The sequence below is a fragment of the Fringilla coelebs genome (assembly GCF_963513975.1).
Source record: "Fringilla coelebs genome assembly, chromosome: 24".
Lineage (NCBI taxonomy): Eukaryota > Metazoa > Chordata > Aves > Passeriformes > Fringillidae > Fringilla > Fringilla coelebs.
Genome location: NC_140050.1, coordinates 5,549,842 through 5,808,754, shown reverse-complemented (window position 1 = coordinate 5,808,754; position 258,913 = coordinate 5,549,842). Strand labels below are relative to the sequence as shown.

The following is a 258,913-nucleotide window of genomic DNA, read 5'->3' as shown; positions in this document are numbered from 1 at the left end:
TGGATCCCCACCCCCACAGATCCCATGGATCCCCATCCCACAGATCCCATGGATCCCCATCCCACAGATCCCACAGATCCCATGGATCCCCATTCCACAAATCCCACGAATCCCATGGATCCCCATCCCACATCCCCATATCCCACAAATCCCACAGATCCCATGGATCCCATGGATCCCATGGATCCCCACCCCACAAATCCCACAGATCCCATGGATCCCCATCCCATGAATCCCATGGATCCCACAGATCCCCATCCCACGGATCCCCACCCCACAGCCCCCACCCCGGTGCCCCCCCAGCCCCGCCCGTGATGTGTGGGGCCGCCCCGAGGGTCCTGACCCCCTTTCCCCCCCGCAGGAGGACAGGAAGGTCCCGCACGGGAACGTCTCTGCCAAGAAGGTGCTGCTGGCCCGGGAGGGGGACGCGGCCGGGGGGAGCCCCCCGTTCATCAAACTCAGCGACCCCGGCGTCAGCGTCACCGTCCTGGCCCCCCGACAGTGAGTGGGGGTCCGGGGGGTCCCGGGGGCTGGGGGGGCGGGGATGGGGGGTCTGCATTTGGGGGGGGGTCCTGGGCTTGTCCTGCATGGGGAAACCTGGCTGTGGGCTCGGGTACCAGGGCTGGGCTTGGGGTTCTGGGTTTGGGTTCTGGTTCTGGGTTCAGGGTTCTGGGTTTGCAGTTCTGGGTTTGGGGTTCTGGGTTTGGGGTCCTGGTTCTGGGTTTGGGGCTCTAGGTTCAGGGTTCTGGGTTTGGGGTTCTGGGTTTGGGTTTGGGGGTTCTGGGTTTGGGGTCCTGGTTCTGGGTTTGGGGTTCTGGGTTTGGGGTCCTGGTTCTGGGTTTGGGGCTCTGGTTCAGGGTTCTGGGTTTGGGGTCCTGGTTCTGGGTTTGGGGTTCTGGGTTTGGGGTTCTGGTTCTGGGTTTGGGGTCCTGGTTCTGGGTTCAGGTTCTGGGTTTGGGTCCTGGTTCTGGTTTGGGGTCCTGGGTTTGGTGTCCTGGGGGCTGTGGGTGCTGAGGGGGGGGGGGGCTGAGGGGGCTGGGGGTGCTGAGGGGGCTGGGGGTGCTGAGGGTGCTGGGGGCTGGGGGTGCTGAGGGGGCTGGGGGTGCTGAGGGGGCTGAGGGGGCTGGGGGGTGCTGAGGGGGCTGGGGATGCTGGGGGGGCTGGGGGTGCTGAGGGGGCTGGGGGTTGCTGAGGGTGCTGGGGGGCTGGGGGTGCTGAGGGGCTGGGGGTGCTGAGGGGGCTGAGGGGGCTGGGGGTGCTGAGGGGGCTGAGGGTGCTGAGGGGGTCCTGGGGGTGCTGAGGGGATCCTGGGGGTGCTGAGGGTGCTGGGGGTGCTGAGGGGGCTGGGCGCCCCGCAGTGCTGGTGGAGAGGATCCCGTGGGTGGCCCCCGAGTGTGTCAGCGCCCCGGGAGCCTGGCGCTGCCGGCCGACAAGTGGGGCTTCGGAGCCACCCTCTGGGAGATCTTCAGCGGGGGGAACATGCCCCTGAGCCTGCTGGAGCCCCGGAGGGTGAGCTGATCCCTGATCCCATCCTGGATCCCATCCTGCCCCATCCCTCTGCATCCCATCCTGCCCCATCCTACTGGATCCCATCCTGCCCCATCCCGCTGCATCCCATCCTGCCCTCCTGGCCCATCCCGCTTGATCCAACCTTCTCCCCATCCCACTGTGGCCAGACCCTCCTTCCCCAGCCCTTCTTTCCTGGTCAATTCCATCCCATTTCCTCAATTCCACCCCACAAATCCCATCCCATCAATCCTATCCCATTTCCTGCTATGGATCCCACAAATCCCATCCCATCAATCCCATCCCATTCCCTGCTATCAATCCCATCCCATCAATCCCATCCCATTTCCCCACTATGGATCCCATAAATCCCATCCCATCCCATCCCCTGCTAGGCATCCCATCCCATAAATCCAATCCTGTCCCATCAATCCCATCCCATTTCCTGCTATGGATCCCATAAATCCCACCCCACAAATCCCATCCCATCCCATCCCATCAATCCAATCCCATCCATCCCACCCCATCCCATCCCATCCCATCCCATCCCATCCCATCCCATCCCATCCCATCCCATCCCATCCATCCCATCCCATCCCATCCCATTCCTGCGATGGATCCCATCCCACCCCATCAATCCCCCCCCACAAATCCCACCCCACAAATCCCATCCCGTCCCATCCCGTCCCATCCCGTCCCATCCCGTCCCATCAATCCCATCCCATTCCGTGCTATGGATCCCATCCCACCCCACAGATTCCATCCCACAAATCCCATCCCACAAATCCCACCCCACAAATCCCACCCCACAAATCCCATCCCATCAATCCCACCCCACTCCCTGCTATGCATCCCACTCCATTCCACCTCTCCCACCCCATCCCACCTCTCCCCCGCTCCCAGCGCCGTTCAGGGTCTCTTTTTGGGGTCCCACGCCCCGACCCCGTTCCCACAGAAGCTGGAGTTCTACCGCAGCCGGCAGCAGCTCCCGGCGCCGCGCTGGCCCGAGCTGGCCGCGCTGGTGGCCCAGTGCATGGACTACGAGCCCCAGCGCCGGCCCTGCTTCCGCGCCCTCATCCGCGACCTCAACAGCCTCATCACCTCTGGTGGGCCCCACGGAGGGTGGGGGGCACGGGGGGACCCCCACGGCCGCCTCACCCCCTCCTTCCCCATCCCATCCCATCCCATCCCATCCCATCCCATCCCATCCCATCAATCCCATCCCATCCCATCCAATCCCATCCCATCCCATCCCATGGATCCCATCCCATCCCATCCCATCCCATCCCATGGATCCCATCCCATCCCATCCCATCCCATCCCATCCCATCCCATGGATCCCACCCCATCCCATCCCATCCCATCCCACCCCACCCCATCCCATCCCATCCCATCCCACCCCATGGATTCCATCCCATCCCACCCCACCCCACCCCATGGATCCCATCCCATCAATCCCATCCCATCCCACCCCACCCCATGGATCCCATCCCATCAATCCCATCCCACCCCATCCTATCCCATCCCATCCCATCCCATCCCTTCCCATCCCATCCCCTCCCATCCCATCCCATCCCATCAATCCCATCCCATCCCATCCCATCCCATCCCATCCCACCCCATGGATCCCATCCCATGGATCTCATCCCACCCCATCCCACAGATCCCATCTCTTCAATCCCATCCCAACCCACCCCATGGATCCCATCCCATCCCACCCCACCCCATGGATCCCATCCCATCAATCCCATCCCACCCCATGGATCCCATCCCATCCCACCCCACCCCACCCCATCCCATCCCATCCCATCCCATCCCATCCCATCCCATCCCACCCCACCCCACCCCATCCCATCAATCCCATCCCATCCCACCCCATCCCATCCCATCAATCCCATCCCATCCCATCCCACCCCACCCCACGGATCCCATCCCATCCCATCCCACAGACTACGAGCTGCTGTCGGACCTGTCCCCCGCGGATGTGACGCTCCGGGATGGCTTCTGGGGACACGAGTGCCTGGCCATGAGCCAGGACCCCGAGCAGTTCCAGGAGAGGCACCTCAAGTACATCTCGCTGCTGGGCAAGGTGGGGGCACAGGAGGGACCCCAGCCCCAAAACTCAGCCTGGCTGCTGTTCCCTTCCTGGGTTTGGGGTGTGGGACATCCTGGCTGGATCCTGATCCTCCTGCACCGGCCTGCTGCCTCCTGCCCCGTCCCGCTTGATCCTGATCCTCCTGCCCCTCCTGCCCCATCCTGCCCCTCCTGCCCCATCCCGCTTGATCCTGATCCTCCTGCCCCATCCCGCTTGATCCCAACCCTCCTGCCCCATCCCACTTGATCCTGATCCTCCTGCCCCTCCTGCCCCATCCTGCCCCTCCTGCCCCATCCCACTTGATCCCAACCCTCCTGCCCCATCCTGCCCCTCCTGCCTCCTCCTGCCCCATCCTGCCCCTCCTGCCCCATCCCACTTGATTCCAAACCTCCTGCCCCATCCCACCCCTCCTGCCCCATCTTGCCCCTCCTGCCCCATCCTGTCCCATCCCATTTGATCCCAGCCCTCTTGCCCCATCCTGCCCCTCCTGCCCCATCCTGCCCCATCCCATTGATCCCAATCCTCCTGCCCCATCCTGCCCCATCCCATTGATCCCAACCCTCCTGCCCCATCCTGCCCCATCCTGCCCCATCCTGCTGGATCCCGACCCTCCTGCCCCATCCTGCCCCATCTTTCCCATCCCACTTGATCCTGCCCCTCCTGCCCCATCCCATTGATCCCAACCCTCCTGCCCCTCCTGCCCCATCCTGCTTGATCCCCACCCTCCTGCCCCATCCTGCCCCATCCTACCCCATCCTGCCCCATCCTGCCCCATCCCACCCCTCCTGCCCCTCCCTGTTCCATCCCAGTTTTCCTGGAGTTGGGATACAATCCCAATCCTCCTCAGGCTGTCATCCATTACAGTCACCTGGCTGAATGCCCCTCCTGTCCCACTCGGCTGGGATTAATTAATGATGCAATTAATGGGGTCATCACCAGCAATCCCAGGAAGTTCTTTTGCACATCAGCTGCTCTTTCCCGGCTGACGTGAAAATGCAGCTGTGGGGATTTTGGGGAGGGGGATGGATGGATGAGGCACTGGGAATGCGGGATGGGGACCCCGATCCGCATCCAGATCCCTGCAAAATTCCCAGGGGAATTTCGGGAGCGTGGAGCTGTGCCGCTACGACCCGCTGGGCGACAGCACGGGCGAGCTGGTGGCGGTGAAGAGGCTGCAGCAGGATTCGGCCAAGGAAATCCGGGATTTCGAGCGGGAGATCCAGATCCTGCACTCGCTGCAGCACGACTTCATCGTCCGCTACCGGGGCGTCTGCTACAGCCGGGGTGAGCTGGGAATGGGGCGGGAAAAATGGGAATGGGACTGGGAACAATGGGAATGGGGCTGGGAATGGGGCGGGAATGGGGCTGGGAATGGAGCAGAGAACAATGGGAATGGGGCTGGGAACAATGGGAATGGGGCGAGAATGGGGCTGGGAATGGGGCAGGAATGGGGCTGGGAACAATGGGAATGGGGCTGGGAACAATGGGAATGGGGAAGGAATGGGGCCGGGAAAACTGAGAATGGGGAGGGAATGGGGCAGGGAACAATGGGAATGGGGCTGGAATGGGGCGAGAATGGGGCTGGGAATGGGACAAAAATGGGGCAGGGAACAATGGGAATGGGACTGGGATGGGGCAGGGAACAATGGGAATGGGGCTGGGAATGGGGCAGGAATGGGGCTGGGAATGGGGCAGGGAACAATGGGAATGGGGCTGGGAATGGGGCAAAAATGGGGCTGGGAATGAGGCAGGAATGGGGCAGGGAACAATGGGAATGGGGCTGGGAAAACTGGGAATGGGGCTGGGAATGGGGCAGGGAAAACTGGGAATGGGGCTGGGAACAATGGGAATGGGGCTGGGAATGGGACAGGGAACAATGGGAATGGGGCTGAAAATGGGGCAGGAATGGGGATGAAAATGGGGCAGGAATGGGGCTGGGGATTGGGCAGGGAAAACTGGGAATGGGCTGGGAATGGGGCTGGAAGTGGGGCAGGGAATGGGGCAGCAATGGGGCTGTGAATGGGGCAGCAATGGGGCTGTGAATGGGCAGGGAATGCACAGGGAATGGGGCAGGGAATGCACAGGGAATGCCCAGGGACTGGGGCTGTGAATGGGGCAGGGAATGCACAGGGACCGGGGCAGGGATCCCGGATCCCGGGTCCCGGCTTTGTCCATCCCGCGCTGGATTTGCCCGCAGGGCTGCGCGGGCTGCGGCTGGTGATGGAATTCCTGCCCAACGGCTGCCTGCGGGATTTCCTGCAGAAGAACCAGCCCCGCCTGGAGCACGGCACGCTGCTCCTCTACGCCTGGCAGATCTGCAAGGTGGGATCGGGGCGAGCACGGGGGAAAACGGGGCTGCAACAACACCGTGGGTCAGCCCCAGGCCGTGGGTCAGCCCTGGGCGCTGTCCTGGCCGGAGCAATGCCACCGGTCACTGTCCAGCTCTGGGGGTGCTGCAGGACCCTGTCCCAGCCAGGACAGTGCCACCCTCACCCCGGGGGCTGTGCTCCAGCCGGGATGAGCCCCCAGGGACCCTCACCCGGGGCTTCCCCACCCTTGGGGACGCTGCCGTGTCCCCGCTCCCGTCGAGCCGCCGCCGCCTCCCGGCAGGGCATGGAGTACCTGGGGTCGCAGCGCTGCGTGCACCGGGACCTGGCGAGCAGGAACATCCTGGTGGAGAGCGACAGCCACGTCAAGATCGGCGACTTCGGGCTGGCCAAGCTGCTCCCGCAGGACAAGGATTACTACGTGGTGCGGGAGCCCGGCCAGAGCCCCGTGTTCTGGTGAGGGGGGCACGGGGCAGGGCTGGAATTCCGGCGGGATCCTGGGCTCGGAAGCTGCTTTTCCCAGAGATCGGGATCCCCTTTTGCGGGGACTCAGAATCCCCTTTTTCTGGAGCTCAGAACACGTTTTTCCCAGAGTTCAAAACCCGTTTGTCCCAAGGCTCTGGACCCATTTTTCCCAGAGATCAGAACCCGTTTTTCCCAGGACTCTGGACTCATTTTTCCCAGGGTTCTGGACCCGTTTTTCCCGAGGCTCTGTTCCCATTTTCCCCGGGGTTCAGAACCTGGTTTTCCCGAAGCTCTGTTCCCGTTTTTCCCAGGAATCTGGACTCATTTTTCCCGGGGTTCAGAAGCTGTTTTTCCCAGGGCTCTGGACCCATTTTTCCCAAACCTCAGAATGCCCTTTTCCCGGAGCTCTGGACCCGTTTTTCCCAGGGCTCTGGACCCGTTTTTCCCGGAGCTCTGGACCCGTTTTTCCCGGGGCTCTGAACTCATTTTTCCCGGGTTTCAGAACCCGTTTTTTCCAGAGCTCTGGACCCGTGTTTCCCAGGGCTCTGGACCTGTTTTTCCCGGGGTTCAGAACTCGTTTTTCCCGGGGCTCTGGACCCCTTTTTCCCGGGGCTCTGGACCCATTTATCCTGAAGCTCTAAACTCATTTTTCCCGGAGCTCTGAACTCATTTTTTCCGGGGGCTCTGGACCCGTTTTTCCCGAGGCTCTGAACCCGTTTCTCCCAGAGCTCTCAACTCATTTTTCCCGGCGCTCTGGCCCCGTTTTTCCCGGCAGGTACGCTCCGGAATCCCTGGCTGACAACATCTTCTCCTGCGCCTCGGACGCCTGGAGCTTCGGGGTGCTCCTCTACGAGCTCTTCACCTACAGCTCCAAGAGCCGGAGCCCCTCGGAGGTGCCGTTTTCCCCGGACAGCGGGAGGGGGACGATCCCCTCGCAGCCTCCCGGTGCTCCCGGTGCTGACGGGTGTCCCCGGTGCCGCAGGAATTCCTGCGGATGATGGGCACGGCCAGGCCGCCGCAGATCATCTGCCACCTGCTGGAGCTGCTCAAGGACAACCGGCGGCTCCCGGCTCCCCCCGGCTGTCCCCCGGAGGTGACACCGCTGCCCCGGGGCTGGCGGGGAGGGGGTCCCCGGGGTGCCCCTCGTCCCCTGATGGCCCCGCCGTGTCCCTTGTCCCCCCCCCCACAGGTGTACGAGCTGATGATGAGCTGCTGGGCCTTCACCCCTGGTGCCAGACCCACTTTTGGGGAGCTGTCCCCCAAAATCGAGGCGCTGCGGGATGGGCGGAGCAAAACTCGGGGGTAGCGCCCCCCCGGGATGGACCCCCCCCCCCCCCCCAATCCGTGGTGATGTTCCCCAGAGCTTTGAGGGGGCAGTGAGGGGGGACACAGCCCCCAGCCCCCCTTTCCCACATCGCATCCCTTCAGCTTTTCCCCCTTTTTTTCCTTGCTCTCCACGGTAGAATTGGGATGGGAATATGGGATTGATGGGATTCATGGGATTCATGGGATTCATGGGAAAATGGGATTTATGGGAATATGGGATTTATGGGATTAATTGGAATATGGGATTGATGGGAATATGGGATTTATGGGATTTATGGGAATATGGGATTGATGGGGTTTATGGGAATATGGGATTGATGGGATTTATGGGATTCATGGGAATATAGGATTTATGAGGTTAATGGGAATATGGGATTGATGGGATTGATGGGATTCATGGGAATATAGGATTTATGGGGTTTATGGGAATATGGGATTTATGGGATTTATGGGAATATGGGATTCATGGGATTTATGGGATTGGTGGGAATATGGGATTCATGGGAATATGGGATTTATGGGATTTCTGGGAATATGGGATTTATGGGAATATGGGATTTATGGGGTTTATGGGAATATGGGATTAATGGGATTTCTTGGAATATGGGATTTATGATATTTCTGGGAATATGGGATTTCTGTGATTAATGGGATTTCTGGGAATGTGGGATTTATGATATTTCTGGGATTTGGCAGGAAGGAGGCAGCAGCCGGCGGGGGGGCATTTATTAGAAAATAAAGTGTTTAATAAAAGAGCAGCTCCTGCTCCCTTCACAGCACGGGGGAGGGCGGCGGGCGGGGAAGGGGGAGCAGGAGACGGCGCGGGGACAGCGACAGGGCGGGGACAGCAGGAGGAGGAGGAGGAGGAAGAGGAGGAGGAGGAAGAGGAGGAGGCGCCCCCTCCCCTGCCCGCCTCCATCCAGTGTTTCCATTCACACCACGGCGGGAGAAGCCCGGGGGGGATCCCGGGGGGGTCCCGGGGGGTCCCGGAGCCGCTCAGGACCCCGCCAGGTAAATCCCTGCGGAGGAAAGGTGGGCACGGAGCAGGGAGGGCACGGCCCCGGCACGGCACGGCACGGGCACGGGCACGGGCACGGCCATGCAGCGAGCGGGGTGACACCGGGAACCACAAAGAGCGGGGACAGGACCCGAAATACCCCAGGGAAGGGACCCTGAGCAGGGAAAGGACCTGAAACACCCCAAAGAGCAGGGAAAGGACCCCATGAACCCCAGAGAGCAGAAAAGGGACTCCTGAACACCTCAAGGAGCAGGGAAAGGACCCCAAACACCCCAGGGAAGGGACCCTGAGCACCCCAAAGAGCAGGGAAAGGACGCTAAATACCCTAGGGAAAGGACCCTGAGCAGGGAAAGGACCCGAAACACCCCAGGGAAGGGACCCTGAGCAGGGAAAGGACCGGAAACAGCCCAGGGAAGGGACCCTGAGCACCTCAAGGAACATGGAAGTGACCCCAAATACCCCACAGAAAGGACCCCATGAACCCCACAGAGCAGAAAAAGGACTCCTGAGCACCTCAAGGAGCACGGAAAGGACCCAAAACACCCCAGGGAAGGGACCCTGAGCAGGGAAAGGACCCGAAACACCCCAGGGAAGGGACCCTGAGCACCCCACAGAGCGGGAAAGGACCCCAAATACCCCAGGGAAGGGACCCTGAGCAGGGAAAGGACCCTAAATACGCCAGGGAAGGGACCCTGAGCAGGGAAGGGAGCCGAAACACCCCAGGGAAGGGACCCTGAGCAGGGAAGGGACCCTAAATACCCCAGAGAAAGGACCCTGAGCACCCCAAAGAGCGGGAAAGGACACCATGAACTCCACAGAGCAGAAAAAGGACTCCTGAGCACCTCAAGGAGCACGGAAAGGACCCGAAACACCCCAGGGAAGGGACCCTGAGCAGGAAAAGGACCCGAAATACCCCAGGGAAGGGACCCTGAGCACCCCAAAGAGCAGGAAAGGACCCCAAACACCCCAAGGAAAGAACCCCGTGCACCGCAGGGAAGGGACCCCCTGTTCCCCCAGCACCCAGGGGATGGGGAGAGGACCCCACACTCCCCAAGGCCGTGAGGAAGGGACCCCCCAACCCCGTCCCCGTGCCCCCCCAGGCCGTACCTGTAGCAAACCTCTTCTTGACCAGCGACATGCGGTACCCGGCGCCCGCCAGCTCCACCTCCACTCCCGACAAGGTGCTGCCCTCGCTGCTGAACTGGGCAGCCACGGGACTGGGCTTACTGGGACCCCCCAGCGGCTCCCAGCTGGCCGAGAGACGCCCGCAGCCTGGGGGGGACCGCGCAGGGGTCGGGGGGGTCGGCACACGGAGCCCCCCGCCCCGCGACCCCCGAGCAGGGCGGGGCCGGCCTCACCTCCCTGCCCCGGGGCACCGGGGATGTCCAGAAGTTTCCAGAGCAGCCGCTTCTCCTCCAGGTTCCTGCCGGGGTCAGGGGGTGTCCTCAAGGCCCCACACCCCCAAATTTCAGCCCTTGCTGCCCATCCCCGCATCCGGCCTCCTGTCGGGGTCCCCGTTTCCCAGTCCAGGGTCCCCCCACCCCCCACCCTGGGCATATTCAGGACCCCCAGTCCTGTGCCCCCCCCACCCCTCATCCCCCACCCTGTGAAGTTTTGAGACCCCAGACCCTTCATCCCCCACCCCATTCAGCCTCAGGACCCCAGACCCTTCATCCCCCACCCTGGGAAGTTTTGAGACCCCAGACCCTTCATCCCTCACCCTGTTCAGCCTCAGGACCCCAGACCCTTCATCCCCCACCCTAGAAAGGTTTGAGACCCTAGACCCTTCATCCCTCACCCTGTTCAGCCTCAGGACCCCAGACCCTTCATCCCCCACCCCATTCATGCTCAAGACCCCAGACCCTTCATCCCCCACCCTGTGAAGGTTTGAGAACCCAGACCCTTTATCCCCCACCCCATTCAGCCTCAGGACCCCAGACCCTTCATCCCCCACCCTGTTCATCCTCAGGACCCCAGACCCTTCATCCCTCACCCTGGAAAGATTTGAGACCCCAGACCCCTCATTCCTCACCCTGGAAAGATTTGAGACCCCAGACCCCTCATTCCTCACCCTGGAAAGATTTGAGACCCCAGACCCCTCATTCCTCATCCTGGGAAGTGTTGAGACCCCAGACCCCTCATCCCTCACCCCATTCATGCTCAAGACCCCAGACCCCTCATCCTCCACCCTGGGAAGTTTTGAGACCCCAGACCCTTCATCCCTCACCCCATTCATGCTCAGGACCCCAGACCCTTCATCCCTCAGCCTGTGAAGGTTTGTGACCCCACACCCTTCATCCCCCACCCTGTTCATCCTCAGGACCCCAAACCCTTCATCCCCCACCCCATTCATGCTCAGGACCCCAGACCCTTCATCCCTTACCCTGTGAAGGTTTGAGACCCCAGACCCTTCATCCCACACCCCATTCATGCTCAGGACCCCAGACCCCTCACCCCGTTCAGCCTCAGGACCCCAGACCCCTCATCCCCCACCCCATTCATGCTCAGGACCCCAGACCCCCCATCCCATTCAGCCTCAGGACCCCAGACCCCTCATCCCTCACCCTGTGAACTTTTGCGACCCCAGACCCCTCACCCCGCACCCCGCCACAGCCCAGCCCCGCTCCCCCGCCGCTCCCTCCCCGCTCCCCCCCGCTCCCTCCCGGTCCCCCCGCTCCCTCCCGGTTCCCCCGGTTCCCCCGGTTCCCCCGGTTGCCGGTACCAGCTGGCGGCGGGCTGCAGCCGCAGGTTGGTCAGGGGCTCCTCCACGGGCAGCAGGACGTGCACGTTGCCCAGGGGCACGGGCAGCGCCAGGGCGGCCGCGTTGTAGCCGTACTCCACGCTGACCCGCGTGGCGCCGGGCGCGCAGTCCCAGCGCACGCACAGCCGCAGCGGCGCCGAGCCGGGGCCCAGCCGCGAGAACTGCGGCACATCGAGGGGTTCAGGGGGTCCCCCGACCCTGCCGAGCCCGGGGAGGGGGCGCCCCGCGGGGCTCACCTGGTATTTGAGCAGAGCCACGTTGTAGTAGGAGGCGGCCGGGCTCTGCTCCGCCTGTTTCTGCAGGTGCCCGGTCAGCGCTGCCATGTTCAGCCAGAAGTCCTTGGTGCTGGGGTCGCTCTGGGAGGGGTCGCTGGGGGCGTGGGGGGACAGAGGCGGCAGGGTTTGGGTACCCCCAGAAGCTGGCAGCTCGGTAGCCAGCTCCAAACGGTGCCCGGATGGCTGGGATCCCCAAAACTCAGCTCCCCATCGCTGCGTTCCCAGCATGGCCAGACCCCCAAGGATCCCAAAATCTCGATACCCAGCTCCCCATCGCTGCATCCAGACCCCAAAACCCGCCCCCATCCCTGCATCCATCACCTCCCAAGGTCCCTATATCCCCTAGACACCCCCTGCACCCCAACACCAGCCCCTATCGCTGCATTGATCCCCCCCCAAGGTCCCTATGCCCCTCCTGCACCCCAAAACCCACCCCTATGGCTGCACCCATCACCTCCCAAGGTCCCTATGCCCCTCCCGTACCCCAAAACTCGCCCCTATTGCTGCATCCATCACCTCCCAAGGTCCCTTTGCACCCCCTGTACCCCAAAACCCGCCCCCATCCATCACCTCCCAAGGTCCCTATGCCCCTCCTGTACCCCAAAACCCGCCCCCATCCCTGCATCCATCACCCCCCAAGGTCCCTATGCCCTTCCTGTACCCCAAAACCCTCTCCCATCCCTGCACCCATCACTCCCCAAGCTCCCTGTATCCCGTAGACACCCCCTGTACCCCAAAACCCGTCCCCATCCCCGTACCCATCACCTCCCAAGACCCCCGCACCCCCTAGACACCTCCTGCACCCCAAAACCCGCCCCAATCCCTGCACCCATCACCTCCCAAGCTCCCCGTACCCCCCTAGACACCTCCTGCACCCCAAAACCCGCCCCTATTGCTGCACCCATCACCTCCCAAGGTCCCTGCACCCCAAAACCCGCCCCCATCCCTGCACCCATCACCTCCCAAGGTCCCTGTACCCCAAAACCCGCCCCAATCCCTGCATCCATCACCTCCCAAGACCCCCGCGCCCCCTAAACTCCCCCTTCACCCCCACACCAGCCCCCCCGCCGCCGCCCCCCGCCCCTCGCAGGCGGTCCCCGCGGTGCCCCCCGCACCTGTAGAGCAGCTCGGCGTTGGGCAGGAACTGCTCGATGGCCCCGGCGTTCAGCAGGCGGAAACTGAGCACGGGCGGGGCGGCGGCGCCGCCGAACACCCGCACGATCCCGGCGGGGAAGGACATGGTCAGCTCGCCGGTCACCTTCACCAGGCAGCTACCGCGGGGGGGACACACCGGGGGTCAGCGGGAGCGACACGGCGGCCGGAGGGACCCCCGGGATCGCCCCCCGTACCTGTCGGCGTCGCGGCCCTTGAAATAGGCGTGCACGTACTCGGTGAAGGCGGTGGCGACGGGCAGCGCGTCCTGCGAGCCCAGCACCACGGGGCTGGGACCGCGCGACAGCCCTGGGGAGGGGGCAGAGGGGTCAGACCCCCAGACCACCCCCCCCCAAGCCCACCCTCCCACCCAGGATCCCCCCGGGACGCACCGAGCGCCGGCGGGGCCACGGCGAAGAAGCCGCGCTCGCTCAAACTGGCGGGGGCCGAGTGCGAGGGGCCGCAGCTCCAGGAGGGCGAGGGGCTCAGCGAGCGCGACTGCCGAGCGAGGGGGGGCTGGGGCGGGGGTCTGCACCCCCCAGCCCGAATTCCACATCCCTGCACCCTCGCAGCCCCGAATTCCACACCCTGGCACCCCGAATTCCACATCCCTGCACCCCCGCAGCCCCGAATTCCACATCCCTGCACCCCGAATTCCACACCCCTCCACCCTGAATTCCACATCCCTGCACCCCCGAATTCCCCATCCCTGCAGCCCCGAATTCCCCATCCCTGTACCCCCGAATTCCACACCCCCACACCCCCGAATCCCCACACCCCCAAATCCCCACACCCCTGAACCCCCAAATTCCCACATCCCCGAATTCCCACAACCCCAAATTCCCACACGCCCGAATCCTCACACCCCTGAACCCCCAAATCCCCACACCCCTGAACCCCCACACCCCCAAATCCCCACATCCCCAAATTTCCACACCCCCAGATTCCCCCACACCCCTGAACCCCCAAATTCCCACACCCCGAACCCCCACACCCCCAAATTCCCACACCCCCGAACCCCCAAATTCCCACCCCCCAAATTCCCACATCCCCGAATCCCCACACCCCCAAATCCCCACAACCCCAAATTCCCACATCCCCAAATTCCCACACCCCCGAACCCCCAAATTCCCACCCCGAACCCCCGAACCCCCAAATTCCCACCCCCGAACCCCCAAATCCCACCCCCCGAACCCCCAAATCCCCCCACCCCCGAACCCCCCCACCCCCGAACCCCCAAATCCCCCCCCCTCCCTCCCACCCCCCTCTCCATCACCTCCCCCTCCCATCCCCCACGGAATCTCCTCCCAGCGCCGCTGCCGTTCCCATACTGGGCGCACTGGGAAGCCGGGCCGTGTCTGCCCGCCCCTCCCGGGGGTCCCCTCGCCCCCCCCAGCCCGGGGGTCCCCCAAACCCCTCACCAGGTCGCTGTTGCTGCCCGGCCCCGCCGGCGGCCGCTTGGTGCGGGAGCGGCGCGGGGGCGCCACGAGAGGAACGTCCCGGGGGGCGGCGCTGGGCCAGGGGGGCACCGAATCTGGGGGGGCACGAACGGGGGGTGAGGGGAGAGCCCCGACACGGCGGGATCGCCCCCCACTCCCCACCGGGATACAGGACCCCCCCCCGGGAGTTGGGCAGGGCTCGGATTTGGGGTGGGGGGTGGAGTTGGGGGATGGGGGGGAGGTTTGGGGGTGATGGGGGGCGGATTTGGGGTTATGGGGGGCAGAGTTTGGGGTCATGGGGGGCACAGTTCAGGTTAATTTGGGGCAGAGTTTGGGGTCACTCGGGGCAGAGTTTGGGGTCATGGGGGGTACAGTTCAGGGTAACTGGGGGGCAGAGTTTGGGGTCATGGGGGGCAGAGTTCAGGTTAATTGGGGGGCAGAGTTTGGGGTCATGGGGGGCACAGTCTGGGGTAACTGGGGGGCAGAGTTTGGGGTCACTCGGGGCAGAGTTTGGGGGTCATGGGGGGCACAGTTCAGGCTAATTGGGGGTCAGAGTTTGGGGTCACTCGGGGCAGATTTGGGGGTGATGGGGAGCACAGTTCAGGCTAATTGGGGGGCAGAGTTTGGGGTGACTCAAGGCAGATTTGGGGATGATGTGGGGCACAGTCCGGGGTCGTGGGGGCAGATTTAGAGATAACGGGGGTGGGGCAGAGTTGGCGGCTGTGGGAGTCACATTCGGGGTAACCTGGGGCAGCCCCCCCACTCACCCGGCTCCGAGGGCAGCGGGGGGGTCCCGGCCGTGCCCCCCGGCCCTTGGCAGCCCCACGGAGAGGGGCTGGAGGACTCCCCCCCGCTCGGGGGGGCCGGCGAGGAGGATGACGAGGAGGCCGAGTTGGAGGAAGGCCGGGTCGGGGGGGGCTGCTCCCCACCGGGACTGCGGGGTCTCCCCCAAACCGGGGGATCCCCAAAAGGGTCCGGCGAGGGCGCTTCTCGCGGGGCGGGGCCGCTGAGGCAGCGGCTGCGAGCGCGGGGCGCGACCCCCGCGTCCACCCAGAGCCCCTCGGCGGCGGGGCCGCTGAAAACGGCGAAGTTGGGGGGCTCGGGGAGGCGGCCGGAGGGGCTGCGGGGCCGCGGCGCCCAGGCGGCGGCGGCGGCGGCGGGCGGCGGCTCCGGTTTGGGGCCGGGGCTCTGCGGCGTGCCCGGCTGCGGGGTCCAGGGCCGGGAGTCGGGCGAGGGGCCGGGCGCGGGGTGCGAGGGCGAGTCCAGCCCCGAATCCTCCACGTTCTCCGGGGACGAGGAGGAGAAGGGCGACGACGACGAGGTGAGCACGTACGAGCGGGGGGCTGCGGGATGGCCGCGGTCAGACGGGGCTCCCCCGCGTCCCGCCGGGGGTCTCGTCCCGTTCCCGCCCCCTCCCCAAATCCTCACCCGGGAATTCCTCCGCCTCCAGCGCCGATTCCAGCGGCGGCCCGAAGAGCGCGGCCGGGGGTGGAGTGTCCTGGGGGGGCTTCCCGGGGCCGCTGGGATGGGGAGGGAGTTGGGGGGCTCAGATACTGCCCGGGACCCCCCAGGAATGGGGGGTGGGCACTGCCCGGCGCCGCAATCCCTCCCTGTCCCCTCCCTGTCCCCTCCCTGTCCCCTCCCTGTCCCCTACCTGTCCACCCGCGCCGCCGGCAGAGCCCTCCCTGTGCTGTCACCTGTGGGGAGAGGGGACACTGCGCTGCACCCCCCAGGGACCCCTCGTGGGCCCCCCCAAATCCTCAGGACCCCTCCCCTGCCAGTCCCACCTGTCGCCAGTGTCCCCTCGGGGTCGGTGTCACCGCAGGCCGGGGGCAGGGACGCCGCGTGCCCTGCAGGGGGATGGCACCATGAGGGGACACGGGGACGCTGGGGTGGCTCAGGGAGGGCGGGGTGTCCCCAGGGAAGGGGGGCAGGAAGGGTGGCATTGTCCCCAAGGAGGGTCTGAGGAAGGATGAAATGTCCCCAAGGGGGGTCAGGAAGGATGGGATGTCCCCAAGAAGGGGGTCAGGAAGGATGAGATGTCCCCAAGAAAGGGGGTCAGGAAGGATGGGATGTCCCCAAGAAGGGGCTCAGGAAGGATGAGATGTCCCCAAGGGGGGTCAGGAGGATGAGATGTCCCCAAGGAAGGGGTCTGAGGAAGGGTGTGATGTCCCCAAGGGGCTCAGGTGGATGTGATGTCCCCAAGCAGTGGGGATTAGGAGGATGAGATGTCCCCAAGCAGTGGCTCAGGAAGAATGGGATGTCCCCAAGGAGGGGGTCAGGAAGGATGGGATGTCCCCAAGGGGCTCAGGAAGGGTGGGATGTCCCCAAGGAAGGGGCTCAGGAATGATGGGATGTCCCCAAGCAGTGGGGCTTAGGAGGATGAGATGTCCCCAAGGGGGCTCAGGAAGGATGGGATGTCCCCAAGAAGGGTCTGAGGAAGGATGAAATGTCCCCAAGGGGTTCAGGAAGGATGAGATGTCCCCAAGCAGTGGCTCAGGAAGGATGGCATGTCCCCAAGCAGTGGCTCAGGAGGATGTGATGTCCCCAGGGAGGCTCAGGAAGGATGGCATGTCCCCAAGCAGTGGCTCCCACCCTCAGTGCCACCCCCCGTGCCACCCCGCGCCCGCGGTGCCACTTACGGGACGCCTGCCTCCTGACGGTGCCCTGCAAGAGAAGGGGACAGAACTGAGGTGACCCCACAAATTCCTGTGAGGGGGGATCCCCACAGCCCCCCAGGCTCACCCCGAGGCCGGGGGCCAGGATGAGGTTTCCCACGGTGGCCTTGAGCTGCTCCACGGCGGCCTCGGCGCTGCCGGGCGCCTCGCGCGCCGCCGCCGGTTTGATGTGCACGTAAAACTTGCGCGGCTCCTCCTCGTCGTAGTCCGAGTCGCTGGAGGAGCAGCCGGCGTTCTCCGCCTCGCCTGAGCCCACGTCAAGGCAGTGCCCGGCTGGAATTGCCCTTGGAGCCCCCCAAAAACCCCGGTTGGAATTCCCCTTGGATCCCCCAAAAATCCCGGTCGGAATTCCCCTTGGATTCCCCCAAAATCCCAGTCAGAATTCCCCTTGGATCCCCCCAAGATCCCAGTCAGAATTCCCCTGGGATCACCCAAGAATCCCTGTCTGGAATTCCCCTTGGATCCCCCAAAATCCCTGGTTGGAATTCCCCTTGGATCCCCCAAAATCCCTGGCTGGAATTCCCCTGGGATCCCCCCAGTATCTTGGTTGGAATTCCCCTTGGATCCCCCAAAATCCCTGGTTGGAATTCCCCTTGGATCCCCCAAAATCCCTGGCTGGAATTCCCCTGGGATCCCCCCAGTATCTTGGTTGGAATTCCCCTTGGATCCCCCAAAATCCCTGGTTGGAATTCCCCTTGGATCCCCCCAAAATCCCGGCCAGAATTCCCCTGGGTTCCCCCCAAAATCCCTCTCGGAATTCCCCTTGGATCCCCCCAAGAATCCCAGTCAGAATTCCCCTTGGATCCCCCCAAGAATTCCAGTCAGAATTCCCCTTGGATCCCCCCAAGAATCCCAGTCAGAATTCCCCTTGAATCCCCCAAAATCCTGCTCGGAATTCCCCTGGGATCCCCCCAAAATCCCGGTCAGAATTCCCCATGGATCCCCCCAAGATCTCTCTCGGAATTCCCCTCAGTTCCCCCCAAAATCCCTCTCGGAATTCCCCTGGGATCCCCCCAAGATCCCTCTCGGAATTCCCCTTGGATCCCCGCTCCCTTTTCCAAGGATACCGCGGGCGCTCTCGGGGCGCACGGTGAATCCGTCCTCGTCCACCTCGGGGCCGCCCTGCGGGGACACGCCCGACATTCCCAGTGCTCCCAGTTTGGGAATGGCAGCGCCGGGGCCGGGCACTGGGACACTCACCAGGTCGGGATCCGGAGATTCCCTGGGGAATGACGGGGGAGAGTCAGGCGGGGAGGGGGAAAGGGGGTGGGAGGCAGGGATGTGGGGATTCAGGGATGTGGGGATGTGGGGATTCAGGGATGTGGGGATTCAGGGATGTGGGGATTCAGGGATGTGGGGATCCAGGGATGTGGGGATCCAGGGATGTGGGGATTTAGGGATGTGGGGATTCAGGGATGTGGGGATCCAGGGATGTGGGGATCCAGGGATGTGGGGATTCAGGGATGTGGGGATTTAGGGATGTGGGGATCCAGGGATGTGGGAATACAGGGATGTGGGGATTCAGGGATGTGGGAATTCAGGGATGTGGGGATTCAGGGATGTGGGGATGTGGGAATGCCGGGATGTGGGGATTCAGGGATGTGGGAATTCAGGGATGTGGGGATTCAGGGATGTGGGGATGCCGGGATGTGGGGATTCGGGGATGTGGGGATTCAGATATGTGGGGATTCAGGGATGTGGGGATTCAGGGATGTGGGGATGCCGGGATGTGGGGATTCGGGGATGTGGGAATTCAGGGATGTGGGGATTCAGGGATGTGGGGATTCAGGGATGTGGGGATTCAGGGATGTGGGGATGCCGGGATGTGGGGATGCTGGGATGTGGGGATTCGGGGATGTGGGAATTCAGGGATGTGGGGATTTAGGGATGTGGGAATTCAGGGATGTGGGGATTCGGGGATGTGGGAATTCGGGGATGTGGGGATTCAGGGATGAAACAATGCAGGGATGCCGGGATGCTGGGAATTCAGGGATGTGGGAATTCAGGGATGCAGGGATGCGGGAATTCAGGATGTGGGGATTCAGGATGTGGAGATTCAGGGATGCAGGAAATCAGGGATGTGGGGATGTGGGAATTCAGGGATGCAGGAATTCAGGATGCAGGAATTCAGGGATGTGGGGATGCAGGGATGTGGTAATTTAGGGATGCAGGAATTCAGGGATGCAGGGATGAGGGAATTTGGGGATGTGGGGATTCAGGGATGCAGGGATTCAGGGATGCGGGGATGCAGGGATGCGGGAATTCAGGGATGCAGGGATGCGGGAGTTCAGCAATGAAACAGTGCAGGGATTTCGGGATGTGGAACGTGGGGATGCCGGGATGCGGAACGTGGGGATGCCGGAACGTGGGGATGCCGGGATGTGGAACGTGGGAATGCCGGGATGTGGGAATGCCGGGATGTAGAACGTGGGGATGCCGGGATGTGGGAATGCCGGGTTGTGGAACGTGGGGATGCCGGGATGCGGAACGTGGGAATGCCGGAACGTGGGAATGCCGGGATGTGGAATGTGGGGATGCCGGGATGTGGAACGTGGGGATGCCGGGATGTGGAACGTGGGGATGCCGGGATGTGGAACGTGGGGATGCTGGGATGCGGAACGTGGGGATTTCAGGATGTGGAACGTGGGGATGCCGGGATGTGGGGATGCCGGGCTGCAGGAACTCGGGGACGCCGGGCCTGAGGCTCTTACACAGCGTCGCGCTCCCGCTCCTTACGGCTCAAGCCCGGGATCCGGAACGCTTTGCTCCGGCTCCTCTTGGGTCCTGGGGAAAGCGGGGGCGGGGTGAGGAGGGGTCTCCGCAGCCCCCGGCACGCCCGGCCGGGTGCAGACGTACTTGCCTTCCTGCGCTGGGGCCAGCCGGTACTCGTCGAAATCCAGCGCTCCTGCCATGGAGAGAGGGATCAGCCCGGGATCAGCCAGGATGAACCCAAATCAGCCCAGGATCAGCCCGGGGTCAGCTCGGGGAGAGCCCGGGGTCAACCCAGGATCAGCCCAGGATGAACCCAAATCAGCCCGGGACCAGCCCAGATCAGCTCAGGGTGAGCCCAGGATCCACCCAGGATCAGCCCAGGATGAACCCAAATCAGCCCGGGACCAGCCCAGATCAGCTCGGGGTAAGCCCAGGATCAACCCAGGACCAGCTGGGATCAACCTGGATCAACCCAGGACCAGCTGGAATCAACCCAGGACCAGCTCGGGTTGAGCCCAGGATCAAGCCCGGGATCAAGGCAGGATCAGCCGGGATCAGCTGGGATCAACCCCAAAACAGCCAGGATCAGCCTGGATCAACCCGGGATTAGCCTGGGATCAGCCAGGATCAGCCCGCAATAAGCCAGGACCAGCTGGGATCGATCTGGGATCAGCCCGGGATCAATCTGGGATCAGCCCAGGATCAATCTGGGATCAGCCCAGGATCAACCCAGGATCATCGTGGGATCAATACAGGATCAATCTGGGATCAGCCTGGGATCAATCCAGGATCAGCCCAGGATCAATCCAGGGTCAATCCAGGATCAGCCCGGGATCAGCCCGGGATCATCCTAGGATCAGCCCGGGATCAATCCAGGATCAGCCAGGGATCAGTCCAGGATCAGCCAGGGATCAGTCCAGGATCAGCCCGGGATCAGCCGGGATCCACCCAGAATCAGCCCAGGATCAATCTGGGGTCAGTCCGGGATCAATCCGGGATCAACCCAGGATCAGCCCAGGATCAGCCCGGGATCATCCCGGGATCAATCTGGGATCAGCCCGGGATCAGCCCGGGATCAATCTGGGATCAGTCCGGGATCAGCCTGGGATCAGCCCGGGATCAATCCGGGGTCATCCCAGGATCAATCTGGGATCATCCCGGGATCAGCCCAGGATCAATCCAGGATCAATCTGGGATCAGGCTGGGATCAATCCGGGATCAACCCAGGATCAGCCCAGGATCAATCCAGGATCATCCCAGGATCAATCCCGGATCAGCCCAGGATCCCTCCAGGATCATCCCTGGACCATGGGGCCCCTCCCCGCCCAGGTGTGACCCCCGGGCTCACCTGGCCGCTCCCTGCCCGTGCCCTTGCTCTCGGCAAACCTCCGCAGCAGCATCTCGGTGCCGATGTTCTCCACGTTCTGCTTGAACTCCTCGTGCACCTGCGGGGGGAAAACGGGAAAGGGGGCGTGGAATAAAGGGGGGGAATGGGAACGGGGCGGGGTCCCTCACCTGGGGACTCACCTGGCCGATCTGGACGTGGGTGTCCTCCACCGAGTGCGAGTAGGAGCCGATGAGCCCCTTCATGTGCCGCAGGTGAGCCTCTTCCACCTCCTGGAAACGCTGGAGCGGGAAAAACGGGGGGTCAGGAACGGGGGGAGGTCCCCAGGGATCGGCAGGGGGGCAGGGAAGGGGGTTGGGACGGGTGGGATGTGCCCAGGTGGGTGTGGAAGGGTTTGGGATGGGTGGGATGTCCCTAGGTGGGTGTGGAAGGGTTTGGGATGTCCCCAGGTGCGTGTGGGAGGGTTTGGGATGGGTGGGATGTCCCCAGGTGGGCAGAGAAGGGGGGTTGGGATGGGTGGGATGTCCCCAAGTGGGTGTGGAAGAGTTTGGGATGGGTGGGATGTCCCCAGGTGGGTGTGGAAAGGTTTGGGATGGGTGGGATGTCCCCAGGTGGGTGTGGAAGGGTTTGGGATGTCCCCAGGTGAGCAGAGAAGGGTTGGGATGGGTGGGATGTCCCCAGGTGGGTGTGGGAGGGTTTGGGATGGGTGGGATGTCCCCAGGTGGGCAGGGAAGGGGGGTTGGGATGGGTGGGATGTCCCCAGGTGGGTGTGGGAGGGTTTGGGATGTCCCCAGGTGGGTGTGGAAGGGTTTGGGATGTCCCCAGGTGGGTGTGGAAGGGTTTGGGATGGGTGGGATGTCCCCAGGTGGGTGTGGAAGGGTTTGGGATGGGTGGGATGTCCCCAGGTGGGTGTGGGAGGGTTTGGGATGGGTGGGATGTCCCCAGGTGGGTGTGGAAGGGTTTGGGATGTCCCCAGGTGGGTGTGGAAGGGTTTGGGATGTCCCCAGGTGGGCAGGGAAGGATTTGGGACGGGTGGGATGTCCCCAGGTGGGTGTGGAAGGGGGTTGGGATGGGTGGGATGTCCCCAGGTGGGTGTGAAAGGGGGGTTGGGATGGGTGGGATGTCCCCAGGGATCCCCTCTCTTCCCAAATCCCACCAACGCCCGCCCACACCCAAATCCCATCAGTTCCCATCCCTGCCCAGTTCCCCACAGTGCCCATCCCAGCCCTGCCCATCCCTTTCCCAATTCCCAGCAGCTCCCAGCCCTTCCCAACTCCCAGCCATGCCCATCCTTTTCCAAACCCCACCAGCTCCCACCCCTCTCCCAGCTCCCATCCCTTTCCCAGTTCCCACCAGTGCCCATCCCTCTCCCAGCTCTCATCTGTGCCCATCTCTCTCCCAGTTCCCACCAGCTCTCAGCCCTCTCCCAGTTCCCATCCTTCTCCCAATTCCCACCAGTGCCCATCCCTCTCCCAGTTCCCACCAGTTCCCATTCCTTTCCCAGTTCCCACCAGCTCCCAGCCCTCTCCCAGCTCCCATCTGTGCCCATCTCTCTCCCAGTTCCCACCAGCTCTCAGCCCTCTCCCAATTCCCATCCCTCTCCCAATTCCCACCCCTCTCCCAGCTCCCACCAGTTCCCATCTTTCTCCCAGCTCCCAGCCCTCTCCCAGTTCCCACCCCTCTCCCAGCTCCCACCAGCTCCCACCCCTCTCCCAGTTCCCATCCCTCTCCCAGTTCCCACCCCTCTCCCAGCAGCTCCCATCCCTCTCCCAGTTCCCATCCCTCTCCCATTCACACCAGTTCCCCCAGTTCCTCCCAGTTCCCCCCAGCTCCCACCCTTCTCCCAGTTCCCCCAGTTCCCCCAGCTCCCGCCCCTCTCCCAGTTCCCCCCAGTTCCCCCCAGTTCCCACCCCTCTCCCACCCCTGTCCCAGTTCCCCCAGTTCCCCCAGTTCCCCCAGTTCCCCCCAGTTCCCCCCAGTTCCCACCCCTCTCCCAGTTCCCCCCAGTTCCCACCATGGCCGAGTCCAGCATGCGCTGCTCGAAGTCGGCGCGGGCCGCGTTGTATTTGTCCACCGCCCTCCGCAGAGCCTCGCCCGCCTTCCGCGACTTCAGCTCCGCCTGCGCCGCCGCCGGGCACGGGGACAGCCGGGGACAGCCGGGGACAGCCGGGGGACAGCAGGGACAACGGCAGGGATCATCAGAAACGGGACAAGGGACAGCCGGGGACAGCCGGGGGACAGCCGGGAAAATGACGGGGATCATCAGAAACGGGACAAGGGACAGCCGGGGACAGCCGGGGACAAGGACAGGGATGGTCAGGAATGGGACAGAGACCACCCAGAGGGGACAGGGGACAGCCCCAGGGACAGCCAGGGGACAGGAATTGTCAGGGAGGGGATAGGGGACAGTCAGGGGAATGACAGGGATGATCAGGAATGGGACAGGGGACAGCCGGGGAACAGCCGGGGACAAGGACAGGGATGGTCAGGAATGGGACAGAAACCACCCAGAGGGGACAGGGGACAGCCCCAGGGACAGCCAGGGGACAGGAATTGTCAGGGAGGGGACAGGGGACAGCTAGGAACAAGGACAGGGATCATCAGGAAGGGGACAGTCGGGACAAGGACAGGGATTGTCAGGGAGGGGACAAGGGACAGTCAGGGGAATGACAGGGATGGTCAGGAACAGGACAGGGGACAGCCAGGGACAGCCAGGGGGCAGCAGGGACAAGGACAGGGATGGTCAGGAACGGGACAGAAACCACCCAGAGGGGACAGGGGACAGCCAGGGGACAGCCAGGGGACAGGAATTGTCAGGGAAGGGACAGGGGACAGCCAGGAACAGCCAAGACAAGGACAGGGATCATCAGGAAGGGGACAGGGGACAGCAGGGACAAGGACAGGGATCATCAGGAACGGGACAGAGACCACCCAGGGGGGACAGGGGAGAGCTGGGAAGAAGACAGGAGCCATCACAGGGAGGGGACAGGGACCTCTTGGTGGGGACAGGGAGCATCAGGGAGGGGACAGGGATCACTGTGGGACAACAGCAGCATCGAGGGAGGGTCAAGAATCACCGGGGAAGGGACACAGACCCCTGGGGGAGGTGACAGGGACCGCAGGGAGGAGGAACAAGAACCACCAGGAGGGGACAGAGACCACCCAGGACAGGACAAAAACCACCAGGAGGGGACAGAGACCACCAAGGACAGGACAAGCACCACCAGAAGGGGACAGGGACCACCAAGGACAGGACAAGAAGCACCAGAAGGGGACAGGGAGCACCAAGGACAGGACAAGAAGCACCTGGGGGACAGGGAAGAAGCACCTGGGGGACAGGACAAGAAGCACAAGGGGACAGGAACCACCAAGGACAGGACAAGCACCACCAGGAGGGGACAGGGACCACCAAGGACAGGACAAAAACCATGAGGGGACAGGGACCACCAAGGACAGGACAAAAACCATGAGGGGACAGAGACCACCAAGAACAGGACAAGAACCACCATGAGGGGATGGGGACCACCAAGGCAGGACAAGAAGCACCACAAGGGGACAGAGACCACCAAGGACAGGACAAAAACCACCACGAGGGGACAGAGACCACCAAGGACAGGACAAGAACCACCAGGAGGGGACAGGGACCACCAAGGACAGGACAAGAACCACCAGGAGGGGACAGGGAGCACCAAGGACAGGACAAGAAACACCACGAGGGGATGGGGACCACCCAGGACAGGACAAAAAGCACCTGGGGGACAGGGACCACCAAGGACAGGACAAGAACCACCATGAGGGGACAGGGAGCACCAAGGACAGGACAAAAACCATGAGGGGACAGGGAGCACCAAGGACAGGACAAAAACCATGAGGGGACAGGGAGCACCAAGGACAGGACAAAAACCATGAGGGGACAGGGACCACCAAGGACAGGACAAAAACCATGAGGGGACAGGGAGCACCAAGGACAGGACAAGAAGCACCTGGGGGACAGGACAAGAAGCACGAGGGGACAGGGACCACCAAGGACAGGACAAAAACCACCAGGAGGGGACAGTGAGCAGCCATGGGGACACAGGGACAGGGAGGGGGGTGGCACCTTGTCGATCTCCTTCTGGCTGGTGCCCTCCTTGCGCAGCCGCTCGTACTCCTGGCACTTGCTGTGGTAGCTCTCCTTGGACTTGGGCAGCAGCTGGGCCACCCCGTGCAGCAGCTGCACGGCCTCCAGCGTCCCTGCCACCTCCTCCTTGGACTGTGGGGACACCTCAGCGTGGGCAGGGCTGGCTGGGGACAGCGGGGAGGGGACAGGGGACGGCTCTGCTACCTTCTTGTGCACCCGGCCTTGCTCCTCGCCGTAGCGCGAGATCTCCTTGATGAGGTCGTGCAGCTTCTTCATCAGCTCCAGGTGGCACAGCGCCAGCTTGTCCGACGAGATGCGGAAAACCTCCCACAGAGGGGCGAAGGTGCTGCTTGGGGGGCCACCAAAAGGTCACCGGGGTGTCCCCAAAGCCACCTCGGGGTGCCCCAGATCCCCCCTGCTCCCCGTACCCCAGCTGGGTGCCGTTCGTGGCCATCTTCGACAGCTTCACCATGGCTTTGGCGTAGTTCTCCTCGATGGCAGCCCTGGGGAGGGGGATTTGGGATGGAGACAGGGTTTTGGGGATCCCCCCAAAAGGGTTTTGGGGACCCCCCAAAGGGTTTTGGGGAGCCCAGCCCCGGGTACCTCTCCCGGACGAAGTCGGCCAGCTCCTTGGTGGAGATCTGCCCGTGCTTCATGTTGTGGTAGAGGACGTCGAAGCCGTGGTTCTTCTCACCCTGCCAGGGGAGCCCCCTCCTCAAATCCCAAATCTCGAGGCACCCCCGCACCCCCTCTTCCACCTGGAGTGGCCCAAACCCCCCCAAATCGGGGGGCTGACCCCCCATCCCCTCCCCCCCCCCCCCAGGAACCAGCCCTGCTCAGGACAGGCTGGGCTGAACCCCAAAAATCCCCGCGGTTATTTTGGGTGCTGCCCACCCCCTCCCCCCCCCAAAAGCCTTCACCTCAACCCCCACCCCCTCCCCCAGCCGCGCTGGGGGTGCAGGTGAACCCCCAGGGGAAACTGAGGCAGGAGGAAGAGGAAGGTGGCAGCAGCGAACCAGGAAGCGCCGGCCACGCGACTTCCCCTCCCCCCCCCAGGCTGGGGACCCCCACGGAGGATGGGGGGGGGGGGGACAGCGATGTCACCAAAGCGGGGAGACCCCCCCAGCCCCCCTCCCCCACCGCCCACCCCCCAATTAATTAATTAACGGCATTAACGGAGCCACCGGGCCTTGAAAATTCACCTCCCCCAAAGGCGGGGGGGGGTCTCTGAGGGTGGGGGGCACCCAAGGGTGGGGGGCACCCAAAGGGGGGGGGATCCCAGCTTACCCAGAAGTGCTCGGTGAAATAGGACATCTTGGAGGGGGGAGGGGGCAGCGGCGCGGGGACCCCGCAGCTCAACTCCCGGCGCCCTGGTGGGGGTGGGGGGGGGACACCGGGGGTCTTACCGGGGAGCGGGGGGGGGCTCCGCGGGGTCGCACCCCCCCCCCCCGTTTTTATCGGTTTTCGCGGGAAAACGCAGCGCCGTGACCATGGAAACCGCAAGGTGCTCCCCGGCTGCGACCCCTCCCCAAGGTGCGCGGCACCCCGGGGTACCGGGGGCAGCACCGGGGGGGGCACCGGGGGGGCACCGGGGCGGCGCTGGGCCCGACACCGGATACGCAGATCAATAATAAATGAGCGGCTGCTGCGTGCGGCGGCGGCTGCTCCCGCACCCGGCCCTGCCCGTGCCCCCCAAGCCCCCCCAAAAACACCCCCGCATCCCCCCAGGGACCCCCGCCCCACAAAAAAAAAGAACCCAAAATCCCGACCCCCCCCATCCCCCCGTAAATTTACCGCGCTGGGGGTCCCCGAGCAGAGCAGCCCCCCAATACTCAGTGTGGGGGACCCCCAGATGTGCCCCCCACCCCAGGATGTGCCCCCCACCCCGGATGTGCCCCCCAAACCCGGGCTGAGCCCCCCCGCACCCGCTCCCCCTCCCCGTCATGCACCGGAGAAAAACAGGAAACCCCAAAAATTCGCGCCCGGTCGGCGCCACCGGGGGAGGCCCCCCCCGACTCACCCTGGGGTCTTGGGGGGTTCGCGGGGTCCCCCCGAGCATCCTCGGCGGGCCGGGGGTCTGGAGGGGTTCAAGGGGGGGGTCAGGGCACGCTGCAGCCCCCCCAAACCGGCTCCGGCCCCCCCCCCCCCGCTGCCGGTCCCTCCGCCACCTGTGTGACGAGCGGGGCGGGCGCAGCGCGGCCCCCCCGGTAACGGGAGGGGGGGAAAAAGCTGGGAGGGGTCTCGGGCGGGGGATCGGGACCCGCTGGACTCCCCCCAAACCCCATCCCCAGCCCCGCCGGTGCCGGGCGGCCGCAAACGCCACGAACGCGCCGCCGGCCAAAGTCCCCGCGGCCACCGAGTCCCCGAGCGGGACGGGGGGCGCGGGGCGGGGGGGCTGCGGCACCGGGACCCCCCCCCCCGCGCCCCAAAACCGGGCGGTTCGGGCCAGCCGCAGGCGTGACCTTCAGCGGGGGGCGCGGGGAACCCCCGGAGGATGCGGGGGGACAGGAGGGGGGCCCCGGTTGGGGCGGGTGGGGGGGCTGCGCACCCCAAAACCTCTCCGGTAACGGGAGGCACGGCGGGGGGGGGGGGTTATTATTGGGGCGTGCACCCCAAAAATGAAAAAAGGAGGGAAAGCGCCGAAGCGAGCCCTGCACCTGCAGCGGGGGGAGGCGGCGGGGGGGCCGCCCGCAGCACCGGGAGCGGGCTCGTGGCCAGCGGGGGCTGCACCGGTGCACCGGGGCGTTATTAACGGTGGGCGCCGGGGCGGTGCGGCGCGATGCGGTGCGGCGGGGCGCGGTGCACAGCTCGGGGAGACGGGGGGGGGAGATCTCCGGTACGGCGGGGGCGGCGCGGGGCTGCACCCCCGCACCCCGGCGAGGGCGATGCGGCGGGGGAAACCCGCGCGGGAACGGCGGGGCCGGGGGGCTGCGCGGCGGGGCCGCGGCAGGGGCACTCCGGGACGGGACCCCCGTGCGGGGCGCGGGGCCGGGGCGCGGTGCCCGCTCCGGGGAGGACGCGGGACTCACCTGCGGGGCCGCCGCCCCCGCCCCGCTCCGCTGTCGCCGCCGCCCCGGGACCGCGCCGGGACCGCGCCGGGGGCGGTGCTGGCCACGCCCCCTCCCGCCGAGCCGCGCCGCCATTGGCCAGCGCGCCCGGCAGCGGTGACCGCAGCCAGCGGCCGCCGCCTCCCATTGGTCGAGGCGCCGCCGCGCCGCGCGCGGGGAGGGGGCTCATTTGCATTTTTAAAGCGGCCGCCGCCCCGAAAGCGCGGCGGGAGCGGCGCGGGGGGAGATGCGCGAGCGGAGCCGCCGGCACCGGAGAGCGACACTGGAGCTGCCGCCGTCCCCCCGGCTGTCACCGAGCCCGAGCTGTCACCCCCCTGCCAGGACTGCCGCCACCGCAGCTCGCGGTGCTGCTCCCGGTGCGGCGGCTCCCACCCGCGCCCCCCCCCCCACGATCCCGCCGGTGTCACCGCACCCGCGGCTGTCCGTCCCCCCCCCCTCCCCGCCGCCGGTGCCAGCCGGTGCCTCGCACCCCGCTGAGCTCATGGCCCGGCTGTCACCGGCTGTCACCGGCGCAGCTGCGGGAGCGTCCCCGCGGGCGGCGGGGCGGGGGACATTCCCGGCGGGGGCGACATTCCCGTATTCCCGTCGGGAATCCACCGAACATCCCGCCCAGACGGGGAACGCGCCGGCCCCGCGGTGCCACCGGAGCCGGGACGGCGGGGACGTCACGCGGCGGTTTCGGTTACGCCGCCTTTTGTCCCGGCGACACCTGGCAGGTGCCACCGCGCCCGCACGGCAGTGCCAGGCCCGGCCGGTGGCACCGCGGCAGCGCCGGTGGGCTCGGGGCCGGGCCAAAGGGGAGGGGGGGACAACGGCGGGACCCCTCCCCAAAACCCAAAGCCACTGGGAGCGGTCCCAGCAGAGTGGGGGGCTCGGAGGGGGCTGGGGGGACAGGGACAGCCTCGGGGACAGCCGCGAGCCCGGGGCTCACACCGGGGCTCGAGGGGACCGAACCCCCCCGCCCTGCCCGGAGCCCCCTCCCCAAAACCCCCCCGCTGGGGCAAAGGGCTGGGAACGAGGGGATTTTGGGGAAGGGGAGGTTTGGGATCGGCTGGGGCGGGAAGGGGAATTGGGGGGTGGGCACGGGGGGCTTTGAGAGGCTTTTGTCCCCTGGTCGTGCCAGCCTCGTGCTGCCCACGCAGGGGTGGGGGCTCCGAATCCCCCCCAAAATCCCCCCCAAAATTCCCCCAAAATCCGGGGGGGGATGAAGGCAGCGGCTGCAGCCCCCTCCTCCTCCTCCTCCTGCTGCTGCTGGTGGGGCCGGGGGCGGCGGGGCTGGGATGCAGGAATGGGGATGGGGTTGTCATGGCAACCCCGCATCCAGCCTCAGCCTCGGCGCTGCCGCAGTGCATCCACCCCCCCCCCCCCACCATCGACCCCTCTGAACCCCCCCCACCTGACACCCTGCACCCCCCCCCAAATCCCCCCAACCATCCACTGCATCCCCCCCACCCCCCAAAAAAAACCCAAAATCCTTTTCCCACCTCGTGGTACCACCCCAAAATCCCCCCCAAAAACCGAACCAAACCCATATTTTTTTCCACCCCTTCCCCAAATCCATGGGGATCCCCCCAAAAAAATAAAACAATAAAATAAAAACACCACGGAAAAGACAAAGATCCACTGGGAATGATCCTCTTTAATGCTCATTTTCCACACAATTGCCAAACGGGAAGGTGGCGTGCAAGACGGGGAGCGTGTGCCTGTGGCCACGGGGAAGGGGCTCATTGAGGAGGGGGTGAGGGGGGTCACAGCCACCCCACCCACCCCAAAAAACTCCCCCCAGCATCCTCCAACCCTTCCAGCTGAGAAAACAAAATTATTTAAAGCACTAAAGGTGAAACATTCAGTGCCCCCTCCCCGAACACGTAGGACGATACAATCAAAGGTAAAAGCCCCCCTGAGGGCATTTATTTGGGGGGGTGGGAGTAAAGATAAATAGCCCCCCCCTCAAAAAAAAAACCAAAAAAAAAAGGTTTGGTTTCTTCATTCTTCACGATTTTTGTGTCTTTTTTTTTGTTTTGTTTTATCTTAAAAAGTCATTACAAAAAGAGCCACCGAGGAGCCTCCTACAAAAACAGCTTAGTGTTTGTCCTGGGGGGAGGAGGGGGGGGAATTTGGGGTGGGTCCCCCCCTTTCCCCACCCCCACCCCCAGCCTGACCCCCCCTTTTTGGTGCTCTCAGCTCATAAAACCCCTTAAAAATTGCAGGGTGGAGTTTGGTTCTGAAGGGATTCCTGCAGCTCCCGGGGGTGGGGGGGCTGCTCTTCACTCCTCACCCCCCCACCCCAAAAAAAAAAAAAAAGAGGGGCTGGGGGGTGCCTTTGTACAGCCCCCACCCCAAAATTTTGGTGGGGAAGGGTTGGGGGGCTGGGCAGGTCTCAGCCCGGGGGGGGGATGGGGGTTTAAAATCGATTTGGGGGCTGAGGGGGGGTCCCAGAAGTTTGGTTTTTTTTTTGGAGGGGGGGGGCACGACCGTTTTGGGGTGGGGGCAAAAAAACATCAGGGACAAGCCCACAGCAGCACCCCCAAAACGACCCCAACCCCTGCAGGGAGGGGACCCCCGAGGTTTTCCCAGATTTGTGGCCCCCTCCCCAAATAAAGGGACACCCAGCCCCTCCATCCCCCCAAAAAGGGACACCCAGTGTCCCCCCCAAAAAGGGACACCCAGCCCCCCATCCCCCCCAAAAAAAAGGGACACCCAGCCCCTCCATCCCCCCCAAAAAGGGACACCCAGAGTGTCCCCCCCCAAAAAAAGGGACACCCAGTGTCATTCCCCCAAAAAGGGACACCCAGCCCCCCCAAAAAGGGACACCCAGCCCCTCCATCCCCCCAAAAAAAGGGACACCCAATGTCCCCCCCCAAAAAAGGACACCCAGCCCCTCCATCCCCCCAAAAAAAGGGACTCCCAGCCCCTCCATCCCCCCAAAAAGGGACACCCAGCCCCCCCCAAAAAGGGACCCCCAGCCCCTCCCCACTTTGAGGGCTGTGGGTATTTGTGGGTAGGGAGGATTGTGGCGATGAAATGGGTGAAAAACCCCAAGAAAACACCAAAATTGACCCTGTTCCTTCCAGCCGCCCGCGGGGACAGCTCAGCCCCGCAGCTGCGCAGGGAGGGGGACACACCCCTGCCACCCCCGCCGTGTCCCCTCCCGTGGCCGGGGACCTCCCCGTCCCTCCCCTCCGAGCGCGGGGGAGGGGCTCGGCGAGGAGGAGGAGGAGGAGGAGGGTGAGGAGGGGCGGCGGAGGGCTCAGAACTCCACCTTGCAGGCGGGGAAGGTCTCGTCCTGCATGGCCACCGTGCTGTTGCTGCCCAGCACGGTGATGCCCAGCTCCTGCTGCCGCTCGTGCGTCTCCTGGTACCACTCGTGCATCACCGCAGAGTCGAAGGTGGGGATCAGGGTCACCTGTAGGGACGGGGCGGGGCACTCTGTCACCGCCCCCGGGACGGGACAGGGCACCCAGGGCACACTGTCACCAACCCCGGGATGGGAAAGGGCACCCAGGGCACTCTGTCACCAATCCCGGGATGGGAAAGGGCACCCAGGACATCCTGTCACCAACCCCGGGACGGGAAAGGGCACTGAGGGCACCCTGTCACCACCCCTGGGGCTGGGAAGGGGCACCCAGGGCACCCTGTCACCACCCCAAACATCAGGAGGGGCACCCAGGGCATTTTGTCACCACCCCAACATCAGGAAGCGACCCCCAGGACACTTTGTCACCCCACAGATATCAGAAGGAACCCCCAGGACACTTTGTCACCCTCCAGATATTGGAAAGGGCACCCAGAACACCCTGTCAGCCCCCCAACATCAGGAGGGGCACCCAGGACACTTTGTCACCCCCCAGCACCCCAAGGACACTTTGCCCCCCCCAAGGAACCCCGAGGACACTTTGTCACCCCCCGAGGAACCCTGAAGACACTTTGCTCCCCTCAAGGAACCCTGAGGACACTTTGTCACCCCCCAGCACCCCAAGGACACTTTGTGCCCCCCTAGGGAACCCCGAGGACACTTTGTCACCCCCCAGCACCTCGAAGACACTTTGTCACCCCCCAGCACTCTGAGGCCACTTTGTCCCCACCCAAGGAACCCCGAGGACACTTTGTCACCCCCAGCACTGAGAAGGAACCCCAAGGACACTTTGCCACCCCCAAGGAACCCCGAGGACACTTTGTCACCCCCCAGGGAACCCTGAGGACGCTTTGCCCGCCCAAGGAACCCCGAGGACGCTTTGCCACCCCCCAGCACCCCGAAGACACTTTGTCCCCCTCCAAGGAACCCCGAGGACACTTTGTCATCCCCCAGCACCCCGAAGACACTTTGTCCCCCTCCAAGGAACCCCGAGGACACTTTATCACCCCAAAGGAACCTCGAGGACACTTTGCCACCCCCAAAGGAACCTCGAGGACACTTTGCCACCCCCAAAGGAACCTCGAGGACGCTTTATCACCCCCAAGGAACCTCGAGGACACTTTGCCCCCTCCAAGGAACCCTGAAGACACTTTGCCCCCCCCCAAGGACCCTTTATCCCCCCCCAGCACCCCGAGGGAGCCCATCCCAGCCCCACCTGGATGTCGCAGCCCCAGTGGTGCTTGCCGGCCAGCAGGGCGTCGAGCAGCGGGCGCAGCACTCCCTCCTTCAGGTGATCGTCGCCGCTCACCACGTAGCAGAGCGCGCGGACCCGCCGGAAGAACTCCTCGTCCACCGTGCGGGCGCTCCACGAGCCGGGCAGGTACGCCAGGTCCACGTACACCGGGGGTCCCGGGGGGGCTGCCACCCTCGTGCCTGCCAGGACAACGGGACGGCGTCACACGGGTCCCCAGAGTGCCGCCCCGCAGTGCCACCCCAAAGTGCCGCCCCAAAGTGCCGCCCCCAAAGTGCCGCCCCAAAGTGCCGCCCCCAAAGTGCCGCCCCCAAAAGTGCCGCCCCCAAAAGTGCCGCCCCCAAAGTGCCGCCCCCAAAGTGCCATCCTGCAGTGCCGCCCCAAAGTGCCGCCCCAAAGTGCCGCCCCCAAAGTGCCGCCCCCAAAGTGGCACCCCCAAAGTGCCGCCCCAAAAGTGCCGCCCCAAAGTGCCGCCCCAAAAGTGTCGCCCCAAAGTGTCGCCCCCAAAGTGCCACCCCAGAGTGCCGCCCCAGAGTGCCGCCCCAAAGTGCCACCCCAAAGTGCCACCCCAAAGTGCCACCCCAAAGTGCCACCCCAAAGTGCCACCCCAAATGCCACCCCAAAGTGCCGCCCCCAAAGTGCCGCCCCCAAAGTGCCGCCCCAGAGTGCCACCCCAAAGTGCCACCCCAAATGCCACCCCAAAGTGCCGCCCCCGCCGTGCCACCCCAAAGTGCCGCCCCCAAAGTGCCGCCCCAGAGTGCCGCCCCAAAGTGCCGCCCCCAAAGTGCCGCCCCAAAAGTGCCGCCCCAAAGTGCCACCCCGCAGGGCCACCCCAAAGTGCCACCCCGCAGGGCCACCCCAGAGTGCCGCCCCAAAGTGCCATCCTGCAGTGCCACCCCGCAGCGCCACCCCGCAGTGCCGCCCCAAAGAGCCACCCCAAAAGTGCCGCCCCAAAAGTGCCGCCCCAAAGTGCCGCCCCAAATGCCACCCCAAAGTGCCACCCGTACCTGCCGGCGATGCCCGCCCTGCTCCGGACGCCGGCCGGGCTGCGGGGGCGCGGGCGCTGCTGGAGACCCCGCCGGAGGCGCCCTTCTTGTCACCGAGGGGTGGCCTGGCCTTGTCACCGCCAGCACCGGCAGGTGGCCTGGCCTTGGTGGCCGAGGGGACGCGGGGGGGCTCGGCTTTGGGGGCGGCGGGCGCCGAGCCCGCGCGGGACGGGGTCCTCTTCACCCTGGTGCCCGCGGGGTCGCGGCGGCCGGGGGGCAGCGCCTCGGGGTCCACCATGCAGATGCCAGGCTGGGCAGGGAGGGGACACGGGTCCTTCAGGGGGGCTGGCAGAGGGTCGCACGCTCTGGCCACGCCGCGGGGCGGCCGCTCCGAGTCCTCGTCCGACTCCAGCCCGTCGGCCAGGATGGACGGGCAGTCCTCGGTGGCCGGGGGGGCGTCGGAGTCGGACAGGGTGGGCAGCGACTCGCTGACCGACGTGGGAGGGGTCTCGCCCGGCCGGCCCCGGGGCGGCACCAGCTCCTGCGAGGGGTCGCTGTCCGACAGCTCCCGCGGGCTGGCGGCGGCCGAGGGCGACCGCTCGGATTTGGGGTGCTCGAACTCGCAGGGGGACACCAGGCACAGGTCCACGTCGTGGGGCGAGTCCGAGCGGCGGCCGGGCCGCGGCGCCGCGTCCCCGTCGGCCCAGGGCGGGTGGTGGCACGGCCGCAGCGGCAGCGACAGCCCTCCCTTGGTGGCCTCGGGCTCCTGCGCGTCGCCGGAGGCGCGGGATCGCCGCCCGTCCTCCGGGGGGGACTCGCTGACCGGCGGCAGCACCTGCTCGAAGGACACCGAGAGCGACTCGTCCACCTCGGTGGAGTGCGGCGAGCCCACCTCGGCCGGCAGGGAGGGCGTGGTGATGGTGGGGGACACGTCGGGGACGTCATCCTTGAAGGGGCTGAGGGACAGGCAGCCCGCCTGCTTGTCCTGCACCGAGCCCTCCTTGCCCTCCCTGCCCGCCGGCCACGCGCTCTGCTGCCGGGCCGCGCCCGTGCCCGCCTCCCCGGCGCCGTCCTCCACCGGGGACTGGTGGAAGGGCGTGTGGCCGGCGCTGGCCGGCCCCGAGCTGGCCGGGGACATCATCTCCAGGGTCTTCTCCTCGGAGCTGCCGCAGGGATCCTCGGCGCCCTCGGGGCCGTGGTTCAGCAGCCCGGTGGGCGTCAGGTCGAAGTTGACGCTGCGGTCGCTCTTGGGGGTCCTGGCCACGGGCGACGGGGGGCACACGGCTCGCAGGGGGCTGCTCTCCAGGTAGCGCAAGCGCTGCGGGCTCTCGGGCTCTTCCAGGCCGTTCTCCAGGCAGGATGGATCCCCCGGGCGCCGGTTCCCCCCGTTCTCCAGGGATGAAGGCTCCAGCTCGCTGTCGGCCGTGGCGATGCCTTCATCCGTGGATTCCTCCTTCCTCCTCCTCCCGCCCTCCCGCTCGGCCTCCAGCAGCATCTCCTCGGGGGAGGAGGACTTGGAGCCGTCCGACGCCCCCGGCTCCTTCGGGGCGGTTTTAGCCTTGGGTTTTTCCGGCTCTTTCTTCAGCGGGGACTTCTTGAGGCTGCCGCCCTTGGCCAGGGGCTTGCGGCTCTCCGGGGCCGGCGCCTTCCGGGCCGGGGCCTTGGCTGGAGCCTTGGGCTCAGCCTTGCCATCCTTGGAGTCCTTGCGCAGCGTCTCGGCCTTCACCTCCTTCTTCACCACCTTCGCCTCCTTCTTGGCCTCGGCGCCCTCGTCCTTCTTCGGGGGTTTCTTCTCCTCCTTCCTGGCCACCGGCTCCTTCTTGGGCGCCGCCTTCTCCTTGTTGGGCTTCGGCTTCGCGTCCCCCTTCGCCTTCTCGGCCGCCGGGTCCGCCTTGGCTCGGGCATCCTTGGCCTTCTCCTCTTCTGACCCTGTTCTGGCTGCATCCCCCAGGGATTTTGGCTTCTCCTTGCTCGCAGCTTTCACCTCCTTCCTCTCCACCTTCGGGGCCTTCTCCTTCGGCGCCGGCGCCGCCGCCTCCACCAAGCTCAGCTTGGAGCCCGACTTGAGGCTCTCCTTGCTCTCCGCCCTCCTCTGCTTCGGCGCCTTCTCCGCCGGCGCCGTCCCCTTCAGGTCATTCTTGGTGACCACGGGCTGCTTGAGGAACTCCAGGTGCTTCACCTTCTCCAACCCTTCCAGGATCCGCGCCTGGGGCGTGCAGCCGGGGAACAGCACCCGGATGATCTTCTCGGAGCGGCTGACGGGGTGCCACACCAGCAGCACGCACAGCGACGTCAGGCACTGCAGCGGCACCTCCTGCTCCTTGGGGAAGCCGTTCCCAGACCAGTGCTGCAGCAGGAATTCCAACTCCTTGGTGCCCTTCACGGGGTTCAACACGTACATATCCAACCGTCCCACGCCCATCTTCTGGAAGAGCACGGTGGGCTCGGCGCGGGGGCCGCCGTCGCGGGCCAGCAGCTTGGGCTGGATGCCCAACTTGTCCAGGTAGTGCAGCGTCAGCGCCGCCTCGTCGCAGCTCTTGAGCACCCTCGAGTCGCCCTCGATCTCCTTCAGCTTCTCGGAGGCGTTGAGGAAGACGACGCCCAGCTCGGGCGAGATGAGGTTCTTGGCCCAGTCGCCGTTGCCCTGCGAGCTCTGGGATGGATCCTCCTCCAGCTCGGCCAGCTTCCTCTGCAGCAGGCTGTTGATGCCGGGCAGGCTGTCCGTGCCTGCATGCGTCACCAGGATGGAGTCGATGCGGTCCAGGTGCCTCACCAGCTTCCAGAAGGAGGATTTGGGGTTGGAGCCGCCGTTGACCAAGACGTTGAAGCCGTTGACGGCGAAGAAAGCCGAGTCGCCTCTCCCTCCCGGGAAGATGTAGCAGCAGGGCTTGGAGAGCTTCAGGAATCCCACCATGGTGGGGGGCTCCAGCAGGTCAAAAGGGGACTGGGGCTCCAGAGACTCCGACAGGTACTCCATGAACTCCTCCAGCCCCTCCATCTCGGGCAGGACGCAGCCGGGGTTGTAGCGCAGCTCGATGAAGTCCTGCAGGTTGTGGTGCTCCAAGCCCGAGTCCCTCCACTCGCCGAAATCGGGGCAGCTGATGGTCAGCCTGGCCTTGGCAGAGGGGTCTGCAGAGCTCAGCATCTCGCCCACCTGCACGGAGGGGGGCACCGGGGTCACCCCCATCCCCACCAGGATGGACCCACGGGGGTGGGAGGTGTCCAGGGACACATTAAACCCTTGGATCCAACCTGCTGTCTGCTTTTTGGGGGGATTTTGGGGTGCCAGCCCCCTCTGCTGCTGGGCAGGGGGCTCCCAAGGAGGGGCTTTCCCTGACTCCCCGTCACCCTGGCTGAGGCTGTGGTCCCCCAGGGCTGGCAGCTGAGGATCTGCCCCCCTAAACTACCACGAATTGCATCCCTACATTACAAGAATCTGCACCCCTAAATCCCCAGGAACTGCTCCTCTGCATTCCCAGGATCTGCCCCTTTCCCTGCCCCTCAACCCCCTGGGATATTCCCACCAACATCCCCAGGATTTGCTCCGCAAACTCCAGCATCTGCCCCTGAGATTTACATTCCCAGATCCCCAGCACCTGCCTGACTAAATCCCCAGGATGGGCATCCCCTAAATCCCCATGATCTGCATCCTCCAAATCCCCAGGATCTGCATCCCCCAAATCCCCAGGATCTGCATCCCCCAAATCCCCAGGATCTGCATCCCCCAAATCCCCAGGATCTGCCCCCAAAACTCCCCTATATCCCCAGGATCTGCATCCCCTAAATCCCCAGGATCTGCCCCACAAACATCCCCAGCATCTGCCCCACAAACATCCCCAGCATCTGCCCCACAAACATCCCCAGCATCTGCCCCACAAAACTCCCCTAAATCCCCAGGATCTGCATGCCCTAAATCCCCAGGATCTGCATCCCCCAAATCCCCAGCATCTGCCCCACAAAACTCCCCTAAATCCCCAGGATCTGCATGCCCTAAATCCCCAGGATCTGCATCCCCCAAATCCCCAGGATCTGCCCCCAAAACTCCCCTACATCCCCAGGATCTGCCCCATAAACATCCCCAGCATCTGCCCCACAGAACTCCCCTAAATCCCCAGGATTTGCATCCCCTAAATCCCCAGAATCTGCATCCCCTAAATCCCCAGAATCTGCATCCCCTAAATCCCCAGAATCTGCCCCACAAAACTCCCCTAAATCCCCAGGATCTGCATCCCCTAAATCCCCAGGATCAGCATCCCCTAAATCCCCAGGATCTCCCCCACAAAACTCCCCTAAATCCCCATGATCTGTGCCACAAACATCCCCAGGATCTGCCCCCAAAACTCCTCTAAATCCCCAGGATCTGTATCCCCTACATCCCCAGGATCTGCCCCACAAACACCCCCAGGATCTGCCCCGCAAACATCCCCAGGATTTGCCCCACAAAACTCCCCTAAATCCCCAAGATGTGCATCCCCTACATCCCCAAGATCTGTATCCTTTAAATCCCCAGGATCTGCATCCCCTAAATCCTCAGGATTGGCATCCCCTAAATCCCCAGGATCTGTATCCCCACAAAATCCCCAGGATCTGTATCCCCACAAGCATCCCCAGCATCCCCAGGATTTGCCCCAAAGTTTTGCCCCGCACCTTGCAGGGATCCCCCTGCGAGGATGTGAAATCTCCACCAGCATCGCCAGCGAGATGCTCCAGGCTGGACGTGCTCAGACAGGGTCTCCATCCCCTGTCCCCTCCCTGTCCCCTCCCTGTCCCCTCCCTGTCCCCTGTCCCCTGACCTCCTTGTCGGCGAAGATCTGGATGAAGTCCCGCAGGCAGAAGCAGCCGGTCTGCAGCATCAGCTCCCCGGTGTCCTCCACGCAGGGCCCGGCGAACACCAGCAGCTTGTGCTGGGACACGTCTGTGATCAGGTTCCTCAGCTGGGGACACGGGGAGGGGACATCAGCACGGACAGGGGACGCTTTGGGGACGGCCTGTCCCGCCCCGCCTCACCTCGTCACACAGGGATTTGTCGGAGGGGTTGAGCAGCACCAGGGTCTCCAGCACGTCCCCGCGGTGGTGCAGGGTCCTCTGACCTGTGGGGGGTGACAGCGGTGCCACCCGACCCCAGTTTGTCCCCACGGGGGTGGCACTGCCCCACGGGGGTTTGGGATGTGGGCACGGTGCCGCCTGAAACCAGGGAGGGGTCAGGGAGGGGTGTGGGGGGTGGAGGGGGGGTCCCTGCAAAATGTGGGGGCGGTCCTGGGGGTCTGGGGGCAGATCCAGGGGGATTTGGGGCAGATCTGGGGGGACTGGGGGCAGATCCGGGGGGTCTGGGGGCAGATCCGGGGGGTCTGGGGGCAGATCCGGGGGGTCTGGGGGCAGTCCTGGGGGTTTGGGGGCAGATCCGGGGGGTTTGGGGCAAATCTGGGGGATCTGGGGGCAGATCCGGGGGGTTTGGGGGCAGATTTGGGGGGATTGGGGGCAGATCTGAGGGGTCTGGGGGCAGATCCAGGAGGTTTGGGGACAGTCCTGGGGGATTGGGGGCAGATCCGGGGGGATTGGGGGCAGTCCTGGCGTTTTGGGGTCAGTCCTGGGGGGTTTGGGGGCAGTCCTGGGGGGTTTGGGGGCAGTCCTGGGGGGTTTGGGGGCAGTCCTGGGGGGTTTGGGGTCAGTCCTGGGGGGTTTTGGGGTCAGTCCTGGGGGGTTTGGGGTCAGTCCTGGGGGGTTTGGGGGGATTTGGGGTCAGTCCTGGGCGTTTTGGGGTCAGTCCTGGGGGGTTTGGGGTCCGTTCCCCCTCTCACACAGCAGGGCCCCGCCCAGGGTGGGGTTTGGGGTGCAAAGAGGCTGCAGCACCCCCGGCTCCCTTCCCCCATCCCATCCCCCCGTGGAAAATCCCATTTTTCCAGGCTGGGAAAGGCAGCAGCTCCTCACGTGGGGGATCACGGGGTTGGGATGGGGGGAGGGCACAGAGCTCCCACAAAATCTGTGGGGGAAGGACGGGGAAATGGGGGGGATCCCTGATCCTCCAGGAGGAGTTTCCCCCTTTTTTTGGTGTTTTTTCCCCCATTTTTCACCTCTGACAATGCTGGAGAAAGTGGCCGAGTGCCGGGACACGAAAAGCTTCAGCTGCTCGTCCAGGTTGCAGCAGGTGAGGTCGATGTCCCAAGAACGGATCCCTGAGGAGGAAAAACAAAATTTAAAATTTGGGATATTGGGGAAGGGGCTCAAACCCCCCCCACGCTGTTTTTAGGGCTGAAATCCCCCCTCAATTCCCACCCCGAGGTGTTTTTTGGGGTGCCCCCGAGCCCGCCCGGTGAGCTCCTCCCGGTGAGTCACCGGCAAATCCCAAATCCCAAAAAAAATCCCAACCCCTCGGGGCACGGAGCGGCTCTGCCAACGCCTCGTTAGAGCCGCTAATTAAGGAATTAATTAAGAAGATTCGGTGCTACCTGTCAGCACCGGCACAGGTGCAGCATCCCCAAAAAAACCCCAAAAAACACCAAAAAAACCCCAAAAAACCCCAAAAAACCCCAAAAAACACCAAAAAAAAACCCCTCCGGGATTTCCCAGAAGGGATTTTGGGAGTTTATTCCCCAAATTTTGGGTGGCTCCGGGAACGGCCCGAGGGTGGGTGGGGGATGGGCGAACCGGCCCGGGGTTGCACAAGGGTTTGGGGCCGTTTTTGGGGCGGTTTCGCTGAGGTTTGGGACGATGGAGGGCGGAATGTGCCTCCCGCCCCGCGGGGGTTTGGGATCGGGCACGGCGGGGAGGGCACGGCCGCCCCCACCCCAAAATCCGGGCAGGGGTGTGGGGGGGCTGGAGGGGGGTCCCTGAAAAATGTGGGGGCGGTCCTGGGGGTTTGGGGGCAGATTTGGGGGATTTGGGGTCAGTCCTGGGGGTTTGGGAGGGCAGATCCGGGAGATTTGGGGGCAGATCCGGCGGATTTTGGGAAGATTTGGGGGCAGATCTGGGGGTTTTGGGGTCAGTCCTGGGGATTTGGGGTCAGTCCGGGGGTTTGGGGGCAGATCCGAGGATTTGGGGTCAGATCTGGGGGTTTGGGGTCAGTCCGGGGGTTTGGGGGCAGATCCGGCGGATTTGGGGCAGATTTGGGGGCAGATCCGGGAGGGTTGGGGGCAGATCCGGGGGTTTGGGGGCAGATTTGGGGGCAGATCCGGCGGATTTGGGGGCAGATCCGGCGGATTTGGGGTCAGTCCGGGGGTTTGGGGGCAGATTTGGGGGCAGATCTGAGGGATTTGGGGCAGACCCGGCGGATTTGGGGCAAATTTGGGGGCAGATCCGGGGGGTTTGGGGTCATTCCTGGGGAGATTTGGGGGCAGATCCGGGGATTTGGGGTCAGTCCGGGGGTTTGGGGGCAGATTTGGGGGTTTTGGGGTCAGTCCCGGGGGTTTGGGGGCAAATCTGGGGGATTTGGGGGCAGATCCGGGGGTTTGGGGGCAGCCCTGGGGGCAGATCCGGCGGATTTGGGATCAGTCCTGGGGGTTTGGGGGCAGATTTTGGGGGCAGATCCGGGGGTTTTGGGGGCAGATCCGGGGGTTTTGGGGGCAGATTTTGGGGTCAGATCCGGGGGTTTTGGGGCGGCGGGGAAAGGGGAAGATCCCGGGGCGGGCGAATCCCGGGGGAGCAAATCCCGCTGGAGGGACCGAGAGGAGAAAGAGCCGGAGGGCCGCGGCGGGCGAGGGTTTTGGGGCAGATCGGGGATTTCAGAGCGGCGAACGCGGGGCCGAGGGGCGGGAGGGGATCCGGGGGATGGATGGATGGGGGGGGCGGCAGGAAATGGGGCAAATCCTGGGAATTTCGGGGCGCAAACCCCGGGAAGCCGCAGGGGCGGATCCCGGCGGGATGGAGCGGGATGGATCATCCCGGTAGGGGCGATCACACCCCGGGAGCGAACGGGACCGAGCGGGGCATCCCCGGGGGGGCTCCTCCGGTGGAGGCGGGCGGGTCCGGGAGGATCCCGCGGAGCATCACGCGGTCTCACCTCGCTCCAGCTGCTGCAGGGCGGCGGCCCTGAGGCCGGGCCGGTGGCAGCCGCCGCCCACGATGGCGAGCAGCGAGAAGCGGCGCGGCCCCGCCGCCGGAGCCGCCGGTGCCACCGGAGCCGCCGCCATCTTCGGCGCCCCCCGCCCGCCCCGCTAGCCACGCCCCCTGCGTCACCGCCGCTCGGGACACACCCACTGATGTCACCGCCAGCCAATGGGAGGCGCCGGAGGGGAGGCGGGTGGGCGGAGCGGAGGTGGGGGAGAGGGTTCTTAAAGGGGCAACGCTGAGGGGTGGGGCAGCGGGTGGGGCCCGCGCGGGGGGTGCGGGGGTCTGGGTGGGGATGCGGGATTCGGAATTCTGGATGCGGGATTCGGGATGCGGGATTGTAGCTGGGGATTCGGGATGGGAATGCGGGATTCTGGCAGGGATTCGGGATCCTGGATGCGGGATTCTGGCCGGGGATTTGGAATTCTAGATGCGGGATTCTGGCCGGGGATTCGGGATCCCGGATGAGGGATTCTGGATGCAGGATTCTGGCTGGGGATTCGCAATTCTGGATGCGGGATTCTGGCAGGGATTCGGGATCCTGGATGCGGGATTCTGGCAGGGATTCGGGATCCCGGATGCGGCCGGGCTGGGCGGTGCGAGCCCCCCGCATCCCTCGCACCCTCCGCCTCCAGCGGCTCGGGAATCCCCGGTGCCCACGGGAGGATCCAGGACTCAGCTCCCTGCCGGTCTCTGCAGCGCTCCCGTTCCCGCCTCCCCTCTCCCGCAGCGGGATGCGATTCCCGCTCCCCGTCCCCATTCCTGCCCCACCCTCAGACTCCCGACAGGGGAGGGGGGCACGACGGGACCCCCACCCCCCTCAGGACCCTGCCCAGCGGCAGAGAGGGCCGGGAACCCCAAAATCCCCCCAAAAAGCAGACGGCAGGCGCGGATCCGAGGGTTTAATGTGTCCCGGAACCCCTCCAGCCCCACGGGCCGGTGCCGTGCGGGTCCATCCCGGTGCGGGGAGGGCGCCGGGACCCGCGGCTCCCCCTCTGTGCCCCTCCCGGGCGGCGGGCGGGTGGCAGCTGGTGTCCCGCCGTGTCCCCCGCTGTCCCCGCTCCCTCAGGAGCACTTGAGGATGAAGAGGTTGCAGGAGGTGCCGCGGGGGCAGCTGCAGAGCTTCCCGATGCGCGCCCCGCGCCGCACCGCGCACGGCTCCCGGGGCTCGCACTGCGGGGCGGCACCGTCAGCCCCGGTACCCCCCCCACCAAAGGGGGGGTTCGGGGTCCCCCTGAACCCCCAGAGTCGCCCCCCAGCCCCGCCGTACCCAGGGCACCCAGCTCAGCCTCTTCTCCAGCGCCGGCGGCTCCCGCGTCCCCAGCTCGTCCAGCACCTCCCGGAGCGCCTCCGCCTGCCACGGAGAGCAGCGGGGCACCCCGAAATGCCGGGGCACCCCGCGGGCTCCAGGGGGGCACCCCGAAATGCCGGGGCACCCCGGGAGCTCCAGAGGGGCCCCCCGAAATGCCGGGACACCCCGCGGGCTCCAGGGGGGCACCCCGAAATGCCGGGACACCCAGAGGCTCCAGAGGGGCACCCCCAATTCCCGGGACACCCGGGGGGCTCCAGAGGGGCACCCCGAAATGCCGGGACATCCCGGGAGCTCCAGAGGGGCACCCCGGGGCTCCAGAGGGGCACCCCGAAATGCCGGGACACCCAGAGGCTCCAGAGGGGCACCCCCAATTCCCGGGACACCCGGGGGTTCTAGAGGGGCCCCCCCAATTCCCGGGACACCCGGGGGTTCCAGTGGGGCCCCCCCAATTCCCGGGACACCCGGGGGCTCCGGATCCGTGTCACCCCGAGTCCCCCCGGCTCCTGCCCCATCCCCACCCCGCTCCGGGCTCATCCCGGCCGGGAATCGGGGCCGGGGCGGGACCGGGGGGGTTCGGGCTCTGTCCCCGGGGTGCGGCCCCGCGTCCCCCCCTCCGGTCCCCACCTCCCTCCCCGCCGGAGCTCAGGATGGGCCGGGGAAGGAAAAAACAACCGAAATTGCCCAAAGCAGCGATCCCCGGTGCTGCGGGACGTCCCCGGTGCCAGGAGCCTCCCGAGGGCCCCGCAGCAGCGGCGCAAAACCGGCGCGGGGGTCTCGGATCCCCCTCCCCAATTCCCCACTCCCCCCCTCCCCAAACCGGGCTGGGGGGAAGAGGAACACCCCGAAACGCCCCAAACCCTCACGGGGGGTGCTGGGGACCCCCTGCCCCGCTCCCCCGGCCCCTCACCAGCTCCGTCTCCTCCCGGCTGTGCCCGGGCAGGCTCAGCTCGGACCGGAGCTCCGGTACCGGTTCGGGGGTGCCGAGCAGGACGAGGCCGGAGCCCAGCAGGCAGAGCAGGCACAGCCGAGCGCTCTCCATGTTCCCGGTGCCGGCGGCGCCCCTGGATCCTCCGGGATGCGCCGGGCTCGGCTTTATACCCCGCACCGGACACCCCCAAAGCCGCGGTGACGCACACGGGGCACCGGTGTCCCCCCAAAGCCCGGCACCGGCACCGGGCTGCAGGGGGACACAGCGTCCCCGGGGACACGGGGGCCACCAGCCACGGACGTCAGCGCCGGGCCCAGGCGGGGACCTCCCGGTGACCCCCCCGGGCCGCAGCCGCCGCCAATTCCGTGAGCAAACAAACACCGGGCTGAGCCCCGGACACCGCGCGGGCGGCGGGGCACGGACGGGGGAGGTGGGGACAGACAGGGGGACGGACACGGGGACAGACACAGACGGGGAATACAGGTGGGCGGACGGACAAGGGGATGGAAAGGGGGACAGAGAGGGAATACAGACAAGGGGACAGACGGACGGACAGACAGGGAATACAGCCAGGGGGACAGACAGGGGACAGATAGGAAATACAGACGGGCGGACAGACAGGGGACACAGGGGACAGATAGGGAATACAGACGGGGGGGACAGACAGGGGACACAGGGGACAGATAGGGAATACAGACGGGCGGACAGACAGCGGACACAGGGGCGCCGCCGCTCTTTTGTCCCACAGTCCTTCCGGGCTCTGCAGCCTCCCCAGCGGGGCTCTCCGGTCCCGTTCCATCCCTGTCTGGTCCCTCCATGGTCCCCAGGGGGGTCCCCAAAGCCCGCAGGATCCCCGCAGACGGGGGGGGCACCGCCGCACACCGGCAGGACCGGAGCGGGGAGAACCCCGACCGCCGCCGAGCCCGCTCCTCCCTCCGGACCGGTCTGGCGGAAACCCCCAGTCCCGGTCTGGCCACCCCTAGCCCAGTCCGGTCCCGGTCCGGTGGCCCCTGATCCTGCTCCGGCTCCCCCCACTCGGTCCGGTCCCGGTTCGGTTGCCCCAGCCCAGGTCGGTGCCGGTTTGGTGAACCCCAACCCTCGGCCCCATTCCCGGTCCCGGTCCCGGTGCCGGTTTGGCGGCACCGCGCCCCGCCCACACCTCAAGACTCCGCCCACTCATGGACACAAAGCCTTCTGGGTAGTGTAGTCTCTGTTTAATGGCGCGGGAGAGGCGGGGCGCTGCAGGACTACACTTCCCAGAAGGCTTTGCGGCGGGAGCATCGAGAGGGCGGAGACGGCGCCGCCTGGCGGCTCGGAGGAGTCGGAGCGGGAGCGCGGCTGCGGTGGGACACGGGGGACACCGGGGACACGGGGGACACCGGGGACACCGGGGACGCTCCGCGGGGACACCGAGAGGGGACAGAGGACAGCGGCGACACGCACAGAGCGCCGGAACCGCCGTGGGCGGGGGGCAGCGTGGGAAATACGGCTCAGGACGCGGCCGAGGGAAACTGAGGCACGGCGTGGGCGCCCCCCGCGACCCCCCCGGGGGTTCACGGACCGGTGCGGCCCTGCAGCTGCGGGACCCGGGGCCAAGGCGAGGCGACCCCGGTGTGCACAAGTCGCGGGACAGCGGGAGGGTGTCCCCGGTGTGTCCCCGGTGTGTCCCCGGCAGGTGGCGGCCGCCGCCCGCGCGCATCACGGAGCTCCCCGCGTGTCCCGGTTTCCCCCGGCTCTGAGCGCACCGGCCCCTCCCGCCCCCGCCTGCAGGTCCCGGTGCACGGACCGACCTCCCCCGCGGCCCGGTGCGTGAATTGCCGCCCCCCCGGTGCAGCCCCCGCTCCACCGACAGACGCCCGGTGCAGCCCCCGGTGTACGGACCGTTCCACGGCCCACGAACCGACCCCTGCTGCCGTCCCCGGTGCACGGACCGACCCCCTGGTCAACGAACAGCCCCCGGTGCACGGACCGACCCCCCGGTACAGCCCCCACTCCACTCACAAAAACCCCGGTGCAGCTCCCGACCCCCGGTGCAGCTCCGGTGCCACGGACCGAGCCCCGCCGCGCAGACCCCTGCGCACCCCTGGAAAAGCCCCCGGTCTCAGGGGCCGACCGGTGCACCGACCGACCCCTGGAGCGACCCCCGGTGCAAGAACAGACCCTCGGAGCAGTCCCCGGTCCCAGGCACCGACCCCCCTGTGCAGCCCCCTGACCCACCGACCGACCCCCGGTGCAGGGAGCGACCCTCGGTGCAGCCCCCGGTCCCACAGATCACCCTCCGGTACACCGACCGACCCCCGGTGCAACCCCCGGTGCACGGAGGGACCCCCGGTGCGACCCCCGGTGCACGGGGCGACCCCCGGAGCGGCCCCCGGTGCAGTCCCCGGTGCACGGAGGGACCCCTGGTGTAGCCCCCGGTGCAGGGAGCGGCCCCCGGAGCGGGTCCCAGTCCCCCGGCCCGACCCCCGGTGCAGCCCCCGGTGCACGGAGGGACCCCTGGTGTAGCCCCCGGTGCACGGAGGGACCCCCGGTGCAGCCCCCGGTGCACGGAGGGACCCCCGGTGCAGCCCCCGGTGCACGGAGCGACCCCCGGAGCGGGTCCCGGTGCAGGGAGCGACCCCTGGTGTAGCCCCCGGTGCACGGAGCGACCCCCGGTGCAGCCCCCGGTGCACGGAGCGGGTCCCGGTTCCCCGGCCCGACCCCGAGCCCGGTTTCCCCCCGGTCCGGCCGGTCCCACTCCCGTGCCCGCGGGGGGGGGCGCAGTTTCAGGGCGGGGGTTTCCCCCGCGCTCTTCCCCCCCCCGCGTTTCACCCCCACGTGGGCCCCGCCGGCGGCGCCCAATCAGCGCCGCTCCCGTGGGCAGCTCCGCGCGGCGCCAGCCAATGGGCGAGGCGGGGGCGCCGCGCGAGGCCCCGCCCCTCGAGGGAGGCTATAAAAGGAGGCGCAGGGCGCGGCCGGGGCTCAGAGCGATCGCGCTGGAGCGGCGGCAGGAGCGGAGGGGGACCGGGAATCGCGATAGCGCCGCGATATCTCCGCGATATCCCCGCGGTAGCCGCGCTCGGGATTATTGCTCTTGGAGTTTGCCTTCTTCTCCTGCGGATTACAATTGCACCATGACCCTGGAGGAGCTGGTGCCTTGCGATAGCAGCAAGTAAGTGGCGGGCGGCTCGGGGATCGTTCGGCGGGGGGGATCCGTGTTGTCGCCGTCGCCGCTCACCGGCTCTGCCGTTCCTCCCGACAGGATGCAGGCGGTGAGCGAGGCGGTGGAGCGGGTGCTGGTGGCGGCGCAGCGGCAGGACCGCCTCACCGTGGGGGTCTACGAGTCGGCCAAGCTGATGAATGTGTGAGTATCGCGATAGGGCTCTGTCGGGGGGTTTGTCGGGGGGGATCTGGCTCGCGTGGCGGGGCTCATCGCGGCCCGCTTAGTGCAGAGCTGGGGCGTTTTACGGGTGGTAGAATTTGAGGGAGGGTTTGTCGCCAATTCTTAGCGCGATAGGGAGGCGACAGCTCCGCGGGAGGAGGTCCCACTATCGCGAGCTGTCCCGGTCGCCCCTAACCCTCCTCGCCCCCCTCAGGGACCCCGACAGCGTGGTGCTGTGCGTGCTGGCCACCGACGAGGAGGACGAAGGCGACATCGCCCTGCAGATCCACTTCACGCTGATCCAGGCGTTCTGTTGCGACAACGACATCCACATCCTGCGCGTGTCGGGCATGCAGCGCCTCGCCGCCATCCTGGGCGAGCCCGAGGCGGACTCCGAGCCCCGAGACCTGCACTGCCTCCTGGTCACGGTGAGCGCCGAGGTGACGCGCCGGTGGCCCCGTGATTCCACCGGGCGCCGCGCCAGGGGCCGGGGAGGGTGACGGGGCGGCTCGGGGACACGTGTCGGGGCGCCGGTGACACTAACCCCGTGCTCCTGCTCCCCCAGAACCCGCACACGGACGCCTGGAAGAGTCAGGGGTTGGCGGAGGTGGCGAGTTACTGCGCCGAGAGTCGCGACAGGAACCAGTGGGTGCCGTTCGTGTGTCTGCAGGAGCGCTGAGCCCTTCCCGGCCCCTTCCCGGCCTGGACTTGAAGGATTAAAAACCTTTAAAAAAAAAAAAACTAAACAGCAGGGGGAAAAAAAACCACAAAAAAAAAGAAGGAGAAACAGCCAGTTCCAACCCACAATGCCCCAAAACCCACCGATTTTATTTTTGTTTTGAACCGGAGAGGAGGAAGGGGGAGCGCGGCCGCTGCGGTGGGAATGGAGGGAGCGGAGCCGTGCCCGCAGGGGGACGCCGGAGCCCGCAGGGGGACACCGGAGCCCGCAGGGGGACACCGGCCGGAGCCGGGTGGACACTGGCCGGAGCCGCCGGCCCAGGAGTCGTGCTGGAGCGTGGGGAGCCCCGGGTGGGCGCCGCGGAGCGCGGGGGTGACCCCGGAGCCTGGACACTGTCGCGATTTTTTGGCAGCTGGGACGTGATGGAGGCGAGGACTGTAGAGAGCTGGATTTTTAATTTTTTTTTTTTTGGTGCAAAAAGTGCTTTTTCCAAGGAATTACGGACATCTGCACGGATGGACCTGCACCCCCCGGGTGCTGCTTTTGCACTTGGAGACCCTGAGCTAAACCTTTTTCAGAGTTTATTCTTCTACCGAGCGAGGAATTAAATTTATTTGCAATAAAATGTCTGACGTTACCGGTGTTTGCTCTTCCCTGTGCTCCGCTGGAGCCGTTCCCAAGGGAGCGGGAGCGGAATCGGCGCTTCCTGGGTGGGTTTTGGGGTGGGCTCCACCTCCCCTGGGGGCTTTTTATAGGGCCGAGGGTTCCCACCCGTGTGTGGCCTCGCTGCTGCTGGAGGAGAAATTCCCACCCCACCCTTCTCTGAAAAAGGGTTTTTCCAAGAAAAACACCCACGAGCTCCGTGGGAAACTGAGGCACGGCCCCACCCGCGCAGAAACCGCGGCTCCCGTGGGAACCGGGCCGGGGGCTGCCCGCGGGGGTGGGGGCGGGGAATTCCCTCCGTCCTCCGGGGGTGGGGACAAGGACAACCCCCGGGGGCTGTGGGGAAAGTGAGGCCGGGGGGCTCAGAGCGGCGTTCCCCCTTTGTGGGCACGGGGGATCCCTCGGCGGAGCGGCTCCGGTGGATCCCGGAGCAGGAGCTGCCCTGAGCTCGCCCGGTTCCCGTCACACGCGCGGTGTCACACGGGGTGGCCCCGGCGGGCCGGGAGCGGTGCCAGCCCCGGCTGGGGACACGGTGTCCGGCTGGGCAGGGACACCACGACCCGCCAGCCCCGGCTGGGGACACGGTGGCCATCCCAGAGCGTCGCGTGGCTCGGGGACGTGCCCTGTGCCCTCCTTTGGGGTTTTGATTGCGGGGGAAACTGAGGCACGGAGCCACCGCGGCGTGTGACAGCCCCGGCGGAGGCCACCGCGGGGACAAGATGGTGACAACACCCTCTGGGTGGCCCAAACCGCGACCCCCCCCAGGTCCCCAAGGTGTGGGGGCTCAGCTCGGGGTGGGGGGGACGATGGGGTGGCGCTGTTCCCCGGGATCCCCCCGGGAGGATCCCAAAGGGAAAGGGCCCGAGGGCGGCTGAGGCCGCCCGAACTCGTTTCACTGAGGAGGTCACGAGGCCATTCCTGTCGCCGCTGTCACCGCGGCTGTGCCACTCGTGTGACCGGTGTGTCAGGCGGCGGCCGTGTCACGGGGCTGCGAGGGGTTAAACCCCCCCAGACCCCCCAAAATCCTCAGGACAGCCCCGAGCCCCCCCCCCGGAGCTCACCCAGCCGGGACCACCCGCATCGACAGCGCGGGGTAATTAAACCCCGGGCGATAATTAGCTAATTAATAATGAATTCGGAATCGTAGCCAGCCCTGGGTGGGTGTTGCGCCCCCCCCAAAAGCTGACGCGGGGTTTTTGGGGGGTGGCGGTGACACGGGGAGCGCAGATGTCACCCCGAACGTGCCCGCGTGGGTGACACCGCAGCCGCCGTGTCACCGCGAGGGGGGTGGCAGGTCCCGGGGGGTGACACCGGGTGGGTTTGGGCACGGGGGGGGCACCGAGCCCCTTCCTGGCTCTGGGGCGGCCGCAGCCAGACAGGGCAGGGCCGGAGCCGCGCCGGAGCCGCTGATTTATGAGTCTGGCCTGGGTGGCTCCGGTGGCTCCGGCGGCTCCTGGCCCCGGGCTCCGTCTCCACCCTGGCAGCGACACCGGCGACAAGAAACCGGGGGGGCACCGCTCACCCCAAACCCCCCGAGCAGCTCGGCCCATCCCGACATCCCCAACCTCTGGAAATTGGGGGGAAACTGAGGCACGGAGCTGCCTCCCCTCCCCCCGCCGGTGACGCCCGGAGCGGGAAGTCCGTCCGTGATGTCACCGCGGCGGCCCCGTTGCGTCACGGGTGTCCCCGTGTCACCCGCGTGGGGACGTGGTGGCATCCTCCACGGAGTCCCCGCGGTCAGGGGGGTCCCCGAAAGGGGGGGATGACCCCGAGGGGGGGCCCCGCTCTGTCCCCGCCCCGGTGGCACCGCGGGGACACGCGGATGTCCCTGGGCCACCCGCTGCCGTCCCGGTGGCCGCGGCTCCGAGGGTAAGGAGTTAATTAGGCTGGCAGGGAGTTAATTAGAGCGGCAGCCAGGCTAAAAATAGCCCGGCGGAGGAGGGAGGGTTATTTTTAGCCGCTCCCAGCCCGGTGCCACCCGGCCGGTGTCGCTTTGGCGCTGGCACCGCCACCCGCTGCCACCTCCGGCAGCCAATTCCCGGCGGGAGGAGCCGCTCCCGGTGTCCCGGGGCTCCGAAGGGAATTGGGGACGAGTTCGGGATTCAGTGGCAGGGACCTGGCTGGGGGACAGTGACATCTGTTTGTCCCCTTGTCCCCCCGTCCATCCCGCTCTTCCCAGCGGCGTTTTTGGAGCAGACGCTGAAAAATCCCAACAATTCCCGGCCCGCGGCTGCAGCGGGAGCGGCGCATTCCAAGGATTCGCTCCCGGCCTGGATCCCGCTGATTTTCCAGCAGGAAGCTGGGAAGGGATCGCTTTTCCAGGGGAAAAAAAAAAATAAAAAAGAAGGAATGCAGCGCTGGGTTTGGTTTTCCCCGTGGGATGCGATGGGATGGCTCCGGAGATTCCCGGGAAAAAGGAGATTCCCAAGAGCTCCCGTGGAGGAGCCAGCAGGGAGGGAAAAGGGAATCCCTGAGAGCCGCGGGATTCCCAAGGGGGGATTTTTGAGGAGCTGAGACCCTGGAGGAGCTGCAATTCCTGGGAATCGGCATTCCCGATCCCACCTGAGCACGCAGGGGGTGGGGAAAAGGAGAATCCCCGGGAGCAGAGGGATTCCCGAGGGTGGAGAAGGGAATTCCCGAGGGAGGGTCGGGAATTCCCGACGCCCCGAGCGCGGCAGAGGAAATCGGCAAAATGCAAAGTGAGCCTTTTGTTTACTGTGTTTTCCATTCACTTGGGAACAACGATTCCACGAAATATTAAACACGGTGCGAGGAGGGGTCGGGGTGGGGGATATGGCACACGAGAAAGGGCAAAATCAACAAAACCAACCCAAAAAAAAAACCCCAAAAAAACGGGAATTGCAGACGGATGAGGATCCTACGGCACAGACACCGACCACTTCCTAAGGACAGTCCGGAAAAAAACGGGAATTGGGAGTTTTGGCAACGAGATCAGAGTTTGGCAAATCAGAATAATTAATGAGTGATAGACCAGAGAAAAGGAGAAAACGAGGAGAGCCAAGGATCCCACGTGGGCTGGGAGTAAATGGATTCTTGGGATTTTGTTAAATAAAGGTGGATTTGGAAGGAATTTTTAGGGGGGGAAATATAAAAGGGGCATTTGGGAGATCCAGAGGCTCCGGGGTGTCCCGGCTCCATCCCCTGAGACAGGGAGGGGAGGGTGAGGCAAAGGGAGGAAAACTGGAATAGGAGCAAAGTTTCCCTGGCCCTTTTATTCCCAGATTTCTATTTTTGGCACTGGCTTCACCACATCCCATAAAGAAAGGCCGGACAGATCTGGGCATGTGGTTAAATCCCAAAAAAAAAGGCTTTTGTGGAGTTGGGCTCCAGCTCCTCCTGCTCCCCCTTCCAGCACTTAAAAAGTTCTGAAAAGTCTTTTTTTTTTTTGGTGTTTTTTTCCCCCTTTTTCCTTTTTTTTTTTTTTCTTTTTAATTTTTTTTTTTGTAAATAAATTTATTTGGCAAATGCACTGAACAAAGTACAAGCAACTACTGGGAATCTGCACTTCTATTTCTGCCATACAAAAAAAAAAAAAACCACCCACGGCATGAGCACGGATTTACTTGGATGGACAAGGAGAAAATTCCGGAAAAAAAAAAAAAAAAGGTGGGGGAAAAAAATATAAAAAAAAAGAAAAGAAAAATGAAGGATTTTTTTTTTTTTCCCAACAAAAACGAGTCAGCCATGGAGACACCAGCACTGCCAGCAGCTCCCACCCCCAGCTCCTGGTGGGACCCTCAGGGAACCTGGAGATGCTCCAGGGCCTCTCTCCTGGCTCCCTGCTCCTTTCCCTGGATCCTCTTCCCTTCCCCCTCACCCTTTTCCCAGCTCCTTTTCCCTTCTCCCTTTTTTTTTTCCCCCCTTTTCCCTTCTCCCTGCCCCTGTTCCTTCTCCTGGCTCCTTTTCACTTTTCCCAGTTACTTTCCCTTCTCCCAACCCCTTTTTCCCTTTTCCAAACCTCTTTTCCCAGCTCCTTTTCCCTCCTCCCCACCTCTTTTCCCTTCTCCCATCCCTTTTCCTTTCTCCCAAACCCTTTCCCCTTCTCCCAACCCCCTTTCCCCTTTTCCAAACCTCTTTTCCCAACCCCTTTTCCCTTCTCCCCACCTCTTTTCCCTTCTCCCAAACCCTTTTTCCCTTTTCCAAACCTTTTCCCTTCTCCCATCCCTTTTCCCAACCCCTTTTCCCTGCTCCTTGCCCCTTTTCCTGACTCCTTTTCCCTTCTCCCAAACCCTTTTCCCTTCTCTCAACCTCTTTTCCCTTCTCCCAACCCCTTTTTCCCTTTCCAAATCTCTTCTCCCAACCCCTTTTCCCTCCTCCCCACCTCTTTTCCCTTCTCCCAGCTCCTTTTCCCTCTTCCCAACATCTTTTCCCTTCTCCCAACCCCTTTTTCCCTTTTCCAAACCTCTTTTCCCTTCTCCCATCCCTTTTCCCTTTTCCCAACCCTTTTTCCCTGCTCCTTGTCCCTTTTTCCCCCAGCTCCTTGCCCCTTTTCCCGACTCCTTTTCCCTTTTTCCCATCTCCCATCCCTTTTCTCATCTCCCTTTTCCCTTCTCCCACCCTTTTTCCCTTTTTCCCATCTCCCTTTTCCCTTTTCCCTTTTCCTTTTTCCCTCCTCCCAGCTCCAACGTGGTTTTGGCTGGGGCGGGACCCCAGCATGGGGGAGGCAGAGCAACCCCAAATCATCCAGACCCCAAAATCTGAGCCAGCATCCCTCGGGATCCCCATCCCGAGGAGGAGGAGGAGGAGGAGGAGGAGGGGGAGGAAGAATTCCCGGCTCCAGCCCCGGCTCCAAGGATAGCACCAAGCTCTGGTCTCGAACACAGAGGAAGAATCAGATCTGGAGTAGAAAAGTAAGGCTGGAACTGTCCCAGAGATTAAGGACGAGAGGGAATTCCCTCCTGGAGAAGGAATCCCGGGCTGGACTCGGGAGTGGCCGCGTCATTCCCGGCGGGCGGAGCTTGGGGCGGGATTTGGGATTCGGGATTTGGGATCAAACCCTCCAGAAAAGGCTTTGCTGGGGGGGAATTGCAAATTCCTTTCCCATGGGAATTGTCCCTGGCATTCCTAACCCCATCCAAAGTTTTCTGGGGGAATGGGGAAACTCCCAGGATTTCACATCGGCTGTGGCCAGGTTGTTTTTATCCCTCCTCTTCCCAAAAACCTGTGCTCAGGAGAACCATTCCCGGTGGTTCTGGGAAATCTTTTCCAGCCTCACGGATTTTGGGATTCTGGGAATGTCTCCCAGGAGCTGCTGAGCCCCAGGATGGGCCCTGGGGACGTGGATTTGGTTGGGACCCAAATCCCAGGATCTGTCCCTTCCCCACAGATCCGGGGGCCACTCCATGGAATTCCCGGAGCACCCAAGGCCTCCATGGAAGCGTCTCCTGCTCCCATTTCCCTGCTCCCCCTTTTCCTATTCCCATTTTCCTGCTCCCCCTTTTCCTATTCCCTTTTCCTGCTCCCCTTTCCCTGCTCCCATTTTCCTGCTCCCCCTTTCCCTGCTCCCCCTTTTCCCATTCCCATTTTCCTGCTCCCCCTTTTCCTGCTCCCATTTTCCTGCTCCCCCTTTTCCTATTCCAGTTTCCCTGCTCCCCTTTTCCTGCTCCCCCTTTCCCTGATCTCCCTTTTCCTTCTCCCCCTTTTCCTATTCCCCTTTCCCTGCTCCCCTTTTCCTTCTCCCCCTTTTCCTATTCCCATTTCCCTCCTCCCCTTTCCCTGCTCCCTCTTTTCCTATTCCCCTTTCCCTGTTCTCCTTTCCCTGCTCCCCCTTTTCCCATTTCCATTTTCCTGCTCCCCTTTCCCTGCTCCCCCTTTTCCCATTCCCATTTTCCTGCTCCCCTTTCCCTGCTCCCCCTTTTCCTATTCCCCTTTTCCCGCTCCCCCTTTCCCTTCTCCCCTTTCCCTGCTCCCCCTTTCCCTGCTCCCCCTTTTTCCATTCCCATTTTCCTGCTCCCCCTTTTCCTGCTCCCATTTCCCTGCTCCCCCTTTTCCTGATCTCCTTTCCCTCCTCCCCTTTCCCTGCTCCCCCTTTTCCCATTCCCATTTTCCTATCCCCCTTTCCCTGCTCCCCTTTTCCCATTCCCCTTTCCCTGCTCCCCCTTTCCCTGCTCCCCCTTTTCCTATTCCCATTTTCCTATTCCCATTTTCCTGCTCCCCCTTTCCCTGCTCCCCCTTTTCCTATTCCTCTTTCCCATTCCCATTTTCCTGCTCCCCTTTCCCTGCTCCCCCTTTTCCTATTCCCCTTTTCCCATTCCCATTTCCCTGCTCCCCTTTCCCTGCTCTCCCCTCCCTGCTCATCCCCCAGCCCTCCCAGTTCAATCCCAGTCCCGGATTCCCAAGGGATGGGATCAGAACTGGTCCTTCCCCTCCCCCTCCCCACCTGCCCTAATCCTCCCTGCACATTTCCCAGGCCCTGCATTTAGTGGGAAGAATTCCAGTGTGGAAAAGGGAGATGGGAAACGTGGGGAATTTGCTGATTTGGGTTGAAACTCCCCCAAAAGTCGATTTTTCCAAGATTCTGGATGCACCAGGAAGCTCCTTCCCTTCCCTCCCTCTCTGAATTTGGGGACAGCACAGAGACCCCCCCAAAATCCCGACCTCCCCCATCCTTGGGGCTCCCTAAAATTCCTCCAGGGATCTCTCCCAGCTGGGAATTCCCCTGCAGGGCCATCCCTGGATCCCAGCAGAGCCCTGGGATGCAGGGAAAAGCCTCCCCAGCCTCCCTCTGACCATTCCCAACAGGGATTTTTCCAGCTGGATTTGGGGATTTTGGGGTTTTTTTTTTTGGTTTTTATTTTTGTACTGATTTTCTACAAAATAATTTCCCACCTCACCCCTGCTCCAGAGGAAATTCCTGCTGATTTGGGCTCTGGGTCCAGCTCTCACATCCCACTGGGAATGACCCCCCCAGCTCCTCCTCCACCACCCCTTTCCCAAATCCAAATATCCCAATTTGGATCCCCCCCCCCCCCTTCCTTCCTTTCCTCCCTCAACCCTGGGTAAATTTTAAAATCCTGATTCCAATTTTTAATCCCACTTTCCTTCCCAGGAAGCAGCCACCAAACCCTGCTTCCAATTTTCTTTTTTCTGGATGTTTTTTTTGAGGGGGAAATTTTGTTGTTTTTTCTTAAGGTTTTGTTTTGTTTTTCTCAGATTTTTGTTTTGTTTTTCTCAGGAATTTTTAAGTTCTGCTCGAAGCCGGCGTTGAGTTTTTACCCCTGGGTGCAGGTGAAGGTGTGGAGGAGCCTGGATGGGGATTTTCCTTCCAGAAGGATCCACAGCTATAGGATGATGCAGGGTTTTTTGTCCTTAAAGGGATTCTCAGAAGCAGGAACTCCCACCAGGAGAGGATCGTTCCGAGCATGCTGCTCACAGTAATTCATCAGCTCCGAGGATGCTTTGGAGACCTGCATTTTGGGGATAAAAATATTTTAAAAAGCATGAATTTGGGAGATAATCCCACCTCAAAGTCACCAGCACTTCCAGGATTTTTGGGGTTTGACATCCAGCTTTTCCCAGCAGAAATTTTGGGGAGATGAGGAGAAAAAAATGGGAATTTTGGAGGTGGAAAATCGGATTTTACAGTGAGAAGTGTGGGGAAATGCCCCAGCTGGGAGATTTAAATCATAACAATCATGTATCCATGTTTGTCAGGGATATAAGATGAAAATCCCAAAATCTGAGGATGCTTTAAAGACCTGGATATTGGGGAAGAAAGCAGGAATTTATGGGAATATTCCCAGCTCAGAGTCTTGCAGGATTTTTGGGGGATTTACATCCAGCTTTTTTTCCCTTAAGGATTTCAAAGGGATTTATTGTAGCTGTGGGGTTTTTTTTTCAGGGATTTGGGATGAAAAAGTGAAGGAGAAGATTCCCTGAGTGCAGCCTCTTGATAAAGGTTTGGAAAACTTTAGGATCCATTGTTTAAGGTTTAGTTCCAAGCTGATTTTTTGGGAATGGAGGGATCAGAGGAGGCTCCAAATCCCCAGGGAGCTGCTGGAGGCTCAGGAGATTCCCCAATCCTGTTTTTTAATTTTAATTTCTTTAATGACACAGGGCAGAGATGGAGCCACATCTGGAGGTTTTCCAACCTTGGGCACTTCCAGGGATCCAGGAGGGATCCAGAGAGAGAATTCCTTCTGTCCACCAAGCCTAAAATTCCCCTCTTTCCATCCCAACCCCTTTGTCCTTGTCACCAAATCCTGGTGGGGATTCCTTGGAGGGAATCCTGGGATGTTGGGGAGATCCTGCTGGGGGAAACCCAGGGTCTCTTCCCACTCCCATCTGAGTCAGGAGGCTTTTTGAGCTCTTGGAGATTTATTTCACACCCAAGACAGCTCAGCTACTTTAAAAATCAACAATAAAATCAGCAAGGTGGCTTCTGTGGCAGTGTGGGAAACAAAAAGGTTTTAATAAAAGGAAAACTAATCTAGGTGCAAGAAGCTCTCTTCACAAAAACCAAAGTTTCTTTGTTCTCTTGTTTTTCTAGTAAATTGCCCAATCGAGACTTTTAACCATTTAGCATTCCTTAATGAAGTGCCCCAAGCCCTACGAGAGCCTTTTTCACCTCACTGAGAGAAACTTCTGAATTTATTTCCTTTTTAAGGGGAAAAAGGAGAGTTTTGTCACTCTGTCAACAAAGAGCACACTCCTAAAACATCAACAAGGAGAACATCCCTACAACGAGGAGCTCATCCCTACAACAGAGCTCATCCCTACAACCAGGAGCACATCCCTACAAGGAGCACATCCCTGCAACAAGGAGCACATCCCTACAACAAGGAGCACATCCCTATAACAGAGCACATCCCTACAACGAGGAGCACATTCCTAAAACAAAGAGCACATCCCTATAACAGAGCACATCCCTACAAGAAGGAGCACATCCCTACAACCAGGAGCACATCCCTACAACCAGGAGCACATCCCTACAACAAGGAGCTCATCCCTACAACAGGGAGCACATCCCTACAACGAGGACCTCATCCCCACAACCAGGAGCCCATTCCTACAACAAGGAGCACATCCCTACAACGAGGAGCTCATCCCTACAAGGAACTCATCCCTACAACAAGGAGCACATCCCTACAAGGAGCTTATCCCTATAATCCCTATAACAGAGCTCATCCCTACAACGAGGAGCACATCCCTACAACAAGGAGCAGATTCCTATAACAGAGCTCCTTCCCACAACCAGGAGCACATTCCTACAACAAGGAGCACATCCCCACAACCAGGAGCACATCCCTACTACAAGGAGCACATCCCCACAACCAGGAGCACATCCCTACTACAATGAGGAGCTCATCCCCACAACCAGGAGCTCCTCCCCACAACCAGGAGCACATCCCTACTACAATGAGGAGCACATCCCTACAACCAGGAGCTCCTCCCCACAACCAGGAGCCCATTCCACCCCTGTGCTCACCTTGATCCTCTCGATGCCGGCCTCGATGCGGAGCTGCTCCACGAGTTTCCGGGCCTGGGCTATGTTGTTAGTCGTGGACATTCTCTGCCATCGGCTCCGGGCCCGGCTCAGCAGAATCCTGCGGGAACACGGAGGGGCTGCAGCAGGGCAGGACCGATCCCTGGGCTGTTCAAATTCATCCCCACACCCAACCCAGCTCGGGACTGGGAGCTCTGACGTTTCCTGAGGTTGTTTCGAGTTCCCCTTCCCAGGGAGTGCTGTAAAAATCTCTGCTGAGGAGAGCGGAAAAACCCGCCTGGTTCTGCAGAGCGCCGCTCTGCCCCGGCACGGCCCCGGGCCGGCACCAAGGGGGGCTCGGGGGGCTCCTGCTGGCCTTGGTGTCCCTGGCACTGGGCAGGTGACACTGCAGGTGGGTCAGGTGAAGCTGCACACGGGGCTGTGTCCATGGCAACACATCCCACTGGCCCATGGGATTGGGGTCCAGCATTCCCATGGGATTGGGGTCCAGCATTCCATGGGATTGGGGCCCAGCATTCCCATGGGATTGGGGTCCAACGTTCCTATGGGATTGGGGTCTAACATTCCCATGGGATTGGTGTCCAACCTTCCCAAGGGATTGGTGTCCAACATTCCCATGGGATTTGTGTCCAATGTTCCCATGGGATTGGTGTCCAACCTGCCCATGGGATTGGTGTCCAACATTCCCATGGGATTTGTGTCCAATGTTCCCAAGAGATTTATGTCTCACCTTCCCAAGGGATTGGGGTCCAACATTCCCATGGGATTTATGTCCAACCTGCCCATGGGATTGGTGTCCCACCTGCCCATGGGATTTGTGTCCATCCTTTCCATGGGATTTGTGTCCAACCTTCCCATGGCATTCATATCCCACCTGCCCATGGCATTCATGTCCCACCTGCTCAAGGGATTTGTGTCCCACCTGCCCATAGGATTCATGTCCATCCTCCCCATGGGATTTATGTCCAACCTTCCATGGCATTGGTGTCCAACATTCCCATGGGATTCATGTCCCACCTTCCCATGGGATTTGTGTCCCACCTGCCCAAGGGATTTGTGTCCCACCTTCCCATGGCATTCATGTCCCACCTGCCCAAGGGATTCATGTCCCACCTGCCCACAGGATTCATGTCCCACCTGCCCATGGCATTCATGTCCCACCTGCCCAAGGGATTTATGTCCCACCTGCCCATGGGATTTATGTCCCACCTGCCCGTGGGGCCGTGTCCCTGCACCCCCACAATTCCCTGGCAGGCCCTGAACCCCACTCCTCTTGTTTTCACAGCAGGAACTGACGGATTTTTTCCACCAGACCCAAACAATCCCCCCTGCCCCGGGGGCAGACACCACCCCCAGCCCGTCCCCTTTGTGCCACCGCTGCTGTGGAGGTGTCACAGCCGTGTCACAGCCACCACCTCCCGCCGCTGACTCAGCCCCTGACCGTCCCTTCCCGGGGCACGGGGGGCAGCTCCCACCCCCACCGGAGCCGGAGACGATTCCAGGAGGGGAAGGAGCCAAAGCAAACACGGCTCCCGGCCCCACCAGCCGCCCACTGCAGCCCTTCCATGCCTTAATTAGAGGCTCCTCCAACTTCTCCCCGGGCCTGGCAGCTTCAAAGCCGAGCGTTCCCGGCGGGAGCGGGGTGGGAGCGCCCGTCCCATCCCAAATCCTCGCTGTCTCGCCTATGTTTAGACATTTGGGGAGTTTATTCCAGACCACAAGGGCACTCTCGGGGATGATTTGGCTTGGCAGCCGCAGCCCGGCGTGTTCTCGGCTCCTCAATCCCGGAGCAGCACTCGAGAATGGTGCGGGAAGGGCGGGGGGGAACGAGCGGCGCTGCAGCCCCGCGTTCCCGGAGGGAGGCAGGGAGGGAGGGAGGGAGGATTCCCTGAATTAACGGCGCTGTTTGGGAATCTCCGCCTCTCCCGTCCTGGAAGTTAAGTCAAGGCAGCACGGGGAAGCTGCCAGGGTGAAATCAGGTCCGGTTCTGTGGAAATGGAGGAGGAAGGAGGCTGTTCCCTGGGGAAGGAGCTCCTGCTTTGAGGCGCTCCAAAGCAGCTCCCCAGCAGCATCCCAGTGAATCCCAGCTTCCCTCTTCCCAGCAGGGCTTTTCTCCCCTCCCAAGAGCAGAGAGAAGCAGCAGTCAGGGGATCTGAACCCCTCCCAGTGCCAGGTCCTGCAAGGGGATTAGGAGCAGGGCAAAGTCCAGCTCCTCCTAACCCCGTGCAGCGACCTCGAGAGCCCTTCCTGCTGCAGACACTGCCAGAACAACTCTGCTCACCTGGACAAGAGTTAGCAGGCAGCTGGGGGAAAAAAATGCAAGGAATTTGTGTTTCCAAGTGTTTGCAGCAGCACAGGATCACCTGCCTGTACTTTCTCAGCTTCCTGTTTACGGAGTGAGGCCGATGAATCAGCCCAGGGAGAGTTCAGAGAACTTCTGGGAGCTGCTCCTGCCCCCATCCCTGTCCCTGCAGCATCCTGAGGATCCAAAAACAGGGCACTGCTGGATCCAAAACCAGGGCAGTGCTGGATCCAAACACAGGGCAGTGCTGGATCCAAACACAGGGCACTGTTGGATCCAAACCAGGGCACTGCTGGATCTACAGCCAGGGCAGTGCTGGATGCAAAATCAGGGCACTGCTGGATCCAAACACAGGGCAGTGCTGGATCCACAGCCAGGGCAGTGTTGGATCCACAGCACTGCCCTGATTTTGGATCCAGCACTGCCCTGATTTTGGATCCAGCAGTGCCCAGATGTGGATCCAGCAGTGCTCTGTGTTTGGATCCAGCACTGCCCTGTTTTTGGATCCAGCACTGCCCAGATGTGGATCCAGCACTGCCCTGGCTGTGGATCCAGCACTGTCCTGTTTTTGGATCCAGCACTGTCCTGTTTTTGGATCCAGCACTGCCCTGTGTTTGGATCCAGCACTGCCCTGGCTGTAGATCCAGCACTGCCCTGGTTTGGATCCAGCACTGCCCTGTGTTTGGATCCAGCACTGCCCTGTGTTTGGATCCAGCACTGCCCTGTGTTTGGATCCAGCACTGCTCTGTTTTTGGATCCAGCAGTGCCCTGTTTTTGGATCCAGCACTGCCCTGTGTTTGGATCCATCACTGCCCTGGCTGTGGATCCAGCACTGCCCTGTTTTTGGATCCAGCACTGCCCTGTTTTTGGATCCAGCACTGATCTGATTTTGGATCCAGCACTGCCCTGTGTTTGGATCCAGCACTGCCCTGTGTTTGGATCCAGCACTGCCCCGTTTTTGGATCCAGCCCCATCATCCCTTTGCCCTTTTTCTAAGGAAATCAGTGTTTGGGAAAGGACTGGGATGTGACGTCTGCACCCAGGCTGGCCAGGAAGGACAGTGGGGACACCGAGCTCTCCTGCACATCCTCCAAAACTGAAGAAATGACCCCAACAGAGGCAGAATTCCTTCTGCCAGGGGGGCAAACCTCGGGATCCTGGCTTGGTCCCACCTCCCGCTGCTGCTGGAGCCGGGCCAGCGCTGACTCTTCCCTCGCCTGGCTCTGCTCCGTGACTCAGCACCAGGCCCTGCTCTCCTCCGGCTGAGTCACCCCCAGCCCTCCTCAGCACAAACAAATCCTCCTCAATTCGGCAGCAGCGTTTGGGACAGGGAGATTTTCGGGAATGGCTCTGGCGGCGCTGTTCCTCACGCTGTGTCCGGGAGCTCTTCCAGCAGCGATGGAGTCACCCCGGGCTGCTCTCCCTGCTCCTCCTGGATCGGGCAGATCCCAGCCCGGGGAAACACCGACAGAAAGATTTCCCAGCAGCACTAAAAACCGATACAAACACAGGGAACACAAGAGCGCGGGCAGGGAGGGATCACCGGGGTGGCCCGAGGGCAAGGAGGGAGGGAGGTTGGGGAATCCGGGATCCGGGAGCGCAGGTGGGAGGTTTGGGAATGACACAAAAACATCTCAGGAGGGTCTGGCTGGGGTACAAACCCCCCGGGAGCGCTCCTGCCTGTTTTAGAGAAAACACCGAAGTCAGGATAAACCCTGGAACGGTCAGGATTTGGTTTTAAATCAGTTTGGATATTCTGGACTAAAAGCAGAATAGCAACATCCCCGAATCTCTCCTGGGTTGTTCCATCCCTACATTTCCAGGCTCACACCGTCACAAATGCCACGTTCTGTGCTCACATTCCCCCAGATGCTGCGGGTGGCACCGCGGGGAGCCGAGGCTGTGCCACCCTCCCGGTGTCGCGTCACGGCAGCACCGAGTGACGGCCGGAGCGGCCCCTCCGCGTCCCTTTGTTCCCGACAGCTCCCTCTGCGCGCCCGGCAGGCTGAGAAAGTCCCGATTTGGGCTGTTTTCATGGGAAAAAAGCGGCGCAAACCCGCGCAGCCCCTGAGTCAGCCGCGCGCAGCAGCGGCGGGTGACAGAGCGGTGACAGAGCGGTGACAGAGCGGTGACAGCAGCGCTGGCTCTGCCGAGCCGTGACTCAGCAGCGGCTCCGTGCTGGAGGAGACGCCTCCTCCTCCTCTCCCATCACGGATCCGGGCTGGCTCCGAGCAGCCTCTGCCCTTTCCCCGTTGATTGATCGATTTATTCATTGATTTATTCCCGGCGGGACGGAGGAGGCGCGGATCCCCCATCTCCATCTCCCTCCCTCAGCCGAACCTTTCCCAACCGAAACGCGGCCCCGGGATCGCGGTCACGAGGGTGAAACCGGCCGGGAAGCCGGGCCTGTCCCGGCCTGACGCCGGGAACCGGTCCTGGCACGGCTCCCGGGCAGCGCCGGCCCGCGGTGCCACCTGCCCGCCGCCGCACGGTGACGGCAGCGCGCAAAAATGCGCTGATCCCGCGCTCCGCCGGGAATTCCTGCCGTTCCTGCCATAGCTGCGAGCTGCCACTCCTCGAACAGCCAGCGGCTGAGCGGCACTCACCCTTCCAGGACCCCATTTACCTCTCAGGACTGCATTTACCCTTCCAGGACCTTATAAACCCCTCACCGTGGCATTCACCCTTCCAGGACCCCATTTACCTCTCAGGGTTGCATTTACCCTTCCAGGACCTTATAAACCCCTCACCGTGGCATTCACCCTTCCAGGACCCCATTTACCCCTCAGGGCCACATTTACCCTTCCAGGACCCCATTTACCTCTCAGGATTGCCTTTACCCTTCCAGGACCCTATAAACCCCTCAGGGCTGCATTCACCCTTCCAGGACCCCATTTACCTCTCACGGTCGCATTTACCCTTTCAGGACCCCATTTACCTCTCAGGACTGCGTTTACCCTTCCAGGATCCTATAACCCCCTCAGGGCTGCATTCACCCTTCCAGGACCCCATTTACCTCTCACGGTCGCATTTACCCTTCCAGGACCCTATAAACCCCTCAGGGCTGCATTCACCCTACCAGGATCCCATTTACCTCTTAGGACCTTCTCTACCCTTCCAGGCCCCCATAAACCCCTCACATTTACCCTTTCAGGACTCCATTTACTTCTCAGGACCGCATTTACCCTTCCAGGACCCTATAAACCCCTCACAGTCACATTCACCCTTCCAGGACCCCATTTACCTCTCAGGATTGCCTTTACCCTTCCAGGACCCTATAAACCCTCAGGGCTGCATTCACCCTTCCAGGATCCCATTTATCTCTCAGGACTCTCTCAACCCTTCCAGCCCTCTCTCAGCCCTCCGTGTTTTAGGATTTTGGGATGGAGCAGCCCCAGGGTCTCCAAGCCTTCTGTGTTTTGGGATTTTGGGATAGAGAAACCCAAGGATTTTGGGATTCCGGGATGGAGCAGCTCTGTGTTTTGGGATTCTGGGATGGAGCAGCCCCAGGGTTTTGGGATTGGGGATGCAGCAGCCCCAGGGTTTTGGGATTGGGGATGCAGCAGCCGCAGGGTTTTGGGATTGGGGATGCAGCAGCCCCAGGGTTTTGGGATTGGGGATGCAGCAGCCGCAGGGTTTTAGGATTCAGGGATGGAGCAGCCCCAGGGTTTTGGGATCGGGGATACAGCAGCTCTGTGTTTTGGGATGCAGCAGCCCCAGGGTTTTGGGATCGGGGATGCAGCAGCTCTGTGTTTTAGGATGGAGCAGCCCCAGGGTTTTGGGATTGGGGATGCAGCAGCCCCAGGATTTTGGGATGGAGCAGCCCCAGGGCTTTGGGATTGGGGATGCAGCAGCCCCAGGGTTTTGGGATGGAGCAGCCCCAGGGTTTTGGGATTGGGGATGCAGCAGCCCCAGGGTTTTGGGATTCCGGGATGGAGCAGCCCCAGGGTTTTGGGATTCAGGGATGCAGCAGCTCTGTGTTTTGGGATGGAGCAGCCCCAGGGTTTTGGGATCGGGGATGCAGCAGCTCTGTGTTTTGGGATGGAGCAGCCCCAGGGTTTTGGGATTTCAGGATGGAGCAGCCCCATGGTTTTGGGATCGGGGATGCAGCAGCCCCAGGATCTCCAAGCCCTCCGTGTTTTGGGATTCAGGGATGGAGCAGCCCCAGGGTTTTGGGGTCGGGGATGGAGCAGCCCCATGGTTTTGGGATCGGGGATGCAGCAGCCCCAGGGTTTTGGGATCGGGGATGCAGCCGCTCCCCCTGGCTGGAGCGGGGCCAGCAGCCGGGAGCGAGCCGGGAGCCAGGAGGAGCGGGGGGGGCGGGCGGGGGAGCCGGGATCGCCGGCCCAGAGGCGGCTCCTGCCGTTCGGGATGACCTCATGGCTTTGGGAACAGAGCGCGGCTGTTGGGGCCGCGGCGCTCGCTCCTTGTCTGGGCAAGAACAAAGCCGGCTCCATTTTCCCTTCACACTTCCTGCAGCAGCAGCTCCGCACCTCAATGAGCCATTGAATTTTTCCCTGACTGCAGCAAGTTTTTATTCCCTTTTTTTTTTCTTTTTTTTCCCCTTTCAGACCTCAAGATTTCTGTGGCGTGGGACCAGGAGGCATCGTAGGGTGGGAAAACTCCCTGAAAAGTTCCTAAAAACTCCTTAAAAACTCTTGGGCTCTGCTCAGGAATGGATTTTAAGGCGCTCCATGTCCCACCAACAGCATGCACGGACCCTCTGGAGCTGCTCCATCCCACTTTAATCCATTCAAACCTTAAAATCCAGGGAAACCTGAAGCATCCCCAAGGAATTCATCCCTTTTTTCCTGGGAAGCCCCCAGGAATTCACCTTTCTTTCCTTCCCTCCTGTTCCAGGGAGCTCAGGCCTGGCTGGAATCTCCTTCTCCCCAATTTCCTGGGAGCAGCCCCATAATTAACAGCCCTTTGCTAATGAAGCCTCAGAACCCCAAGGGAGAATCTTTTCCCTAAGGCAGGAATTCACCTGGAGGGGGAGAACTCAGCCCTGCTGGGAAGCAAAACCCCAAAAAGCTGAACCCCACAACTTCGGGATGAACATCCAGCTCCAGCTCCGGGCTGGAATGGGGACATGGAGCCACTCTGGGATCCCCATTCCCTACAAAAGGGCCCTGCTGGGATCAGGGATTGGGGCTCATTCCTGCTCTGGAATGGGGGGACAGAGCTGATCCAGGATCCTCACTCCCTACAAAAGGGCCCTGCTGGCATCAGGGATTGGGGCTCATTCCTGCACGGGAATGGACACAGAGCTGGTCCAGGATCCCCATTCCCTACAAATGGCCCTGCTGGCATCAGGGATTGGGGCTCATTCCCATTCTGGAATGGACACAGAGCTGCTCTGGGATCCCCATGCCCTATAAAAGGGCCCTGCTGGCACTGGGGCTCATTCCCATTCTCAAACAGAAACACAGAGCTGGTCCAGGATCCCCATTCCCTACAAATGGCCCTGCTGGAATCAGGGATTGGGGCTCATTCCCATTCTGGAATGGGGGGACAGAGTTGCTCCAGGATCCTCATTCCCTACAAACAGGCCCTGTTGGCACTGGGGCTCATTCCTGCTCTGGAATGTACACAGAACTGATCCAGGTTCCCCATTCCCTACAAACAGGCCCTGCTGGAATCAGGGGCTGGGGCTCATTCCCATTCTGGAATCCTCACTCCCTACAAACAGGCCCTGCTGGGACTGGGGCTCATTCCTGTTCTGGAATGTACACAGAGCTGATCCAGGATCCCCATTCCCTACAAAAGGGCCCTGCTGGAATCAGGGATTGGGGCTCATTCCTGCACTGGAATGGACACAGAGCTGCTCTGGGATCCCATTCCCTACAAAAGGGCCCTGCTGGTACTGGGGCTCATTCCCATTCTCAAACAGAGACACAGAGCTGATCCAGGATCCCCATTCCCTACAAAATGGCCCTGCTGGAATCAGGGATTGAGGCTCATTCCTGCACTGGAATGGACACAGAGCTGCCCCAGGATCCCCATTCCCTACAAACAGGCCCTGCTGGCACTGGGACTCATTCCTGTGCTGGAATGGGGGGACAGAGCTCATCCAGGATCCCATTCCCTACAAACAGACCCTGCTGGCATCACTGCCCAGCTCATTCCCATTCTGGAATGGGGACACAGAGCTGATCCAGGATCCCATTCCCTACAAACAGGCCCTGCTGGCACTGGGGCTCATTCCTGTTCTCAAATAGGAACACAGAGCTGCTCTGGGATCCCATTCCCTACAAACAGGCCCTGTTGGCACTGTGGATTTGGGCTCATTCCTGTGCTGGAATGGACACAGAGCTGATCCAGGATCCCATTCCCTACAAACAGGCCCTGCTGGCACTGGGGCTCATTCCCGTTCTGGAACAGACACAGAGCTGATCCAGGATCCCATTCCCTACAAACAGACCCTGCTGGTACTGGGGCTCATTCCCATTCTGGAATATACACAGAGCTGCTCTGGGATCCCCATTCCCTACAAACAGGCCCTGCTGGCACCAGTGCCCAGCTCATTCCCGGCCCTTTCCCGTCCCCAGGCCACGTGAGTGACCTTTGGGGCACCGCTGCTCTTTCCTCCTCCACCCATCCCCGCAGCCCCGTGACTTTCCCTGCCCAGCTTTGTTTTGATTCCTGCCGCAGCTCCAGAGGGTGACAACGATGACAAAGCCACCCTAAATCATCCCTAAACCCCATCCAAAGAGAGAAGAACCCTCAGCTTCAGAGCCTGATGACTCCTCTTGCGCTTTTGGGAGCACAAGCAGCCGCGTGACTGCCGCCGTTTTCCCGCAAAACCGCGGCTTTTTGGGCAAAGCCGATGACTGCGGCGTCATGTGAGGGGCTGCACTCCCTGCTGGGCTGGGAGGAAGCTGAAGGTTCTTTTCTTTTGGTCACACTGGGCTGGCAGAGCTCCAGGGCTGAGCTCAGGGCTGGGGTTGCTGCCAGAGGCTAAAAAAGGGAATTTTTTTCCCCGCTGTGTGAAAGGGAGGCACGTGAGGGAGCTGCCTTGGGGGCAGATTTGGGATGGTTGGGGTTTAAATTTAGAAAATTATCTGCTGCAGGTTGTGGGGGGGAAAAAAAGGGAGAGGGAAAAGAGGTGAGAGAAGGTTTGGGGAGAGATGATGACAGCCCTGCAGGGAGTGGAGGGGTTATTTACAGGGTGCCAGGATCCAGGGAACGGCTTGCAAAGTGGAAAAGGGGAGATTTGGGATGGAATTCCTGCCTGTGAGGGTGGGAAGGGGTTGGGATGGGATTCCTGGAGAAGCTGCAGGGGAGAGATCAGGAGGGAATGGCTCAATTAGGAGGGAATGGCTTCCAAACTGGAAAAGAGGAGATTTGGGAGGGAATCCCAAAATTCCCTTTGGGAGGGGCTGGGATGGGGTTCCTGGAGAAGCTGCAGCCTCTGCTGGGGTCTGATGGTGAAACAAGTGCAGAGGAGAGATCAGGAAATGATCAAGCCAAGAAAATGATCAGGAGGGAATGGCTTCCAAAGTGGAAAAGAGGAGATTTGGGTGGGATCTGGGAGGGAATCTCAAATTCCCTCTGGGAGGGGATGGGCTGGGATGGGAGGAGCTGCAGGCTCTGCTGGGGTCTGATGGTGAAACAAGTGCAGAGGAGATCAAGAAGGAATGGTTCAATCAGGAAATGATCAGGAGGGAATGGCTTCCAAACTGGAAAAGAGGAGATTTGGGTGGGATTTGGGATGGAATTCCTGTCTGTGAGGGTGGGGAGGGGCTGGGATGGGATTCCTGGAGAAGCTGCAGGGGAGAGATCAGGAGGGAATGGTTTGATCAGGAGGGAACGGCTTCCAAACTGGAAAAGAGGAGATTTGGGTGGGATCTGGGAGGGAATCCCAAATTCCCTTTGGGAGGGGCTGGGATGGGATTCCTGGAGAAGCTGCAGCCTCTGCTGGGGTTTGGTGGTGAAACAAGTGCAGAGGAGAGATCAGGAGGGAATGGTTTGATCAGGAAAATGATCAGGAGGGAATGGCTTCCAAAGTGGAAAAGAGGAGATTTGGGTGGGAGCTGGGAGGGAATCCCAAATACCCTCTGGGAGGTGAGGGGTTGGGATGGGGTTCCTGGAGGAGCTGCAGCCTCTGCTGGGGTCTGATGGTGAAACAAGTGCAGAGGAGAGATCAGGAGGGAATGGTTTGATCAGGAGGGAACGGCTTCCAAAGTGGAAAAGAGGAGATTTGGGATGGAATTCCTGCCTGTGAGGGTGGGAAGGGGTTGGGATGGGATTGCTGGAGAAGCTGCAGCCTCTGCTGGGGTTTGGTGGTGAAACAAGTGCAGAGGAGAGATCAGGAAATGATCAAGCCAAGAAAATGATCAGGAAGGAATGGTTTCCAAACTGGAAAAGAGGAGATTTGGGTGGGATTTGGGATGGAATTCCTGCCTGTGAGGGTGGGGAAGGGCTGGGAGGGGATTCCTGGAGAAGCTGCAGGGGAGAGATCAGGAGGGAATGGTTTGATCAGGAGGGAATTGCTTCCAAACTGGAAAAGAGGAGATCTGGGTGGGATCTGGGAGGGAATCCCAAATTCCCTCTGGGAGGGGAGGGGTTGGGATGGGATTCCTGGAGGAGCTGTGGCCTCTGCTGGGGTCTGATAGTCAAACAAGTGCAGAGGAGAGATCAGGAGGGAATGGCTTGATCAGGAAATGATCAGGAGGGAATGGCTTTCAGAATGGAAAAGGGGAGATTTGGGATGGAATTCCTGCCTGTGAGGGCTGGGATGGGGTTCCTGGAGGAGCTGCAGCCTCTGCTGGGCTCTGATGGTGACACCAGCACAGGGGACCCACCAGGCTCTGTCCCCAAGGCTCCCCTGGGGCTCAGGGATGATTTAGGGCGGCTCTGTCACCGCTGTCACCCCCTGGAGATCCAGCAGGAATAAAAACAAAGCTGGGCAGGGAAAGTCCCAGGGCTGTGGGGATGGCTGGAGGGGGAAAAGCTGCCCCTGGATCCCTGGAAATTCCTGGGACAGTGCAAAGTGTCCCCTGCTGGTGGCAGCATGATGGTGGCTCGGAATTCCCGGCTGCAAATCCCAATTTGGATAAAAAACCCAAAAATAAACGGATAAATAACATTTCTGTGCTGCTGGGAAAAGCTGTGCCCACACTGGCACTGCCTCAGAGCGGCCAGACTGGGATAAACTGGGATAAACTGGGATAAACTGGGATAAGGATGAAGGAGAGGCTGGCCAGAGCTGGCCCTGTGCAATCCCTGCCTAATTAGCATCTTCATTTAGCAGGTGTAATTAGCAGGAGCTCGGTGCCAGGACACTGAGGTGACACAGCTGATCCTGTTCCCCTCCTCCTCACTCGTTTCCAGCTACTTTTAATCCATTTTTTTTCCTTTTGAACTGTTAATTTCGATGTATTTTTATCTCAAATTTCAAATCAACACCCACCCACCCAAGCTGCTGCAAACCCATCTGCATGTAAGAGCTGAATTTAAAACTCCAGCTCAAAATTCCAACATCCCAAACACCTAAATTCAGCTTTTATTTGCCCAAAATAATAATATTGAGATTTAATAATTGGATCATGCTAATATTTGATAACTGGATAATATTAATATTTTGTAATATTGATATTTGATAACATTAATGTTTTATAATAGTGATATTTGATAACTGGATAATATTAATATTTTATAACAGTGATATTTAATAATTGGATAATGTTAATATTTGATACTTTGATAATCCTGATATTTGATAATTAGATAATATTGATATTTGATACTTTGATAATCCTGATATTTGATAATTGGATAATGATGATATTGGAGAACTGGATAATATTGATATTTGATAATTTGATAATGCTGATATTTGATAACTGGATAATATTAATATTTGGTAATTTGATAATACTGGTATTTGATAATTGGATAATGCTAATGTTTGATAATTATGGTGTTTGATAACTGGATAAGGCTGATATTTGATAATGCTGATATTTGATAACTGGATAAGGCTGATATTTGATAATTTGATAATATTGATATTTGATAATGCTGGTGTTTGATAACTGGATAGTGTTTATATTTGATAATTGGATAATATGGATATTTGATAACTGGATAATGCTGATATTTGATAATGCTGGTATTTGATAATTGGATAATGCTGATATTTGATAATATTGATATTTGATAATTGGATAATGCTGATATTTGGTAATGCTGATATTTGATAACTGGATAATGCTGATATTGAATAATTGGAAAATGCTGATATTTGATAATTGATAATACTGATATTTGATAACTGAATAATGCTGATGTTTGATAACTGGATAATATTGATATTTGATAATGCTGGTATTTGATAACTGGATAGTGTTTATATTTGATAATTGGATATTGATATTTGATATTGGATAATATTGACATTTGATAACTGGATAGTGTTTATATTTGATAATGGTGATATCTGATAACTGGATAATATTGATATTTGATAATTGGATAATATTGATATTTGATAATTGATAATGCTGGTATTTGATAACTGGATAATATTGATACTTGATAATTTCATAATACTGATATTTGATATTGCTGATGTTTGATAACTGGATAGTGTTTATATCTGATAATTGGATAATATTGATATTTGATAACTGGATAATATTGATATTTGATATTATTAATATTTGATAATTGGAAAATGCTGATATTTGATAATGCTGATATTTGACAATTGGATAATGCTAATGTTTGATAATGTTGATGTTTGCTAACTGGATAGTGTTTATATCTGATAATTGGATAATATTGATATTTGATAACTAGATAGTGTTTATATTTGATAATGCTGATATCTGATAATTGGATAATATTGATGTTTGATAACTGGACAATGCTGATATTTGATAATTTGATAATGCTGGTATCTGATAATTGGATAATATTGATATTTGATAATTGGATAATGCTGATATTTGATAATTGGATAATATTGATATTTGACAATGCTGATATTTGATAATTTGATAATGCTGATATCTGATAATTAGGTTATATTGATATTTGACAATTGGACAATGCTGGTATTTGGCCATTTGTCCCCAGCCCTGCTCCTGGCCCAGGACAGGAGCTCCTGCCTGGCCCCCTGTCCATCTGTCCCCCCCTGTCCGTCTGTCCCCCCCCTGTCCCTCCCCAGCAGCTCCAGCCCAGAGCCCCCCACATCCCCAGGACACCCCAGGGGATCCAGGGGTGGCCCCAGCTGCTCTGGGCACCTCCAAAATCCCAAACCTGGGGCTGGGAACCGCGGCTGGAGCCGTTCCCAGCCCCTGATGCCTTCCCCAGATGTGCACCCAGATGAAAACATCCCAATCCCTTTTCCTCAGGGGCTGGGATCCCCCTCTGTGGGAAAAAAACCGAGCTCAAATTCCCCCAAAACCTGGCAAAACAAAGAGGTGTCAACTCTCTGAGGGAGGGAAAAATCAACATCCAGGAGGGAAGGAGCAAAGGATCAGCAATTCCAGCTTGTTCTGTGTTTGCAGACTGAGAGCAAAGCCTGAGGGTTCCAAAAAAATAAAATTGAAACCGACTAAAAAATCAGTTTTGAAATTTCAGATTTAAGTTGAAAAAAAAACCAGTTTAAAAATCAGTTTTGAAGTTTCAGGTTTAAGTTGAAAAACAAAAAAAAAAACAGTTTAAAAATCAGTTTTCTGCTGGAGCTGAGGAGGAAGGAAAAGGTTTCTTACAAACCACGGGGGTTTCGTTGCTGCCCAAAATCCCTTCCCAGCCTGTTGGGTTTTCCCTGAAAACTCGAGGTTTTCACCCAAATCCTTCACCAGTGATTTCACTTCCAAGAGCTGCAATTTCCTCAGCTTTTCCCAGCTTTTCTGTGGGTTCAGCCCCTCTTCCAGGCAGCCTTTCCTATTTCCCCCAAAAAGCTTCAGCTGAGCCATCTCAAAATGAGCATTTTTCTGCTTTCACAGCTCTGAACTTCTCAGAATTCTGACAAATCACCCAAACCCTGAGCTCAGAGGACACGTGAGCCTGGCCTTGCTGGGAAACAACCCCCAAAGCAATCCCAAATTTGGGGTTTTTATGGGTGGGGGGTGTTTTGGGTGGAGGTTTTTATGGATTGGGGATGATTTGTGTGGATTGATGAGGATTTGCTGCTCAATTTTGGGGTGCAGATGAGGCAAACCCTGCCAAGCTGAGCTCTGCAGCTGGGATGGGATCTCAGGGGGTGTTTCTGAGGAGAATCCTGGGGTTTGTGGGGATGATCCTGGGGATGATCCTGGCGTTTCTCAGCATTCCCAGGCTGGAAAAGGCGGCACCGAGCAAACCCCATCCTGCCCACATCTCCCTCAAACTCTCCCCTACCAACCCCAGGGGTTCCCTCAGCTCCTGGAGCAGCAGAAAAGGGAATTTTTGGGGTTGGAAAAGCCCTGTGGGGGCTGTGGGGTGAAGGTTTCTGGGTGTGCAGGTGCAGTGTGGGAGGGCAGGAAGGACAAAGCCCAGACTGAGTCAGCAGCGCTTCCTTATCTGACATCTCTGAGCAGAAAGGGCAGAGCAGCACAGCTGAGCTGGAAAAGGCCTCCAGAACTGCTGGGAACTGCAGGCAGGGCCTGGATTTGGGATTTTCCTGCTGCCAGAGAGAGCTGGAGAGGGGAAATTGGGATGGGGATGCAATGGAAGGCGGTGCCGTGAGAGAGGAGGGAAATGGGGGATGCAGCTCACCCCAAAAACCAGAATTCCCAGCAGGAAAACACAGAATCACAGTGGGAAGAGAGGGCCCCACCCAGGAAAAGATGGGATCACAGTTCCCACGGTGGGAAATGAGGATCCCACCCTGCTCAGGCTCCCTCCTGGCTCTCTTTGGGGGAACTCCTCTTCTTCTTCATATTCCATCCCAAAAATGGGGCAAACACTTCTCCTTCTCCTCATTCCATCCCAAAAATGGGGGAAGCAGCTCCTAATCTTCACATTTCCCCCCAAAAATGGGGCAAACACCTCTGCCTCCCCTCATTCTCCCCAAAAATGAGGGAAGCAGCTCCTAATCTTCACATTTCCCACCCAAAAATGGGGCAAACACCTCTCCCTCTCCTCATTCCCTCCTAAAATGGGGCAAACACTTTTCCTTCTTCTCATTCCCCCCAAAAATGGGGCAAGCTGCTCCTATTCTTCACATTTCCCCCCAAAAATGGGGCAAACACCTCTCCCTCTCCTCATTCCCACCCAAAAATGGGGGAAGCAGCTCCTAATCTTCACATTTCCCCCAAAAAATGGGGCAAACACTTCTCCCTCTCCTCATTTACCCCAAAAATGGATTAAGCACCTCTCCTTCTCCTCATTCCCCCCAAAAATGGGGCAAACACTTTTCCCTCTCCTCATTCCTCCCAAAAATGGGGGAAGCAGCTCCTAATCTTCACATTTCCACCCAAAAATGGGGCAAACACCTCTCCCTCTCCTCACTCCCCCCCAAAAAGGGGCAAACACTTTTCCTTCTTCTCATTCCATCCCAAAAATGGGGGAAGCAGTTCCTAATCTTCACATTTCCCCCCAAAAATGGGGCAAACACCTCTCCCTCTCTTCATTCCCCCCAAAAATGGGGCAAACACCTCTCCCTCTCCCCATTCCTTCCCAAAAATGGGGGAAGCAGCTCCTATTCTTCACATTTCCCCCAAAAATGGGGCAAACACCTCTCCCTCTCATCATTCCCACCCAAAAATGGGCCTAGCACTTCTCCCTCTTCTCATTCCCACCCAAAAATGGGGCAAACATCTCTCCCTCTCCTCATTCTCTCTCAAAAATGGGGGAAGCTGCTCCTATTCTTCACATTCCCCCCCAAAAATGGGGCAACCACTTCTCCCTCTCCTCATTCCCCCCAAAAATGGACCCAGCACCTCTCCCTCTCCTCATTCTCCCCAAAAATGGGGCAAACACTTCTCCCTCTTCTCATTCCATCCCAAAAATGGGGCAAACACCTCTCCCTTTTCTCATCCCCCCCAAAAATGGACCCAGCACCTCTCCCTCTCCTCACCCCCCCCTCAAACCAGGGTGAACATCCCAACCTTTCCCTTCCCTTCAATCCCTAAAGGATTTACTGATCCCCCTAAATGAACAAACAACACTCAGGAAAACAGGAGGGATGATGCAATTTCAAAAAAAAAAAAAGAAAAACAACAGAAAGGATTTTGGAATAGAAAAGCAGAGCTGGTGCTGGCAGGCTGAGAGGCCATCCCAAAAAAAAAGGAGAGCAAACTCCTCACCCTGAGCCAGCCCTTCCAAGTGAATTCCCAGAAAATCACGTGGATTCAGGAGCAGGAGGGTTTCCAATGTTTTCCTGGCAGGGTTGAGAGCAAATTCCCAACTCAGGAGTTCAGCCCTGAGTTCTTTGTGTGCTCCAAGGAGGCTGCAGCAGCTCCAGGGGAGATTTGGGGGAGAGATTTTAGGGGAAAAAAATTCCTGGGAAATTCAGGATGGTGGAAGAACCAGAGCAGCACAAACAATTCTGCAGTCACAGAAAACTTTGAATTTCTGTGTGCAAAAAAGGACAGAGTGCAAATGCCACAGAGTGCTCCAAAGGCTCTGGATCATCCCTGATGATCCATCCCCACCTCCTCCAGCCCCAGGAATGAGTCAGGCAGGCCCTGAGCAGGGCAACACCTCCGTGCAAGGCTGGGTCACTGCACCCCTCAGTGTTTCCCCACTCACATCTCATTTCTGCAGCTCACAGAGCAAAAAAAAAAAGCCACAAATTCTCTGCAATCTGAATAGAAAATAAATGTAAAACTGATTTAACAGCAGCAGGAACTGGCACAGGAGGCTGAAAGTTTTTTATCTGCACAATTTTCTCTCCTCCCTGCACATCTGGGCAGCTGTTGAAGCCAAAACTCAGGCTGTGCTGATGAGAAAAAAATTAGAAAAAATTAAAAAATGCCAGCTGGAAGGCACCCAAAAGGCTGGCTGCACTTGGGTCTGAAACAGCACCTTATTTAGAAATCTCAGGAATGTTTGGGAGGCTGCTCTGGCGACGGATTTGCATAATGGGTGTCTGTCCGTGCTTACCTAAGAGCACAGGAATCCCGTCTGTCTGTCTGTCTGTCTGTCAGTCTAGACCGCGGGCTGGATCCAGGGGATGTCCCAGCCAGGAATGACTCGGGCAGCAGGGCAGGGTGCTGCCCCCTGCTGAGGGCAGCCGGGTGTTTGGCGGCAGGGTTGGGGTTTGGGGGATTTTTGGGGTTGGGTTGGGGTGTAGAGGTCGGCTCGGGGGGAAGAGAGGGGGAAAATCCATCCTCATCATCCTCAGCCTTCATCCTCATCCTCCATCCTCATCCTCCATCCTTCATCCTCATCCTCGTCCTCCATTCTCATCCTCATCCTCCGTCCTTCATCCTTATCCTCCATCCTTCATTCTCCATCCTCATCCTCCATCCTCATCCTCCTCCTTCATCCTCATGCTCATCCTCCGTCCTTCATCCTCTTCCTCCATCCTTCATCCTCCATCCTTCATCCTCCTCCTCCATCCTCATCCTCCATCCTTCATCCTCCATCCTCATCCCCCATCCTCATCCCCCATCCTCATCCTCCATCCTCCATCCTTCATCCTCCTCCTCCATCCTCCTCCTCCCTTCTCCATCCTCATCCTCCATCCTTCATCCTCCACCCTCATCCTCATCCTCCATGCTCATCCTTCATCCTCCATCCTCATCCACCATCCTCATCCCCCTTCCTTCATCCTCATCATCCTCATCCTCCATCCTCCATCCTCATCCTCATCTTCCATCCTCATCCTCCATCCTCCATCCTTCATCCTCATCATCCTCATCCTCCATCCTCATCCTCATCTTCCATCCTCATCCTCCATCCTCCATCCTTCATCCTCCATCCTTCATCCTCCATCCTCCATAATCCACCCTCATCCTCATCCTCCATCCTCATCCTCCATCCTCCATCCTCATCCTCCATCCTTCATCCTCCATCCTCATCCTCCTCCTCCATCCTCATCCTCCTGGGAAAGCCCCAGTGCTCCTGGTGGCCCTGCAGAGCCTCCCCCGTCTCTGCTGGTGGTTCCAGTTTTAATTAAAGCGTTTTGATTAAGGAATCCCCATAGAAATAATGAGATTAAATCCAATTAATAAACAATTAACCAAAGCCTCACGCGCGCGGCACACGCGCGCCCTCTGCCGGCCGCGGCGGGGAACTGCAGGCCAGGAAATCCTGGAAGATTTTTTTACCCCTCCATATAAAAATTGGGATTTTAAGGATTTTTCACCCAAAATGCACAAAATCAGCCCAGTCTCATTTTCCAAAGGTTGGATGTGACACGCAGGGAAACGCAGAGTGCTGGAGCCAGCTGGATCTGAGCTCTTTGGGTGAGCCAGGACCAGCAATTCATCATCATCATCATCATCATCATCATCCTCATCAAGCCAGGGCCCTCCTGTCCCAAACCCCCCGTGGGGAGCTCAAACTCCTCCCAAATCCAAGGAGGGCTCAACCTCCTGCCCCTTGAATTCTCCTCAAGGTTATTCCAACAAAAACCCCTGAGGATGATCCAGCCCTGGGACCACGCAGCCACAATTCTGCCTTTGTCACCTCCAAAAAACCCAAAAAACCCCCAAAAAAACCCAAAAAAAACCCCCAAAAAACCCTTCACGGAGCTTCCCATGGACCAGCAGCTCCCACACAGCTCCAGGTCCCCTCTGGAATGCAGAGATCTCCCTAATTAACGAGGTAATTACAGCATCATCATCATCAGCAGCACCCACAGCCAGAATTCAAATCCTCATCCAAACCCCTCATCCGGATAAACGAACCAATTAATGGGGGAAATTAATTAATAATGAGACAAATCAAGAGGTTTCTGCTCACCTTCCTACTGCAGAGCAGCCTCCCTGTGGATCCCTTGAATTTTTTCCTGGATTTCTCGATTTTTTTTCTGGATTCCTCGATTTTTTTTCTGGATTTCTCGATTTTTTTCCTGGATTTCTCAATTTTTTCCTGGATTTCTCGACGGCTCCTGCAAAGAAAAACGGGAATTCAGATCCACCAGCCTGAGCAGATGGAGCTGTGTCATTATTGGAGTTAAAATTTGGGATATTTACTCCATCAGGACACCCCTGGTTCGATCAATATCCAATTATTCACTGGAAAATCAGGGTTGAGATTCATTAATGATCAATAATCAGAATAACGACAGGAAAGGTGAAGAATTTTGATTTGTTTTTAGAAATCACAGCCTGGGGGAGAGCTCAGGGAAAGGGGCAAAGGAAGAAAATGAATTTAAATCATTTTTGAGGGGAATGAAGAATTGGAAAATTGTTTGCTTAATTATTTTGGAGGGAATGTTAAAAACGGGAAATGTTTCCTCATTTTAGGGGGCAATGAGGAGAAGATTTTGCATCATTTTTTGGGGGGAAATATGAAAAAGAGGAGGAATTTCCCCCATTTTAGAGGAGAATATGAAGAAGAGGAATTTGCATCATTTTTTAGGGCGGATATGAAAAAGAGGAGGAGTTGGCCCCATTTAAGATAATAATAATATTAATATTAATAATAATATTAATAATAATAATAGGATTTTGCATCATTTTTTTTGAGGAAGAAGACAAGGAGTTTGCCCAATTTCAGAGAAGAAGAAGAAGAAGAGGAGGAGAAGTTTGCATCATTTTTTTGGGGGAGGAATATGAAGAAGAAGAGGAGTTTGCTCCATTTCTGAGGATAATAATAATAATAATAATAATAATAATAATAATAATAATAATAATAATAATAATAGGATTTAGCATAATTTTTTGGGGGGGAATATGAAGAAGAGAAGGAGTTTGCCCCATTTATAATAACAATAATAATAATAATAATAATAATAATAATAATAATAATAAAGATGATTTTGCATCATTTTTTGGGGGGAGGAATATAAAGAAGAGGAGTCTGGCCCATTTCTGAGGATAATAATAATGATAATAATGATAATAATGATAATAATATAGGATTTTGCATCTTTTTTTGGGAGGAATATGAAAAAGAGAAGGAGTTTGCCCAATTTCAGAGGAGAAGAAGAAGAAGAAGAAGAAGAAGAAGAAGAAGAGGAGAAGTTTGCATCATTTTTTGGGGGGAGGAATATGAAGAAGAAGAGGAGTCTGCCCCATTTCAGAGGATAATAATAATAATAATAATAATAATAATAATAATAATAATAATAATAATAATAATAATAGGATTTTGCATCATTTTGGGGGGGAAATATGAAGAAAAGAAGGAGCATTTGCATCATTCCAGGGATGGTGACAGAGCATTTCAGCACAGAAAAAAAACAAAAATAATTAAAAAAAATAAAAATAAAAAACAAAAGAGGTTTCAGCACTGAAACAAAAAATTTCTGAGCATTTCAGCACGGGAAAAAAAAGTTTCCTGAGCACATGGTGGAGGCTGAATTTCCAAGAAAAGCCGAGTGCAGGAAGGAGCTGCCCTGGGAGCCCTCACGTCCCCTTCCCAGGAAAACATTGCTCAACCCAGCTGGAGCTGAATTCCAAGAATCCCTCCCAGCTGAAACCCAGCCCTGCTCCTCGCTGGCTGGACACAAACTGGATTTATTTTGGTTTTGTTTGGTTTTTTTCTGAAGCCACGTCAGTGATTCCGGGCTCCTTGTGTAGATTGGGGGATGAGGAACAGCAAAAAAAGCAATTTAAACTTGTTTTGGTGGGGTTTTTAATAAGGTTTTTACAGAAAAAAAGAGGAGTTGGCCCCATTTAAGAGGAGAATAAGAATAAGAATAAGAATAAGAATAAGAATAATAAGAAGAATAATAATAAGAATAATAATAAGAATAAGAATAAGAATAAGAATAAAAGAATAAGAATAAGAATAATAAGAAGAATAAGAAGAATAAGAATAAGAATAAAAGAATAAGAATAATAAGAATAATAAGAAGAATAAGAATAAGAAGAATAAGAATAATAAGAAGAGTAATAATAATAATAATAATAATAATAATAATAATAATAATAATAATAATAATAATAATAATAATGGATTTGGGGATGGAAAAGGATCACTCCTCAAATCCCACCCAGTTCCAGCTTGCTCCAAACCTCTGGAATTGGGAATTTCCAGGATTCTGGGAATGGTTTTAGTTGGATTTGGGATTTTGCATCATTTTTTTGGGGGGGATATGAAAAAGAGGAAGAATTTCCCCATTTGGGAGGAGAATATGAAGAAGAGGGATTTGCATCATTTTTTTGGGGAGGAATGTGAAAAAGAGGAGGAGTTGGCCCCATTTAAGAGGATAATAATAATAATAATAATAATAATAATAATAATAATAATAATAATAATAATAATAATAATAATAATAACCCCAAACTCATCCCAAACCTCTGGGGGTTCCTTTAATGAGCCCAATTAATGCAAATCAAGCACCCCAAACCCATCCCAAACCCCTGGGGGTTCATTTAATGAGCCAAATTAATGCAAATCAAGCACCCCAAACTCCTGGGGGTTCTTTTAATGAGCCCAATTAATGCAAATCAAGCACCCCAAACCCACCACAAACCCCTGGGGGTTCCTTTAATGAGCCAAATTAATGGCAGATTAATCAATAATGAAAATCCCTTCCCTTGGGAGCGAAATCCTGCAGTGACCACACAACCTGTGCCTCGTTCCTGTCACTTTCCCCTGGAATTTTTTAGGTTTTTCTCCTTTTTCTGCTTTCTTTCCCCAAGCAGCACAAGGATTGCTGCATTAAAAACGATTCAATTTCAGATTTACAGACCCCCAAGGGGACCTGGCAGCAAATCCAGCAAACCCAAAGGGACAAACAACCCCAGGAAGGACAGGATGCCACCCCAGGAGTGTTGTTGACAGCCCTGCAGGATCTGGCAGGGAAAACAAGGCTGACCTCAGCTGGAATCAGCTCTGCCCCCTCCTTCCTCCAGTTTGGAACTTGATATTCCACAGGCTCCTCCTGTTTACCGACACTGGAGCGGCCCTGCTGGGCTGGGGACACGCTGGGGACACGCTGGGGACACGCTGGGGACACCCAGGGGACACTGAGGCTTTGGGGGGTGGGGGGGGAATAGGAAAAAGAGGAAGAATTTCCCCCATTTTAGAGGAGAATATAAATAAGAGGAGTTTGCATCGTTTTTTTGGGGAGGAATATGAAGAAGAGGAGGAGGAGTCTGCCCCATTTCAGAGGATAATAATAATAATTATTATTATAATAATAATAGGATTTTGCATCATTTTTTGGGGGGAATATGAAGAAGAAGAGGAGTCTGCCCCATTTCTGAGGATAATAATAATAATAATAATAATAATAATAATAATAATAATAATAATAATAATAATAATAATAATAATAATAATAATAATAGGATTTTGCATCTTTTTTTTTGGGAGGAATATGAAGAAAAGAAGGAGTTTGCCCCATTTCAGAAGGAAATATGAAGAAGAGGATTTTGCATCATTTTTTGGGGGGAATATGAAGAAGAAGAGGAGTCTGCCCCATTTCTGAGGAGAATAATAATAATAATAATAATAATAATAATAATAATAATAATAATAATAATAGGAGTTTGCATCATTTTTTTGGGGGGAGGAATATGAAGAAGAGGAGGTTTTCCTGGTTGTATCCAGGCTTTCCTGCCTCTATCCAAGTTTCCCTGCCTCTATCCAGGTTTTTCCCTGCCTCTATCCAGATTTTCCCTGCCTCTATCCAGGTTTCCTTGGCTCTATCCAGGTTTTCCTCCCTCTATCCAGGTTTTCCTGCCTCTATCCAGATTTTCCTGCCTCTATCCAGGTTTTCCCACCTCTATCCAGGTTTTTCCCTGCCTCTATCCAGGTTTTCCTGGTTGGATCCAGGTTTCCCTGTCTCTATCCAGGTTCCCCTGCCTCTATCCAGGTTTTCCCACCTGTATCCAGATTTTCCTGCCTCTATCCAGATTTTCCTGCCTCTATCCAGATTTTTCCCTGCCTCTATCCAGGTTTTTCCACCTGTATCCAGGTTTTCCTGCCTCTATATCCAGGTTTTTCCCTGCCTCTATCCAGGTTTCCCTGCTCTATCCAGGTTTTTCCCTGCTCTATCCAGGTTTCCCTGCCTCTATCCAGGTTTTTCCCTGCTCTATCCAGGTTTTTCCCTGCTCTATCCAGGTTTTCCTGCTCTATCCAGGTTTTTCCCTGCTCTATCCAGGTTTCCCTGTCTCTATCCAGGTTTTCCTGCTCTATCCAGGTTTTTCCCTGCTCTATCCAGGTTTTTCCCTGCTCCATCCAGGTTTTCCCTGCCTCTATCCAGGTTTTCCCCTGCTCTATCCAGGTTTCCCTCCCTCTATCCAGGTTTTTCCCTGCTCTATCCAGGTTTCCCTGCTCTATCCAGGTTTTTCCCTGCTCTATCCAGGTTTTTCCCTGCTCTATCCAGGTTTTTCCCTGCCCTCCCTCCTGCCCTGACCCAGCCAAGCCACCCCTCCCCTTTCAGAGGAGCCTCAGGGGGTGTGGGCAGCAGGAAGGGGAATTCCTTCCCCAATTCCCTGGAAGCACCAACAGTTGGGAATGTGAATCATCCCGGAGGGGCAGAGCCAGGAAGGAAAGCAGATCCTGCAGCCCAGCCCGCCAGAATTCCCCCCTGGAGCCAGGAATGCAGGGGAGGAGCAGGAGCCTCTTCCAGGGGGAGCTCCCAGCTCAGCAGCAGCAGGAATTCTGTGCTGCAGGAATTCTGTGTCCCAGGAATTCTGTGCTGCAGGAATTCTGTGCTGCAGGAATTTTGTGTCCCTGGAATTCTGTGCTGATGGAATTCTGTGCTGCAGGAATTCTGTGCTGCAGGAATTCTGTGCTGCAGGAATTCTGTGCTGCTGGAATTCTGTGCTGCTGGAATTCCATGTTCCTGGAACTCTGTGTCCCTGGAACTCTGCGTCCCTGGAACTCTGTGCTGCAGGAATTCCATGTCCCTGAAATTCTGTGTCCCTGGAATTCTTTGCTGCTGGAATTTTGTGCCCCTGGAATTCTGTGCCCCTGGAATTCTGTGTCCCGGGAACTCTGTGCTGCAGGAATTCTGTGCCCCTGGAATTCTCCAGCCCCTTCCCAGCTCTCAGGAATTCTCCAGCCCCTTCCCATCCCTGTCAGGAATTCTCCAGCCTCTTCCCATCTCTCTGGAATTCTCCAGCTCTCCCTCAGGAATTCTCCAGCCCCTTCCCGTCTCTCAGGAATTCTCCAGCCCCTGCCCATCCCAGGGATTCCCCAGCCCCTTCCCATCCCTGTCAGGAATTCCCCATCCCTTTCCCATCTCTCAGGGATTCCCCATCCCTTTCCCATCTCTCAGGGATTCCCCATCCCTTTCCCATCTCTCAGGAATTCCCCATCCCCCTCCCATCTCTCAGGAATTCCCCATCCCTTCCCATCCCTCTCAGGAATTCCCCATCCCCTTCCCATCCCTCAGGAATTCCCCATCCCCTTCCCATCCCTGTCAGGAATTCTTCAGCCCCTTCCCATCTCTCAGGAATTCCCGAGCCCTTTCCCATCTCTCAGGAATTCTCCATCCCCCTCCCATCTCTCAGGAATTCCCCATCCCTTCCCATCCCTGTCAGGAATTCTCCATCCCCCTCCCATCCCTCAGGAATTCCCATCCCCTTCCATCCCTCAGGAATCCCCATCCCCTCCCAGCCTGGCTCCCAGCCCTGCCTGTCTCTCTCTGCATGCTCAGCTCACCCCCAGCATTGAATCCCCTCCCTGCAGCCCCACCACAGCTTCACTTCTGCCCCTCCTGTGCTCCAGAATCATCCCCAGATCCTGCTCCAGAGCCAGACCTGTCCCATCCCTAAAAACCCACCCTAAAAACAGCAACTGACCCAACAATGGCACCAGGGCACCCAGGGCAGAGCTTCAAATGTGAATTTTTCTTTCCCTGGAAGCTCCTCCAGGGGATGAGCAGATCCTTCTTTCCCTGTGCCCTTTTCCAGATGGGATTTTTGGTTTTTTTTTGGGGTTATTTTTTTTTTGGGAACAGCTGCTGCAGCCAGCACTCATTTGCTGTTGGAAGTTTATTGGGAAATCTGTGCTGGAAGCTGGCTCTGGAATTTTTAAATTTTTTTTTTAAGTCCTAAAAAGGGAAGAATTGGAAGAGAGGGAAGCAAAAAGGGATTCACATCCCTAAAAATCCACCCTAAAAATAGCAAATGACCCAACAATGGCACCAGGGCAGAGCTCCAAATCCTCTCTCAGGTCCCTCCCTGCACCCAGGGATGAAATTCCCCCTTTTTCACACTTCCATAAAAATTTGTTTACAGAGATTTGCTCTGAGCTGGAGCACAAACACTTCCCACAAGGAATTACAACAATTACAATCTCCCTGAGTGAGTTTTTTCCTCTTTTTTTTTGTTGTTTTTTCCTCTTGTTTTCCTCCTGCTTTGGATCAAACCTGTCACTCACAGTGACCCCACATCTGTCCCCTCCTGAGGACACCCCAAGTGCACAAATCAGGGCACAGAGACTTTTTTTGGGTTTTTTTTTAGCAAAATGAGACAAGAGGAAGCTCTGCCAGGGATGGAGGGAATGAGCAGCGATCACATGAGGCTGTCCAGCCCCCAAAGCAGCTGCTAATGAGTGTCTCAGTTAATTATTCAGTTAATTACTCGGCTCCCTGAGATGAGGAGCTCAGGGCTGGCAGCTCATCCACGGCTCCACTGCCAGGGACACAGTGCCCTCTCTTGGAGACTCCAAACCCAGCAGTGAGGACAAAAACCTGCTGAAATCTCCTAAAAAAAATTAATTTCTGCCTAAAAAACACCTCTGGCCTGGCTAGGTATTCCTTGGAGGAACGGGGGAAGAGCTCTGGAGCTGCTCCTGAGGCAGGTCAGTGACTCATGACCTTCATTAACCTTTGGATCTTCTCAAAACTTAATTTAAAATTAAGAATTTTTAAGATGGAGTGGTGATATTGTGGTGGAAAGGAAAGGAGCTGAAGGAAAAAGAATGGAATTGTTTTGTGAAGAAGGATTTCAGAGAATCAAATCAGATTTCTGTCTGTGCCCAGGGACACAGGTGACATGGGCAGAGTGGCAGCTGGACAGGGCTTGGAGCACCCTGGGATGGTGGAAAGGGAAGGGCTGGATGGGTTTTAGGATCCTTCCCACCCAAATTTTGGGTGGGAAATGCCTGAAATTGGGGCTCAGGAGGGGTTTGGGTGTCTGTGGGTGCTGCTGGCACCTACCTGGGCAGGTGTCCCCACCTCCTCTGGCACTTGCTGCAGGGGGAAAGGACAAATCTCCTAAAACAAAAAATAAATAAATAAAAAATTGAGAGAATTTTCAGCTGCAGGGAATTCCAGCTCCTCCAAACACCAGCTCTGAGCCCAGCAGCTGAAGCACCTCACACCTTTTCCCATTTTTTCCCTGTTTTCCCCGGTTTTTCCCTGCTGGAACCCAGCCCATTGCTCAGCTATTTAAAGCACCTCACACCTTTTCCCATTTCTTCCCTGTGTTTTCCCTGGTTTTTCCCTGCTGGAACCCAGCCCATTCCTCACCTTTTCCCCCATTTCCAGCACCTCATTTTCCCCTGGTTTTTCCTGTTTTCTGCCTGCTGGAATCCAGCCCACTCCAAAGTGATTTAAATCCACGCAGCCACAGGAGGAGTGAGTCCTTTGGGGTGGTTTATTTACATTTCAATATGTTCAGGAGATTTTTGAGATTTGTTTTTTTTTGCAGGGGGGATGAAATGCTCAAAGTCCTCCCAGGAGAGGTTTTGTGAGGATGATGCAGGCGGCACTTGAGGCTTTCTCCCAGCTCATCTGTGAAATCTGGGGTAAAAAACCCCAATTTCCACCAACCCAGCCCTGGCTTTGGACTCACTGATTCCAAAAGAGAATTTTTGGTGGCGGGGAAAGCCTGGAGCTCCCGGGATGTGCAAATCCATGGCTGAGTCTGAAGATGGCTCCATCAGAATGAGGGATGCCATCCATGCATCCATCCCTGTGTCCGTCTGTCCATCCATCCATCCATCCCTGTGTCCGTCTGTCCATCCATCCATCCATCCATCCATCCATCCATCCATCCATCCATCCATCCATCCATCCCTGTGTCCATCTGTCCATCCATCCATCCCTGTATCCATCTGTCCATCCATCCATCCATCCATCCATTCCTGTGTCCATCTGTCCATCTGTCCATCCATCCGTCCATCATCCATCCCCGTGTCTGTCTGTCCATCCATCCATCCATCCCTGTGTCCATCCATCGATCCCTGTGTCCATCCCTCCATCCATCATCCATCCCCGTGTCTGTCTGTCTGTCCATCCCCGTGTCCGTCCATCCATCCATCCATCCCATCCATCCATCATCCATCCCCGTGTCTGTCTGTCCATCTATCCATCCCTCCATCCATCATCCATCCCCATGTCTGTCTGTCTGTCCATCCATCCCTCCATCCATCATCCATCCCCGTCTCTGTCTGTCCATCCATCCCCGTGTCCATCCATCCATCCATCCCTCCATCCCTCCATCCATCATCCATCCCTGTGTCTGTCTGTCCATCAATCCCTCCATCCATCATCCATCCCCATGTCTGTCTGTCCATCCCTCCCTCGATCCATCATCCATCCCTGTGTCTGTCTGTCCGTCCATCAATCATCCATCCCCCTGTCTGTCTGTCCATCCATCCATCCCTGTGTCCATCCATCGATCCCTGTGTCCATCCCTCCATCCATCATCCATCCCCGTGTCTGTCTGTCCATCCATCCCTCCATCCATCATCCATCCCTGTGTCCAATCCCTCCATCCATCATCCATCCCCATGTCTGTCTGTCCATCCATCCATCCATCATCCATCCATCCATCCATCCATCATCCATCCCTCCCTCCATCCATCATCCATCCCCATGTCTGTCTGTCTGTCCATCCCTCCCTCCCTCCCTCCATCCCCGTGTCCGTCCGTCCGTCCATCCCCCTCCCCGCCAGCTGCACAGCCCATTCCCGTTTCCCCCTGGCAGCCCCGGGGGATTTGTCCCCTCTGGAGGGGACAGCCCCACCCGTGACACTCCCGGGCTGGCACGGGGGAGCCCCGACAACAGAAACCAGGGAAAAACAACCCAGGGCAGTGCGAGATGAGGAGAGTGACAAAGATCTCAGGGAAGAGAGGGCAGGGGAAGGCAGAGCTGCAGCATTTCATCTGCTGCTCCTCCCCACAAGCAGCCAATTAAAAACCCACACACCAAATTAATTCCAGTTCCAGGGGAGCTGGAAACACAGAGCCACTCTTTAGGTGAGGGAAAATTGCTGCATTCTGTTCCTTTGTCAGGTGGCAGAGAATGACATCTGCAAAAGGGGGGGAAATAAAAAAAAAAAGGAGAGTTTGGGCACCAGCAGAGCAGGAGCAAAGGGAAAGGAGGGAATTCAGGAATTCAGGGATTCAGGGATTCAGGGATTCAGGAATTCAGGGATTCAGGGATTCAGGAATTCAGGGATTCAGGGATTCAGGGATTCAGGGAAGGGTCTGGATGTGAGGAGCCTCCCCATGGACACGTTCCCCCACATCCCAGCTGCCTCCCAGCTCTCACACCTCATCAGCTCCTGGTTTTGTTGAGCACAAGGGGCCAGGAGGGGCTGACAGGGCCAGGAGGGGCTGACAGGGCCAGGAGGGGCTGACAGGGCCAGGAGGGGCTGACAGAGCTCAGCTTCCCTCAAACCCTTCCCAATGTTTCATTCCTCTGATAAAACCCAGCCCTGCCCACGTCATCAGCTCCAGGGTAAACATCCCAGCCAGGTTTGTGTTCTGGCATTTCATTCCTCAGCACTTCTCCCTCTCTTCTGGACAGAAAAACCCCAGATCCACGCTGGAATTTTAAGGGAATAAACCCCACAGGGAGCAGAAAATACAAATTATTATCCCAGCTTTTTTTTTTTTCAAGGATGACAAAAAGCAACCAGGGCTGGAGGCCTCAGGGCCGTGCCAGGCTCAGCTTTCCTGAGGGATTTGCTCCCTGTGTAATCATTAACAGCAAAACCCAGCCCAGATAAAATCCAGCAGCACCTGGAGCAGGGATGCTCAGGATGTTTGTCTGTCCCTGCTGTGGCTCAGCCCTGGGGACAGCAGGGAACAGCAGCAACGGCAATTGGGGAAAACCAAAGTTTGGGAATTGGGAAAATTCATGGCAGGCTCTGGAGGAAGCTGGCAGCAGGAGCTCTGTGCCCCTGCAGAGCCCTGTGATGCCACCAAGACCTGCTGGGGACAAGGACAAAACCCCCAGGATGTGGCACAGAGCTCCAAACACAGAGAAATAATTCAGGAAAATGAGTTGGGATCACAGGAAACCCAGTGGAGTTTTAAGGAGATTTTTCCTGCCTGCTCTGAGCTCCCAAACCTCAGGATTTACACCAAAACCCCTCAGGGCTGCACTGACAGGATCATGGACGTGGGATTTGGAGAAAAATCCTCTTTAGGATCCTCAGATCCTAAATAAAGACATCTCCCACTGTCCCAGGCTGCTCCAGCCTGGCCTTGGACACCCCCAGGGATCCAGGGGCAGCCAAAGCTGCTCTGGGAATTCCATCCCATCCCCTCAGCACCCTCACAGGGAGAAATTCCTTCCCAAAATCCCTCCTGGAGCTGGAAAAGCTGGAAAAATCCGTGTCCCTCAGGATGGAGCAGCTCCTGAGCAGGAAACATCCCAGGATCCTGGCAGGAATGGGATTCCAGCTCCCCTCGTGTCATCCTCACTGCCAGCCCAACAAAAAGGCTCTGAATTCCACAGGATCCTGCTCCTGAGGGGATCCCTGCCAGCCAGGAAGGCAAACTGGGAGTATTTATAGCCCTGGATTAGAGCAGGATCTGCTGGGAATCCAGGGAATGGAGCAAATTCCCATTCCTGGAGAGGTGACAGATTTATGGGCTCTCACTTCCCAATCCAGCTTTTTTTTTGTTTTGTTTTGGGTTTTTTTTTCAGAGTTTTTGCAGCTTTATCCAGTTCTGCTCCTGGAATCCTTTCTCATTCCCACTCCCTTGGGGCTGAAGGGAAAGGCACACAAGGATTTATTAAATCCTGGAATCGTGGTGTTATCCTGGAAGGAATGGATCAGGAGCACTGCCAACCCTCAGCATCCCTGATTTGATTTAAAACCCAGCAAAAAAAATGAATTTTTCCTTTGATAACCCCACTGAAATTTCAGATCCAGGAAAATGCAGAAATTACAAATTTTTACAAACCCTGGGAGAAAAAAAAAAAATTAAAAATCCTGCTAGGAAAATACAGATGTGGACAAAAGCTTTTCCAATCTGTTCTAGAAGGAAATGGAAGGTGGCCAGGCCCACCCCTCTTCCCACCCCAACCATTCAGTTTTATTTTCATCTGCAGCCCCAAACTCCATCCATGGGCACTTGGATCAGTCCCAGCAGGAATCCAAACCTGCAATTACAGCAGCCTGCAGATGGAAAGCACCGGGCAGGGAGGGTTTGTTTAGGCAGGGGATGGGAGGTTTTGAGGATGAGATGAATAAATCAGGGGGAAAACAGTGAAAAAAATTATTTGGGGGTGTTTGGGGAAAAAAATCAGCTGCTGCAGAGGTTCTGTGGGTTCTGGAATTGCAGGGAAAGTGGAGGGTTTGGAGCTGGAATGGCTCAGGAGTGCTGGAATTTGGGGAAGCAGAGCATCCTCCCTGTCCTGGCTGTGAATCCATTTCCTACCCAGCTTTGTTCAGCCTCCCATAAAAACTTCCTGCCCATCCAGGGACTTTTCCTCACCCTGGAGCCATTCCCACCCTCCCCAGGCTGGCAAAACCTCCCTGTGAGAATCACAACCACCTTTTTTCCTCCATTTACCTCCAAAATTTAATCTTTGGGACTCTCCCAAGTTTTTCAAACCTTTAGAAAACGTGGATCTGATTGAATTTTTTTTAATTTTTTTTTCTTTTCCCTCACCAGGGATGCACACAATGCATCTCCTCTGGTGGTTGACAAGCCCTTTTCTATTTCAGGAATGCTCATCTGCAGGTGGAATTGGATTTCTGTTCCCATGACTGACAACACAACTCCATCCTGGCCTATGGCAGCTGCTGCTATTTTCAGCAGCTCTGCCTCTCTCTCCAGTATTATTCCAAAGGTGAGAACTATTTCCAGAGAACACCAGAACAGCATTTTTCACACCTTAACAGAAAAAAAAAATTGAAAAAAAATCACAGAATTTTGAAAGTTTTGCCACAGGGCAAAACCTCTCCACAGCAAAGAGCATTAATGAGGGGCTGGGAGTGTTAAAATGGAATTAAAGGGGAAAATTGTTTTAAACTGGGCTTGCCACAAAGATATTCCTCAGCAGCAGGCAGGGAAATGCTGATTCCCTCTATCCTGGCAATGCAGGAATGAGAATTGTCCCTAGGAATCAAAAAAAACAGGAAAATGGGATGGAATTCTGCCTTGGTTTCATAGATATCCCGAAAAATGAGGAATGTGGAGGGTGGAATTTGGGTTTACACCACAAATGGGGCTCCCAAACAGGAGCTGCTCAATCCAGTGTGAGTTTGGAGCCTCTGGAAAGGCTCAGCTCCTCAGGAAGGAAAGCTGAGGGTGGGATAATGAGGCAGGGAATGTTCACCAGCTAATTAGCAATCAGAGAGAGAGAGAGGGAGGAGAGCTGGGATCAGGCACTGACCCGCTCTGGGTGGCTCAGCCCGGCACTGCCAAGGCGTGGGAATCCTGCAGCTCCACTCCCACCCCTCTGCAACTCCCAAAAATCCTTCCCAGCTCAGCCACTGCACCCAACAACACTGGGATAAATTCCCAAAAATCCTTCCCAGCTCAGCCAGTGCACCCAACAACACTGGGATAAATTCCCAAAAATCCTTCCCAGCTCAGCCACTGCACCCAACACCAGCAGGATAAATTCTATTCCCAGCTCAGCCACTGCACCCTGCCAACACCACCAGGATAAATTCCCTGGAGCCAGCCCTTCCTTGTCCTCCACACTTCTGCAATTCCCAAAAATCCCTTCCCACCTCAGCCAGTGCATCCAACACCACCAGGATAAATTCCCAAAAATCCAACCCCAGCTCAGCCACTCTGCCCTCCCAACCCCACCAGGATAAATTCCCAAAAATTCATTCCCACCTCAGTCACTGCACCAAATAAATTGGGATAAATTCCCTGGAGCCAGCCCTTCTCCTCCACCCCTCTGCAATTCCCAAAAATCCATCCCCAGCTCAGCCACTGCACCTTCCCAACACCAGCAGGAAAAATTCCCAAAAATCCCTTCCCACCTCAGCCACTGCACCAAACAACATTGGGATAAATTCCCTGGAGCCAGCCCTTGTTCTCCAACCCTCTGCAATTCCCAAAAATCCATCCCCAGCTCACCCAGTGCATCCTCCCAACACCACCAGGATAAATTCCCAAAAATCCCTTTCCAGCTCAGCCAGTGCACCCAACAACATTGGGATAAATTCTCTGGAGCCAGCCCTTGTCCTCCACCCCTCTGCAATTCCCAAATTCCATTCCCAGCTCAGCCACTGCACCCAACACCACCAGGATAAATTCTCTGGAGCCAGCCCTTCCTTGTCCTCCACCCCTCTGCAATTCCCAAAAATCCATTCCCAGCTCAGCCACTGCACCAAACAACACTGGGATAAATTCCCAAAGATTCCATTCCCAGCTCAGCCACTCTGGCCTCCAAAGACCACCAGGATAAATTCCCAAAATTCCATTCCCACCTCAGCCACTGCACCCAACACCAGCAGGATAAATTCCCAAAAATCCATTCCCAGCTCACCCAGTGCACCCAACAACATTGGGATAAATTCTGTGGAGCCAGCCCTTGTCCTCCACACTTCAGCAATTCCCAAAAATCCAACCCCAGCTCAGCCACTCTGCCCTCCCAACCCCACCAGGATAAACTCCCTGCAGCCCTTCCCAGCCCTTCCTTGTCCCCCCCCACGGTGCCCCACGGGGCTGCAGGGACAGAACTGTCCCCAAGCCCTGTGACTGATCCCTGGCAGCCACCCAGAGCCACTTCCAGCAGCTCCTGCTGCACTCAGGGTGGAATTCTGGATTTCACCTCTGGGAAAAATCCTGTGGGTAATCCCAGCCCTGCAAAGGGAAGGGGCTGCTTGGCACAGGTCAGGTTTAAAGTTCTGGGTGTTGGAGTGCTGGGAAAGGAATTTGGATTGAAAATCCCCCAAATCCCCCCCAAAATGGGATTTTTGCTGCCTTTGCCAGAGCTGTGTTTGCAGCAAGGCTCAGTGGGGCACTGACAGGCCCCAGACTGGGATCCAAAGGAGGATTTCCACTGGAAAAGAGCTCTGGGATCAGCACTGTGCCCCATGGGCACCTTGTCACCAGCAAGAGCTCCGAGTGCCACCTCCAGGGACACCTGGGACACTTCCAGGGGCTCTGGGGACACCTCCAGGGGCTCTGGGGACACCTCCAGGGGCTCTGGGGACACCTCCAGGGACACCTGGGACTCCTCCAGGGACACCTGGGACACGTCCAGGGACACCTGGGACACCTCCAGGGGCTCTGGGGACACCTCCAGGGACACCTGGGACACCTCCAGGGGCTCTGGGGACACCTCCAGGGACACCTGGGACACCTCCAGGGACACCTGGGACACCCCCAGGGACACTTCCCATCTCTCCCAGGAATTCTCCAGCCTCTTCCCATCTCTCAGGAATTCCCCAGCCCCTTCCCATCTCCCTCAGGAATTCTCCAGCCCCTTCCCATCTCCATCAGGAATTCTCCAGCCCCTTCCCATCCTTGTCAGGAATTCTCCAGCCCCTTCCCATCTCCCTCAGGAATTCTCCAGCTCCTTCCCACCTTTATCAGGAATTCTCCAGCCCCTTCCCATCTTTCTCAGGAATTCTCCAACTCCTTCCCATCTCCATCAGGAATTCTCCAGCTCCTTCCCAGCTCTCTCAGGAATTCTCCAGCCCCTTCCAATCTCCCTCAGGAATTCTCCAGTCCCTTCCCATCTCTCAGGAATTCTCCAGCCCCTTCCCAGCTCCCTCAGGAATTCTCCAGCCCCTTCCCATCTCCCTCAGGAATTCTCCAGCCCCTTCCCATCTCATTCAGGAATTCTCCAGCCCATTCCCATCTCCCTCAGGAATTCTCCAGCCCCTTTTTCCCTTTTTTTAAGCCAAATCAAGCAAGAGGGATCCACTGAGAGGAGCAGGGAATGCTCAGCTCAGGGATGCTGGAGCACCAGGAGCCAGCTCAGCTCAGTGAAACAGGATCAGCTTGGGAGAGATAAAGACATATCTGTGAACACTGCTGGCAGTGCCAGAATGTCTGCTGGGAATGTCTGGATCGTGGATTTGATTCCCAAAAAAAAACACCCCAGCCTGCTGCACAGCTCCAAACAAAGTCCTGCTCTGGAAAATCATGGAATGGTTGGAGTTGGAAAAATCCATCCCATTTTCTCCTGTTCCCAACCTGGCCTGGGATAATTCCAGGGAGCATTTGTAGGGAAAGAGCAGGAAAAGCACTGAGAGAGGTCAGATAATCCTAAAAAAATCCAATGGATGGGGATTTCACACCCCAAACAATGGGAATGCTGAGGTTTAATTTGGATTATCCAGAGGAATTCTGTGGTTGCTCTCATGGATCACAGGAAAAATGGTGCCAAATTTTCACCCAGGAGTGTGAAGCTCCTTGGAAATGCTGCAGCACCTGGAGCTCCCTGCTCACCCACCTGGATCCTGAAGCACCCAAAACTGCTGAGACCCCACCCAGGGACAGAATTCCCCAGCTGGAATCACAAGCAGCAGCTCTCAGCCTTAGCAAAAGGTCCTGCTTGAATAAAAAAAGGAAATAAAGAACCCCTCAGGCCTTGCTCTTCTCCCTGATAGAAAAGTTTGATGAGATTCCCAATTTTTGTTTGGGAATTGCACCACAAGTGCCTGGAGGAGCAGCCAGGCCACGTCAGGATTTATGGAGCATAAACACCCAGCCCTTGCCAGCAAGAAAAAAAAGAGAGAAGGAACTCAGAGTGGAGGAAATGAAAGAAAAAAAACCACAAAAAACTCAAAAGCAGCTCCTGCAGCACATCCAGAGAAATCCTCCTGCACTTCCAGGAGCTTTGGAGGGGTTAAACCACACCAGAAATGTTTCAATCTTGGCAGATGAGGCAGAAATGGACAAAATGCCTCCAGGGCTGAACAAAAAACAAAACAAAAAAACCTTTCCAAACTATTCTATAGATTTTAAAATAGATTTCTTTTGTAATTCCAGAGGGGAATAAAACAGAGAAGCTTTTTGGGGGGTGTCAGCAGTGTCCATCCCTGGTTGTCACCTCCCTGCTGTCACCTGAGAGGGATCTGGAAGTGCCAAGAGGGGGAATCTCCTTCCCTCTGGAATCATTTTCCTGCTCCCCCATTCCCATTAGGAGCAAGATTATTTTTCAAACAGCTCTGTTTTCTCAAAACTGAACACAAAGCAGGAGCTGCTGAGGTTTCTTGGCTTTTGCAGCTTCTGAAAAGTCACTAAAAATCCAACTTGAAGTGGAAATTGGGGAATGTTTTCAGCTGGACAGACCCAAGCCAGTACTTTAAAACTCCTCCTTGTCTGTCAGGAGGGGGAAAAACACAGGAGAAATGATGAAAAAGCACAACCCTTAAGTAAATTTCCTGTTTTGTGTCTCGGCGTTAACAGCGTGCCCGAATTTCCTCCTTTTTATTTTGTTTTTTTTTGTCTTTAACGTCACAGCCAATCCCTACCCACCCATTCCACACAAACCTAACCCTGAACTGCTGGAGATTCCAACCCTGCTGCAATGGGAACCATCAGCTGAATCCGGGAAAAAATAAAAAATAAAAAAATCCAGCTCCTTAAAACAAAGACGAATCCTCCCCCCAAGCCCCCAGCAGCGAAAATTCAAATTAAACTCATTTCACCACTTTGGGTTGGGGTTTTTAAAACTATTTAGAGGCTGCTCAGGTATTTTGAAGTAGGAAAAGGATATTTAGGAGGATTGTGCAAGGCAAAATATTTCAGAAGGGTTCAAACCTAACCCTGAACTGCTGGAGATTCCAACCCTGCTGGAATGGGAACCATCAGCTGAATCCAGGAAAAAAAAAAAAAATAAAATCCAGCTCCTTAAAACAAAGATGAATCCTCCCCCTGAGCCCCCAGCAGCGAAAATTCACCAAATTAAACTCATTTGGGTTGGGGTTTTTAAAAACTATTTAGAGGCTGCTCAGGTATTTTGAAGTAGGAAAAAGATATTTAGGAGGAGGATTGTGAAAGGCAAAATATTTCAGAAGGGTTTTTTTGGTTTTGGGTGGAGGGGGGGAAGATTTAAACTGGAGTTTCACTTTCAGAAAGTCCAAATGTCACCGAGGTTTGGGGCACAATGGCTCCTTTGTCCCCAGGCCCTTTTTGGCACCAGCAGCAGATGATAACAGGGGCACCAAGAGCCAGGCCTGGGCTCTGCCAGTTCCCTGAATCCCAGCAATTTATTCCTTGTCAAGCACAAATTAAGTGGGTAAATCTCGGACTAATTAATATTGAAGACAAAGCTCTCCCTCCCAGCTTTGCTTTCTTTCTTTCTTTTTGTTTTTTTTTTTTTGGCTGAATGTGACAATGGGCAGGCAGGGAACTGGATTTAGTTCTGTTCCCACTTTGTGGAAAAATCAGAGGAGAGGAAGATAAAGAAAAAAAAAAAATTAAAAATCACCTGGCAACAGGTGAGGACGACACAAAAACCCTGAGCAGAGAGGTGGGAAATCCAGAATCCAGCTCTACACAGATTTCTGTGGCTGAACCACTCCAGGAATTCCAGGATATTGGAATTGGAGGTTTCCACCACTCCAAGAAATTGGAATTAGAGGTTTGCAGCACTCCAGGAATTCCAGGATATTGGGATTAGAGGTTTCCACCACTCAAAGAATTCCAGGAAATTTGGATTAGAGTTTTCCACCATTCCAGGATATTGGAATTAGAGTTTTCCACCACTCCAGGAATTTCAGGATATTGGAATTAGAGGTTTCCACCACTCCAGGAATTTCAGGATATTGGAATTAAGAGTTTTCCCACCACTCCAGGAATTCCAGGATATTGGAATTAGAGTTTTCCCAGCACTCCAGGAATTCCAGGATATTGGAATTAGAGCTTTCCCAGCACTCCAGGAATTCCAGGATATTGGAATTAGAGCTTTCCACCTCAAAGCTCAACTCTGAGATCTTTACACCAAGGCCAGGTTGGAATTCTGGGGCCTCCAACCCAAACCATTCCAGGATTTCTGGTGACCTCAACTCCTCTGATTTCTCACAAAAATGAGGAAAGCTCCACTGCACCTCCAACCTCAAGCAGGCCCCTCACACCAGCACAGACAGAATATTCTATAAATCCCTTTTTTTTTCTTCCAGGCACAAAATTCCCCAAACAACCACAAAATTCCCTCCTGCTTTTCCAGGTTTTTTTGGGTCATCCACCCCCTTCTTCCCAGCCCTCTCCCCACAACCTCTGGAAACTCCTCCAGAGTTACAAACCCAACCAAACCATCCTGGATTTCCACCCTGAGCTCATTTTTAGGGCTGAAAATGCAAGAAAATGATTTTTTTTTTGAAGTGCCAGCTCCAGCTGTGTGCTCACCACCTCCTCCCAGGCTGTCCCCCACCCTCTGGCCACTGGACAAGTGTCCACTTGGAGCCCTCCAGGAAGCAGCAGAGAGTTCCCAGGGTGATTATTCCAGAGCTGGAGCTCATCCAGCCACAGCTCTGACAGGGCAGGGACAGCCAGGGTCCCCTCCCAGCGAGGAAACTGCCAAAAAATCAGGAAATTGCCATTAAATCAGGAAAGTGCCACCAAAAATCAGGAAACTGCCACCAAAATCTGGAAACTGCCACCAAAATCTGGAAAGTGCCAAAAAATCAGGAAACTGCCACCAAATCAGGAAACAGCCACCTAAATCAAGAAACTGCCACCAAAATCAGGAAACAGCCACCAAATCAGGAAACTGCCTCCAAAATCAGGAAACTGCCACCAAAGTCAGGAAACTGCCCCAAAAATCAGGAAACTGCCACCAAAATCAGGAAACTGCCACCAAAATCAGGAAACTGCCAAAAAAATCAGGAAACTGCCAAAAAAATCAGGAAAGTGCCTCCAAAATCAGGAAACTGCCAAAAAATCAGGAAACTGCCACCAAAATCAGGAAACTGCCACCAAAATCAGGAAACTGCCACCAAAATCAGGAAACTGCCACCAAAATCAGAAAACTGCCACCAAAATCTGGAAACTGCCACCAAAATCTGGAAAACTGCCACCAAAATCAGGAAACTGCCACCAAAATCAGGAAACTGCCACCAAAAATCAGGAAAACTGCCACCAAAATCAGGAAACTGCCACCAAAATCAAGAAAATGCCACCAAAATCAGCTTTTCCAAGGGTCAGAGTGTCCTGCTCTAACAGGGCAGGGATATCCACAATCCCCTACCAGCCACCAAATGAGAAAACTGCCATCAAAATCAAGAAAATGCCACCAAAATCAGCTTTTTCCAAGGGGCAGAGTGTCCTGCTCTAACTGGGCAGGGATATCCACGATCCCCTACCAGCCACCAAATGAGAAAACTGCCACCAAATCAGGAAACTGCCCCCAAAACCAAGAAACTGCCAACAAAAATCAGCTTTTTCCAAAAGGTAGAGTGTCCAGCTCTAACGGGGCAGGGACAGCCACAATCCCCAACTGCCACCAAAATCAGGAAACTGCCACCAAAATCAGGAAACTGCCCCCAAAATCAGCTTTTTCCAAGGGGCAGAGTGTCCAGCTCTAACAGGGCAGGGATAGCCACGATCCCCTACCAGCCACCAAATCAAAAAACTGCCACCAAAATCAGAAAACTGCCCCCAAAATCAGCTTTTTCTAAGGGGCAGAGTGTCCTGCTCTAACAGGACAGGGACAGATGAGATCCTCTACCAGCCACCAAATGAGAAAACGGCTCCCAAAATCAGGAAACTGCCACCAAAATCAAGAAAATGCCACCAAAATCAGCTTTTCCAAGGGTCAGAGTGTCCAGCTCTAACAGGGAAGGGACAGCCATGATTCCCTACCAGCCACTAAATGAGAAAACTGCCCCCAAAATCAGGAAACTGCCCCCAAAATCAGCTTTTCCCAAGGAGCAGAGTGTCCAGTTCCTCTGGAGCCAAGGGCAGGGATGAGAATTGGGGTTCCTCATTAGGCTAATGAGCTGCAGGGATTAATGAGAGCCCCAGCAGGCCCGGGATAGGGGGATGAGCAGGGACAAAGCTCCGTGTCCCCTGTCACACTCCGGGTGCGTGAATTCCCTCCGGGGGTTTTAAACACAGCCAGGGATGAGAGGAGAGCAGCAGGAAAAGGGGAATGGGCACCAAAAGTGTGTCAGGCGCCACACAAAAGAGCCATTTCCATTCGTGTCACAGCCACAGATGGCAGGAGAAAACCTCCGGGACAATCGGCTCCCTTTAACCCTATTGATCCAGATTTTTTTAAATTTTTTTGGGGTGTTTTTCCTATTTTTTACCCTCAAAAAATGGGATAAATGGTGGTTACAGAGTCACAAATCACCATTAATTTGTTTTATGGGGGGATTTTGGGTTTTTCCCCCCAAGACAAACGGTGGCTACAGAATCACAAATCACCATTAATTTGTTTTATGGGGGGATTTTGGGTTTTTAGGGGTGTTTTCCCCTCAAAAGAACGGGATAAACGGTGGTTACAGAATCACAAATCACCATTAATTTGTTTTATGGGGGGATTATGGGTTTTTAGGGGTGTTTTTCCCCCCAAAAGAACGGTGGTTACAGAATCACAAATCACCATGAATTTGTTTTATGGGGGGATTTTGGGTTTTTCCCCCAAGACAAATGGTGGCTACAGAATAACAAATCACCATGAATTTGTTTTATGAGGGAAATTGGGTTTTTTTAGGGGTGTTTTCCCCCCAAAAGAACGGGATAAACGGTGGTTACAGAGTCACAAATCACCATTAATTTGTTTTATGGGGGATCTGGGTTTTCCCCCCAAAAGAAAGGGATAAACGGTGGTTACAGAATAACAAATCGCCATGAATTTGTTTTATGGGGGGATTTTGGGTTTTTCCCCCAAGACAAATGGTGGCTACAGAATCACAAATCACCATTAATTTGTTTTATGGGGGGATTATGGGTTTTTTTAGGGGGGTTTTTCCCCTCAAAAGAACGGGATAAACGGTGGTTACAGAGTCACAAATCACCATTAATTTGTTTTATGGGGGATTTTGGGTTTTCCCCCCAAAAGAAAGGGATAAACGGTGGCTACAGAATAACAAATCACCATTAATTTGTTTTATGGGGGGATTATGGGTTTTTAGGGGTGTTTTTCCCCCCAAAAGAACGGGATAAACGGTGGTTACAGAGTGACAAAGTGCCACGAATTTGTTTTATGGTGATGGAGCTGAGGTGGGAGCTGCAGCCTCCAGGATCTGCTCACCTGCCTGTGGATATCCCACACGGCAGGGAGACAAAGACCTGTGGAACCTGCCGGGGATGGAGGCCTGAGCTCAGCCCTGAAGAAAAGGAGCTGAAGAAAACCCAGCAATCACCCAAAAAGGCCTCGAGTTTGCCAGGATTAACCCTGAGCTGCTGACTCCTGTGCTCTGATTTCCTCCTGGCAGGAATCACCCCCGCTGGACACAACCAGGGCAGCACCACCAGAAGCTCACAGAGCTGGAGGGTGCCAGTTTTCCCCCAAAAAATAAATCCCTAATTATCCACAATAACTCCCTCAGAGCAGACACAGCTCCAGCCCAGTCTGGCTTTGGTTTAAGGCCACAGGACGGAGGCAAAGCCCGGATTTGTACCCACAGCTCCACTCTCAGCTTCCCTGCACTTCCCCAACTCCTAAAGGATGCCCAGCTTCCCATTCCACACCTCCAACTGGAAATGAGGAGCAGGAGACAGATTTCTCTCTCTCTCTCTCTCTCTCCCTTTGTCTGCAGCACCCACTTACCTCCTCTACACCTCAATAACACAAAACCCAGATCCTGCAGCCACCCCTCCTTTATGTAACCCACACAATTCCCGCTGCCTCCCCGATCCTGCCCGGCTCGGGCGGGATGCCGCCGCTCCCCGGAGCTCCCCGCCGCTCCAGCCCACCCTCAACTCGCCGGCGGGAAACAAACAAGTAAATTACGTGATGTTGATGTTCTGCCGAGCTCCCCAACCTCCTTTTTCACCCCAAAACCAGGGCTGGCTCACCATTAAATCACCCAACTTGCCAAGCAGCTGGCACTGAGCCGTGCCCCTCATCGATCCCTGTCCCTTGTCACCTCACCCGCCCAAAGATGCCCCTCACCATCCCCACCCCCATCCCCTCAACTCCTTCACCCCAAAACCCCCTGGAGACCTCCCAAAAATCCACCAGGGCCCCCCGAACACCCCCACGTCATCTCCCGGCCCTGAGCCTTGTGCCAAAATCCCACCCAGCGCCGTGACCCCCCTGGGGACCCTCCGAGGGTCCCTCCGAGCCGCTCCGTGCCAGGCTCAGCCCCCCCTTCCCCCCCAGGACCCCCAAACCCCCCCGGGCTCCCCCCGGAGCTCCCCGGGGCCTCTCTCGTCCCTGCCCAGCTCCCCCCGAGCCCCCCGGTACCCGCAGCCCCCTCCCCATCCCCAGGGCCCCCCTCCACCTCCCCAGGGTCCCCCCAGCCCGCCCGGAGCCCCCGTCCAGCCCCCCCCACACCCCACCGCCCTCCCCGGGCCCGCCGCTCCCCGTTCCCCGCCCGGAGCCCCCTCCAGCCTCCCCGGCGCCCCCCGGCCCAGCCCCGCCGCCCCCCCCGGGTGGAGAGGGGCCCCGGGCAGGGCCGCGCCGAGGCGGGGGCTCCGCCAAGCCGCGGCCTGAAGCAGCCGGGCGTCCCCCCCCGCGGTCCCCGGCCGTCCCGCCCCGTTCCCGGCGGATCCTCACCGGTACCGGCGGGAGCGGGCGCGGCGGGCGCGGAGCGGAGCCGCCGCCTCAGACACCGCGCGGCGCAACGCACCCTGCTGGCCCGCGGGCGGCGCCGGCCCCGCCCCGCGCGCCTGACGGACAGCGCCCTCGGCCAATGGGAGCCCGAGCAGCGCGGCGCGCGGGGGGAGGGCCGGCCGGGGGGCGGGGCTTGGAGCGGCCGCCAAGTTCGGTTGCGGCGGCGGCGGCGCGGAGGGAGGCCGGGGAAGGGGCGGGGCCGGCGGAGGAGCGGCGGGAGGAGTGGCCAATCAGCGCGCGGGGCTCGAAATGGGGCGTGGTCTCGTGAGTATCTCATTAATATTAATAAGGTGGGAGGGGGCACGTGGCGGCCGGGGCGCGAGGCACCGGGAGGGGACACCCCGGGACCCCCGGGGATCCCCCGGTGCGTGGCGCCCCTGGTGCCCCCGAGGTCTCCCCGGGCTCCCCCGGTCTGTGCTCCTCCGGAGCCCTCGGTGCCGCCCGTCCGGACCCCGTCCGTGACCCCGCTGCAGGAATTGGGGCCCCCCAAGTCCCCCAAAGCATCCCCGCGCTCCGAGCGCTCCGCCCGGCCCTGCGTGCCGGGGGTCGCGGGCTCGCTCTGCCCCCACCTCGGGGAGCTGCTGCCCCCGGGACCCGAGGGGAAAATCCGTGGGGATGAATCAGCGGCGGGCGGGAGTCACGCTGGCGGCGCGGGGGGAGCGGAAATCACGCCCTGAATCGAGGCTTTGATTCCCCTCCGGCTGCCCCCCGCACCGGGCGAGCGCGGCCGGCGGGTCCCGGTGGTGCCTGGTCCCGGTGTCCCCTCGGGTGTCACCGTGGCGGGGACACAGCCACGTCCCCGGGGCCGCACCATCGCTTCCCAGCGCATCCCGCGGCACGGCCGCACCAGTACGCACCAGTACGCACCAGTTGCAGTTGCGATCCCAGCAGGAATTGAGGTGGGGAAATGCCCAGCCCGGGGCTGTCCCCACCTCGGCGGGGACACACGGCACAGCCCTCGCCGGCCGCTGCGCTGGAATCGGGCTGAAAACTCCATAATCCTGTTAGTGGGAAGAAGGCTGATTTTCCCCCTAATCCAGTTTGCTCCCGTATGTCCCGGCCCGCCGAGCCCTAATCCGCTTTTCCTGCCGATGGGCACCCCCCGGTGCCGGGGCCGCGGTGTCCCCGCGGCGGGGGACACGAGGGACAATATTCTACGCAGCGCCGATGCCAACGCGAGACACGATGCCAGGAGCTGGTTTGGCTCCCAAAATCTGCATTTGTGAAATTGATGGCCGCGGGATGCAGCCAGGGCGGCGGGAGCAGGCTGCACCGACGCTCATCCCGTTAATTAACGCTCACGAGCAGCTTTGATTAACGCCTGGACCCGGGGGAGGCTCCGGGCGCCCGGCGAGGATCCGAGGATCCTCCCTCCCGGTGCTGAGCTGGTTTTGGGGGGCTCAGGATGGGGTTTGAAGGGGCTGCGGGGACCCAGAGCTTCTCGGGGGCCGTCCCTGGCAGCGTCCCGGGGCTGCAGCAGGACGGGGACCGGGGCGTCCCCTCCCCTGCCACGGCGGGGACAGGTCCCCATGCGGTGGGGGGAAGTGGCAGAGATGGGGAGGGGGAGAGCCGGGAAAGGCGGGAAGGGGAGATTTTCTGCCCCCAAGGCTTGTGGAGCCTCTGGAAGCGCTCTGAGTTTTGGTGTGATGGTGCCACCCCAAATTCCTGAGAGTCCTGAGGGCTCCCAGCGGGTGGGGACTGGCACAGAGTGTCCCCATGTCCGTGTGTGCCTGTCCCACTGTCCTGGCACCCACAGAGGGCCCCGGATCCCCCCAGGCCGCAGAAAGGACACGGGGACAGGAGCAGGTCCCAAGGGCAGGGCCAGGGAGCTGTGGCATCCCTGCGGAGCTGGCACTGTCCCCATGGAGCTCAGAGCTCTGCCACGGACCTGTGACCATCCCACAGAGCTGCGGCTATTCCCACAAATCCCTGTGGATTCATCACCATCCCCATGGATTCATCACCATCCCCATGGATTCATCACCATCCCCATGGATTCATCACCATCCCTATGGATTCATCACCATCCCTATGGATCCACAACCATCCACATGGATCCACAACCATCCCTATGGATCCACAACCATCCCTATGGATCCACAACCATTCACATGGAAGCACGACAATCCCTATGGATCCATCACCATCCCCATGGATCCCTGACCATCCCTACAGCTCCATCACCATCCCTATGGATCCACAACCATCCCCACGGATCCATGACCATCCCTATGGATCCAACACCATCCCCATGGATCCATCACCCTCCCTATGGATCCATCACCTTCCCTAGGGATCCATGACCATCTCCGCGGTTCCATGACCATCCCCACGGCTCCATCACCATCCCTCCTTATGGACCCCGCCATCCCCACGGATTCGCTCCATCCCCCGCAGCCGTGCCCTTGCCCGGTCCCTCGGTGCCCGCGGCAGCCCCGTTCCCCGCGTCCCCCCCCCCCCGTTAACCCCCCCGCTCCCGCTCCCGGAGCCCACGCGGCTCCCGCGCCCGGGGAGCAGCGCTGGTTTCCATGGCAACGGGCGTGATGACGCACGCGCCGCGCTCCCGCCCCCTCCCCCTCCCCGCCGGCACGGGCGGGGACAGCGACGCGCGGGCGCGCGCGCGCGTCACGCGTGTCGCACGCGTGTCACAGGCGCGTCACACGCGGGCACGCGCGGCACGAGCGGGGCACAGGGGCGCGCGCGTGTCACACGCACGGAACGCGCGTCACACTTGTGTCACACACACACAGAGGTGTGCCCGCTGTCACAGCTGTGTCACACACACACAGGTGTGCCCACTGTCACATTTGCATCACACACCTGTGCACACATGTCACATTTGTGCCCCGCACACACAAATGTCACATATGTCACACGGCCCTGCACGCACATCACACGTGCCTCACACCTGCACACACGCGTGTCCGGCCGTCCCACGGAGCCGTGGCTGTCCCCAAGGTGTGCACACACCCCCCACACCCATCACGTCACACTCACCTCGCCCCCCCTTCCCGTGACCCCCCCACCCCCGTGGCCTCCCGCCCCGGCCGGGGGCGGCTCCGGGGGACGCGGGAGCGTTTCTCGTCTCTTTATTGAAGGAAGACTATTTCTAGAATAAAGGCTACATCGTCACCTTGTCCCCTGGGCGCTCGGATCCTCGTGTAAAAAGCCGGGGGGGTGCGGGGAGCTGGGGGGGGGCTCGGCCTGCCCGGGGACACCCCCTCGGGGACACCCCGGTGGTGGCGGGGAAGGAGCGGGGCCGGAGCGAGGGACAAACCTCGAGGGGACGAGGGGCTGGTGACAGCGCGGAGACCCCGCTCCGGCCGGGGGGGAACAAGCGGGGCTGCGCTAGAGCTGGACGGGGTCGGGGGTCCCGGGGGTCCCGGCGGTGTGGGACCGGGCCACCCCGCGGGGGGACTCTGAGGACGGGGTGGCGCTGGCCGCCGGCGGGGCACCGCGCAGCGCTGGGGAGGGGGCAGCGGGGGGCGCGGGGGGCCCGGCTGGCTGCGGGGCCGGGGGTCTCCCGCCGGAGCTCACCAGGATTGTGCTGGGTCAGGACCTCCCGCGGACCCGATGCTTTGTGCTTGGGCTGGCGGCTCCGGGGCTGGGGGGGGGGGACACGGGGGGCCCGCGGCGCCAGGATGGGGCTGGGGGGGTCACGGGGCACCACGATGGGCCTGGGGGGCAAGGGGACCACGGTGCCGGGCTGGGGGCTCGGGGGGCTGCGGTGGCAGACGGGGCTGGGGGGGCCGTGGCACCAGGACGGGGCTGGGGGCTTTTGGGGGGGTCATGGCACCAGGATGGGGCAGGGGGGACACCGGTCAGGGGGACACGGGCACCGCGCGGGAGCTGCCCCCGCCCCGGGTCTCTGCCCGCAGGAGCAGAGCACTATGGCGTGGGGACGGGGGCGCAGGGGGGGCCCGGGACGCGCGTGACTGTCCCCAAGGGTGACACCGCCATCCCCACGTGGCACCGTCCTTCCCTCCCGCGAGGACCGACGGGGGCCGGGCCCGGTGGCAGCGGTTGTGCTGAGTGCGGGGGGTGTGGTCCGGCTGTCCCGGTGGCGAGTCTCCGGTCCTGCCGTGCCCGGGGGTGGCCGCCTGTCCCTCACCTCGGCCCTGTCTTCACCCCCGGCGCCGGGCCGAGCGCTGGCGGCCCCGCACAGTCACAGTGATGGCACACGGAGGACGAGGGGACGGTCCCGCTGCGATGCCACTGCCACGTCCAGCCGTGGGGGGGGAGGAGGGATGGGATGGGGGTATCCGAAGTGGGGAGGGGGGGGGGGGCGTGGGCCAGTCCGGGGGCTCTACATGATGCTGCACTTCCCCTTGATTTTGTCTGTCCTCTTCTGCTTGCTGGAACGCTTCCCGTCGATGGTGAGGCTGACGTTCCTCCTCTTCTCCAGGTTCAGCAGCTCCTGGAAGAGCTCCTTGACGTTGTAGTTCATCTTGGCCGAGGTCTCCATGAAGGCGCATTTCCACTCCTTGGCCATGGCCTCCCCCTCCCTGCTCTCCACCTCGCGCTGCGTCTCGTCGCACTTGTTGCCCACCAGCATGATGGGGATGCTCTCCACGCTGCCCTTGATCTGCACGATCTGCTGGTAGATGGGCTTCAGCTCCTCCAGCGACTGCTTGCTGGTGACCGAGAAGACCAGGATGAAGGCATGGCCCTTGGAGATGGACAGGCGCTGCATGGCCGGGAACTGGTGGCTGCCGGTGGTGTCGGTGATCTGCAGGGTGCACACGCTCTTGTCGCAGCTGATCACCTGCCGGTAGGTGTCCTCGATGGTGGGGATGTAGGTGTCGCGGAAGGTCCCCTTGACGAAGCGCAGCACCAGCGAGCTCTTGCCCACGCCGCCGGCGCCGAACACCACCACGCGGTAGTCGTTGCTCTGCTCCGGCATCTTGGCCCCGCGCTGGCTGCGGGGGGCACAGGGAGGCGTCACCCCCCGCTCCGGGAGGGGCCCCCCTGAGCCGCAGCCCCGGCCGGGAGCTGGGCTCGCCGCCCTTGGGTCGCCCTTGCCGGCCGGCGCGGGGTGTGCCCGCCTCGGCTATTTTTACCGGCCGCCCGCCGTGGCCATATGGCCGAGCGCGGCCACCGGCACCGCAGCTGCTGCCGAGGCTGCCGGGGGGGCTCGCTGGGCAGGGACCCCCCCCCGGCCCGCCCGGGCAGCGGGAGCAGCTCTGCAGGGCAGCAAGCGGCCCGGCGAGGTCACGGTGGCACCCGGAGCGCCCAGCTGGGCTCTCTGGCCAGGTACAGAGGTGGCCTTTCACACACAGGTTGTGCTGTTGGTGTCTTGTCACCCCTGGCACTCCCTGCCACCCTGTCCCATGCCGTGCCATCCCTCTGCTCTGCTCCCACACCGGGGATGCGTTGGGAAGTGGAGGAAAGGAGTGTGGCACGGCTGTGGGCGTGGGTCAGAGACCCCCTGGTCACCCTCACACTGCCAAACCTCAGTGCCCACCCACAGGGGACACCTGGACCCGGGCAAGGTCCCCAGTGCCCCCCAGTGATGCAGCACCAGGTGTGAAATGAAGTGGCACAAAGAGTGGCCGGTGCTGAGCTCCAGGCTGGGCCCTGCTCCAGCTCCCCCAGGGCAGCACGGGGGTGGCAGCACCAGCTCTGTCCCACGAGGGCCCCCAGGAGCCTTGGGGACATTAAACCCAGCAGGGGACAGGGTTTCCAAAGGTGCCCAGTCCCAGGATGAGTGGGAAGGAGAAGAGGGAAGGGGGCCTGAGCACTGCTTAAAGACTGTCCCCAGTCAGCTCCACTCCTGCCACCCCAGTTCAGGGAAGGGGGACAGCAAAGCACCCCAGACAGCCCCGTACTGGTGGCTGCCCTGGGCACGGCAGCTCCTGCATCCCTGAGCATCTCTGTGGGAAGCAGCCCCTTCCCACGGCCACCCCGTCCCCATCCCCATCCCAGGGGGTCTGAACCCCGCAAAGCAGCCCCAAAGCCCTGGCACGTCCCCAGACACCAGAGGCGGGCTGGGAGCTGGAGGAGCCCATCCCCGCGGGCTCGGGCAGCCAAGGAGCTCATCCCACCGTGGGCTCCTCGGATCCCACCACGCTGGGAGCGTCACCAGCGCCCGGGGGCTGCGGCTGCAGCGGGGGCCGGGGCTGAGCTGGCGCGTGGGAACGTCCAAACCTTGGCCGGGGCTGGCGACGGTCCCACCCTCTCCCACCGGTCCCATCCCACCTGTCTCACCTGCCTGTCCCACCTGTCCCATCCCACTTGTTCCACCTGTCCGTCCCACCTGTCCACGGCATAGCTGGGAGTGCCCTCGAACTCACAGCCCTGCTGAGGGGCTGGGCTGGACAGACCCTCACGGAACCGGGGGGGCTCTTTGGGGTAACCCCACGGCCTGTGCCCAGCAGCACCCCGACCCCAACAGTCCCTGGTGCCCGAGGGTCCAGAGCACGGCCCCTCCTCTGCTGGTGGGCAGGGACCCCCCGGGCCTGATCCTGACGGGGGGCTCTGCACCCCCAGAGCCCCCCCAGCACCCTCCCACTCGGGCCCCCAGCACTGGGGGTGACACTGGTGGGGACCTGGGGGTCAGGATGGAGGGCAGGGAAGGGGTGAGGGAGCAGGGCTGGGAGGGGGAGCAGGGGAAGGGCAGGGTGAAGATGGAGAGGCGGGGAAGGGCAGGATGGAGGGATGAAGGGGCAGGAGAAGGGGCTGGATGGAGGTCGGAGGGGCAGAGGAAGAGCAGGGGGGACGAACATCCCGCTCAGGATGGAGATGGAGAGGCAGGGGAAGAGCAGGACACGGACGGAGAGGCAGAAGGTGCTGGATGGAGGGGCAGGATGGAGATGGAGGAGCGGAAGAAGGGGCGGGAGGGACGAGCATCCCGCTCAGGATGGAGATGGAGCGGCAGCAGGAGGGCACGGACAGATGGCGGGGCAGGGTCGCGGGTCCCCCCGCGCCGCTCCCCGCCCTCGCCGGCAGCACCCCCGGTCCCCGCGCCGGCCGCGCTCCCCCGGCCCCCGCCGCGCCGGTCGCATTGCGGTGCCCGCCGCCTCACCGTGTCCTGCCCGGGATCCGCCCTTGGCTGCGGGCGGCGCGGCGGCCTCAGCGCATGGCCCGGCCCGGGGCGGCCCCGGCGCGGCGGCTCCGCTCCGCCCGGCGCGGCTCGGTGCGGCGGGGCTCGGCGGGGCTGCAGCCGGTGCGGCGGGGCCGGCTCGGCTGGGCGGGCTCGGCTCGGCTCGGCTCGGTGCGGTACGGCCGCCGCAGAGCCGATCCCGCCCCGCCGCCGGCCCCGCCCGCCGCGCCCGCCCCGCCCGGGGCCCCGGACCCCCGGGCCCGGCCCCGAGCGGCTCCGGGACCCGGCCGCGGCGGGACGGGGACACACGGACAGGGACAGACGGACAGGGATGGGGACAGACGGACAGGGATGCACGAGGATAGGGGCACACGGGCAGCGATGGGGATCCACGGGATAGAAACACCGGGACAGGGACAGACAGACAGGAACGGGATGGGGACACACGGAGAAGATTCTCAAACAGAGCCACACGAATCGCGACGTGCAGGGATGGGGACAGGGACACTCGGATAGGAACACACGGAGAGAGAGACGGGGACACGTGGAGGTGAGAGTGGACAGCCAGGCAGGGAGACACAGGATGGGGACACACGGACAGGGACCCCACACGGACACCTGCACAGGTGGGGACATGAATCCACAGGAGGAGGGACAGTCCAGGGACAGAGCCCTGCAGGTGGTGACAGGGGACACAGGGACAGGACAGATGGATGCCAATGTTCCAGCCAGGCAGGGCACAGGTGGCAGAGGGTGCCTGTGGCAGTTGGGGGTGGCCTGGGCAGCGATGCTGGGCTTTGGGGACACAGAGGCCATGGTGCCACCCCAGCACAGCTTGTGCACACACCGCAGGGCCTTTGTCACCAACTGGCGTCACCTGCAGAGCCCCAAAAGCCCAGAGGGGCCCTTGAGGGGACACACTGGGGGTCCTGGTGGGGCTGTGGGACACTCAAGCGCTGGCTGAGCCCCCCCAGTGCCGGAGTGGGAGCAGCAGAGCCCCAGGGTGACCGTCCCCAGCTCTGTGTGCCACCCCTGGCACCGGGCGCTGGAGGTGACCTGTGGCTCCGGAGGTCTGACGGTCCCTGTCACAGCCGGGGTCTGCTCCTGCCTCCCACCCGCCCCACTCCTGAGTGGCAGCAATTAAAATCTGCAGCCTCTATTAATAGCAGCCGGTGGGCACCGGGCCACGGTGGCACCCACGCGCTGGCACCGCGTCCCCACGGGAAGGGGGGGGGGGGGCACGGGGACATCGGCCCGCTCCACCCCGAGAGGTGACAAGGCCCGGGGGGTGGTGGCAGCCTCGGCCCCCCCCCGCCGCGCTCGGAGCCGGCCGGATACTCCTCGTTAGAGGGAATGAATGAGTTTTCCTTGATCATTTTCCTGCGGCTCCTCCTCGTTCCATTGAGCCGCAGCTCCCCGCCAGGCCTGACGCAACGGGGCGGCCGCTCACGCAGGGCTGAATCACGGCGCTGCCGAGCGGGGGGTGCTGGGGGGGTCCCGTCCCTCGCCCCCGGGCTCAGCAGGGCTCTGGGGGTCCGGCCGGAGGGGTTTGGCTGCCCGGGGGGGGGGGCTCAGCCCACGCCGGGGCCGGGCACGTGTGGCTGCCGCGTGAGCCGGACGGGGAGCAGCCATGGGGGACATCAAAAAAAGCAAATGACAGCGAGGGGAGAAGGGCAGGGAATTTATTGGGAGCAGCAGGGCCTCCTCCTCCTCCACCCTGGAGCACGGGATGATCCTGTGGATGAACCCCCCCCTCCCCAGGGCAGCGGGATGACGATTGGGGAGCTCAGCACCCCCTGGCACTTCACAGCCCCCGCCCCCGATCCCAAACTGCAGCAGGAGGAGGGTGTGAAACGGAGGTGACAGCCCAACAGGGGACACTCAGCACCGTGTCACCTCTCCCCCGTCATCCCCCCCAGGAGACAGGTCACCCCCCAGGAGAGGTGAAACAGCCCCGAGGCTTCACCACACCGAGGCAAATCACGTTCTCCTCATCCTGCTGCTTTGTGTCATGCCAGGCCCAAAATAACCTCCCTCCGCCCCCCCCCTCCACTCCAGGTTTTCAAAGGAAGATTAATTGACTCGGGGATGTTGCAGCAATTAAACTAACGAGCCCCAGGATCTGTCAGATGATGCTCAGCTGCCTCCATATGCTGCAGCTGGGCCACCGCGGAGGCTCCGCGCCTCCTTCCCGCTGCCGGCACTGCGCCATCCTTATAATTCCATCAGCGCTTCCAGGGGCCCGGCGAAGCTGCTGCAGGAGCGAAGGCTCCGGGTAATTAAAATGCAGCCCCTGCCTGAGCCAGGCTGTGTTTCACAGCTGGGGGGGGAGCACATTCCCAGCTCCAGCCTCTGATCCCAGCTCCTCGCTCCCAAAGGCGAATCCAGCGGGATCAGCGGCACACGGAGCTTCCCAGGGGCTCCGCGGCTGCTGGGAGCTGCTCGTGGCTCTCAGCATCGCCTCTGCTCTCCCCCCAGGGGAGGTGATTCCATTCCTTTGGAAACCTGGAAAAGCCTTGGAGCAGCCCCTGATGGGAACTGCTCAGCCCCTCTGACTGCAGAGCACTGAAAACACAAGAGTTTGCCCCAAAATTCAGCGCTGGAAATTGTTACTGCCCGTTTCCTGCAAGCTCACGGATCCCAGGATCTGCTGCATCCCTGGAAGTGTCCAAGGCCAGGCTGGACGAGGCTTGCAGCACCCTGGGGCAGTGGAAGGTGTCCCTGCCCATGGCACTGGGCAGGCTTTAAGGTCCTCCCCAACACAAACCATCCTGGGATTCATCCTCTGATTTTCAGAGGTTTTCCTCAGGGAATGCTCAGCCTGTGGGTACGATGCTGAGAAGGAAGCAGGGTAGAGGGGCCCGGCCTCATTCCTCCCATGAATCCCTGGAGAAGCTGAGCTCCCCAAGCCCCTGGCAGGGCATTGGATCTGTGTGGAGGCAGCAGGGCCTGGAAGGCCAGAGCCCCACAGGGATGTTATTTTTGGCAGCTCTTACAACCAGGTTTTACTCCCAGCTAAGCCAGCAAAAGCAGCTTAGTGCAGCCTGGCAATCCCTGCTCCCACCTGCTCTGCCTCCACTCCTGTTTGTTCCTCATCTCCTCGGAGCCTCCGGAGTGTGGCCAAAGGGAAGGAGGGTGACACACATACATTCGAGGAGCTCTTGGAAGCAGAATTTACCCAGATCCTTAATGTTTGTGTCCGCTAATCCCCGCAGCCCCTCGGGCAGGGACAATCCCTCGGGATATTCCTCACTCTGAGCACAGGGGAAGAGATTCTCCTCCTCCAGGTCATCATGGAAACTCCGCCCGGGTTGGGCTGTTCCAGCGGTGAAAGGGGCGGCTCCTCCCGGTGCCGGTGGGAGGGGAAAGGTGAGGTTTTGCTCCCTCGGCTTCCTGAGGCTCCCGGCTCACCACGGCACGAGCACCAGCCCGGCCAGCGCGGCGTAGCCCAGCACCAAGCACAGCACCTTGAGCAGCCGGTGGCTTTTATCCTCCAGCTCCTTGGCCAGGATCTCGAAGAAGGTGACAAAGAGGAAGGTGCCGCCGGCGACGCCCTGCAGCAGCAGGGAGGCGATGCTGCCCGCGGCGTTGCGGCTGCTCTCGATGCCCATCCCCACTCCGATTCCCAGCGGGATCATCAGGCACACGGCCACCGCCAGCTTGGCCGCGTCCCTCAGCGGCAGCGACGCCTTGGCCATGCTGATGCCCAAAGCCACGGCCACCAGCGTCTCGTGCACGGCCACTCCCAGGAACAAGCTGACCACTCTGCCTCCGTCCTCCTGCAGGCCCAGGGCCAGGCCCTCGAAGATGGAGTGGGTGCAGAGGGCAAAGACCAGCCCCAGCAGGCGGCGGGGGCCGCAGCGGGCCAGCTCGGGGAGGTGCAGGCCGTGCGAGTGCAGGCCGTGCTCCCCGTAGAGCGCGCGCTCCGCGCGGCGACGCCATGAAGGGGCTCTCGTACTCCGAGTCGCTGCCCGCGTCCGAGCCCGCGTTGAAGGTCTCCAGGTCGATGAAGGAGGGCTTCTCCTTCTGCAAGGTCAGGAAGAGCTGGTCCACGAACACCGACAGGAAGAAGCCGACCATCATGATGGTCTCGGCTACCGGGTAGTCTGTGGTCACGTTGTTCTGCCTGAGCACCTCATCGAGCTGGAAGGGAGCAAAAGATGCACCCCGTTATCCCTCTGGAGAGAACCATTCCCACAGAGAACCATTCTCACATTCCCACAGTGAATCCACCCCTTTATCCCTCTGGAGAGAAGCATTCCCACAGATCCACAGTGAATCCACCCCTTTATCCCTCTGGAGAGAACCATTCCCACATTCCCACAGTGAATCCACCCCTTTATCCCTCTGGAGAGAACCATTCCCACATTCCCACAGTGAATCCACCCCTTTATCCCTCTAAAGGGAACCATTCCCACATTCCCACAGTGAATCCACCCCTTGATCCCTCTGGAGAGAATCATTCCCACATTCCCACAGTGAATCCACCCCTTTATTCCCTGAATGGAACCATTCCCCCAGGGATACTCCATCAATCCATGATGCTGCCACATCCTTGGACAGCACCCTTGGCAAAATCTCTGCTGTTTGATCCTCACACCCCACAGCCTCCTCTGCATCCCAAAAACCTCCACTTTCTCCACGGAGCGAGGCAGGAGGTGGGCACAGCTCCCCTTGGTGAGCCCCTGGGCACAGCAGAGCTGCTCCAGGGGGCACAAGACCCTCGCTCCACCCCCAGCTGAGCCCCTGTGTTGCCCTGATTTTTTAAGATTTTTTAAGCCTTCTGATGTTGACATTCTTGTAGAGAACTTTCTCGCACACTCTCTGTAAATAACTCATTGTTTTGCATTCTTTTATAGAGGAAGAGAAATTTAATAGACTGTTGGTTTGTCCAGCATCATTGAAGAGGTGGCACCGACACCTTCCAATCCCCTGTCACTTGTAGAAAACCATAAACGTTAAAGTCAACAAACAAACTTTCCTTTTTCTCTTACTCTGAGAACAGCACTGTGTGCCTGTGTTTTTTCATGTCCTATAGAGACACCCCTGCAGGCTCAGACTGAGGCAGGAGGTGGGCACAGCTCCCCTTGGTGAGCTGTGCCCACCTCCTGCCTCTCTCCATGGAGAAAGTGGAGGTTTTTGGGATGCAGAGGAGGCTGTGGGGTGTGAGGAGCCCCTGGTGAGCCCCTGGGCATGGCAGGGCTGACCTGGGGGGCACAGCAGGGCTGCTCCAGGGGGCACAGCACACAGCAGGGCTGCTCCAGAGGGCACAGCAGGGCTGCTCCAGGGGGCACAGCCCCCTTGCTCCACTCCCAGCCGAGCCCCTGCAGGCTCAGACTGAGGCAGGAGGTGGGCACAGCCCCCTCGGTGAGCCCCCGGGCACGGCAGAGCCGCCCTGCAGGCACAGCCCCTCGTTCCACTCCCAGCCGAGCCCCTTCGGGCTCAGACCCGTCCCCGGGCCTCACCTTCCCTCTGACGGCGGGCAGGAGGGCGTTGAAGCACGTGGCCAGGAAGACGCCGCCCCCGAAGGAGTTCCAGAGGGCCAGCAGGCGGCGGGAGCGCTGAGCCTTCTCGTGGTCGGCCTCGATCAGCCGCACGGGCAGCAGGGCCCCGGCCAGCACCAGCACACAGATCCCCAGCAGGCACAGCACCTTGGCCACCACGATCCTCATCCTGCCCGGGCTGCAGCCCCCGAGGGGACCCTCTGGATGTGCTCAGGGCGGGGACATCGGCCTGGATGGGCCTCAGGGGGAGAGGCTGCCTGGGGATGGGAAGAACACAGAGACTTTTCCTTTATGAGCCGTAGGAAGCAGCAGGGAGAAGTTCAGACTAGGTTCAGTAGGAGTTGGAAAGCTCTGGAATTGTGGTCACGTGAAACCACCCATCCCTGGAGCTCTGTGAGGCCAGGCTGGACTCCAAGCCCTGTCCTTGGACACTTCCAGGGATGTGGCAGCAACTGGGAAATTCTTGACAGGGCCTCCCTACTCTCCCAGGGAGGAATTCCTCCCCAAAATCCCATCCATACCCTCCCCAACATCCCATCCATCCCCTCCCCAAAATCCCATCCATCCCCTTCCCAAAATCCCATCCATCTCCTCCCCAAAATCCCATCCATCCCCTCCCCAACATCCCATCTATCCCCTCCCCAACATCCCATCCATCCCCTCACCAAAATCCCATCTATCCTCTCCTCAATCTCCCATCCATCCCCTCCCCAAAATCCCATTTATCACCTCCCCAACATCCCATCCATCCCCTCCCCAAAATCCTATCCATCCCCCACCCATCCCAGCCCTCTGGCAGTGGGGTGCCACTCCCTGTGTCCTCTCTAAGGCACAAGGAGAGGAATTCAGAGCCCATCAGGTGACACTGACTCACTCCAGGTCTGGCCAAGCCCAAAATCTGGGCCCAGGCACCAGCCACACCTGTGCCAGGGCAGAGGGAAGGGATAAACACACCCTGGAACACACCTGGCTCCCCCCAGAAACCCTTTAACCTCACTTTTTTCCCTTTTTCCCCATTTTTAACCCAAATCTGTCCCCTCCAAAGCCTCAAGCTCCCGAGTTCAGGTGGAGCAGCCACATCCAGCATCCCTGAGGGAAAGGAATCCCCAGGAACACCTGGGGAGCTCCTCACCTGCTCCTCCTGCACACCTGGGCTGTGTCCCCAGCCCCAAAACTGCTGCACCAAGGGATCAGCTCAGCTCCTGCTCGGGTTAGTGGCTCAAAATGAAGCATCCAAGCGATTAAAAATATTATATAAAGCAGGCAAGGCTCTGTGGGAGGAAAAACAAAGGGGTTCTTCATCCATGAGCCTCTAAATCCCAGTGTTTCTGTTAAAAACCGGCCATTCCAAGCCCTTTGAGACTGTCCCATCTCTTTTAGAAAAAGGGGGATGGGGAAGGGGCTCCTCCCATCCCACCCTGAGCCCACCTGAAGGGAGCAGAGACGAGGGGAGGCGTTTCAGGGTTGTTGGAAAGGGGGATGAGCATCTCCCATGGGCAGAGTCCAGCTGGGAAGACCCTCAGAGGAGGTCGGGGTCCACCCTGAGCCCTTCAAGGTGGGGAGGGGTCCCAGGTCCAGCCCCTCACAGGCAGGTGGGACCCCTCAGGATGGGGAAAGGGCCCTGGCCCCAGCCCCTCACAGAGATGGAGCCCCTCAGGATGGGGAAGGGGCCCAGCCTCAGCCCCTCAAAGGGAGGTGGGACCCCTCAGGATGGGGAAGGGGCCTGGACCCAGCCCCTCACAGAGAGATGGAGCCCCTCAGGATGGGGAAGGGACCCAGATCCAGCCCCTCACATGGAGGTGGGACCCCTCAGGATGGGGAAGGGGCCCAGCTCCAGCCCCTCACAGGCAGATGGGACCCCTCAGGATGGGGAAGGGTCCCGGCCCCAGCCCCTCACAGGCAGGTGGGACCCCTCAGGATGGGGAGGGGGCCCAGCCCCAGCCCCTCAAAGGGAGGTGGGACCCCTCAGGATGGGGAAGGGGCTCGACCCCAGCCCCTCACACACGGAGGGGACCCCAGCCCCCCTCCAGGAGCTTGGGGCCCACCCTGACCCTTCACACCCAGAGCGGGCCCAGCCCCGGCCCCTCAGACCACGGCTGGGCTCCAGCCCCTCACACACGGAGGGGGCCCAGCCCCGCTCTCCCGCCCCTTCCCCCGCAGCCGCGGCTCCCCCAGCCCCGCCGTGACCCCGGGGTCCCCGGCCCGGCCCCGCCATCCCCTCACGACCCCCTCACGGCCCCGTTACCCCGGTAACCGCCCCCCCCTCCCCTCACTCACGGCCGGCCCCGCTCGCTCCCGGCCCGGCCGCCCCGCACGCGCCCGCCCACGGCACCCTCCCATTGGCTGAGGCGGAAATGCCGATTTGCGATTGGCCGTTAGAGCTGTCAATCAACGCGCCCACAGGGCGGATGGGGAGAAGCGGCGATTGAGGTCCGCGGGAAACGCGTCCCGTAGCGCTGGGTTCCGGCCGGGGATCACCGGGAAAAACGGGAAAAAAACGGGAAAAAAACGGGAAAAACCGGGAAAAACACCGGGAACCGGGAGCGGCGGGAATGGGGAAACCATCCTTGGAACAGCGCCCGCCACGCCCACACCCCCTGCTCCTGCCGCTGTGCAATCAAACCGCACCAATGGCAGCTGTGGGTGCTGCGGCCCACCTGAAAATTCCATAAAATTCCACAAAATTCCTTAAAATTCCATAAAATTCTACAAAATTCAATCAATTTTTCCTTTTTTTTCAATGCTGTCAGCTCCCAGAGGAGCCAGGAATTTTTGGGAAAGTCCAAAAGTCGTCTGGCAGCTCAGCCTGGAGTTCAGGGGCAGCTCCAGGAATTCCCTGGAAAATTCAGGGCTGGAAAATCCCAACCCAGAGAGGAGGAAAAACACCAAAAAAATAAAAATAATATCAAAAAATACTAAAAAAACGGGTCAGGATAGAGCCAGGAGGGTGAGGGAAATGAAACAGCACAAAATGAGCTGAAAACAGCCAGAAAACGGCGCCGTGGTTTCCATAATTTTGGATAATTCTGGAATATTTTCCTTAAAAAAGGAGCTGGAGAAAAATGAAAAGCAATTTAAGGAAGGAGAAATGGGGGGAAAAAGAAAAGATTTTGGTTTTGTGCTGTAGGAACGCACAGGAGGAGAATTCCCGTTGGGAAGGACCAAAAAAAATTGGGGAAAATGGGATTAAAATGGGAAAAAATGGGAAAAAATGGAATAAAATGGATCCCAAACAGACTCTGAGCCTCACAGAAAGTTCTAGAAAATCACCTGAGCACACAGGGATAACAACCAAAGTGTCCAAATGGTTTTTATTCCTCACCAGTGACACGAACCACGCGAATTCCACGGAGCCTTGACCAAAAAAAATCACTTTTTTTTTCTTTTCTTTCCATGATTTTTTTTTTTCTGTCTCCCCAACGTTTCCAGAGGGGCCCAAAAAAATCAGATTTAAAATAAAAAAAAAAATCCACCCCCAGCTGGGATTTGAGGTGGCTCCAGGAGTTTCCTCCCTGCCCAAATCCTGGATTTTGGATTTTTTCCACCCCAGCCAGGCTGATCATCGACATGCAATTAAAAAAAAAAATTAAATTAATTTGGAAAAAACTCCTTTAAATGCACTAAAAACACCTTCACTCCCTCCCTGCTCACATTTCGTGGGAGAAATCCCCATTTTGGCCTGGAAAAATGAGATTTTTTCCAGGATTTTTTCTTTTTTTGGGGGATTTTGGGGGAAAAAAAACCCCAAAAATTCTTGGGGGAGGGGGGGAAGTTCAGTCCTGGATCCTGGAGAGGGGGGAGCAGCAAAATTCCCCAAAAAATCCCAGATTTGGAGCAAAATCTTCATTCCCAGAGATGGAAAATCCCAGGAATTCCAGGGTGGGGAATCAAACACTTCTTGGAAGTGGCTCCTGAGGGGGAAAAAAATTGAATTATTCGCTTGGAAATGCTCCAAAAAAACAAAAATAATGGGAATAAAACCCCTTCCCCAGGCAGCAAATCCTGCAGGGATTTGGGAATTTCCCAACAGAATTCCGAGTTCAGCTCTGCTGGGGCTGCCTGGAAAAAAACCCAAAAAATAAACCTGGAAAAAGGGGAAAAAAGGGGAAAAAAGGGGGGAAAAAGGGGGAAAAAAGGGGGGAAAAAGGGGGGAAAAAGGGGGGAAAAAGGGGGGAAAAAGGGGGGAAAAAGGGGGGAAAAGGGGGGAAAAAGGGGGGAAAAAGGGGGGAAAAAGGGGGGAAAAAAAGGGGGAAAAAAGGGGGAAAAAAGGGGGAAAAAAGGGGGAAAAAAGGGGGAAAAAAGGGGGAAAAAAGGGGGAAAAAAGGAGGAAAAAAAGAGGAAAAAAGGGGGAAAAAAGGGGGAAAAAGGGGGAAAAAGGGGAATAAAAGGGGAATAAAAGGGGAATAAAAGGGGAATAAAAGGGGGAAAAAGGGGGGGAAAAAAGGGGGGAAAAAAGGGGGAAAAAAGGGGGAAAAAAGGGGAAAAAAAGGGGAAAAAAAGGGGAAAAAAAGGGGAAAAAAGGGGGAAAAAAAGGGAGGGAAATGGGAATTCTCAGGGACATGCAGGGGATGGGAAGATTTGGGAATTTTTGTGGTTTTTATCCGTTGGAGTTTTGGGTTTTTCCCCCCCTCTTGGACACTTCCAAGTCAAGAATTGGCAACACGGAGGCGGCTCCCAGCTGGAAAAGCAAATTCTGGAATTTCCAGGGGCTGTGGAGAGAGGGAAAACAGGGAATTCACCTGGGGAAAAGGGAATTTCATCAGTTTCATCTCAATTATTTATTTCTATTGATCTGATTTTATTTTTATTTATGTATTCTGACTTTATTTTATTTCAATTTATTTTATTTTTATTTAATTTCAAATTATAACCTAATTTTTATTTCAATCAAATTGGCTTTAAATTTATTTTTATTATATTTCAATTTATTTTAATTTTTAAAATTCTAATTCATTTTTAAATAACTTTATTTCAATCAAATTGTTTTAAATATATTTTATTTCAATCAAATTGTTGTTTTATTAATTTGATTATGGTTTATTACTATTATAATTATACCACTAATATATTAACCTAAAAAGTTATATAATATATATTTATATAATTATTTTATTTATTATTATTTTATTTTTATTATTTTATTTATTTTAAATTTATTTCAATTTCAATTGTTTTTTATTTTCATTTCTTTTCCTTATTTTAAATTAAAAATAATAATTTAAATTACTTGCATTATTTTAATTTAAAATTATTTTATTCTTATTTAAATTAATTTAATTTTTTTCATTCTTTTCCATTTCAACATTTTAATTTATTTTAAATTTTGATCAAACCTAATATTAATTTAATTTTAATTTATTTCATTTAAATTGAATATTTTGAAAATTTAAAACAGAAATTTAGAACTTCATTTGACTCAAACTGGAGTTACCAATTCCTGCATTCAATCAATCAATCAATCAATCAATCATCAATGGCCCTCCTCCTGTCCCACCTCACTCCTGAGTTACCAATTCCTGTATCCAATCAATCAATAATCAATAATCAATAACCCAAGCCCACCTCACTCCTAAACTACCATTCCTGTATCCAATCAATCAATAACCGATAATCGATAACCCAAGCCCACCCAACTCCTGAGTTACCCATTCCCATATCCAATCAATCAATCAATCAATAACCAATAATCAATAAGCAATAACTGATAACCCAAGCCCACCTCACTCCTGAGTTATCCATTCCTGTATCCAATCAATAATCAATAAACGATAACCAAACCCACCTCACTCCTCAGTTACCCCTTCCTGTATCCAATCAATAATGGATAATCAATAACAGATAATCATTAACCTGAGCCCACCTCACTCCTAAGTTACCCATTCCCGTATCCAATCAATAATCAATAACCGATAATCAATAACCGATAATCAATAACCGATAATCAATAACCCAAGCCCACCTCACTCCTGAGCTATCCCTTCCCGTATCCAATCAATAATCAATAACCGATAATCAATAACCGATAATCGATAACCTGAGCCCACCTCACTCCTGAGCTATCCATTCCTGTATCCAATCAATAATCAATAACCGATAACCAATAACTGATAACCAATAACCGATAGTCAATAACCGATAGTCAATAACCGATAATCAATAACGGATAATCAATAACCCGTTCCCACCTCACTCCTGAGCTATCCCTTCCCGTATCCAATCAATAACCGATAACCAATAACCGATAATCAATAACCAATTATCGATAACCTGAGCCCACCTCACTCCTGAGCTATCCATTCCCATATCCAATCCATAACCGATAATCAATAATCGATAATCCATAACCGATAATCAATAACCGATAGTCAATAACCGATAACCAATAACCGATAACCCGTTCCCACCTCACTCTTGAGCTATCCCTTCCCGTATCCAATCAATATCCAATAATCAATAATCAATAACCGATAATCGATAACCGATAATCAATAACCCGTTCCCACCTCACTCCTGAGGTATCCATTCCCGTATCCAATCAATAATCAATAATCAATAATCGATAATCAATAACCCGATCCCACCTCACTCCTGCTGCTCCTCGTTGCTGGCGCTCGGGGTCCGGCTGCGGATTTGGCTGCGCAGCTGCTCGATCAGCTCGGGGTTCTGCTGCTGCATCTGCTGCGCAAACTGCTGGCCCCTGGCGCCAACGGGGACACGCGGGGACGTCAGGGACAGACGGACAGACGGGGGACAGACGGGGGACAGCGGGGACGTCGGGGACAGACGGACAGACGGGGGACAGACGGGACAGACAGACAGCAGGGACAGACGGGACAGCAGGGACAGACGGACAGCAGGGACAGACGGACAGCAGGGACAGACGGATAGCAGGGACAGACGGGACAGCAGGGACAGACGGGACAGCAGGGACAGACAGGGGACAGCAGGGACGGACAGGGGACAGCAGGGACGGACGGACAGATGGGGGACAGACGGGGGACAGCAGGGACAGCGGGGACAGATGGGGACAGTGGGGACAGACGGGACAGCAGGGACAGACAGACAGATGGACAGCAGGGACAGACAGGGACAGACGGACAGACAGGGGACAGCGGGACAGCAGGGACAGACAGGGGACAGCAGGGACAGACGGACAGACAGGGGATAGACGGGACACGCGGGACAGACGGGGGACAGATGGGACAGACAGGGACAGCAGGGACAGACAGGGGACAGCAGGGATAGACGGGACAGACAGGGGACAGACAGGGACACATGGGGGACAGCAGGGACACATGGGGGACAGCAGGGGACAGGAGGGACAGACGGACAGCAGGGACAGACAGGGAACAGCAGGGACAGACGGGGGACATCAGGGACACACAGGGGACAGCAAGGACACCTGGACACAGGCAACACCCGGGGACATTCCCAGCCCTGGCTCCAGGATTGTCCCCAGCCCTGTCCCCAATCCTCTCCCCAGCTGTCCCCAGCTGTCACCAGCCCTTCCCAATCCTGCCCCCAGTCCTGTCCCCATCCCTGCCCCAATCCTGTCCCCAGCCTGTCCCCAGCCATCCCCCAGCCTGTCCCCAATCCTGTCCCCTAGCCTGTCCCCATCCCTGTCCCCAATCCTGTCCCCAATCCTGTCCCCCAGCCTGTCCCCATCCCTGTCCCCATCCCTGTCCCCAATCCTGTCCCCAACTTTGTCCCCAGCCCTGTCTCCAACCATCCCCCAGCCTGTCCCCAGTCCTTTCCCTAGCTGTCCCCAGCCATCCCCCAGCCTGTCCCCATCCCTGTCCCCAATCCTGTCCCCCAGCCTGTCCCCATCCCTGTCCCAGGTGTCCCCAGGTGCCCCTAGCTGTCCCCAGCCATTCCCAATCCTGTCCCCAATCCTGTCCCCAGCCATCCCCATCCCTGTCCCCCAGCCATTCCCAGCCTGTCCCAGGTGTCCCCAGCCTGTCCCCAGCCTGTCCCAGGTGTCCCCAGTTGCCCCCAGCTGTCCCCAGCCCTGTTCCCAGCCATTCCCAATCCTGTCCCCAATCCTGTCTCCAGCCATCCCCATCCCTGTCCCCCAGCCATTCCCAGCCTGTCCCAGGTGTCCCCAGGTGTCCCCAGCCTGTCCCCAGCCTGTCCCAGATGTCCCCAGATGTCCCAGGTGTCCCCAGGCGTCCCAGCCTGTCCCAGATGTCCCAGGTGTCCCCAGGTGTCCCAGCCTGTCCCAGGTGTCCCAGCCTGTCCCCAGCCTGTCCCAGGTGTCCCCATCCCTGTCCCCCAGCCTGTCCCAGGTGTCCCCAGGTGTCCCCAGGTGTCCCCACTCACGCCTGGATGAGGCTGGCCAGGTCGTTGGTGGAGGGGCTGCTCCCGGCCGCTCCCATGGCGTTGTGGCCTCCCGAGATCATCCCCGACATCCTGGGAAGGGAGAAAAGGGAGAAAAGGGCTCAGAACTGGGAAAAGATCCCAAAAATCCCCTGGGGATGGGCGGGAGCAACTTCCCCTCCGGGAATCTCGGAATTCCCTGCGGCAGCCTTGCAGCTGGAAATAAGGAATTCAGCTGAACAATTAATAAAATTATTATAATAATGTTGAGATTCCCAAATTTATGGAATTACAGCCCTGCCCTGCATCCAGGACAGGATTCCCTGGATTCCAAAAGGGAGCTGGGTGGTGTCATCCCAAAATCCCAGGATTTGGGGGCTCCAGAGGGTCTCCCCCTCCTGCAGGGATGCTCAGGAATGGCCTCAGCCTTCCTTGGATTCAGGAATTTACCCATTTTCATCAAATATCGGGAACTGCTCCTCACAACATCCGGGAATGGGAATATTCCCATTTCAACCCAGCTGGGAAATCCTGAAATCCCACAAAACCGCAGCAGAGCCAATTCCAGGGCCATGATCCCATCCCATCCCACCTCCCTCGGGAAGAATTTCATTCCAATCCCTTTCCCAGCACCTCCCAGAGCACCCAAACCCCCTCAGCTCAGGGAACTGGGCTGGTTCTGAGCCCCCCTCCACATTCCTGCCTCAAATTCTTTGGCCAAACCCAAAGAATTCCAAGAGGGGAATAAACCCAAAGAATTCCAAGAGGGAATGAATAAATAAAAGTGGGATCCGACTCACAGCTGCTGTACTTGGGGGTTGTTCATGAGGTTTGAGGCCTGTGGGGAATAAAAAACACCCGGGTGAGGCAGCAGGGACGGGGTGGGATCAACCCCAAAGGGAAGGAATCCTTGGGAATCCTTGGGAATCCTTGGGAATCCAGGAAAAAGGGGGGAAATGGCAAAAAATGGCAAAAAGAAGAGCAAAGGCCAAGCCCAGAGCAGAGCAGGCCCTGCCACAGCCTGGGAAAAGCCTGAGGAGGAATTCCCAGCTCGGCCAGAGCTGGAAGGAGCAGCAGCAGCGGATCCCACACAGCCCCAGGGAGTGGGGGAAGCTTCCAGAGGGGATCCAGCCTGGGAATCCCGCGGGAGGAGACACCAGAGGGGCTCCAGCCTGGGAATCCCACCCAGAGGAGCTCCCAGGAACTCTCTATCCCAAGAAATTTCTTGGGAGGAGACACCAGAGCTCCCAGGGAGGATCCATCCTGAGGAATTCCATGTGAGGAGACACCAGAGCTCCCAGGGAAGTTCCATCCTGAGGAATTCTACATGAGGAGACACCAGGGAGGCTCCATCCAGGGAATCCCAGACAGGGAATCCCACCCAGGGAGGCTCCATCCCGGGAATCCCACCCAGAGGAGCCCCAGGGAGGCTCCATCCCGGGAATCCCACCCAGGGGAGCCCCCAGGGAGGCTCCATCCCGGGAATCCCACCCAGGGAATTCCACCCAGGGGGGCTCCATCCAGGGAATCCCACCCAGGGAATCCCACCCAGGGAATCCCACCCAGGGAATCCCACCCAGGGATCCCCCATCCCGGGAATGCCGGATCTGCACTTGCCATGCTCATGAAGCCGGGGTTGTTCAGCAATCCGGCCAAGTCGAACCCTCCGGGGCCGCTGGTCTGGGAGAGAGAAACCAGAGCTGCTGGCATTGCTCATTCCCATCCCCATCCCTCATTCCCCATTCCCATCCCCATCCCTCATCTCCCATTCCCATTCCCATCCCTCATTCCCCATTCCCATTCCCAGTTCCTCATTCCCCATCCCTCATTCCCCATTCCCATTCCCAGTTCCTCATTCCCCATCCCTCATTCCCCATTCCCAGTTCATTTCTCATTCCCAAACCCCATTCCCTATTCCCCATCCCTCATTTTCCATTCCCATTCCCCATTTCCCATTCCCATTCCCCATTTCCCATTCCCATTGCTCATTCCCCATTCCCATTCCCCATTCCCACCCCTTATTCCTCATTCCCTATTCCCATTCCTCATTCCCCTTCCCCACCCCCCATTCCCAATTCTCCCACTCCTCATTCCCCATTCCCCACCCCTCCTTCCCTGTTCCCAATTCCCCACTCCTCACTCCTCATTCCCATTTCCCCATTCCCACCCCTCATTCCCATTTCCCCATTCCCACTCCCATTCCCATTTCCCCACTCCTCATTCCCCATTTCCCACATTCCCCATTCCCATCCCTCCTTCCCAGAGCCAGGGAATCCCAGCAGGAATGGTTTGGGATGAAGGGATCCATTCCCAGCCCTTCCCCCTGTCCCAGCTGCTCTGGGAATTCCATCCCAACCCCTCCCCACCTTCCCAGCCAGGAATTCCTTCCCAAATTCCCCCCCAGCTCTCCCTTTTCCCAGCTCTACCCCATTCCCTGTGTCCTGCCCCAAATCCCCTGCCCCAAATCCCTCTCCTGGAGCCCCTCTAACCCCCTGGAACTTTTCCTCTCCAGCCTTTCCCTGGGACACTCCCAACTTCTCTGGGAATTCCATCCCATTCCCTCCCCACCTCCCAGCCAGGAATTCCTTCCCAAATTCCCCCCAGCTCTCCCTTTTCCCAGTTCTACCCCATTCCCTGTGTCCTGTCCCAAATCCCCTGTCCCAAATCCCTCTCCAGCCCTCCTGGAGCCCCTCTAACCCCCTGGAAATGCCTCCCTGGAGCTTTTCCTTTCCTTGGGACACTCCCAATTTCTCAGGGAATTCCATCCCAACCCCTCCCCACCTTCCCAGCCAGGAATTCCTTCCCAAAATCCCCCCAGCTCTTCCTTTTCCCAGTTTTACCCCATTCCCTGTGTCCTGCCCCAAATCCCTCTCCAGATTTTCCTTGGGACACTCCCAATTTCTCAGGGAATTCCATCCCATCCCATCCCCACCCTCCCAGCCAGGAATTCCTTCCCAAAACCCCTCCCAGCTCTCCCTTTTCCCAGTTCTACCCCATTCCCTGTGTCCTGCCCCAAATCCCCTGCCCCAAATCTCTCTCCAGCCCTCCTGGAGCCTTTTCCTCTCCTTGGGACACTCCCAGGGACCCAACTTCTCTGGGAATTCCATCCCATTCCCTCCCCACCTTCCCAGCCAGGAATTCCATCCCAAAATCCCTCCCAGCTGTCCCTTTTCCCAGTTTCACCCCATTCCCTCCATCCCCTGCCCCAAATCCCTCTCCAGCCTTTCCTTGGGACACTCCCAACTTCTCTGGGAATTCCATCCCATCCTCTCACTCCCAAGGATTCCCTCCCATTATCCCACCCAACTCTCCCCCTGTCCTGTCTCTCCAGGCTGTTGGAAAAACCCTTCCCCATTTTTTTTTTTTTGGAGAATCCCAAATCCTTTAAACCCTGACAGGGGGAAGAATCTCTGTCCAAACCCTCTGGAAAATTCCAGAGATTCCTGCTCACCCCCACTCTGTGACCTCCCTTCCCTCAGCTCTGCCCTGGAAATTAAAAAAAAAACCTTGGAAAATTAAAATCCCCTTCAAAACAACCCATAAAAACATTCCAGCCCATTCCAAAAAAAGAAAATTTATCTTTTTTTAAAAATAATTTAAAAAAAGCTAAAAACATCTTTGCTGCTACAAAGGAAAAATGAAAAAAAATCTGAATTTTGGAGAGATTTAATCACAATAAACTCCCAAATTCCACAACTTACTGGACTGGGAGTCTCCTTCATTTTCTGTTCAGCTATTTTGAGGTTGGATTTGTAGGTTTCGTTGTCCGGATCCAACTCCAGAGCTTTTTTGTAATAAACAACAGCTTCTGTGTGTTTGTTTAAGCTGGAGAGGGCCAAGCTGGGGAAAATAAAAAAAAAAAAAAAATTCAAAGTCATAGAAGGGTTTCTGTCACCTTTTTTAATCCAGTTGTTGTCCTCAATTTTCGTAGAATTGTAAAAATGTGAATTTTTTTTCTCCATCCTAAAAAGGTGAAGCACTAAAGGAATTTTCGTGGTGGAATAAAATGATAAAATCTTTGTTCTGGGGTGTGCAGGGATTGAAAATTCAATCAGGAATGGTGGAAAGAAAATAAAAATCAAAGAGGAATTTTTTGCTCACTTGTTTTATCTAACTGCTGTCCCACCAACCTACAAAAAATTGAAAAATCTGAATTTTTCTCCACCCTAAAAAGCTGAAACAGCAGGGATTTTTTCATTAAAATCCCTGTTCTGGGATGTGCAGGGCTGCAGAATTCCCAGGGAAAGGTGGAAATAAAATAAAAATCAAAGACAGATTTTTTGGTCACTTGTTTTATCCCACCAACTTCCGAAAAATTGAAAAATGTGAATTTTTCTCCACCCTAAAAAGCCAAAACTGCAGGAACTTTTGCATGGTGGAACAAATTTATAAAATCTTTGCTCTGGGGTGTGCAGGGATGTGGAATTCCCAAGGAAAAGTGGGAATAAAATAAAATTCAAAGACAGATTTTTTGGTCACTTGTTTTATCCCACCAACTTCCGAAAAATTGAAAAATTTGAATTTTTCTCCACCCTAAAAAGCTGAATCAGCAAGAATTTTTGCATGGTGGACCAAATTTATAAAATCTTTGCTCTGGGGCTTGTAGGGATGTGGAATTCCCAGGGAAAGGTGGGAAGAGAATAAAAATCCAAGAGGAATTTTTTAGTCCCACCAACTTGCGAAAAATTGAAAAAATTTGAATTTTTCTCCACCCTAAAAAGCCGAAACTGCAGGAATTTTTGCATGGTGGAACAAACTGATAAAATCTTTGCTCTGGGGTGTGCAGGGATGTGGAATTCCCAAGAAAAGGTGGAAAGAAAATAAAAATCCAAGAGGAATTTTTTAGTCCCACCAACTTGCGAAAAATTGAAAAATGTGAATTTTTCTCCACCCTAAAAAGCCGAAACTGCAGGAATTTTTGCATGGTGGAACAAACTGATAAAATCCCTGTTCTGGGGTGTGTAGGGATGCGGAATTCCCAGGGAAAGGTGGAAAGAAAATAAAAATCCAAGAGGAATTTTTTAGTCCCACCAACTTGCGAAAAATTGAAAAAATTTGAATTTTTCTCCACCCTAAAAAGCCGAAACTGCAGGAATTTTTGCATGGTGGACCAAACTGATAAAATCTTTGCTCTGGGGCTTGCAGGGCTGCAGAATTCCCAGGGGAAGGCAGGAATTGCAGCTGCTCTCACCCCATCCTGCCGTAGGCTTTGCTGTAGCTGGGGTCGATGCCGATGGCGCGCTCGCAGTCCCGCACGGCTCCCGCGTAATTCCCCAGCTTGCTGTAGGCAGCAGCTCTGGAAAAAAGGGGGAAACAGAACGTCCTGGAGGGCCAAACTGGCTGCTGTTTGCCACAGGGATGGCAGCTGGTCCGAAAATTCCACAGGATCGTTTAAAAAATGGGATTTTTGAGCTTCGAGATCCTTGTTCCACCCTGAATTCCCAGCACATCCCACTCTGAATGGAAGCAGATCCCATTCCCTGGCATCCCTCATCCCTCCAGTGCTTGATAAAGATCATTTTCATACCCAGATCCCACCCAGAGATCCCAGGAGGCACTAAAGGCACGGCATGGTCCCACAATGAGTGAGGAACTGCTTCAAAACTCTACAGGATTATTTAAAAAATGGGATTTTGGGGCCTCCAGCTCCTCATTCCAACCTGAATTCCCAGCAAATCCCATTCTTTGGTATCCTTCAGCCCTCCAGTGCTTAAAAAAGATCATTTCCACACCCAGAGATCCCAGGAGGCACCAAAGGCACGGCATGATCCCACAATGAGTGAGGAGCTGCTCCAAAACTCCACAGGATCATTTTAAAAAATGGGATTTTTGGGCTTCCAGCTCCTCATTCCACCCTGAATTCCCAGCAGATCCCATTCCCTCACCCCTCCAGTGCCTGATAAAGATCATTTCCACACCCAGAGATCCCAGGAGGCACCAAAAACACAGCATGATCCCACAATGAGTGAGGAGCTGCTTCAAAACTCCACAGGATCATTTAAAAAATGGGATTTTGGGGCCTCCAGCTCCTCATTCCACCCTGAATTCCCAGCAGACCCCATTCCCTCATCCCTCCAGTGCTTGATAAACATCATTTCCACACCCAGAGATCCCAGAAGGCACCAAAAACACGGCATGATCCCACAAGGAATGAGGAACTGCTTCAAAACTCCACAGGATCATTTAAAAAATGGGATTTTTGGACCTCCAGCTCCTCATTCCACCCTGAATTCTCAGCAAATCCCATTCCCTGGCATCCTTCACCCCTCCAGTGCTTAATAAAGATCATTTTCATACCCAGATCCCATCCAGAGATCTCAGGAGGCACCAAAGGCACGGCATGATCCCACAAGGAATGAGGAACTGCTCCAAAACTCCACAGGATCATTTAAAAAATGGGATTTTTGGACCTCCAGCTCCTCATTCCACCCTGAATTCCCAGCAGACCCCATTCCCTCATCCCTCCAGTGCTTGATAAAGATCATTTCCACACCCAGAGATCCCAGAAGGCACCAAAAACACGGCAAGATCTCACAAGGAATGAGGAGCTGCTCCAAAACCTCCCCAGGATGGTTCCAAAAATGGGATTTTGGGGCCTCCAGCTCCTCATTCCACCCTGAATTCCCAGCAGATCCCATTCCCTCATCCCTCCAGTGCTTGATAAAGATCATTTCCACACCCAGAGATCTCAGGAAGCACCAAAAGTACAGCATGATCCCACAAGGAATGAGGAGCTGCTCCAAAACTCCACAGGATCATTTAAAAAATGGGATTTTGGGGGCTCCAGCTCCTCATTCCACCCTGAATTCCCAGCAAATCCCATTCCTTGGTATCCTTCACCCCTCCAGTGCCTGATAAAGATCATTTTCACACCCAGATCCCACCCAGAGATCTCAGGAAGCACTAAAAGCACGGCATGATCCCACAAGGAATGAGGAGCTGCTCCAAAACTCCACAGGATCGTTACAAAAATGGGATTTTGGGGGCTCCAGCTCCTCATTCCACCCTGAATTCCCAGCAGATCCCATTCCCTCATCCCTCCAGTGCCTCATAAAGATCATTTCCACACTCAGAGATCCCAGGAAGCACCAAAGGCACGGCATGATCCCACAAGGAATGAGGAACTGCTCCAAAAACTCCCCAGGATGGTTACAAAAATGGGATTTTTGGGCTTCCAGCTCCTCATTCCATCCTGAACTCCCAGCAAATCCCACCCTAAATTCCCAGCAGATCCCATTCCCTGGCATCCCTCATCCCTCCAGTGCTTAATAAAGATCATTTCCACACCCAGATCCCACCCAGAGATCCCAGGAGGCACCAAAAACACAGCAAGATCCCACAAGGAATGAGGAGCTGCCCCAAAACCTCCCCAGGATGGTTCCAAAAATGGGATTTTGGGGCATCCTGGGGTGCCAGCAGGGAAGAGCTGCTCAGTACCTGTTGCAGAAATAAACAGCATTGGCTGGGTTCAGCTCGATGGCTTTTCCATAAAAAGACACGGCAGCCTCGAAGTTTTCTGCCTTCATTTGGTCATTTCCTGAAAAAAGGGTGGGAAAGGATGGGAAAACAAAAAGGGATAGACCAAAGCAAAGCCTGGATTTGTGGAAATAGCACAGGGGAGCGTGGGGCAGGGCTGGAAATTCCCCCACTCCTGAAGTGCTGCATCCACACCCATCCCACTTTTTCCCAGGGAAAAGCCAGGAAGGATGGATGCTCTGCTCCACACCCCACAGGATTTTTTTGGGATTAAAAAATCCCACTGATGCAACACCCCCCTGGCAGCAAAACCTCCTGCAGCTCAAGAGGGAGAAATTGAAAATATTTCCCTTTTTCCCTCCAATTCCAAGTGCCAGGGAATGGAGATCCCCTCCCAATTAGCACCAAACCCTCGTTTATCCAGCAGCTCCAGGGCTTGGTACCTTCAGTCTTGAGCCTTTCAGCTTCAGCCACGTCATCTTCTGAGGGGGTGACAGGCTCTGAGTTCGTTCTGGAATGTTCCAGCTCCTTCCAAGGAGAGGCAGAAGCTGAGCTGAGCATTCCCACCATTCCCATTTTTTTTTTTTTCCCAGCCCAACCCCTCCCACAGTCTCTGAGGGGAGCAGGAGCCTCCTGGAAGATCCAGGAGAGCTCAGGGAAAAGGGAACATCCCAAGGTTCTCACTCACCTTCCCTGCCACGGCTTCAAATATTTCAGGAAGGGTTTGGGACACAGCCAGGCTTTGGTCTTCCATGGAGACCCCAAATGCTGTTTCCAGGCACTGGATGGCCACTGGAAAAGGAGAGTCAGGTCATTAATTAATAAATATTCATCATTTTCCCTCAGCTCTCAAAAAAACAGGAAAAAAATTCAATATTTCCCCCACGCCAGATGGAATTTTTGGGCTGTATCCTCAGATTTTGGTAAAACTCAGCTGGGCAACAGAACTCAGCATTCCTTCTGGCGATCCTGGATGGAGCCAGCCCCAATTCCCACCCCCTGAGGGAATTCCTGGGCTTGGAAATAAATCAGGCTGGGGCTGCAGCAGCATTTCCACAGCTGGGAATGTGGGAATGGCTCAGAATTCCAAGGAGATTCCCAGACATTCCCCTCACTCTGGGAACCCTGAGCCACCTCCTCCCTCCTCAGGCTTGGGAAGCTGCTCCCAGGGAAAAGCAGAGCCCTGCCAGAGCCACATTTCCCACCCCAAAATATCCCAAAATATCCCAAAAATATCCCAGCAATGTCCCCCCCACGCTCCTTTCACCCTGACAAACCCACAAAGGGTTAAACCTTAAGCTCCTTAAGGAGACCTTTTAAGATCCCTGTCCTGTGGAAGGGCCTGGAAAAAAAAACCCTGAAGGGTGAAATTTTGGGGGAGTAAAAGAGGAGAAACAACCCCAGGAGCACAAAAAGTTTCCCTGGAGTGAGGGAATTCCCACTTCCCACCCCACAGAGCCTGGATGAACCCTCTGAGTCTCCAAGCTGGGATCAGGGAGGTTTCTGACCCCAGCTAAGCTGCTCTTGGCAGAGATCAGAAGCCACACAAACCACCAGCATCCCCAAATAAACCCCAAAAATGAAAAATTAACTCCAAAATCCCAGCGAGGTTCCGCACCGGGAGCAGCCCAACCAAAACGGGGAGTTAAAAAAAAAAAAGGGTGAAATTCTCCCAAATTCTCCCAAATTTTGGACCTGACAGAGGCAGATCCACCCACCTTCCAAACTCTCCTGAGCATCTGGAGACATGCTGCCGTTCTGGAGCTGGGTGTGCAGGAATTGGATGATGGAGAAGGCCAGACGCTTCTGGTCTGCCATGCTGGGAGAGAGGCTGGAGGGCTCCACCACTCCTGGCTGCCCAAAAAAATCCTGCAGGGACACAAATCTGGCTTCAAACAGAAAAAGGGAAAAGGATTTTGCTGTTGCAGCCCCCTCAGGATGGATGTGGAGTGGGTGAGAACTCCAGAAGTTTCTTTATTTTCTTTGGGAGTTCTCCAGGATTGGTTTCGCCCTCGTGGATTTGACACAACCCCAACAAGGGGAGCGCCCAGAGGGGCTGCAGGGGGTGAAAGCCCCGGAGCTCAGCAGGAAAAATTCCCAATTTTGGGGAATTCCTCCTGAGCATGGCTTGCTGCTGAAACCAGAGCTGGGAGCAGCCCCTCTCCCAGCTGGTCTGCCATGCTGGGAGAGAGGCTGGAGGGCTCCACCGCTCCTGGCTGCCCCAAAAAATCCTGCAGGGACACAAATCTGGCTTCAAACAGAAAAGGGAAAAGGATTTTGCTGCTGCAGCCCCCTCAGGATGGATGTGGAGTTGGTGGGAACTCCAGAAGTTTCTTTATTTTCTTTAGGAATTCTCCAGGATTGGATTCGCCCTCTTGGATTTGGGGAGCGCCCAGAGGGGCTGCAGGGGGTGAAACCCCAGAGCTCAGCAGGAAAAATTCCCAATTTTTGGGGAATTCCTCCTGAGCAGGGCTTGCTGCTGAAACCAGAGCTGGGAGCAGGAGGAATTTGGGAGGAATTTGGTGACCCCAAACCAGAGCTGGGAGCAGGAGGAATTTAGGAGGAATTGAGTGGCCCCAAAGCAGAGCCAAGGAAAAATTTGGTGACCCCAAACCAGAGCTGAGGAGGAATTTGGTGACCCCAAAGCAGAGCCAAGGGCAGAAGGAATTTAGGAGGAATTTGGTGACCCCAAACCAGAGCCAAGGAGAAATTTGGTGACCCCAAACCAGAGCCAAGGAGGAATTTGGTGGCCCCAAACCAGAACGAGGAGCAGGAGGAATTTGGTGGCCCCAAAGCATCAGGAGCAGAAGGAATTTAGCAGCCCCAAAGCAGAGCCAAGGGCAGGAGGAATTTAGGAGGAATTGAGTGGCCCCAAAGCAGAGCCAAGGAGGAATTTGGTGGCCCCAAAGCAGACCCAGGAGCAGGAAGAATTTAGGAGGAATTTGGTGACCCCAAAGCAGAGCCAGGAACAGGAGAAATTTAGGAGGAATTGAGTGGCCCCAAACCAGAACCAGGAGGAATTTGGTGGCCCCAAAGCATCAGGAGCAGAAGGAATTTAGCAGCCCCAAATCACAGCCAGGAGCAGGAGGAATTTAGGATGAGTTTGGTGACCCCAAAGCAGAGCCAGGAGCAGGTTGGGGGTTTGGTGGCCCCAAAGCAGAGCCAGGAGGGTTTGGTGGCCCCAAAGCAGAGCCAGGAGGGTTTGGTGACCCCAAAGCAGAGCCAGGAGGGTTTGGTGGCCCCAAAGCAGAGCTAGGAGCAGGTTGGGGGTTTGGTGGCCCCAAAACAGAGCCAGGAGGGTTTGGTGGCCCCAAAGCAGAGCCAGGAGGGTTTGGTGGCCCCAAAGCAGAGCCAGGAGGGTTTGGTGGCCCCAAAGCAGAGCCAGGAGGGTTTGGTGGCCCCAAAGCACAGCCAGGAGGGTTTGGTGGCCCCAAAGCACAGCCAGGAGGGTTTGGTGGCCCCAAAGCACAGCCAGGAGGGTTTGGTGGCCCCAAAGCAGAATCAAGGAGGGTTTGGTGGCCCCAAAGCAGAGCCAGGAGGGGTTGGTGACCCCAAAGCAGAGCCAGGAGGGTTTGGTGACCCCAAAGCAGAGCCAGGAGGGTTTGGTGGCCCCAAAACAGGGCCAGGAGGGTTTGGTGACCCCAAAGCAGGGCCAGGAGGGTCTGGCAGCCCCCGGGCTGTGCCGGCCGGTCCTGGCAGGGCACAGCGAGGGAAATCCCGACCAGCACAACCGGGGCTGGGAATTCCCAGGGCAGCTCCCGAGGGAAATCTGCCCGGGCTTTAAGTGGGTTTGTGGCACAGGCAGGCTCATCTAACGGAGACACGGGCTCCGTTTAACGCGAGTCCACCGGAGCGGAGCCGGTCCCACCGCCCGGAGCCCCCGCAGCAGCACCGGGCGCGCCCGGCTCCCGTTCCCCGGCAGCCCCCGGACCCCACCGGGCGGAGAGGGGCAGGCACCGCTCCCCGGTGTCCCTGCCCCGCTCCCCAAAGCCCCGGGAGCGCCGCCCGGACCCTGCCCCGGTGGAGACAACCGGGGAATCCGCCGGCTCCCGGTGCGCTCACCGGGACCGGGACGGGCGACTCCCACGCCTGGCACCGGCAGGCGCGGAGACACAAAGTCCCATCCCGCACATGCCGCTCCCGGTACGTCCCGACCCGTCCGGTCCCGCCCCCCCAGGCCCCGGTGCACCCGGTACCCGCCGGTGCCGCTGCCCCCAGGTGCACCAGAACCGGGCAGCACGGCCCGGCACCAGCGGGTGCGGAGGCGTCCCGGCGGGAGCCCGGTGCCGGTGTCCCCGGTGTCCCCGTCGCGGTCCCGGTGTCCCCGGTCCCCCCGCGCTCACCGGACACTCGCCTGGGCCGGGCGCGCTCCCGCACTGCGCATGCGCCGCGCCCGCCGCGCGCCGGCGCCGCTCCGGCCCCGCCCCCCAATGGCACAGGAGTGGGCGTGGCCTACGGAGGAAGCCCCGCCCCCGCCGGTACCATAGAGATGCGGCGTTGTCACGGCAACGCGCGGGGGCGTTGCCATGGGAACGGGCGGGCGGGACCCGGGGATGCTCCGCGCCCGCCCCGCGCCCGCCCCGGGGCCGCTCCCGGCCGGCTCTGAGGGTCGCGGCGGGGATGAGCCGCCCCCGCCGCCCGGCCCCGGTGCGCTGCGGTGCGGGCGGGAGCGGCCCGGTCCTCCAGGCTCCCAGCATGCCCCGCTCTCCCGCCCGCCTCTCCGGTCGGGGCACATGCTCGGTGCGTGGGGCCGGCCCGGTTTCCTCACGGCCTCGTCAGCAGCGCGGGGCCTCCCCGCACCCCCGGCACCCCCAACATGGCCCCACCGACAGGTACCGGCGGGATGGGGAGCGCGGGGACACCGGGGAGACGGCGGGGGGGGGGGGAGAGCGGGGATGGGGCGGCGGGACGGGACCGGGGGCGGCCGCGTGCCCGCGGGTCACCTCTGCGCCCCGCGGGGCAGCGCTCGCCCTTGTCCCCGAGCAGGGCACAGCCTTGGCACGGACACCTGGCCGGGCACGGAGTCGGGTTTCGCTGAAGCATTTCTGGGCACCGGCAGAGCTCGGAGCTCCCGGTGGCGGCGGGAGGAGCGGGGGGGATGATCCCACGGCGAATTCCCGCAGGGAATGTCGTGGACAGCCAGGCGCCGCGGGCCGTGGGCAGCCAGCTGCGCTGGGACCTGACGGCCGAGCAGATCGAGGCCATGGCGGCCGAGCTGACCGAGAGCACCAAGCTCGTCTACGACCGCGTGGGAGCCCAGGAGCGCGGCGAGGTCTCCTACGAGAACACGCTGAAGGCGCTGGCCGACGTGGAGGTGGAGTACACAGGTGGGGATCCCTGCCGGGATGAGGCAGGCACGTTTTCTGGACAGAAATAGAAAGAATTTTCTCTCTGTCAGGTTTTTCTTGGAGCTGCTGGAGCGCTGTTCTGGGAGTTTTGGCAGGGAATGTTCTCCCTGGTTTCCTCCGTGGGATTGCATCAGGACAGGGCACACCTGGGGCGTGGTGGCTTTTGGGGAAGTGTCTGGAGGAGGGGATTGTCCCACTTGGAGCTTTAAAGGAGACTGGGAATGCTGCTGCTGCCATCAGGAATGATGGAATTGCTCAGGCTGGAAAGGGAGGATTGAGGCAGCACAGGACTGCCCAAACCTCCTGTGCTGGGGCAGAGCTGTTGGGGGCTCACAGCACAGAATTCCTGTGGATTTTGGGGGGATTGTGGTGGAATCCAGCAGGTGGAAGTGCCTAGAAGGGACCAAAGGGAGCAGGAACCATCAGGAATGATGGAATTGCTCAGGCTGGAAAGGGAGGATTGAGCCCTGCACAGGATTCCCCAAACCTCCTGTGCTGGCACAGCTGGGGCACAGCTGTTTGGGGTTCACAGCACAGAATTCCTGTGGATTTTGGGAGGGTTGTGGTGGGAATCCAGCAGGTGGGATGTGCTGGGAAGGGACCAAAGGGAGCAGGAGCCATCAGGAATCATGAAATTACTGGAGTTTGAAGAGAGCATCAAGCCCTGCACAGGACTCCCCAAACCTCCTGTGCTGGCACAGCTCTTGGGGGCTCACAAACACAGAATTGTCCTGGATTTTGGGGGGATTGTGGTGGAATCCAGCAGGTGGATGTGCTGGGCAGCAGGGAAGGGACCAAAGGGAGCAGCAGCCACCAGAATCATGGAATTATCATGGAATTCCTGGAGCTGGAAGGGAGGAGCTGGAGAAGCACAGAGATGAAAACAATTCTCATTTGCTGCTCCTGTTTTTTGGAACATGTGTTAAAAGATTATTTACCTGAAAGAATTTGATTAGATTCTAGCATGAGGGTTTTGTTTTCTTAACCAATCTCTACCTGACTGGAGACAGTCACGAGATTTTGAGTGTTGGTACAGTTCCAGTTTAGTGTAATACAGGATAAAATAATAATGTAGTGTAATAAAGTCATTAATTAGCCTTTTGATATCATAGAATTAGGGGGGGTCACCTCATTTTACAGCAGTGGGGGGCTCTGAGCTTGCCCAGAGAAGTTCTGGCTGCCCCTGGAAGGGTCCAAGGCCAGGCTGGAGCCACCTGGGGCAGTGGGAGATGTCCCTGAGCTTTGAGGTCACTTCCAACCCCTCCCACGATTATTTAGATTTTTGGATTTTATTTTATTTCTTTTTTCACTTCGTGCTGTCACCTGCTTTTCTCTCCCTGTGGCTGCCAGCAGAATGTTGATTTTTTTCCCCAGTTAATGTTTATATAGTGAGGAACCAGCACAAAGAACAGATTTGGAAAAGCAAATTAACCCAAGGGCAGCCCTTTGGCAGCAGGAGCAGCTGCTTTCCCAAGGCTGTCCTGGCTTTCCTGTGCCTCCAGTGGCACCAGAGGCAGAAAAAATCCAAGAAACTCTCACCTCCTTCCTCACTTTTCCCTGGAGCAATGGGCAGAGGTCTCTCCTTGTGCCTTGTTTCCTGCTGGGATTTTTTTGGGAGAGTCAATCCTGATGGGAGTTTTGGGGAGAGTCAATCCTGCTGGGATTTTTTGGGACAATAAATCCTGGTGAGATTTTTTGGGAGAATAAATCCTGCTGTGATTTTTTGGGAGAGTCAATCCTGCTGGGATTTTTTGGGAGATTAAATCCTGGTGAGATTTTTTGGGAGTATAAATCCTGCTGGGATTTTTTTGGAGATTAAATCCTGCTGGGATTTTTTGAGAGAATGAATCCCTGTGAGATTTTTTGGGAGAGTCAATCCTGCTGGGAGTTTTTGTGAGAATAAATCCTGCTGGGATTTTTTGGGAGAATAAATCCTGCTGGGATTTTTTGGGAGTATAAATCCTGCTGGGATTTTTTGGGAGAGTCAATCCTGCTGGGATTTTTTGGGAGAATAAATCCTGCTGGTATTTTTTGGTAGTATAAATCCTGCTGGGATTTTTTGGTAGTATAAATCCTGCTGGGATTTTTTGGGAGAGTCAATCCTGCTGGGATTTTTTGGAGTATAAATTCTGGTGGGATTTTTTTTAAGTATAAGTCCTGGTGAGATATTTTGGGAGAATAAATCCTGCTGGGATTTTTTTGGAGAGTAAATCCTGCTGGGATTTTTTGGGAGTATAAATCCTGCTGGGATTTTTTTGGGAGAGTCAGTCCTGCTGGGATTTTTTGGGAGAATAAATCCTAGTGAGATTTTTTGGGAGAATAAATCCTGCTGGGATTTTTTTGGAGATTAAATCCTGCAGGGAGTTTTTGGGAGAATAAATCCTGCTGTGATTTTTTGGGAGATTAAATCCTGCAGGGAGTTTTTGGGAGAATAAATCCTGCTGGAATTTTTTTTGAGAATAAATCCTGCTGGGATTATTTTGGGAGAATAAATCCTGCTGGGATTTTTTTTGAGATTAAATCCTGCTGGGAGTTTTTGGGAGAATAAATCCTGCTGGGATTTTTTTGGGAGTATAAATCCTGGTGAGATTTTTTGGGAGAATAAATCCTGCTGGGAGTTTTTGGGACAATAAATCCTGATGGTATTTTTTGGGAGTATAAATCCTGCTGGGAGTTTTTGGGACAGTCAATCCTGCTGGGATTTTTTGGGAGAGTCAATCCTGCTGGGATTTTCTGGGAGAATAAATCCTGCTGGGATTTTTTGGGAGAATAAATCCTGGTGAGATTTTTTGGGAGAATAAATCCTGCTGGGATTTTTTTGGGAGAATAAATCCTGGTGAGATTTTTTGGGAGAATAAATCCTGGTGAGATTTTTTTGGGAGAATAAATCCTGCTGGGATTTTTTTGGAGAGTAAATACTGCTGGGATTTTTTGGGAGTATAAATCCTGCTGGGATTTTTTTGGGAGAATAAATCCTGGTGGGATTTTTTTGGAGAGTAAATCCTGCTGGGATTTTTTTGGGAGAGTCAGTCCTGCTGGGAGTTTTTGGGAGAGTCAATCCTGGTGGGATTTTTTTTTGGAAAATAAATCCTGGTAAGATTTTTTGGGAGAATAAATCCTGCTGTGATTTTTTGGGACAGTCAATCCTGCTGGGATTTTTTGGGAGTATAAATCCTGATGGGAGTTTTTGGGAGAATAAATCCTGGTGAGATTTTTTGGGAGAATAAATCCTGGTGAGATTTTTTGGGAGAATAAATCCTGCTGGGATTTTTTTGGAGAGTAAATCCTGCTGGGATTTTTTTGGGAGAGTCAGTCCTGCTGGGAGTTTTTGGGAGAGTCAATCCTGCTGGGATTTTTTTGGGAAAATAAATCCTGGTAAGATTTTTTGGGAGAGTCAATCCTGCAGGGAGTTTTTGTGAGAATAAATCCTGCTGGTATTTTTTGGGAGTATAAATCCTGCTATGATTTTTTTGAGAGAGTCAGACCCACTGTGTTTTTTTGGGAGATTAAATCCTGCTGTGATTTTTTGGGAGAGTCAGACCCACTGTGATTTTTTGGGAGAATAAATCCTGGTGGGATTTTTTTGGGAGATTAAATCCTGCTGTGATTTTTTGGGAGAATAAATCCTGGTGAAATTTTTTGGGAGAATAAATCCTGCTGTGATTTTTTGGGAGTAAAATCCTGCTATGATTTTTTGGGACAGTCAATCCTGCTGGGATTTTTTGGGAGAATAAATCCTGCTGGGATTTTTTGGGAGTATAAATCCTGCTGGGATTTTTTGGGACAGTCAATCCTGCTGGGATTTTTTGGGAGTATAAATCCTGCTGGGATTTTTTGGGACAGTCAATCCTGCTGGGATTTTTTGGGGGAATAAATCCTGCTGTGATTTTTTGGGACAGTCAATCCTGCTGTGATTTTTTGGGACAGTCAATCCTGCTGTGATTTTTTTGGGGGGGAGCACCACGACGTGATGGCACCAAAACTGTGCATTTTTGGTGCTTTATTTGCAGCAGGGTGACAATTCAGGTGTCCCCTCCTCGTGACACCTGGGCTGTCCCACCTGTCTGGGGCCGGGAGCAGCCTCATCTTCCTCCTCTCCCCGTTCTTTTTTCCTAAAATAACAGGGAAAAAAACAATTCCTCTTGCTCAGCAGGAGGAATGTTCAGCTCAGCAGGGCTGTCAGCACTTCCCTGGCTGAGCTGCCTGTTCAGCTCCTCCTGGGGTAAATCCAGGTGCCTGGAGAGCACCTGGAGTGCTGCTCTTGGAGCTCCTGCAGGGAATGTTCTGCCTGGGGATTGCATCAGGACAGGGCACACCTGGGGCGTGGTGGCTTTTGGGGAAGTGTCTGGAGGAGGGGATTGTCCCACTTGGAGCTTTAGAGGAGACAGGGAACGCTGCTGCTGCCATCAGGAATGATGGAATTGCTGGAGCTGGGAGGGAGGATTGAGGCAGCACAGGACTGCCCAAACCTCCTGTGCTGGCACAGCTGTTGGGGGCTCACAGCACAGAATTGTCCTGGATTTTGGGAGGATTGTGGTGGAATCCAGCAGGTGGATGTGCTGGGAAGGGACCAAAGGGAGCAGGAACCATCAGGAATGATGGAATTCCTCAGGCTGGAAGGGAGCAGTGAGCCCTGCACAGGATTCCCCAAACCTCCTGTGCTGGCACAGCTCTTGGGGGCTCACAGCTCAGAATTGTCCTGGATTTTGGGAGGATTGTGGTGGAATCCAGCGGGTGGATGTGCTGGGCAGCAGGGAAGGGACCAAAGGGAGCAGCAGCCATCAGGAATCATGGAATTGCTGGAGCTGGAATCAAGCTCCATCAAGCCCTGAACAGGATTCCCCAAACCTCCTGTGCTGGCACAGCTGTTGGGGGCTCACAGCACAGAATTCCCGTGGATTTTGGGAGGATTGTGGTGGAATCCAGCAGGTGGATGTGCTGGGAAGGGACCAAAGGGAGCAGGAGCCATCTGGAATCATGGAATTCCTCAGGCTGGAATCAAGCTCCATCAAGCCCTGAACAGGATTCCCCAAACCTCCTGTGCTGGCAGAGCTGTTGGAGGCTCACAGGCTCAGAATTGTCCTGGATTTTGGGGGGATTGTGGTGGAATCCAGCAGGTGGAAGTGCTGGGCAGCAGGGACGGGACCAACGGGAGCAGCAGCCCCATCCCACCTCTCCCCTGCCGTGTGTGTGAGGGATGGGGAAGGCTCTGGGTGTGCTGTGGGTGTGCTGTGGGATGTGGAACCATCATCCCTGTCCCCTTTTGTCCCCCCAGTCCGTAGGAACATGCTGGACTTCCCCCAGCACGTGTCCCCCTGCAAGGCCATCCGCACCGCCAGCACCGAGGCCGACAAGAAGCTCTCGGAGTTCGACGTGGAGATGAGCATGAGGCAGGACGTGTACCAGAGGATTGTGTGGCTCCAGGTGTGTCCCCTGCCACCCAGGCAGGGCTTGGGACACCCTGGAATTCTGGCAAATTGTTTTCCTTCATCCCAGAGCTGAGGAGGGAGGGATGCGGGAGCGGGGCGGGGTTGCGGCAGAGCTGGAGTGAGGGATGGGGAATTTGGGGTTGAGGGCTCTGCTCCCCCACTCAGAGCCTTGATCACCCCACTCAGAGCTTTGATCACCCCCTTGCTGAGGGGCTGTTGGTCAATCCAACCCACCTCAGTGGTGATGCCCCCCCAAAATGCTGACATGGCACAAAGGTGACGTGTTCAAAGCAACCTGGGAGGATCCCCTGCCCCGAGGTGACACAGGAACCTCTGCTCCAAACCAGAGCCTTCCCTGGGGCTTTTCCATCTGCTGCTGGGTCTCTGGTGTTTCCAGAACTCCCACTGGGAAGCAGCTCCCTGAGGAGGGGGAGTTTTTTTTGTTTTGTTTTCCAGGAGAAAGCAGAGAGCGCTTCCCTGAAGCCCGAGGCAAAGAGGTACCTGGAGAGGCTGATCAAGCTGGGGAAAAGGAACGGGCTCCACCTCCCCGAGGAGACTCAGGAGGTGAGAGCACAGAATCCCAGGATGGTTTGGGCTGCAGGCACCTTGAAGCCCATCTTGCACTGTCCCAGGTTGCTCCAAGCTGGCCTGGGACACTGCCAGGGAAGGAGCAGCCACAGCTCCTCTGGGAAATCTGTGCCAGGCCCTCTCAGGAAGGAATTTTTTCCTAATATCCCATCTAATCCTAATTCCTGTCAGTCTGGATCCATTCCCCCTTGCTGTGGCAGGGCTTGAGGCTCAGGTTTGGGTTTTGCCCCCAATTCTGGTGATTTTGTCCAGCCCCCTCCTCCTTTTTCCTTTCTGTTGCAAGGGTGATGTTAACAAAGTGGGAGTTGAGGAATTCTTGGGGAGCTGAAATTGGGGAATTAGCACCAAACCCCACGTGCTGGAGTTGGGCTGAGCTGCTCAGGAGCCTCCCTCTCTCACCATGCACCAGCAGAGGAGCTCAAAACTGGGTTAAAACCAGAAGAAAATGGGAAATAAGGAGAGGGGAGGTTGTTTCTGCAGCTCCTGAGGCAGCAGGGAGCAGGCAGGACCTTGCTGAGCTGGCTGAGCCCTGCCAGGTGTGAGCACAGGGAGCCTTTCTGGGCTGCTGGCTCACCATCATTAATTGTGCACCATCATTAATTGGGCCAGACTCGGTGCTGAGCAGCTCAGCAGGGTGGGAACAGCCTGAGTGCCCCCCCAGCTCTGACTTCTCTTCGATTTTCTGCCTTTTTGAAGAAAATCAAAGCCATCAAGAAGAAGCTGAGTGTGCTGTGCATCGACTTCAACAAGAACCTCAACGAGGACACCACCTTCCTGCCCTTCTCCAGGGAGGAATTGGGTATGGAATGCTCTGCCCTGATGATCCCAGAGCATTCCTGGAGAATGCTGGGCTCAGCCCCTGCCTGCTCTATTCCCAGGGGGGCTCCCTGAGGATTTCCTGAACTCCCTGGAGAAGACAGAGGATGGGAAGCTGAAGGTCACCCTGAAGTACCCACACTACTTCCCCCTGCTGAAGAAGTGCTACGTGCCTGAGACCAGGAGGAAGGTGGAGGAAATGTTCAACTCCAGGTGCAAGGAGGTCGGTGGGACTGACCAGGGATCTCCCCTGGGATTTGTGTTTCTTTCCACACTGCTTCCCTTCTCCCCTGTGGATGGTACTGTGATATTTTATGAAAAAATCTCTTCTCCTGGCATGTTTGGAAGCTTCAGCTGCTCTGTGTTTTGCTGCTTTAGAATGTGATGTAAAGAATTGTTTATTAAGCATGTAAATTGTTTTAATTTAGTGAGTAATCACAGCCAGCTGTGTCAGACTCTCTGAGTCTGTCACGGGTTTTTATTATCATTTTTTTCTAACTTTCTGATATATTCTTTTTCTTTAGTATAGTTTTAGTATATCATTTTGGAATGGAGTGGAAGGGAGTGGATTGGAAGGGAGTGGAGTGGAAGGGAGTGGAGTGGAATGGAATGGAATAGAATGGAAGGGAATAGAGTGGAATGGAATAGAAGGGAATGGAATAGAGTGGAGGGGATGGAATAGAGTGGGATGGAATAGAGTGGGATGGAATAGAGTGGAATGGAAGGGAATGGAATGGAAGGGAAAGGAATGGAATGGAAAGGAATGGAATGGAACGGAATGGAAGGGAACGGAAGGGAATGGAATGGAAGGGAATGGAAGGGAATGGAATGGAATGGAATAGAACAGAACAAAATAGAATAATAAATCAGCCTCCTGGGAACTTGGACTCCAATTCTCATCTCTCGCCTCGTCCTGGGACCCACAACGACACCACATACGTACTTCACTCTCTGCCTTGCAGGAGAACTGCCTGATCCTGAAGGAGCTGGTGGACCTGAGGGCTCAGAAGGCCAATCTGCTGGGCTTCAGCACCCACGCTGACTTTGTGCTGGAGATGAACATGGCCAAGAGCAGCCGGACGGTGGCCACGTTCCTGGGTACATCCCGGGGCCGAGCGGGGACATCCCGGGCAGGGTGTGCTGCTCTGACCCCTGATCCCAACCCTGCCTGCCTTCCCCAGATGAGCTGGCCCAGAAGCTGAAGCCCCTGGGGGAGAAGGAGCGGGCTGTGATCCTGGACCTGAAGAAGAAGGAGTGCGAGAAGCGCGGGCTGGAGTTCGACAACCGCATCAACGCCTGGGACATGCGCTACTACATGAACCAGGTGGAGGAGACCAAGTACAGCGTGGACCAGAACCTGCTCAAGGAGTATTTCCCCATGCAGGTGGTCACCACGGGCCTCCTGGCCATCTACCAGGAGCTGCTGGGCCTCACCTTCCACCTGGAGGAGAAGGCTCAGGTGTGGCACGAGGACGTGCAGCTCTACACGGTGAAGGACACGTCCTCCGGGGAGACCATCGGGAAGTTCTACCTGGACCTGTACCCACGGTGAGGAGGAGGAGGAAGAGAAGGAGGTGGTGGAGGTGGAGGTGGTGGTGGTGGTGGTGGAGGTGGAGGTGGTGGTGGAGGTGAGGTGGAGGTGGTGGAGGTGGTGGAGGTGGAGGTGGAGGTGGTGGTGGAGGTGAGGTGGAGGTGGTGGAGGAGGTGGTGGAGGTGGTGGTGGTGGTAGAGGTGGTGGTGGAGTGGAGGTGGTGGTGGTGGAGGTGGTGGTGGTGGAGGTGGTGGAGGAGGAGGAGGTGGTGGTGGAGGTGGTGGAGGTGGTGGTGGTGGTAGAGGTGGTGGTGGAGGTGGAGGTGGTGGAGGTGGTGGTGGAGGTGGAGGTGGTGGTGGTGGTGGTGGTGGAGGAGGTGGTGGTGGAGGAGGTGGTGGAGGAGGAGGAGATTCCTGCTGCCAGCTGTGTGGAGCGGAGGGAGCGCCGTGTGCTGTGGCAGGGATGTCACCGGGGTGGCGTCACCGGGGTGGTGTCACCAGGGTGGGGGTCACTGGGGGCTCCTCTGAGCACCACAACAGGGGAGGCCATGGCTGTGTGTGGCTCTTGGAAGGATCCCTGAGCCTCCTGTCCCTCTTTCCAGGGAAGGGAAGTACGGACACGCCGCCTGCTTCGGCCTCCAGCCCGGCTGCCTCCTGCCGGACTCCAGCCGCCAAATCTCGGTGGCCGCCATGGTGGCCAATTTCACCAAGCCCACGCCGGACGCCCCTTCCCTGCTGCAGCACGACGAGGTGGAGACCTATTTCCACGAATTTGGCCACGTCATGCACCAGCTGTGCTCTCAGGTGAGGCCTCCCTGCGCTGGCACAGCTTGGGGATTTCCCCCCATCCTGTTTTCCCCTGGAATTCCGAGCTGGCCGTGTCCCCCAGGCGGAGTTTGCCATGTTCAGCGGGACACACGTGGAGAGGGATTTCGTGGAGGCCCCGTCGCAGATGTTGGAGAACTGGGTGTGGGAGAAGGAGCCTCTGCTGCGCATGTCCAGGCACTACAAGACAGGGAGCCCCATCCCTGATGAGCTGCTGGAGAAACTCATTAAATCCCGGCAGGCAAACACAGGTGGGAGGGAATGGATGTCACCTGGGTGTGGGGACGGGGAGGGGACACTCAGTGACCTGGCTGGGGACAAAAAAGGCGTTTCCTTGCTCGCCGTGGTGCTGGGGGTTCTGAGGGGATGGGGGGAAGGAGTGGGAAGGGAGAGGGTGATGTGGCATGTGAAAGGGACAGAGAGGTGCCACCCAGCCTGCCCTGCTGTCACCTGCCTCAGTTTCCCTCCTCCTCCTCCTCCTTTTGGGTACAGGACTCTTCAACCTGCGCCAGATCGTCCTGGCCAAGGTGGACCAGGCACTGCACACCCAGACCAAGGCTGACCCCGTGGAGGTGTTTGCCCAGCTCTGTGAGGAGGTGCTGGGTGTCCCTGCCACCCCAGGTACGGCGTGCCACCCTCCTGGTAATAGCTCAGCAAATTCCTCCCGTGTGTGGCGACAGTTTCTGGGAAAAGCAGGGCTGGAAAAGCCTGGAAATTCCTCCCTTTTGTCCTCTGGGTTGTGTGAACAGCTGAGCCAGCCCCTGCTGGGACAGCACTGGGGTGGGTTTATCTGTGGGGAGTCCCTTTTTGACCCCTGGTGTCCCCCTCAGGTACGAACATGCCAGCCACCTTCGGCCACCTGGCCGGGGGCTACGACGCCCAGTACTACGGCTACCTCTGGAGCGAGGTGTACTCCATGGACATGTTCCACACCCGCTTCAAGCAGGAGGGAATCATGAACTGCAAGGTAGGAGCAGGGTTCTGCCTGTGTGCCCGGGGTGTGGGTGCCAGGCTGGGTGTCCCAGCCCTGCCCCTGTGTGTGCCCGCAGGTGGGCATGGATTACAGGAAGTGCATCCTGCATCCCGGCGGCTCCGTGGATGCTTCAGACATGCTGAGGAGGTTCCTGGGCAGGGAGCCCAAGCAGGATGCCTTCCTGGCCAGCAAGGGACTGAAGGTGGAGAGCAACTCGGTGCCTTCAGCCTGAGGCGCTGCTCGGCCCCGGCAGCGGGGGAAGCTCCTGCCCACGCGCCTGCCCTCGCCTGGTTCCTGTCACCAAACACCCCCGGGCCACCCCTGCCTGCAGCCGCCCCTCTGAGCCCCTCCTGGGCTTTGGGAGCCGGGCTCAGCCCTGGGACGGGGCTCTGTGGTGACACAGAGGTGACCTGCCCTTGTCCCCCCCACCCCGGGGCTGTGGGTCACCCCCAGCAATTGGCTGAACTTTGAACCTGATTTCTGCACAAGGGTGAGTTTTGGCCTCATTTGGAGCTGGGGAGGAGGGGGAGAGGAGTTCCCAAACTTGAAGCTTTGTTTTTAAATCCCTTCTCTTTTAAGAAGCCTCGTTGTTGTTGTTGTTGTTGTTGTTGTTGTTGTTGTTGTTGCCACCTTGGCTCGGTTTGTGACACAGCTGTCACCAGGGCAGGGACAGTCCTGCTCTCCCCATCTTTGGGCAGCTCTTTGCTGTGCACTAAAGATGGGGAGACCCCAGAGCTCAAAACCCACAGGGAATCAACTGGAACATCCTGCCCTGAGCCCCTCAGGGACCCTCCTGCCTTGGCAGGAGGACAGAGATGGCCGGTGCAGGTGCTCCAGAACGGGGGGTTTGGGAACCTCTGTGGCCTCTGTGTCCCAGGGCCATCTCAGGGTCACCCTGGGGCCACCCCAGGGCAGCCAGGAGCTCAGGCTGTGGCAGCTGAGAGTGTTGCTGTTGCTGTCAGCTCCCGGGACAGGGGAGGGTTGTGTTTATGACTGAAAACACTGAGCTGACAGCTTCAAACAACACAAATGCCAGGATAAAAATATCCCCTGGGCTCCGTGCCAGGCCTTGAGCTGCCATCGCTGCTGCTGCGGCGCCAGGGGCAGGGACAGCAGCCAGCCCGGGCTGTGCCACCTGCCCCAGGCTGTCCCCAGTGTGCCCCAGCACCCTGTGTGGCACAGGGTGGTGTGGCACAAGGTTCCTGACCCCGAGGGCAGGGGAAAGGTCTGGGGCGGCTTCCTTGGGGGCTGAGGAGCTTCGGGGGGAGCTGGGATTTGTGTCCCCCCCTCCTTCCAGCCTCGGGTGCATGGTGTGAACCCCTTTGAGGGCTGTGGCATCCATCCCTGCCTCTCTGCCGTGGTTTGGGGACACGAGTGACAGCCCCAGCGCCCCAGCTCACCGCCACTGCAGGCTGTTCCCTGCTCCCTGTCCTTTGTCACCAGCACGGCTCTGGCGCTGGGACAAGGCTCCCCCCCAGTGCAGACAAAGTCGTTGCTGTCACCTCCCTCCCCCAGGCCCCGCTGGTGACACGGGAAGGCCGGTGACAACCCCGGCCCGTCCCCTCCGGCGCTGGGCGGGTCCGGAAGCGGCTCCTTGGTGCTTGCTGGGGCCACCTCGAGCATCTTGTCCTTGTCCCCTCCTCTCCGTGTTTGAGGCACGGCCTCCTCCTGGGTGTTTTTAGTGTCCTGTTTTATTGAGCTTTCAGCGTTTTCTCCGACTCTTCTCTCCAGAGAGAGAGAGAGAAGTGAAGCTGAACAGGGAAACCACGCACTTTCCTCCCTCTGTCCCCTCTCCAGTGTCCCCACTGCCCACTGGGGGTGACCTGGCGCCTCTCCAGTCCCAGGAGACACGGAGCTGCACCTCCCCATCCCCATCCCCATCCCAGGCTGGCAGGGAAGAGAGCTCCTTTTTATTTTGGGGTTTGGATTTTGGGCTTGTTTTTTCCCGTTAAGAGTTTTAAAGGGCAAACTGGCGTGTGTGTGTGTGCGTGTGTGTGTGTGTGTGTGTGTGTGTGTGCCGTCCGTACTGGTCACGTCCCACCCCTCGCTTGTTTCCATGACTGGATTTTAGACGGTTCCCAGCACTAATAATAATAATAATAAAGGTTTTCCTCCGCGGATGTTGGGGCTCAGCTCCTTTGGGGAGGGGTGACAGGGACACAGCCACACCCCCGCAGGATCCAGCAGAGGGGCTCCTGTCCCACGAAGATGGGCACGGCGTGGCAGGCGCGGGGCGGCAGCGTGCGGGGTGTGAAACCCTGGGGAGGGACAGGCGGTGACCCCCGCGTGTCCCTCGGCGTCCCCGCCTGTCCCCCGTGTGGCCCGGCCCCGCACCTGGGTGAGGAAGGGGTGGCCCAGCAGCCGGGCCGGGCCGGGCCGTGCCGCGGGCTCGGGCTGCAGCATGTGGGCGAGGAGAGCGCGGGCACGGGGGGAGAGCCCGGCGGGCAGCGGGTACCGAGCGCTCCGGATGCGCCGGAACAGCTCCGGCCGGTGGCGGGCCTCGAACGGGGCGTGGCCGGTCAGCGCCGTGTACCTGCCGGGGAGCGGCCGGGGGCGGCCCTGTGCTTCCTGCAGCGTCCCCGGCCTTCCTCCACCCACCCTCTTCCTCCCTCCAGCGTCCCCGGCCTTCCTCCACCCACCCTCTGCCTCCCTCCAGCGTCCCCGGCCTTCCTCCAACCACCCTCTGCCTCCCTCCAGCGTCCCTGTCCTCCTTCTGACCTCCCGGTTCTCCCTCCAGCTCTGCTGTCCTCCCTCCGACTCCCCTCATCCCACCCTCCATGTCCCCTCATCCCTCCCTCTCTCCATCTCCCCTCATCCCATCCTCCCTCCATCTCCCTTTGCCCTATCTCCATTTCTGCCATCCCTCCCTCCATCTCCCCTCACCCTCCCTCCATGTCCCCTTATCCCACCCTCCCTCCATCTCTCCCATCCTCCCTCCATCTCCCCATATCCCTCCCTCTCTCTCCCTTCATCCCTCCCTCTCTCCATCTCCCCTCATCTCTCCCTCCATCCCTCCCTCTCTCCATCTCCCCTCATCCTCCCTCCCTCCATCTCTCCTCATCCCTCCTTCCATCTCCCCTCATCCCTCCCTCCCTCCCTCCATCTCTCCTCATCCCTCTCTCCATCTCCCCTCATCCTCCCTCCCTCCATCTCTCCCACCCTCCCTCCATCTCCCCTCATCCTCCCTCCCTCCCTCCCTCCCTCCCTCCCTCCCTCCCTCCATCTCCCCTCATCCCTCCCTCCCTCCCCTCATCCCTCCCTCTCCCCTCTCCCTCCCCAGCCCCTCTCACACGGCACACCCCAGTGCCCAGATATCCGCGGGTGCCGCGTGTCCCCTGCGGTCCAGCACCTCCGGGGCCAGGTAACTGGGTGTCCCACAGAGTGCCCTGAGGTGGGGACGGCAGAGGTGACCCTTGGGGACACGGGCAGGGTGAATCCCCCTCCCCGCAGCCCCCCCGGCCCCGCTCACCCCCAGCGCCGCCCGGGCGGTGCCGCCCGCTGAGCCAGCCCCAGGTCGCCGATCTTCACCCGCATCCGCTCCGTCACCAAGAAGTTACCTGCGGAGGGAGCGACACGCACGGTGTCACCCTCAGCCACCCTCGGGTCCCCCCCGGGGCCCCCCCAGCCCCACGCACTCGGTTTGAGGTCCCGGTGCACGAGGCCGTGGCCGTGCAGGTACCGCAGCCCCGAGAGCAGCTGCCGCAGGTAGTACCGCACCTCCGGCTCCGTCAGGCGGCCCCGCGCCCGCAGGATGTCGGCGAGGGACTGGGGACAGAGCGACAGCGCTGGGGACAGAGCGACAGCGGCTGGGGACAGTGAGGAGGGACTGGGGACAGTGAGGAGGGACTGGGGACAGTGAGGAAGGACTGGGGACAGTGAGGAGGGACTGGGGACGGTGAGGAGGGACTGGGGACAGTGAGGAAGGACTGGGGACAGTGAGGATGGACTGGGGACAGAGCGACAGCGCTGGGGACAGAGCGACAGCCACTGGGGACAGTGAGGAGGGACTGGGGACAGTGAGGAGGGATGGGGACAGAGTGACAGCGCTGGGAACAGTGAGGAGGGATGGGGACAATGAAAGGGGACGGGGGACAGAGAGGTGGGGATGGGGGACAGAGTGACAGGGGCTGGGACAGAGCGAGGGGGCCCTGGGGACAGAGCAAGGCACCAGGCTGGGCCCTGCTGAAGCCCCGGCCTGAGGGTGCTCAGTTACGGGGTTCAAGGGCTCGGTTTTGGGGTGCAGAATTTCAGAGTTCAAGGGCTCCGTTTCGGGGTGCAGGGACTCAGTTTTGAGATGTTTAGGCTCAGTTCTGGGGTTCAAGGGCTCGGTTTGGGGGTGTAGGGGCTCAGTTTTGGGACGCAGAATTTCAGGGTTCGAGGGCTCGGTTTCAGGGTTCGAGGGCTCGGTTTCGGGGTGCAGGAGCTCGGTTTCGGGGTGCAGGAGCTCGGTTTCGGGGTGCAAGTCTCACCCCCCGGCTGCAGAGCTCCAGCAGCAGGTAGAGGTGGCCGCGGTCGGCGAAGTGCCCGTGCAGGCGCACGATGTGCGGGTGGCGCAGGCGACACTGCAGCTCCCGCTCCCGCTCCACCTGCACCGACAGCAGCTCGGCAGCCCCGGGGACACCCTCGGGGACCGGGGACCCTCGTGGAGCGGGGACCCCCGGTACGGGAACCCACCCAGACACGCGGGGCGGGGCTGTGCGGGGACCCCCCGGGCACTGTCCCCTCTCCCCGGAGTGTCCCCCCGGACTCACCCTGTCCCCGATGCCCGCGGCAGCCAGCCGGGCTCGCGGGATCGCCTTCGCCGCGTAGAGCCGGCCGCTGGTCACCTCTGTCACCTGGTAGCAGCGGCCGAAGGTGCCCTGCGAGTGACCCCGTGGGGGTTTGGGGGGCCCCCCCAGGTGCCCCTCCCTGTGGGGCGAGGAGCCCCAGGGACCGGAGCTGCTGGGGCACAGCCCCGTGCCTCAGTTTCCCCTTCCCCAGAGGGGATGGGGTGGGATCGAGACATCTCGGGGACCCCCCCGGGGGGTGCGGGCGTGTGACCGTCCCTGGGTGCCCAGCGGGGAGGGGGCGCGGGACTGTTCAGGGGGGCAATTCAGGGGATTTACCTCTCCCAGGAGCCGTCCCCGCTTGTAGAGCGTCCCGGTGCCCTCGTCCCGGAGGTACCAGCCGGGGGGCGGCTCAGCCCCTGCGCTCCCCGGGATCATCCTGCCCGCTCTGCCCGGCACCGGGGACTCCCCGAGGGACACCCGCACCCCGGGTGTAACCCCTTCAGCTCCGGGCTGCGGGTATCCACGGCGCCCAGGGGTGCTGGGTGCCCCCTCCCCTCCCCCCCGCACCAACACCCACCGCTCTGGCCCCCCGAGCCCCCTCAGAAGACCCCCGCGGGGGTCCCGGCTCTCGGGGCTGCCCAGCACCGGGGGGTCCCGGATCGGGATCCGACCGTGCAGGGAGGTCCTGGTGCCTCTTCCCCTCCACCGCTGGGGCTGAGGGGGTCCCGGGGGGGCGCTGATGTTGCTTTGCAGCACCCGAGCCCCACCGGGACGCCACCAGCCCCCCCGCCCCGACCGCCGGAGCTCCGGGCCCCCAAGGGTTAACGGGCGGCCGGGGAGGGCTGGGCGCACCTTTGGGGCTGGATATTAATAACGCGGCGGGGAGGGACGGGAGGCGAACGGGGAGGGTGGGGGGGGAAGCCTCGCCCGGCCCCCCCGGAGCTGCGCAGGCGATGCCCGCTCGCCCCGGGTCCCCCCCGCTCCCCGCCGCCGGGACGCCGAGCCGGGACTGAGCCGCCGGGACGCCGCGGACGAGGGGCGGCATGGCCGGGGGGGGCCGTGGGGGCGGCTCGGACCCCCGCGGGGATCCCCACGGTGCCGGGTAAGCTCCTGATTTCTGCTTTAACCCTCGCGGACCCCCCCGTCCCGCGCCTCCGCGCCCCCCCCGCAGCTGCTGCGGGGAAACTGAGGCACGCCGTGCCCCCCGCGCTGCCGGCGGGGTCTGGGCATCACCCACCGGGCATCGCCCGAGCCTCGGCGGGGTCCGGACGCTCCAAACACCCACCGGAGCGGCGGCAGCGCGACCCCCCGGCCCTTCCCCTGTCCTGCTGGGGGGACCCAGAGCCCGGGGCTGCCGGTGGCCACCCGCGACCCCCCGGTCGCCGCGGGAGCTGCGCGGCGGGACGGAACCGGCTCGGCCGGGGGATTCCCCGACACGGGGACGGGACCCCCCGCACCCCCCGCGCCCTCCCGGCACCTCCCTCCCCCCCGGGCTGGGCGCTTCGGGGTGCTGCAGGATCGGGCGCTGTGGGGCGTGGGGGCCTCCCGCTGCCCCCCACCCTGCTCGCCCCACGGCAGGGCCGGATCCGGAGCGGGGAGCGACGCGGAGCCCCGGCGTGCAGGTCTGGTCCTGCCCCGGCAGGCAGCGATCCCGGCCCGGCGCCCGCCGCGGGGCCCTGGGGGCGGCGGGGCCGTCGCCCGTGCCGGGGCTGCGTGGGCACGTGTGGGGGACACCCTGTGTCACCCGCCCTGTGTCACCCCCCCGTGTCACCCACCCTGTGTCACCGCCCAGCATCACCTCTTGCGTGTCCCCCACCCGCCTGTCCCCGCTGGTGGCACCAGACCCCCCATCCCCTCCCCGGGACCCCCGCGCTGGGTCTGGGCTTGGCCCCCTCACTCCCGTCCCCCTCGCTGGGGTCCCGGGGGGGCTCGGCGGTGGCCCCACCTTGTCGGGGATGCTGGGCTGGGGGACAGCCCGGTGCCACCCCCGTGTCCCCGGGGACGGCGGGCTCAGGGCTCTCTGCTCCGCAGGTCCTGGCGGCTGCTGCTGCTGGCCTGGCTCAGCCTGGTGGGCACGGCGCAGGTGAGGGGGCTGGGGGGCAGCTGAGGGGGGGCTGGGGCACCCCCGGGCTCCTTCACCCCACCCCCAGGGCTGACCATCACCTTCCTCATGCAGGACCCAGCCCTGGGGAGGGTCCCTGAGCCCCCAGCCCCTGCTCGGCCCCAGGGGAGCTGGGGGTCCTGGGGACCCTGGAGCTCCTGCTCCAGCTCCTGTGGGGACGGCGTCGCCCTGCGCAGCCGGCGGTGCCTGCGGTGAGTGGGGGATGGAGCAGCACAGACCCCCCCTCCCCTCCCCGAGGTGTCCCCAGCTCCCCAACCCCCCGTGTGGCACCCAAACCCCACGGCACGGCCTTGCCACCACCTCGTGTGCACCACCCGAGGCCTGGTGCCACCAGGCAGCGCCATCCCTATGGTGCTACCCCACCTATCCCCCCCTGGAGCTGTGGGGGACACTGGGGGGGACACTGTCACTGTCACGGCAGGACCAGCGAGGAGCAGCCGTGCACGGGGGACCCGCGGCAGTACCGGCTCTGCCAGCTCCAGGTGAGCGCCGGGAGCGCCAGGGCAGCGCTGTGGCTGTCCCCGGTGCCCACGGCCGCCCCCCGGCTCCATCCCGGTGCTCCCACAGGGCTGCCCCAGCGGCTCCGTGCCCTTCCGGGCCATGCAGTGCTCCCTCTACGACAACCGGCCCGTGCTGGGCACCTCCGCCCGCTACCGCTGGGTGCCCTTCCACGGAGGTGAGTCCCGGCGAGGTGACGGCATCCCCGGCGGCTCGCGGCTGTCCCCGGCATCACCCCAATCCCTTCCACCCCCTGCTCTGGCAGCCCCCAACCTCTGCGACCTCAACTGCCTGGCCGAGGGACACAATTTCTACTACAGCTTCGGCCGGGTGCTGGACGGGACCCGCTGCGGCCCCGGCTCCCCGGACCTGTGCGTCGGTGGGCGCTGCCTGGTGGGTGTGCACGGGACCGGGACCCCCCATAAACCCCCCTGGACCCCCAGCCCCGACCCCCCGCACTGAGGGGGTGTCTGGGCTCCCCACAGAGCGTGGGCTGTGACGGGATCCTGGGCTCGGGCTCGCGCCCCGACGCCTGCGGCCACTGCGGCAGCGGCCACGGCTCGTGCGTCCTGGTGCACCGGCTGTTCCAGGGCTCGGACCCCTCCTCCGGTGAATGAACCATTGCCCCGGCCCCCTCCATGGGTGAATGCTTTGGCTCTTGGCTCCCCTGTCCTCCTGTCCCCATCCGTGTCCCCAAGGCATCGCCTGGGTGCCCCTCGCCCCGTCCCCTGTCCCTCTCCCCCACCCAGAGGGTCTCTGGTCCCTCGGAGCAGCCCCTTCATTTGTGGGGGGGTTTAACTCATTGCAGAGGGGTCACTCCTGGGGTGTGGGGGGTCTGTGATGTCCCCGGGGGTGTCCAGGGCTACTGGAGGCACTCAGAGTCCCTGTGCCCACATGTCCCTGATGTCCCAGCACGTGGGGCCCAGCTGGGTCAGTGCCCCAGACCCGGGTCCCCTCTGTGCCCGTCCCCTTCCTCTCTGTCCCCCCGTGGTGCCCCCTGGGCCCTGCCCAGGCTCTGCCCTGACTCTGCACTCCCCTTCCCCCCCCACAGGATATTTGGGATACGTGAATGTGACCAGGATCCCGGCCGGGGCCACCCACATCAAAGTGACGGACAAGAGCCGCAACTACCTGGGTAGGACCTGAACTGCCTCCGTCCCAGTCCCTCCCAGTCCCTCCCAGTTGGCCCAGGCCGGTGCCAGCTGTGTGTGCGGGCAGGGCAGGGCAGGGCAGGGCAGGGCAGGGCAGGGCAGGGGTGGCCGTGTCACGCCGTGCTGTCCCATGTTTGTCCCGTGTTTGTCCTCTGTCGTGCCGTGCCGCTCCCTCCCTCGGATGCTGTTTTGAGCATCGCGGGGTCACTGAACTCCCAAGCGCTCGGGGCAATTTTCCAGAGGCCGCGGCCGCGTTTTGGGAAGGGCTGAGCTGGAGCGGGGCCAGACCGGCCACTGCAGCACCAGGACAGGGACCTCCACCGCCACCCCCCGTCCCCTTTCCCATGCAGCTGGAGCCCCTGCCCCCATCCCAGCCGGGCTTTGGGGGCTCGGGGCCGGCTTCGCACACCAGGCTTTGGCTGCGGCTCGGGCCCGAAGCCAAGATCCGACAGGAACGCGGATTCCCGGAGCCCCGAGCGCGGCTCCCCGGCCCACGCTGCCCTCCCGCGCCGGGAGAGGCCTCCGCTGGGGATCCGGCCGGGGGTCCCGGGAGCCGCGCGGGGCTCGGTTTACCGGAGCCGCTCCCTCCCGCAGCGCTGATGGCGAGTGACGGGCGCTACGTCCTCAACGGCGACTGGGCCATCGCCTGGCCGGGGCCCTACGAGGCCGCCGGCACCCTCCTGACCTACAGCCGGGCCCCCGACGGCACCGAGAGCCTGGAGGCGCCCGGACCCACCCACGAGGACCTGCACGTGATGGTGAGGGCAGGGGGACACGGCGGTGGGGACAGCCACCCCCGCTGCCACCGCGCCTCCCAGCCCCGCTCGTGTCCCCCCAGGTGCTGCTGCAGGAGCCCAACCCCGGCATCGAGTACCAGTTCTGGCTGCCCCGCGGGCACCCCCAGCTCGGCCGGGGGGACACGAGCCCCCTGCGGCAGCCCCAGCCCCGGGGCGCCGGCAGCCCCCCGCCCCCCGAGCCCCCGCCCAGCCCGGGCCCCGCTCCGCCCCCGCGGCCCCGGGGCTTCGCCACGGAACCGCCGCCGAGGAGCCCCCCTGGCCGCAGCCAGGACGGGGATGCCGCAGGTACATCCTCGGGGGTCCCCGCAGCCCCCCAGGCCCCTGCTGGGAGCGCCCTGGGCTGCCCAGGTGGGGGGATAAGATGGGGATCCTAAAAAGGACCCTAAAAACCCTCGCCAGGGCTCTCAGGAGCCCTGTGACCCTCTCTGGGGTCTCGACCCTCAACCTCCCCTCCCAAGGTTGCGTGAGGGGGATTTGGGGGGTCAGGAGTCCCCTCTGCCCCTAAATTGCTGCAGCTTTATCCCCGCAGGGCGCTGCGGGAGGTGCCGCCCGCCCAAGGGGCGCTCCCAGCGCATCCGGCACTTCTGCCAGAGCGACTTCGGTGAGCGCCGGGCCGGGAGGGGCTCGGGAGGGGCTCGGGAGGGCGGCGGGGGCGGGACAGGGCTGGGGACATCCCCAGGGACAGGGTTGGGGACATCGCCAGAGACAGGGCTGGGGACATCGCCAGGGACAGGGCTGGGGACACCGCCAGGGACAGGGCTGGGGACATCGCCAGGGACAGGGCTGGGGACATCACCTGGGACAGGGCTGGGGACATCGCCAGGGACAGGGCTGGGGACATCACCTGGGACAGGGCTGGGGACATCACCAGGGACAGGGCTGGGGACACCGCCAGGGACAGGGCTGGGGACATCACCTGGGACAGGGCTGAGGACATCGCCAGGGACAGGGCTGGGGACATCACCTGGGACAGGGCTGAGGACATCGCCAGGGGGACAGGGCTGGGGACATCACCAGGGACAGGGCTGGGGACATCGCCAGGAGCAGGGCTGGGGACATCCCCAGGGACAGGGCTGGGGACATCGCCTGGGACAGGGCTGAGGACATCGCCAGGGGCAGGGCTGGGACATCCCCAGGGACAGGGCTGGGACATCCCCTGGGACAGGGCTGGGGACATCACCTGGGACAGGGCTGGGGACATCGCCAGGGGCAGTGCCTGGAGCAGGAAGGAGCCCAGGGTGATTGTGGGCGCGGTGCTGGGGACAGGAATGTGCTCAGGGTGATGCCAGAGGCAATGCGGGGATGGAAAGGGGCTCAGAACGATGCCGGGGATGATGAGAGGAGTGGGAAGGGGCTCGGGGTGACGCCAGGGACGATGCCAGGCATGGGAAGGGGCTCAGAACGATGCCAGGGATGATGAGAGGAGTGGGAAGGGGCTCGGGGTGACGCCAGGGACGATGCCAGGCATGGGAAGGGGCTTTGAGCGCTGCTGGGACAGGAAGGGGCTCGGGCTGATGCCGGTGACACTGAGGGGCTCAGGGTGACGCTGGGGATGGGCAGAGCCTTGGGGTGACACCAGAGGCGATGCCGCGGGTGGCAAAGGGCTCAGGAAGGCGCTCAGGATGCCCCATCCTCCCCCCGCAGTGTTCCACGGGCGGATCCTGGCGCGGCGCGTGGTGGGGCGGGAGACGCGCTACGAGGTGGAGGTGGAGGAGCGGTACCGGCAGCGCTTCCCGCTGGTGGCCCGGGAGTACCTGTGGGTGCCCAACACCTGCGGGTGCCCCCCGCTGCTGGAGGGCGGCGAGTACCTGCTGATGGCGCGGCGCCACGTGAACCACGAGCACACCCTGAACCGCATCCTGCTGCAGGACGGCGGCTACGCCCGGCCCTGGACGCCCCGCGAGGCCCGGTTGGTGCGGGAGGCGGCGCGGCACTGCCCGCACCCCCGGCCGCCCTGAGCCCCTCCCCGCCGGCACGGCCCGGTACGGGACCCCGAGGGCGAACCGGGTGCTCCTACCGGGCACCGAGCCCTTCCGATGTCCCCTCCCCTCAAAGGGCCCCCGCCCATCTCGCCGTCCTTGGGGTCCGCGTGGCAGCGGGGGGGTGGAGGGGGGTGGTAATTTATTATTTTTGCAGAAAATAAATTGTTTATCCCCTCGCTCGCCGTGTGTCCCTTCCTGGCTGGCGACGGCCCAGGGGGTTCTCCCTTTTCAGGGGGTTCCCTCTGTGTCCCCACGAGCAGGGGGTCGCATCCGTGTCCCTCCACTTCGGGGGGTCCCCACGAGCAGGGGGTCGCCTCCGTGTCCCTCCACTTCGGGGGGTCCCTCTGTGTCCCCACGAGCAGGGGGTCGCCTCCGTGTCCCTCCACTTCGGGGGGTTCCCTCTGTGTCCCCATGGGCAGGGAGGACTCCTCTGTGTCCCTCCACTTCGGGGGTTCCCCTCTGTGTCCCCACGAGCAGGGGGTCGCCTCCGTGTCCCCGCTCCGAGCCCCAGGAGCGGCTCCCGCCCCGCGGCGTGTCCCTGTCCCCATGGCCGCGTGCCAGGCTCTGCCTGCCGGGGTCGGGGACCTCCCGCTTATCTCCCTTCCGGCGGAGCCGAGCGTGTCCCCCCCCCGTGCCGGAGCCCCCCCCCGGCCGTAACCCAACCCTGGGGCTGGTGGCGGCCACCGCGGGGCCCCTGTGGGGACAAGATGTCACCGGGGGGGCACTGGGGCGCCTCGCCCGCTCGGGGGTCTCTTGGGGTGGGCTCGGAGCTGGTGCCAGGGGAAGCTGAGATCTCGCAGCTCGTGTGGCTGGGGACTGTCCCCAAACTGGGCTCCTGAGGTGCCCCGAGTGGCAGCTGCCAGCCCAGGAGGGTCTTTGGCACATCGGGTGACATCACCACGAGTCAGAAATGAGCCCCGGGACCAGCTGGGGAGCCCAGAGCTGAGCCCCAGCTGGGGCCAGTAAAGTCTGAGCGATTCCAGGTGCTCCGGGATGATTTGGGCTGCGGAGGTGCCTCCACCCTATAAAAATGCCCCTCCCGCCCCCACCCCGCGGTTAATTTGGGGCTGCGGGAGGGGTGGGGGTTTGTCCCTGGCAGGGTCCCAGTCATGGCGGGTCTGGGGGCCACCCCACGCACGAAGAAACCCCCGAGGGAGGAGCAGGGGCTCTCCACCCCGAGGGCTGCGGCTCGTGGTCAGGCCGAGAGCCGGCAGAGAGAGGGGGAGCGCGTCCCGCGGGGGTGGGCGCGGGTCCCCAGCTCCCCCACCACGCCCGGGAAGGGGCGCCTGGTCCGGCGGGGAGCCGAGGGGAGTCCCGGCCCCGGGGAAAGCGGTGAGCGCGTCCGTGCCCGCGGAAATCCCTGCGTGGAGCATCGGGGGCTGCCCCGGCCGTGCTGACGGGACCCCTCTGCCCCACAGACCCTGCGGGACCCCCAGCACCGCCCGGCCCCGGGGGCTCCTATTTCTCGGGGCTCCCCGAGATGGATCATCAGGACCCTGCTAGCCCTGCAGCCCCCAGCCTGTGAGTGTGAGGGGGGTCCCCACAGCCCCCCAATGTGTGGGGGGTGTTCCAGCAGCCCCCCCAGCAGCTCTGACGCTCTGCTTTCCCCCTCCAGGCCGAGCCCTCGGGGCCTGACCCCCGCGAGGGGCAGTGCCCGGAAGGGCCGGAGGAAGCTGCAGCACACCCTGGTCCTGGAGCTGGTGAGCTGGGGGGGGTCGGGGGGGGGCTCTGCAGGGGCCGGGGCTGACCCTGACCCTGTTCCCTGTCCCCAGGATGGGACCCTGCTCTACTCCTCCCTGCTCGCCCACGGGCAGAAGGATGCCACGGCCACCTTCACCACGGACTTCCAGGCCACTTCCTACAAGGTGGGTGCCTTGGGACGGGGGGTGTTGAGGCTGGGGGGGCCTGGGGAGCTGTGATTTGGGGCCGTGGATGATGTGGCTCTTCACTGCCACCCCGTGTGGCCTCTGTGCCCATGCCCCTTGTAGCTGAAGGGGCTCTGAGATCCCACAGGTGAGGGGTGAGGGATCCTGAACTGCTGAGGGCACTGAACCCCCCTTGGGGCTCCCCTTGCTGTCAGGACGGGGGTGCCAGAGGTTTTCCAAGATGCTGTTCCCTCCCAGGTCCACGTGAAGCTGCGTCCACACGTGCAGGAGTTCTTGGAGAGCCTTTCCAAGACCTACGAGGTACCCAGAGCCCCCGGGGTGTGAGGGGTGACCCCTGGGGGATTGGGGATGGGTCCAGCCCATGCAGGACCTTCACCCTCTCTCTGCCAGATCTTCATCTACACCACTGCCAAGAAGGACTATGCCAAGAAGCTCCTGGAGGTGCTGGACCCCAAGAAGAAGCTGATCAGGTGATGGTGCTGGCGGTGCCCTGCTGGGCACCCCCTGTGTGGCAGGGCGGCGTCCCCACCGTCCCCACGGCTCTGTCTCTCTGCCAGGCGCTGCCTCTCCCAGTCGGATTGTGTCTGCTCCCAGGGCTGCTACTGGAAGGACCTGACCCAGCTGGGCAGGGACCTGGCCAAGACGGTGGCCCTGGACCACACCATGCAGGGCTTCACTGCCCAGGTAGGGCAGCGCTGCTCCCCGGGGGATGCGCGTGTCGCGGTGCCCGGGAGCTGTGAGGGATCCGACCCTGTCCCTGTCCCCTGCAGGCTGCCAACTGGATCCAGGTGCCACCGTGGTCTGGGGACCCTGAGGATGAGGAGCTGCTGCGCCTCATCCCGGTGCTGGGGCAGCTGGGCCAGGCGGTAGGACGCGGGGATGGGGACAGGAAGGGGACATGGGGATGGGGACAAGGGCTAGAGGACGCGGGGATGGGGACAGGGAGGGGACGCGGGGATGGGGATGGGGACAGGAAGGGGACATGGGGATGGGGACAAGGGCTAGAGGACGTGGGGATGGGGACAGGGAGGGGACGTGGGGATGGGGACAGGGAGGGGACGCGGGGATGGGGACAGGGAGGGGACGCGGGGATGGGGACAAGGGATAGAGGACGTGGGGATGGGGACATGTGGGGATGGGGACATGGAGAAGGGGGCATGGGGCTGGGGACAGGAAGGGGACGTGGGGCTGGGGATGGGGACAAGGGATAGAGGGACGCGGGGATGGGATGTGGGGACGGGGACAGGAAGAGGACGGACGCTCTGGCACAGCCCGCCCCTACCCCATCTCTCCCCGTGCAGGAGGACGTGCGCCCCGAGATCCAGCGGCGGTTCCAGCCCCGCCAGCCGCCCGCTGAGGATTAATTAGGCCAGCCTGGAGGAGCAGGATGGGGAACACCTCTGGGAGAGGCGAGCATCCGGCACCTCATCCTACAGACCTGGGCTGGATGGCTGTGCCGGGACTGTTTGCAGGGATCCCAGCTCATCCCTGGGGGCTGGGGGTGCCCCCGAGGAGCGCCCCTGCCTTTGGAGGCAAACTCCATCCTGGCTCCCTCCTCCCCCTGCTCTGGAAGGTCCAGCCAAGGTTTTCACGGGTCATTATAAGCTTGGAGAAAGGTCTGGCTCTGCCCTTAATTCCCAGAACACTTCAGCTGAGCAAACACACAGTGCTGGGGAAGGGGGGGGACACAAACCCCCTCCCCAGTGTCCTGGGGCAGTCCAGGGTGCTGGCACGGGGCCGGTGTCCCCGGGACGGCCCCAGCTGGCAGCTGTCCCTGTCCCCTCCGTGCCCAGTGCCACGTGCCGGGGCACAGCTGCCACTGTGCCTCTGCCAGCCCCCGTGGGATGGAGTGGCCGGGGGCGCAGCCGCCCTGGGACCCCTTTTTTAAGGCCTAAAGCTGCTGGGGAACGGGAATTGGGGACTCTGGAGGGGTTCTGGGCTGGCCTCGGCTGCCTCCGCTCCGCCGGAAGCCTCATGGGCTCCTGGCCCAGCTCCTGCCGTGGCCACACGGGCGCAGCTGCTTGGGGACAGGTCACAGCCCGTTCCTCTGAGCCTGGGAAAGGGCACAGGCCCCTCCGGCAATGTCCCTGTCCCCAGGGCTGTGGGAGGAGCCAGCAGCCCTGTCCCCTCGCACAGCTGGACAGGGGTGGGACCATCCCAGGAAGGGGAATCACCCTTGGAGAGGGCGGCTGGAAAGGAAAGGCAACAACCGGTTTATTTCGGAAGGCAGGAACGATCCCTGCTCTGTCCCTGCAGCTGCCCAGGCTGGTGTCACTCTGTCCTCCTGGCCCGGGGACAGCACAGAGCTCCTTTGCCAGCACGGAGAGCCACCCGGTAGGTGGGGTACAGCACCCCTGCCAGGAGCAGGGTGCTGCAGGCGAGCACAGTGACAACCACGAGGTCCCTGCGCAGCCTCGCCGGGCTCGGGGAGCCCTCTGCGGGCTCTTGGCAGGTGTGGGTGATGTCCTCGAAGGTGTGGCCCAAGGGACAAGAGGTGCAGTTGTTGGCCGAGGAGCCCTGGCAGGTGTAGCAGGAGGGGTGGCAGCTGGCACACACGAGGGCACTGTCCCTAGGGGTGGCACTCCGGGTCCGGCCGTAGTAGCGCGGGGGGCAGTAGGACAGGCAGGAGCCGTGGTGGGTGTACAGGGAGCTGCCACAGTCTGTGGAGAGAGAGGCTGGGGGTGAGACCCTGGGCACCAGAGCGTTGTCACTGTCCCCTCAAAGCCTCGCTCACCCTGGCAGGCTCCCTGCTTGTCCCTCCTGAGGCACTCGTCGGTGGCGGTGGCTGCGGAGCGCCTGGCTGGCATGTCCTCGTCCGTGCCGTGCAGGTGCAGGATGAAGCTGGTCAGCTGGCCTGGGGACAGGAGGGACAGGGGGCTGGAAGCTTTGGGGTTATGTCCTGCTCCTGGCCCTGTGCTGGCCCTCAAGGCCAACACACGAGGGCTCATGGCCAGGGAGGAGAAGGCAACAAATCGCCCATCCAAGGGAGGGGAAGGAAGAATGACCAAGCACGGGGTGACCCCAGTAAAAATGGGGCACCCACCTGTGTTCTCAGCATCACCCCTGTTCTCCAGCCGGAGGGTCCAGACCCCCTTGGGATTCTCATCCCAGAAGTGTGTGGACATGAAGGTCCAGTCCTTGTAGCCGTCCTGGCTGGTGTCGTAGGGGCTGGAGGAGGAGAGCAGAGCTGGGAGTGCCAGCCCAGGGCCCTGCAGGGGCAGGGTGTGACCTGAGGGGTCACCCTGTGCTTGCTCTGCGGGGGCACTCCCACGTGGCAGGGGTCCAGAGGAGTTTTGGGCCCCTTTTGGGAGCCTCCAGGCCCTGGGGTGGCTGTGGGAGCCCCGGTGCTCCCTCTGGCCTTACCGCACTGTCACCAGCGTGGACGTGGTCCCCATGGGGCTGCTCAGAGCCACCAGCAGGTCCCCCCTGCGGCTGTAGCTCAGGGACAGCTGCACCTGGACGTGCTCCAGGGAGCGGATGCTCTTGGAGCAGGAGGAGACATCGGTGGAGATGATGAGCTTGGAGCCAATGTCCCTGCCGAGGACAAGCTGCAGGTGAGGGCGTTCAAGCACAGCAAACCCACATTGTTTGTGCACAGCAAGTCCCCATGGGAGGCTGGACCTGGGGTCACTGTCCCTTACCTGGGCACCTGGACGGCCTGGACCGAGCACTTCTCCTGGGGCCGGGTCCCTGTCCACGTGGTGGCCTCCTGCACCAGCAGCCCCGCGTCCAGCAGCCCGTAGCCGTAGTAGTGGCTCACTGGGACACAGGTGCCACCCAGAGAGGGACCTGTGAGCCCCTCTCAGTGCCACCAGGGGCTGCTGGGAGGTGTTTGAGGGGCCGAGCCCCGCACTCACCCCTGCGCCCGACGCCGTTCTCGGCCCAGTCCTCTGCCTGCAGGTGAGCGGGTTTGGAGGCCCTGATGATCAGGTGCTGCAGGTCCCGCCAGGTCAGGGCTGGGCTGGAAGCGAGGAGGACGTGGGGACAAAGGTCTGGGTTGGTTTTTAAGGGGGAGATTTGGCTCTTCTGGGGTGGGTAGAGCAATTATCTGGGCCCAAGCTGATCCCCCCCACGACCTCCTTCAGTGGGAGCAAAGAGCTCCAGAGGACAGCCCTGCTGCTCTCCCACAGCCTAGGGGGGAAGGCCACAACTTTGCACCCGTGTCCCTCCCCTTTCTCATCCCTGGCTGGGCACCAGCTCTCCCTGGGTAGTGTCCCTCTGTCTCGGTGTCACCTACTTGGCCTCCAGTGCCAGGGCCACCATGCCCGCGGCCAGCGGGGCCGAGGCGGAGGTGCCGGTGTGTTTGTCTGTGCAGCGGTGGTGCAGGTCAGTGGTCACCTGGGGGGACAGCGGGGTCTCAGAACTGCTTCCAAGAAAGCTGCCTGGGGTTGGGTACCTTCAGTAAATTCTCCTTTCAGATCCCTTTGAGCTTTTAGGGCTCTACACAGACACCAGACTAAGGAGGACTGGCACCAGCCCAGCCCAGCCCGTGCTGGGATCTGTGTCTGGGATCTGTGCATGCCCTGGAGCTGCTGCTCTGGCAGAGCTCTTGTGACACTCACAATCTGCACCTTGCTGGTGGTCCTGCTGCTGTAGGTGGTGGTGAGGATGGCAGGGCAGCTCTCGCTGTAGAGGGGCCGGTGCCCGTCCCCCAGCACGCTGCCCACCGACACCGTGTAGATGCTGTTGGTGTACCCATCGCAGTTGCAGTTGTCATAGTTGGTGCCACCGTTGCCTGAGGCCCAGATGAAGATGGAGCCGAGCCCACCCCGTCCCTGTTGAAGAGCAGAGGGGGGTGAGCAGGGTGTCCTCGTGTCCCTGTGGTCCCTGAGACCAGGGCTGGGCTTACTTGGTGGACCCCTCTGTGGAAAGCAGCCGTAGCCAGGACTCCGGGCCCGTCCACCGTCCTGCCATCGTCCTCGGGGCCCCAGCTGGCACTGTAGATGTGGATGTACTGGGGCTGCAGGCTCAGGGCCTGCGCCTCCACTATGTCCATGATGGAGCCGTCCAGCATCCTCACACCTGAGGGCAGGCACCGAGCAGCCGTGGCCGGGGGGTGGCAGCACCCGGGAGCGGCCGAGGTGGCTCCGAGGGGACAGGAGCCACGAGGGGACAGGAGCCACACACGTGCCACACCGAGGGCAGGGCCTGGGGGCACCTTGCCAGCCCCCCCTCCCCGGCCCCACATATCTTCCAGCAGCTTTCACATGCCCCTGCCCTAAGGAGATCAGTCCCCCACGGGTCTGTGCCCTGCCATGAGCCACTTCCCAAAGCTCCTTGTTAAGCCTTTTGTAATTAAGCCCGGGGAGTGCTCCTGGCTTTTAACCCCTTTTTCCACCCTCACTTCCAGAGTGGAGCCTGAGCCTGCCCTGCTGGGAGTTGGGCTGAGCATCAAACCCGTGGGAGCACCGAGCCTGATGTGGGCCAGCACCCACCCTGTAAAGCCCAGAGCATCCCCATGTGGGGCAGCACCCGCCCTGCCAGCCCTGCAGAGCCCAGAGCAGCCTCACGTGGGGCAGTACTGACCCTGCCACCCCTGTAAAGCCCAGAGCAGCCCCATGTGGGGCAGCACCCGCCCTGCCAGCCCTGCAGAGCCCAGAACATCCCCACATGGGCCAGCACCCACTCTGCCAGCCCTGTAAAGCCCAGAGCATCCCCACCTGGGCTCCTGCATCCCTACGTGGGCCAGCACCCACCCTGCCACCACTGTAAAGCCCAGAGCATCTCTATGTGGGGCAGTACTGACCCTGCCACCCCTGTAAAGCCCAGAGCATCCCCATGGGGCAGCACCCACTGTGCCACCCCTGTAAAGCCCAGAGCATCCCCACCTGGGCTCCTGCATCCCCATGTGGGGCAGCACCCACCCTGCCACCCCTGTAAAGCCCAGAGCATCCCCACGTGGGGCAGCACCAGCCCTATAAAGCCCAGAGCATCCCCACTTGGGGTCCTGCATCCCCACAGGGGGTTCCATCTCATTTCCACCTTCCCTCCCAGGGGAGCCACCTCTCACCTCCGATTTTGGCGTTGTAGGCGACGCCTGCGCCGCAGATTCCGTTGTTGGCCACAGCTGCCACTTCCCCTGCACAGCGTGTCCCATGCCTGGGGGGACAGAGTGACCCTGTGAGGGGTAGGGACAGCCCCAGCCCCCCAGAGCTGAGCCCCCCCAGCGTGGGGAGCTGGCTCGAGCCCAGAACCCACCAGTTCTTGTCGCTGTCGCTGTATCGGGGCTGGGGATCGGGGTCGTTGCTGTTGAAGTCGTAGCTTGCCAGTGGGTCCTGTTACAGAGGGAGGCAGTGGCGTGTCCCCAAGGGCCCAGGCAGGGCTGTGACAGCTTGGCACAGGCTCCTGGCACCGAGCCCGGTGCTGGCACTGCCTGCCAGCCCTGGGGACAGCGGGGCCCCTTCGTGCCGGGCTGCGCTGGGAGCTGGAGCTGAACCGAGTCCTGAGAGGGAAGGGAGCACCAGGAGGGGCTGTGGGAGCTGGGAAGGGGCTCAGCCTGGAGGAGAGGAGCAGCAGGGGGGACCTTGTGGCTCTGCACGGTTCCCTGACAGGAGGGGACAGCCAGGGGGGTCGGGCTGTGCTGCCAGGGGGCAACAGGACAAGAGGGAGCAGCCTCAGGAATTTCCCCATGGAAAGGTGCTCAGGCCCAGGAGGTTTGGAGTGCCCATCCCTGGAAGGGCTGAAGGTGACACTCAGCGCTCTGGGCTGGTGACAAGGTGGGCACAGGTTGGACTCGATGACCCTGAAGCCATTTTCCAGCCTCAGTGGCTCTGGGGTTCTGCACCAAGGGGTGAAAGCAGCACAGCTTTGCTGTTTCCCTGACAGAGCCCAGGCACCTGAGGGTGACCCTCGCTGGCCACACAGCCCCAGGAGAGGAGCCAGGAGCCACGGGGAGGGTTGGTTGTGTTGCACACCCCCAGCACTGCCTTTCCCTCCCCGTGCAGCACAGGAGGCTGTACCAGCTGTACTGGCTTGGCAGCTTGCTGTAATTACACCTATTTGGGGGCTCCAGAGCGTGTACAAGTTCTAACATTTCCTCCCTGTGAGATTGCACTGAGGGAGGCTCCAAACCTTGGATCCAGCCCTGCAGAGGCCGAGCTCCCTCTGCACAGTGCCAGGGTGAAGGCACTGACCCCTGAGCCCCCTCCTCACAGTGCCAGGGCTGGGGGGAAGGCATTGACCCCTGAGCCCCCTCCTCACAGTGCCAGGGCTGGGGGGAAGGCATTGACCCCTGAGCCCCCTCCTCACAGTGCCAGGGTGAAGGCACTGACCCCTGAGCCCCCTCCTCACACTGGCAGGGCTGGTGTGAAGGCACTGACCCCTGAGCCCCCTCCTCACAGTGCCAGGGTGAAGGCACTGACCCCTGAGCCCCCTCCTCACACTGCCAGGGTGAAGGCACTGACCCCCTGAGCCCCCTCCTCACAGTGCCAGGACTGAGGTGAAGGCACTGACCCCTGAGCCCCCTCCTCACACTGCCAGGGTGAAGGCACTGACCCTTGAGCCCCCTCCTCACACTGCCAGGACTGAGGTGAAGGCTTCCCCACCCCATCCCAGGAGGAGCAGCCCCCTGGACCCCCCCCTAGTTACGTAGTTGGCAGCCAGGTCGGGATGATCCTTCTCCAGCCCATCATCCAGGACAGTCAGCACCACCCCCAGCCCCGTGTAGCCTCTGCTCCAAGCCGTGAGGATGTTCAGGTCGGGATGGATGTCGTTGTTCTGGAAAAAGAGATTAAATCTGATCGGCAGCCCGGGGTCACCTCGGGGTCCTGCTGCCTCATCACTGCCGGTGTTAGCTTGGTTTGTGCCCTGAGAAGGGCATTGCCAGCGGTCAGGGGGGGATCCTGCCCCTCTGCCCAGCCCTGGAGGCATTTCTGGGGTGCTGTACCCTGCTCGGGACGTGTCGCTCCTGGAGTGGGTCCAGTGGAGGGTCACAAAGTTGAGGAAGGGATTGGAGCATCCTGACCAAGAAAAGCTGAGGGAGCTGGGGCTGTTCAGCCTTGAGAGGGACCCTGGGCTCAGGAACAGGCAAGGACTGACCCCAGCAATTCCCCCTTGCACAGAAGGAAGAATTTCCTCAGTGTGCAGTGAACAGAGACCAGAGGGGCTGCGGGGTGTCCCTGGCTGGAGATACCCCAGAACCATCCACAGCAACCCTGTGGGATGGTGTTGAGCAGGGAGCTGGCACCGGAGTGCCCTCCATCCCGTGAGGAGGGGAAGGAGCCCGTTCTCACCATGTACCACTGCTTGGGGAACCAGGGATCCGTGGGCACCACGCCCGCCCCTCTCTTGGAGCGCCTCTTCAGCGTCTGCTGCTCGAACCACAGGACCTGGGCGGGGAGCAGCGCTGTGGGTGCCGGGCAGGGCCTGCCCACGGCCGTGCCCTGGCTCCCCGTGCCCCCCTCCCTACCTGGGGGTCCCGGGTGAGCCGCATGTGCCACCCCCAGTGCCTGCTCAGGGCTCTCTGCCTGGTGCCGCGGTGGCTGAAGTGGTGAAAGGGCTCTCCCTCCATCACCTGCGGGCACAAAGAGCTGCTCAGGGGGGATGAAATGGGGAAAGGGCTCTCCCTCCATCACCTGCGGGCACAAAGAGCTGCTCAGGGGGGATGAAATGGGGAAAGGGCTCTCCCTCCATCACCTGTGGGCACAAAGAGCTGCTCAGGGGGGATGAAATGGGGAAAGGGCTCTCCCTGCATCACCTGCGGGCACAAAGAGCTGCTCAGGGGGGATGAAGTGGGGAAAGGGCTCTCCCTCCATCACCTGAGGGCACAAAGAGCTGCTCAGGGGGGATGAAGTGGGGAAAGGGCTCTCCCTCCATCACCTGTGGGTACAAAGAGCTGCTCTGAGCGTTTCTAGGGGGCGGCTGTGGAGGTCGGGGGGGTGAATTGAACATCGCAGCGCAGGACAAGCAGAAAGTGTCACCTGGGGACAGAATGGGGTCCTGGGGAGGGGCTGGGTGCCCTTGGGGGTCCCTCGCTCAGCCCTGCATGCTCTGAGGACGGGGGGATGCTGGCACAGAATTCCCAGACTCCCAGGACGTGTTTGAGGGGAAGTGCTGAGCAAGTGTTGGACGGGGCTTGGAGCAACCAGGCCTAACAGAAGACGTCCCTGCCCATGGGACAAGCGAAGGGGACAGACAATGGCACACAGGGCGAGCGAGAAGATCGGGCCGGGGGCACACGGGATGGGCTGGGCCCGCTCCAGGCCGCACCTGGCCCAGGTAGAGCAGCCCGTGCCGGCGGGCCAAGGCCCGGGCGTCCCGCAGCCCCGCCGCCACCCGCACTGCCCAGCTGCTCAGGTAGACGCGGGGCTTGGCGGGGCCCGGAGGGGCGGTGGCGGCCACCACGAGCAGCGCGAACAGCACCGGGAACAGCGACAGCGACAGCGACAGCGCCGGGCCGGGCCCGGGCCGAGCCGCCATGAGGCCGCGCCGCCACTGCGCGCGTTGCCATGGCAACGGCGTCGGCCCCGCCCCCCGCACGGCCTCGCCTCATTGGCCCGCCTCGATCCCCGCCCCGCCTTCTCATTGGCCCCGCCCCTCCGTTTTGCACCGCCCCTCTCCGCTGGCCACGCCCCCCGGGCCGCGCTGACCGGGGCGCGGGGTCGGGGTCGGGGTCGGTCCGGGGCCGCCGCCGCCGCTCCAGCTCCCGCAGCACCGCCATGGCCGCCATGCAGCAGCGCCTGGAGCGCTTTCTCCACAGCCCCGGCCCGATCGGCGACCTGCTGGGTCAGCTGGAAGCCCGTACCGGCGTCCAACGGCTCTACCTGGCCTCAGGTGCGACCGTTACCGCGGGCCCTCCCCGGTTCTCCCGTTCTGTCCCCTTGTCCCCCGTGTGGTGGGGCCCCTTGGCAGCTGCTCATCGTGGCTCTGGGCTCAGCACGGGGGCACGGGGAGGGCAGGCAGGGCCGCCCTGGTTTGGGGGTGCGGAGCGGGGCCAGGCTGGGAGGGGGCTGGGGGTGCCGGGGGTGACACCGCTGTCACCGCACTGCCCTCGCCTCCCGCAGGCACAAAATCCCGACATCCTAAAGCTCGCAGGGTCCGAGTGTCAGAGGTGTCAGAGAGACCCTCGAGACCCCTGGCCCTGATGGGGGGGTGTCCCCATTCTGGGTGAGCCCCCAGATCGTGGTGGCTCAGCTCAGGCACTGGGGATGGGAGCTGCTCCCCGTGTCCCGCTGGTGGGACCGTGGGGATCCGGCCTTTAACCGGATCCCTGTTGTTCATTAATGAGGAACCAGCCGGATTCTCCCCGGGGATCCTCTCCCCTGACCCTCGGCCCTGTGCCCTCTCTGCCAACTCGAACTGGCCTCACCCACGCGCTCCAATTCGAGATTTCGTATCAAACCTCCCGGGGGGAGCTCGGCCCTTCCCTGTTTGCTGTGTCCCTCCAAGCCTTTGGCCTCCAGGTGTGATTTCCTGGCCCTTCACCTGCAGCAGGGCTGGTGTTCCCTCTCTGAGGGGAGAAGGGCCCGTGGAGGAGCACGTGCTGGATGTGGTGCCATTTGGGCATTTTCCAAGCAAAACAATCCTGGGGATTCGCTCAGGCTCAGCTGTGATGGTAGAACAGGAGTGGACACACCAAAAAGGGACGGTTTTGCATTTTGGATCCCTGTTCTGGAAAGGAGAAGCTGTTGCTGAACTAAAAATTCCCAATCTCTCCCTCCTATGGCTCTGGAGCAATCCCTAATTTGTGTTTGAACCCGTGGGTTGGGGTTTGGAGCAACCTCTGGGCAGCACCACCTCCAACTGCTCCCTCAGCAAAGCCTTTCCCTGGGCTTTTGCCGTTACATAAATTTCTCTGGGGCTTCAAATCCTGCGAAATCCCTTCTAAGGCTCTTGGGGAATGAAACCCAGCACTGCCTGGACCTGCCTGCCCTCCTTGGAGGGAGGTTTGGGATCGCTCCAAAGCCACGTTGCTCCTGCCCGTCTCCCAGGAAAGACCCGGAGCTGTGGGTGCCCGGATCGGGGCCGGAGCTCAGCCCAGGAATGCTGCAGCGAGCAGAGCTGGGATAATCCGCCCTCCAAGCCCGAGCAAGGACTTTTAATTCACCCACACAGGTTAATTCCCAGCTTTCTTGCTGCTGCTGCTGCTGGAGGAGTTTGTTCCGGCGCTGGGCTGCACAAAGCGCTCCATCCCGAGTATCCCTGAGGTTTTCCTGCCCTCTGAGCCCTGCTGTGAGCGGGGCTCTGCCGTGCTTTCCCCCCCAAAACCTGCCTGCCCCACCTTCCCCACCCGCTGCTCCTGCGGGTGTCCGAGCAGCTCCGCCAAAGGCTGCGGCTCACATTTAATGGAGCGATCAATTAAAGCGATCTAATTGAGCGGCAGCAGGGCAGCGGGGTTGGATTGCCGCTCCCAGGGGAGCCAAGCCTTCCTCTGCCGCCGGGAGCGCCTGCGGGAGGAGCCGGGCGCTGATCCGGGAGCGGGGCTCGTCCTTGAGCCGCAGCTCGGGGAATGCCGAGCGGGGGAGACGAGCGGAGCCTTGACTTTGGACCATGGGTGTGTTGTCAGCGTCTCCGGTTCCTGCCGCCCTGGCCCCGCTCCAGGGACCGAAAGTGCTGCGAGCTTGGGGTGGTAAAGTCCCACCCGAGCCAGGGGAGGGGACGGAGGGTGACAGGAGCGGGTCGCGGGTCCCTCGGGGAGGAGCGGACTCCGCCACGTGCCCCGTTCCGTCGAGCGGCGTGGAATTAACCGGGGGTGGTCGTTGCCCCCCGGCACGCCCCCGTTCCCGCTCCGGGATGAGGATCCCGCTCAGGAGACCCAGCGGGGTCTCCCCTGGTGACAGCAGGCTCCAGAGCATCCCCTGTCCCCCGCAGGCTCCGTGACTTTCCTGGGGCTGTACCTCATGTTCGGCTACGGCGCTTCCCTGCTCTGCAACGTCATCGGCTTCGTCTACCCCGCCTACGTCTCGTAAGTACCTGTCCCACACCTGGAGAGCGCTGCCTGCCCTTCCCTGAGGGTCTCCCTACTCAGTCAAGAGGCAATGATGGCTGGGAAGCTCTTGAGACCTTCCTGGAAGCGCTGGGACCGTGCCAGAGCAGCGGGCAGGCTCCCTCCGGGGTGTGGAGGATTTGGGAAGGTGGAGCCCAGCCCGCGGCTGCAACAGCCTTGTCCTTTCTTCCTTTCTTCCTTCCTTCCTTCCCCTGCCCTGCCGCAGCATCAAAGCCATCGAGAGCAACAGCAAGGAGGATGACACCATGTGGCTCACGTACTGGGTGGTCTACGGCGTCTTCAGCATCGCCGAGTTCTTCTCCGACCTTTTCCTCTACTGGTTCCCCTTCTACTACGTCGGGAAGGTAACGCCTGTGCCGGGCTCCTCCCGTCCCGGGCTCCTCCCGTCCGGGAGGAGCTGGGTGTGGTGGGCTCTGTTCTGGTGGTGGTGATGCCCCAAGAGGCTCCCTGGAACGGAGCTGGGCAGAGTTAAAGGAATTAAGTAGGGATTTATTAAAAGGCCTTCAAAGGATTCACCTTGGGCAGCGCAAGAGCCCGGCCAAGGCTACACCCGAGCTGGATGGCATGTCACGAGTTTTCACACTTTTATAAGTTTTGGTCTGTTTCCATATTTGGGGTTAATTGTCCAATTCCAGCTCCAGGTTGTGCAGTCCCCTCCTCCCAGACTGCCCTCCTCAATTCAGTGTGGTTTTACACTTTTTGGGCCTGAAGCTGCAGCAGTGTCCTTGGTTCTGGTGCTGGAAAAGGATTTTTTCTGACAGAACTGTGTGGAGAGCTGCTAACACTTTATATAAAGTTCAGAGTTATAAACTAATGCAAAATATGGAAAATATGAAAGCTGAAACTTAAGGCATCAAAGGACCTGGGACCTCCAGTGAGCTGGGGGGCCCTGGAGCAGCTGAGCCCCTGCTGTGCCCGCAGTGCCTGTTCCTGGTGTGGTGCATGGCCCCGGTGCCCTGGAACGGCTCCCAGCTCATCTACCACAGCGTCATCCGACCCTTCTTCCTCAAGCACCACCAGGCCGTGGACAACATGATGGGTGGCATCGGCACCAAGGCCCTGGACGCGGCCTCCAGTGTCACCCGAGAAGGTGACTCCGGTCCCCCTGTCCCTCCGCCTGCTCCGTGTCCAGGTTTTCCCAGCGCAGGGGCGTGGGCAGCTCGTTAATTACCGGCGAGTGATTATTTCTCGGTGCCGGTGACAGGAGCCCCGGGGTCACCGTCCCCTCTCTAACCTCTCTCTCCTCTCTGCGCTGCACGGTCCAGTCCTGCAGACTCTGGCCAAGAGCAGAGCCCGGCTGGCGGCCGGGGTGGCCCCGCAGCCCAGCCTGCCCGTATGTACCGAGCCGCGGCTCCCGCTGCCGGGGACGGCGCCGGGCTGTGCCTCGTGTCCCCCGGGGCACCGCCCAAACCGCACAACCGGCCCTTTCTCCCGCGGCGTGGGTAGAGCAGGCGCTTCCCTCCCGCTTCTCCGTAGCCAGACGCCATCCGTGTGTCCATCCCTGTGTCCATCCGTGTGTCCATCCCTGTGTCCGTCCCTGTGCCCACGTGCCCCTCAGCGCTGCTGCCGACCTGGGGCTCCCCTCCGGAGCCCCCCGAGGGCGGGGAGGGCAGGGCTGGCTGTCACCGCCGTGCTCAGCGGGACCGGGAGGGAGCGGGACGGTGACGCCGGGCCGGGCAGTGCCCCAGGACACCGGCCGCTGCCCCGGGGACGGGCATTAACGGCATCCGTGTCTCCGCAGGCGTCAAAGCATCCCTGAACCTGGCAGAGTTCGTGGAGAAGGTGAAGTAAGAGGGGCACCGGGCCCACTGGTACCGGCACCACAGCCCCGGTACTGCGACCAGTACCGGCACCATGCCCCCAGTACTGGTACCGGCAACCCCCGTTCTGGCACCGAAGTCTCCCATACCGGCACTACAGACGCCGGTACCGGCACCATGCTCCCGGTACTGGTACCGGCACCCCCCGTTCTGGCACCGAAGTCCCTCATACAGACGCCGGTACCGGCACCGTGCTCCCAGTACGGGCACCGTGGCCCTGCTAACGGTACCGGCCAGCCCGGGCCGTACCCGCCCGGGACCCCGAGTTTCTGCAGTCCGAGTCTGTTGTACCCCAGCCCCCCAATAAACCCCGGTGCCCCCCGAGCACCGCTCCCGTCCCGCGTGTTCCGCGACCCCGCGCGGCGCCTTTAAGAGCGGCTGGGGGGCGGAGCCTTTTGGAGGGGGCGGGGCTGTGTTGATGACGTGTCCCGGGCGTGGCGGAAGTGCGGCCGGGATAGAGGAGTCGGTCTGTCGGTCCGTCTGCGGTCTGGGGGTGGTCGGTCTGTCCGGTGGGGGGGAATCAGGGGGCTCTGTCTGTGTGTGCGGGGGGGCGGAGGGGGCAGGTGTGTCCGTGGGGGGTGGGGCTCTGTCTGTCTGTCCAGCCGCGGGGGTGGGGGCAAGGAGGGTTCTGTCCGTCTGTCTGTCCGTTCGAAGGGCGGGGTGGGGGAGTCTGTCAGTCTGGCGGGAAGGGAGTCGATCTGTCTCAGGGAGGGGGCAGCACAGAGGATCTGTGTGTCTGTTTGGGAGGCAAGCAGGTGTCTGTCTGTCTGTCCGGAGGGGAAGGTGGGGGGGGTTCTGTTTGTCCGTCCGGGAGTACAGTGAGGGGGCTCTGCCTGCTGCGGGGGGGGTCCGTATATCTGTCCAAAGGGCAGCACAGGGTGTCTGTCCGTTTGGGGGAATAGAAAAGGGGAGTTGTCTGTCTGTCTGTCCGGGGTAGGGGCAGCGCAGCGCCTTCACCTGCCGCCCTTCCGCAGCCCCTCCCACATGCGCCTCCCCCGGGATGAGCTCCAAGGCCAAGCGGGTGCTGCCCACCCGCCCTGAGCCCCCCAGCGCGGAGCAGATCCTGGCCGACGTGCAGGGCACGCTCCCCTCCGACCCCGTGTTCGTCCTCCCCGCCGAGCCCCCCCAGGAGCCCGGCCCCGCTCCAGGTGAGCCCTCGCTGGGGAAGGGGGGGACACGGGGACCCCCCAGCCCCGCTGAACCCCGGCTCTGCCCGCCAGGCTGCCCCGAGCCCGCGGCCGAGGAGCGGGAGCGGCTGTACCGGCAGATCCGCTCCTACGTGGGGATGAACCAGCGGCTGCAGCAGTCCCGGGAGCAGCTGCGGGAGCGGCGCCGGGAGCTGCAGAGGGTCGGGGAGGCGCTGGAGCGCGGCATCGCCGAGATGAGGCAGAAAGCGTTCTGAGGGACCGCGGTGGGCGCCTCGGGACGCCTCCACGCTGTGGTCTCACCTTCCCAAAGCGATTTGCATCGGGAGGATCCGGATCTGCCAGGACGGCGCCGGCTGTGCCACCCCGGCGGGCTGTCCCCAGGGAGCACCGGGATCCGTCAGGCCAGCGCGGTGGCACCTTCCTGGTGCTGGGACAAAGGCTTGCACCCCTCCTTCTGCCCCCGAGCCGGCTGCCATGTCCCTCGTGGGTGGCACATCCTCTGCTCCCTACGACTTTTCCCTCTGGTACTTCCCCGAGGATGACCCCATCGCCTCCCGCATCGCAGAGCGCCTGAGGGAGGAGGGATTTCGGGGCTTCACCGAGCACCAGGACCGAGTGGCCGGGACATCCGTCATCCTGACGGCCGTGGAGGCCATCGAGGCCAGTCGGGTGGCCATCCTGCTCCTCTCGGCCAAGTCCCTGGGTGACCGGTGGTGCCAGCGCGTGTCGCAGTGGAATCTGTTCCGCAATATCCACCAGCGCGGCCCCAGGGTGGTCCCCGTGTGCGTGGGGGTCAGCAGAGCCGAGGTGCCCGCGTTCCTGCAGCACCTCGTCCCGCTGGAATACCAGAACGAGTTCTTCTTCCAGCGGCTGCTGGCCAGCCTGAGGTCCCGCCCAAGGAGCGGCGCCAGGCGGGTCCCGCCCCAGGGGACGAACTGAGCGGGGCTGGGTCGGGGGCCATGGTGTGAAAAACTGCCCTGTCTTGCTAATAAAGGTGGTGGGAATGGGTCCCCCAGCACTGCGGGCTGTCACAAATCTCACAAACCCCCATTTCTGGGAGCTGAAGGTGCCGCTTTTCTGTCTGCAAAGCCGAGCGCTTGGGGGGCCGTGGGTGTTTCCCACCCCCGCGGGTGTGACCTTGTGGGTGCTTCTTCCCCTTCCTGCCCCCCTGAGCTGCATCCGTGCCCCGCTGCTGCCCCGCTCCGCTGTCACAAGCCACCCGGGGCTCCTCCAGCTCGGCAGCTGCACCGGGAGACGCGGAGCGGGCGGGATGGGGGCGAGGGGCTGCCTGGGGCCGCTGCTGCTGCTGCTGCCGCCCCTCCCGTGGGCTGAGCACCGGGCCGGTGGGTCCGGCGTGGGCTCGCAGTCACTGACCGGGGCGGTGGCGGGTGCTGGTGGGGAGGGGACGTGGCTCCAGCCGTCGATCATCGGGGGGCACGAGGCCAGACTCTGTTCCCGGCCCTACATGATGTCCCTGCAGTTCGGGGGGGTTCACGCCTGCGGGGCAGCGCTGCTGCACCGGCGCTGGGCGCTGACGGCCGCGCACTGCCTGTCTCGGAGGTGAGTCCGGCACGGCTGTGTCCTGCCCGGGGTGGGGACGGGGCTCCGGGTGACCGGCACCGGGCTGAGCCCACTCCCGGGGCGGGGCAGGCCGTGGCACAAGGCGCGGCTGGTGGTGGGGCTGCACAGCCTCCTGGACGACGAGGCGGGCACGGAGAACTTCACCATCCGGGCTGCCTGTCCCCACCCCGGCTACGACTCAGAGACGATGGAGAACGACCTGCTCCTGCTCCAGGTGAGGCTCGGGAAGGCTCCGAGCGGGGCTGGAGCGGCGGTGGTGCCGGGAAGTGGCGGGGTGTTCGCGAGGGGTCGGTGCAGCTGCGCTCGCAGCCGGGGCGAGCGGCTCGGTGACATTTCCTCTTCTCACCCCCAAGAGATTTCACACCTGGGTGTCACCTCCCCGTTCCCTTTGGCGCTGCACCGGCTCGGTGCTCCCCTTAGACCCGTGGCGTTGGGGGGCTCCCCCTCACTCCCCCACCTGCAGCATTGGGGTGCTCCCCTTTGATCCCCCCACCCGCGGTGTTGGGGGGCTCCCTGCCAGCCCCTCTGTCCATGGGGGGGGTTCTAACGCCGCCCCCCGCCCGCAGCTGGACGGGAAGGTGACACTGAGCAGGACACGGCGGCTGATCTCGCTGGCGAGCCGGGAGCCGGCGCCGGGGGCGCGGTGCAGCCTGGCGGGCTGGGGGGTGGTGGACCCGGACCCCCGGAAAGGGAAGCTGTCGCCCACCCTGCAGGAGCTGGAGGTGACGGTGATGGACACGCGGATGTGCAACAACAGCCGCTTCTGGCGCGGCGAGATCGGCCCCGCCATGATCTGCTTCCAGGGGCAGCGCCGCGGCTCGGCCCCCGCCAAGGTGAGAGTTTGGGGGTCCAAGGGCTACAAAAACCCGAGCCTGGCCGCGGGGGCTCCGGGGAGAATGCTCGCCCTGAGCAGGGGAGATGTTCTCCTGGCCGTGGTGGGGGTCCCTGTGCCCTGGTCCACTCTCCGGTGTCACCCCCCCTTTCAGGGTGACTCGGGGGGTCCCTTGGTGTGCGGGAAGCGGCCGGCAGTGGCCGGCGTGATGTCCTTCAACAGCGAGAAACCCACCGACCCTTTCAAACCGCCGGTGGCCACCTCGACCGTGAAGCACAAGAAATGGATCCGGAAAACGCTGCGGAGGGGCTGCGGATCCGGCCAGCCCAAACACACGGGATAGACCAAACACCCCTTCCTATTTACACAGGTTGGCTTTTAATCGGGAATACTGTCCAGAGTCTGGTAAAATAACATCCTTAGTACATAGATACAGTGACGGCAAGCGGAGCCCGGCAGAGCTCGGCGGGATTGTCGGTGGAGGAGGGGGAGGGCGGTGGCTTGTAGCCGGGGGGCGATGCTGGCCCTCCTGCCACCCCTGCGCTCCGTTACAGCATTCTCGAGTGCTGCTCCTGGGATTTTCCTCCCTTTCTTCAGTGCCAGCCACTGGTCTCTCCCTGCCGGCCACTGCCAGGGCAGGGGGGCTCCAGTGGGCACCGGGGTGTGCCCATCCCCGTGACCCCAGTGCACATCCCTGGGGACCCCCTGCATATCCCCACGGTCCTGGTGTCTCCCTGGCCCCACTGTGCAACTCAGAGCTCCTCACTGTGTCCCCAGAGCCACCCAGGTGTGTCCCCTGCACATGTCCCCATAGCCCTGTGTCTGTCCCTACAGCCCCCCATGGCACTGGGAGGGGGGGCACAAAGGTCCACCCAAAGCAGGGGGTGATGGTGTAGGACTGGAGGTATCCGAGAGGTCTGGGACCACCTGGATTGGGGGGTCCCTCTGCAGCTCATCCCATTCCCAGGGGCTGAGGCACTTCCCACACATCCCAGTGCTGGCACCTGGGCCTGGCTGGCAGCAGGAGTGGGGGTGTCCCCAGGGTTTTGGGGCTGGCAGGCCCCGTGCTCGTGGGTGTAATCCAGTCCTGGATGGATCCGTGTCCACATCCACAAGGACACCCCGGGATCCTGGCTGCGAGCCGAGGCTCTCCTGCCCTGGGGGTGGGAGGCTGGGGGGCTGTGGGTGAAGGTGAGGGACCCCAGACCCTTTCTTGGGGGTTGGGCATCCTGGTGCCAGCTCAGCACCCTGTCCCCTCGCAGAGCAGCCCCCCAGCCTGGTGACAGCGCCCTGGGATGAGCCCATCGGGACCCCAGCCACCCCCACGAGTCCTGCCCTGCTCCTCCCGCACCATTTCCCCCTGCCACCGCCTTGGACCGGCACAGATCAGCTATGAGGAACCTCCAGCGGGGGGTCCTGGTCCCCCAAACGGGGTCCTGGTCCCCATGTCCCCCTCCAAAGCCTCTCCTCTGCGTTCCTTCCCCTGTTAATAAACGAGCTGCCATGAGCTGGTGCCAGACAAGCTGGAGCGTGTGGGGTTTCCTGGTACGGGATGTGCTGTGTCAGCTCCCCGGCGTGTGGGATCAGGCTCTGGGTGAGCAGGGGGCACACGGGGACACAGCCCCGCCTCAGTTTGTCCCTGGGCGTCCATCGGTGGGAGGGGATGATCCACGAGAACCACCCCAGCTCGGGCTGTCAGACCCAGAACGCTCCCAGTTCTGTCCAGTCCTTGCTGCTGGCTATGGTGATGCTTCAGCACGGCAAGACCCCAGCCGGGGCCAGCAGCGGGTTGGGGTGACTCTCTGGTCCCCAGCTGTCCCACATCCCCCCGTGTGTCCCAAACACAGCCCTGGCCAGCTCCCGTGGGGCTGGGGGCCTCGCAGGACCCTCACTGGGGCATCATCAAGCTTGGATTTTCTCCACCGCCTTGTCGGCCACCGCCGTCACCGCCATGGGGCTGGGGACGTAGTTGAAGGGGGTGACACGGGCGGCCTTGCTGGGGGAGCCGTGCCGGCTGCCGGGGAAGGTCCCGGCGGGCGCCTCGTGGCCGAAGGAGATGGGCAGAGCGGCCTTGGAGGGCGCGGGGGCTTCGCCGTCGCCGGTGGCCCGGGGGTGCGGGGGTCCCTCTCGGGTCTCCAGCGTGGGAGAGGTGCTGGAGTTGGTCTTGGAGGTGGCGAAGTCCTCGGTCTGCACCACGGCGTCGCTTGTCTTCCTGGGCGTGCCGGGAGTGCCGGGGGGCTCCTCGTCGGGGGAGCCCGCCAGCGGCAGCGCGGTGGAGGGCAGCGTGCTCTTGAGGATGTGCGGGATGTCCTCGTCCCGGATCCTCCGCCACGTGCCCTTCATCATCACCACCGGCGGCTTTGCAGGCGGCCCGCCGGGAGCCGGCTCGTTCTGCCGCCGCCGCGCCGCCGCCTCGGAGCGCACGGAGGACGGGCTGGCCGCCCGCCGCGCCACGCTGATGTTGGGCGAGGACGAGTAGCGCTTGAAGGGCTCGGCCGCGGGCGCGCTGGTCTTCACCGGCAGCCGGGACGGGCTCTCGGAGCTGGTCCGGCGCGGCGGCTTGGCCCCGGCCGTGGCTTTGCCGCCGGGCTGGGCTCTGGGGATGAGCGGCCGCTGGCCGGGCGTCGCCGGTTTGGCCGCCTTGAGCTCGTCGCAGCGGGAGGAGCAGAGGAACACGGCCGGGAGCGCGGCTCGGCTGCGCTGGGGGGAGCCCCGGCGAGGCAGCGAGGTGGCCGGCGGCGCCGGGGACAGGTCGGAGCGGTGCCGCAGCAGCAGGCTCGAGGATTCCTTGATGAAGGTGAGCTGGCGCAGGAAGCCGGAGCGGTCCGAGTCGCTGCCGCTGGAGCGGGCGGATGACATCCGCACCAGGTTGAGCCGGCTGCCCCCCGGTCCCCCGGGCCGAGCCTTGGAGCCGTCGACCTGCTCCTCCAGCACCGGCATGGCCCCCCGGCCCGGCAGCACCTTCCTGCTGGGCTTCTGCATGAAGGGGATGCGCACGGGCGACTTCTGCGTCTTGGACTGCCTGGGAGCCGGGGATTTGGGGGCCGGGGCTCTGGCCGGGGGTCCGGGCGGGGAGGAGGAGCCGCTCGCCTTGCCCGCGGCCGGGCCGCCCTGTTTGGTGACCTGGGAGGGCGACGGCAGCTTCTTGGGGGCGTGCTGGGAGGGGGTGGAGGTGCGGGAGGAGCCCGAGGAGGGGGGACCTTTGCCGATGCGGGCGGGCGGGGTCGTGCTCCTCTTGGGCAGCGCCAGCTCCCCGGTTTCGGGGGCTTTGCCCAGCCGGTGCAGGCTCCGCGAGCGCTGCTGGCTCAGCGAGAGGTTCTTGGCCGGCGGCGCCTCGGGCTTGGCCGCGGGGGTCTTCTTCGGGGTGGCTCTTGGGCTGGGGGCATCTTTGGCCAGGCTGGGCATGTAGATGACGGTCCTGCCGCGGAAGACCACGGGCAGGTTGGGCACCGGCTTGGCGGGCGCCGGGCTCCGCTCCGCCCTGGAGCCGGCGCGGCCGGCGGGACGGGCACCGGCCGCGTCCTTGCGCTCCGGGCGGCCCTTGCTGCGCTCCCTCCTCGCCGGCTCCCGGCCGGAGGCGCTGCCCGGCCGCTGCTTCTCCTGCCTGCCCAGGGAGAGCTGCAGCGTGGAGCCCACCGAGAGCCCCGACATGAAGGACAGGATGGAGTCGGACTCGGAGGAAGGCTCCCGGGACAGGGAGGCGGCAGCCTGGTGCAGCCAGGTGACGATGGAGTTGGCTCCCTCCTGGATGGCTTGCCACTCCACGCTGTCTAGGTCGGAGCCCCGGTCGGAACCGGCGTCCTCCTCGGGGTGATGCCTGGCCTCGGCTTTCCGCTCCCTCCCGCCAGCGCCCGGAGGCTTCTGCTTTCTCTCCACCAGCCTGCGGTGAGCCGCGGGCCGCCGGCGCTTGGGCATGGCCGAGCCGATGCACTTCTGCAGCAGATCATCCTCCGAGTTGAGGCTGGGGGAGCTGGGCGAGCCGCCCTGCGCCTGCCCCACTGCAGCTGACCGCGGCCAGGTGGCTTTGCCGCAGGGCTGGCCCCGCTCCTCGCCCTCGGAGAGGTTGGCGTCGCTCAGGGAGCTCATGGAGGAGCTCAGGGAGTAGCACGGCGGCGTCTCGTCCGCGATCAGGTTGTTTTGAGGCTTCGTCTTCGCCGGACGGGAGCCGGGCTCGGCGTCCTTGTGGGCGACGGAGCCTCCCCAGCGCTCCCTCCGCGGCGCCCGGCCGGGCTGGGCTCTGCTGCCGGAGCCGTCCCTGCCCGCCTCGGGCAGCTCGTCCAAATCCGGGTCGTAGAAGCAGTAGACGGCTTCCTCCGTCGGCGTGGTGTGGCACAGCGACTGGAACACCACCCCGTCCTCCAGAGCGTCATCCTTCCTCCCGGGGGCACCGCTGGCCCGGCCCACCCCCAGCTCCAGGCTGGCTGAGCCCTTGGCGAGGCTCTGGCCCCGCTTCCCCTCCCCGCGGCCCGGCCCCGCTTTGCCCTTCCCGGCGGAGCTGAGGCGGGCGGGGGCCGAGCTGCCGGAGGCGGCCCTGCGGGCCGGGATGGTACCGGGCTGGCGGCGCCGCTCGGCCAGGGGATGCTCGGCCTCCTCGCCCGCCGGGTACCGCAGGGTCTCGTCGCTCAGCGAGGCGGCGCTGGAGAAGTTGACGGGGGTACCGTCGGCCGAGTCGGTGAAGGAGTCGTCGTCCTTGAAGAGGTCGCGGGCGGTGGCTCGCAGGTGCTTGGGGACGCCGGGGTGGCTGTGGGCCGGCACCAGCATGTACACGGGGACGTGCAGCGGCTTCTTGGTCTGCGGGTGCAGCACCTGCCCGGACAGCAGCGAGGTCTTGACCTTGCGGAAGCGGGAGGGCATGGCCGAGCTGATGCACTCCTTGAGGATCTCGATGTCGTCGTCGTCGGGGGGCTCGGGGCGCTCCGCCCTTCGCCGGCCCTCCAAGTACCGCTCCTCCCGCCGCTCCTCCCGCTTCTCGTGAGCCGCGAAGTTCAGGCTGTTCTTCTCCGGGAAGGTGGGGATCAGCTTGAGCTCCACATCCTTCTGGACGTAGTGCTCGTGGAGGGGCAGGGCGCTCAGGCTGGAGGCGCACGAGAAGTTCTCGTTGGGTTTCTCCACCGTGAAATAAACCATGGAGTCCAGGTCCTGGGGCAGCTGGAAGCGTTCCTTGAAGTCGGTGATCTCCATGAACTTCTTGACGTTGTTCTCCCACTGGATGTTGAACTGGCTGGTCTCCTTCTCCGGCTGGCAGCCCAGCTCGAAGAGGGGAGTCTTGCTGCGGCTGGGGGGCATGGTCTGCCCGGGGCTGTCGGGGAGCTCGCTGGGGCTGATGGTGCCGCTGATCATTTCGCTGCACGGGTCGCTCTGGATGGAGCTGGCGATGGAGGGGCTCTCGAAGCTGCCCAGGGAGCTGACGGAGCTGCAGCGGCTCATCACCAGCGGCGTCTCCTGGATGTAGTTCTCCGAGGAGCTCGAGGGCGTCAGGTCCTCCTGGCGCGAGGGCGAGGCCTCCCGCAGGAAAACCTTGTCACGCTTCGGGAAGGGGATGGTGATGGGTTGGGAGATCCCCACCGGCGTGGTGGGACCTGGATCCATCGCCTTCTCCTTCTCCTGCCTCCCATCCTCCTCCCCTTCTGCCTCCCCTTCCTCCATCTCCAGGATCTCCAGGGAGGAGTCGCTATCCAGGTCGTTCTCGCTGTGGCTCTGCCCGTCCAGCACGTTGTCTGCCGAGGAGAGGGAGGACAGGGAGCTGCACCGGGAGAAGCAGATTGGGGTGTCCTCCACCGAGTACTTCTGCACCGACTCCTGCTCCGCCGAGGCCGGTGGCTGGGCCGGCAGCTTCTCCGGGATCTTGCTCAGGGGCTCGGCTGCCTGCAGCAGTGCTGGGGGGAGCCAGGCTTGCTTCCTGCCCAGGAGGGAGGGTTGGTGGCCACCAGCCGTGCTGCTCTTGGCCAGGGTCTCAAGCATGGGGACGTGCTGGTAGGACGGAGAGAGCTTGATGGTACGAACATGGGGGTCGGTGGGGGGCTTGGTGCCCACCTCCTTCTTCCACTCCATCTCCTTCTCCGGCACCTTGGGGCTGGGGAAAGTCACCACCTTCTTGGCCCGTTCGGGCAGGTCCCGCTGCTCGGGTTTGTCTGGCTCGGCCGGATCCCGTGCGGGGGGCTCGGCCCGCTCGGGTTTGCCCAGGATGCTCTTGAGGTCGAGCCGGCTGGGCCGCTTCTGATAGCGCTGCAGCTCGTCCCGGTAATCCAGGAAGGCGGCCCTGGGGCAGGGCTTCATGTGCTCCTTGGTGCAGTAGCCGTCGCTGGTGCTGCCGCTGTTGAGGCTGTCGGTGGACAGGCTGGTGTAGGCCGTCTTCAGCCGCAGCAGGGTGTGCGCCCGGCTCAGGCTCTCCCGCTTGGCGAAGCCGCCGGCGTCCGACAGCCGGCACGGCGAGCAGGACTGGGCGCGCGCCTCGTGCCCGTCCTCGGGGCCGTACTGCCAGTCCAGGCAGTGGTCCTCGGAGCTGAGGCTGAAGCTGTCGTCCGAGGAGTTGTGCATGGTGGAGATGTCCTCCACCAGCTTGTCGATCTTGGCCACCGTGCTGGAGATCTTGTTGGCCAACTTCTCGGCGGCCAGCGAGACGTCGTCCTCCGGCAGCGGCGGCTTCTTGGGCTCGGCCGCCTTCCCGCTGCCGTCCTTCTCTGGCTCCGGGCAGCGCCGCTGGGCCAGCGCCCGCGGCAGCGCTTGGCCCTGCAGGAAGGAGGAGTTGAGGAACATGGAGAGGACGGAGGCGCTGGCCGTCTCCACGCCGGTGGAGATGTTGGGCACCTCGTCGTCGTCGAAACAGCCGGAGTCTGAGGCGTAGTCCTTCACCAGGCTCTCCATGTGCCGCATCGGCTTCTTGGCGCTCTGGCCCTTCAAGCTCTGCTTCTCCATGGTGTCGAAGGTCTCAGCCAGGTGTTTGGCGTCCAGCTCGGCCTCCAGCGCCTTCTGCTTGCGCATGTAGAGCGAGGGCATGCAGGAGCCCGGCGACACCACGGCCGCGTCCTTGTACTTGGGGGGCCGGTTGGTGAGGAGGTTGCGCAGCGCGGCCGCGCTGCCCATGGCGATCATCTTGTGCTTGGAGTGGATGAGGTTGCGGAGCATGCTGACCGCCCCCAGGTCCCACAGCAGCTCCTGGTCGCGGGGGCTGCGCGCCGACAGGTTCCAGAGGGTGCCGCAGGCGTTGCTGACGATGGTCAGGCTGTGCGAGCGCAGGTGCTGCAGCAGCGTCTGCAGGCAGTTGTGGTCCCGGAGCACCTGCCTGTGGGACAGAGGGGACCCCCCCAGATGTCAGGGTGGTCCTGGACCTGCTCCCTGCCCCATCCCAGGGGTGCAAGGTGACCCCACCCTTGCCCAGCCATGCATGACATCCCCTCAGTGCTGTCCCTGGGGGCTGCAGCGCCCCCCGATCCTGCAGCACCCCCAACCACTGCACCCCCTAACACCACCCTTGGTGCCCAGGGTCCCCCATCTCCATCCCCCTTGTACCTGCAGCCAAATCATCCCCCGATGCCATCCTGGGGTCCATGGAGCCCGGGGTCCCCCATTCCCATCCTACCCCCAATGCCATCCCTCGGTCTGTGGTGCCCTGGGTCCCCCATTCCCATCCTACCCCAATGCCATCCTGGGGTCCATGGAGCCCGGGGTCCCCCATTCCCATCCTACCCCCAATGCCATCCCTCGGTCTGTGGTGCCCTGGGTCCCTCAGGTGTGGCCCCACCCCATGGTGCCCCTCACCTGTAATCCTCCCGTGTGGCAACGAGGCTGGAGACGTTCCTGAGGATGCCACCGCCGCTCTCGATGATGGCCAGGGAGTTGCTCTGGCACTTGTAGGTGAGGGTGCTGACCAGGAAGCCCAGGGCCCCCTCCACCCCGCAGATGGCCGCCTTGTTCTCCGTGCTGTGCGCCGAGAGGTTCCACAGCGCGCTCAGGACGCTCTTCAGCGTCGACTCCTGCCCCGGGAGGGGAGACACAACTCCTGTCAGCCCTGTCCTGTCACTCTGTGCCTGCTGTCACCCATCCCAGGGGGGGACACAGCCCTGCCAGGTCTGTCTGGTCGCTCTGTGCCCGCTGTCACCCACGCCAGGCTCACCTTGCTGGCGTGCAGGGCACAGCGCATCAGCCCGGTGACGCTGCCCACCTCCCGCAGCACCTTCTTGCTGTTGATGTCAGCGCGCCAGGAGAGGTTCCTCAGGATGCTGGAGACCACCTGGAGAGGCAGAGAGGGTTAAGTGGGCAGGGGAAATGTCCCCCTACGTGTCCCCCACCCCAGGGAGCCCCAGCAGCACCCACCTGGTGCAGCTCCTCGCTGTCAGAGCCCAGCTGAGCCACGATGGCCTCCATGCAGCCCCGGCGGGAGCACAGCGTGGCCTGCAGGGAGGACGAGGGTGGTGAGGGTGATGCTGCGACCCCCAGACCCTGCTGATCCCCCCCAGACCCTGCTGATCCCCCCCAGACCCTGCTGATCCCCCCCAGACCCTGCTGATCCCCCCAGACCCTGCTGATCCCCCCCAGACCCTGCTGATTCCCCCCAGACCCTGCTGATCCCCCCCAGACCCTGCTGATTCCCCCCAGACCCTGCTGATCTCCCCCAGACCCTGCTGACCTCCCCCAAAACCTGCTGATCCCCCCAAAACCCTGCTGATCCCCCCCCGACCCTGCTGATCCCCCCCAGACCCTGCTGACCTCCCCCAAAACCTGCTGATCCCCCCAAAACCCTGCTGATCCCCCCCAGACCCTGCTGATCCTCCCCAGACCCTGCTGATCTCCCCCAGACCATGCTGATCCTCCCCAAACCCTACTGATCCCCCCCAAACCCTGCTGATCCCCCCCAAACCCTGCTGATCCCCCCCAGACCACGCTGATCTCCCCCAGACCCTGCTGATCGCCCCCAAACCCTGCTGATGCCCTCCAAACCCTGCTGATCCCCCCAGACCCTGCTGATCCCCCCCACCTTGTTGACCACATCTCCAAAGGTGAGGTTGGTGAGGGCCATCCCTGCGTAGCGTCGCAGCGCCAGGTTCAGGGGGTCGTTGGTCATCTTGTGCATCTCATAATCCACCTGCAGCAGCTCTGCCACCGCCTGCAGCCCACCTGTGGGGCGAGGCAGGGGTCATTTGGGGTTCCCCCACCTCCAGCAGCCCGTCTGGGTGTGGTGCAGAGGGAAGGAGCCCCCTCCCCACGCTCACCCAGCTCGTTCATGGCCCGCCGGTACTCCTCGTCGAAGGACAGCTTCATGATGGCACAGGTGGCCTGGCAGATCTGGGGCTCGATGGGCACTGGCACTGCGGGGGGATGAGGGTCAGTCCCCTGTGTCACACGCGATGCTCCCAGCCCCTCCCGGCCCCTCCAAGCACGCGTGGCCCCGGCCCGCCCGTACCGGCGCCCTCGGGGCCCCGTCCGCCGTCCCGGCTCTGCATCTGCAGCCAGTCCCAGCAGGTCTCCGAGTAGGAGCGGATCTGCTCCAGCACGTGCAGCACCCGCATCTCCTTCTTGGCCTGGCCCTCGTCGGGCTGGGAGAAGACGATGTTGTGCAGGGCGGCGTTGGCTCTCATCCGGGCGTCCTTGGCGCCCGTGGGGCTCTCGGGTGGCCCCGGTTCCCCGTCGGAGTCGTGCAGGATCTGGATGAGCAGGGGCAGGCAGCCCGACTTGCGCATGGCCAGGCAGCTCTCCTGCGAGCTGGACATGGCCAGCAGCGTGCGGGACATGTCCTCCTTGTCCCGCGTGGCCAGCATGGACAGCAGCCAGAACACCACCTCCACCTGCGGGGGACACACGGGGTCACGCTCGGTCCTGCCGCGGGCTCAGCCCGCCCCGGCCGGGCTCCTCACCTTGGTGTTGCCGCCCTCCTCGGGGTGGGTCGGGGGGTCCAGGCTGCCGTCCCCCTCCATGCCCGGGACCTTCCCGCAGAGCTGCAGAGGAGGGGGCAGGTGGGAGGGGGCTGCATTGCGGCGCCCTCGCCCCCTCCCCACTTTCCTGCCACCCCCTGAGGTTCCCAGCCGTTGTTTCCGTCAGAGCCAGGGGTGGATTTTGAGCTAAAATCGGGGAGGATTGGGATGGGGGGGCTGCTGAGCTCAGGAAGGGAGAGCGTGGGTGGGCAGCCAGGAGGGGGCTGGGGCTGAGCCCGTGGGGTGATGGAGGGGAGGGAAACGGGGGCTGTGAGGATCTGGGGGTGTCTGGGCTGGGGGTTGTTGCCACGTGGGTGTGGCCATGTGGGGCTGTGGGTGACGGTGGGAGGGAGTGATGGTAGAGCCAGGGGTGACATGAGACAATGGCAATGGCAGCCTGTGATGGTGACAGTGGCAGGGCTGTGGGTGACGGTGGGACAATGGCAATGGAAACCTGTGATGGTGACAGTGGCAGGGCTGTGTGTGACAGTGGGACAATGATGATGGCAGCCTGTGGTGGTGACAGTGGCAGGGCTGTGGGTGACGGTGGGACAATGGCAATGGAAACCTGTGATGGTGACAGTGGCAGGGCTGTGTGTGACAGTGGGACAATGACGATGGCAGGGCTGTGATGGTGACAGTGGCAGGGCCTTGAGTGACGGTGAGACAATGGCAATGGCAGCCTGTGATGGTGACAGTGGTGGAGCTTTGGGGGGTGACAGTGGGTCCATGGCAATGGTGGGGCACTGGGTGACAGTGTGCCGATGGTGATGGCATCCCATGACGATGATGATGGCGGTGGAGCTGTGGGTGACAATGGGACAATGACAACGGCGAGGCTGTGGGTGACGCTGGGACCATGTCGATGGCAGCCCATGGCGATGACGATGACGATGATGGTGGCAGGCTGCCCACCCTGGCGCCTCCGTCGGCGGCAGATGCCGCGGGAGCCCCCGCGCCGCCCGCCCGCCATGGCCTACTTCTGGTCTCCATGGCAACTGCCCATTTCACGGTGCCCGAGCCACACAAAGCCCTGGCTGTGCCGGTGGGGACAGCGCGGGGACAGCTGCGGGGGGGCCGTGCTGGCCCCCTCCTCCACCCTTCCTGGCTGCACGGCCCCGCGGGGAGCAGGGACGCCCCGGCCCCGCTACCTGCGGCTCCGGCTGCTGCGCCTTGTCCTGCGCCTCCATCAGCTCCTTGTCGATCTGCTCCAGCCGGGACGCCCGGATCTGGGGGGGCACAGAGGGTGTTGGAGAGGGCTGGGACCCCCCAGGACCACAAGAGATGGGAGGGAGGGGTGCAGGTGTGCAAGGAACGGGGTGTGAGCAGCTGGTGTAAGGTGTGAGCAGCTGGTGTAAGGTGTGAGCAGCTGGAGTAGGGTGCAAGGAGCTGGAGCAGGGCTCCCAGAGGAGCTTGTGAGGGTACCCAGAGTGGAGCCCATCAGTCTAGGGCCCCCCAGAAGCGGAGCAGGAGGAGTTTGGGGGTGAAGGACCCGACCTGTGCCCGCTGCACCATCTCATCGGCCGTCCCGAAGCGCTCCTCCATCAGCGAGCGGATGTGCTGCGCCTCGAACTGCAGCTGCTGCCGGATCAGATCCATCTGCATGGAGAACTGGGGGCACGGGGGGTGCCGTGAGCAGGGCAGGGTCCGGGGGGCTCCCCGTGGCCTGGGGGGGACAGGGGGTGTCCCCCACTCACCGTCTCCACGTGGGGCAGCTCGTCCAGGCGCGTGGCCAGGCTCTGCAGCTGCGCGTAGTACCAGACCTTCTCCTTCTCCTCCTTCTCGATCTCCCCCAGCAGGAAACACCTGCCCAGAGGGGAGCACCCCCGTCAGCACAACCCCCGGCCCTCCCAGCCCCTTTGATCCCCCAGACCATCACCTCTCCCGGTCCAGCTCCTCCAGCATGCGGAAGGTGGCCCTGCCCAGCTCCCCGGGGCCGTCCCGGTGCGAGGCGGGGCCCGGCGGGCTCTCCTCGGTGCCGCGCCCGCCGCTCGTCGCCTCCGGGGCGAACTTGAGGTTGTAGAGGCTGGTGATGTCCATCTGCAGGGCTGCGGACGGGGACAGCGGTGTCAGGGTGGGCTTGGCGGGGTCGCCCCCTCCCCACCCTGCCCGGGCACGCACCTTTGAGCTGGTCCAGCACCTCCGTCTGCCCCGAGGACACCATGACTCGGGCCTCCTGCTCCAGCTTGCCCTGGAGGTGCTTCAGGACCTCCTAAAACAGGGATGGAGATGTTGAGGATGGGGAGATGCGGATGGAACCCCCCCATTTCGGGGTCTGTGCCCCGCCCCCGACCGGGCCTGTCCCCACCTTCATGTCCGAGGTCTCATTTTCCAGCTTGGAGAGGTGGTTGGAGTTGTCCTCCAGCTCCCGCCGGAGGTGGCTGTTCTCCTTCTTCAGCGCCTCCACCTGCCGCACCAGCTGGTCGTACGAGGCGATGGAGCCGGACATCTTCACCTCCTCCAGCGCCTGCGGGGGGGGTTTGGGGGTGGGCAGCACCCGGGGGGGCTCCCCAGCACCCTCACAGCCCCCCAGAACCCACCTGGGAGCACAGCAGCGTGCTGGGCACCCCACCACCCGCACCCCCCGAACCCTGGAAGAGCTGGTGCCCCCAAACCCCCCCAAAGGGGCGGCCCCCGCTCAGGGTGGGGTCCAGCGCCGCCCCCACCCCAGGCAGGGCCCCCCAGCCCCGCCAGCCCCCGCCTGGTTCGCAGCCTCCGCAGAGCTCTCCGCTCCCTTTGTCTCGCTTTTGTCTTCTCCCTCTCCCAACCCTCTCCCGCTCCGCTCCCTCCGGCACCGGGGGCAGCCCCGGCCCCTCCACGACCCCCCCGCCCTGCTGTGCCCCCCAAACCCTCTCAGCCCCCCTGTGCCCCCCCCAGCCACCCGCAGCCCCCCAAAGCTCCTCTTGCCGCAGCGCCCGCCGCCCCTCGCACCTGCCCGGGGGGGACACACACGACGCTGTCACAGGCGGGGAGGGGGGGTCAGGGACCCCTCCTCACCCCCCCAGAGGGTCGCGGCAGCGGCGGGAGCCCCGCGGAGCCTTCGTCAGCACCACGTGTGAGCGGGGGGAGCCGGCAATGGGGGGGCAATGGGGACGGGGGCTCCCCTCCTCCCCTCCCACCCCACATCCCCCCAGCACAGCGGGTCAGGGGCGGCGGCGATCGCCCTCCCACCCCCCCTCCCGGCTCTGACACCCCCAAATCTGCCCACGGCGGCTCCCTGGGGCCTTTTGGGTGTCCCAACACCCCCTTCCAGCACAGAGGCCCCACCCGACAGTGGGGGGGACCCAGCAACCCCCCAAGGCCCCCCCATCGATGTCCTTCCCACCCCCAGGAGCCATCCCGGGCCCCCCAAACTGCTCCTTCACCCCTGCACCCCACAGTGGTGGGGGACCCTGCCCTATGGGTCCTGCCAGCACCCAGATCTGCCCGTGATTCCCAAAGACCCCCACGGTGTCAATCCCGCCCCCCAGATGCCGAAAATCCCCCTCGGGAGAGAAATAACCCCGGGCAGATGGGGCGGGGGGCAGAGGAAGGAGGGAGGTGTGGGATGAGGGATGTGGGACTGGGGATGGAGGGTGGGACAATGAGGGAATTCGGGAGGGAGGGGCGCAGGAGGGTGGGTGAGGGATGCAGGAATGTGGAATGCAGGATGAGGGATGCAGGATGGGGGATTTGGGAACAGGAATGGAGGGATGCAGGAATGTGGAATGCAGGATGAGGGATGCAGGATGGGGATTTGGGAACAGGAATGGAGGGATGCAGGAATGTGGAATGCAGGATGAGGGATGCAGGATGGGGATTTGGGAATGGGAATGGAGGGTGAGGGATGCAGGAATGTGGAAGGTGAGGGGTGCAGGATACAGAACATGGGATGCAGGGTGAGGGGTGGGGGATATGGAAGGCAGAGCCCCACAGGAGGGAGGTGGGGGGATGGATGCGGGCTAGGGGATGCAGGATAATGGATGCAGGATGCGGGATATGGGATGCGGGATGAGCACGGCCTGCTGTTGCTATGGCGACAGTGATGGGGGAGCACAGGCGGTTCCCAGCCCTTCCCAAGGACTCGGATGTGGAGGATGGGGGTGTTCAGCCCTGTTGGGGATAATGGGAGCCAGGGGCTTCCACTCCTCCAGGGGAACATGTTCCCCCCTCCCCAGCACCCCAAATCTGTAGGGACCCACCCAACTACTCAGCCCCCTCCCCTGGGGGGACCCCCACCCTGTAAGAACCCGGGGGGCTCGGGCTGCCCTCCCAGGGGGTCAGGGCTGGGATATTTGGGGGGGTTGATGGAGGAGGTGGGGGTTGAGCTCTGCTCCCCCCAGTTCCTGGCAGGGCCGGCCGAGCGCGGCGGCCGCAGCGGCGCCGGGATCTGCAGCCTGCGGGGAGGGGCCGGGACCGCACCTGCATCCACGGAGCGGCGAGACACGGCGGGAAAGGGGGGCCGGGGCTGCGGGAAAGGGGGGCCGGGGCTGCGGGAAAGGGGGCCGGGGCTGCGGAAAAGGGGGGCCGGGGCTGCGGGAAAGGGGGGCCGGGGCTGCGGGAAAGGGGGGCCGGGGCTGTGGGAAAGGGGGCCGGGGCTGCAGCTCCATTCCAGCACCGTGATGGTCACTGTTCCACAGGACCTGGTGTTCCCCCACGGGCTGGATCCCAGACAGGCTGATCCTGGGGTGATGTGCTGGCTCAGGGTCCTGGGTGTGTCTCCTCCTACCCCCAAAATCTGCCTCTCCCCGTGAGGGCACCCCAGGACTGGCCGAGGCCGCTGGTGGGGCCTGGATCCATCCAGCAATTTCCTGGCAGGGCAGATGCTGCCGCAGATGAAGCAGCAGCTGCACTGCCCAGCACACCCTGCTGTCCTCCTCGCTGCCCAGGGTGCCCACTGCCCACCTCACTGCCCACAGTGCCCACTGCCCACCTCACTGCCCACAGTGCCCACTGCCCACCCCCCACCTTCCTCTGCACCGCTCACCACCGCAGTGCCTTGCCCACCGATTGCCCATCGCATGTGATGCCACCTTGGCCAGGGCCACCTTGGTCTGGGCAGAGCAGGGCAGGGCCTGGGGAGCCCTGGGGGTACCCCAAGCTCCCTGCACCCCTCACTCACTCCAGCCTGGCAGCAGCTCTGCGGATGAGGCTGGGGACAGGGACCACAGCCATCAGCCCAGTGTGGCCACACCGCCAAAGGCACAGCTGAGCCCCGGCCGGCTGCGGCTCCTGCAGCCCCCGGGGACATTAAACAAACAGCGTGTTGTCACCAGCCCGGGCTGATCGACCCGGCCCCGGGGACCCCCGACCACAGCAAAGCCCCCCCGGGGAGCACAGACCCCCCCCAGCTCCAGGGACACGGGGATTTGGGATCCATCACCCTCTCCTCACACAGCATCGACCCCCGCAGCCCCCGCACAGCACCTGCACACACACACACGGACATCGTGGCCTGGGGATGGATGTGGGACCCTGGTGGGGTCCCCAACACCCCCAGCACAGCCCTCTCACAATGCAGGGCCCCCCTGATCCACCCCACGCCGCAGGGCATCCGTGGGAACCAGCGAGGTGGAACGTGCAGCTGCCTCCCCACCCCCATCCGGGGTGACTGGGGACACCCCCGCCTGGGGACACGGCACAGGACCCTTGGGGTGCCCCGCGGGTGGGGTTGATGCGCTGGTTTGGAGGCCGAGGATTTTGAGAGACCAGTTTGGGAGGTGGATTTGGGGTGTGGGTTTGTGGGGAGGGTCGGGGGTGCTGGTTTGGGTGAGGTTTTGGGGCTCCGAGTCTGGGGCTCAGCCGCAATGCCCGGCCCAGCCGCGCTGGGGGAGAATCGCGAGGGGGGGTCTGCAGGGAGCCGAGCTGGCATCGGGGCGGGGGGAGCTGCTGTCACCCCAGGGACGACCCCCCCGCCTCGCCCGCAGGATGGGAATGGGGATGGGGATGGGGATGGGAATGGAGGTGGGAGGGGGATGAAGGTGAGAATGGGGACGGGGGATGCTGGTCCCTCTTCCCCCACCTCCCGCGGACTCCCCGCCGAGCCCCGGCATTGTCCGGCCTTTGTTCCTGTAGGATGCGGGGGATAAACGCTGCCCGACCCTCCCGATTCCCCCCGAACCCCCTGATCCGCGCTGAACCCTCCTGTCCCCCAATATCCCCCCGATCCCCCGGATCCCGCGGGAAGGAGCCGCGCCCGCCGCAGGACGCAGCGCAGCCAGGGCCGGGGGCGTCCCCGCCGCGGGGAGGGGGCGCAGATCGGCGCCCCCCCGGTGCATCCAACCCCCCGCAAGCCGACACCGCACCCCGATCCCCCCGGCCCCGCCGCGCAGCCCCCCCCGCTTTCCCCCCTCCCCGGCGGCTGCAGCGGCCGGAGCCGCCGGGACCCCCGGGGGGCTCGGGGGGTGCGGGGGGCAGGTGCGGCCGTACCTCATCCCCGGCGGTGCGGAGCGGTGCGGGGCGGTGCGGGGCGGTGCGGAGCTGGGCGAGGCTCCGGCGCGGCCCCGAGCAGCCGCATCCCGCCCCCGCCCCCCCGCTCTCGGTCGGGATTTTCCAGCGGCGCCGCCGCCGTTAGAGGGCGGCACCGGGGGCTCCCCGCGCCCCCCCGGACTGTGCCGGGCGGGGGGAGACGGGACCCCCCGGGACGGCTCCGTTCCCCTCCATCCGCCTCTTTTCCAGCCTCTGCAAAAACGCCGGGATCTGCCCCGTCCCCATGTCCCGGGACGCACCTGCCGCTCCCGACCGGACCGGTCCCTCCAGACCGAACCTGCCCCCTCAAACCGAACCGGTCCCTCCAGACCGAACCGGTCCCTCCAGGCCGAACCGGCCCTTCCAGACCGAACCGGCCCCTCCAGACCGAATCTGTCCCCTGCGAGCCGCCCGGTACCGCCCCCATGTCCTTGGGGACCCCCCCAAAATGTGGCAGCACCGGCTGGGCCCCGGGGTCCCCCCCGGGATGAGCGGGACCCTCACGATGACCCCTCTGCAGCTTCTGCCATGTGCTCAGGCCACTGTCACCCACCGAGGTCACTGTCACCCACCTCCCAGCTGGGGTGTCCTGGCCCTCTGGGCATCGCCCCCCGGGTCTGAGTCCCCACACGGCCGCAGCAGGACAGTGACCCAGCAGGACAGTGACCCCAGCCCTCTTTCCCTGCCGCCACCAGCGAGGCCACCCTCTCAAGGTCACATTGCTTGAACAAAAAGGGACATGGAGCACGGGGACCTTCCCTAAAGGACAAACGGCCCCGGCACCACCGGCCACGGGAATGGGCTGTGGAGGGTGTGAGACTTAAAGAGCTTGAGCTGGGCCCCGAGGAACCCCTGAGCAGTCCCCAAGGGACCCCAGCCAGCAGCAGGGACAAGGCAGGATCACCCTGGGGACCACTGATGGCTTCACCACGGGACGTGGCACTGGGTTCAGCATTGGGTTCATTTGGCTCAGCTCAGGATCATCCACCCAGGATGAACTCCTCACCTCATCTTCCTTCCCATCATCACTCACCCCTGAGCATCCCCCAAACACACCCCTCCCTCCCAGCCTGAGCTGCAGTCCCTCAGCTCACCTCCCACCCGATGCCACTCTGTGATCCCCGTCACCAAAACCCTTTGGGTTCCCAAACTGAGGACAAGAAAATGATAGTTTGGGTTTTTGCCATCCTGTGATGGGCCTTGGCAGATTCTCCTGGGACTCAGGCTGGTTCCGAGCCTGGGAACCCCCCTGCCTTCCCCCAGTTCCACATTTCCATATTCCCAGTATTTATATTAACAAATGAAGGTCAATACACGGAAATGCTGTAAATATTAAAGTGCCATTCCCCACTTCCCAGTGAAGAACAAGGAATTTAATTAATTCACTAAACCCACATGAAGATGATTTGTTTGCTGCAGGTGCTGACAGAAAGCAGTGCCAAAAACCCTGGCAATACTCAGGAAAACATCCAATGATGGTGCAGTGGAGTTGAGCACACCCCAGCCCCCCCACCCTGGGAATGGAGAGGCAGGAGACAGAGGGATCCAGGTGGAATTTCTTTATTTACACTGCAGGAGGCTCCCTCCTGGAGCTACTTGAGCGGGATGAAGCGGGAGGAGTGGGTGGCACCGATGCCAGGCCGGCCGTGCTTCACCGGCTTGTACGTGATGGAAAACTCGCCCAGGTAGTGGCCGATCATCTCGGGCTGCAAGTGGAGAGATCCGTGCTAGGGACAGCGCCAGGGGACACGGGGACATCCCCCTCCCATCCCCATCCCAGGGCCGCCAGGAGCTTGGCACAGCTGGTTATTCCAGCCTTGATGTGGAGCCAGAGCGGCTTCCCCAGCTCTGCCCCTCCTGGGAGAGGTGAAACAGGAGCCACAGGGGCATTTGTGCCCTTCCAGGTGGGATTTAACGCCAGGTAGGAGCAAGAAATGGCATTTAATCCCACTGGTGCTATCAGGTGACAGCACCCCCCGGGGTAATTCCACTCCTGGGAAAGCTCAGGGATCTCTTTCATCCCGAAGCAGTGCTGGCAGGCTGGGAGCCAGGGCTGAGCACATGGATCACTCCACAGTTATTTCAGCGCTTCAGAGCCACGCTGAGACGCCTGTGGGAGCTGGCCCTGACTGGGTGACACCTCCAGGTGTCCCTCTGAGCCAACCCTGCTCCAAGGAGGAGCCTGGATCCCCAGACACAGGGAACGAGCAGGATTTACAGAGTTACAAATGAACACTCCAGACACTGAGCTCAGTGCGAGAGCCACCAGCTCACCTTGATCTCCACCTGGTTGAAGGTCTTGCCGTTGTAGACGCCCACCATGCTGCCCACCATCTCTGGCAGGATGATCATGTCCCTCAGGTGGGTCTTCACCACCTCGGGCTTCTCCATGGGCGGCGCCTCCTTCTTGGCCTTGCGCAGGCGCTTGAGCAGCGAGTGCTGCTTGCGGCGCAGCCCGCGGTTCAGGCGCCGCCGCTGCCGCGCGCTGTACAGCTGCATCAGCTGCTCGCTGCAACAGGGACAGGGACAGCTCAGGGACAGCCCAGAGACCCCAAACCCAGCCTGGGGAACAGCCCAGGGACACCCCCAGGGACCCTTAACCCAGCCTGGGGAACAGCCCAGGGACACCCCAACCCAGCCTGGGCTACAGCCTGGGGAGAGCCCAGAGACCCCACAGCCACAGAGGTAGCCAGAGAGAGCGTGGGGAACAGCCCAGGAGATGAGCAGGGACCTCGAAATGAGCCTGGGGTACAGCCCAGGGACCCCTAACCCAGCCTGGGGAACAGCCCAGGGACCCCTAACCCAGCCTGGGGAACAGCCCAGGGACCCCTAACCCAGCCTGGGGAGAGCCCAGAGACCCCTAACCCAGCCTGGGGAGCACCCAGAGACCCTACAGCCACAGTTACCCCGAAATGAGCCTGGGGCACAGCCCAGGGACACCCCAGGGACCCCGCACTGAACCTGGGGTACAGCCTAGAGACCCCACAGCCACAGAGGTACTCAGACAGAGTCTGGGGCGCAGCCCAGGGACACCCCAGGGACTCATAACCCAGCCTGGGGAGAGCCCAGTGACCCTACAGCCAACATAGTTACCCCGAACTGAGCCTGGGGCACAGCCCAGGGACAACCCCAGGGACCCCACACTGAGCCTGGGGTACAGCCTGAGGAGAGCCCCAGAGACCCCACAGCCACAGACGTAGCCAGAGAGAGCCTGGGGAGCAGCCCAGGAGATGGGCAGGGACCTCGAACTGAGCCTGGGGAGCAGCCCAGGAACACCCCCAGGGACCCCGAACTGAGCCTGGAGAGGCCCCCAAGGGTCAAGGTGAGCCGGGGTACAGCCCCGCGGAGACCCCAAAGTCTGTGTCACCCAGACTGAGATGGGGTACACAGTAGGGAGACCCCAAAGTAACAGTGTTACCCCAAGTGAGCCCGGCCTCGAGGAGCTCCGGGGAGCCCACACCCACAGCATCACCGGAACCGAGCCTGGAGCAGGGCGACGGGACCCCACACTGACGGTGTCACCCACTGAGGGCCTTTAAACAGCCCCAAAAAGCAGCTGCCGAGCACCCAAACCCCCGTTATTGCCGGTATTTGAACACAACCTGAGTACGGGGCACAACCGGCTCCGCCGACCCCTAAACCCCAGCCCGGGGGCTCCCTAGCCCTTACTAGGACATGTCGAGCAGCTGGTCCAGGTCCACCCCGCGGTAGGTGAATTTGCGGAAGGTTCGCTTCTTCTTCTGCTCCACCTCCGCCTGCAGCGGGACAGGGGGTCGGGTCAGGGCTGGGGGTCGCGGCCGCCCGGGAGGGGGACCAGGGGATTTAAGACCGCTCGGCCCCGCGCTCCCCGCCCCGCACACGGGAAGGCCGCGGCCCCACCGAGCTCCGCGGGGCCCCCAGGCCGTTCCCTCCCCTCAGCCCCGCTCCCGCCGCGCTGGGCCCCGCCCGGCCGGGGAACCCCCGCAGCACCCCGGGAAGGCCCGTTCCCCGTCCCCCAGGGAAGCCCCGAGCCCCGGGCGGCGCCGCCGCGGCGGGTGAAGCCCGGATGGCGGCGGATGAGGCCCGATGGCGCCAGCGGGGCCTTTCCCGCACCCACCATCTTGGCCGGGGCTGCTCGGAAAGGCCGGGCTCGGGCCGGAAGCGGCGGATCTCGCGAGAGCAGCGCGGGCGGAACGGGCGGAGAAGCCGCGCCAGGGCAGCGCTTCCGCCCTCACCGCCCTTAAAGGGGCCGCAGCCCGGGGGCAGCCGTGAGGGACGGAGCCTCCCCTTCCCCCCGAACCTGCCCTGGAGATCCAGGGAAATCTCGGGCTCCAAAGAATCCGCTCCTTCCCGCTGGCCCAAGGTGGAACCCAGCGGGGACAGGTCACGCAGCCGCCCCGGGCCGGCTCTGAGCATCCCGCGCCTTTTTGGAAGCCGCCTTCGTCCTTCACCCGTGGAGCTTCACCTTCCCACGGGAGCCAGCGCTGCGGGGCGAGGCGGGGACAGGCCGGGCACGGCCCAGCAGAACCGGCTCGTTCAGCACAGGCTGGTCCGGTCCGGCCCTGGCAGGAGGTTCCAGATCTAACGGCCCCCACGGGCCTGGAGGAGCCAAATCCAAAGGCTTTTATCCCAGAGGAGGGTGAAGATGTTGGCTGTCCTCTGCTCCAGGGTGGTGCTGTGCCATTTCCACGGCTTTACGTTCCCGAGGGGGTCCCGTTGGTCACACAAGTGACACCTGCACAGCCATCCCTGGGGCAGCTCCAGTGCCAGCAGGAATTTCGAGCTCAGGGATGTAACGGAGCTGTGAGGATTCGAGCCCGGAGGATTCACACACAGCAAGCAGAACCAGAGCCACACAAAATCCAAAATCCCTCTGAAGTGATGCAAGTCCTGGCAGGAGCGACGCGGCGAGCTGCACAACACAAACACATCCCGGCACAGCCCCAGCTCCACCTCTTTACCAGCAATCAATTACACCAGGAGCGAGCCCTTCACCACATCAGGCTGGATGGAAGCTCTTCAAGAGGCTGAAAGTGATCCAGGCTGCAGGATCCCTCCCCAGGTCAGACCCCACCCAGCAGGGTGGGCACAGCTGGTGTCACCACACAGGCCCAGCACAGCTGCCCCGAGGACTCCCAGGGCTGCCAAGGGACTTCTCCAGAAAACCCACACTCAGAAAAACAAAAAAAACCCCAGAAAAATGGAGACAGGCTGGTGTTTCTAATCCAAAGGTTCTTGTCTTTATTCAAACCAGGGTTTGGCACTGCTCAGTGCCAAACGCACCAAAACCTTTTTGCCTGAGGGAAATCCACATCTGGCCGAGGCCTCGGGAGGGGAGGCAGGTGGAGCCGGAGCCAGCGCTCCCCGCCCGCCTCTGAGCAGCTCCTGCGCCCGCCCCGGCCCAGCTCCGCCCCAGAACAAACAGCAAAATACACTCAGCAGGTTTCTGTCAACTCCCAGAGTTTCGGAACCCTCCGCCCCAGCACTGCCGTGGGGAGGGAGGGAGGGAGGGGCTGCAGCTCTTCCCTCGCCTCCGACAGCGCTCACGGAAACCCTGTTTTAAATTAAAAAATAAGCCAGCATACATAGTAGAAAATTTCTCTTAAAAATTTCACAATCTGTAAATGTATATATTTTTTTTTCTTTTAAACATAAAAGTTTACAATATACGGTAAAACAAAGGCTCAGGAAAAATAATTTCAAAAAAAAGAAACCTGAAGTTTTGAATTAAAGCTGAAGACATTTTTAAAACCCTGTAATTTGAACCAGTGACATTTTCTTTATTTGTGCTGATGGGTTAGAGAAAGGAAAATCTTTAAAAACTGCAGTCCAAACACCCACAGCTCTGCCTTCAGAAGCCATCTGCCCCCAACCCCCGCCCCCCCACCCCCGAAAAAAAACTGTTGTTAGGTTTTTCTTCCATCAAGTAATGTGATTGTCACAAGTTCAGAAGTCTGGGATCCTGGGCTTCAGCTGGGCCCAGGGCTCCCTGTGGCCAGCACTCGCTCCCTGATTGCCAGCCCGGGCTAGCGCCGGTAGGGGTGGAATCCTTGCACGTTGTGGTTCTGTCCCCGGCCGAAGCCGCTGCCGCCGGCCGGGGGGCCGCTGGATGGCTGCACCGAGGGGCCTCCGTAGGGAGGGGGCTGCTGGCTGGGATCAGAGAAACCTTGTCCAAACCCACTCAAGTCTTGTCCATACCCTGAGGAGAAGGGAAAGGCACAGGATGAGCTTCCAGGAGCGGCCGTGGGTATGGAGCAGCAGCTCCGGGGTCCTGCAGGGATCTTCCCTCCTCACAGAGGAAATGGGCAAAAAGCAGAAGGGAACAGGGGAGCAGGAAGGGGGAGCTGTGTTTGGAGTAATCCCAGCCAGGCTGGCAGTTCAACCATCTGCTCACAGCTTTGGGGTGCTTGGGAGCAGTTTGATTTTGGGTTGGGACCTGCACCACAGGCCACTCTGGAGTGAACTTAGGGACAGGGAGAAAAACGGGGGTTTCCTTTCCAACAGAAAAGACTGGCTGGAATCCCTGCTACCAACAGAAAATTTACAACTAGATGCAAATTAAGATGACTGAGAAATTGAGAAATTTAATTCAAATTCTCATAATTAAATATGACTCTTAATCCTGGCATCAGTGCCAGCCCCTGCTCTGAAAGATGCTATTAAGGCTCCTAATTACCAAGAGCATTTCTGCAGTGCTGCCTCTCTCTGTGCAGGCTTAGAGCAGGTTTAACTCTCTTAATCCCAAACAAAGTCTCTTAGCACATCTTCAGCAGTTCAATTTCAAGCTCTGCCTGTCCCTCAAGGACTTGCTGGCACTAATGAGCACTAAAACACAGCAGGCTCAGGCTCTGGGAGCTGCAAATGCTCCTCCTGGCATTTGTTCAGACACAGATAAGCAGGCGCCCAAAACTACAAGGGGATTGTTTGCCAAGGGGCGAGGCTGGGAGTGGAAAAACACAACCCTGGAGTTGCTCTCCCTGCACAGTGGTGCAAACCACAGCTCAGCACAGGGCTCAGGTTGTTTATGATGAGGGAAACCCACAGCACACACCTGCACAGCCACTCAGGACTCGCTGCCTTCCCTGCTGCCACACCTGGCTCTGCTCCAGCTGTGTGGTTTGTGTGTCTGGCTCCCAACCTGAGCCTGGATGGATCACCAGATAAAGCCTGGCCTGGCACAGCTCACTGTGGGGTTTCACCCACTGCCCCAACACAAACCCCAACATCTGAGCCCTGTCCCTGCCTCTCACCCTCTCCAGCAGCCCCAGCAGGAACACCGGGAATGTTCCCAGGACCTGCCCGGGGCTCCTCCTCCCTGCTCAGCCCGACCTTGGCAGCGCAGACAAAGCTCTGGGGTGTGGCCTGAAGGGTCTGGAACAGACAAACCCATCCCAGCCAGGACTGAGGGGGACTGCAAGGACAAACCTCAAGAGCACCCTGCACAAAGATAATGAATTTTTAATTATTTTAAATTAATGTAATTAATTTGATTTTGCAGGGGGAGTGTTAGTGCTGACACTCATCCCGGGTGCACACACTGAAGGATTTAGGACACTGCCCAGGATAAACCTTACCCTGCCTTATGCTCATTAGGGAACCATGTGGCTCTTGAAAGCCCACAAGCTTTACACGTTTATGTAAATATATGCAAATTAGGGACACTTCCAGGGATGGGGCAGCCACAGCTTCTCTGGAAAACCTATGCCAGGCTCTCAACAGCCTCATAGTGAAGTTAGTTTTTCCTAATATCCAGTCTAAACCTATTCTTTTCCAGATCAAAGCCATTCCCTTTGTCCTGTGATCACAGCTCCAGATGAAGAGTCCTCCATCAGATCCTTCCTAAACTTCCAACACCTCCCAAACTCTGGCTCCTCACTGATGTAACTGGCTGTGCAGGGATTTGTGCTTTATTTAGAAGAGTCCAACCCACTCCAAAAAGAGTCTGCAAAGAGCCAAGCTCTGGCAGAACAAGAAAAACTTTTGAGTCACAAGGGCAAAACTATCCATGAAATCAGCTGCGTAAGAAACAAATAAAAAATATTTCAAACTCATCAACATGAGAACATGCTGCTTCACAAACACATCTCAAAGGCTCCTCTTCCTTCACAGGCTGCTTTACATTGCTGGAACTTTGAATATTATCTATTTAAATAAATGTTGTAAAGTTTTCATCTCACAGCAGTTTCTGCAGGAACTTGAGGCAGCACTACCACACGGAGAACGTGTTCCAGCAGGGAACGGCCTGAATCCACGGGCTGCTGCATGCAAAATTCCCTTCAGAAGTAAAAACTGACCAATTACAATCCCTTAAAAAAAAACATTAGTACAGAGCTCTTTGGAGAGGCCTCTGTAGAGATATTTGGAGAGGTCTCTGTAGAGATATTTGGAAAGCACTGCTGAGAAACAGGGCTGAGAGGAGCAAGATGAGAATGAGAATTCCCTCTGAGCTCCCTCAGGGAGCAGCAGCAGAAATTTTACTCTGGAGCACAGGCACTTGTCTAGCAATTTTAAAAAGAATTTGTTTTTTGTAGCACTGCCTGCCTGCTGTAAAACTTGTTAGCTCAGTGCCTTCTACCTCAAAGTTACCTACAGAGCACAACAAAGCTTTGCTCAGAACTGCACCTCCAGAGAGATGGGGAAGGGATGAGAAAAGGGAGGAAAAGGCCCCGGTTTGGATCCTTACACATGCACTGCCTGTCTCTCCATGCTGCTTTGACTCTTCAAGTCTGTTCTCCAAGGTCTGGAGACACAAAAAAAAATGTTCACTACAAGCTCTGTGAAGCTCTTGGAGTGGAAGTTTTAGCTACAAGTTTGGGGAGAGTGGAAACCAGGATTTCATCCCGGCAGTGCACGAATCCCTGAAGCTTATTTTACAGCACAAAAGCAACACTTTAGAGCTAAGAAAATTCCCTCTGGCTAGAAAATTGCATGATTTAAGGATGGCTTGAGCTGGTGGGAGCATTCCCATCCTGGAGAAGTGCCTGCAGCAAACTGTGTCCAACACTCTGTACCCAGGACTAAAGGGAAAGGGGATAAATTGCAGCAGTTACTCACCAAACTGACTATAAGGGAATTCTGGCTGAGCAGTCGGGGGTTTGCTCATGTCCTGAGTTGCCTGAGATGGTGGTGGTGGTGGAGGAAAAGCGAGTGGTGCTGCCCCTGGAGTGGCAGGTGGAGGGGGGACTCCAGGGGGGGCAAACTGGTCAGGTGGAGGAGGTGGAGCACCGTAACTAAAACCTGGAAGGACAGAACAGGTGAACATCAACATCCTGCTTGGCTTTTGAGATGATACAATTTCAAACCAACATTTCTCAGGCTATTACACCCCAGGTGTTTGTGACCAGTGGCTGCACAGATTCACCTGGACACGTTGGTCACCCCCATGGCCCAAAGATCTCAGCAGCTCACCTTGCACAGGTGGGAGAAATGTGCCCCCCAAAAGGCAGAGCACAGAGAAAGGGATAAAGCAGAACTGGGGACCAAACTCTGTGCTTACAGACATGAGAAGTGAGGAGGAAGCCATATTATCCAAGATTTTAGGAGGAAAAAGCGATAACTAGATACTATTTTCCACCTTCTTTTAACCAGGTTTGTGTCAGATTTTTGAAATGGTGGCCTGAGAGGTAGGTGTTAAAATCCTATTTTTATTTCCAGTCCCAGTTGTGACCTTAATTCCTTAAGCTCCTCCAAAAAACCCTGCCTGTGTTTGGCCCAGGTCACCAGGAGTGAGCTCTAAGTTTTCTCTCTGATATCCTAACAAAGGTGCATAATGTATCTAAATTTATTTAACAACACAGATTTAAACTACAGAACAGAAATGATTATTGGATCCAAGAATAAAATAATCCAAGAAAAAAATAATGCTATAAATTAATTATAACTCTGAATATATAACCTGGGAAAAATAATTAAGGATAGGCGAAATACAGGGGGAAATCCAAGTCCAGCAAACAATGAGGAAAAGCTGGATGTGCTCCAGCTCCTGGGGATCACTTACTAAATGGTGGAGGGGTGCCATAGCCCTGTGGAAATCCTTGTGGAGGTGGGAATCCCCCGGGAGGTGTGGAGACTATGTATGAGGTAAATGGTGGTGGTGGGGGAGGAGCTCCTCTGCCTGGAGGAGGGGGTCCATATCCACCTGAAAAAGGAAGAGAAACCCAAAAGCTGAAGCAGATGAATTATCAAGGAGCTGCTGCTGGAGTCAGCTTCCTCTAGATGGGGTAAGGCTGTTGGGTGATTTCAAATGCAGGTTCAGCCTTCTATGAATCCTCACTTTGAGAAATATTTGTCCTCCAAGTATCCCCACTGTAAATAATTGCAGTTTAGCTTGTAATCCCTTGGTAACAAATTAATGTGGCTGGAACAGCAGGATGTGTGTCAGCTCCCATTACTGAGCTGCTAAGAAGCCACTGTCTTCCCCTCTGTTCTTCCAGGACAAATTCAATCAAGCTTTTAAATGTAGGTTAAATCCTACAGAAATCCAAAGATCACTGTGAATGCTCAAAGAAGCTGCACCCGTGCTTGGGAGGATTTTTTCCTTTCAGAATTGGTCCCATATAATGTACTTACCAATTGCCTGTCCAGCTGGCACCCACATCCCTACAAGAGAACAAAAAAAGAGCCTTAGACATCAGTGAAGCTGCGCACTCCGGAGCAGGGATGATGCAAGAAGAAGGATTTGGCTCTGGGATAGACTGGGTATCCTCCCCATGTCCCTTATAGAGCTATTTTTATGGCCTAAGCAACATTGTGGGACTATTTCTGAATGTGTAATTCTGGAAAGACTCTGAATCATTCAGCAAATGACACTCAGAAAAGACAGCAGTTCCCAAACCCAAATCAGATGGAGCATTCGAGAGCTGCCACATACCAAGTGCAAGAAACTACAAGTACAACAGAGAACAAAACCCTGGAGAACCCCAGCAGACTACACATCCAAGGGATTCTTAATTTACTACCAGGTTTATCTGAGTTATTTTTGCAATTTTTGAAGCATAAAAAAAGCCTTTCTCATCCCTTGTGCAGTGCTGAGATTGAAGGATAAATGTGCTCGTGTCTGACATTAATCTTTCCAGGAGATCAGATATCATTTTCCCTACTAATCACTGCATGGAAAATAATGGGAGTTTCTCAGTTTGCAGATTAGCACATCTGTGCACAATGTCAACCCTCAGCTGCAGCTTTCAAGTTAATCAGCACCGTGGGGAAATGAGCAATCCCTGTGCTGCACTTCCATCCATCGGAGCGGGGATGGAGCAGCCACGCTCCCCGCAGCCCCCCAGGTGAACATTTCTCATCTCTCAGAGCAAGCAAGTCACAGCAACTCAATTATCCCTCTGCATTTCTCCAGAAGTTATCAAAAATTGTCTTTGGATGAACTCAGCATGTTTATCCTGCCTCTGGAATCTCAGGGGGGTTGCAGCCATCAAACCCAGGCTGCTCCCGAGCCCTGCAGGGCTCCTGGTGTGCACTGAGTGCTCCCTGCACCAGAGCTGCCTGGTGCTTTCTCAAGCTACATTAGGCAATAAAATTCAAAGGCAAGGCCATCCATTTCCCTCTCATCCCTTTCAGATTTTCCTGATAACTTCCTTTGAAACTGCCTCATCCTTGAAAAGCCATTTTTCAGCCAAATTTGTCATTGGGGTGTTGTGCAGAGCTCACTCCACAGCTGGAGTCACACCTGGAGCTTTCCCAACACATTCTGAGTTCCCCCAACCCATGGGAATCCCACGTGGGGAGAGGCAGCTCCAAAGAGAACAGGTGGAACACACCTGGGACACGTGCCAGGCCCAGCACTGCCTTCTGCCAATGAAATGAATTTGGGGAAAAGCAGGGAAAAAACCTTACAAAGGACTGGGGAGGGGGGAAATCTATGGGGGGTGGAAATCTATGGGGGGGTGGAAAGCTGTGGGGGGTGCTATCAGGGAGATAAAGCTGGGAATAACACCTAGACCAAAAAACTGAAGTGCAGTAAGCTGGAAAGGCTGGACAGGGAGGGGGTGGCACCTTGGGCAGGGTGGGCAGTCCCTTGAGGTGCTAATAGGGAAATAAAGCTGGGAATAACATCTAGACCAAAAAACTGAAGTGCAGTGAGCTAGAAAGGCTGGACAGAGAGAGGTTGGGCAGGGTGGGCAATACCTTGGGGTGCTAATAGGGAGATAAAGCTGGGAATAACATCTACACCAGAAAACTGAAGTGGAGCAAGCTGGAAAGGCCGGACAGAGAGAGGGTGGCACCCTGGGCAGGGTGGGCAGTACCCTGGGGTGCTATCAGGGAGATAAAGCTGGGAATAGCATCTAGACCAGAAAACTGAAGTGCAGTGAGCTGGAAAGGCTGGACAGGGAGGGATGGCACCTGGGCAGGGCAGGCAGTACCTTGGGGTGCTAATAGGGAAATAAAGCTGGGAATAGCATCTAGACCAGAAAACCAAAGTGCAGTGAGCTGAAAAGGCCGGACAGAGAGAGGTTGGCACCCTGGGCAGGGCGGGCAGTACCTTGGGGTGCTAATAGGGAGATAAAGCTGGGAAAAACACCTAGACCAGAAAACCAAAGTGGAGCAAGCTGGAAAGGCTGGACAGGGAGAGGTTGGCACCCTGAGCAGGGCGGGCAGTACCTTGGGGGCCGTAGCCCTGCTGCCAGGTCGGAGGGGGCTGCCCTGCCCAGCCGTTGGCAGCGCTTGGCATGATCCTGCTCCCCCACTGGCTGGCCCCCGGTGGCCCCGGAGTTTGGCTCTTGCTATCCCGAGGCTCGGCGCGTTTCACCTCCACCTAAACAAACAGAGGCAGCGCTCAGCGGGGCTGGGGGGGCCCCGCGCCCCCCGGCCCCTCACACACACCCGCAGGTACACTTAAGACTACACTTAGCATCTTATGACTTATGTCTAAGTACTTAATTATTAAAACTTAAGGCCAGTAATTTACAATGTTTCTCAGGTACAGTGTAGGTGATGGTAAGGCATTACGAGTCCTACTGTTGAGGGATTCCGAGAAAAGCATCCTACAAATCGCTTCGGTCTCGTTGGCTTTAATCTTAAAACAGCAGTACCCTCTTACAGCAGCTCTGCACTTAAAACAGCAGAATCTTGGACATTAATGACAGACTGATTTCGTGTTCAAGGCAGGAGATACGAAGATGATGTTTTCAGTTAAAAAACCAGAATTTTGAGTGAAGAGGCTGCTCTGAAAAAGGGTACTAATGCTTTAACCAAACATGTTTGGGGTCCATTTGGAAATGACAGTTTAACCCACCCCAACTAACTGCAATTTCAGCTCTGCTCATACCTGAGAAACACACATTTTCTGAGATTTTTTTTTTTGTATTGTTGTATTTTTTTTTTTAACTTAAGATTTTATTTAAATGTCTAATGGAAGATAAAGACTTACCTTCCCCAGGCTAACGCTTAAAGAATCTCAGTTAACTCAAACAATGTCAGAGGGAATGGATGTGATAAGAGAATCTTACATTACATCTAACAAAAAAGTAAACAAACATGCAAGTAATAAAAATGGACAGTTGAGTCAATAAGAAGCAATCTTCATACTGTGTTAAGTCAGTGACAAAACCCCTCCTGTTTTAAAAATCAGTAACCACAGTGCTGAACTTATTTCATTCCAAGATAAAATGTCCTAGTGTTCCCAGCCATGGAATAAGTGCATTTGACCTACTTAAAATAAGCTGCACATTCAACATAAACCTCTCAAAAAAAAAAAAAAAAAATCCAGTTCTGATTTAATGAAACCCTCTCAGCACTCGCTGAATTTGAGGCTTTTTTTTTTTTCATGATTAATTTTAATGGGTGCCAGAGTACAAAGAAAATAAATCTCAATCATCAATGGGCCTGAGTAGTATGGAAAATAAAGTATTCAGAATTCTTCCTGCCATGTCTTAAAAGCCATTCATGTTGGAGAACAAACAGGAAACAGGCACAAGGCAAGGACAAAGCCCCCCACACCCCCCTTGCCAATGCCCCAAGGACATGAGACATGACAGTAACCAAATCTCTGTCAGCTCAAGGCCCTTCCAGAGAGGAACCAAGGGAATTTTTCAAAGGACTCAAATTAATGAGTCTTAACACATTTGCCTTGAGGGAATTCAGTTATTGCTTACAAAAGCAGAGGCCTTCTTGCAATTTTAATTTTTTCCCCCTCCTTTCAACAACATATGGATTCATTTCAGCAATACCTTTTTAATTACCAAAAAGACAGAGATACCATTTTTAAAGCAGGCATGATTAGGCAGTGAAGGAGAGAGCAGGGGATCTGGAGCTCATTAATCCTTGTGGAAGAATCCCATTAATTTTTCAGTGCACACTTGGAAGCAGGGAACTGCCAAAGTGAGGACTGAAAATTCCCTGTGCAATAGGGAGGTTCAAATTCCACACCTGCCTAGAGCCCAGCTTACCCAAGAACTGAGGCAACTCTATTAATATGAGCTAAAAATCCCTGAATCCTGATTTAAATTTTTTCTTTTGTCACTGAAAGGAGGGGAAAGGACAAAAATCCATTATTTCAGTTTGGAATTGGGTTTGTTTGGGGAACACTGAGAACTCCCAGTCCCAGGGCTATGTCAGCAGCAAAGCAATGAGGTGACATCCAGGCTCACACTGGGCTCTCCATCCTCTCCCAGCACCTTGTGGATGTTTATCCTTTGTTCCCATTTGGATCTGCTGCTTTGTGGGATCAGCTCTCACTTTAGCGTTTTGCTGAAGGGCAGATCAGGGGGGATACAGGTGATCCTTCCACACCCCTGTGTGATTTACTGCACCTGCTCACACCAGCAACCAAGAACTGATGTTCTGGATCCCACAAGCACATTCCTTTGTTCCCATTATCAGGAAACCACCCAGCCCTGAACCCCAGACCAAGTTCACAGGAATTAAAGGCATTATCACACTGCACAATGAACCAGAACTCCACTGATATGCAGAGTGCATCCCTTGCTAGCTAAGGAAAGGCTTATGAAATATCAGCACACAAAAGACTTAAAAGACAATTAAAAACTCACACAATGCAATAATTTAAGGAATGTGAGAATCTTCTCTGTCTCCCTGAATGCCCTCACATCAAGTTTAGCAGTTTTAACACTTAGTTTAAAATCTGGATATACCTTAAAGCTGTGCAAGAATTTAAATTCACCAGAATTTCCTGTGGTTTATTTTTCTTTAAATTATTCTTTTAAAACTTGGGTGTCCTGCAACAATTTATTTTGCTTTTAGGTTTGGGTCTTTTTTTTTTTTTTTCTTCCACAGGTAAAAGTATGTTCCTTGCTGAGTAACATCAAAGGAGCCTAAAAAATTCCTGCCTATCCAAGCCCCGTTTGCTGACAACACAGTATGAAGATGAAACAACCAGAGGTCACTTAACTGCATTGTGGTTAAATACTATATAGAGTACGTGGGTTGGTATCAAAGTTTCACAGTAAGTGACCCAATTTTTTAAAAAACCAATCCTTCAGGATGTTTTTTTTTCTCCCTTTTTCTTTTAAAGTTTAAGATTATATAAAGCAGATCATCTGACACCACCTCAAGATTAGAGTATCAAGTACACATCTGAAGGAGTGGTATCTTAAACCAAGCCTTGAAGAACTCGGATTTCACTGGGATTCTGCTTTTCCAACAGCTGGAAATGACTGATTTCTCTCCTTGCACCACAGCAGTGCTCAAAGCAGAGGCAGTGAGCACCAGTTTACCCCAGTGACGATGATCCCAGCTCATCTGCTCAGCCAGAGCAGCCCCCAGGTCTGTACACACAAGGCCTCACCCCAAGCAGAGCCCACAGCCTGAATGCTCAGGCTTCCAAGCCCTCCCTTCCCCAGGCTGCCCCCATCCTAACTGCCCTTCTCCAGCAAACTCAGACTTTCCCCACCTCCATGGATAAAGCCTTGAATTTGGACTGCTGTGCTCTCCCATCACCAATTAAGCTCCATTACCCAGTGAAATCGCTCGTTGCCCAAGACTTGGTTCTTTCTTAAGGTAAAATAAAACTACAACTACACACTTTTTTGCCCATGATGTCGTGAAAATGCATGTTGACAGCCTGGTCCACTGATTGTTCGTCCTCGAAAGTAATAAATCCAAAACCTAGCCAACGACGAAGAGTGAATCAAGGTAGCAGGGTGTTGTGACACAAAACAGGATGATGAACAGTATTAGGGGCAGACCAAGGGTTCAAGCAGGGGTTTCAGATAACGACACTTGTGTTCAATTGGCAAAAACTCTGAGGAAATTGCAATGGATACTTCCTGTGAAGAGGCTTTAGTGCCTCGTCTCGATTGCGCGCATGCAGCTTCGAACTGAGCTCGTTAACCGGCTTTTAATTTGATTTTATTCCTCATCCACCTACCAGGAAATGGAAAAAAACTGCTAAAATCAAAATACTTGTGGGACAGCAGATTGAAGTCAAGCAACTTTGCTGCTCCTCCCTTTGATTCAGCCTAATTTCCCAAGGAAAACCTATCATATATATCCCTGTTCCCCAAAGCTGCAAAGCAACTTCCTCCCAATCCCTTAGCCCAGCTTCCAGTTAGGGAATATTTTCCATAGAAAAGAAAGTTAGTTTTGAAATGTAGCTGTTAAAGCATGAGAAATTTTACCACTCCATGGATGAATGAGAAGCTTCAGAAACTAACAACCTACATCAGAGGTTCTCAAGTTTTTCCACACCTTGGAGAAAAAGCACTGACCAGGTGTTACTCCTTCCCAACAAGGCAGCCCCCTGTGAGGTGTTGCTCACACAGAACGTGGTGTTGCTGCCACGTCCTGAATCTTTAATTTCTTGTACTTTCTGTTGATTTCCTTTTGAAAATCCACACAACTTCCCAATGGGTGGCTCATTCCCTTCCAGTTGACCACAACCCTGACTGCTGGCAGCTCAGCTGGATCCAGCAGCTTTTGATGGCTGGAGAGAAAACTCTGAGAAAGGAGGCAAAGCTCCCCTTTTGGAGGTCACTCTGAGAACCTCTGCACGTAGGTTGTAGCTGCTGACACAGCCGAGAGAGTGGCAAAATAGTGGTTAATCCCCCAGGACAAGGCGGCTGCTTCATGCCATCACCCACTGGCTGCTGGTGGGGACAACCCAGGGCAGGGAGGGACACATGCAGTACAGGAATTGTGCCATTCTTTGGATTAGCTACAGAGGGGGGAGGAAAGGGGGGAGAGCAATAAAAATTAGAAAAGAAACCCGAGGTGCGGCGTGGGAAGCGTTTATGGAACATGGATGCGGTTCTGCTTTTCTGAAACCCAAGATTTCCCCCTTGGTTTGCGTTTTGCTTTGCAGCTAGTGCTGACAGCAGCCAAATCTTGCTCTAAAGCGTTACAGAATACAGATCTAGCACAGGAATGTCTCTCCACGCTTATCCAACTGCGTTGGGTAAGCCCAAAGAGGCCTAGTGTAGAGAAAGTTTATATATATATATATATATAAAAATACACAAAGATACAGGCCAAAATAGATTCCAGCAGGTCAAATTCTGCTGTCAGCAACAAGAGCAAAAGACATCACTAAAATAAACTGAAAATAAAAAGGAAAAAACTTGGCATTTCCCACACACAAGAGACTGGCAGTATAAACGAAGTTTTGTGGAGCTGTGATGAAAGCAGCCTCGAAGCTGAGAGCAGCATTTCATCACAATATATTTGTCTGAGTTAACCAGAAATCCGAGTGTTGGAGCCAAAGGAAAAGTGTTTGTATTTAAATCACGTTTAGTATTCCAGCCTTTGTCTAAAAAGAGATGGGGAAGAAAAACAATGGATTCCATCTGGATGTGAAGGTTGTTGTTAAATTTGATTCCAAAGCTAAAGGAGGGGAACAGATTGTGGGATGGGGTTGGAGGGGTGGAACAGGGAGGGCAAGAGGTCATTGAGAAAAGCAATAAATAAATTTTAAAAAGGGGATTTTAAAGGGTCAGGCAGCACAAGATAAAGAAGAGTACAGAAATCAGAGTCACACAGCAAAAGGCCAAGGTGAAGTTTTAAGCAGAAGTGATGAAACCCACCACCTGCAGCTTTAGTTTTTGAAGGACAGGACTCTGTTAAAGGCTGGAGAAATGAACTGCATCCAGCAGGAATCCAAGAGGAACAGAGCAGAGTGACAGAGCTGGTCTGCAGCCAAGGGAGGAGGAGAACAGACACAGCAAGAACCTGGAAATCCCTCCCCAGCTGCTGGAACCAGGAGAAGCTGAGACTGCACCAGAGCCACTTTGTGCCTTCAGAGATGTGACATGGCTGCTGTGCTGGGGGCTGTGGGAAGGGTTTGGATGAGGCAGAGCTGGCAGGACTGGGAGGAAGCAAAGATCATGTGGATACCTGACCCCAATCAGCTCCTCAAGGACATCACCTGAGAATTTGGTGCCTCCTGAGGAGCTGGAGGTATATGGATGCTACAGGGATTACAACAGGGATCATCTTCCCTCCCTCTACCCGTAAACCAATGTGCACTTCCACAGGAAGGGTGGCAAAGTGAATGGGAAGAGGCAAAATTCAGAAGGGTCTAAGGAGAGATGGCACTGAATTGGCCTCTGGAATTTTATCTGCAATCATTAAAAGGATAAGGGGACAGAGCAGCAAGAGAACAGAGAGAAGGCAAGAGAAAATGTGCCCTGGGATGACAACCAGGAGTACCCAATACAAACTCGAGGAATTTTTCCTAGCACCCCCCAGGGACTGCCAGGGCCATTTTGGGAGATGTGTTAGTCAGCACACTAAAAAAAGCCTGGAACAGCACAGAAACAAAAGGCAGAGAGAGAGAGGATTCAAGAAGTGCTTAAAAAGTCTGATGAATTAGGGGAGGAAGTTTTCTGTGGGTGGAGACAAGACCTTTCCCCCACCTGGCACTTGTGCTTTGCACCCCAAGCCCTCCTTTGCCTGTGTTGCTTTTAGTAGAGCTTGAAGCAGAGAAGCCATTAATTGAGACAGGATTAATCCAGACCAGGCATGATGTTTAAGTACCTTTTGCACAGAGGCTGCAAGGCTGGGATTAAATATTGCAAAGATAGAGATGATACAATAATTACTGAAATATTTCAGAACTTCAGCCCCAAATTCCATTTGAATGCCAGTGCCTTTGTCTCCTCTATCCAAAACCAGCTGCTCTAAAGCACTGAAACAGATGAATTTATGTGCTGCTTAAATCAAAGGTATCTGCTGGAAGAAGATTAGGATAGCTAAAGCAAGAAAACAAAAAAACAAATATATTGAAACTTCGTTTACACTCCAATAAAAGACAAAGCCCGTCCCTCCTCTGACTGCGGAACTGGCCTGTACCTCTGTGATAAATTATCACCTAGAGAGAAGAAATCTAAAGAGATATCGTTAATCACAGTCAAACAATTCACAGAGAGAAAAGAAACAAAAAAAAGAACTTACTTAACATTACCATACTTTACTATGAAACACTTAAATATGTCACTAAGGATGTATGTCTAAATTAAAAATAAAACTAAGACTTAACAGCTTAATAAATATGAAGTGAAGGATATATTTCTTAATAATGAGGCAGAAGAGAAATGAAAAGTTCAGATGGCAAACTATTCTCTAGCATGTCCAACATGCTACAGGGTGGGAGCACAGCTAAGCTTCACGTGCCAAAATACTGCCTCTTCCTTGGCAAACAGATGGTGGATGCAAAGGGACGTGGGTGACATGAAATTGCTTCATATTTTGACCAAAGGTTCCCAGCTTGATTCAATATCTAGTGAATCTTTCAGGTTTTTGGGGTTTTTTATTCCCCTCCCCTCTTAAAAAGCAATCTGGTATACAAGGATTGTATATCCCAATTGAAAAAAAAAAAAATATATATATTTCAGAATTATTTTGTGGTTGTTTTAAAAGAGTTTTTTTCTTTAATTTGAGGTGAAGCCATTTAACCAAAACAAAAAGCAGGTGATGGATGGATTCTGTCCTGTCTCGTGCTCTGGCTGGAGCACCCCACATGCACTTACAGACCCAACGTACCTTTCATGTGGAACAGGAGGTAAATCTGTTTATTTTTCCCCCCTCAAAAGTACCTTAAGCCACAGGAGTGGCTCGAGAATCAAATTTCATTCAGCTATTAAAAAAAAACCCAACCCATCAATGAGCATGAAACATCTGAGTTGAAATGCACAGACCCAAGTGAAGCTGGAGATGAAGAGTCTAGACTTGAAGTGATGTTTGCCCAGTGAATTATTCTTTTTCCTGAGGCAACATAGGAGGAAAAAAAAAAAATCTACCTTTTCTGATGGTGTGAAATAGTTTGCCATCTGACTATAGGAGAGTATGAAGAAATTTCAAGGACAAACTAGATCAGCCTTTACCTCGGGGCCTCTGTTTCTCTGCGTCATAGATCATTACAACTTCAGTGACCTGGAAGAGAGAAGGGAAATTCTACTCCCTGTGCTACAAGGGGAGGGCTGGAACAGTCACCACCAGCTGGTTCCTGCTCTCTACCCACAAAGCACAAGCCAAGTGCAGCCATCATCCCAGCAACAGCACAAACCCAGGGAATTTTGCTCTTCCTGGGAGTTTAGAAAGCCTGAGCTCATCTCTATTGTCTCATCATACTTGACATTTTAATTTAACATTGAAGTTTTGCACTATTTGTACCCACTCTACGGCCTATTACACACCCCAAAGGTTTGTTTTCCAACAACTCATCAGTGTAGCTTTTTAAAACATGATTTTTCCCATTTTTAACCGTTTTCACTTTTGCCATGAAAAGCAGCTTGAGCTGCAGGCACCTCTAGGAACACGCAGGGCTCCTCTGATTGAATTACTGGAGCACCAGAGAGGCCCAGAGCACCAGTTAAACCAATGCTTTAAACAGCTTTACAAAACCGCTCTAAGTTCTGGATGAGCAGTATCAGTGTGATTTTAACCTAAAAAAAGAAAAAATGGAAATTGCAAGCTGTTCAAAAGCTTCAGGATTATTCTTCTCAGAATGAGCACCACAGTGAGCTACAATTTAAACAAAACCTGAGGTGTAATGTTTATGTCAACATTAAAACAGCTGAAGGGAACTGCTCTGAAATCTCTCAGATGCAGAGAAGTGGTCACAAAATGGGTGTGATTTTGTAAAATTGCATCTTCAAGACAATCTTAGGATATTTTTACTCGTGAGTAAAAATGAGTTTAAAGTCTGACACGATTTTATCTTTACTTACAGCTAGAAAACATTTGGGTTTGAGTTGCTGCACTCACTTGAGCACATCCTACCGGATGCTCCCAGCTGGGGCTGGGGGATCCACGTGGGGATTATGCCATGGGACAATCAGTGCCACATTTGTCCCTCCCCTGCTCCATTTGGGTCCTCTTCACCCTGGCCTTAATGACCCAGCAATTACCAGGGCTGAAAAATCAGTGCCTGCCTTGGGCTCTTCACTCTCGTGGCCACAAAACATTTGTGAGACTCCACTGCTCCAAAGGGACTCGTTACAACTCCAGGAAGATTTTCTGATTTCTATACTATGAGTAAAGTGCTACTACTTACTTTTAAGGGCACTTACAGTTGTGGCTGTTGCCTTCTACACCTGCAGGACATACCCTGTATCTCCCCAGCATCCAGGGCACAGCTGGAAAGCCAAGTCTGTGAGGAAGAGCCTTTAGAAACTACATCCCACAGCTGTGGAACGTGCTCCCTGTTTTTATTATTAGACTATTGCAGCCTTTCAAGCTAAAGAAACAGTTGTTAGCTGTTGCTTTTTGTGTTTTTAAATGAATTATCTTAATGGAATTTTAAATACTGATTTAACTTGATAAACTTAAGAATTAATTTCTCAATAAATCCTTTGCTGCCACTAAGAAATGTCAGAAACACAGTCCTGAATTTATCTCACACAATCTTTAACTTCCTCAAGCTTATTCACAGCTGAATTTTTTAATTCAGTAGTTTATCATATGCCCCCACTTCCTTGAGGGCAGTGAGAGCTGGGATAAATGGGAATTAAAAGGAAATAAAAACTAAATTAATAAAAAATAAAGAAGACACAGTCATTTCAGTCCAAGGTTACAAAGTGATTAAAGAAGGTGCATGAGGAGCAGTTTGTCTCAGAATGGAGGTTCTAGGGACATCAGAACTGAGATTCCAGATGGTTTGAAAGCAGCTACTGCTCCCCAAACAATGGCAGGAGACCCAAATTTAACCTATCTGTACACATAGTCAAATGCCAGGATCTTAAAATCCAGCCCATTGAGAGACTCACTGTTCCCAAAAAATAATCAGCAGACATTTTTAATTGCCCAGCTGAAAGTTTTCAAGAGAAATGGGGGGTTGAGGGTGGAAATAATAATAATAAAAAGAATCATTCTTAAGGCACCTCAGGAGTTTTTGGAAGAAGGGACAGAATAATGCATCAGGTAGACTTAAACATGAAGAGACAAAAGCAGCAAAGTAAATTCCACATGAGCAGCAGGTTCTGCCAAGGGACATTTCCAGATGATGGATGTTCACTACAGTTTCTCACTAAATGCTTCAGGTGCCCCTTCAGCAATTTGTCCAAATTACCCCCAAATTTGACAGCTTGAGGAAATGTGAGAGGAGGCAGCAGGGAGGGGAGGCACCTTCCCCCCCAGGACTCACCACTCCGAACTTCTTGAAGTATTCCCTGAGCTCTGTCTCGCCACAGTTATGAGGAATCCCACCAACAAAAATTTTATTGGATTTATTGTTATCGCTCCTGGATCCTTTCTGCTAAATTAAGGAAGAGAAAATTCAGTCAGAAGAACAATAAGGTTGGCTGCTTCTATCATTTTACACTGAACCATGAAGAATGGGCTCTGGCAGGCTGAGGGGAGAGCTGCAGCCTTGAAGTCTCCCAGGCATGAAAGGGAAGCACGTTCTGAGCTCAGAGGTTCAGTGTCCCCTGTTCTTCAGAGGACCAGGAATCCTGGGCCTGTGTTCTGAGGCCACTGACTCATTCTAAACTAAAATCTGGTGAAGCTGCAGGGTGTGGAGTGGGCTGGAACAGCATCAGCCCTGCCAGTGCTCTCCAGACACTGCTCTCAAATCTGAAGAACTTCACTAAAAGCATCACTAAAAGCTTAGGAAACACCACACCCAAACTGACATTGCTCTGCAGAGCCTGCCCATGGAGATCTAAATTAAAGACACTTTTTAGAAATGAGATTTACACTCGAGATGTGCATACAGACTTCTGCCTTTAAAACATGGATATAATGCAAAGGAGTTCCAGAGGACACCCAGGGATCTTTCCTTACCCATCCTTCCTTCGGCCGTGTCCGCTCCGGCTGCATCCCCCGAGGTGTGCATGGCTTTGGATCAATCTGGAAGAAGTTCCACTTTGGTCAGACTTCAGCAGAATTTTGCTTTACAAGTTACATTTGTGGCAGCTCAACATGCAGCTCCTCAGAGCTCAAACAACACAACCCATGGAGTTAAGAGCTGCCTCACAATAAATTATTTAAACCAACAACCAGGTTAACTCTGACACTCTGCAAATAAGGAGGCAGAATTTAAAGCAAATCTTTGAATCTGGTGCAAGAAAAAAAAAAATAACACAAAAACAACTTACATTTCGGCCATCTAACGTATGAGGTCTGCTGGCCAGCACTGTTCCCACACAGTTGGGATCTTTAAATTTGACAAATCCAAATCCTCGAGATTGATTTGTTGTTTTGTCTTTCATTATTACACAGTCTACAACTTCTCCATACTGGGAGAAGTAGCTACGAAGAGTTTCTGTCAAAGAAAAAAAAGCAAGTATTAAACAGAGCCAGATATTAACAACACCAGACTGTGTTTGCAATTATGAGACAACAGATCAGCAAACATGGAACACAGCTTCAAACTCATCTTTTGAAATTGATCACATTTTACTTCCTGTAAACAAATGGCAGACAACAGTTTATTTCCACTCATACAAATGGAAAACAGTAGGAAAGTGATTATAAAAAGGTTTGTCTGTTGCTCTGACAAAAACTTCAGCACCAGCTAATGTAAACATAAAAGTACTAACATATAAATAAAAATATATATATTAGCAGAGGAGGAGGCTCTCAGCCCAATCTCTTCCCCACAGCAATGCCTGTTAAGAGCTCCTGGCTGGGTTCTCACTGTGGCCCAAGGCCTGCAGCACACGTTGCTCACCTTGTGTCGTGCTCCAGTCCAGGCCACCCACGAACAGCTTTCTGCAAACAAAGCACAGGGCAGGTTTAGGGGCTACAGCAGATGCTCCATCTTATTTAAGGCACAGCTCAGCTCTTCTGGACAGGTTTGGGGGTACCTGGGCCTCCAACACACCCTACAAAGCTGGCACCATACTCAAAGCTGCTGATGAAACCAAACCCTTCCTCCATCACTGCTCTCTGCTCCTCCCTCACTCACCACAAAACACTCACTTGGCTGCCAGCACCTTCTCGTGGGGTGAAAGCAAAAGCAGAACTGCCAGGCTCAGGCCTGAAACAGAAGTCAGACCTGTGCAGCAGGTACTAAATAACAGAGCAGCACTAATCCAGCAGTTGTGAAACCATCGTACAACCCAGTTTCGAGATAGCGATGAGCAGGTGAGAAAGTCATGGCTAAACCCCAAACTAAACTCCTTAAAACTGATTCAACTCTTCCCCTGCAAAGAGCACCCAAATCTGCAGGGTTTCCTGTCCCAGCACGCCCAACGAGCTGGGTGGGTGCTACAGGAGCTCCATGCCAGGCTGCCAGCTCTGCAGCTCTTTATCAACTCCTGGGTGTGCCAAAACTTCCAGAAGTCATTTACTCACTAATTAAAGGTTGGTTAGAGCCACCTCAACACTTGGCCCTGGTCAGTACCAAGAATCAACCCCAAAAAACACCCTCACAGCTGTCTGCAGCTTCCTCCTGAGGAGCAGCAGGAAAGGTTCTTCCCCAGACAGTGCTGGGGCACTGCCCAGGCTCCCCAGGGAATGGTCCTGGCCCCAAGGCTGCCAGAGCTCCAGGAGCATTTGCTCTCAGGGACAGGATGGGATTGTTGGGGTGTCTGGGGAGGGCTTTGATGATCCCTGGGCTTCCCTTCCAGCTCAGGAGATCGTGTGATTCTGTGAAAAACTCTGCTGTTAATGGCTCCATGACTCTGCACAGACAAGCACTGGGATAGTTTATTTTTGGGGGATGCCCTCTGGTTTTCCATCAGACCTCAAAAAGAAAAAGCACCTTCTTGCTTTGTCTCCTACTTGCCTTCACCTATACCTGAGTACAGGTAAGGGTGGTGGGGATTCCTACATCCTCACTTACATGGGCAAAGTGGAATTTCTCCTAACAAAAAGAAACCTGAACTTCCTCTCACCTGCTCTTTTCAGGGGCAGGTAATGGCAGGGAGAGCCCAGTCCCTCCCAGTAAGAGCTGCAGGTGCACTAGGACTACCAGGGAAGTGAAAGCCTTGCAACTGGAAGTTCCTGTGGAGCAGGGCAGCTCACTGACAAAACCAGCCTGTCCCTTTCCACTTGGATTCAATTTTCTGTGATAGGACATCACGTCACGACCCTTCTGCACCAGCCAAAGTGACAAAATTCAATACTACACAGCACCTAGGAGCCTTGTTCCATTGAGGCAAATTCTGTTCCTGAGTTACAGGCTGAGACGTGACACGAGTCTTGTCTTTCACAAAAACAGACCAACTGTTAAGCGCTGATCAAAGCGTCTCCTTGAGCAGCCAGCAAACAACTGAGCTGGTGACACGCGAGGCAAAGACAGCCCTCAGTGTCACAGCAGCAGCCTGTGCTGCGTTATCCTCACGCTAAAGGACGTGCCAGCCCTCCCTGAGAGCAGCAGGGCAGGACCTGCACCCCTGCCCTGCCCTCTCTCAGAGCAGGCCTGTTAGCTGTGGGCATGTTGGGCATGACAAAGTTTCCCTCAAGGGTTGGAAAAGTGCCCCCAGCTCCCTCTGGCAGCGCTCTGGCTCCTGGCACGGGCTCAGGGCCTTGCGCAACAGCAGCCAGTTCACAGCAACAGGTCATGCTCTGGGGCCAGCCAGGCTTGGCCAAGGTGGCACCACCAGCCTGTCCCCTGACCACCTTCCCTGTCCACACACAGGACACAAACCTCTCTGCTGTGCCATTATTTTTAGGGAAAATAAGTAACTCTAATTTCCTAATAGCAAAGTAAAACCAGCTGATCTACTGCTATAGTCACAATAAAGTTTTGATATGTGTTAGCTACATATTCTTCACCAACCACATTTGAGGTTATGGTTTGTTTTGGGGCGTTTTTAACTAAATTTGATAGCTTGGTATAAAAGATTAATCGATTTTACATCCTTGTAAAAGTACCGGCTTTGTTCTGAGAGAACACCAAGTTGTCTGCAGGGAGAGAGGTCACTGAAACCTTCCAATTCCACCATGAATTATTTGTAGTCACCCTACATGGACTGAAACAGCAAAGCTGGGTAGCTCAAGGCCAGCTGCAGCAGCTGTATGGAAATCCACAGCCCTGGTTTATATATACACTGTGGAATACCAAAAGCCAGGAATCCTCTGCTTTGGGATCCTCCATGGTTTGAAGACACTGAGCAGGGCCAAAGTTCACAAAAATCCAGATGTGGTATGGAACGGGACAGCTGTGAGGCACGAGGGGTGTGTGGGTGCTCCTGCTCCCACGCTCAGCTGCATCACCAGCCCTTTCCCAAGGTCTCACCCACACTCCAGCCCAGAAAACTTTTGGTCCTATTACATTCATAGAAATGTATAAAATTGATAGAATATCCTAAGTTGGAAGGGATCCACAAGCACTGAGTCCAGCACAGACACCCCAACAATCCCACACTGTGCACCCCTGGGAGCAGTATCCAAACGCTCCTGGAGCTCTGGGAGCCGGGACCATTCCCTGGGGAGCCTGGGCAGTGCCCCCACCCTCAGGGGGAAGAACCTTTCCCTGATATCCAACCTGAACCTACCCAGGCACAGCTCCAGCCTCAGGTTCTGCCCCTGCTCCCAGAGAGCAGAGGCTGCTGCTGCCTCTCAGGAAGAAGCTGCAGACCCTCCTGAGTCTTCCCTCATGTTCTTCAGTGTTTTCAGTTCACACCTGCTAACACCACCCCAAAGCCCACAGCTCCACAAAGCTCCACATTTACAGACTGGAGGACACTACAGTCCATCCCTGCTGGAATGCAAAGCCACTCCAGCACAGCCAGTGACAGCACAAACACCAGGCTGGCTTTGGGCAGGTGAGTCTGTCCACCACAAGAGTGAGATCCTGACAGGTGCATCACCCCTGAAGCAGCAGAATTCCCCACAGGGATCACCTCGGGAGCAGAAAGTGGGATAATGACTCCTCAGAAGTTGCAGCTGTATAACAAGCTTTAACCAAGTATTCTGCCTCACTACTTCCTGGGAGAATTTTCCTTGCTAATTTCTTCTTTGTTGCCGTAAACATACTTGCTGCTAGAGGAAATCAACTCAAGATTAGTAAAAAAGCATGTACAGGTATTTTAAAACCACCAAAACTCAACAAAAGCACAAACTCTTTGCCTACATAAATAATCTGGAGTTTGATTAATAGCTCAGATCAACACCTCAGCACAGCCCCCATTAGCTGCAGGACAAAAGGATCAAGATCAGCACCTTTCTTCATCCAAACCAGCCAAGTATTAATTAATTACAACAAATAACACTGACAAGGCCCCTCCCTACCCATGCCAAGACACCTGCAAGGCTTAGAGCTTCCTTAGGTACTTTCTCTGAAAATCTCTGCCTAGAAAAGCAGCTGAATTCATAACTTCCCATCCAGACCTGCCCCTCACAACAGCTTTAAACCAGAGCTTCCTTCTGAGGGCTGGAGCAGCTGAGTCTGTTCTACACTCTCATCTTCCCTCTGAGCGCTTTTGGGGAAGGAGAATAAAGAAAATTTCCCTCTCTGATTAACCCCCAATCTGATTATAGCTCCAAAGGATCACAGCCTGTGACTGGGAACAAACTCTGTGACAGCCCAGCCTGCTCAGGAGGGGGAGCTGATATTCCATGGAATAACCTGGAGCCTGGCACTCAGGGAAGTCAGACCTGATCAGGTCTCTCACAAGGCACCAGACAGTTTCTAAGGCCCAGGAGCAAATAAAAACACTTTCAGAGCAAAACTCACATATTTAAACAGGCCTCATGCAATGTGTGCTGGAATTGGATCACCTCTAATGTCCCTTCCAACCCAAACCATTTCAATGTGATATTCCAGTCACTTATCCTGCCTCCTGTACTTTTAGGATTTACAAATTAAGAACATGCAGTAAATAAGCAGCTTACAAAGCAGTGCAAGCAGCATGGGACAAGTGGTTCATGTTTCCAGTTTCAAACAAGGTGACCAGTCCTGATGGGCAAATACTGTGCCAAAACTTGCACTGGAAGAACCAGCCAAGGATTTTTTTTAATTTGGTTTTTGCTACTTTGAGTTGTACCATGCCCAAGCCTGCAGCCTGGTAATTTCAATGTCACCAGGGTACAGCTCTCAAGCAGAATAATACTGAGTGCAACTGGATGATCTCTAAGGTCCCTTCCAACCCGAGCCTCGCTATGACTGTAAAAGCACATCAGAAGAACCAGACCAGTGTCAGGTTTTCGGTTTGAAGCCCCAAAACCCCCGGGAACGCTTAAAACCGGGATTTTCCAGCCTGGAACACATTCTGAGCAGAGGACAGCAGAGGGGAGCTCTGGAGGGCAGCTCTGCCCTTCGGGGGACACGGAGAGCAAGGGGAGGCCCCTGGTGCCACCTTTGTCCCTCCACCTTCCCCTTCCTCCACCGCAAGCCCCTCGGGGTGGCCCTGATGAGTCACCAGAACAAGGTTCCCAGCAGGGTCACAGAATCACAGGACAGACCCTCAAGGACCATCGAGACCAATTCCTGGCCCTGCACAAAACTCTCCAACAATCCCACCCTGTCCCTGGGAGCGCTGTCCAAGCACTCCTGGAGTTCTGGCAGCCCTGGGGCCGGGACCATTCTCTGGGGAGCCTGGGCAGTGCCCCAGCACCCTCAGGGGGTAAAAAAACCTTTCCCTGATAGCCACCCTAAACCTCCCCGGACACAGTTCCAGCCGTTCCCTCGAGTTCTGTCACTAGTGCCAGAGAACAGAGATCGGAGCTGCCCCTCTGCTTCCCCTCACGAGGAAGTTTTAGACTGCGATGAGATCTCCCCTCAGACTCCTCCAGGCTGAACACACCAAGTAACCTCAGCCGCTCCTCCTAAGGCATCCCCTCAAGGCGTTTCACCGTGTCCGCTGCCTTCCTTTGCGCACGCTAACACCTCAGTATCTTTCTCATCCTGTGGCGCCTAAAACTGCACGCAGGACTCAAGGTGAGGCCGCACCAGCGGAGCGGGACAATCCCCTCCCTCGACCGGCGTGTTGTCCCCCCGCCCCGCGTCCCCAGGTCAGGTGACAGGAGAGGAGGACACGGAGGGGCAGAGGTGGGACGCGGGTGGGACGCGGGGGGATCCGCTGCGGGCGGGCGCGGGAAGCGCCGCGGGCGGGTGACCTTGGGCGCGCGCACCTGCCGCAGCCCCGCGCGCGCGCCGGTCACGTGACGGGGGGGGGGGTGTGTGTGTGTGTGTGTGTGTGTATGTGTGCGTGTGTGTGTGTGTGCGCCCTCACGGTCCCAACATGGCGGGACCGGCCCCCCCTCAGCACCCCCGGCCCGGGACCGGCTCCCCCTTGAAGCCCCCCGGTCCGCCACCGGTCCCCGTTCAGCCCCCCGGCCCGAAGGAGCTCCGGAGGGACCCTCTCCTGAGGTTGCGGGAAAAGGTGACCGAACCCCGCACCATCGTCCCAGCGCGCTGCCCTCCCCTTCCTCTCACCCGATCTCATCGGCGCCTCCCACGCTGTTCATGGCGGCGACTCCTCCGGGGCCGCGCCCGGCTCTCCCCTCCGGTGGCGGCGGTGCCAGCGGTGGGTCGTGGGGCCGCGGGCGGGCGCTCCCGGCCGTGTCCCGGTTCCCGTGTCCCGGTTCCCCCCCCGCCGCCCCCGGCCCGGCCCGGCCCCCCCCGCCGCGCGCTCGCGCTCCCTCAGCGCCGCCGCTGCGCGCGCACCCGCCCCTCGCTACGGGGTCTCCGGGGCCGCGCCCTGGGAGGGGCAGAGAGGGGCGTGGCCGCGCGCGCGCGGGGGCCGGCGGGAAGGGCAGTCCGCGCGCGTGGTGGGCGGGGCCTTCACAGGGTCCCATTGCCCATCCCGGGAGTCCCACTGCGCATCCCGGGGTCCCGTTAGCCATCCCGGGAGTCCCTTTGCCCATCCCGGGGTCCCGTTAGCCATCCCGGGAGTCCCATTGCCCATCCCGGGGTCCCGTTAGCCATCCCGGGAGTCCCATTGCCCATCCTGGGGGTCCCATTGCCTATCCCCGGGGTCCCATTACCCATCTCGGGGGTCCCGCTGCCCATCGCGGGGGTCCCATTGCCCACCGCGGGGTCACACTGCACATCCCGGGGTCCCGTTAGCCATCCCGGGAGTCCCATTGCCCACCGCGGGGTCACACTGCACATCCCGGGGTCCCGTTAGCCATCCCGGGAGTCCCATTGCCCATCCCCGGGGGTCCTTCTGCCCGTCCCCAGGATCCCATTGCCCATCCCGGGGGTCCCATTGCCCATCCCAGGGGGTCCCATTGCCCATCCCAGGGGTCCTGCTGTCCATCCCGGGGGTCCCATTGCCCATCTCAGGGGTTCTGCTGCCCGTCCCCAGGGTCCCATTGCCCATCGCGGGGTCACACTGCCCATCCCCGGGATCCCATTGCCCATCCCCGAGATCCCATTGCCCATTCCGGGGGTCCCACTGCCCATCCCCGGGGGTCCTATTGCCCATCCCAGGGGTCCCGCTGCTGGCTCTGCCCCGGGCGTGCGGGTCCCCCCTGGCACACACAGCACTGTGCGTGGCCCGGAGTGTGGCACTGTCGCCCGTGTGCAGCCCTGGAGGGACACAGCGTGGGACGCAGCACGGTGCACAGGGAAAACCCCTTCCTCCGTGTGCCCCCGGCCCAGCCCGGCCCCGGTCAGCAATGCGGGTCATCCCCGCTCCGGCCGTGCACAGCACGGTGTCACCGGCAGCAGGGACATCGTCTGCACCCCCAGAACACCCCGGTGACCCCCGGGCCACCTGTGACCGCTCAGGCCTGGCAGCCCCGTGCTGCCCCATTCCCGATAAGGGCTCCCATTCCCGATAAGGGCTCCCGATCCCCAGAGGGGCCCCAGCCGGCTGTGCACACTCAGCACTTTCCAGCAGGGCTATTTAAAGCCGGCCAAGAGCCCAGTGGCCCTTTCTCTCCGTCCCTCCCTCCCCCGGCAGGCACGGCCCGTCCAGCTGGACTTTCCTCCCGCAGCCATGAGCTCCGGAGCGGCGGCGGGGCCGATCTTCACCCAGGGCGAGGACTGCAGGGCGGCCTGGAAGGAAGCCACGGCGGGCTACGATGAGCCCGACGCCCACCTGGAGATCCTGGGCAAGCCGGTGATGGAGCGCTGGGAGACGCCCTACATGCACTCGCTGGCCACCGTGGCCGCCTCCAAGGGTAACGTGGAGCTCTGGGCCGTGCTGGGGGTGCAGCTTCCCCAAAAGCAGCTGGTGTGGGGGGAGATGTTCTGCTGGGGGACCCCACTGCATGTACCCCGTGCAGTGTCAGGGATGGGGACATGGGGAGGGGATGCAGCCACCTCCTATCCAGGTCCTGCTGATTTTGGGGCTGTTTCCCCTCCCAGGATCTGCCACTTTTGGGGTTGTTTTTCCTGGCAGAGGGAGGGTTGGACGTGGTTTGTTCTCACTGGGATCAGCTGGGGGGGTTTGTTGGGGACAAAGGGCCACTGTGGGAGGGCAGCAGGTGACAGGGACATGAGGCTGCTCCCAACTTCTCAGTGCCAGCAGCACCACGTGCTCCCAACCCGCACCCAAAGAGCCCAATTTGGGGAAAGAATGGGTCAGAATTCATGGCTTGGGCGAGGCAGGGGGGTTTGAGGCAGAGAAAAGCCAGAGCTGTGAGTGCTGGGTTCCACCTGCAGGCGGCCGCGTGCTCGAGGTGGGGTTTGGCATGGCCATCGCAGCCTCCAAGGTGCAGGAATTCGGCATCGAGGAGCACTGGATCATCGAGTGCAACGAGGGCGTTTTCCGGCGCCTGGAGCAGTGGGCCAAGGCACAGCCACACAAGGTCAGGGGCAGGCTGGGCTGTGCCAGGGTTGGGGGGTGCCTGTGGCCCCCCAGCTCACCCCTCTGCCCCCCACCTGCAGGTTGTGCCCCTGAAGGGGCTGTGGGAGGACGTGGTGCCAACGCTGCCGGACGGACACTTCAGTGGTGAGACCAACAGCAGGATGGGCAGGGGCTGGGCTGGGGACCCCACTGCCAAGTGGGGGTGCAGCAAAGCCCAGGGCATCCCAGGACATCCCTGAGCCATGGAAAGGGGGCAGCAGTTTGGCCAGGGTGCAGTTGGAGCCCAGATCCTCCCATGGGGCAGGGGACAGGGCACAGCTGTGTGCCTGGGGTCCTTGTCCTGGGGTGGATCCTTGTCCTGGGGGCCATCACATCGCTGCCTTCCAGGGGTCAGCGACATGGGGAGGGAATTGCAGTGGGAGCATAACAATACCAGGCCATGGAGGGGGATTTTCCCAGGATACAGGAGCCCCTCAGGGTCTCTTCCAGCTAACGGCCAGCCCCGTGTTCCCGGGCAGGGATCCTGTATGACACCTACCCGCTCTCGGAGGACACCTGGCACACGCACCAGTTCAACTTCATCAAGGTGACACCTCGGGGGGCAGCTCTGCGGGCCGGGGCCGGGGCTCGAGGGGGAGCTGGGGCCGGGGGCTGAGCGGGAGGAGCTGACCCGGATTCCCGCATTCCCGGGGCAGGGCCACGCCTTCCGCCTGCTGCGGCCCGGAGGGGTCCTCACCTACTGCAACCTCACCTCCTGGGGGGAGCTGCTCAAGACCAGGTACAGCGACATCGAGAAGATGTTTGAGGTGAGTTGCTCCCCTCCCTGAAGCTGTGCCCGGGGCGAGCCAGAGCACTCCGAGGCTGTGGAACTCATCCGAGGTGCTGGGGATGGGCAGGGAGTGCCAGAGGGGAGCTCAGAGGGTTTTTCCCCCTGGCTGTCCCTTCTTACATGAGACACCCCAACCCACGGCTGCTCCTCCCTGCCCTCCTCTCCTGCAGGAGACCCAGGTGGAGCCGCTGCTGCAGGCGGGGTTCAGGCGGGAGAACATCAGCACCAGGGTGATGGAGCTGCAGCCGCCCCCCGAGTGCCGCTACTACTCCCACCCCAGGATGATCACCCCCACCGTGCTCAAACACTGAGGGGCCCGCCTGGGGAGCAGCAGGAGGAGGAGGAGGAGAAAAGCTCTGATCTCCTTTAAAGCCCTTGAGAGATGGGTGGAGGCTTGGGGTGGATTGCAGGGGACAAAAGGACAGGAAACCCCCTGCCCCAGGAGCGCCCTGCCCTGGAGGGGTCTTGGGGCTCTGGGGATGATTTCACCCTGCTCTGTCCTCTCAACACTTCACATTCTCAGTTAAGCTGGAATTTCAGAGTGTGGTTCAGAGCCTTTGGCCAAACGGGTTCCAGAACCAGCCATTTCCTCTAAAAACTGCATCATTTGGAGAAATCACAGGGTGGCTTCCTCCAAGAGTCAAATAATCTAAACCAGGTGGGAGAAATGGGGCAATCTGAGGCATTTGGAGGCATTTCAGCTTCTCCTGAAGCAACTCCCCAGGGAAGTTTCCCAACATTTTCGGCCAAAGCCCACAGCAGCAAATCCTGACCCCAACACCCCCTCACAGCTCAATAAATGATGTTTCCTCTCTCCCCAGAAGGGACAAAGTCCATTAAAAGGAATGAAATACCCAAACTGCCGTTCCCGAGCGATTTATTTGTCTTTCCAAAGTGTGTTTGTCCCTCAGGCATGACCATTCCTCATCCCAGGCTCCTGGGATGCATCCAGGACAGGCTGCTTTATCCCTGCCCTGCTTAGGAGCTCTACATTCAGATTTATTAATCACATTCTGATTTTAAGCATCAGTATTTGACTTGTTACAGAAACAGAATTAATTTCTGGCCCCTGTGCACACAAATATTATGGGTTTAATAGATCCTGTGTAGGAATTACCAACAAGGAGCAGGTGGTGAGTAAGGGACGAGCTCAGGGAGGGCTCAGGAATCACCTGGACATGTGTTGGGTCTCAAAACTTCCCAACAAAACTAAAAAAAAAAAAAAAAAATTCTGGCAAAGCCTTTATGTCATGATATGACATCACCTTCCCTGACAGATTGTCCAGGCCAGAAACCAACTCAGCAGTGTCATCAAACTCAACTCCTGCTTTTTAGCCCAGTTTTTCAGCCCCTCAGATCAGAGGGGTTTATTAAAGACAGAAAAGCACCTGGACCAGGTAGAGTTTTATTGGAAGGCGTGTGAGGAGCCGGATTTGTGCGTAAATGTGAGCAGTGCCCGGGGACAGTGAGTGGGGACATAAATAAAGGCTATTTCCTGTACCAGATCTGCATTCTCTTCTCCCTCTTGATTTTCCTCTGCAGCTGCAGGATCCCGTAGAGCAGAGCCTCAGCTGTGGGGGGGCAACCTGAGAGAGAGAAAGGAGAGAAGGGGGGAAGGTCACAGGGCAGGTACCTGCACAGAGCTGGAGCCAGCAGCAGAGGTGCCAACCCCAGGATTTGTCCCAAAGCTGACTCCCCTCTGGCTTTGTGGCTGGCACAGGCAGGAGTGTAAAGAAACTAAATTGATGTTGTTTATCAAGAAGATCTTAATCAAACATAGCAATTATTTAATTTCAAAGTGTATCCAAACCCCCCTCCCACCCCACTGATGGTGCCACCACCCTAACCCTCCCCATCCCGCAGTCCCTGGAGCTGCTGCAGCCTCCCCACCACTGAAAGAGGAAAACCTTTCAAACCTGCAGCTGAATGCAGAGAATTCCCTCTCCCTGCCCTGCTCCCAGCTGGAGCTGCCCCTTGTACCTGGCACATAAATGTCCACGGGCACGATGCGGTCGCAGCCCCTCACCACCGAGTAGGAGTAGTGGTAGTAGCCCCCACCATTGGCACAGCTGCAGGACAGGGACAGGGACAGGGACAGTGTCAGCCCAGGAAGGTGAGCAGGAGGCCAAGGGAGGGTGGCCCTGGGCAGGTGGGCACTGCCAGGCTCAGAGCCACCAGCTCCACAGGTGACACTGCCCCATCACTGGGAGGGTTTCAGGTGAATCCAACCCAAATGAAGTGTGCCCATCACCCTCACAAAGCAGATTCCACAGCCCTCCCTCTCTGCTACAAACCCTTCTGTTTTGCCTCAGAGCTTTCCCAGGATTTGTCCTGTTCCAGCCTGGATCGGCCACCCTCAGCCAGTGGGGAAAAGAAAACTTGTGGGGACATGAAAATTGTGAGAGTCATGGAATCATGGAGGGTGGAAAAGACCTCTGAGACCAGGGAGTCCAACTGAATCCCCCATGGAGCAGATTCCAGCTGGGTCCCCCATGGAGCAGATTCCAACTGAATCCTCCATGGAGCAGATTCCAACTGAATCCCCCATGGAGCAGATTCCAACTGAATCCCCCATGGAGCAGATTCCAACTGAATCCCCCATGGAGCAGATTCCAACTGGGTCCCCCATGGAGCAGATTCCAACTGAATCCCCCATGGAGCAGATTCCAACTAAATCCCCCATGGAGCAGATTCCAACTGAATCCTCCATGGAGCAGATTCCAACTAAATCCCTCATGGAGCAGATTCCAGCACAGCAGAAGCACTTTGAAAGCCAAAAGCAAACTCTGGCATTCTGGATTTCCACAAGTTTAGCAGCTGCAAAGCCCCTGAATCCCTCCCTGGGAGGATTCACACACACCACTCCCAGAAGGAGCCTTTCTCTGTTCTGCAAGGCTTCTTTAAGAACTCAGGAAAACAAACAAGCACAGAATTCCCCCCACAGCACCAAGGATGTCCCAGCACTCACCTCCCCATGGACACCACGTAGCGAGGCTCTGGCATCTGGTCATAGACCTGCAGAACAGGGATATTTGGGGTGATGCCCACCTCCCCACACTGTGCTCCTGAGACATAAACTTCAAGGAATTTAGAGATTTTAGAGGAGCTAGGATTTGTATTTTGGGTATTCAATACTCGTACAGATAAAAGGACTCTGTGATCACCTGTAAACTGGGTGTGTATTTGGGAGTTATCCCACACTAAACACACACTTTCTAACTCCAAGCTGTTGGAGAGTTTTTGTCCATCCCAGCTGTCCGTCAGTACCAGATCAATGTCCCTGTTCTCAGTAAATCCCTCCTCAGCTCCCCGTACCTTGCGCAGCGCCGGGGCCATTTTGTTGGTCAGGGTCCCTGCCACGATCATGACGTCGGCCTGGCGGGGGCTGGCCCGGAACACCACCCCGAAGCGATCCATGTCGTAGCGAGGGGCTGCCATGTGCATCATCTCCACGGCACAGCAGGCCAGCCCGAAGGTCATGGGCCACAGGGAGCTCTGTGGGGACAGCCAGCAGCTCAGGGACAGCCAGGGTGACACACACAAAGGGAGAGCTCGAGCGAGCAAACGCACGGCGCCGAGGGAGTGGGCACAGGGAGAGCTCCAGAGCTGCTCCCCTGACACTGCTGAAGCCACCTCAGAGCCACCCAGGGACAGCAGAGAGGGGACAGATCAGAGCCCCATGGGGACAGCAGAGAAGGGACAGCTCAGAGCCCCATGGGGACACTGGTGTCCCAAGTCAGGGACAGCAAAGAAGGAACAGCTCAGAGCCCCATGAGGACAGTAGTGGCCCAGCTCAGGGACAGCAGAGAAGGACAGCTCAGAGCCCCATGGGGACACTGGTGTCTCAGGTCAGGGACAGCAGAGAAGGGACAGATCAGAGCCCCATGGGGACAGCAAAGAAGGGACAGCTCAGAGCCCCATGGGGACAGTAGTGGCCCAGCTCAGGGACAGCAGAGAAGGGACAGCTCAGAGCCCCATGGGGACACTGGTGGCTGGAGAAGGACCAGCCCAGCTAAGGCAGAGCACAGCAGACCCAGGGCACTGTCACTTGTGTCACCCTTCCCCAGAGGCAGAGCAGCTGCTCAGGGCAGGGACAAATGCAGAAGTGCCTTTTCCTGGTGACCAAAGGGCAGTTCCAGACCCCCCCCACGCACCCTCAGCCCGTGTCCCACACTGTCACTGGATCCCAGTGTCACCCTCTGGCCACAGAACTCGGCCAAGGGAGCTCTGAGTCTATTTTTATCCTGAGCAGGAGGTGACTCTGGCGTGTCACCCTCTGTCCCTGGATGCCAGGGAGCCTGGTGGCCCAGGACTCACCCGCCGTGCCCAGTTGACCAGGTCATCGAGCTTGGCAATCACATACTCGCCACGGCTGCTGGGGACGTAGGATTTCCTCGGGACAACAGCAGAGCTCTTCTGGACCTGGACAGACCTGAAAGGAACCATCACTCTCCAGTTATTTCTTTGCAGAATCAGCCTTTAACCCTCCACGGGGCAGTGACTCCCTGAGGAGTGACAATGCCACCCCTCTGTGTGGCATTGTGTGGCATTCTCTCCATGTGGGATCTGTGGGTTTGGTGCTCGGGCAGAGCCCCTCAGCCATACCCCAACCACAGAGAGCCCCTGGCTGCCTCTCCCCGGGGCTCCCTGAACCCCCCGGATTTTAGCAGGGAAGGGAGGAGACGCCTCACAGGAGGTGTCACTGGGAACCCCGGCCCGGGAATGGTGGCACACCCGGCTGTTCCCTGTCCCCACGGCAGGAGCTGTCACCTGTCAGCGCGATCGGCCGCCGGCGTCTGATGGAGCAGCTGGGCGTGCAGGGGACTCACAGAGCCGGGCCTGGGGACAGAAAGGGCCCGCACAGGGTGACAGGGTGACAGAGCCCCCGCGGGAGCCAGTGCTCCACAAACCCCAGCGGGACAGGAGCCCCCCACTGACCCCCGAAGCTCGCGGCTCTGGGGTCCCCCCACCCATCACCCCCAGCCCCGGGGTCCGCGCTGTCACCGGCCCGGCCCCCCCTGTCCCCGGGGTCCCACCGCCCCGGTGCCCCCAGCCCGGCGCTCACCGCCAGCCCAGCACACCGTGCGCGGGGAGCCGGAGACCTGCAAGAGAGGACGGCAGAGCTCAGCCCGGCTGTGGGCCACGGCCGGGGCCGGGAACGGCCTGGTGTCCCCTCAGGGCTTCCCTCCGGTATCTCCCTCGGCAGAGGGCCGAGGGCTTGTTTCACTGCCCAGACCGCTCCCGGTCCCGGTCCCCATCCCTATCCCCGTTCCCGGTCCCTGTTCCCGCCCCGGTCCCGTTCCCGGCCCCGCTCACGGCCCAGCGCCGCCATCTCTCCGCAGCCCTTCAGGCAACCTCTGCGCGCGGTGCACCCGCTAAAGGGCCCCGCGCGGCACCGCCTCAGCGCTCCGGCGGGAAACGCGTCCCGGGCGAGGGGTTCCGGAGTCACCCTCGGGCTCCTCGGCAAAACGATTCCAAAACGATCCCGAGGCGACCCCCGGTGGACCGGGCCTCCCGGAACGGCCACAGGGCTGCGCGGGAAGGGCCCATCCCGGGGCTGCGGAGCCGCTGTCGCGCAGGAAAATGAGGAGCGGCCGTCCCTGGGTGGGCTCGAACCACCAACCTTTCGGTTAACAGCCGAACGCGCTAACCGATTGCGCCACAGAGACCGCGCTGCCGCCACCTCCCGCCCGGCGCCGTGTCCCGCCTGTCCCCTGCCGAGCCTGTCCTGTGATCCGTGCCCGTGTCCCACGTCCCGCCTGCCCCGCGTCCCACACGCCGCCCCTCTGTCCCCACGCGTTCCTCCCGCCGCGTCCCCCGTGTCCCCCCGCCCGGCGCGGCGCCACCGGCGGTGACGGGCGGGGGGGGCGGAGCGCCGCCGTGCAGCCGAAATAGCTCAGTTGGGAGAGCGTTAGACTGAAGATCTAAAGGTCCCTGGTTCGATCCCGGGTTTCGGCAGAAGCTTCTTTTTCTGTCGGGACCCAGGTTGTAAAAGCGCTGTTTTCACCCCAAAACACCCCCGAGGCTTCGGAGCTCGTTTTTCCCCACCCAAACTCTACACTTGATCGTTTCAATATCCTGGAAATACACACATACAACAGCAAGGTGCAAAGGACTGTGGGCTTTAACACTGGATTAATGTTAAATATTATTAAATAAATATGAATTATTAATTAATAATAAATATGAGTTAATGATCTTACACTGGCATTGAGGAGGCAGCTGAGGGAATATGGATTAATTAACACTGGACCATCACAAGCAGAGGTGGTGTGTGTCAACTCATTTTAAATAAAACACAAGAACAAAACCCAGTGAGTTCATTCCCCAGTGAGACTGAGACAGCTTTTATGCATCAGATAAAGCTGTAAGCTCCTCTATCCACCTGCTGTAAGACTGGGGTTGAAGCACCACCCACCAGAGATGAAAATAATCAAACAAAAGCAGCAAATGTTGATGATTCACTTCATCCCACTTTATTAAGTCCACGTGACTGATACATGGTGAGGCTGAGCCCGGTGCCCAGTCCCAGTGAGTGACTGGTGGGGGTGGCACACGGGCAGGATGATCCCTGCAGGTGCCCAAGGCCAGGGACTGTGGTGGGAGGTGTCCCTGCCCATGGCTGGCCTTTAAGGTCCCTTCCACCTCAAACCATTCCAGGATTCCACAGTGAAGGGGGGGTGAGGTGGTTCTGCCCCTCTGCGGGGGCCTGGAGCAGGATCCAACGGCACTTGGGGAGTTTTGATGGAGAAGGGAACACAGGATTCATGGAAAGGAGGGGGAAGTTGACCCCCATCTCCAAATTACCCCCTCATTCCAGTGCTCTGGGCAGGCAGTCCCTCCCCAACCTCTCATCTCCAAAGGGAAAGTGCCACTCACAGCTCTCAGTTAACTCCATCATTAATTTTTTATCCTAACCCTCAAAATTCATTATCCCTCCTCACAGGCTTTAATAAAACCCTCACACTTCCTGACCTGGCCCTATAATTGAGGTACTTGAGATAACGGGAATAAGAAGTCCATGGAAAAACTCATTAGAGAGCACAGAGCAATTAAAAGTGTAATTAAAATATATTCAGATAATTACTACAGCCAGGATAGACATCTGGATCCCAATTTCAACTTCTTCATTTCAAATCATCTTGGGTTTTACTGGACAAGCGAGGAGATCATATTTCATTATCACAGAGAAACCTTAATCAGGGGGTTTTATGTATCATTTATCATTATTCATCATTAATTAGTTCTTGGTGACACAGCTTCCATGTGCCACAGCTCCAACAAAGGTGAGCAGGGAGCTGGGCAGGACTAAATTGAGAATTTAGATAAACCAGCATTCCACTGGTTCAGTCAGAGGAGAAGGGAATGTTTTTGTTTCAGCAAACCTGGAGTCCTTCTCCACGGAATTTGACTTGTCATAACAAAACAAGGACCCGAATCTTTGTGATCAAGGTGGCAGCTCTGGGCACCAATCTCATTTCCCACTTTTGGAGATCCATGAGGCAGGAAGGGGGAACCCCCAGGAGCTTTCCCTGCCAGGAACCCCCTGGTTTGATCAGGAGCAGGGAGGCCACAAAGCAGGACCAGACCCCTTCCCACGTGGGGTGTTTGGCTAAAAGAACCCATGGGGGAGTTGGTGGAGCAGCAGAAGCTCTGCACAGCCCTGGGGGGCTCTGGCAGCCCCCCAGGAGGGCACTGATGGATGAGGATCCAGTGGATCCTGAACACAGTGAGGCCATGAAGCAGCAAGAACTGGGAGCAGAAGATTTGGGAATATACACACAGATTTTACAAAGAATGCAACGTTTTATACAAATCACCACTGGTTATTTACACCTGGCCCCAGGACAGCCCCGGCCACTCCTCAGCTCTCTGCAGGTTCTGACTCAGTCTTGAGCTTTTTGCTTCCCAGGACTTGCTCATCAAACAATTCTCTCTCTCTGGAAAGAAAAATATAGATGGTTTTAAGTTAAAACAGGGTATTATTGTCTAGATGACAAGATTAAATTTGCAGGGTTGGAGTAGCTCAGCTGGGACATTTTCCACCTCTTGTCCCTCAAAGGAGGAGGACACTGAGCTCTCCTGGCCTCACCTGAGACCTTTTCTGTATCCAACAATTAGGGAGTAAAAACCTTTGGAAAATCCTGAAAACAAATCTACCTTTTGCTCACAGGTGGCCCTTTAATGTACTTCTCTTCTGCTTTCTCATAATCGATGTCATCCACAGCAGCAATGGCACAGATGATGGCCTAGAAAAGCATTGAATAATTAATAATGATAATAATCATCAATAAGCAAAACTAAACCCTAGCCAGGGATTTGAAATTGCCTCAGCTGAGCACGGTTTAAGAAGAGGGTTCCTCAATAACTTAGAAAACTCGGATGAAACTGCTCATTGAGTTCCTGAAAATCTTAAATAAAAAATATGAAATTGTTCTGTATCATCCCCTGAGGGGTATTTTTATCCTCAGATTAAAATATTCTTCACAGTAATTTTGTTTCTACAAACAAATGTTAATGTTAATGTTCTCCTGGGAAAATTCCTGGGAAGAACACAAGGTATCCACAACAACTGCAAGAACAGCCAACACACCACCCCCCACCTCAACACTCACAAAGGACCAAGAAAACCGTGAGAAGTTGCCAAATTAAACAAAAAACCCCAAAACAAAGCTTTGAAGTATTTCAGAGGTAATTAAAATACATGAGGAAACTATCAGTCTGCTTTTAAAAACAACAATCTACCTGAAGCTTCTCCTTTCTGTGTTTAAAAATCAGCATTTGAGTGACTCAGGCTGTAGGCAGGGGTGAATCCTCCAGCCTGGCTCAGCTCTGGGAACTCTCCCCACGTCATTCCATAGGAACCACAAAGGAATAAATGATGGGAATTGGTATCATTTATCACTCCCCCTGTTTCCTGCTCCCTCACCTCAGGTAAAAGCACATCTGAGATGAATCTGATGCCATCCCCCAGGATCTGGTGCAGGTTCTTGGTGTCCATCTCCCTGTACACCTCCTTCAGGTACCCAACCACCAGGTCCAGCTGCTCCTCATCCTCCAAATAAGTCTCCACACAGGTGATGTACCGGCTGGAATTCAGGAATTTCTTCAGCCAGCGGGATTGTTTCCCACTTTTCAAGATCCCCAGGAGATGCTCTTCAGCCCCTTTGGTCTTCACTATGAACTCCACCAGCTTCTTGTTCTCCCTGTCCCTGGCAGCTCTGGTCCTGTCAGGGAGGAGCTTCCTTGGGGGTTTCTGGGGGGAGGTGTCTGAGGAAGATTGTCCAGCCTCTTCCTCCCCTGTGTTTGGGAATGCCATCTGCACCACACTCTGGTACCCCTCCTTCCTCACTGGGTAGCCTGAAAGAGAAACCACAAGAATATATATTTAAATGGATTTGCAAAATTACAAAGGGTTTTCAGAGCCATATCAATAGAAAATAAGGGATTTTATTGGTGAGAGGAGTTTTGACCCAGAAAAAGAGAATTCAAAAAGGGATGGAGTCACTTACTGATATCAGCAGCAAAATATTCCAGGAAGGATCCAGTGAAAGAACGACAGCCTAAAAACCCAAAACAGGGGCAGAGATCAGTTCCATTCACCCAGGAATCAAAGCCTGGGGTTTCCTTTTCCTGGTGGATCTCAGGATGAGATCCCAGAGAAGCTGGGAGTGTCCAAGGCCGGGTTGGAGAGGGCTTGGAGCACCCTGGGACAGTGGAAGGTGTGCCTGCCCATGGCAGGATGGGCTTTAAGGTCCTTCCCACCCAAACCATCCTTTGGGATTTGGGGATTCCATGGTCACCTGCCCCTCCTTACCCACTCGGATCCGATAGTCCTGGATCAGCTGGAGGCACCACTCAATTTCCCTGGAATAGTTCTCCTTGGCTCGTTCCTGCAAAACAAGGAGGATTTTCTGTTCCAAATCCAGCAGCTCTCCAAGATTTTCAGCCCAGGATGCAAAGCAGGGGACAGAAATGGCCCATGACAATTTTTTCCTAACACTAAAACAGCTCCTGCCAGAGCTGTCACAGGGATGAGAGTGGCTTTGAGGGGGTCAAGCCCCACGTTGCTCCCCTGGCCATTTAAATCCTGAATTTCCCACTGTATTTGCCCAAACCCTGCAGTTCCACATCTCTGGGATACTCACAATGAGCTCCTGCTTCTCCTCACAGTCAAAGTGCTTCAGGCTCTTCAGAGACACTGAGAAACTTTTAAAGAAACACAGTCAGAGGTGCAACTCAACTGCCCCACTTCCCTCTTTATTTACTGCAGTTCTGCTTCTCCCTGAAATCCCATTTCCCAAGGAATTAAGGAGCACAAATTTTAATGGTTTTTGCTTCCAGAGCAAGTTAAAAGTATGGAATCTTCTAACAAATGAGAAGTACCTGGTTTAGAGAAAAGTTAAAGGCAGCTCAGTGTTTCCAGAAAGTTTGGGCAGCACAAGGAAAACACTGGCTGCATTCCAGGGATTTTTTTGTTTTGTTTTGACTCCTCAGCTCTTCTCAGGGACAGGGAGCTGCCTCAACCTGCAGCATGACAAAGCACCCACAACCCTCACCTGCCCCAGCCCCTCCCTGCCAGATCAACCTGGAGAGGACTGTCCTCACCCTGCACAGGAAAAGAGCACAGGACACGGAATATCAGACACTGGAAATCCACATTTACCCTTTTTTCTTCTCATTTGTGGTGCCATCTATAAAGAGCACACAGGCCCTCCGGTGCTTCCTCTTCACTGCTTTGACCTGGAGAGAGGATAAAGCCTTAAAAATCCTAATCTTGATAAAGCAGGGATATTTTTTCTGTGGATATCACCCACTACAACCCACACTCAAATTTTTCCTGTTGCTATAACTTTCCTTTATTACACAAATATGAACAACTCAAGCGGGAAGCTACAAGGAATTCCCCCAAGGGAGGATTTTTAGTGCACAAAGGGCCTCCCCATTCTTTTGCAAATTTGGAACAAAGCTCTGCTCCATGACAAAGGAACTGGGAGAAGCCTGTGCTCTGTACAAACAGGTGTGAAGTGACCACATTTTGAGAGCTTTTAGCACAAATTTACTCCTATCATTTGTGAAATGCTTCTCCTGGAAGGTCTTTAACACTTCCAGGAAGGGCAGAAGTGGGAGTTGCTCCTTATCAGCAGGCTGTGAGGAGGCAGGAGCCGCTCTTACCACCGCTGGCCAGTACGGATACCGCCGCAGCTTGCACCACACCAACATCCCTTCCTCGAAGAATTTGGGTTCTGGTGTGAAAAAGAAGGGAAATTTTTCTTAGAAACAATAAAACAAGACAGATGCTGCCATTCTTTTCTTCTCCTCCAGGAGTTTCTCTTCAGGGCTTTTACAGTGACCACCAAATGCAGCACAGGGAGTCCTGAACTGAAACCCAGCAACTTCAATGCCAGGCCCTTATCCAGTTTCAGGGATTTTCATTTCATTCTACAGCAAAATGCCCGAGGGACCCAGGAAATGCATTTTACCCCAAGCCTGGACACAGCTGGATCCCCTCCTGGAATCCCCAGGGATTGCAGGCAAACTGAAACTCCCCACAGCAGGAAGAGCCTGAGTCCTGTGCTGCTGTCTCACCTCGATGGGACAGAACACTTGGGAAATTTTCCTCCTCTTCATCTGCCAGAGGTGAGAGTGGAGGGAGGCTCTCTGAGGAAACTCTCCTGGAAGACATTCCAGAGGATTCCAGCCCTGCCAACAGCACCAGGATCCAGGGATTAGGAAAGGATCAGCTTCAGAGCAGGTGAGACAGAGCTGAGTGTGACCCAGAAGGGACCTGACACACCTGCACACTTCTAATTAGGGAATCCTAATTCCCTGATCATGTGGATAAAAGAAGGAAAGGGGAAAGAAGGGGGCTGGTCTCAGGACCCTGCACCTACTCATTCAAAAACATTTCATTTCAAGTTATCAGAGAGCAGTAAGGGAAAACAAGTGTGAGCTCAAAAAAAACCCCTGAGTTTTCCATGGAAAACCCCAAGCAACTCCAGACAACCCAAACACCACCCAAGGCCTCCCCAGCACGGAAGGGATCAGCATTTCTGCTTCCCAGGAATAGAAACCCAAAGGAATTAAATCAGCAATTCAAGAGCCACTTCCCCAAAAACAAAGCAACATTCCAAGGTGAGCAACAGAGCTCACCACCCACATGGGATGAAGGTTTCCCTTCCCCACGGGATTTGCCCACCTTCATCTTCCTCGGAGTCAGGGGCTTTACTCCCAGCCAGGTGTGAGGGATCCTGGATTTCCTCCTCCTGAGGCCGAGGGAAGGCACAGGAAGGCCCAGGTGAGGATCCAGGGTGGTTCCTGCATTTCCTGTCTGTGCCCGAGGCCACACCTGCCCCATCCGGGTGTTTTCCACCCTCGGCCTCTCTCCTCCCATCCAGCTGCTTTGCCAGGCTCTCACTCTCACTGCTGATGCTTTTCTCCAACTCATCCGAGGCAGTTTCACAGGAGGAATCCAGAAATGTTCTCCCAGGCTGACTTCCTTTCTTTCTGGAAGGTTCCACAGTGCCAGATTTAGAGGGGACAGAGGAAGACCCCTCCTCAGGAGCCACCTGTGCTTGATCCTGGGGGGAATCATCCCTCCATCTTCTTTTCCTTCCTTGCTGACTTCTTCCAGCCTCTGGCTTACAGGAGACTCCATTCCCCACTTTGGGCTGGATTTTCTTCTCTCTGGGTGATGATTTTGGTTCTGGTTTTTTGCAGTTGTGACCATCAGGGGCTGGTGCCACACTCAAGTCCCTGGCACCGTACCTGGCAGGGTTTGTTCCACCCCCACGTGCTCTGGCAGGGCTTGTGCCACTTCCAGGTGCTTTTCCACTCCTCCCTGGAGCCACAGATCTTTCCTGGCTGCGTGCTTTGGGATCATCCTTCAGCCCACAGTTATTTTGGGGGCTCTTTTTCCTCTTGGCAGCCTCATGTTCTGACTTTTTCGAGCGAGAGCGCAACAAGAAACTGTGGGAGAGGGTGGGTGGGGCAGATTTCTCCCGGGAAAATTCAGGATTTGGTCCTTCTGCAGGTGGCATTTGACTGCTGGAGTCGGTCCCCTGAAGAATATCCAGGGCAATTTTAAGGGAACAGCGATATTGCAGCTCCTCCACAGCCTCACTCATGGTCGTCTTTTGCTCTGATGAGGAAAAATATTCAATAAATGAAATGATCCTCGTTATTCTATCCTAAAGAAATAATAAATGTTACTCGCAGTATTTGCTTTAAGGTGCATTTTTTACTGCTTAAATCATCCAGAATTCCCAAGGCAAAGAATGGAGACACACACAGACCAAGCTGCAAGTGCCTCATTTTGAGGAAAACTCACATTTCTTCACCATCCCTCCAATAAACCACCCCAGGGAAGAGAAAAATTACACGTTTTTAACCTATTTTCCAACTTTATGGAAAAGGGGAAAAGAAAACAAGTGAAATACAGAAGTTTTATCCCCCCAGGCTGAATTTCTGCAGGGATTTTACACCCAAAAAAGACACAAAGCAGCACATTTGGGGCTGAGTTTTCAGAGGTATTTAACACCCAGAAAAGACACAAAGCAGCACATTTGGGCCCCTCCCTCCTCACCCAGGGTGGAGGCGATGGCCTTGATGCGCTCCTCTGTCAGGGGAACCACGTTTGCAGAGCTCACACTGATCCTGGAACACAAAAAGGTGACTGGAACCTGCAGCAGAACACTCCCAGCATCACAAAACTGCTCCCAGACAGCAAAAACCTCAAACATTCCCTCCCCCAACCTGTCCTTGCTAGGGTTAAACATCTAAACCTTCTGCAAATCCAGGATCCCATCTCACAGGCACCTTCAGATAAAAGGATTCCTTTCTTCCCCTTGTTTTTTAACCTCTAAGAATGCAAATGTGTGATAGGAACAAGGATACTCAACTGCTTCTCCAAGCCAAGGATTTCAGCTTTAAATCCCGTCCTTTTTGTGGTGGCAACAGGACTGCTCCCAGCAACTCCAGGTTTGCACAAAACCTACATTAAAAGTGAGAAATCTCCATTGAAAATCCTGACCAACAGCAAAACAGTTTATCCAAGAGCAGCTTGACAGTGCCTGGGAGCAGCCTTAGGATTGTGGAATGATAAAATGCCAGGATGGACTGAGTGGGGAACCTTAAATCCCATCTCATTCCACGTCTGTCAGAGGCAGGGATTCCTTCGCTGTCCCAGGCTGCTCTGGAAATCCATCCCAGGGCTTCACCACCCTCACTCAGGAATTTTTTCCCAATGCCCCATCCAACCCTGCCCTCTGGCAGTGAGAAGTTATTTCCTCCTGTCTTATAGCTCCAAGCCCTCTCCATTTTTCCTGTTGGCATCTCCACAGCTCAGACAAGCTCAGACACGTTTGTTGGGACCTCTCCCTTCCTTCCTGCCCTGCTCCAAGCAATCTCCACAAACATTTCCTCATTCCTCCTTACCTTGGCCGGCCACAAACGCCTCTTCCATTTGCAGAAAACAAACTCTTGGTCAGTCATGGCTGAGCTTTACGTGAAAAAGGGCAATGCCAAGGTGTTCTGAGGGGAAAAAAAGGAGTCACCCACCTTTGACCATTGTGGTCTTTTGTTTTTTGAAGGAAATACAGGATTTAATCAAACACATTACTACAGTTATAATTGTTCTACCTTCGGGATCACTACACTGATATCACCCTGCAGCTTCTCCACTATTATATCTTAAATTCCATTTTTCTGTAGGAGCCGCGGCTGCCCCGTCCCTGGATGTGTCCAAGGCCAGGCTGGAGAAGGTTTGGAGCAACCTGGGATAGTGGAAGGGATGGGACTGGATGAGCTTTAGGTCCGTCCAACCCCAAAAAACCCAGGACTCAAGAATTCCATCATTCCAGGAGCACAAGTGGCTCTCACTGTGTGAGGAAGATACAATCAGCAATTACACAATGCAGCCATGGGCCTGCCCAATCCACAGCTTCCTGAAAACAGGGAACTACACCCTAAAAATAACGCGCTGTATTGACTTTTTACACCTCATTTGATCCCAATTCTTACACACGATTTGCAACAGAAACCTGAGCGGAGCAGCCTCAGACCCCGCAGGGGTTCCTTAAGGGCTTTAAAAAAAACACATCTTAAAGATCTTCCTGTACTTACAAGGTCCGGGTGCTGGGATGGCCGCGGCTCTGGGATGGCCGCGGCTCCGGGATGGCGGGCCTGCGGAGAGGGAGGGAGGGAGGCGCGGACGCGGGGCCGTTAGCGGCGCCCGGAGCGGCGGGGCCGGTGCGGGACCCCCGAGAGGCGGCGCGGGGACAGCGGGAACCGCCCGGCCCCAAAAGCCCACGTGAGGGGAGGGACGGGACGCACAAACCGCCCCGCACCGTGAGGGGAGGGACGGGACCCTCCCCAAACCGCCCTCGGTGAGGGCAGAGACCCCCAGAGTCCCGCACTCGGTGAGGGACGGGACAGGGCCCCCAAAGCCGCAACCGTGAGGGGAGGGACGCGACGGGACCGAACGGGACCTCCCGTGCAGAGCCCCCTCCGTAAGGGACGGGACCCCAAACCCCCCTCCGGGAGGGATGGAACCGTCCAAGCGCCCCGTGAGGGGAGGGACGGGACCCCTCAACACCCTCCCCTCACAGGGGTCCCTCCCTCAATCTTTCCAGCTGAGGGGAGGGACGGGACCCCCCAAACCCTTCGGGGAGGGCAGGGACGGGACCCCTCAACCCCCTCCCCTCACAGGGGTCCCTCCCTCAACCTTCCCTGCTGAGGGGAGGGACGCGACCCCCCCCCCCCAAAACCCCTCTGGGAGGGCAGGGACGGAGCCCCCCACTTCGCCCGCTCATAGGACGGGTGGGACTCCCAAACACAACCCCGGTACCGGTGATGACCCCCGGACCCTCGTGTACGCCCAGACCCCGCTTTAAAGCCCGGTGGGGAGGTTGGGGGGGATGGGGCACCGTTACCGTGCGCGCTCCCGACAACGCCGGCCCCCCGCGCGCGCCGCCGCCGCCCTTCACACGAGGCTCTGCGCATGCGCCGCGCGCACAGCCCGGCACCGCCCCCCGGGCCAATCAGCGAGCGCCGTCTGGCGCCCCGCCCTCCCCGCCGAGGCCAAAACACGAGACTCAGCCAATCAAAGCGCATGCTTCTGCCGTAGCCACGCCCACCCCACCTTCTATTGGCCAGTTGGGCGGTAGCCACGCCTAGTATGGGGAGGGCGGGCGGGGAGCGGCATGGCAACGGGGCGGGTGACGTCATAGGCAGGAGCTGTGACGTCATGTGGCGCTTTGGGCTGGAGCGGCGAGCCCGGCCAAGGGCAGGGAGAGCGTTGTGAAAAATGCGTATTTTATAGTTGGCTTTTGGCAAATATTCACATGAATATTACGTGTGTCGTGTTAGAAAGCTGTGCTGTGTTAATTCTCTTAAGTAGTGCGGTAAATATAGTTTTAGGTTGTAACAAAATGTTAAAATAGGAACTATTCTATGTGGGATATTTTATTAAGAAAGTAATGAGGTACTCACAGCAGATAGCAGCCACAGGACACCTGAATCTTTCAGAGAAAAAGAGTTTATTGCTCTCTCATCGAGTTCTTCCCGCCTTGCTCGGCCCTGAAGGTGCCGTCAGGACTCAGAGGAAGAAGCTGACACTGACCAGAATCCTTTGTTTGAATGGAATTTATGCATCATGGATGAGGTGTATGAATATGCAACAGGCTGTTGTTTTTAAGGGTTAATCCTCTGTTAACTGCGTCCTTTTTCGGGCTTATTTTGCCCAGAAAAAGGTACCCGGACATCCATAACTCTTTGTTTCTATTGTCTCATATTGTCCTAATCCAAATTGCCCAAATTTTTATTCCTCTAATTACATTACTATTTTTAATAACCATTTTATTACTATTAAACTTTTAAAATTTGAAAAACGAGTGATGTTTTTCACACCCTGCATTCTCACAAGCACGTATCCATGTCTTCAGTAACCACACCAAGTACTGATATTCAAACCCAAACACAAATCGGTTGAACGACAACTTCTTTAAAAAAAACCCTCAAATTCCTTCTCAGCTTAGAACACCAACCCATTCCACACCTTAAAATCTTTCTTTTTTTTAAGGAAAACAGTGAACACGCTCAGAGGTTGGATGCTTTATTCTCTGTCTCTACTTGCTCATCGACACCCGGCTGGCAGAACTGTCACCAACACCCAAACACACTCTGCAAACAGCCACAGACCAAAATGCACCTCCCCACCAGGAAACACTCCCCACCAGGAGTGCATTTCCCTATCTTTAAATACAGATATCTGTGGAATAATAATAATAATAATAAGAGACAAACTCCAGTTCTGGTTTGGTTTGCTGGCCCCCTCCTTCATCCCAATGCTGGACAGAGTTTGTGGAATTGATTTTTCAGGTGTAATTCCCATTTTCCTGCAGGACTGGGCATCCTGCAGCTCTTATTCCTGCTCTGCAGGCTCTGGGGATGCCAGCCTGGCCCTGCTGGGGGCTTTAATCAGCATTTCATGTCAAAGGATAGAAAATGGTTTTTAAAACCTGGGTTGGGAAACAACAAGGCAGGGTTCAGGTGCAATGAGACAGCACAGAGCTGGAGCAGAGCTCCCTGCAAGGCTCAGCCCTCAGGGTTGGGAATGGGAGAGGGAAAAACTTCCAAGGATGCAAAGAAAAATGGGAATTTCCCTGTGCTGCAGAGTCCCAGGGGATCAGAGGCTTCATTTCCCCCAGGGACACCTCTCTGTGCAGCTGCTTCGCCACAAAAGAGCAACTCAAGTTCTAAAAAGTGCAGCTCTGGCCAAGCCATGACTTTTTTCCCAATCAAAACCCCTCTTGAACACCCCATTTCTCTGCTGTCTTTGGCTCCCCAAACCCCACTGGGCTCTGGGGTGGATCCTGACTCGCAGCTATTTTGATAAACCCAAAATCCATTTTCCCCAAAATCCATTTTTCCTCCCCCTGCTCTGACCTCAACCTCCTGCCCCTGCTCTGCTACCCTCAGCTCCATCACTGCTGCGTCACCTTTGGCAAAAAAATCCAATTTGGGGTTTGTTTTTTTTTGCCCTTCCCATCCCAGCTGCTCAATTCTGCACCCCCATCCTGGGGAAGTGAACCTCCTGTATAAATTTGGTGGGGTTTTTACCGTTTTGAGCCCAAAATGATGGGGTGCAGGTGATGGTTGCTGCCTTAGGGTTCAACCCTGGTAGGATCCCAGCAGCTCCCTGCAATTCCCACATGGAATATGGATTTTGCTGGCTGCTCATTTGCTCTCTGTTAAAATCTGTAAATGGTTATCCTTTTTCCTGCCTTAAAAAATAAAAAAAACCAAAAACCCAAACATTTTCAAGAAGCTTGTCTGCTGTTTTCATTAAAAAATAAAAATTTTAAAAGGTATAAACTCACTGGCCTCCCTCAGGGAACAGCAGTTATGTGGCAAAATCTCACAATATTCAAATTCCCGTGTTAGAATTGTGTCAATCCTGACCTGGAATGCCAAGGGGAGGCTGGAGCAGCATTCCCAGTCCGTGAGCACCCCACCACCGCCACCAGGGATCCACAGCAAGGCTGAAGGTGAGGAACACACCCCAAAAAACACAAGCCAGGGCTGAGGAATAACAAGGGAAGCGCTGGCACGGGCTGTTCTCCAGAGAGGATCAAACATCTGGGGCCAAAGGCTCCTAAAACCCCTCCTAACACAGCTGGGCTGGTGAGAAAAATAAAAAACAAAACCCTTCAGGATTATTTACAGGAACCCTTTAAAGACAACTCCCTGTCTTTGCAGGGAAAGGTGGGAAAAATCCCGTTTGTGCCTCGTTTTTGGGGATCTCCCCGAGCCACAGCGACCCAGGCTGCTGCAGGGCGGGAGGAAAAGTCACTGCCACGTCCCCTCAGCGGCGGGGACAGACAGAGGGACAGCGAGAGGGGCTGGCAGGACACGGCACGAGGATGTCCCAAGGTGTCCCGGGGCGGTGTCACCGCTGTAGGGCTGTTAACTGTCACAGGCAGCGCCTGGCACGGCCACCGGGGCCACCGGGGCCACCGCAGGGTGGTCACTCTGGAACGTGGTGGGGTGGTCACTCTGGAACACAGTGGGGTGGTCACTCTGGAATGTGGTGTTATGGTCACTCTGGACCATGGCGGGGTGGTCACTCTGGAATGTGGTGGGGTGGTCACTCTGGAATGTGGCAGGGTGGTCACTCTGGAACACAGTGGGGTGGTCACTCTGGAATGTGGCAGGGTGGTCACTCTGGAACGTGGCAGGGTGGTCACTCTGGAATGTGGCAGGGTGGTCACTCTGGAATGTGGCAGGGTGGTCACTCTGGAACACAGAGGGATGGTCACTCTGGAACATGGCCACTGTGGCTGCACTGGGGTGGTCACTCTGGAATGTGGTGGGGTGGTCACTCTGGACCATGGTGGGATGGTCACTCTGGAACGTGGCCACTGTGGCCACACTGGAGTGGTCACTCTGGAACGAGGTGGGGTGGTCACTCTGGAACATGGCGGAGTGGTCACTCTGGAACTTGGCCACCGGGCCCACAGCAGGGTGGTCACTCTGGAACATGGTGTTATGGTCACTCTGGACCATGGCGGGGTGGTCACTCTGGAATGTGGCAGGGTGGTCACTCTGGAACACAGTGGGGTGGTCACTCTGGAATGTGGCAGGGTGGTCACTCTGGACTGTGGTGGGATGGTCACTCTCGAATGTGGCAGGGTGGTCACTCTGGAATGTGGCAGGGTGGTCACTCTGGACTGTGGTGGGATGGTCACTCTTGAATGTGGCGGGGTGGTCACTCTGGAATGTGGCAGGGTGGTCACTCTGGAATGTGGCAGGGTGGTCACTCTGGACTGTGGCCCCCGGGCCCACGGCGGGCTGGTCACTCTGGAATGTTCTGAGCTCCGTGCCGGCCCCGGGGCCGCCGGTGCCCGCGGGCTGGGCCAGGCCCCGGGGCTCCCGCTGGCCGCGGCCGCTGCGGGAGCAGTCGTGGTGGCCGTGGTTGCCCAGGCGGCTGGAGGCCACCACGGCTTTCATGGCAGCCTGGGATGGAGGCAGAGAGTCAGGGAATTGTGGAATGCGCCGAGGGGATCGCCCAACACAAATCCTGGCCTGGCCCGGGACGCCCCCACAATCCCACCCCCAAAAATCACACCCCAACAATCCCACCCCAACAATCCCACCCCCAACAATCCCACCCCCAACAATCCCACCCCCAACAATCCCACCCCACAATCCCACCCCCCAATCCCACCCCCAAAAATCCCACCCCCCAATCCCACCCCCCAATCCCACCCCACAATCCCACCCCAACAATCCCACCCCACAATCCCATCCCCAACAATCCCACCCCACAATCCCACCCCCCAATCCCACCCCACAATCCCACCCCAACAATCCCACCCCACAATCCCATCCCCAACAATCCCATCCCCACAATCCCATCCCCACAATCCCATCCCCACAATCCCATCCCCAAAATCCCATCCCAAAATCCCACCCCACAATCCCATCCCCACAATCCCACCCCCACAATCCCACCCCACAATCCCACCCCACAATCCCATCCCAACCTGCTGGTGCTCCGGCAGCCTCAGATTTGGGACCTCCAGTGCCCAGCCCCTTTGGGGGAGGAACCTTTCCCTAAACCCCATCCCAAAAATCCCCTGGCCCCGCTCCAAACTGTCCCTTCGGGATCCAAGGGGGTGCTGCCCCTCCAGGCCGCGGATGGGGACAGCTGTCTGTCACTTTTTAAGATTTTTCTGTCTGTTTTGATGTTTACATTTTCCTGACAACCTTTTTGTCAATAATTTATCATTTTGCCAATAATTTATCGTTTTGTCAATAATTTATCGTTCTGCATCCTTCCATGGAAGAGGAGAAATCAGACAGGTTGTTTGTTTGCTCAGTGCCATCAGAGAGGTGGCACTTTTACTTTTTAATCCAATTTTAGGAATTTATCAAATGTTCGAGGCAGGGAATAAACTCCCCTGTCAGGTGTGCTGTCCCAGGTGTCCTTTCCTCACCTTCAGCTTCCTCCTGGCGTTGAACTCCTGCAGTTTCCTCTGCGTGCTGTCCATGTGAGCGAATTTTGCTGCTTTCCCAGTGACCCAGGGGTGCTGCAGGGCCTGCTGGACCGTCAGCCTCTGCCGCGGATCCAACACGATCAATTTCCGGACCTGGAACCCGCAAAACCGCCGGGGGTGGGTTATTTCGGGGTAATGCACGGGAAAATAAGGACAATTATAATAAATATACAATAGATAAGTAAGTAAGTAAGTAAATAAATAAATAAATAAAATTATAAATATATAAAAACATCTATATTTATATATAAATATATAAATATATAAATATATAAATATATAAATATATAAATATATAAATATATAAAAATAAAGACATATATATTATAAATCTATAAATATATAAATATATATAAATAAAGACATTATATATATTATAAGTATATAAATATATATAAATATATAAAAATAAAGACATATATATTATAAATCTATATTATACCGTATATAATATATACTATTAATATTATAAAGATGAAAATATATTATATTACATATTGTATGTAAATATATATTCATATTATGTATGAATGTATATTTACCTATAAATATATATTTATGAAATGCATAAATAATATACATATATATTTATATAAAAATATTTACAAATAAATAATAAAATAAATCATATTTCTATAAATATAGATACAAATAAAGAATAAAATAAATCATATTTCTATAAATATATATACAAATAAAGAATAAAATAAATCATGAAATTCATAAGAATAACTCTTGGAATCAATCATTGTAAATCATAAAATCAATCATTGTAAATCATGAAATCTATCATAATGAATCATAAAATTCGTAATACGAAGAAGGAAGAAAAGAAAGAAAAAATAAATAAGAAATAAAATAGAAAGAATAGAAAATAGAAAGAGAAAGAAATAAAATTAGTCATAAAATCGATAATAAAAATAGGAAAGAAAGAAAGAAAGAAAGAAAGAAAGAAAGAAAGAAAGAAAGAAAGAAAGAAAGAAAGAAAGAAAGAAAGAAAGAAAGAAAGAAAGAAAGAAAGAAAGAAAGAAAGAAAGAAAGAAAGAAAGAAAGAAAGAGAAAAAGAGAAAGAAAGAGAAAGAAAGAAATAAGAAAGAAAATAGAAAGAAATAGAAAATAGAAATAGAAAGAATAAAATCAATCATAAAATCAATAATAAAAATAAGGAAGAAATAAGAAACAAAATAGAAAGAAGTAAAATTAATCATAAGATTGACAATAAATTAATAAATAAATAATTATTTTAAAAGATCAACATAATATATTAAACAAATTAATCATAAAATCAATAATAAAAAATAAAGAATAAATAAAAGAAATTAAAGAAAGCAAGAGTGCATCATAATAAAAAAAATAATCAATTCACATGAAAAATAAATAATTAATAGATATGTGGGGGAAATAAATAAATTGAATTAGATAAATATGTGCAGTAAATATATGAAAATACAATCATTAAGTGCATGAAATAAAAAAATAAGTGGTTAATAATGAAAAGAAATAAACAAATGCAATAAATAGACAAAAATAAAACCATAAAATAAGTGAAACCAATAATGAAAATAGTGATTAATAAATAAATGAAAATTTGTAATAAATAATTGAAATCTTGTCATAAATGCATAAACAAAAAGCCATAAATAAATAATAAAGTGTGATAGATAAATAGAATTAAAGAAATTAATACATAAATGGATATAAATGAAATCATAAAAGAAACAATCACAATGTTATAAATAAATAAAGTAATTAATAAATAAAGGGATAAAAAGGAAATAATAAAAGAAATTATAACCATGTGGAGGAAATAAATAAAACTGAATAAATAAAAATAAAATAAGAAAAAAGAAAGGGAAGGAAAGGGGGAAGGGAAGGGAAGGAAGAAGAGAAGGGAAGGGAAGGAAAAAGTAAAATGAAGTAAAGTAAAATAAAGTGACATAAAATAAAATAAATAAGATAAAAATAAATTAGAGTAAAATAAAGTATCTAAATAAATAAAAAAAATTAAATATAATACATTTTAAAAATAAAGTAAAATAAGGTAAAATAAAGTGACAAAAAATAAAATAAATAAGAAAAAACTAAATTAGAATAAAATAAAGTATTAAATAAAATAAAAATAAAAATAAAAATAAAAATAAAAATAAAAATAAAAATTAAAATTAAAATTAAAATTAAAATTAAAATTAAAATTAAAATTAAAATTAAAATTAAAATTAATTAAATTTAAATAATAAATAAATAATCTTAAATTAAAAATAAAATAAATAAAAAATGAAATAAAATAAAATAAAGTAAAATAAAATAAAATTTAAATAAATAAATAATATAAAAATAAGAATAAAATAGAATAGAATAAAATGGAATAAAGTAAAATAAAATAAAGTAAAATAAAATAAAATAAAATTTAAATAAATAAATAATATAAAAATAAAATAAAATAAAATAAAATAAAATAAAATAAAATAAAATAAAATAAAATAAAATAAAATAAAATAAAATAAAGTAAAATAAAATAAAATCCATTGCAGTTTCCCAGGGCAGCAGTGCCTCGCTCACCAGGTCCTTGGCGTTCGGGGACACCTCGTCCCACCAGGGGGACACGAACTCGTAGTCGCAGGTGAGGATGCGGCCGTACATGTACTGATCGCCCCGCGGGTCGAAGAAGGGCTCAAAGCCACAGAGCCTGGGGACAGAGCCGAGGGACACGGTGCCACCAGCCCTGCCACCCCCACTGCCACCCTCTCTGAAAACCCCTGCCAGTATTGCTTCTCCTGGGAGGCCGAGACGCCTCAGAGGAAAATGGAAACAAGAATTTCCCGATTGCTTCTCCTGTGTCTGGAGCGGGGCTGGAGATTGTTCAGCCAGCCGGGCATTGGTTGAGTGGTTTTGTGGAATTCCCACTTAATTTTCACTTAATGACCAACCACCCTCGGCTGTGTTGGACTCGAAAAGAGTCACGAGTTCTCGTTCTTGTTCAGCCTTCTGATGTATCCTTTCTCTATTCTGTAGTATAGTTTTAGTATAGTGTTCATTTATAATGTAATATAATGTAATGTAATATATAATAGATATACTACAATATATAATAGATACTATAATAGACTATAATAATTATAACATAGTATAAATACTATAATATAATATAATATAATATAATATAATATAATATAATATAATATAATATAATACAAATACTATAACATACCATATATACTGTAATGTAATATATACTATTATATACTGTTATATACTATTATATTATATATACTATAAGATATGTATACTATAATATACTATAGTATACTATACTAAACTATAATAAATATAAATACTATAATATATATTACTATTATATACTATACTATCATATTGTATACTATACTATTATATCATATCATATACTATTGCATTATATTACATAATATATATACAATAATATACTATAATATATACCAGAATAGTATATACTATTATATTATTATATATTATACTATTACATTATATACTATACTATTATATGCTATACTATTATATTATATACTATTATATACTATACTATAATACTATTATATTATATACTATTATATACTATTCTATTCTATCATATCATATTACATTATATTACATTATATAATATATATACAATAATATACTATAATATATACTAGAATGGTATATACTATTATATTGTTATATACTATACTATTATATTATATTTATTATATTATATTTATTATATTATATTACATTCCTTCTAAAAACATAGAGTCAAATTCACTCATTTCCTCCTTCATCCTGGGGACCCTGCAAACTCAACACCCTGCAGCAGGGACAGAGGGGACAAAGCCCCCCTCCCCAGGTGTGTCCCCTGGCTGTGACACTCACAGGATGTAGGTGATGACCCCCACACTCCACATGTCCACCTCTGGTCCATAGGGACACCCGTGCAGGATTTCGGGGGCTGGAAGGAAAATTTGGGGGTCAAACACATCCATGGGGGGGGACAGTGGAGAAAACCCTGCTGGGCACTGGCAGGTGTGGAGAAAATGGGAGAAATGGGGAGAAAAAGGGAGAAATGGGGAGGAAAGGGGAGAAATGGGGAGGAAAGGGGAGAAATGGGGAGAAAAAAAGGGAGAAATGGGGAGAAATGGGGAGGAAAAGGGAGAAATGGGGAGGAAAAGGGAGAAAGGGGGAGGAGAAGGGGAGAAATGAGGAGGAGAAGGGAGAAATGAGGAGGAGAAAGGGGAAAATGTGGCTCTGTGCCTGCCAAATGTGGCACGGCCCCAGCTATTCCTGCACCAAGCTGTGCCCGGCCTCAGGCAGGGAAAACCCCTGGAATGTCCCTCCCACCCCAATTTTCCTCTCCCCAAAATCTCTCCCTTTCTCCCATCACAATTTTCCTCTTCCCACAATGTCTCTCCCTCCCACCCCAATTTTCCTCTCCCCAAAATGTCTCTCCTTTTCTCCCACCCCAATTTTCCTCTCCCACCATGTCCCTCCCTCCCTCACTCCCACCCCAATTTTCCTCTTCCCAGAATGTCTCTCCTTTTCTCCCATCCCAATTTTCCTCTCCCCAGACTGTCCCCCTCTCCTTCCCACCCCAATTTTCTTCTCCCCACGATGTCCCTCCCTCCCTCCCACCCCAATTTTCTTCTCCCCAGAATGTCTCTCCCTCCCACCCCAGTTTTCCTCTCCCCCCAATGTCCCTCCAGCCCCGCTCCCCTCCCGCTCACCGCAGTACCCCGGTGTCCCACACACGGTTTTCATGGTGTCCTGTTCATCCACGATCTTGGAGAGCCCAAAGTCACCTTGCAGGGACACAAGGGAGTGGCAGTGCCATCTGGGGGGGGGCACTGGCACCCCCTCTCATGCCAGGACCCCTGGCCAGGTCCCCAACCCACCGATTTTGAGGGGTGCATCAGGGGACAGGTCTGCATAGAGCAGGTTCTCCGGCTTCAGGTCCCGGTGGACGACCCCGTTCTCGTGCAGATACTGCAAAAACAGGAAAAGTGGGATGGGAAAAGGAAGGGAAAGGCCTCAGACAGGATTTGGGACCTGGCACAAACTCGGGACCAACTTGGGCACAGCCACCACTGCGGCAGATCCGTTTCCAGTCAGGAGTTCCTGTTTGTTAAACCCTCTTGTTGCCATGGAAACTCTGGGATGCAGAGCAGCCCTGACCTTCCTCCTTCCTCCTTCCTCCTCTCCATCCCCCCTGGGAGCAGATCCAGCTTCTCCCAGCGGTGCCTTTGGAAGGGCAAGGGGAGAAATGAGGGGTTTGGGATGGGGGCAGCTCTGGGTGCCTCTCCCCAGGGATATTTGGGATCAGTGCAGCTCTGGGTGCCTCTCCTGAGGGATATTTGGGATGGGGGCAGTTCCAGACACTCCTCCCCAGGAATATTTGGGATCAGTGCAGCTCTGGGTGCCTCTCCTCAGGGATATTTGGGATCAGTGCAGTTCCAGGTGCCTCTCCTGAGGGATATTTGGGATCAGTGCAACTCCTGGTGCCTTTCCTCAGGGATATTTGGGATGGGGGCAGCTCCAGGTGCCTCTCCCCAGGGATATTTGGGATCAGTGCAGCTCCGGACACTCCTCCCCAGGGATATTTGGGATGGGGGCAGCTCCAGGCACTTCTTCCCAGGGATATTTGGGATGGGGCAGCTCTGGGTGCCTCTCCCCAGGGATATTTGGGATCAGTGCAGCTCCAGGTGCCTCTTCCCAGGGATATTTGGGATGGGGGCAGCTCCAGGCACTTCTCCTCAGGGATATTTGGGATCAGTGCAGCTCTGGGTGCTTCTCCTCAGGGACATTTGGGATGGGGGCAGCTCCAGGTGCCTCTCTCCAGGGATATTTGGGATGGGGCAGTCCCAGACACTCCTCCTCAGGGATATTTGGGACGGGAGCAGCTCCAGGTGCCCCTCTCCAGGGATATTTGGGATCAGTGCAGCTCCTGGTGCCTCTCCTCAGGGATATTTGGGATGGGGGCAGCTCCAGGTGCATCTCCCCAGGGATATTTGGGATCAGTTCAGCTCCAGACACTCCTCCCCAGGGATATTTGGGATCAGTGCTGCTCCAGGTGCCTCTTCCCAGGGATATTTGGGATGGGGGCAGCTCCAGGCACTTCTCCTCAGGGATATTTGGGATCAGTGCAGCTCTGGGTGCTTCTCCTCAGGGATATATGGGATGGGGGCAGTTCCAGACACTCCTCCCCAGGTATTTTTGGGATCAGTGCAGCTCTGGGTGCCTCTCCTCAGGGATATTTGGGATGGGGCAGGCCCAGACACTCCTCCACAGGGATATTTGGGATGGGGCAGCCCCAGACACTCCTTCCCAGGGATATTTGGCTGCAGCCCCCCCGTGCCACCCCCTCCCCGGGGCCACGTTACCGAAACAGCCTCCAGGATCTGCTTGACCACGTGCGCCGCGTCCCTCTCGCTGTAGAAGCCCCTCTCCACGATCCTGTGGGCACACGGAGCCTTCAGCCCCCTCCATCCTCCTCCTCCTCCTCCCAGGATCCATCCCCTGGAGCTGATCCTCACCTGTCAAAGAGTTCTCCCCCCGTCACCAGCTCCAGCACCAGCGCGATCTCCGAGGGCGTCTCGAAAATCTCCTTCAGCTTGATCTGGAAAATGTGATCATCAAAGAAACAATCACAGTGTTAGAAATAAATTAAGTAATTAATGAACAAAGGGATCAAAATGAAATCATAACCATATGGAGGAAATGAATAAAACCAGATAGGGAAGGGAAGGGAAGGGAAGGGAAGGGAAGGGAAGGGAAGGGAAGGGAAGGGAAGGGAAGGGAAGGGAAGGGAAGGGAAGGGAAGGGAAGGGAAGGGAAGGGAAGGGAAGGGAAGGGAAGGGAAGGGAAGGGAAGGGAAGGGAAGGGAAGGGAAGGGAAGGGAAGGGAAGGGAAGGGAAGGGAAGGGAAGGGAAGGGAAGGGAAGGGAAGGGAAGGGAAGGGAAGGGAAGGGAAGGGAAGGGAAGGGAAGGGAAGGGAAGGGAAGGGAAGGGAAGGGAAGGGAAGGGAAGGGAAGGGAAGGGAAGGGAAGGGAAGGGAAGGGAAGGGTGACAGGAGGGGTTTAGGGATGTGGGATGTAGGATATGGGATGTGGGATGTAGGATATGGTTTTGTTTGGTATTTTGTTTGGTATTTTCTGGGGTCTCCCATCGAGGGGAGGAAATGATGAATCTGACTCCATGTTCTTAGAAGGCTGATTTATTATTTTATGATACTATATCACATAAAAGAATGCTATACTAAAACTATACTAAAGAATAGAGAAAGGATACTTCCAGAAGGCTTAACAAGATACTAAAGAACAACCTGAGACTCTGCAGAGTCCTGACACAGCCTGACTGTGATTGGTTATTAAGTAAAAACAATTCACTTGTTGCATGAACAATCTCCAACCTCATTCCAAAGCTGCAAAACACAGGAGAAACAATCACATAATTATTGTTTTCATTTCTTCTCTGAGGCTTCTCAGCTTCCCAGGAGAAGAAATCCTGGGCAAAGGGATTTTTCCAGAAATTGTGACAGTGACAGTGCAGGAATGCTGTGCTGGGAGGAGACTTTGACCACCAGGGTGGAAAGGGTTATTTCAGGGCAAACATTTCCACATTTCCTTCCTCTGTTTGTTTGGTTTTCCCCCACCCTTGATTTGTTTTCACCTGAATTTTTTTAACTTTTCGTAGCAGCCCCACTGCCTCAACATGGATTAAAGATGGATCTGGGAATGTGCAGAGCCCTGAGCCTCCTCACATCTCTGAGCTTGTTTGGCAGAGGAGGAGCTCCTTGACAGCTTTGGAATTTTGCAGCTCCGTGGGCACCTCGGAGCCTCCATCCAGCCCTGCGGAGTGGGAGCGACTCCAGCTGCATCCCAGGGATGGATCCTGGGATGGGATTGAGGCAGGGCCCTGTGAGGTCACAGCCACTCTGGGATCAAGGCTCTGGAAATGTCCCTTGACTGTCCTGCAGCAGAGCAGGCACCAAACCCTTGTTTTCCTCCTGACTTTTTGTGATTCAGCTCCCACACGAGCCCTTTGTGCCTCCACAGCCCATCTGGAATTAACAATTCTCTCTTAAATGCAATTTTTCCTTCTTTTTAAAAAAAAAAAATTAAAAAAAAAATGGAAACCCAAGAATTTCATGCTTCTTAAGACTTTTGTGACACTGTGAATTTCATGGGGCTTTAATCATTCCCTTCCCAGGCTGGGTGACAAGCCTTGATCCCCTGCGGGGTGAGAGACACTATGTGGCAGCTTATTGCATTATAATAATACACAGAGCACTATAATTTTCCTATTAACTTCAAAAGTTTACAATCCTATTATCAGCCTCTGCCGAGGTCGGTGCTGCACGATAGCAGCAATAATGGAGCAGAGCAGCTCCTCTTCAAACATCACTTGAACTTGGGGATGAGCAGAAACCCCATGGAAACCTCGGGGATTTAAATATTCCAACGGGTTGGATCCTCCTCTGTGGCTCTGAGGAGCTGCTGCCTGGAGAGGGGAGGGCAGAAATTGGATTTTCTGCGGTGCTGCTGATAACACATCAGAGAGGAGCCTCTTCCCATCCACCTGGGCTGCTCCAAGTGTGTGATTCCCATCCTGGCTCTCATCCCTGTGGCTCTCCAGATGTGCTGGGATAGGGGAAGTGTCTCCATGGAAGAGGCTGAAGCACCAAATTGCTCCAAAACCACTGAAAGACCCCAAAATGGGCCCATGCTGAGCTGGCTGAGAGGTTTAGACACAACCTGTCCCCAGTGCTTTGACCTCTTTATCTCAGTTTTTGGGATGTTTGGGATTTCTCTTGGCTTCATCTCTTTTGGGCTTCTCCAGAAAGCAAAACTCTGAGGATGGGCTGGGAGCAGCTGCGCCCAGGGTTTGAGGGATGTTGCAGGCAGAGGCAGGACAATGTCCCAGTGATGTCCCAGTGATGTCCCAGCGATGGCCTGATCCCAATCCCAAGAGGAGCAGGGCCTGTCCCAGCCCTCAGCCCCACAGCAGCTCCCAGGTGGCTTTTTCTTGTCATTTCCTTCACTCAGGTGTTCTCCAAGATCCTTTTGCAATTTCCCAGAGGAACCATGCAGTCAGGAATGAGCTTTTTTGGGGAGGTGGGGGGCATGGATCCCCCTGGAATTCCAGAGGGGCTCTGCTGGCCCTGGCTGGATTAGATCAGCTCCTGCTCCTGTTATCCCTGGAGTGCTGAGTGGGCAGGACACAGCCCCAGCCCCACAGCCCTGGCTTCCCCTTTTATCTCCCCTGGCAGGATTCATTCCAGACAGGCAATTTTCCGTGGGATTCATTTGATCTCCTCGATGGAAATTGCCTGCCAGGGTGTGGGAAGGGGGAGGATGGTGGGGGGGGGGGTGTCTTTAGCTTTGGATATCAGAGCTGGGAGCTCAAAGGAGCTGCAAGGACCAGGAATTTCATGTGGCAGAGAAAGGAGAATCACATGGATGCTGTCAGTGAGGCAGGGAGGGGACAGGGCGTGCAGGGAGGGTTTTCCTTCATTCTACACCAAGATGAGGACAAGGACATTCCAGCCCTTCCCTCAGCACCAGGCTGAGTTAAGGGCAAACCCACCCCCCGAGGGCCGTGGACCCCACCCAAAGGGAGGTGGCAGCCGTGTCACCAGGGTCCTACTCACGATGTTGGGGTGCGAGAGCCGCAGCAGGACCCCGATCTCCGTCCTCACGATCTTTTTGTCGATCTGGGAAGCAGAGCCCGTGCAGAGCTTGTGTCACCTGTGCTGCCAGGCCTGGCTCTGGCTCCCCACCACGCTGAGACCCCCCCTATTACACCCAGCACATTTTAGGTCTGTCCCAGAGCCCACCCCAAATCCATGTGGCACCCCCAGACTGTGGGAGCGACGCCCAGTGCCAGCCCCACGCCCATCCTGGTGACAAGGGGGAGGGGAGCAGGGACACCAGCAGCCCTCCTCCCAGCTCCCGGGGAGCAGGGACACCAGCAGCCCTCCTCCCAGCTCCCGGGGAGCAGGGACACCAGCAGCCCTCCTCCCAGCTCCCTGATGCTCCCCCTTCCCACCCCCAGCCCCTCTCACCGTTTTCTTCAGGATCTTGGCAGCGTAGGGAGCTCCTGTGCCCTTCTCCTGGCAGCTGAACACCACCGAGGTGGCTCCCCTGGAAGGCGGGGGGGACATGAGGTTGGCACAGAGCAGGGGGTCCCCCTGTGCCCCCCACCAGCACCTTTGGCAGTCCCAGGCCCTGGAAGCTCAGCGTGGATTCATCCCACTCTTCACAGATCCTGCTTTTCACGGATCCCCCTCCTCCTGCATCCCCCCATCCCTGAATTCCCCTCCTGTACCCCTCCCCTTCATCCCCAGCCCACATCCCCCTCCTGCACCCCCTCCTCCTGCACCCCCTCCCGCGTCCTTCCCGGCTAAGACTATTTTAATTAAACCCGACTTCTACAGGGGGTTTAAATCCTTAAGCGGCTTTCACGACGGGACGGAGCCGCCGCGTCCCCGCTCGCAGCCTCTCGGCGACAGCAGCGACACTGCCGGGGCTCCATCCCAGCCGACCGCCGTCACCAGACACCGCCAGGTGACACCGCTGCGGGTGACACCGGGACGGCCACCGCGTCCCGCGGCCGGTGGCGATCTCAGCTCGAGTTAATCGCGTTTCCCGAGCGCTGGACGGTGAAATCAGCCCAGCGCTCCCGGCCATTCCGGGGCTCATTTGCAATTCCATCTCTCCTTGCCTGGCGACCGGAGCAGATTAATTCCTGCCCCCGAGTAATCGGCCGCGTTTTGCCGCACTTTGGCTTCGCCGCCTTCTGGGACGGAGCTCAGGCTGTGCCTGGAGGCGCCCGGCAAGATCAGACCCCAAAACCAGCGATTTTCACACCAAAACCTCCCCTGGGCGCACCAACATCCCCCCAGGGTGCTCTCCTGAAAGAGGGATTTGTCTCCAAACCCTGAGCAGATTTTGCAACTCATCCGGCTGAACTTGGGAACGGCGTTCCCATGGCAACGGCAGCGCCGGGTACCAGTCCGGGATGCTGCGGGATCCAGGAGCCCCAACCCTGCCCAGCTTCAAAACATTTCCTCCCTTTTGCCAAACATTCTTCACGAAACTTCAGTTTACGCATAAAAAGTGATTTGGAAACCAATTGTTGCAGCTGAGAGGGGAGGGGCGGCCACCACCCGCTGCAGCTCAGGAAAAAGGGCAAAAGCTTCAATTTGACCCCAAAACGGCATCGCTGCTGCTGCTGCGACCGCCACAATAGCGGGAGAAGCCACGAGGTTATTCTTGGAATTTCCCAGCTGGGCTGGTCACGGGGCAGGACCCTCCACCCCCTCTCCGCAGCTGAATCCCAGCCAGGATCTGTCGCCTCTCGCCCTCCCTTTTACATTTTTCCGCACGGACAATTCCCAGCCTGATTCCCGCCGCTAACGAGATCATTTAGGAGCGCTCGGCTCGGCGTTTAGGAGGACTCGGGGTGGCTCCTGTGCCCGCTGTGCCCGCGGCGCTGCCCCTCACGCGTCCCCAATTAGGGCAGCGCTCGGCTCCGCGCCGGAATTCGCCACACCTCGGCCCCGCCGGCCCCCGCAGCCGCCGCTCAAGGCCTCAAATAAATATCCCCAATCAGCCTTGCCTGCGACGGGAGATAATTGCATTTGCTTTCCAGATGAACTGGAAAATGTCGAACGATGGGATTTGCAGAGAGAGCCTGGAACGTGCGGCCGGGAGCAGCCCCGGGCTGGGTCCTCCCCGCTGTCCCCACGTCCCTCCGCCCCTCTCCTGCTCCCTGGGGCTTCCTGGCCGGAGCTGGGTCCAGCCTTGCCAGGAGAGGCTCTGAGGGAGAGCTGTGCATGGAGAATGGGATCCCAGCAGCCCAAATCCCAGCCAGATCCAAACATGCAGGGAGGAGGTGGCTCCAGGACTGAGAGCAGTTTGATTTAAATCTGCTGCTGAAACTGGATGGATGGATGGATGGATGGATGGATGGATGGATGGATGGATGGATGGATGGATGGATGGATGGATTCTAGGGGCTCCAGGCCTGTCCTTCTGTCCTACATCCCTCTGTACAGGGCTGGGTACTGCCAAACCCTGGGCTGATGTGGCCACACCTTGATACAAACCCTTAAATTCCTGCTTTCACCAAAACTGCTGCTTTTCAGGATTCTCTGAGGATGGAAACCCAGAACCACCAAATCCCCCTGTTCTGAGCCAGGGCTGCGAGGCAGGGCTGCCTTCCCCCATGGCACAGCCTAGAGCCCCCCAAAACCTTCCCAGCATGGCCTCCTGCCACCCCCCTGCCCGAGGGGCACTGGGACACCAGGATCACAGCCCTCAGATGGGCTCTCCAAGCCAAATCCAGAGCTGGGAATTCAGACTCTGGCACTGCCTGGCCTTTGCAGGGGGCTGCTGCAGGCAGGATCCTCATCACCCACCCCCAAAGCCTTGGGGTGCTCAGAGGAGAGATGGGTGTCCCCGTGATCCCACTGCCATGGACATGAGGAATGTCCATCTCCACAGGCCCAGGGACCCCAGACCCAACCTAAAGCCCCAGTGAGCACTGCCAGACCCTGGCTGCAGCATCACAGCACGGGCCAAGGCCAGGTCCCACGAGAGGGGAGGGTCTGTCACCATCCATCCCCTTACCCATCCTTCCACAGCCCTTCTACATCCATCCTTCTCCCCTACTTGTCCAGCCCTTCCTGCATCCCTTCATTCTTCCATCCCTCCTCATCCATTCCTCCCACATCCATCCATCCCCTTCATATCTGTCCCTCCCTTCCTGCATCCTTTCCTGCATCCCTTCACTCCCCATTCCCCTTCATCCCCCTCCCCAAATCCCTCCATCCCCCCAAATCCATCCCCTCTGTATTCCTCACCCCTCCCCACATCCCTCCATGCCCCCCTGCTTCCCTCCCTCCCTCCAGCCCAGTCCCTGCCCCAACCAGGACCCGCTCCCCACCCCGGGGGGCTCCTGCCCCTCCCAGCCCCTCCCTGTTCGCTCTCCCCGCCCGGTACCGTCCCAGCTCGGGGCCCACGATGTAGAAATCTTCCAGTGCCGCCTCCCGGTGGGATCCATCGATCCAGAACTCGCTCTCGCTCTTGGACGACGGCATGGTGGGCTGGGGGCTGCAAGCTGCCTCCAGCTGCTGGGAAGGGGAGACCCCGGCATGGATCGGCGCAGCCCCCCCGCCTCACCCCCACCCAATCCCGCCCGCGCTTCCCCGAGTGCCCAGATGGCTCGGGAACAACCAGCGCTCGGGATTATCGAGCGCCATGGAACCACGGCCACAAATCCCCTTCCCACCCGGCACGTACGATGCCTTTTCCGAGATAATTCCCCCCGCTCTGGGATGTTCCCCCCCGCCCCCGGCCTTTTCCACCACCCCCCTCCCCCTTTTCCCACCTGTCTGGGGTCCCCCCCGGCTTTGCAGAGCCCACGGGCCGCTTTGCACCCCGATTCCTGCAGCCTCCCCCAGCCCCCCCGGCCCTCCACACGCCCCCGGTAATTTCGGGGTGGGGTCGTGGCCCGGCACGTACCATTACCTGCGGCGCCGCTCGCGTCCCCCCAGGCGCTGCCTCATCCCCAGCGCGGGGCGGCCGTGCCGAGGGTGGGCACGGGGGGTCCCGAGCCCGCGGGGCCGGTGCTGAGCCTGCCCGCGGCCCCCTGGGCCCGCGCTGCTCCTCAGATCGCGGCTCACGGCTCAGCTGCTCGGCCGGGCTTC

The 258,913-nt window shown here is 57.9% G+C and overlaps 24 protein-coding genes across 38 annotated transcripts in view; 9 read left to right on the top strand and 15 right to left on the bottom strand.

Annotated features, from left to right (window-relative positions):
* The window catches only part of JAK3 (Janus kinase 3), a gene marked incomplete at its 3' end in the record, with an annotated part of 14,668 nt that extends 6,969 nt beyond the window's left edge, over window positions 1-7,699 (top strand). The window contains 12 exon segments of the mRNA XM_084221347.1: window positions 362-493; window positions 495-501; window positions 1,359-1,400; window positions 1,403-1,509; window positions 2,462-2,612; window positions 3,456-3,595; window positions 4,696-4,885; window positions 5,799-5,923; window positions 6,212-6,384; window positions 7,169-7,286; window positions 7,376-7,486; window positions 7,583-7,699. Coding sequence (XP_084077473.1) covers window positions 362-493; window positions 495-501; window positions 1,359-1,400; window positions 1,403-1,509; window positions 2,462-2,612; window positions 3,456-3,595; window positions 4,696-4,885; window positions 5,799-5,923; window positions 6,212-6,384; window positions 7,169-7,286; window positions 7,376-7,486; window positions 7,583-7,699 — 1,413 coding nt within the window.
* Window positions 7,700-8,715: 1,016 nt separating this feature from the next.
* Window positions 8,716-26,574, bottom strand: FCHO1 (FCH and mu domain containing endocytic adaptor 1; the record flags this gene model as incomplete). The annotated part of the gene is made up of 27 exons (XM_084221346.1): window positions 26,507-26,574; window positions 25,823-25,914; window positions 25,648-25,722; window positions 25,424-25,565; window positions 25,199-25,351; window positions 23,114-23,218; window positions 21,282-21,380; window positions 21,103-21,199; window positions 19,903-19,947; window positions 19,754-19,826; window positions 18,243-18,264; window positions 18,110-18,164; window positions 17,110-17,288; window positions 17,007-17,031; window positions 16,152-16,214; window positions 16,019-16,061; window positions 15,793-15,884; window positions 15,132-15,707; window positions 14,347-14,459; window positions 13,318-13,423; window positions 13,123-13,234; window positions 12,889-13,044; window positions 11,735-11,867; window positions 11,460-11,659; window positions 10,096-10,160; window positions 9,845-10,009; window positions 8,716-8,738 (listed from the first exon to the last, which is right to left on the bottom strand). The coding sequence occupies exons 1-27, from the start codon at window positions 26,531-26,533 to the stop codon at window positions 8,716-8,718; spliced, it is 3,036 nt and encodes a 1,011-aa protein (XP_084077472.1). The 5' UTR covers window positions 26,534-26,574.
* Window positions 26,575-31,273: 4,699 nt separating this feature from the next.
* On the bottom strand, window positions 31,274-42,023 carry MAP1S (microtubule associated protein 1S). Its single transcript, XM_084221178.1, has 7 exons — window positions 41,877-42,023; window positions 39,952-40,053; window positions 38,888-38,970; window positions 38,674-38,814; window positions 33,902-37,034; window positions 32,859-33,076; window positions 31,274-31,693 (listed from the first exon to the last, which is right to left on the bottom strand). The coding sequence occupies exons 1-7, from the start codon at window positions 42,004-42,006 to the stop codon at window positions 31,538-31,540; spliced, it is 3,963 nt and encodes a 1,320-aa protein (XP_084077304.1). The 5' UTR covers window positions 42,007-42,023; the 3' UTR covers window positions 31,274-31,537.
* A 947-nt stretch (window positions 42,024-42,970) lies between these two features.
* On the bottom strand, window positions 42,971-44,274 carry LOC311162719 (cocaine- and amphetamine-regulated transcript protein-like; the record flags this gene model as incomplete). The annotated part of the gene is made up of 3 exons (XM_084221201.1): window positions 42,971-43,096; window positions 43,194-43,277; window positions 44,143-44,274. 3 exons carry the CDS (start codon window positions 44,272-44,274, stop codon window positions 42,989-42,991), a joined length of 324 nt encoding a protein of 107 aa, XP_084077327.1. The 3' UTR covers window positions 42,971-42,988.
* A 2,865-nt stretch (window positions 44,275-47,139) lies between these two features.
* Window positions 47,140-48,840, top strand: GADD45B (growth arrest and DNA damage inducible beta). The gene is made up of 4 exons (XM_084221197.1): window positions 47,140-47,314; window positions 47,405-47,506; window positions 47,739-47,952; window positions 48,090-48,840. The coding sequence occupies exons 1-4, from the start codon at window positions 47,277-47,279 to the stop codon at window positions 48,201-48,203; spliced, it is 468 nt and encodes a 155-aa protein (XP_084077323.1). The 5' UTR covers window positions 47,140-47,276; the 3' UTR covers window positions 48,204-48,840.
* Window positions 48,841-53,436: 4,596 nt separating this feature from the next.
* Window positions 53,437-100,596, bottom strand: GNG7 (G protein subunit gamma 7). Of its 2 annotated transcripts, XM_084221200.1 has the most exons (5): window positions 100,485-100,596; window positions 84,810-84,866; window positions 77,483-77,630; window positions 58,315-58,432; window positions 55,283-56,293 (listed from the first exon to the last, which is right to left on the bottom strand). In XM_084221200.1, the coding sequence occupies exons 4-5, from the start codon at window positions 58,393-58,395 to the stop codon at window positions 56,168-56,170; spliced, it is 207 nt and encodes a 68-aa protein (XP_084077326.1). In that variant the 5' UTR covers window positions 58,396-58,432; window positions 77,483-77,630; window positions 84,810-84,866; window positions 100,485-100,596; the 3' UTR covers window positions 55,283-56,167. The 2 variants fall into 2 exon arrangements, 1 of the variants encoding a protein (XP_084077326.1); XR_014616729.1 differs by lacking the exons at window positions 84,810-84,866; window positions 100,485-100,596 and adding an exon at window positions 53,437-53,724 and having other exon boundaries at window positions 56,103-56,293; window positions 77,483-77,616.
* Window positions 100,597-104,206: 3,610 nt separating this feature from the next.
* DIRAS1 (DIRAS family GTPase 1) lies at window positions 104,207-105,684 on the bottom strand. The gene has a single exon (XM_084221195.1). It carries the CDS (start codon window positions 105,442-105,444, stop codon window positions 104,848-104,850), a length of 597 nt encoding a protein of 198 aa, XP_084077321.1. The 5' UTR covers window positions 105,445-105,684; the 3' UTR covers window positions 104,207-104,847.
* A 3,975-nt stretch (window positions 105,685-109,659) lies between these two features.
* On the bottom strand, window positions 109,660-115,402 carry SLC39A3 (solute carrier family 39 member 3). The gene is given in 5 exon segments (XM_084221191.1): window positions 109,660-111,506; window positions 111,508-111,726; window positions 113,049-113,344; window positions 114,220-114,358; window positions 115,365-115,402. Coding segments are annotated over 3 exon segments (942 nt in total). The 5' UTR covers window positions 113,256-113,344; window positions 114,220-114,358; window positions 115,365-115,402; the 3' UTR covers window positions 109,660-110,990.
* A 2,067-nt stretch (window positions 115,403-117,469) lies between these two features.
* SGTA (small glutamine rich tetratricopeptide repeat co-chaperone alpha) lies at window positions 117,470-133,237 on the bottom strand. Its single transcript, XM_084221192.1, has 12 exons — window positions 133,223-133,237; window positions 130,598-130,748; window positions 129,568-129,671; window positions 129,323-129,407; window positions 128,841-128,940; window positions 126,595-126,699; window positions 125,105-125,243; window positions 123,021-123,083; window positions 122,204-122,241; window positions 121,407-121,496; window positions 119,669-119,784; window positions 117,470-117,796 (listed from the first exon to the last, which is right to left on the bottom strand). The coding sequence occupies exons 2-11, from the start codon at window positions 130,695-130,697 to the stop codon at window positions 119,670-119,672; spliced, it is 939 nt and encodes a 312-aa protein (XP_084077318.1). The 5' UTR covers window positions 130,698-130,748; window positions 133,223-133,237; the 3' UTR covers window positions 117,470-117,796; window position 119,669.
* A 375-nt stretch (window positions 133,238-133,612) lies between these two features.
* On the top strand, window positions 133,613-146,302 carry THOP1 (thimet oligopeptidase 1; the record flags this gene model as incomplete). Its single annotated transcript, XM_084221179.1, is given in 14 exon segments — window positions 133,613-133,648; window positions 133,651-133,711; window positions 134,003-134,206; window positions 139,503-139,651; window positions 140,113-140,220; window positions 140,941-141,043; window positions 141,123-141,283; window positions 142,023-142,158; window positions 142,242-142,608; window positions 143,193-143,394; window positions 143,480-143,666; window positions 143,908-144,036; window positions 144,246-144,382; window positions 144,465-146,302. Coding segments are annotated over 14 exon segments (2,136 nt in total). The 3' UTR covers window positions 144,621-146,302.
* Window positions 146,303-146,340: 38 nt separating this feature from the next.
* On the bottom strand, window positions 146,341-149,670 carry LOC311162709 (inactive serine/threonine-protein kinase PLK5-like). 7 transcript variants are annotated; one of them, XM_084221184.1, is made up of 8 exons: window positions 149,494-149,670; window positions 149,140-149,247; window positions 148,858-148,974; window positions 148,024-148,153; window positions 147,858-147,945; window positions 147,679-147,774; window positions 146,844-146,921; window positions 146,341-146,646 (listed from the first exon to the last, which is right to left on the bottom strand). In XM_084221184.1, exons 1-8 carry the CDS (start codon window positions 149,590-149,592, stop codon window positions 146,346-146,348), a joined length of 1,017 nt encoding a protein of 338 aa, XP_084077310.1. In that variant the 5' UTR covers window positions 149,593-149,670; the 3' UTR covers window positions 146,341-146,345. The 7 variants fall into 7 exon arrangements, with proteins under 7 accessions (XP_084077310.1, XP_084077311.1, XP_084077313.1 ...); XM_084221185.1 differs by having other exon boundaries at window positions 147,688-147,774; XM_084221187.1 differs by having other exon boundaries at window positions 146,723-146,921; window positions 147,738-147,774.
* Window positions 149,671-150,052: 382 nt separating this feature from the next.
* Window positions 150,053-155,886, top strand: ADAMTSL5 (ADAMTS like 5). 3 transcript variants are annotated; one of them, XM_084221181.1, is made up of 12 exons: window positions 150,053-150,259; window positions 151,189-151,240; window positions 151,334-151,470; window positions 151,701-151,761; window positions 151,847-151,955; window positions 152,043-152,170; window positions 152,263-152,386; window positions 152,829-152,912; window positions 153,169-153,686; window positions 153,767-154,010; window positions 154,241-154,326; window positions 155,370-155,674. In XM_084221181.1, the coding sequence occupies exons 1-12, from the start codon at window positions 150,201-150,203 to the stop codon at window positions 155,538-155,540; spliced, it is 1,773 nt and encodes a 590-aa protein (XP_084077307.1). In that variant the 5' UTR covers window positions 150,053-150,200; the 3' UTR covers window positions 155,541-155,674. The 3 variants fall into 3 exon arrangements, with proteins under 3 accessions (XP_084077307.1, XP_084077306.1, XP_084077308.1); XM_084221180.1 differs by having other exon boundaries at window positions 150,055-150,259; window positions 154,255-154,326; window positions 155,370-155,886; XM_084221182.1 differs by having other exon boundaries at window positions 150,056-150,259; window positions 153,523-153,686; window positions 154,255-154,326; window positions 155,370-155,886.
* A 930-nt stretch (window positions 155,887-156,816) lies between these two features.
* Window positions 156,817-158,957, top strand: LOC311162712 (CTD small phosphatase-like protein 2-B; the record flags this gene model as incomplete). Its single annotated transcript, XM_084221193.1, has 9 exons — window positions 156,817-157,039; window positions 157,126-157,228; window positions 157,323-157,407; window positions 157,480-157,572; window positions 157,831-157,893; window positions 157,984-158,063; window positions 158,151-158,277; window positions 158,364-158,459; window positions 158,895-158,957. The coding sequence occupies 9 exons, from the start codon at window positions 156,817-156,819 to the stop codon at window positions 158,955-158,957; spliced, it is 933 nt and encodes a 310-aa protein (XP_084077319.1).
* Window positions 158,958-159,864: 907 nt separating this feature from the next.
* Window positions 159,865-163,902, bottom strand: PCSK4 (proprotein convertase subtilisin/kexin type 4; the record flags this gene model as incomplete). Its single annotated transcript, XM_084221183.1, has 11 exons — window positions 163,792-163,902; window positions 163,604-163,692; window positions 162,443-162,615; window positions 162,156-162,368; window positions 161,831-161,931; window positions 161,451-161,554; window positions 161,235-161,352; window positions 160,957-161,127; window positions 160,637-160,761; window positions 160,328-160,447; window positions 159,865-160,253 (listed from the first exon to the last, which is right to left on the bottom strand). Exons 3-11 carry the CDS (start codon window positions 162,605-162,607, stop codon window positions 159,865-159,867), a joined length of 1,506 nt encoding a protein of 501 aa, XP_084077309.1. The 5' UTR covers window positions 162,608-162,615; window positions 163,604-163,692; window positions 163,792-163,902.
* Window positions 163,903-167,157: 3,255 nt separating this feature from the next.
* Window positions 167,158-171,685, top strand: REEP6 (receptor accessory protein 6). Its single transcript, XM_084221196.1, has 5 exons — window positions 167,158-167,364; window positions 169,402-169,495; window positions 169,743-169,881; window positions 170,459-170,627; window positions 171,279-171,685. The coding sequence occupies exons 1-5, from the start codon at window positions 167,250-167,252 to the stop codon at window positions 171,326-171,328; spliced, it is 567 nt and encodes a 188-aa protein (XP_084077322.1). The 5' UTR covers window positions 167,158-167,249; the 3' UTR covers window positions 171,329-171,685.
* Window positions 171,686-171,785: 100 nt separating this feature from the next.
* LOC311162717 (UPF0449 protein C19orf25 homolog) lies at window positions 171,786-172,774 on the top strand. 2 transcript variants are annotated; one of them, XM_084221199.1, is made up of 3 exons: window positions 171,786-171,823; window positions 172,332-172,505; window positions 172,578-172,774. In XM_084221199.1, the coding sequence occupies exons 2-3, from the start codon at window positions 172,358-172,360 to the stop codon at window positions 172,757-172,759; spliced, it is 330 nt and encodes a 109-aa protein (XP_084077325.1). In that variant the 5' UTR covers window positions 171,786-171,823; window positions 172,332-172,357; the 3' UTR covers window positions 172,760-172,774. The 2 variants fall into 2 exon arrangements, with proteins under 2 accessions (XP_084077325.1, XP_084077324.1); XM_084221198.1 differs by having other exon boundaries at window positions 171,787-171,831.
* Window positions 172,775-173,775: 1,001 nt separating this feature from the next.
* GZMM (granzyme M) lies at window positions 173,776-175,261 on the top strand (the record flags this gene model as incomplete). The annotated part of the gene is made up of 4 exons (XM_084220958.1): window positions 173,776-174,065; window positions 174,156-174,300; window positions 174,653-174,919; window positions 175,073-175,261. 4 exons carry the CDS (start codon window positions 173,776-173,778, stop codon window positions 175,259-175,261), a joined length of 891 nt encoding a protein of 296 aa, XP_084077084.1.
* A 1,559-nt stretch (window positions 175,262-176,820) lies between these two features.
* APC2 (APC regulator of WNT signaling pathway 2) lies at window positions 176,821-187,275 on the bottom strand (the record flags this gene model as incomplete). Its single annotated transcript, XM_084220946.1, has 14 exons — window positions 176,821-182,200; window positions 182,677-182,891; window positions 183,032-183,148; window positions 183,232-183,309; window positions 183,893-184,032; window positions 184,128-184,223; window positions 184,319-184,700; window positions 184,770-184,850; window positions 185,978-186,055; window positions 186,324-186,437; window positions 186,524-186,632; window positions 186,706-186,874; window positions 186,948-187,038; window positions 187,135-187,275. 14 exons carry the CDS (start codon window positions 187,273-187,275, stop codon window positions 176,821-176,823), a joined length of 7,191 nt encoding a protein of 2,396 aa, XP_084077072.1.
* A 5,542-nt stretch (window positions 187,276-192,817) lies between these two features.
* On the bottom strand, window positions 192,818-195,415 carry RPS15 (ribosomal protein S15). The gene is made up of 4 exons (XM_084221016.1): window positions 195,370-195,415; window positions 194,943-195,028; window positions 193,548-193,782; window positions 192,818-192,979 (listed from the first exon to the last, which is right to left on the bottom strand). The coding sequence occupies exons 1-4, from the start codon at window positions 195,370-195,372 to the stop codon at window positions 192,866-192,868; spliced, it is 438 nt and encodes a 145-aa protein (XP_084077142.1). The 5' UTR covers window positions 195,373-195,415; the 3' UTR covers window positions 192,818-192,865.
* A 1,738-nt stretch (window positions 195,416-197,153) lies between these two features.
* Window positions 197,154-221,145, bottom strand: DAZAP1 (DAZ associated protein 1). 3 transcript variants are annotated; one of them, XM_084221293.1, is made up of 12 exons: window positions 220,984-221,145; window positions 215,329-215,369; window positions 214,754-214,920; window positions 214,440-214,505; window positions 213,802-213,912; window positions 211,541-211,589; window positions 207,247-207,329; window positions 203,865-204,018; window positions 201,822-201,851; window positions 201,250-201,390; window positions 200,307-200,489; window positions 197,154-197,451 (listed from the first exon to the last, which is right to left on the bottom strand). In XM_084221293.1, the coding sequence occupies exons 1-12, from the start codon at window positions 221,013-221,015 to the stop codon at window positions 197,279-197,281; spliced, it is 1,230 nt and encodes a 409-aa protein (XP_084077419.1). In that variant the 5' UTR covers window positions 221,016-221,145; the 3' UTR covers window positions 197,154-197,278. The 3 variants fall into 3 exon arrangements, with proteins under 3 accessions (XP_084077419.1, XP_084077420.1, XP_084077421.1); XM_084221294.1 differs by having other exon boundaries at window positions 213,802-213,909; XM_084221295.1 differs by lacking the exons at window positions 207,247-207,329; window positions 214,440-214,505; window positions 214,754-214,920; window positions 215,329-215,369; window positions 220,984-221,145 and having other exon boundaries at window positions 213,802-213,913.
* On the top strand, window positions 220,577-224,898 carry GAMT (guanidinoacetate N-methyltransferase). Its single transcript, XM_084221296.1, has 7 exons — window positions 220,577-220,596; window positions 222,492-222,677; window positions 223,162-223,307; window positions 223,387-223,450; window positions 223,825-223,892; window positions 224,002-224,112; window positions 224,306-224,898. Exons 2-7 carry the CDS (start codon window positions 222,494-222,496, stop codon window positions 224,444-224,446), a joined length of 714 nt encoding a protein of 237 aa, XP_084077422.1. The 5' UTR covers window positions 220,577-220,596; window positions 222,492-222,493; the 3' UTR covers window positions 224,447-224,898.
* A 628-nt stretch (window positions 224,899-225,526) lies between these two features.
* NDUFS7 (NADH:ubiquinone oxidoreductase core subunit S7) lies at window positions 225,527-229,535 on the bottom strand. The gene is made up of 8 exons (XM_084221297.1): window positions 229,452-229,535; window positions 229,201-229,237; window positions 228,906-228,974; window positions 228,453-228,567; window positions 227,451-227,630; window positions 227,104-227,150; window positions 226,116-226,204; window positions 225,527-225,721 (listed from the first exon to the last, which is right to left on the bottom strand). The coding sequence occupies exons 1-8, from the start codon at window positions 229,465-229,467 to the stop codon at window positions 225,624-225,626; spliced, it is 651 nt and encodes a 216-aa protein (XP_084077423.1). The 5' UTR covers window positions 229,468-229,535; the 3' UTR covers window positions 225,527-225,623.
* Window positions 229,536-230,630: 1,095 nt separating this feature from the next.
* Window positions 230,631-240,126, bottom strand: PWWP3A (PWWP domain containing 3A, DNA repair factor). Of its 3 annotated transcripts, XM_084220918.1 has the most exons (16): window positions 240,068-240,117; window positions 239,259-239,318; window positions 238,776-238,909; window positions 238,572-238,667; window positions 238,037-238,128; window positions 237,721-237,791; window positions 236,335-237,276; window positions 235,725-235,838; window positions 235,311-235,381; window positions 234,802-234,878; window positions 234,284-234,344; window positions 233,953-234,028; window positions 233,648-233,698; window positions 233,065-233,495; window positions 232,296-232,384; window positions 230,631-232,075 (listed from the first exon to the last, which is right to left on the bottom strand). In XM_084220918.1, exons 4-16 carry the CDS (start codon window positions 238,626-238,628, stop codon window positions 232,000-232,002), a joined length of 2,208 nt encoding a protein of 735 aa, XP_084077044.1. In that variant the 5' UTR covers window positions 238,629-238,667; window positions 238,776-238,909; window positions 239,259-239,318; window positions 240,068-240,117; the 3' UTR covers window positions 230,631-231,999. The 3 variants fall into 3 exon arrangements, with proteins under 3 accessions (XP_084077044.1, XP_084077042.1, XP_084077043.1); XM_084220916.1 differs by lacking the exon at window positions 238,776-238,909 and having other exon boundaries at window positions 240,068-240,126; XM_084220917.1 differs by lacking the exons at window positions 238,776-238,909; window positions 240,068-240,117 and having other exon boundaries at window positions 239,259-239,405.
* Window positions 240,127-243,101: 2,975 nt separating this feature from the next.
* LOC311162798 (calcium/calmodulin-dependent protein kinase type IV-like) lies at window positions 243,102-258,304 on the bottom strand (the record flags this gene model as incomplete). The annotated part of the gene is made up of 11 exons (XM_084221345.1): window positions 243,102-244,151; window positions 245,135-245,287; window positions 247,754-247,880; window positions 249,083-249,158; window positions 249,931-250,005; window positions 250,099-250,189; window positions 251,584-251,656; window positions 251,737-251,819; window positions 254,852-254,914; window positions 255,266-255,344; window positions 258,207-258,304. 11 exons carry the CDS (start codon window positions 258,302-258,304, stop codon window positions 243,102-243,104), a joined length of 1,968 nt encoding a protein of 655 aa, XP_084077471.1.
* Between the last annotated feature and the right edge of the window lie 609 nt (window positions 258,305-258,913).

Coding starts and splice junctions, on each gene's coding strand:
- DAZAP1 (XM_084221293.1), bottom strand. CDS start 221,015: ATGAACAGCGTGGGAGGCGCCGATGAGATCGG. Junction 215,370..220,983: donor GGAGGCGCCGATGAGATCGG/GTGAGAGGAAGG, acceptor CTTTGTTTGCAG/AAAGCTGTTCGTGGGTGGCC. Junction 200,490..201,249: donor TGGCACCCCTCCACCATTTA/GTAAGTGATCCC, acceptor CTGTCCTTCCAG/GTTTTAGTTACGGTGCTCCA.
- GADD45B (XM_084221197.1), top strand. CDS start 47,277: ATGACCCTGGAGGAGCTGGTGCCTTGCGATAGCAGCAA. Junction 47,507..47,738: donor TCGGCCAAGCTGATGAATGT/GTGAGTATCGCG, acceptor CGCCCCCCTCAG/GGACCCCGACAGCGTGGTGC. Junction 47,953..48,089: donor TGCACTGCCTCCTGGTCACG/GTGAGCGCCGAG, acceptor CTGCTCCCCCAG/AACCCGCACACGGACGCCTG.
- RPS15 (XM_084221016.1), bottom strand. Junction 193,783..194,942: donor CAGCTGCTCGACATGTCCTA/GTAAGGGCTAGG, acceptor TCCCTGTTGCAG/CGAGCAGCTGATGCAGCTGT. Junction 192,980..193,547: donor TCAACCAGGTGGAGATCAAG/GTGAGCTGGTGG, acceptor CTCCACTTGCAG/CCCGAGATGATCGGCCACTA.
- ADAMTSL5 (XM_084221180.1), top strand. CDS start 150,201: ATGGCCGGGGGGGGCCGTGGGGGCGGCTCGGACCCCCGCGGGGATCCC. Junction 151,241..151,333: donor GCCTGGTGGGCACGGCGCAG/GTGAGGGGGCTG, acceptor TTCCTCATGCAG/GACCCAGCCCTGGGGAGGGT. Junction 154,011..154,254: donor CCAGGACGGGGATGCCGCAG/GTACATCCTCGG, acceptor TTATCCCCGCAG/GGCGCTGCGGGAGGTGCCGC.
- SGTA (XM_084221192.1), bottom strand. CDS start 130,697: ATGGCAGACCAGAAGCGTCTGGCCTTCTCCATCATCCAATTCCTGCAC. Junction 125,244..126,594: donor AAAGCCTACGGCAGGATGGG/GTGAGAGCAGCT, acceptor TATTTTCCCCAG/CTTGGCCCTCTCCAGCTTAA. Junction 121,497..122,203: donor AACCCCCAAGTACAGCAGCT/GTGAGTCGGATC, acceptor CTCCCTTCCCAG/GATGTCGGGGATGATCTCGG.
- PWWP3A (XM_084220916.1), bottom strand. CDS start 238,628: ATGACTGACCAAGAGTTTGTTTTCTGCAAATGGAAGAGGCGTTTGTGG. Junction 235,382..235,724: donor AAGTGTTCTGTCCCATCGAG/GTGAGACAGCAG, acceptor TTTTCACACCAG/AACCCAAATTCTTCGAGGAA. Junction 232,385..233,064: donor CAGATGTGCTTTTACCTGAG/GTGAGGGAGCAG, acceptor ATGCTTTTCTAG/GCCATCATCTGTGCCATTGC.
- LOC311162709 (XM_084221184.1), bottom strand. CDS start 149,592: ATGATCCCGGGGAGCGCAGGGGCTGAGCCGCCCCCCGGCTGGTACCTC. Junction 149,248..149,493: donor GGGGACGGCTCCTGGGAGAG/GTAAATCCCCTG, acceptor GGTCACTCGCAG/GGCACCTTCGGCCGCTGCTA. Junction 147,775..147,857: donor CCGCCCGGGCGGCGCTGGGG/GTGAGCGGGGCC, acceptor TCCCCACCTCAG/GGCACTCTGTGGGACACCCA.
- DIRAS1 (XM_084221195.1), bottom strand. CDS start 105,444: ATGCCGGAGCAGAGCAACGACTACCGCGTGGTGGTGTTCGGCGCCGGC.
- NDUFS7 (XM_084221297.1), bottom strand. Junction 228,568..228,905: donor GCGGCCGATCGCGCTGACAG/GTGACAGCTCCT, acceptor GGTTCCTTTCAG/GTCTGTCCAGGTCCAGAAGA. Junction 226,205..227,103: donor TACGTGGTGTCCATGGGGAG/GTGAGTGCTGGG, acceptor CCTGTCCTGCAG/CTGTGCCAATGGTGGGGGCT.
- REEP6 (XM_084221196.1), top strand. CDS start 167,250: ATGGCCGCCATGCAGCAGCGCCTGGAGCGCTTTCTCCACAGCCCCGGC. Junction 169,882..170,458: donor CCTTCTACTACGTCGGGAAG/GTAACGCCTGTG, acceptor CTGTGCCCGCAG/TGCCTGTTCCTGGTGTGGTG. Junction 170,628..171,278: donor CTCCAGTGTCACCCGAGAAG/GTGACTCCGGTC, acceptor GTGTCTCCGCAG/GCGTCAAAGCATCCCTGAAC.
- MAP1S (XM_084221178.1), bottom strand. CDS start 42,006: ATGGCGGCGGCTCCGGTGGCACCGGCGGCTCCGGCGGCGGGGCCGCGC. Junction 38,815..38,887: donor ACAAATCCCTGTGTGACGAG/GTGAGGCGGGGC, acceptor CCGTGTCCCCAG/CTGAGGAACCTGATCACAGA. Junction 33,077..33,901: donor AGGGCGGGCATCGCCGGCAG/GTACGGGTGGCA, acceptor TTGTCCTGGCAG/GCACGAGGGTGGCAGCCCCC.
- LOC311162717 (XM_084221199.1), top strand. CDS start 172,358: ATGAGCTCCAAGGCCAAGCGGGTGCTGCCCACCCGCCCTGAGCCCCCC. Junction 172,506..172,577: donor GGAGCCCGGCCCCGCTCCAG/GTGAGCCCTCGC, acceptor TCTGCCCGCCAG/GCTGCCCCGAGCCCGCGGCC.
- GNG7 (XM_084221200.1), bottom strand. CDS start 58,395: ATGTCCACGACTAACAACATAGCCCAGGCCCGGAAACTCGTGGAGCAG. Junction 56,294..58,314: donor CCGGCATCGAGAGGATCAAG/GTGAGCACAGGG, acceptor CCCAAAATGCAG/GTCTCCAAAGCATCCTCGGA.
- GAMT (XM_084221296.1), top strand. CDS start 222,494: ATGAGCTCCGGAGCGGCGGCGGGGCCGATCTTCACCCAGGGCGAGGAC. Junction 222,678..223,161: donor CACCGTGGCCGCCTCCAAGG/GTAACGTGGAGC, acceptor TTCCACCTGCAG/GCGGCCGCGTGCTCGAGGTG. Junction 224,113..224,305: donor ACATCGAGAAGATGTTTGAG/GTGAGTTGCTCC, acceptor CCTCTCCTGCAG/GAGACCCAGGTGGAGCCGCT.